Source organism: Mauremys mutica, chromosome 6 (assembly GCF_020497125.1).
Source record: "Mauremys mutica isolate MM-2020 ecotype Southern chromosome 6, ASM2049712v1, whole genome shotgun sequence".
Classification (NCBI taxonomy): domain Eukaryota; kingdom Metazoa; phylum Chordata; order Testudines; family Geoemydidae; genus Mauremys; species Mauremys mutica.
In genome coordinates this window covers 113673984-113962341 of record NC_059077.1, presented here as the reverse complement: position 1 = coordinate 113962341, position 288358 = coordinate 113673984, and the positions used below count along the sequence as shown (strand labels likewise).

The window sequence follows — 288358 nt, the reverse complement described above, 5'->3', positions numbered from 1 at the left end:
CAAAAACACCTTATCCAGTACATGTGGGAGAGGGGACAACACTGTCACATGCACACACCCTGGGGATGGGCAAGGCAAGGGTAGTTCAAAAACCAAGAGACAGACCTAAAAAATACAAGACATTTTGGGCCAATCTCATGATTTTGAGGAGGTCCGACTCAGGATTTTTGATCTCTTGAAGTTGGCAATACTGACATCCGTACTGGATGCAGATGTGATGTGGGAAGCTGGCTGTTTACACAAACAGTTTCAGAGCTGAAAAGGCCATTAGGATATTGATTCTTTGTTAGCATTTCAGCGATTTTTATTTAATTCATTCATCTATTATTATTAGAAAAGTGTGTGCGTGAGTGAGAGACACAGAGAGAGAGTCAGCAAGTGAGCAGGCGTGTGCACGTTTTGGTAGTGAAGCCAGGATGTTGTTCTGAATAGATTCTCAGACAATCAAGCACAGACCCTGCTGTCAACCTTTCTTCCTTGCAGACTCCAGCTGCAGAGAAGGATTGCACCCTCCCCGGGGTAGATGAGAAGCTAGCATTGCCCCTGCAGAAGAACAGCATTGGCTGGAGAGGTGCCGCTTTATCAACACTCCTCTGCAACCACCTTAGTGGGTGTGATTTGGAGCTCCAACAATAACGCAAAGCTGTTCTCCCGTGAGGATTGCTTGCTGGCCCATGGAAGGGTAATTAACACCTCCTAAGCCTTCTATGGTGAATCTGGCCACATTGTCTATATTTTTTAATGGTATTTGGACTGAAAACTGTGTGCTGTTTCACCACAGCGAGAGAGCTCTAAACAACTGACTCACACACTCCTTTTCAGAAAAAAGGTTTTATATGGAGAAGTCTGAAAGATCCTTCTCTCGTGTACATAATGCCCCACACATGCTTTTGTAATGACTTTGTTTAAATTTCAGCTTTTTAAAGAGTTGTGAGCTCATTGCCAGTCGGGTAACTGAAATAGGTGCAAGTGACATGTTTAACCGTGGCTGCTAACAAAATGCTAGAATATATGCAATAGTATTTACTTTCAATTATTAAATATTATTTTCACTGAAGTGAATTTTGCTGTGTTGCACAGCAAGGCCCCCCTTGCACAATACAAATACATTTTCAGCTCTTCTTTTTTTCCTTCTCCTACAGCTTGATCCTCAGATGTGTTGAGCATCCTCCATTATCACTAAATTCAATGGGAGTGGAGGGTACAGAACACCTCACAGGATCTGCAAGGCTCAAGAGTCTGCAACTTTAGCCATATAAAATAGTGGAAAAGGAGGACTGTAACATTAGCCAACTACAAAGGGTTTGGATACATTTAGTTAATGAAAGCCTTTGCTTGGAGGCAAGATTGGGAGATGTATGTCTGCAAAATAACAGCCCCAACAAGGAACATATGAATGCCAGATGGCAGGAGCTGTTCCATTAATGAACTGATGTTTTCATTGTTTTGAATATGATTGTGTATCTTTCTGTGTATAATGATTTGATTGCAGCATTAAAAACTTTGGATAACTTTCCCATAATTATTCAGTTCTAGGCCTTGTTTTCCATTGGTCGCAATGAGACCAGCAGGTGCTCAGCACCTCTGGAAATCAGGCCAATGCATATATATGTCATGCAGTTTTCAAATCGATGCAGAATCAAAGAACAATGGTTTCTTTTAAAGCATGGATTAAATTCACTTGTGGTGTAACTCAATTAAACACAGGGATGAATATGACCCCGGTTGTTCAAAGAGGAGTATATTTGGGGAAATCTCATCTGGATATGACAGTGTCTCTGAAGTGCCTTACAAGATTACTTCACAGAACATCTCATTTACCCAGAGTACAGTTTGCTTAAATGTATTTCTTATTAAGGGACTCACTAGTCATAATTAATCAGTGTCCAGCTAAACCTCACCTTAGGTATCATTTGCCCAAACCTGCTCACCACTTGCACAACTCCACACATACTCACTTTCAGCTCGGACAGATAACCATCGACAATGGCACAGGCCCCCTTCTTCCCAACCACGCTCAAATGCAGAGCTGTCACTGTGACCTCATACATTTTCTTATTCACAAACAATATATAATAGACTAACGCTGCACTTCTGTCGTTCTCTGTGAGATATCTTAATCTTGCTGTGGTCCACCCAAGATCCCTGGGCCTAAGCAGACCTATTGGACTGGGACGCCTGCTGGGCGCAAACAGGAGAGAGGGGTCCTGGATGTGTAGGAACTGGCAGGAAAAGTGGACAGCTGGCACCCTAGCTTTCCACCCATACCCATGCCCAGCCTGACTGGAGTTCAAATCCCTCACCCCCAATAGGGAAGTCCTGGTCCCCAGTTCCACTCCAATCCTTTGTTCATGCCTGGGAGACAAGATGGAGGTGGGAGCCTGGGAATAGGGAACTGGGCTGCTCACTGGGGCCGGGGAAACATAGCAGGGAGCCCTATTGCCCATCTCTGCTTCCCAGGACTGAGGACATTTGGGCCTTCCCATCATTTATTTCCTCCCAGACCTCAGTCAGATGTGTTAAGCTTGACAGAAAGACAGCTGGCAAAGTCTCTGAGAGCAGGGCGTCGCTCTGAGGAGAGACAGCAGGTTCATCGGAGGGAGCAAAGCTGCTAGCTGTCCTTCTCTGGAGAACCTCCTGCCATTCTCCCTGGCCCCTCTTGGTAACAGAACATGGGCGCAGGGTGTGGGCACAGCTGCAGTGAAATCTGCTGTAGAAGCTGAGCCAGCAGCTCTCTTCTCGAGAGGGCCTGCTGTGGTTTGCTCAAAAGGAGTCCCAGTCTGATGGACTCTACTTGGTATTTATATTATTGGAGCATCTAGTCAGGGCCCCAGGGCCCCATTGTGCTCGGTGCAGATCAAAAAGACAGTCCAAAGAACATACCATCTCAGTAGGGGAGACAATAGATGCAGATGTACAGACAGACAGGGGAGTACAATGAAACAATATCAGTCGGCATGATCAGCAGTGATCTCAGCATACCAGCGGTCTGACCTGCACCTTTAGTGGACTCCCATTGTAGGTTACCTTCTCTGAGAGAAGCTGTTACTGCTGGCTGGGACGGTAGGGCCGTTAGGGTGAGCAGCGGCTAAAAGATTTCAGCCTGGAAACCAGACCGGGGAACACAAGGCAGGAGGGCTAAGGCGGCAGCCTTGGAGAAGGAAAGTTCTCGGGGAAGATTCAGTGCTTTGCCCACCTCTCTGGGGGCAAATATCCCAGTTATGAAGCAGAAGCAAAATAACCCTTGTTTAATTATTTAGAAGCCATCTTCTGCCTGTGTGCAGTGTTCAGTGTGTGATGTCTAAGGCTGTTATGGAAGCTGGAAAGGGAGGAAATTACAAAAGGGAGTGATTTTAAATCTTTCAGATCTGTGCCTCTAAAGAGCGTGAAAAATACCCAATGAGTTAAATGCCGTTGTCCTCGTTAACACAGCCGCATTTGGGACTGATCTCTGAATATCCATGTTTGATTAAGGGATTTACACCCTGCTTTACATTGAAAACTAAACACAGCTTTACTTTTAGAGCTTTTTAAAACGTATATTTTCTTTGCTACTTTTCTAAACTGTGACAGCACTCTTAGCAAAATAAGAGCCCCTTACGCTTAGAAATGCTGCATTCAGATTGGCTACCAGTATGAAATGCATACAGTGTTGCTGTTCAAATAAATTCATGCTTCCCTTTAAGCTGCCCAGTTAGACATTTCCACTTGCCACAAATAATGAAGAAAGTGTAGGCAGTCATCTCAGCCCCTTTAATTAATAATTAAAGACCCTGGTCTCCTGCAATTAACCATTACCTTTCAGTTATGAATGGCTGTATTTGCAAACCCACACACGTTATTGTTTTCTGCATTTGTTTGTGTGCGCACCTTAAGGTACTGCCTAAGAGCAAGATTACAGCGTGACAGGGAACAGCTACAGATCTATTTGTTTCAATAGCAGAGAGATATTTACTTTGCTTGTGTTGTCTGGGGTTATGTAATATAGGGGGAGCCAGATCCTTAGCTGGTGTAAACTGGAGTAGCCCCCTTGCCTTTGAGTTATGCCAATTTACACAAGCTGAGAATCTGGCCCCAGTATTTTAACTGATCAACCCAATTTATGTTTTAAGCCTATCCTTTCTTTCCCCGCATCTGCATTTTGATCAATGCCACAAATTCCCTCCTTGTACACTTGGGCGGTTATTTTCAAAGCTGCCTAGGTGTCCGGATTCCCATTTCCCATTATTTTTTTTAATGGGAATTGGCTGTCCAAATTGCTTAGGCCATTTTAACACTCCCTGCTTTAATTCTTTCAGATATAGTTGACCTGATTCTGATCTTGCTAATACTGATGGAAATCAGAAGTAATTTGATTTTTATCAACCGAGTTGCCCCATAAAACGTGTAGAGACAAGATCAGAATTTGGCTTTCTGCTTTATCCTAACCATGTCATGTAAAAATAAAGACAAAGTAGAGAACATTTCTTACAATAGGGATAATATGTAAGGATCTAGTAGGCTTGTTCCTATAGTTTCATCAGATAAAGAATATGGATTTTCCTGTGGTTAAGGCACTTATCTGGGTCTTGGGAAACCTGAGTTCAAGCCCCTGCTCTATGACATACTCCCATCAATCCCCTGATGATTGCAAATTAAGGCTGGGTGCTCTTCTGGAAGATTACTTTAATCAGACAGAAGTATTGAACTCAGTACAAGGATAACTGGGTGAAATTCTATGGCCTGTTTTATGCAGAAGGTCCGACTAGATGATATAATGATCCCTTCTAGCCTTAAAAATCTATGACCAATTAGCATTGGCCTGATTCTAGACCAGCCTGGTGTGGAAATGTATCATCTATTCAGAAGAGATGACAAACAGTGATTAGAGGGAAAATGTATGCTCCTGTTCAGAGAGAGGGCATTGACCTTAGCACGATGGTGGTAGGTGGTGCAGAGTATAGAGATTCTTACACATTCAGAGAAAAGATGATCGAATAATTAGAAACATTGGCTGGGTCAGCTGAATTTATTTCCTACTGATATCAGGAAACTGATTGGAATTAGTAGAACAAGAAAGGTATTACTCTGACTGGAGAACTGAATCAAAACTAGCAAATTTTACATTTTTCTTAAGCTTAGAACAGCTCCTGGATTTTCAGGATGGAATCACAGCTAAGTCCTTAGCAGTAAGGATAATTAGCCAAAACTCAGCTAAACACTATCATTTCGATACAATAGAAAAATGCAGCCGGATATATGGCTACTACAATAAAGCTGTATGGTTACTGAGAGACTTTGATTTTGGCACATACAATTAGTGGTGGTTAATAACAAGATAGAGCACCTCAGAATGTTCTATTTCCCCGTCCCCCCTCTTATTGTATTCATTGTATCTTCTGCTCACTGAAGAGCACGAGACAGGTTTCAGTCAACACCTTGCTGACATAAACAGAGCCCAAATTAAGAAGCTGTCCCCTTTATCCCCCTCCAGCAAGACACACGAGAGTGTTCTTTTGTAGGTCTGAATAGCCTCTGAACATTAATTGGAGGTATGGAAGAATCTACCACCGAAAAGGGTGGAGGCTAACGAAAAGTGCGTTATTAAAATGCCTGAGCTGGACAGAAGTCTGTGGGTTTGTTTCTCTATCTGCACTCAACATAGACATATTGGAACCCCGTTCTTCACTCACAAAGAGTAACTCCCATTGAAGCCAATGGGATTTACATCCCATAGCTGGGGAACTGGTTAAATGGCATAATGTGGAGTGTGAGTGAGATGTGGGAAGTTCCTATCTGTACATTGATAGTCTTACTTCTCAGTGGCCCATTCTTGCTGCCCCACAACTAAGCCATATGATCCAAATCTTTTAAAACTTTGTTCCATCCTGCATGGAATTTCCTGTTTTACCAGGTGTATTCCATTGAAGAATACCAAGGAGAGGAGTTAGGCACCTAAGTACCTTTGTGAATCCCACCTGAATGTCTGAAAGATGGGAAGAATTTTATAGGACCAGGATTTTAGTTTCTTGATTATATGAATGCAGATGCAGGTGGTATTGTGCCTGCTTCCTTTTGGCAGGAAACACCATGATGCCTGCTTCCTTTCAGTTGGCCATGATGGGGCAAGATTCGCAGGCAGAATTACACTACAAATACACCTCTCATTTGCACAAAATCCTGCCCTAAACCAGCTGAAGGCACTGGCTCCATGTGACTTGCAAACATGTAACAGAAATAGCATGTGTAAATTGTGAGGAAATATCTGATTCTGTTGCAGGACATGTCTTGGAACATTATTTGACCACCGAATTGTGTGTATTTTAAGAATAAAACCCATAAGCAATCTATGGGTAAAATTTAGACGTGGCATAAATGGGCACGTCTCCATTGACATTAATGGATTGGCACCTGGTTAGGCCAACAATGGGTTTGTGATATGTCATAGCCAACCTGTGGGAGACAGTGGGAAAAAGGTGTGAATTCTAAAATTCAAGAAAGAACTTGTGTGCTGTCCCGAAGCAGTCAGCGACACACCCCTGGAGTATGAGGTCACAAAAAAACACAATTTTGCCTGTATACATCTCAAAAAACAACCTTGCTTGGATGAAACACTTCAGATATTTTTTTAGCCAGCAGGAGATCCAAGAGAGATCAGCCCTCATTCATGCTCAGCTCACCCACTGTTAGCAGAAGTCAGTACAATCAGTTGTACTTTTGAAACCTATGTTCACCAGATTTCAGGAAAACATACGGAAGAAATACGGGTCTTTCCCTTTAAGGAAGACTGATTATGAAGGCATAAGACACCTGTTCCCAGGAATTATCCTCTGTCTCCTATGAGCATGCTTGTAGGAGAAAAGGCTGAATGACTCTAGCCTGGTCTACACTACGCGTTTAAACCGGTTTTAGGAGCGTAAAACTGATTTAACGCCACACCCGTCCACACTAAGAGGCCCTTTATATCGGTATAAAGGGCTCTTTAAACCGGTTTCTGTACTCCTCCCTAACGAGAGGAGTAGCGCTAATATCGGTATTAACATATCGGATTGGGGTTAGTGTGGCCGCAGATCGACGGTATTGGCCTCCGGGCGGTATCCCACAGTGCACCACTGACCGCTCTGGACAGCAATCTGAACTCGGATGCAGTGGCCAGGTAGACAGGAAAAGCCCCGCGAACTTTTGAATATTTCCTGTTTGCCCAGCGTGGAGCTCCGATCAGCACAGGTGGTGATGCAGTTAAAAATCAAAATAAAGAAAGATCTCCAGCATGGACGATGCGGATGTGATCGCTGTAAGGGCAGGCAAATCTGTTCTATCAGCGCTCCGTTACAGAAGATGAAATTCAAAATAATTTTTTAAATATCTCCAGACAGATGCCATAGCAGGGACTCAGCGCACTGCTGCGTGACAAGCGTAACGGAAAGCCAAAGAATCAAATGGACACTCATGGACTGGAGGACTCAAGCTATCCCACAGTTCCTGCAGTCTCTGAAAAGCATTTGCATTCTTGGCTGAGCTCCAAATGCTTCTAGGGTCAAAAACAGTGTCCGCGGTGGGTCAGGGCATAGCTAGGCAATTTACGCACCCCCCCACCCACCCCCAGAAGTGAAAGGGAAAACAATCCTGTCTTGACTCTTTTACATGTCACCCTATCTTTACTGAATGCTACAGATAGATGCGATGGTGCAGCACTCAACACCAACATCCTTGCTCCCCCCACGCTATGGATGGCTGATGGTGCAATACGACTGGTATCCGTCGTCGTCATCATCAGCCTATTGGCACATGGGGCAGTGCAAAAGGACTGGTAACCATGCTGACTAGCATCCGTCAGGTCAATCAAGGGCGCCTGGCCCTAATTTTTCCTGGTAGATGGTACAATATGGCTGATAACCATCATCATCATAGCAACAGGGGGCTGAGCTTCATCAGCCCCCACCCTTCATGTGTAAAGAAAAGATTCAATTGCCCCTGGACTAGCAGCAGGATGCTGGGCTCCTCTCCTCCACACTCCTTAATGTCCTATGTGGACTATCATAGCAACTGGAGGCTGCCTTCCACTCATTTCTCACTAACAAGTATTCCTGCATTCTTTATTACTTCATCACACAAGTGGGGGGACAATGCTATGGTAGCCCAGGAAGGCTGGGGAAGAATGGAATGAACAGGTGGGGTTGTTGCAGGAGCACCCCCTGTGAATAGCATACAGCTCATAATCTATGCAGGATCTGACACAGAGCAGCTGTGCTCTCTGGTTCTCTGATACAGTGGTTCTCTAATACACTTGCCCATATTCTAGGCAGGACTGATTCTATTTTTAGATACCAAAAAGGAGGGATTGACTCAGGGAGTCATTCCCAATTTTGGCTTTTGCGCCCCTGGCTAAGAGCAGCCAGGGGCACTTATGACAGCAACAGATGGAGCAGTGGAAAAGGACTGGTAGCCACGATCATCTTATTACCAATTTATGGTATGGTAGATGGTACAATATGGCTGATAACCATCTCTGCTATCATGCAAAAGCAAAAGTATGCAACTGTGTAGCGCTGCTGAATCGCCTCTGTGAGCGGCATCTAGTACACATACGGTGACAATCACAAAAGGCAAAACAGGCTCCATGATTGCCATGCTATGGCATCTTCCAGGGCAATCCAGGGAAAAAAGGCATGAAATGCTTGTCTGCCGTTGCTTTCCCAGCGGAAGGAGTGACTGACGACATTTACCCAGAACCACCCGCGACAATGATTTTTGCCGCATCAGGCACTGGGATCTCAACCCGGAAATTCAAAGGGGCGGGGGAGGCTGCGGGAACTATGGGATAGCTACGGAATAGCTACCCACAGTGCAATGCTCCAGAAATCGACGCTAGCCTCGGACCGTGGACGCACACCACCGATTTAATGTGTTTAGTGTGGCCGCGCACACTCGATTTTATACAATCTGTTTTGTTAAACCGGTTTATGCAAATTTGGAATAGTCCCGTAGTGTAGACGTACCCTCTGAGGTGAGAGAGCTAGTGGCAGGTAAAGGGAGGAGCTCTGGAAACTAAGTAGCTCAAGAGAAAATACTTGAGAATCAGATTTGTTTTAGCAGAGAAATACCTAAATATATAGCAGGTATATTTTACAGAACATGGCATTAGAAATATGGTGTCTAAGTAAAAGAGTAATTGCATTGAGGAAATTCTTTAAAAATGTATCTCCACAATTGTAATGACCTGCCAGGAGTATAATCTCAACTGGTCATTCAGCAAAGCTGTTGTACATGTCTCTTTCTTTTAGCTTTAACTGTTCTCCATCTATATTGTCATTAATACAAAGCTGTGTTTACTAAAATAAATTAAAGATTACACCTTGTGGGGACTGTAATAAGTACAATATTAACAAAAGCAATCCTCCAGGGCCAGTCCTGTCCTTCCAAAATACAGGTGCACTGTATATTTTTTTAACTCCAACGATGCATTGCTTCCCCTATGAACACAAGCACTAGAGGTGTGCAGGCTGCAGGCTTGTCTCCCCAGCCCAGAAGGGACTGACCGCAACCAAAGTCTGATTCAGGCCCTCAACTTTAAGGAGTCTGGTGGCACCTTAAAGACTAACAGATTTATTTGGGCATAAGCTTTTGTGGGCAAAAACAAGGCCAATTCAGTCAGGGTGGATGTGGTCCACTCCCAATAATTGATGAGGAGATGTCAATACCAAGAGAGGGAAAATTGCTTTTATAGTGAGCCAGCCATTCCCAGTCCCTATTCAAGCCCAAATTGATGGTGTTAAGTTTGCAAATGAATTGTAGCTCTTCAGTTTCTCTTTGAAGTATGTTTTTGAAGTTTTTTGTTGTTGAAGGATGGCTACTTTTAAATCTGTTATTGAATGTCCAGGGAGATTGAAGTGTTCTTCTACTGGCTTCTGTATATTACCATTCCTGATGTCTGATTTGTGTCCAATTATCTTTTTACATAGAGACTGTCCAGTTTGGCCAATGTACATGGCAGAGGGGCATTGCTGGCACATGATGGCATATATCACATTGGTAGGTGTGCAGCTGAATGAGCTTCTGATGGTGTGGTTGGGTCCTATGATGGTGTCACTAGAGTAGATATGGGGACAGAGAAGGCAACAGGATTTGTTACAGGGATTGGTTCCTGTGGTGTGGTGTGTAGTTGCTGGTGAGTATTTGCTTTAGTTTGCAGGGCTGTCTGTAAATGAGGATTGGCTGTCTGTAAGTGGACCACATCCACCCTGACTGAATTGGCCTTCAACATTGGTTCTCCACTTGTAAGGCAACTCCCTTCTCTTCATGTGCCAATATATATTTATGCCTGTATCTGTAATTTTCACTCCATGCATCTGAAGAAGTGGATTTTTTTAACCAAGAAAGCTTATACTCAAATAAATCTGTTAGTCTTTAAGGTGTCACTGGACGGCTCCTTGTTTTTGTGGATACAGACTAACACAGCTACCCCTCTGATACTTGCCCTCAACTTTGTTTCTTCACAGTAAAACATAGAATCATAGAACCACAGGGTTAGAAGGGACCTCAAGGGTCATCTACTCTAACCCCCTGACAAGTTGTAGGATTTGTTGTGTCTAAACCATCCAAGATGGCTGTCCAGCCTCCTTTTAAAAACCTCCAGTGAAGGAACCTCCACAACCTCCCTAGGCAGTCTGTTCCATTGTTCTACAGTTCAGTACATAGGCCCCGGGAGAAGATCCCAAGTCAGGGGAAAAGACTGGGTTTATCTATTCCCTAGAACAAGGGTTCTCAAACTGGGGGTCAGGACACTTCAGGGGGTTGCGAGGTTATTACATGGGGGGGGGGAGGGTTGTGAGCTGTCAGCCTCCACTCCAAACCCTGCTTTGCACTCAGCATTTATAATGGTGTTAAATATATAAAAAAGTGGTTTTAGTTGATAAGTGGGGGAGGGGGTCGCACTCAGAGGCTTGCTGTGTGAAAGGGGTCACCAGTACAAACGTTTGAGAACCACTGCCCTAGAACTTCCTGCTCTACCAGCCATTTCCCTAAAAGTCACCCTGCAACAGACACTGCTTCCTGTAACTGCTTCATAGACTAACAGAATCCTGTCACTGCTTCCTGTAACTCACCAGCCTTCGTAGGAAATGCTCCAGCCCTTCACAAATAGGTCTGATAATCCCTTCCACCAGTCCCGAACACCAGTATTTAAAGAGGCTCTGGCTCAGAAAAGGGCTGGCTGGCACCAAATCCCCCTGGCCCTTAAAGGGGCAGACCATGCTCTTACCAGATACTTGTTGTGAGGAATGCTCATATATTGGGAGTCAAGCTCAAATTCTCAGTGTTAAGAAGGAAGAAATACCTTTTTAGTAACTTTAGATGAAATAATCTAGATCAGGGATCGGCAACCTTTGGCATGCGGCCCGCCAGGGTAAGCACCCTGGTGGGCCAGGCCGGTTTGTTTACCTGCCGCATCCGCAGGTTCAGCCGATCGCGGCTCCCACTGGCTGCGGTTCGCCGCTCCAGGCCAATGGGGGCTGTGGAAAGCAGTGCAGGCCGAGGGATGTGCTGGCCACCGCTTCCTGCCACCTCCATTGGCCTAGAGTCGCAAACCGCGGCCAATGGGAGCCACGATTGACCGAACCTGTGGACGTGGCAGGTAAACAAACCGGCCCGGCCCCAGAGTGCTTACCCTGGCGGGCCACATGCCAAAGGTTGCCGATCTCTGGTCTATATTGTCATCCTGGTGCATGGAGTACAGTACACCACATAACTTGCACTAGCATTTAAAGGAGTTTCAGCTGTACAGTAAATTCCCTGACCATAACCCTGGTATTTCAGCGCATTACAAAGAAGCCTAGAGCCATAAAGTCACCTTGGCTCCACATGGGTGGTTTCCAGATACTCTTTTTGTCACTCAGATAATTTTGCATTGCCCGCTCCTCCTTTACGTGACATTGGCCCACAGCAATGCAATAATCCTTGGGCTGCTCATTCTGCAAAACCAATCACCGACAGAATAAAATTAAAGACTCTAAAAAGTGATGGAAAATAGCATTTTGTTTTTTCTATCCCGCTTCCCCTTGGGCAGAGCTGTTTGATTCCCAGCCTCGGGGATTTTGTTATGCCTCAGTTTCTCTGGATGTTCTTGAGTGTAACAGAGAGCAGAATCGGGGCCCAAGACAAGCCTGGTTCTCTCATAGTGAAAGAAAGGATCAAATATTTGGAAGCAAGGAAGAGTCCTCATCACCAGGACATGCTGCCCTCATCTCCTCTTCTCTCCTTTCATCCCCTTCTCTTCCAGTTGGTGGTGGCAGTGCCACTGTCAATACTAGGGACTGACAATCATCATAATTTTACCTCTCCTGTTCATCCCGTGTGCGGGTTGAGGCCAGGGGAGGATTCCCTTGGTACAGCTACTGCCAGGAGAACCATAATGCTCCTACCAAACCCCAGCGTGAGCTGAGTACCAGAGGCAAGGCTGTGGAAGTGTGTAAGAGGCAAGACTGCTTCACCATGCTGTGTAGTGGCTATTAGGACACCCAGGGGTGTCCAAATGACACAGGCCCTGGAGCAGGTCAGGCTCAGCCGGATTAAAGCCACCTTAGCACACCCACACCACCACCCTGGTCTATGAAAGAGGTACTGCACAGAACCTCACCCTTCTGTTTCCACTCTAGTTCAGTGTTTTAAGTGATCTTTACAGCTTCAAAATAGATTTAACCCCTGCCACCCCTGGACACTGTTTTTAGTTACTCCATGTAAAAGCATAAGAATAAAACCTTATGAAAGCAACAGCATTGATTGTAAGCTCTTCAGGGCAGGTGCTATTGTACTGTGTTTTTTTACAGACCCTAGCACGGTAGGTCCTGATCTTGACTGGCGCCTCTGAGCAGTACAGTAATATAAATGTGAATGAAGAATTAGGATATGTTGGATATCTGCACTTGTTGGGTGGTTGAATGCCTGGGGCCCCCTGACTTCGTGCCTCCAAAGCACATGAGATGCACTGGCACCTGATATAAATTTCTACTACTGACATACCATGTTACATGCTATTACTTAAGTAAACATTGTCCTGGTTTTCCTTCACACTTTGGAAAAACTTGTATTTCACAGCTATAATGTCACAGCTGTGGATTAAAGCCCTCTAATGACATCATAGCCATGAGGCCTGATTCTTTTCGCTAATTGGTAGTGAAAATGTCGCACTCAGTTTCATTTATACAGAAGATAGATACATATTGTGCAGAGGAGAAATGCATGAACTTGAAATACAAGCCTATGTGATCAACTGAGCCCATTTTCCAATATCAATATGACCCCTGTGCTGCGATTTGAAACTATCAGATCACAGATGGAAAACATTCTACGCAAGCTCCACCCTCTTCTCTGCAGTCTGAAGTCTTAGAGAGTGTATGCTGCAAAACTGTAAAAAGCCAGGAAACCATAAAATAAGCACAGCTGTAATCCATAAAATCCCCCTTCAGTTCTGAGACAACTCTTAAAACAGTCTAACTTAGAACATTTCTGTTTTTCTTTTCCACTGAATTTGAATGTGAAAGAGAACTTTTGGGAAGGGCCTCAGGGAGGCGGGGGAAGGAGGGGAGGGGAGAGACCGGAACATTACAAATAAATAAATCTAGTTATCACTCCTTCTTGATTTAATCAGCATTATTTTGTTTGCAGCAGTTCAAAAAAATTGTGTGGGGCACACAGATGTCATTGGATTGTGCAGACTGAATAGATTAGATATGAGAGAAACTTTGAAATATTATAGAATATTCTTGGACTATAAATAAGTGATTATTGAAAGGCAGGTGAAAAATTGAATTGTGTGTAAACAAAAATCTAACTTGTACTAACAAAAATTACTTGTTGTCTGCAGTACAATCCCTTGGGTTTCATTGCCTCCTCAGAGAAAGAAGATTGTCTGGAAAATAAACTAACCAAAAACAAAATCCATTTAGTCCAAGGACTGCTCTCAAGTATTTTGGGATATCTCCATTTTTTACAGTCATCCATATGTCCCAGGAATGAGGGAGCAACACAGCTGGTTTCTGTATTGTTTATTAGCCTAGGAGGGTTTTTTTTCTACCTGGAAAGCTCCTTTGGGATGATCGTTTTAAAATACAGCACATTGTGCTTTCATTTACAAAGACCTTGGAGAGCTGCTGGTGATTTCATGAACTCGGACACTTACACTGCGTCCCTTCTCCTCAGAAGAGGGAAAAGGTCCTGTCCAGAAAAGTCAAACTGTTCACCAAACATTTTGGATCTCAAATTGAGATCTGGCCAATGTAATACCCTAAATCAAGGAGACAGTTCAGGGAAATAATCAAGGCTCACTGGCAGTCAAAGGTTAAGGGGACTGACTGAATCAGAAACACACACATACAAACACGCATTCCTCCTCATTATTACAAGTGTCCCTCTTTCAAAATAAACACAGTCACTGACCTCCTTTGCTTTTCGTCTGTGCTTGTGCTTCAAAGCTTCAGAGGCTGCATGTGCAATGAAAGAGAGCAAAGCAATTATGCCAGCCCTGATAAACATCTCCTTCATATTAAATATTGGCTGGATTTTTTTTTTTTAACATAAAAGACGACCTCTTCAAGGCTTTGAAAGGTGAACACAGGATCAAAGCAGCCAGGACTGAGGTTGCCAGACGGGAATGTCATCAGTGCAGGAGGAAAACCCATTATTCTTTTAAAAACAAATAAATGCATAAATATAAACAAACCCTAGCAGTTTCTAAGGGGCTTGGGCCTGGGTTGTATGGAACATCAGGAATTAATTACACATCTCTGCAGCGGAACTGGGGCTGATCAGTGTTGCCCAGAGCTGAGGGTGAGCCCCTGAGCCCCATGCCACCTGCAGCTGGGGCTGACCCACCAAGGTACGCGCTGCCCAGGGGCTCAGCTCTGAAGCCAACGCTGCCCACCAGCAGCAAATTTCTCTTCTGCTGCCGGTGGGCAGCGCTACCTTTAGCCGATCCCTGGCCAGGAGCTGCTGCTCTCTGCTCTGCCTTGTCCAGTTTTTGGTGAAAAAGTAGGGATGTCCGGGACAGAGCTGAAAAGGGTGACTGTCCCAGCCAAAATGGGATGTATGCTCACCCTAGCTCAAAGGCCCCCGCTGAGACCGGGGTCCCATTTTGCTAGTTACTATACAAAAGGTATGAGAAAGTCTTGGTCCTCCAAGCTGGCAATCTAAATAGGCAAGACACGTAAAGAGTCGGAGAAAGGAAATACCATTTTCCCCATTAGCAGCTGAAGTACAGAGACATTAAGTGACTTGCGCAAGGTCACACATGAAATCTGGGGCAGGGCTAGGAATTGAAACCAAACCTCTGGGATCTCAGACTAGTACCTAAACCACAAAGTTGCCCTTCCTTTGTACACTTTGCTGATGGGGGATGAGTAGAAAGTAGCTAAACGGTACCTTAATTAACCCAGAATTTTGTTTTGGGGCAAAAACTACTAACAAACAAAAACCAAATCACATACACACGCTCAGTGAGATAAATGTAGTCCCAATATAAAGGGTACAACTTGGTTTATTTCACTGGAATCGTTCCCATTTACATCAAGGATGAACTCAGTCCACTAAGTTTTTGGGGACATACATGGCTAATAGCACCATGTGTATGCATATGAAACACACTCTTCAATTGTTCAATCGGCTTTTCAGTTGTTTAAACTTTTCACCTCCTGGCTCAGTTTCTAGCCTCTGAATGTTGAGGGTTGAGTTCTCTCTTTTAGGGTTGTGCACGTTCGTCAGCACTTTGCGCACGAATTGTTGGAATAAATACTTCTTAATGGGACTGATTCTGTCAGCCTGACTCATGCTAAGCAGTATCTTCCTCCTTTGGTTTCAGTGGGATGCCTTGCGGAGGAAGATGCTTCTTGGCGTGAGAAAGGGTAGCAGAATCTAGCCCTTCTGGAAAAGGAAGCTAATTCTTCAGCTAACATGCACTTGAATTCGCATGACAAAGGAGCTCATATTGCACCATTGCTACCACAGTGACCGGAAAGGGAAACACTGTTCATTCTCTGCGCTGTTTAATGATTTTGTTCTGCGATGTTTCACATTACTGGGGTGGGGGGACGTGTCGTCTCTCTGTAGCTAATGCTGAAGCATGGCTCTTGTTAAAGCTCCCCATCCCCACACTAGGCAGTATAAAAAGGGTGGCAGAGGAATAAAATCCCAGTTGTGGTAGAGGATTCCCCCAGCACAGACACAACAGAAGACAATCAGGAGGCTTCGCTCTGAGCCCTGATATAGGGGGGCATGGGGGTGGGGGGATGTGTCTGCAGCACTGTGAATTCCAGGCAGTGCAGTGGCCTATAGGGCAGCTTGGGGAGGCTGCCATAACTTGGATAGGTCCCCAGGGCTGTCTAAATGATGCAGGAGGTCCCAAAGCAGCCCAGGATTGGGAGGGCACAAAGATGGCTTAAAACCATCTCTCCCCTAGGCTGTGAGTTCTGTGCGAGATGCAGCCCAGAATCTCATCCCTTGGTCAATAACCAGCTGAACGCTTTCAAATTTGGCACAGCCTAAGCTGCCACTACACCGAATTTTTTCGCCAGCTGTGTGGTAAATTAAAAACCTGAGTTTGTGGGAGGCTGTGTCCAGCATTTTTAAGTGTGTTGACCTTTTAAGAATCCTCGAAACACTGTTTGGCTTGCTCTGTTTAACTTCTTCCTTTATCTAGAAATTTCAGAATGGTCTGATTCATAGTGAGAGAGCTCAGCAAGCCTCATACAGACAAATTTTGTATATCGAGAGCCCACATCTTATTTACACTAAGGCCTCTTTGCATCACTCTCATTTTAAGGTCCCTTTGCACGGAGAGATTGGCGTAATGGAGTCTTGGTGAAAATGTGAATCAGATTTGCATGCAGACATTTTTTAAATCTTATATTCAGAAAATTGCACTATTTGACCTCTTGGGCAGGGTTTGCTCTACAGACAGGAGTATTTTAAATCTATGCTCAATTCAAAAAGTCAGACATTCCTATATATAAATGTATGCACATATGCGCGCGCACACACACACAAATAAGATATAACTGGTCACACTTAGACACCAGGTCAAGCACCAAGGATGAGTAGGCATCACTGTAACAGGCTTTTTGGGGGGGAAGGGTCAGATTTGGGTCGGGTCTGAAAGCGACTCAACCCTCTCAGGCTCGGGTAGGGTTCAGGTCAGCTTGTGCTCAGATCAGACTTTAAAATTAGGCCTGAGCAGACCTCTAACTTCTTGATCTCGCCTTCAGTAAAATGACCCACCTGCTCTTGGCTCAGTGTGTTCTGGAAACAATGCTCCTTACTTCATCCCAGCCAGCAGAGGGGGCATTCTGGATCCTCCCTTCCCCCTCCCACACACACACACACTTTTTTTTTTTTTTGGTATGATTAAGTTCATGAGTGATTTTCAACACCTCCATTTGAGAGAACATCCAGTGTCTAGGGCCCATGTCTGACCACTGGCACTTGTTTTACACTTGGGGTAACTATATTGACATCAATACTTCAGTACAGTAACTCCTGGTTTACACCATTGCGAGCTCATAATTCTGGGGAAAGATTACCCGTCTGCAAAGCAGTTCTTTAATATAAGTTCCTCCTTCTCCTTCTGTTTATCATTTTTAAAAAGGAGGGCTGAGCAAGCCAGGGGAGATTCTCCTTCTGAGTTTACAGCAGTTTGATTTGTGGCCAAAACGAGACTCCAAAACCTCCTACAATATGGAACTTAGACATTACAGCTGTTTCCTGTAGAGTTCCTAAAGGATGGAGCTGGAAAGTTATGTGGGCGAACATGTGGGATCATGGTTGTTTTCGCTATTGTAATGGATATTTTGACAGGGAGGTTTTGATAGTTCTTTGTGTGCTGGGCTGTCAGTTCACCTCATGGCACAGGGTGTTTGACACTGAGCAAGACAATGAGCCTAATCACTTAGGGTCCAATCCTGATCCCATTGAAGTAAATGGTAAAACTTCCATTGACTTCAAAGGGAGCAGGAGTTGTCAGCTTCTAAGAGGGAGCTTTACCATTTATTTATTTTAGGGCTGTCAAGTGATTAAAAAAATTAATCGCAATTAATCGCGTGATTAATCACGCTGTTAAACAATATTAGAATACCATTTATTTAAATATTTTTTGATTTCTTCTAAATTTTTAAACATCTTAATTTCAATTACAACACAGAATACAAAATGTACAGTGCTCAGTTTATATTTATTTTTATTACAAATATTTGCAATGTAAAAAAACAAAAGAAATTGTATTTTTCAATTCCCCCATTATAAGTACTGTAGTGCAATCTCTTTAGCATGAAAGTTGAACTTACAGGAGATAATGCTGCCCACTTCTTGTTTACAATGTCACCTGAAAGTCAGGAAAGGCGTTCGTGTGGCACTGTTGTAGCCAGAGTCGCAAGATAGTTATGGGCTGGATTCACTAAAGATTCATATGTCCCTTCATGCTTCAACCACCATTCCAGAGGACATGTCCATGCTGATGATGGGTTCTTCTCGATAACGATCCAAAGCAGTGCGGACCGACGCATGTGCATGAGTCAGATGCCACCAGCAGAAGGTTGATTTTCTTTTTTGGTGGTTCAGGTTCCGCATCAGAGTGTTGCTCTTTTAAGACTTCTGAAAGCATGCTCCACACCTCGTCCCTCTCAGATTTTGGAAGGCACTTCAGATTCTTAAACCTTGGGTTGAGTGCTGTAGCTATCCTTAGAAATCTCACATTGGTACCTTCTTTGCATTTTGCCAAATCTGCAGTGAATATGTTCTTAAAATGAACATGTCCTGGATCATCATCCAAGACTTCTATAACACGAAATATATGGCAAAATGCAGGTAAAACAGAGAAAGAGACATACAATTCTCCCCCAAGGAGCTCAGTCACAAATTGAATTAACACACTTTTTTTTTTTAAATGAGCGTCATCAGCATGGAAGCATATCCTCTGGAACTGTGGCCGAAGCAGGAAGGAGCATACGAATGCTTAGCATATCTAGCACGTAAATATCTTGCGATGCCGGCTACGAAAGTCCCATGTGAACACCTGTTCACTTTCGGGTACCATTGTAAATAAGAAGGGGGCAGCATTATCTCCCGTAAATGTAAACAAACTTGTTTGTCTTAGCGATTGGCTGAACAGGAAAAAGGACTGAGTGGATTTGTAGGCTCAGAAGTTTTACATTGTTTTGTTATTGAGTGCAGTTATGTAACTAAAAAAAAAATCTACATTCGTAAATTGCACTTTCACGATAAAGAGATTGCACTACAGTACTTGTATGAGGTGAACTGAAAAATACTATTTCTTTTGTTTGGCTTATATAGGCCCCTCCAGCTGAGCCTGCTTCCAATCAATTTCCTGTTCCCCGGCTCGTCCTCCATGTGAAGCCTGTGGCGTTAGTTGGCCCATCTAACCATCTTCACCCCTTCCAGTCCTGTGTGGGGTGGACACCCCATCACATGGTGGCACAATATTCTCCCAATACATCCAGAAGCTTGGTAAGCAACACTGGCCAAAACTCGTCAAGCAGAAAGACAGAGGCCATGTGTACACTACAGACTTATGTCAACTCCAGTTGCATTGGCATACAGCTGCCTCAGTTAGTACATTGCTTGTGCATGTGCATACTTGGCTCCTGGGGTGAGGGGCATGCGTACTCCCCAGGAGTGCTTGTATCGATTCAGAGTGCAGTGCACCATGGATAGGTATCCCATGGTGGAACTCATCCAAGTCCAATGCATTATGTTTTGGAAAGTTTTGGCAATGTATGATAGGGCCAAAACGAGTCATGCAGGGGGGATTGGGAGCATAGGGGTCAACTTCCTAGTTTGCAACTGTCTCCATCCCACTATGTTATGTAGAGCTCATAATTTTTGTGCCTTTTTTTCCAAAATCCCACAAACCTGCTTGGTTCTCCTTACTATCCACCATCTCTGACAGAAGTATGGAGCCTGCTCAGCTCTGCGCTATTGTTAGGAGCATTTCAAGCACAGGCTGCACTATCCTAGAGTATTTGCAGAGCTGCAAGAAGAACCAAATCAGTGGGGAACATGACGATTCTTTGGAGGTCAGATGGCTGTGGGACATAGAGAGAACCAATTCAAGGTTGTTGGTGGCATTCATGGAGTGCTGCTTCTGGGCCCCCCAAAACAAGCACTGATTGGGTGGGGTCAAGTAGCAGGTTTGAAATGATGAGCAGTAGCTGCAAAACTTTCAGACACACACGACTACATTCTTGGATCTGTGTGCTGAGCTAGCGCCAGCCCTCAAGCACAGGGACACCAAAATGAGAGTTGTCCTGACAGTGGAGAAGCGAGTGGTGATTGCACCGTTGAAACTTACACCAGATTGCTACTGGTCAGTTGGGAATCAATTTGGAGTCAGGAAATCCATTTGGGTACCATTGTGATGCAAGGATGCAGGGCCATTAATTGCCTCCTGCTATGCAGGACTGAGACTCTCAGCACTGAGCAGGACATAGTGGATGGATTGGCAGGAATGGGGTTCCTGAGCTGTGGTGGAGCGAAAGACGACACACATATCCCTACTTCGGCACCAGAGATGGAGACAAATTTAAGTGCAGACACATGCAGAACGAGGTCAATCTAAGCTGCCTTGTGTCAGCCTAACTATGTAGTATAGACCATGTCATAGTGTTTATCTTCTCCAGATGTTGCCTGACTCCATGATGCAACCAGTTCAGTCTGAATCTGGTTGATTTTAGTGACAATGTAACATGACATTTCCTGATAATAAAAAGGGCTCAGCTCAACCACAGAGTGGAGAACAGAATAGAACCTGGCTCCCTCTCTCTTACCTCTGTTGGATCTTGAGGGCTAATGAGAGTGAGAAATCAGCTTACACCTTATTTTTGTCACTAATGTAAGCAGGCGTGACACAAACAAGGAGGAGATCAGTAGAGGAAGTAAGTGCTATTTGTCACTTTTCAGAGAAAATCTACCACTCTTAAGCAACCAAAAAATTTGCTATATCAGACAGCAAAAGTGGTCAGGATATATTCCGAGAACAGCTTTTCTCATAGTATTTTGATATTTCTGCTTCTAGTGCACATTTTATTTTTGTTCTTCTATTCAAAATCAGCTCACTCATACCGTAATTCCTTACAATAAATCTTCCTAACAGGAGAGTGACATCATTACACTGTCATCAGTGCTGTTCTCTTGCATTCCTTTTTCCATGGATGTTCCCAATCTGACCCTGCTCATCCTCAGCTGATATTGAATCATCAACCTGCGTTCCTGTGCCACCAGGAATTAGCTCACACACAAGACATTGCGGGGGGGGGGGGGGGTAAAGGAGGCCGAGGCCAGGCACTCAGAATGGCACAATCAATGAACCTAGATATATATTTCTCATTTTGAACTTTTGTACTGGGAAAAAAGGTGATTTACTGGACCTCCCCTGGAATTTACTGTTTTTTTTTTTCTTCTCAGCTTGGAAAAAGGGTCTGTGACCTGATTTATCAGAGGTACTGAACACCTGCATTTCCCATCTCCTGGAACATGTCAGCCCATGTCTTCTTTCTCCTCTGTATCTGGCTCAGGCAGTCCACAGATGTGGAGGGGGTTTGTGGGTGCTCAGCACCCAAGTTCCCTGTAAGTTGCATGGCCATGCAGCAACCTATTAAGCGCTCCACAGGTGCTTAGGGCTGCGGTGGGGAGAGATGCCTCTCCCTGCCGGCCCCAGCCCAGCCCCAGATCTGCTGCGGTGAGGAGAGGCACCTCCCCCCTCACCCCCGGCCCGGACCTGTCACAGCTGTGGGAGAGGTGCCTATCCCAGAGCCCCAGCCCTGGAGCTGCTGCAGCAGGGAGAGGCGCCTCCCGCCCCCAGCCCATGTGCTGCTGCAGGGAGAGAGAGCTGGGGGGAGTCCTCTCTCCCCACTGTAGGCCTTGGGCAGTCTGCACCACAAGCCCATTATCCCCAGCCCCACCCCAGAGCCCACACCCCAGCCGGAGCCCTCACCCTCCCACACTCCAACCCTCTGCTCCAGCTCTGAGCCCCCTCCCACACTCCAAACCCCTTGGCCCCACCCCCACCACAGGAATTTTGTTATGTGCACCAATATGGAGGGGATGTGTCACACGTCACCTCCACATTGATGCACATAACAAAATTCATTCCACACATGGGTGGGAAAAATTAGAGGGAACACTGCTCAGCACGTCTGCAAATGTGACTATTCGTTGACTTTTAAAAAAAAATGGCTTCAAATAAATTATTTGGTGTAGTGTGGCGGGAGACCTGCGGCCTTGCAGAAGACCCGGGTTTCTGAGCAGTCCTGGCTCTCTTGCTTCTCTTGGGTTGATGGAGATCAGCAACGGTGCTGTCTGAGATCCAGTGGGCAGGCTTGAGTTTCTGTGCTCCTCAGGAAACACCCAAACATCCTGCCCTGACTGTGGTGATCTAACCTACAGAGCATCATTGGTAGCAAGAGTAATGCCACCTCCCACCCCATCTCCCGTTGAGTCATCAGGAGTGGGGATTGAACATAGGCTCTCTGGATCCTAAAGCACGAGCCTCTCCTGCCTGAGCTAAAAGGCTGTTAACCAAGGCTAAAGCAGGCTCATCAAACCTGTGTCCCAGCCTCCCCTACAGGGAGGTAGAGAACCACGTGAGTGAGTCACACAGCGACAGAGGCAGCATCATTTAATATTCCCTAAAGTGCCCATCTAGTTGTGCCCTGCAAGGTAAAAGTTGAAGCAGTAGGAAAACCAGATGTTTAAAAGTATCCATTTCATCTGCTGGCACATTAGGAACAATTCACCCAGCCCATTAAAGGTTAAAAAAAGAATCGTGCTGAATTCCCATCACGTCCCATTGTAGGCTTCAAGCATCAGAACACAACATTTGAAGATTCGTGGCAGGAAAAAACAAACGCCAAGAGGGCTTGCATTGCTCTCAAATCTCTTTAGCGGAGTGGGATACATTTCTCAAGCGGGTCAAAAGGTAACGAGTGTAACTAATGACCGTTCTAGGAGTGCTTTTCACGCCACTTAGCAGCGCCCCGCTGCACAGCTCAAAGCGGAAATGAAATGGCCACGCTACAGGTGAATGCAGCAGGCTTCATGTGACAGCACAGCCGTCTCACATGCAGCCAGGAACAATTAGTAATAGGCAACTCTCAAAAGATTTGGGTTTGGTTGAAGAAGCTACCGAATGTTGGGATGCTTACCAAACCGATCAAATAATCTAAGGCTGAACAGCTGAGCTGGAAATCTCACGCATGCAGGCGTCTTTCGCATTTCTGGCACTTAGGCTGCTTCTGGCCAGAAGCTGCCTTTCCCCTACTTCCTTGGAACATTCAATTTTGCACCCATCTGGAAAAAACACTCAGCCACACCTTTCAGAAACGTTTGGTTCTAAAACGATGCTCAGAGTCAGGGCCTCTTCTTTGACTGTAATGAGTTTGGCCGTTAATATTACTGGCCAACTACGTCATTCCTTTCACTTTGAAGTCAGTGGGGTGCACCAATAACTTCGAGTCAGCCTGGAAATAAACGAAGAGGCTTTAGAAAGTAGAGTGAGCTGGGCAAAATATCAGTAAGGAATGAATAAATAACCCCACAAATTTATACGTTGGCAAACAGCCACTGAGCCGCTCAGTGACTGCTGTCGTCTAGAGAGCAGATTTTCAGTGGACTGGCTTCCCTTGCCAGACCAGCCCCAAGAATTTAGAGTCACAATTCTATCATCTGAAATTAGGAAGCTGCTTTCTCATCAGAAAAGAATCACATTTTTCTCCTTTGGAGCAGAGGATCTTTTGGAACATGTCCTCACCGAAGCACTGCAAAAATTTAAGAGTTTCAAAAGTGAAAGCTTTTTTTCTTTTCTGCTTTGTGTGATTTCATCTCTTTCCCCTGCTCTCCAACACCTACAAACCCAGGCCCTCCAAGCAAGGAAGGCAGAATCCAGGCTTCAGTAGAGCTGGATTTGCCATCTTGATACAATTTCCTGCTCTATCACAGACTCTCTTTGTGATCTTGGGCAAAGTTACTTAGAAGCCTAAATACCTTTGAGGATCTGAGACTAACTTCCATGGACTTCAGTGGAAGTCTGGTGCCAACACACCTTTGCAGTTCTGGGCCTTAGACTCTGTGCCTCATTTTCCCCATCTGTGAAATGGGAACAGCAGCACTTCTCTATCCTCCCCGGGTGTGTTGTGAGGATTAGATGATCATAATGGTCCCTTCTGACCTTAAAGTCTATGAGTCTATGAGTCTATAAATACATTACAGATTGTGAGGCACTCACCTACTATGATAATTGGAACCATGTATGTTTAAAAGTAGCCTTTCCTTCTTCCACAGCAGGAACACGGCACCTACCCACTAATGTTTCAAAATTTAAAATTGATATTTAGATATCAAGTGCCTTGAGGCCTTAAAGTCAAGAAGGGCAGATTTTAAAAAGAAGATGCTTGACTAAGTTCATTCTTGGCACAAGTGGCTGCAACTCTATTGAAGTCAAGAGAGCGGCAGCTGCTTGTGTGAGGACTGACTTTGGCCCATTGGTTCGGCATAGGCATCTGTTCTGTATAATCACTACCTGGGAACATTACCATCTGAGGAACACAGGAAACAAACAGATCTAGCGGAGTGAGGTTTTGCATCTTCTGTCAAAGGCAAATGTGTATAAAGGGGGGAAAAGGTGGAATGAAAAGCACTCAGTTGGAGAAAATATCTGTGTGACTAATATGTTGGTGAAATTATTCCACAGCAGTACAACTTCAGTGACTTAATCCAAAATACGTCCCTTTACTTATTTATAAAAGGGGGCAACCAACTAAGCTACTGATTAATGGCCAGCTCTCACTCAAAGGAATATAAAACTTTGTATCCTCAATACTTTCCTTTTGTAGCTTTTACTTTAGCCCCAGGGAAAATATTAACAATATATTATCTTGGTTATGACCATGCTAGAATTTATGTTCAGTCTGAGACTCTTGAGGATTTTCTAAATGAAATTTTACTTTGGAATTTAGTATTTATTCCACATGATGAATGGGGTTTTTGGCCATGGGAATAAAACCGTCCCTCTGTCTACCACTTCCAAATTTCTCACTAACTGAAATTCCTAGGACGATCTCTGTTCTGTGTTTTCTTAGTCTTATTTATTTGGAGGCAGTTTCTGCTGGCCTGAGGTGTGACCCTTTGACCTGCACTCTGATTTTCACTCCATCTAGCATAAAAATAAAAAACCACTTTTAGTCCATCACCCAAGTACTGGTGTTTGGAAGCATTTCCATTCTGGAGATAAGCCAGTGATCTCCTTTTCTGTCAGGCAAAGATATATGAACCACTAGGCTACAGAACAGTCCCTCTCACAGCCTCTCCCTCTTGTTCCTCTCCTCGCAAGCCTCCGCAAACTTGCCGTGGAAGATGGACACACACTGTGTGTGGTTTGGAAACCGAAAGCCCAGCTTTGGCCCAAGCTGTGAGTCATGCTCGGCACAAAAGAACATTTTAAACCTGTTCCGGTTACAAAAAGCTCTAAGGACAAAAGGTTGGGGAATTACAAAAGAAAAATCAGCAGGGTGTTATTCTTAACAAGTCTGTGAATAATTTTCTTTTACAGCGAAAATGATAGTTTTGCTTGTGCATATCCATCCAACGTCCTTACTAAGGGAAAGTAAACTCCTGAGCCGCAGAGGGTGCTGTTTACATCTCCTTCCACCCATGGAGGAAAATTGAGCTCCCTCTATAGCACCATTCCCACCCCCGCCTCCTGGGACTCTGCAAGAGACCATTGGTGTGGAGCTTGGGCAGGAGGAAGTCAGGGGATGGATGGACCACATTATCTGCCATCAGTCCTATGGTAACTGCCAGGCTGTATTACTTTTTCCATCAAGACCCTCTGCACAATCTACCCACCTGTACTTATATGCCTCCATTACCATAATATCTGAGCAACTCACAATCTTTAATGTCTTTATCCTCACATACCCCTGTGAGGTAGGGAAGTGCTATTATCCCCATTTTACAGATGGAGGGACTGAGGCACAAAGTCTTACGGTATGTCTACACAGCAAGCAACTATACATTTGCCACTGGCCCATGTCAGTCGACTCAGGCTGCAGTAGGGTGACCAGACGTCCTGATTTTATAGGGACAGTCCCAATTTTGGGGTCTTTTTCTTGTATAGGCTCCTATTACCCCGCATCCCCTGTCCGGATTTTTCACAGTTGCTGTCTGGTCACCCTAGGCTGCAGGGCTGGTTCATTGTTGTGTTTTTGGGCTCAGGATGGGAAATGGGAGAGGTCCCAGAGCTCGGGCTCCAACCTCCAAATCTACACAGCAATGAAACAGCCCTGCAGTCTGCGCAAGCCCCATGAGCCCAAGTTGGTTGGTACAGGCCTGCCTTGGGTTTTTCTTTGCTGTGTAGACATACCCTTAGAGACTTGCCCCAGCATCATGCAGGGAATCACAGCCAAGAACGGAACCCAGTCTCTCAAATCCAGAGCCAGCACCATAACCACTGGGGCAGGGAACCCATTTTAAGGGGGATTCCAGGGCTAGCTACAGCCAGGGGACGCGTGATGGCACAGCTTCATTGCAGCCTTACTGCCAGTGAGCAAATCAAAGGCCCTAAACATTTTATTTTTCATCGAATTCTTTCAATTTTTACAAGGGGCCAAAATTCTGAAGCCCTGACTGAGGAAAAACCTCTCATTTGCTGCAGAGGGAGTTTTGTCTGTGTAGAGAACTCACAATTTGGCCCAAGGTAAAGTCAGTTCTGGGCCCAACTGAACTGCCATCCTTCTCAATGGGAAGATCATGGCGAAGCTAGCTCCGCCCTTTTATAAAGGGAGATTGGCAAGGTTTTACATCCAGTTGATTGTTTCTTCCCGCGACAGATGGCTGTGTCTAAAACCAACATTGTAAGTGGGGAAAGATTTACAGCAAATCTACAGGTTGAGCTTATAGTGGTGGTCAGCACCCAGATACCACAGCGAGGACAGTGATAGAGATGCCTAGAGACAGTGTTACAGTCTATCACCTGGCAAGCAGAAATTACTATTACACGGTTAGATTCCTGCTTTTTATCCACTTCCCTCTTCATTAGTGTAGGATTTGGGAAGGCATTACACCTGCTCTGTGTTGTGTCTCATCAAATAGAACTGCACTGGGAGAGAATAAACTAGCATGACCCTTGACATTTCTGTTGATTTTTCCAGGAGCTCTCTTGCAAGCTAAATTTGCGTAAATGCGAAACAAGAGCCGCTCAGTGCTGCCAGGGGACAAAGGCACTGATGTATTTGTATACAATCCAGTTCAGTCCAGCGAGGAATTCACCCTTTAACGCGGGGTGACTCTGGTGAGTGATTTTCAAAGCAAAAAAGGTACATTATATATAAAATCAATACCAAAATTCCATACCTTTGTTAAGTGTTAAACCAAAGTTCAGCAATAAATATGCAGATTAGAAACTCTTAGACTTCTAACTTTGTGATAACTTTAATCATATCACAGTTCAGAAGATATCTCACCTACTACAAATCCATCATATATTTGCTTCTTCAATACCTAGTATCTCTCTTAGGGACTTATCTGGCCCTGTCATTGTATTTCTAGCGGCTCTCACTCTATCGTATTTATGCTTACAACACCCCTGAGAGGTAGGGGAGTTCTACCATCCCCATTGCACAGATGGGGAACTGAGACAAAGTCTAAATGACTTGCCCAAGGCCACACGAGGAGTCTATGGCAGTGCAGGGATGTGGCCCCAGGTCTCCCAACTCTAAGCTTAATCACAGAGCTATCCTTCCTCCCATGTCTGATCCAAACATTAATTTTCTATGTATAGGTGCAGGACATCAGGACATATCTGGCCTGTAATCAAATCACCTTGGGTTCTGATCACATCAGGTTTCACAAACTAAGCTGAACCGGACCTGTACAGTACTCGATTATGAAAGCTCTGGAGAATGTCATGGTGCTTCAGGAAGTGGTTGGTGGAGATAGTGAGATGTTACTCTTCCTTCTGTGTCAGTATGGACAATTCCCCGGCATGGCTTTAGAAGGTGCTGTGCTGCTGGAAGCAATGGCTTTCGGACAACACTTTTTGTAAGCATAGGATCGCTATCCTGGTTACAATCAGGTCACATTATCAAGGTTTTCTTTGCAATATGATGGCTAGGCTTACTTTAAAAAAAAAGAAACCGATTCCAAAGATTCTCAGGGGTTGTCAACCTGGCCCAGTTTGAGCCACAAAGTCCAGCTCTGGAGGTCTATTTTCTCCCAGTGCAATGGTTTAAGCAATAATAATAATAATCTAGAAGGTAAATTTACCCCCTAACAAGCCATATCATAGGTAACAAGAGATTGACAGCCATAACAACCATGACCCAAAGCCTGGAAATGCTTATTGGGAGAGCCTGGACAGGTGCTTTCAGCACATCATTTAAAAACAATGTTACTTCCATGACTGTTGGCAGGTGATGTCATGGAAAAACACTGATTGCTTTAAACAAAAAAAAGTCTGCAAAGTGTCCTTCAGGGCTCAGACTCTGCTCCTCTTTCTCCACTACACATCTCAGGAGACACTACATTCTAGTATTGCGCGTGTCATCTCTGTGCTGAAAACTTACTACCCCTCACCTGTCCCCTTATGTGTATCTAGGATGGTCTGACCTATCATCCGAGATATTCCGCCACTGACGCAAGCCCAACATGGCAAAAAAACAGCTTAGGAAGAAAGAAGAGGAGCCTCTTTCCTCTTCTTCACTTGACTTGAAATCACTACTTTCTTACCCGGGCTCACAACCTTGGAGTCATTCTCCCAGTACCTCCAGCCTGGCATCAGGTCCTGCCATTTCTTTCTCTACAGCATATTCAAACTTCATTCTGTCCCCACTGCCCTTTTAGCTAAAACAGCAACTGCTCAACCCCCAGGAGCAACCCCACAAAAAATAAACAAATGTGGAAGTACAACTCAAGAAAGTAAACACTGGTGATCAGGTAATGAGATTTCAGTTTCAGGATTCCACAGGGTGATTCCAAACAACAAACAAATACGAAAAAGGACTTTTAAAATGATGAAAAGTATCTAAACAGCACCCATTCAACTGACTGACTGCATTATTGAGAGAGAGAGAGAGAGAGAGATCAACACACAAATAGACAGGGAAAACAGAATATTACAGACACAACGCCACATTAAAATGTGTGTAGCTCTTTAACAACAACAAAACTTGATAGTTCTTTTTGTTGTCTTACCTACTCAATGCGGCATTTTCCAAGAGACGCAATTTTTTATTTTATTCTGTGGTGCATTTTAAATTGCTTTGCTTTTGTTCGGCAGAGTTGTTCTCTTGCTACTTTCTAACACTGCATATTGCTTTCCTGTTTCAGACCGGTGGCAGCCAGTTAAAATTAAAGTCATATGCCTTTCTTGTTACAGCCAGTAAAGGATTAGGGGCATGTGTGGGTATGTGTTCTTCATTCCCATTAGACAGTTCCTAGGCATTTCAGACATCTAAAGGTTGTTGTCATTAAGTCTGCACTTACTTTGTCTCATTATGGCACAATACACTCATAATTATTTGTTTTATCGTTGTGCTAGGTGCTTTGAAGACATAATAGACAGTGCCTGCCCAGAAGAGCATAAAATCTTAAGTCATAACCATGCAAATGACTCGACGTAGGCAGATTCCCACACTAACATGGAGCCCCACAGACCTGGGGTCCCTCCACCTAGAGTCTGTTATGGGATCAGGCCTAAGTTTGACATAATGCACAACACGCTGGAGAAAAAAAAATGAACAGGGAATGGAGGGGCCACTGGATGGAGTAACTGAACATGAACATTTTTTTTGCACAGACCAGTTCTGTGTACAATTTGAGGTAAAGAGAGGGTTGTTAACGGTGCTAGATAACTGCCCAAAGGCTATTAAATCAATATTGTCCCAGCACATGGAACATTATCCCCACAGAGAATCTGAAAGGTTGTATGTTACCGGTGCAGAGTTGCCTCACATTATAGGATCTAACTCCGGCTACTTCTTTGCAAGGGATAGTAAAGCACATTTTCTGCAATTATCTTGGATCATTTCAGGCTCCAAATGCACAGGGTCGGCTCGATAAACGGCCATGGATATCACCTATTTACCAACACCAGAGAACAAAAATAGCTTTCATTTGCTGCATTCCCGGCTGACCATGCAATGACTTGTGGTTGTTATAGGCCACCGCAGAGCTCCCACATAAAGAGCTTTAATGTGCTCTAAGTTCCAAAGCCAAACAAAAGGCTGCTCTGTGCTTTGGAGACCTTAAGGGCTGGTGTCACGCTGATTATCTGGTCTTGTGTCAATGTTGGTTCTGGGGGGGATCTTAGCTACAGCAGGAAAGCGTTTGAAGCGGCCACCTTGCCAGTCTGAAGAGTGAAAACATTTTCAAGGGATGACCTTGTCTGTGGCTGGCACACCGCCCACTGTGCCACCCCTTGTGAAATGTTCCCCTACGGTCTCTGGCCACTGGATCAGTGGGAAAAAAAATAAAGTTCCTGGTGTTAGAAGATACTGTAACTGGTGGAACTCGACCAGCTCTTGACACTGATGTCATAGGATGCATGATGCAATGGCTCAGAAATACAGTTTCATTCCCTGTGGTGCCATCCCTTGTCATCAGCTCCCGGTTGTAGGCAGTACAAAAAAGGAAGCTGGCCTCCCCTTGCCACTGCTTGTCCAGGTCAGCAAACTCACTCCGTGCTTCAGCGGCGGTCGCGCTCAGTCTGGAATCCAATGCCAAGGGTCTGCAGCAAGCTTTGGCTTACAGAGACATGCCTCTGGCCCACCTCCCCAACAGAGCCCTGTGCTGCTCCAGGGTTCCCCTCTCTAGACAGGACAGGACTGGATCCTGGCACTGGTGTTCCACATGCAGTTGTGTGCATTTTAGAAAACCACTGTAAAGAGTAAAAGCTCCACATTTGAGGGCTCTGAGGTTCACTCTCTCCTTCCAGCAGGCCCAGTGTTTTGTCTTGAACGGAAAAGCATTTCTACCCATTATTTTTGCCATGTACCCAAGCGTACCTGCTGATCTTTCTTGCTGAAGGAAATATGTTGCCTCCATTGATAAAATCATTCAGATCATTAATGCCTAATTAAACACTATTGCCAAAGCTCAACAAAATGTCCCCCCAAACAAAAGCAGCAAAATGGACACATCGGTTTCTCTCTCTCCATGGTTCACAAATGCCTAAGAAAAAGGGCTTTGCTGTGAAACAAAGCATCCAAAGGCAAAGAGCCCCACTTTTCCCAATGCCAGCAAAAAACCCAGACACAAAACAACCCACAGAGAAAGCCTTGGAAACATTCTAAAGGGAGATGGGCTGGGGCCACCAGTGCCAAAGCTGGATATGAGCCTCCCCAAAGCTCAGGGGTGTTTGGAGCAGCCCCATACAGAGGGAAGAGTCAGGTGTGAAGATCAGATCCAGATAGGACTTTCTCAAAAGTTTGGTGGTCTTGTGTTCTGGGATTTTAATTCTGGCTCATCTTTAAGTCTTATTGATGTATTCAATAGCACAAGGTTAAATCAAACAGGATACCCAGGGCTAGGTTTTGAGATTTTCAAAAGCCATAGGCCAAGAGTAGCCTTCACTCGACTCCCACACACCCCTTGGGAGTGTGGGGTCTGCTGCTGTCTGTGTGCATTGATTGGCACACTCAAAACAAGCTGTACCTCACGCTGGGCGGAGCTAGGAGAGTGCAGATCAGTGCCAGCATGCTCTCCAAGAGACTGCCATGGCAGAAGATCAGCCACCAGCCCTACTCCCTGTCACAAGTCAGCGCTACAGTGGGGAAGGGACTGTCAAGGGGAAGGAAAGAACATAAGCCTCCAAAATCCTAACAGCAGCCCTGAAAATTCCTGGTATCATTCACGTCCCTGTCATGGCCTTTCTGATTGGACAAGATGCAAGTGGGTGGAGGAAAGAGTGCAATGTGAGGCAACTATACAATGCTGGTTTAAACAAATTCTTCATCATTTAACCAGTGGAACTCACTGCCATAAGATGTCATTGAGGCAAATCATTTAGTAAGTTTTTCAAAACCAGGATACATTTCTAGGGATAAAGAGAACTTCTGGAGTTGGGCTAGCTGAGGTCAGATTGATGAGTGTTCCCTGTTCTCAGATTTCAGGCAGAATCCGATTTTCAGCTGAAATCAGGATAAAATCTTTCCCCACAGTACAGGATTAATGAATGAGCTGCACTCTGGGGATCTTCTGGGTTGTTTTTTTTTGGGACGCATCAAAGCTGGTCCTGGGGAGATGAGAACAAAGCATTCTGATGGGGATGGACCAGGAGAGACAAGTATGGATGTGATTTAGGCACCATCTCATTCCCCCACTCATGATTCATTTTAATTTTATGCCCACATTTTTAAGGTGGTTTATTTGAAAATGCTTCTTCCCCCATATCACCCAACTTGAACACACCCCATTTCCAATATGCCTTTTGGCATTTCCTGGGGCAAATCCTGACCGGGATGTGGTTTCACGGCCAGTTACATTGTCCTCTCGTGTTATGTTGCCTAACATGCTATGCGGATCATCTAGATGACACATTAAGTCCAGGAAATTAATAATAGACCATTGTGTAATTAAAAGCATGCTTAAAAAAGGGATTGGTGATTTTTTACACTCATGAAAGCAAGAGATTGAACAGATGAGAGGGGCTTGAACTGCAAAGTTCAGATCCAAGTATTTCCAAAGTTTGGGGCTGTCTCAATCCAGAATTCTAGCTTGGACCATTAAAAGCATAATGAAGCCTGAATCTAGGTTCAAGTCCAGAGATGAACTCAAAGCTCCGTTAGATAGCAGGGCCTGGCTTGGGAACATCCCTGCTGAATAGCATTAGTTAAATCCAGGTACACAGTAGTCATACATCACAAGTGCTTCCTCACATTAGTACGTGAAGTAGTGGATCATGTAGGAGTGCTATAGCCCTCAGCTGGACGCAATCGGTCTTGCTGAAAAGTTTGTGAATTTTTTGCCTTTTAGTGGTAAGCCAATATATGATAGACACCTTAAAGTAAGGATATTGTCACAGAAGTCACTTAATCAAAATGTCTTTCTTGTTAGTAGATCTGCTGTGTGTGCGTATTCCCAGTCATCATATCTGCTTGCCTTAGGCCTGGTCTACACTGGGGGTGGGGTCGAACTAAGGTACGCAAGTTCAGCTACGCGAATAGCGTAGCTGAACTCGAACTACCTTAATTCGAACTACTCACCCGTCCAGACGCCACGGGATCGAAGTCCGCGGCTCCCCCGTCGACTCCGCCACCGCCGTTTGCGGTGGTGGAGTTCTGGAGTTGACGGGAGTGCGTTCGGAGTTCGATATATCGCGTCTAGATGAGACGCGATATATCGAACTCCGAGAAGTCGAACGCTACCCGCCGACCCGGGCGGGTAGTATAGACGTAGCCTTAGTGACTAATTGTTTTAAATAACTTTTTAAAATCTGCTAGTACTGCAAAACCCCTACAGCTAAAGGACAGCGAACTAGATTCACACGTAATCTGACTCACACCTAATCTCCAGGATTGTTGAATTGTTTTAACTGTAAAATCTTTAGCTCTGGTGAAGATGCAAGAGCCAAGAAACAGACTGACCTTCAGATGATGGATTTGCAGCAACCATAGTTAATACACTGAGCCGATTTGACATACGATAGATACAGGGACCCAGATTTTCTTAATCTGGCCCTTAATGGGTATAGGGCAGGACCAAGCAGAAACATAATGCTGACCCCTGAGGAAACTGCTTCAGCTTTTCCAGAGGAGTGATATAGAAGAAATAGCATGGCACTGGTATGTAACTGCCTGCCTGCCTGCCTGAATTATGCCAGTCATCGTTTACTGCCTCTGTCTCACAGGTTTCCTCCTCTTTGTGTTTAACAGGAAACTTCCACCCACCATTCCTTTAACTTTCTTACACACACTCATTATCAGGGGAGGGATGGCTCAGTGGTTTAAGCATTGGCCTGCTAAACCCAGGTTTGTGAGCTCAATCCTCGACAGGGCCATTTAGGGATCTGGGGCAAAAATCTGTCAGGGGGTTGGTCTAGATGACCTCCAGAGGTCCCTTCCAACCCTGATAGTCTATGATCAGTTCCAGACTTGTGATTTCCTGCCCACTCTTAGAGGACTGAATCCCCCATCTGGGTTGGTGAAAGAGCTTGAAGTGTTTGGGAGCTGGAAAAAAAATTCACATTTGTGGGACCAGATCCTCAACTGGTGTAAATCAGCAAAACTCCAATTGACTTGCCAACAAGGCTCCCCAGTTTAATATCTTTGCTTTCAAGAGCTTGGTGAAGGGCAGTAAAATAAGCAATCAGGATGGTGTTTGCAATTAGCTGTATGATTCTATCAGGCGACTGACAGACTCATAAGTCATCTGTGGAGCTGAGCTGCAGCAACAGTTCGACGTATGGTTACAAGCCCATAATGTATTTTTCAAAGAATCACTGGCCACTTTGGGCTGAACATTTTGCCATTGCAAGGAGTGTGAAATACTTCTAAGAAGAATGGTCAGTTTTCTCACCTAACAGAGATGTGATCTAGAAAGAGTTGCTGCAGAGATGGTGGTTATTACACTTCTGATTCAGAGGGTGTCACACTGACTTCCTGTGGTTTTGAGCTGTAATTAGTTGGGCCACTTTGGTGTGTTGGTGCTGAGCACCAAGACACCTGCACTCATCATCATTTGCACTTGAGACAAACTGCTGTGCAAGTTGGAATGTTTTTTTCCAGTGGGTAAGGAGAGCCCAGGCAGGCAGGCAAGTAACCCTGAGAGATCCCAGCCTGAGCTCTATAGCAGGCAACTCAGAATTCAGCCTGGAATTTGTTTAGGTTTTGCACAACTGGGGCATAACCCTCCAAGCTGTTTCCTGCTCCCCAGGCACTGGGGCACTAAATACTAAAAATATATTCTGCCCCCACCAGGGTTGGATTAACTCTCCTGTGGGCCCAGGACTATTACATTTTGTGGGGACCCTGTCTGAGGGGGTGTGGGCTGTAGGCTGGGGCAGAGGGTGAGGGGTGCAGGAGGGGGCCAGGGGATCGGCCCTTACCTCAGGCAACTCCTGAAAGCAACTGGCCCACCCCTCTGGCAGCGGCTTCTAGGAGGGAAGGCCAAGGGGTCTCTGAGGTGTGCCGCTGCCTGCAGGCACTGCCCCCACAGCTCCCATTGGCCGCAGTTCCCAGCCAATGGGAGCTGCAGAGTCGGTGCTTGGTGAGGGGACAGAGCTCAGAAACATCTTCCTCCCAAGACCCTCAAGGATGTGCCGGTCACTTCTGGGAGCGAGGGCGGCCAGGAAACTGCCGTAGCTCTACTGTGCTGCCGGTGGCAGCCCCCAGGCCCTTTTAAATTGCCCAGGCCCCTGGGCAATTTTCCCCTTTGCCTCGTCTGTTGGCAGGTCTGTTGCAGGCCCCCCCATAGCCCGAGGCCCTGGGCTCCCGCCCCTAAAGCCCCTGTGTTAATCCAGCCCTGGCCCCCACACACATCAGCAGTACTTCTCCTCTCACTGCTGGCTGAGCAATTCCAACTACAGGAGCTTCTCCACCGTGCCAGTGCTGTGCTGCATAACACACCTGTCTAAACCAGACCTATTTTACTTTGTCTAGAAGAAGGGTGCTGCATGCTACAGGGTTTTTTCTCCCCCCCCCCTCAACCTTCACGCCAGGTTCAGCAATGCATGTAAAATTATTTGTGTTTAATGCATCACCAAAGCAAAGGAGAGAGAAAATTCATGGCATAGCAGAGCCTAAATGAGAAGGTGACAGTGCATTTACTGAACTATCCAGGAGATGGAATGCTATTTTGTTACCCCTGAATGGGTTGGGTGGGGCGAGGAGAAATTTTCTCTCAATAGGTCTGTGCAGGCAGCTGCAGTATTCCTAATGTACTAGCTTCACTTGGTTCAAACAGAGATCCAGTGAGCATTTTTCTTTGAAAGCCCGAAGAGAAAAAGGCTCAGACAGGACTAAATAGGCCCAGATTCTGGATAGATCACATCCCCTTGTATAGTCATTAAGAGACCTGTATTGACTTTTGTGGCATTTTTACTTATTTACATTGGAGTAAGAAAGAACTAATCTTCTGCTTGTACGATTCCCAGGACAAGGGGTCAGAAGACAGAGGTGCAGCTAAAAAGCAACTAATGGAAGGGGACATGTTTCATTAGCAGTCAGTGATGCAGCAAGCAGGTAGAGTTGTAGGAAAGATCTTTACTGAGCATGGTGACCTGTGTTGCATATTGAGAAGCCTGTGTTTGTCCGGTACCAGCATGGCCCAGCTGAACATCTGAGCCCACAGATTTCACACCGAACAAGGTCCCACCTGAAACGTGTCCCTCTTTCTCCAGTTCCCATCCTCATGCTACAATAGGAATGAGTAAGAAAGAGTAAGATATGCCTGAGCTTGAATTTACCCCTTCTTCCAGCTCTTTGGCATGTATTTTTCACCAACAGAGAGGAAGGCTATCTTGGGGTGAATGCGCTGCACTAGGATTCAATAGATCTGGTTCCCTTACAGTCTGCTCTCCCAGAGTGTCTGGGTGACTGCGGGCAAATCACTGCACCATTCTGGGCCTTGGTTTTGCCGTCTATAAACCAGGGATCTACTATTTCTTTTCTCTCACTCTGTCTTGTCTTGTTTACTGTAAGCTCTGCAGGGCACAGATGGTCTTACTCTGTGTTTGGACAGTGCCTGACACCACAGGCCCTCGTCTCAGCTGGGGTCCCGAGGTGTTACCAAAATGCAGATAACAGTAACAGACTCTTTTACACTCAAACATCAGTGTGTGGGCACAAATAGGTTAAAGTAAACAGAAGAGCCTCTAAAATGCACAGGGCCACCCAGAGGATTCACAGGGCCTGGGGCAAAGCAGAGGAGCTGTGCCGCTTGTACTCACCCGGCGGCGGTCTGGGTCTTCAGCAGCATTTCAGCAGCGGGGGCCTTTTAGTCGCTTCATGTTTTCAGCAGCACTGAAGGGGCCCCCGCCACCGAAATGCCGCCAAAGACCCGGACCATTGCCGGGCCAGGGCTCGCGGGGCCCCTGTGGGGCCCGGGGCAAATTGCCCCACTTGCTCCCCCCTCCCCCCTCCGGCCACCCTGAAACTGCATGGAAAGGAGCCTAGCTTATGCTAGTGTGCACATTCCCTCTGAATATTGGGCAGGAAACTTTCTCGCCTGTAGGACTGAACGGCTTTTACAGTGGTTCTCTCTGCTTTAAACATGATCAATTCCCAAAACACTGCACGTGGCTGTGGCTGAAATACCAAGAGTGTGATTCTGTCTGGAGGATCTGCTGCCTTCAAGCTGTGCTCCAACTGTGTTCTCATGGCAGATGACATCAGCAGCTGCACTCCGCAAGCCCAGCATTGGATATTCTCAAAGCAATACAGCAAATAATTAATTCCAAGTGTGCTTTTCATTTTCCAACACCATTAGCTCCGCCTCCCGCATCTTGCACATTCATTATCCCCGTTGGGCAACCAAACCGTAAGCTTTCTTCTCAAGAGGTTTTGAAGGAAGTGGCATTAAACAATCAACTGCAGTTGCGCATATTCCCAATGCACTGCATGGGGCTTTTGCAGTATGGATCTCATTAAAGGTCAACTAGAGCCATGCATATAAAACCTGGCATGCTGTAAGCAAAAAATACTTTGCATCTCTAGCCCTCTTTCAGCCAAGGATTTCACCATCAAGAGGCAACATTTCAAAAAGTGGCCTCTAATTCTGTGCATGCAAATACAGTATTTGCACATGCAGATGGGTGCATACACATCAGGTATTTAGGAGCCTAATTATAAAATTAGATGCCAGTAAAAATTTGGAGACACAAATCTAAGAACACTCCTATATGGGCCAGATCAACCCCCCTAAAATCAATAAGGAGTCTGCTGGCCCATGGAATTCTTAATTTTTCTGAGGTCTGAACTCAGATTAAGCTAAATTGATTTGATTGCAGCTGATTTAAGAGTGGCCACACAAGGAAGTTACAGCTGTTTAACTACATTGATTTAGAAGCCACTTAAATTGATGCGACATCTGTTTGCAGATGAAGCCTGAGACACAGAAAGGTTAAATTAGTTGTCCACAGCCACACACAGCAAGTTAGCCTGAGAGTAGGCAATAAAACTGCCATCTCCTTAATTACCAGTATGCACCACTCCTTCACTGAGAGCACATCCTATTCCCAGGGCAACTATTTTTTTCTCTTCTTGCTTTCCTAAATATGATAAAAACAGTGGTCACAGTTGGCAATAGCAATGTCCCAAATCAGTCCACAACTGGAGCTCCAGTGAACCTCACACTGGCATTCTCAGCACATTGACAAACCTCTGATGAATTGGTTTGGCTATCTGCTGAAAGTTGACCAAAGATTTCAGCTTGAGTGTGAATGTTTCTTGTATAGTATTTAAAAAAAAAATGGTCTCAATGTCATTCATCTCACACTACACAGACACAGGCAGACGCTTGTTTGCTAAAGGCTAGAATAATTGAATAAAGTCAATGGAGTTAAGGCAATTTACATGAGCGGAGAATCAGGGTGATTCAGCTTTTCATTTTTCAAATGGAAAATAAAAGGAACTACATAAAATCCTTTGATTCTTTGTTAAAATTTAAAAAATGTATACGACAGGTCTATTGATATTGTATGCTGTCTCACTTGGTTTTTATTCACTTCCCTCTGAAAGCTGCTCAGTTGTTTAATTTAGCATTGCATCTGCCTATCTACCTAATCACAGGCAAAAAATAAATCAAAAAATTAAATAGATCAAAGTTATGACTCATTTTTAAAATATGAAAATAAAGGAGTGCAAAACTCCCAGAAGAGCTGTGACAAAAGACCAGCCTTCTTAGAAGAACTAGGATAAGAGCAAGAACAATTATTCACAAACATCTTAACCTCTAGTAAATTATCATAGCCCATGAGCTGCAATAGCTGCTGGGCCCATGCCCACAGACTCAGGAGAAGAGTACTTCATCCTGATCCTAGCAGATGATCTGTCAATAACCATAAACTGTGATGTATCAGAGGGGTAGCCGTGTTAGTCTGGTTCTGTAGAAGCAGCAAAGAATCCTGTGGCACCTTATAGACCAACAGATGTTTTTGCAGCATGAGCTTTCGTGGGTGAATACCCACTTCTTCGGATGCAAGTAGTGGAAATTTCCAGGGGCAGGTAAATATAAGCAAGCAAGAAGCAAGCTAGAGATAACGAGGTTAGATCAATCAGGGAGGATGAGGCCCTGTTCTAGCAGTTGAGGTGTGAAAACCAAGGGAGGAGAAACTGGTTCTGTAATTGGCAAGCCATTCACAGTCTTTGTTTAGTCCTGAGCTGATAGTGTCAAATTTGCAGATGAACTGGAGCTCAGCAGTTTCTCTTTGAAGTCTGGTTCTAAAGTTTTTTTGCTGCAGGATGGCCACCTTAAGGTCTGCTATTGTGTGGCCAGGGAGGTTGAAGTGTTCTCCTACAGGTTTTTGTATATTGCCATTCCTAGTGTCTGATTTGTGTCCATTTATCCTTTTCCTTAGAGACTGTCCAGTTTGGCCAATGTACATAGCAGAGGGGCATTGCTGGCATATGATGGCATATATTACATTGGTGGATGTGCAGGTGAATGAACCGGTGATGGTGTGGCTGATCTGGTTAGGTCCTGTGATGGTGTTGCTGGTGTAGATATGTGGGCAGAGTTGGCATCGAGGTTTGTTGCATGGATTGGTTCCTGAGCTGGAGTTACTATGGTGTGGTGTGCAGTTGCTGGTGAGAATATGCTTCAGGTTGGCAGGTTGTCTGTGGGCGAGGACTGGCCTGCCACCCAAGGCCTGTGAAAGTGTGGGATCATTGTCCAGGATGGGCTGTAGATCCCTGATGATGCGTTGGAGGGGTTTTAGCTGGGGACTGTATGTGATGGCCAGTGGAGTCCTGTTGGTTTCTTTCTTGGGCTTGTCTTGCAGTAGGAGGCTTCTGGGTACACGTCTGGCTCTGTTGATCTGTTTCTTTATTTCCTCGTGTGGGTACTGTAGTCTTGAGAATGCTTGGTGGAGATTTTCTAGGTGTTGGTCTCTGTCTGCGGGGTTAGAGCAGATGCGGTTGTACCTCAGTGCTTCACTTCACCTCTCTACAAAGGAAAAAGGACTGTAAGCTGTCTAAACTCCTACCTGCCACATGGGGCCACAACCGTGGTACCCCCAACCCACCCAGCAATATCGTCAATCTATCCAACCACACACTCAGCCCAGAAGAACAGTCTGTCCTATCTCGGGGACTCTCTTTCTGCCCTGCCACCCCCACCAACATGATACAGTTCTGCGGCGATCTGGAAGCCTACTTTCGCCGTCTCCGACTCAAAGAATACTTTCAGGACAACACTGAACAGCGCACTGATACACAGTTACCCTCCCACCAACAGCACAAGAAGAAGAACTCCACATGGACTCCTCCTGAGGGTCGAAATGACAGTCTGGACCTATACATTGAATGCTTCCGCCGACGTGCACAGGCAGAAATTGTGGAAAAACAACATCGCTTGCCTCACAACCTAAGTCGTGCAGAATGCTATGCCATCCACAGCCTCAGAAACCATCCTGACATTATTATCAAAGAGGCTGACAAAGGAGGTGCTGTTGTCATCATGAACAGGTCGGACTACCAAAAGGAGGCTGACAGACAACTCTCCAATACCAAATTTTACAAGCTACTTCCCTCAGATCCCACTGAGGAATACACTAAGAAACTGCACCATCTACTCAGGACACTCCCTACAGTAACACCGGAACAAATCAACATACCCTTAGAGCCCCGACCAGGGTTATTCTATCTACTACCCAAGATCCACAAACCCGGAAATCCTGGACGCCCCATCATCTCGGGCATTGGAACTCTCACTGAAGGACTGTCTGGATATGTAGACTCTCTACTCAGACCCTATGTTACCAGCACTCCCAGCTATCTCCGTGACACCACTGATTTCCTGAGGAAACTACAATGCATTGGTGACCTTCCAGAAAACACCATCCTAGCCACCATGGATGTAGAGGCTCTCTACACAAACATCCCACACACTGATGGAATACAAGCTGTCAGGAACAGTATCCCTGATGATGCCACAGCACAACTGGTTGCTGAGCTCTGTGCCTTTATCCTCACACACAACTATTTCAAATTTAATGACAATATATATCTCCAGATCAGTGGCACCGCTATGGGCACCCGCATGGCCCCACAATATGCCAATATTTTTATGGCTGACCTGGAACAACGCTTCCTCAGCTCCCATCCACTCATGCCCCTTCTCTACCTACGCTACATTGATGACATCTTCATCATCTGGACCCATGGGAAGGAGACTCTGGAAAAATTCCACCATGATTTCAACAGCTTCCACCCCTCCATCAACCTCAGCCTGGACCAATCTACACGGGAGGTCCACTTCCTAGACACCACGGTGCAAATAAGTGATGGTCACATTAACACCACCCTATACCGAAAACCTACCGACCGCTATGCCTACCTTCATGCCTCCAGCTTCCATCCCGGACACACCACAAGATCCATTGTCTACAGCCAAGCACTGAGGTACAACCGCATCTGCTCTAACCCCGCAGACAGAGACCAACACCTAGAAAATCTCCACCAAGCATTCTCAAGACTACAGTACCCACACGAGGAAATAAAGAAACAGATCAACAGAGCCAGACGTGTACCCAGAAGCCTCCTACTGCAAGACAAGCCCAAGAAAGAAACCAACAGGACTCCTCTGGCCATCACATACAGTCCCCAGCTAAAACCCTCCAACGCATCATCAGGGATCTACAGCCCATCCTGGACAATGATCCCACACTTTCACAGGCCTTGGGTGGCAGGCCAGTCCTCGCCCACAGACAACCTGCCAACCTGAAGCATATTCTCACCAGCAACTGCACACCACACCATAGTAACTCCAGCTCAGGAACCAATCCATGCAACAAACCTCGATGCCAACTCTGCCCACATATCTACACCAGCAACACCATCACAGGACCTAACCAGATCAGCCACACCATCACCGGTTCATTCACCTGCACATCCACCAATGTAATATATGCCATCATATGCCAGCAATGCCCCTCTGCTATGTACATTGGCCAAACTGGACAGTCTCTAAGGAAAAGGATAAATGGACACAAATCAGACATTAGGAATGGCAATATACAAAAACCTGTAGGAGAACACTTCAACCTCCCTGGCCACACAATAGCAGACCTTAAGGTGGCCATCCTGCAGCAAAAAAACTTTAGAACCAGACTTCAAAGAGAAACTGCTGAGCTCCAGTTCATCTGCAAATTTGACACTATCAGCTCAGGACTAAACAAAGACTGTGAATGGCTTGCCAATTACAGAACCAGTTTCTCCTCCCTTGGTTTTCACACCTCAACTGCTAGAACAGGGCCTCATCCTCCCTGATTGATCTAACCTCGTTATCTCTAGCTTGCTTCTTGCTTGCTTATATTTACCTGCCCCTGGAAATTTCCACTACTTGCATCCGAAGAAGTGGGTATTCACCCACGAAAGCTCATGCTGCAAAAACATCTGTTGGTCTATAAGGTGCCACAGGATTCTTTGCTGCATAAACTGTGATGTTGGCTTTGGGCAGCTTTTGCCCACAGAATAGCTCCCTCTATCAGAGGGATTACTGGGTGAAATTCTGTGCAGTAGCAGTGTTGCCAACTCTCACTATTTTATCCTGAGAATCGCAGGGTGTGATGTTTTTTGTAAAGCCCCAGCATCTGGAATCAAGTGACTTATGGAAAGCTCAGAAATATTTTCTAAAAAGTTTCTAGCGCTTACGGCCGCAGAGAAAAGCTTGCAAACATGACTGAAGTGTACCCTAAAGGTGCAAAAAACAGAAGGCAAATTGTGACGCTGTCCAATTAAAATATAACCATGCAAATCATTATTGCTACCACTGTTATATAATTGCAACAAACCTTATACAAACTGTAACACATGGCCAGAAACAGCTTGCAGGCTAATTAACCCAGAGCCAACCTTTAAAGACATGTTAGAAAGTATGCGAACGGTAATTAGGGCTATTCTATGATAAATAGGCTAGAACGTTGAAGTACAAACCTGTATTGTTAAAAAAGTAAAGGTGATGCTAATTGTGTGTGTTTACTTATAGTTCCTGTCTGTCACAATAGCTATTTAGAGATCAAAAGGGAATATTAACATTTAGATAAATCTAGGGTGATATAATGTCATTGTCTCTTTGAAATTTGTAATAAACTGCCTAATGAATAAATTGCCCTATGTTAATTTGTGTAACTAATTACCAGTGGTGCTTAGGAAATAGGTCTTCATAATTGCCTATTGTTTGCCGAGGGACTCCAACCGGTCAAAGAAGGCCTAAATTTGTATTAAAAGGGCTTGGGTCATCTCAGATCTGCTTGATGCTTCAATGCAGGGAAAGCCTAAGCCACTAGGACTGAGATCCCAGTGCTGACTGGACTGCCCTGAATATAAACATTGGACTATAACCTGACTATTTCTGAAATAACTCTTTGCATCTACAAAGCTCACCGTCTCTGCTATGAATCTGAACCTCAAGAATTGTACTCATGTTTGTATGTATACTGATCTTCTAACCAATGTTCTCTTTTCTTTTTTTAATAAATTTTAGCTTAGTTAATAAGAATTGGCTGTAAGCGTGTATTTGGGTAAGATCTGGCATATTCATTAACCTGGGAGGTAATGTGTCTGATCCTTTGAGATCGGTATAGCTTTTTATATGATTAAGATTTTCAGTAATCATCATCATATTTAACTTGGGTGTCTATGTGAAGGCCTAAGGCGAGGTTACTTTAAGGGAACTGTGTTGTTGGCTTCTGGATAACAAAGTAAGGTATTACAGAAGCTGCTTTGTGCTGGCTTGGTAAATCTAAGTACTGGAATAGTGTCTATAGTAAGTCTTTCTACAAGGCTATTCTTATGAGCTGAGGAAGTGTATATAATATGTGCATTACAACAGACTTTTATGACACCCATGGTATGCAGTATATTTTTGTTGGGCTAGCCTTCAAAGAGCTCTGCAGTGAAGGAGCCCTCAGCTAGGTTTTAAAGCATAGGGCTTTTTTCCATGCTATTGTCCACAGCTCTCAAGAGCACAGTGTGAGATCATGTAGCACCAGGCAACGTTTACCAGTCTTTATATGTAAAGATTTGCTTTAGGTGCTTTTACAGACTGAGTTTGGACTCTGGTATTCCAACCCCTATATTCCCTATGCTCCAGCTGTAAAGCCAAAGAATTACCTAAAGCTCTTATTCACAGGGGGTTCTTTTTCAGATGACTATCAGGAGGGAGGGATGTTTTCCAGCATCCCACTGTGATGTAACAGTTGGCTTTGGCCCTGGAGGATCCCAGCCTCTTGAGGCTCAGTTACTTGCAGTACGGAGTCCTTGCCAAAAGAACAAGCTGTTGCACAATAGGCTGCTTGCCATTCATCCATAATAAGGGGTGGGGCAAAGAGTGGGGTTCCAGGGAGAGATTACATCATCCTCTGAAAACAGGGGTGCGTTTCTTGTTTGCATTTAGTGGCTTTCACCAAACCAGATGTCACCTAGCAATAAGCACCAAGCCAAGGCAAATTGTGAATCAACAGCTTCTAACCATTGTTTAGAATGCTTCAAACTAAACATCTTTATCAGTTTCCAGGGTTGGTCTTCCCCCCCACCCCAGTCACAGTTGACGACATTTTTGCAAACCCTCTCAAGCCTCCAGTGCGCTCACCAAGCTTCTAATTTTGCAGAGCTATCTGGAGACTCTTTTCTGGGCTGGGAATCTTTTCAGGTTAAGATACCCAGGGACCTCCTCCATCCAGTGAGAGCGTTACAACCTAGCACAACAGAGCCTTGGTCCATGACTGGGGCTGTAGGCTCTACCATAATACACACAATAACTAATAATACAGGAGATGTCTTTGTTAGCCTGAAGTGGGGTTTTCCTTAGAAGCTCCCTTCCTAGTAGATTGAAGGATGCCTTTGTAAAAACATGGATAGGCATATTAACTACTGGGACATGGCCAGATTCCCACCTCTCATCTCCAGATCGAGTAACAAACCATCTATGACTTCAATGGGGGCAGAAGCAGGCCCCTTAGGACTTCTCAATATGTAATTCACACTATGACCAGGTGGGTCATCAGCAACCAGTACTGAACTCAAAACCTCTGGATCTAAAAGTGTGAACATCTACTGCAGAGGTAGGGAACCTTTGGCATGTGTGCCAAAGGCATCACACAAGCTCATTTTCAGTGGCACTCACACTGCCTGGGTCCTGGCCACCAGTCCGGGGGGCTCTGAATTTTAATTTAATTTTAAATGATGCTTCTTAAACATTTTAAAAACCTTATTTACTTTACATACCACAATAGTTTAGTTATAGATTATAGACTTATAGAAAGAGACCTTCTAAAAACGTTAAAATGTATTACTGGCACGCGAAACCTTAAATTAGAGTGAATAAATGAAGACTCGGCACACCACTTCTGAAAGGCTGCCAACCCCTGATCTACTGCATGATCTAAAAGAACCGGCTCTGTCAGCTTGAAGCCAGTAGTTGACTAAACCCTCTAGGTTGTCCAGCCACTAAAGGAGGACAGAGCCAAACTGTGTAAGCATGGATTATATGCACAATAACACACACTAAGATATGTGGTTATAACAGATATCCACAAATATTGGGTGTGTTTTGAGGCACAAGGCTGAAGGACAAATTGCATTCAACAATCCAAGGAGAGTGGGTACGTGGGATAAGCATAACTTATACGTATAAGAAGTGATTTAAAATTATTCCAAAATTTCCTTTGTAATGGGAGACCCATATCACACATGAAATTGTTACACAGCAATTACTCAGATTATATTACTTTATACCCTGCATACCAGGAATGTAGTCAAGCGTGAGGCTGCACGATATAGTAAAGTACAGATGGGCTTATTTCCTTCCCCGCTCCCTCTTATAAGTTCTGTTTCTGCTGACCATATCAAGCTTATTTGCAATTAAAATACGTATTTTACTATAGCCTTCCTCAAATTAATGCAGACTCTAAAAATAGTATTCAGAGAGCTATTTTTATTCAGTAGCTGAGTGCTTTAAAAAAACTGTAATAGTGTTTTTTTCTTTCAGTCTTTCATGGCCAACACTTTCCTGCCTTCACATTTTGCTCTAGTTCCTTAATTACTTCCCTCTCTTAATAGCTGCAGGCTTCTGTACAGGTCTGAATTTAGTTTAGCTAGGATTTTGTTGGGAAATTGGTGAGAATCCCCATGAGATGACTGCATTCTATCACCTCTATTTATCACACCCATGCAGCCTATGCTAAACACTAGACCAGTGGCTCCCAAACTTTTTTACTGGTGACCCCTTTCACACAGCAAGCCTCTGAGTGCGACCCCCCCCTTTATAAATTAAAAACACTTTTTTATATATTTAACATCATTATAAATGCAGGAGGCAAAGTCTGGTTTGGGGTGGAGGCTGACAGCTCACGACCCCCCATGTAATAACCTCGTGACCCCCTGAGTGGTCCTGACCCCCAGTTTGAGAACCCCTGATCTAGACCCACTTGCAGAACCATGCTACGCTGTAAGACCAGCTAAAAGACCTTTCACCACCACATCACCATTGGCAGAGTTGTTCTACAAAGTCAGCTGCCCAATTGACCCAGAATATGCCTCTTACCCCCTCCCGCCATATATCCACACACAACCCTTGCCCAACCTATAGAACTATCATTGTACTTTGCCAAGAAAAATCAGCAGAATTGTAGAGGTTCACTGGGACAAAGGAAAGAAGTCTAAAACCAGGAGCTGCCCTCAGTCCACTGGTCTTGATGACATTCATGTCATGCTCCAAAAGAGAAGGCTTGGAATATCAGGAAGCTTTACTGGTTAAGTCGACCTCTGCCTTTCATGACTGGCAAAGTCCAGCAAAAACAAAACAAAACAAAACAAACCAAACCAAACCACCCTGTCTCCCAAGATAACATCAATGTCACTGTAATAAGGCCACCATCTCCTGAGCAACCCCTCTTGGCCAGAAGTCATTTTACAGGCAGCCTGCCTCAGTTTCCACCTCAAATGTCTCAAACAAATGTCACCGTATTTTAAACAAAATTCCCCCTTCTGGGTGGGGTCCGGTTTTTTTAATCTCTCATACAGTCTCCAGTTGCCCTCTAGGCCCAAAGCTCTTCCATCTTGACTAACAAAACTCCACAACCTCTTTTCAGGGCTTGGGCTGTTCTTATCTCTGGTTCCTTTGCTTCAGCACCCTTCACCATTCCATTCACGCTGGCAGGGCTGGATTATGGCATTCTGAGGCCCTAAACGATGTCAAGTGTCAGAGGCCCCATACCATTAAAAAATTAAATTTATTATTTCCACAGAAAGGACATTCAATGTATAAATACGAAAGCTTTATATTTGCATATATACAAAGGCAAAGTTGTAAAAATAAAATAATCTAACTAAAATAAGTCAATGCCTCTTTGCATTATAAAATAGTTTCAAATTAACATTTTTGTCTATGACGTCTTAATTAGTAGATATGAAAACTTTATATCTACAGCAACACAAGAGCAGTTACAGTTAACGCAGATCAGCTTACATAATGGAAGCAGTACAACCTGCAGTATGTCTGTTTGCACATCACATTAATTTTAACACTGAAATTTAAGATATTTTCTTTCGTGGTTTTTGGACAGCAAAATCACTGATGTCCTCAAATGATAAGCTATGGAGTTGATCACTTTCAATGTACAGAATGCTGAGGGCAGATAGCTTTTCTTGCAGCATTTTCTTGGCAGACAGCTCTCTATCCTCTGTCTCCCCCAGGACCACTAATTATTCTTGAGTAAACACCTCGGACATAGAGTGACAACAAGCTATATGTGAGAAAGAGAAAAAGAATTTACCAGAAAAAAGGCTGGTAGTCTCTAGATGGACATTGAGAAAGTGAGAAAAACTAGCCTATATTCAAGCAAATAAAATTAATATTATAGACTTTAATAGCCTATAAATCATGTATGCACAGTTTGATATAACTTGCTCACCAAGTACTCAGAATATTTTGATATATATGTATATCTTCTTTTATTTCCCTCAAAACCCTCTATTTATCCTTTTGTCAGCACTCTTTGACATTTACTGTGAAGGTTCCCAGGGAACCCAACACAAATTTATCCTCTTCAAGATCCACTTGACCCAAGTCCATAAGACAATCACCTGCAAACTCAATCGTGTGAAGCTTGGCTAGTGCATGAAGCAGAAAGCGGCGTGCACATTAAAATACACAATTGTACATATGTACAGACCAAAAGAAGAAAGAATACACTAACACTTAAGAAAATGAAGGAAAAAAAACAGGAGCGAAGACATTATACAACTGAGTGTGCTGTACCATAAACAAAAGATGGCGGCCTTCCGGCTATTACCAGCCCAGGGGGACGCTATGCATGATGTCACTCCTAGGACGAGTCCCATACGTGTATGAGCTGAGCATGATTGCTTCTCTACACTGCCGTCTCCGACCTCACATTTTTCCTGATTTTATCGGCAGTAGATTTATTTATTTAAATACGTTATAAAGGCACGGTCAGAATTTTACCAGTAGCAGCTGGCCAACAAAACACTGCCTTAGGAGACTGATAGCAGACTTAACTCGCAGAAATACTAATTTTACAAGTGCAATTATCTTTTCTTCCCCCTCAGCCCTGGCCTCCCACCTGTCAATGAACAGTTAGAGAAGGTTAACGGTAAAGTAAGGGTATTTGTGTAGCTAGATGTGTATATTTTTGCCATATTTGAACAAAAATGTCTATTTAGAGATAATCGTCTTTTCATAGACTCATAGACTTTAAGGTCAGAAGGGACCATTATGATCATCTAGTCTGACCTCCTGCACAATGCAGGCCACAGAATTTCACCCACCCACTCCTAAACATTTAAGTAAGCAAGTTATTACCTTATTTAAAACTTTTTTAAAAAATTGATAAAATTCATATTAATATTTGCCAAATTTGTTGTATTAATTTAGTAACTTAAGGCATTTTCCATTACTTTATATTAAGCTCTATTTTAAAACTCTGCTATCTGGAAATAAGAAAAGCCCACATTCCAAATATTCTTATGTCTGTTTTATTTGTCAACTGATTTTGATAAAATTTGAAATGGAGTCAGTTTTTTTCTTTGTTAGAGTCCCCACAATAAACTAGGGGTAGGCAAACTTTTTGGCCCAAAGGCCATACTGGGGAATAGAAATTTTATGGTGGGGCATGAATCCTCACAAAATTGGGGTTGGGGTGCAGGAGGGGGTGCAGGCTCTGGGGTTGGGCTGGGGATGAGGAGTTTGGAGTTCAGGAGGGTGCTCTGGGCTGGGACTGAAGGGTTCGGAGGCCGGGAGGGGGATCAGGGCTGGAGCAGGGGTTTGGGAAGGGGTGCAGGTTGCAGATGGGGGTGTGGGCTCTGGGGCAGGGCTGGGGATGAGAGGTTTGGGGTGCAGGAGGGTGCTCCAGGCTGGGATCGAAGGGGTTGGAGAGCGGGAGGGAGATCAGGGCTGGGGCAGGGGGCGAGGCTCAGGGGGTGCAGGCTCTGTGCAGTGCTTACCTCAAGCAGCTCCTGGAAGCAGTGGCATGTCCCTTCTCCAGCTCCTATGAGGAGGCGTGGCCATCTGCAGGCACTGCCCTGCAGGTCTCATTGGAGCACCGTAGGAGCTGGAGCTGATTTCCAGGAGCTGCATAGTGCCGCCCCCGACCCAGCGCCCCGGCTGGAGCGCCGGAGCGGGGCCAAGCCGCTGGTGCGGATCATGGGCCATCTTAAAACAGCTCCCAGGCCGCAGTTTACCCACCCCTGCCCTAAACTGTAGCTTAGTTAGCTTATGTCTTAATCCGGCCCTGCAGGCTGGCAACAAAGTCTGTCAGAAACTGGACATAGTGGTGTCTGTCCCCTGGTTGTTCAAAACAAACACAAAATCTTACACCAGTTTCAAACTGGGCCCAGCACTCCCAGGATTTCCCAGGCTGAACCTCATCCCTTCTTCAGCCCTCCAGTTTCCAGGCCCCCAAACCTTGCTCCCCTTGATCAGGTTAAAGTGTTTTGAAATGATGAAGTTCTAATCAGTTATATACAGTTATCTCTACTCACCAATCAGATTCATGTTTTCATAGTGCCCATTTTATTACTATTAAAATACACAAAACCACCTGAGAAGTCATAGTTTCCTACAGATCTGTATTTTTCAAATTGATGTCAAGCCATGAAATTTAGAGCCATGTGAAAGGTATGCAACCAAACCTCAATCCACATGAAAATCTCCTCTTGGCATTACAAACTCAGAATTCAGATCACAGTCATCAAAAGTTTTGATGCAGTAAGTGAACCAAGGTCCAGTTTGCTCAAAGATGGCCCAGTTTATGGTTTTCGATTCAAACTATGAGAAATAAGCAGTTTCTTACCTTTTTGATGAAAACACGACAAACAAACCACAAACCTATGTATCACTTGGGGCTTTTGCTGATTTCTTCTTTGATATTTTGTATTTGTTTGAAACTGAAAATGTAAGCAACAGTCCCCTGACTTTTGGTCGGGTTTGCTTTGTAGAGTCTTTTTTATTGGAATTTGCAACTAGGTACAATTGGCTGAAGACAGCCAAGCTTTTAAAAGTTCCAAGCAAAAGTGATAACTCCAACCATAACTCCATCTTGATGAAAGGTTTTGTCCGGGAAGTTCCTTGTAGTTCCGAATAGGTGTTATGACACCAATGCACACTGTAGTTTTTAAACGGCACATTGCATTATTGATGCTGTAATGCAAGAATGTTGAATCACGAAGGAATTCTCACGGCAAAATGACTGACCAAGTATTTTTTTAAAATCATCTACAATTGGTTAACAGCATAGTAAAAGCATCCTGACTGGTTAATAATTAAATCACACAGTGTTTTAGCAGCATGTGCTGCAAAGACCTGCAGGAGACCTATCAAAGAGACAGTTACAGCTCGTGAACCTTAGTCCGAGTATCACTGAACTAGGGGGTAATAAATGATAAGCAGTAAGTAATACACTTGTAGGAAGAATAAGCATTCGTGCTAACACTGGTGAAACTTCTTTAAAGATTTTCAAAAATACCTGGTGATTATCTGAATGCCCATGAATAACTTATGATACAATGGCATGGATAACAGCAAACACAGGTCTTTTATTCATGAAAATATTTGATCTGTGTTTCAATACTCAACCAGCTGTTTTGGGGATTTAAGTGCTTAGAGGAGATTTCAGTGCGAGTGTGGATGGTAGAATCAGGACCAAGGTGAAAAGCACAGCAAATAAGTTCCTCTAAGAAACAATTGGGGGCAAAATGGTTGCTCCTGTCTTTCATTAACCACTGAAACTTCCATTGTTGAATCTCCCAAGTGCCTCAGGAATCTGTATGTAGAGCTGGGATGGGACATTTGGGCTCCAGTCCTGACCTCTACAAGCACATTCTCATCCAGTTCCTATTTAGCAATGAATTGAATATGAGATCACATGTCAACTTAATAGCACAATTATTTCCAGGTTTTAGGAATCTTTACTTTATTATTCTCCATCTTTAGGAAACTTGACTTGGAAAAAATCCTGAAGAATCTCCTGGATGTTGCTTTTCTATGTTTGCCAGTCGATCATCCCACTGATGGAGTTATGATCTGAGACTTGGGACTGAATCTTGGACCAGAGCCTCAGCTAGTATTAACTGACTTCAATAGAGATGTGATAGTTTACACATCAAGGAACTGTCCCCTGATGTTCAATCCCCCACTTCTAGGAGATAGAGGCTAGGGACACCCAGAGCATAGGGTTACACCCCTGACTATCTTGGCTAATAGCCATTGCTATTTATTTATATATTTCCATGTGCTGTGTATTTATACCTGCTCCTGTATTTTCCACTCCATCCATCCGATGAAGTGAGTTCTAGCCCACGAAAGCTTATGCCCAAATAAATTTGTTAGTCTCTAAGGTGCCATAAGGACTCCTTGTTGTTTTGGCTGATACAGACTAACACGGCTACCCCTCTGAAACCTGCCACCATGCAAGGCACTGAATTTAGCCATATGAAGTGGAAATCCATCAACTTCATGAAAAAACTCGTGCAGATACAGACAGACATCATCTTCCTTTCCAAATGCAAACAGATGGACATCATACCAAAAGGACTGAAGGTAAAAAAAATCTATTACAATCAACATACCATACAGACTATGGTGAGAGATTGTGCCACACACTCTCAAAGAAATTGTGGAATCATCCGATCAATGTCCTAGGCAGCAAACAGGAGAAGATCAAGAATGAACTCTCAAAACTAGAAACTCTCATAAAACAATAACCTTCCACACAAACTTCCTCGTGGCTGGACTTTACAAAAACTAGACAAGCCATTTACAACACACACTTTGCTTCTCTACAGAAGAAAAAGGACACTAAACTATCTAAACTCCTACATGCCACAAGGGGTCACAACAGTGGTTCCCTTAACTCACCCAACAATATTGTTAATCTATCCAGCTATACTCTTAGCCGTCAGAAGAGTCTGTCCTATCTCGGGGCCTCTCCTTCTGCCCCTCCACCCCCATGAACATGATACAGTTCTGCGGTGACCTGGAATCCTACTTTTGAAGTCTCCGACTCAAGGAATATTTCCAACACACCTCTGAACAGCACAGTAATCCATAGAAACCTTTCTACCAACACTAGAAAAAGAAGGATTCTGCGTGGACTCCTCCTGAAGGTTGAAACAACACACTGGACTTCTACATAGATTGCTTCCGCTGACATGCACAGACTGAAATTGTAGAAAAGCAGCATCACTTGCCCCATAATCTCAGCTGTGCAGAACACAACGCCATCCACAGCCTCAGGAACAACACATGCATCCGACGAAGTGGGTATTCACCCACGAAAGCTCATGCTCCAAAACGTCTATTAGTGTATAAGGTGCCACAGGACTCTTTGCTGCAGGAACAACTCCGACATCATAATAAAAAAGGCTGATAAAGGAGGTGCTCTCGTTATCAGGAATAGGTCAGAATATGAACGAGAGGCTGCTAGACAACTTTCTGACACCACATTCTACAGACCATTACCCTCTGACCTCACTGAGGGTTACCAAAAGAAACTACATGATCTGCTCAAGAAACTCCCTGAAGAAGCACAGGAACAAATCTGCACAGACATACCCTTAGAGACCCGACCAGGGGTATTCTATCTGCTACCCAAAATCCATAAACCTAGGAATCCTGGACACCCCATCATCTCAGGCATTGGCACCCTGACAGCAAGATTATCTGGCTATGTAGACTCTCTCATCAGGCCCTATGCTAAGAGCTATCTTCGAGACACCACTGACTTCCTGAGGAAACTACAATCCATTGGTGGTCTTCCAGAAAACACCATCTGGCCACTATGGATGCAGAAGCCCTCTACACCAGTATTCCACACAAAGATGGACTACAAGCCATCAGGAATAGCATCCCCGATACTATCACTGCAAACCTGGTGGCTGAACTTTGTGACTGTTCCTCACCCACAATTATTTCAGATTTGGGGACAATTTATACCTTCCAGTCAGCGGGACTGCTATGGGTACCCGCATGGCCCCACACTATGCCAACATTTTTATGGCTGACTTAGAACAACACTTCCTCAGCTCTCATCCCCTAATGCCCCTACTCTACTTGTGCTACATTGATGACATCTTCATCATCTGGACCCATGGGAAGGGGGCCCTTGAGGAATTCCACTAGGATTTCAACAATTTCCACCCCACCATCAACCTCAGCCTGGACCAGTCCACCCAAGAGATCCACTTCCTAGACACTTCAGTGCTAATAAGTGATGGTCACATAAACACCACCCTATACCGGAAACCTACTCACCGCTCTAGTTACCTACATGCCTCCAGACCGCACCCAGACCGCATCACATGATCCATTGTCTACAGCCAAGCTCTCCTGCCACAAGGACTCCTCTGTTTTTGTGAAGGAGTAAATAGCACTTCCTTATTCACACTATTCATGATTTTATAGACCTCTATCATATCTCCCCTTAATCATCTCTTTTCCAACCTGAAAAAGTCTCAGTCTTTTGAATCTCTCCTCATATGGAAACTGTTCTATATCATTAATCATTTTTGTTGCCCTTCTCTGTACTTTCTCCAGTTTTAATACATCTTTTTTTTTATATGGGGTGACCAAAACTGCACGCAGTATTCAAGGTGTGGGCGTACCATGGATTTTTATAGTGGCATTATGATAGATAATGAGACAAACTATCCCTTTTCTAATGGTTCCTAACATTCTCTTAGCTTTTTTGACAGCTGCTGCACATTGATTAACAGGAGCAAGGGCCCAATGACCCTCCGATTTCTATTTCCACCATTCAGTGTTTGTCTTTGGATTTAGAGGCTTTGCAATGCACTGGCAGTAATTCACAATTGACTTATTATAACCCCTTTCAGGGAAGGACCTCAAGCTCCTACAACTTTCCAGATTTGTCTGTCAGGGAACAAAGGAGAGGTTCCAGACCATGTGTGTTCCCTTACATCTTCTCAAAAAACTTCCCTGGGGTTGTTCATGTTCAGTGTCAGAACATCCTGTATGGCAGGATTGGGTTACAGACCTCACCTTTGTGTGTGGTGTGCAGATTCATAGCAAGAGCTGTTTCCTGCAAACTTTACAATCTTATTTTTGAATCCCCATAAACAACACAGGAAGTGAGAAGGCCAGAAAAAAATAAACCACTGTATGATTAAGTGACAAAATGCATCCAACCCTGCTCCCTTTCTTACTAACGGCAATATTGCCACTGACTTCAGTGGGAGCAGAGTTGGGACCTACCAGGATACTTTTAACTTGTAATCCAGGTTTTCAGGATTTATCTAAATGTGGGAATGGTTGATACTATGACAGTGGCATGGACTTTGTTACCCTAAACAGACTTTGTATCCATCCACAACAAAATGAAATTCTGGATTAGAAATGTTCATTTTGCTTCACGGGATCAGTTTTGTTGAAAACAATTTTTCATGGGAATTTCATTTTTGACAAAGCTACATTTTCCAATGAAAAAATATTTTTATTGGAAAAAATTGTGACCCAGCCTTTCCAATTGAAGGCAGTGGGATATTTGCCATTATTTCAACAGGAACAGGTTCAAACCTATTTCTCTTACATATATTTGATCTGAACAAAAGAGATGTGTAAAATGAAGCAATATGAGGCAGATTCCTTCCCATTCTGTTTGTAATCAATACCTTAGAAGTAGTTACCTGAATGTTTTCACTGTGTGTGAGAGAGTCTTCTCTCTGAAAGTCTCTTGCTCAGTTTTATCTTCATAGCAATAGTTTTAATAAGTAACACATACATAGTAAGTCAACCTTGCATGACAGCTTGCAAGAAAGGCTTTGCCCCATATGTAGTTCTCTGTATATACACACACAACTGAGTTAAGCAGGTGTGGTTAATATCCATGAGGCATGCAAAAGCCCCCTCAAGTCATTTATTTTTCTTGCTTTAAAGCTGATTACATTATCAGGTGTCTCAGTATTACATATAAACTTCCTTCAGGCACAGTCCTTAACAATTGATGGGTGTTTATGATTAGCAGGTAGAGGAAGGTCGCCTGTTGGATGCTAGAGAGAAAAGTTTCCCTGAGGATTGAGAATAATTGTCTGCCTTGTATGGTGCTTTCCACCTGAACATCTTCAAGGACTTCACAGTAGCTTCACCACACTCTTACGAAACACAGAAATGTTCTCAACCCCATTTTATAGAGAAGGAAACTGAGAAGGATATGTGACATGGTGTCACAGAGTCCACTCCCTGCTAAGGGCACCTCCTCCTGGCCACTCTGGGGATTAACACCTTGCAGGTGCTGTGCCCTTCTCTGATGGTATCTCCACCCATTGTCCTCTCACCCTGTGGCCTCTCTCTCCCCAATGGTGCTTCAGAAGCACCGGTGGCAGGAATGCCCTGGCTCCGATAGCAACACTCAGTTCTGAAGAGAGGAAAGGTGGGATTTTCAAAGCACTCCGTGTTGCTCTTACTCTGTCTCCTATTGAAATTGGTGGGAGAAGCTCAGTAATGAGTCCTTTTGAAAACCCCATCTTAAGTGTCCCACTCTTCCCATTTTCAGAGACAATCTTGTTGCAGCCAGTCTAACAGCTCTGCCTGTCACTGCATCTACCGGAATAGTCTATCATACAACATGGCCCTAGGAGTATTAATCCAATAATGCACTTCCAGTGCACACTGGCTTGGAAGTTACTTATTTCTAATTATACTGCATGTATAAAACAGCATGTGTGATACTGCTGAACGTTATGGTATCCAAATCCTCACAGGTCTGATGGCTATTTCACTGGTGTTAGGCTTGTGGCGAAAGAACAAATATTGAACAACTTTTTGAAAAACATGTCAGCCTACGTAAAGGGAAGCAGGGTTTCTTAAATTAAATGTGTCTCGTATTGCGGAAAATGGTTCTGCATGTTTACAATGCCACTATCAGTATGTAGCAAGTCGTGCTATTTATAAAAGCCTCAAAAACACATAAGCATTCCACAGTGGGTTGAATCAAACACCATCTCTACTGCCTTCAGATGTATGTTGACCACCAAAGGGAGGGAAGGAAAACATTAACAAAACATAAATTAAATAAACACCTCTTGTCTTCTGAAAATTGCCAAATGTTGGGCACTAGTGAACCATCCTAGGGAGTGAGTTTCTAAGGCTTAGATGATGGTTGGGTTGCTTTTCACTGTCCCTCTCCCAGGTCTCTGGCTGGCTTGGAGAAAGGGCTTAGAGAAAGGCCTGAGGGTGGAGTTGCAGCAGTGTACATGAGGAGTCTCAGTCAACAGTGATGAATGAATTCTCCAGCTGATTAATGTTACCTTTGTCACCTCTTCACCCATCCTCAGAACTTACAGTATTTATGGCAGAGCCAATGCAAGACAAGACAGGGCCCATTTCAGCTGGATTGGTTTGCTACCACTCAGAGAAAAATCTAATGGAGGGCCTGCTCACCATGCCCCCTGGAGGTTTCTGGGCTTTTAGATGCTCTGTGCCATTATTTGATATCCTGTTTCTCTAAACAGTGTATCAGACTTATCCACAAGACTGGACAGATCTCAGGACCATTTTAAAGGTAGCGGTAGAAATCCACTGATGTCCACTCTGACTAGAGGCTTGGCTAGAGTTGAAGGAGCTTTAAGCGGTATGGAAACAGGATGACATCCTGGCCCCACTGAAGTCAATGGCAAAACACTCTGACTTAATGGGGCCAGGATTTCACCCAAAAAGTTGACAGGAACACTGTCAAGTTAACATCAGACCTGATGAGCCAGCAGATCTAAGGACAATAAGAATGAGTTTTTTAAAAAGTACATTAGGAACAAAAAGAATCCCAACATGGTATTGGTCCATTACTAAATGGAAATGGTAGAATTAATAATAATGCAGAAAAGGCAGAATTGTTTAATACATATTTTTGTTCTGTATTTGGGAAAACACAGATGGTGTAGTCATATCATATGCTGTTTTTCAATTCCACTTGTATCTCAGGAGAATGTTAAACAGCAGCTACTAAAGTGAGACATTTTTAAATGAGTAGGTCCAGCTAACATGTATCCAAGAGTTTTAAAAGCTGGCTGAGGAGTTTGGTGGATCATTAATGTTGATTTTCAATAAGGGTTTGAACACCAGAGAAGTTCCATGAAACTGGAAGAAAGTTAACAGTGTGCCAGTATTTTAAAAGGGTAAAAGGGATGATCCAGATAATTATAGGCCTGCTAGTCTTATATATCGATCCTGGGGAATATAATGGAGTGGCTGACATGATACTCAATTAATAAAGAATTAAAGGAGAGTAACATAATTAATGTCAATCAACATGGGTTTATGGAATCTAGATCCTGTTTAACTTGATTTTTTTTTAATGAGATTACAAGTTTGGTTGATAAAGGTAATAGTGTTGATGTGAGATACTTAGACTTCTGTAAGGCATTTGACTTGGTACTGCGTGACATTTTGATTAAAAAAACTAGAACATGTATAAAATTAACATGAATGGATTAAAAATGGTTAAATGATACATCTCAAAATGTAATTGTAAATGGGAAATCACCGAGAGGGTGTATTTCCAGTGGGGTCCCACAGGAATCAGTTCTTGGCCCTATACTTTAACATTCTTAATCAGTGAGCTGGAAGAAAACAAAATTACTGATAAAGTTTTCAGATAACAAAAAATGGAGGAGTAGTAAAGAATGAAGTGGACAAGTTACTGATAGAGAGTGATCTGGGTTGCTTGGTCAGCTGTCTGCAAGCAACCAATATGGCAAAATACCAGAAGGTTCAGATTAATTATGTCCCTATGTTGTAAAGGAACCAACAAGGGAAATGATGCTGAATATCTTATAACTCACTAAGCAGCAAGAAAACATAACATCATCACTGATAAAGTTTGCAAGGACACAGAATGGGATACTCTATTGTCAAGGCTAATTCTCCACTCTGGCACTGCGAGTGTAGAAGGAGGGGCCTGCAAGGATCCTAAAAATTAATACTGGCCACTCCAGGCTTGTATTAAACTCCCAAGATTACTGCTTCTCTCTGACCTTGGATTGGTAAATGCTGCCACCACCCAAGTGAAGAACCGCTTAAAAGCCCAGGAAGGTGCACTTGGGAATTCCTTCCTGTGGGGTGCCCTCAAACCCTTCCCCCTCCTCCTCCAAGGAAGAGCTGAGAAAGAAAAAAAAAAGGGAAATCAGCTGTTGCCACCAGCTAATTAAGTAACGTGCACAAACCTCTTAAGACACAAAAATTCCAATTCTGTTCTTAAAAAAGGTAAATTTTATTAATAAAAAAAAGGAAAGAAAATACATCTGGGAACTCAGGCTATTGCTAGATTTTAAAAGAGCAACTACAAGGATTAAGCACCAAGAATAACTTCCTTGAGGTCCAGCTTAAAGGTTACAAGCAAAACAAAAGTACCTGGGTTTAGCACAGAGGAATCCACAGGCCAAAATGAAATAAAAGGGATAAACCTAATTGCGTCTTCCTAGACATTTCCTGATCTACTTACATCTCTGGGGTTTTAAATGATTAATTTCTACGTATGATACTGATGATTTTTCATACCTGGCCCAAGCTTCTTACAACATAGCAGCTTCCCTGTCTGCCTCTCCCCAGAAGAACATACAGACAGACAAAAGGGGAGGGTTTTTTTCAATTTTAAAAAGTTCTAGCCTTTCCATTGGCTCTTTTGGCCAGGTGCCCACTCACTTCCTTTTACCTATGCATCACAGTGAGACTTTTTAACCCTTTACGGTAGAGCAAGTAGAGAACAGCTACTCAGAGGGATTTTATAGCTACTGGCTGGCTGGGTGTCCATAAAAGGGCGCGACCCCCCTTCATTTATCACATCTATCCTGAGAAGCAGTGACTGAAATAGACTGGGGGGGTCATGGTGAATAAGAAGCTGAACGTGAGCTCCCAGTATGATGCTGTGGCCAAAAGGCTAATGCAATCCTTGGATGCATAAAGTGGGGAATCTCGAGTAGAAGAGAAGTTATTTTACTGGTATATTGGGTACTGGTGTGACCTCTGCTGGAATCCTGTGTCCAGTTCTGGTGCCCACAATTCAAGAAGGTTGTTGAAAAATTGGAGGAGGTTCAGAGAAGAGCCATGAGAATGATTTAGGATTAGAAAACATGTCTTTAGTGTTAGTCTCAAGGAGCTCAATCTATTTTGCTTAACAAAGCGAAGGTTAAGGGGTGACTTGATTACAGTCTATATGTACCTACATGGGGAATAAATATTTGATAATGGACTCTTCAATCGAGCAGAGAAAGGTTTAACACAATCCAATGGGTGGAAGCTGAAGCTAGACAAATTCAGTCTGGAACTAAGGCGAGCAGTTGTAACAGTGAGACTAATTAATCAGTGGCATAATTTATCAAGGGCGGTGGTCGATTCTCCATCACTGACAATTTTTAAATCAAGTCTGGATGTTTTTTCTGAAAGATCTGCTCTAAAAATTGTTTTGGGGAAGTTCTGTGACCTGTGCTAATCAGGACGGCAGACTAGATAATCACAATGGCCCCTTCTGCCCTTGGAATCTATGAACAGATGCTGAGTGCTCTGGTCCAGATCCAGCAAAACACTTGAGCATGTGCTTAAATTTTAATCACCTCAATAGTTCTATTTAAGTCAACAGGAGTATGGATTTGAGTAAAGTTTCATGTGTGCTTAAATGCTTTGCTGGATTGGAGTCAGAGTGCTCAGCCCCCATAAGAATTGTGCCCTAAATGAGGAATGCTTAATAATGTGTTTCTCATCGGAAACTCTGATCTGGCATACACATCCTACGCCTGGAAACGATGCACCATTATTTAGCACTGTTAGTTTCCATTTTGATGCAGACGTATTCAGATTCTCATCCAATTGTTTATTTTTGTACTGCTTCCATAAAACCTTTCAGTATTTGGCACATGACAATGGTCTCCGTCTTAACAGGATTACTGGATGGATTGTACTACTTTGAGGGACCAGCTTTGGAGTATTGCATGTATTTTAAACATGAAGTCACATAATTGACCTCAGGGGCATTAGATTCTCATTGTTGTTTGGGTCTAGTCTTTCCCCATGCTGCTAAAAACTATCATTCTATTTTGGCCAAGCGTCGCTTTAAAGATTAACCTTCCTTACCCAAAACAACCACCAAGGGATATTTTGAGGTTAAATGCATCGTGATCATGATACAGTCAAATCATGTATTATCTTTTCCTGGTTTAAAACTTTCTACTGGATTCTGAATCCACAAGATAAAAGACTGGTTCATTAGCAGAATTAAGCTTTATCTGACATATGGCAATGCAGCCCTCATTACATAATGGACTTCAACACACACTTTCTGTCCCTTTTAAAGTATGGGTCCACACTGAAAAGCAAACGCAAAAATGGGACATTCTTACTCAGCAGATCTGCTGGCCTATGTCTTTTCAGTATGACAGCGGCTGACTTTTAGGACAATGAACATTTTGCTGTCCCTCCCTTTTAAAAAACACTCCTGTTATCCTTCCAGAGCCAACATAACCAGGAGTGACACAGCTGGATTCCCAGCCTATCCCCATTCCTTTCCTTCAGAGTCAGCACGAAGCCCCCACATTTCATGCAGTCAATCCATGTGCACAGTCTGCCGGCGTACTGCAGGGTCTAAGTGGTATAGAGTGGCTTGGGCCAATATCACCCAACATGACCACGGTCCGGTTTTTTTTTGATCAGGGAAACATCTGAAATGGCAAGAGCAGCTGCAAAGCTCCCCGAACTCAAGAAAGCAGCTGCAGTATTGCCAGCCCACAGCATTCCAAAAATCACGAGTCAGGTCCCCAAAATCATGAGATTTAGCAACGTGGTGGTGATCTTCAAACCTTCAGTCATACAGCCAACTGCCCCACCTCTGTAAGTCTTAATGCCTACTCAAACACAATACAGTCTTGTGTTAAATGTGTATGCCTGGACTTCTATGCAAAATCACCATCCCAGACGTACGCCTGACAAATCAGTAAACATAACCAGCTGGTGCCAAGCCATGGCTGCTATTCTGGCTAGCTATAAAGGCGTCTGGTGCAGCTCAAGAAAATGTGTTCTTCTTGCAGATTTCTCTAGCTGAATGGTTGCCCCATCACTTACCCCATGTTAAGTTCTCCTCCCACCTTCTATGGGTCATCTCGATTATTACTTCAAAGGTTTTTTTTCTCCTGCTGATGATAGCTCATCTCAATTGATTGGCCTCTTACAGCTGGCATGGCTACTTCCACCTTTTCATGTTCTCCGTATGTATAAATATCTTCTTTCTGTGTGTTCCATTCTATGCATCCAATGAAGTGGGGTTTAGCCCACGAAAGCTTATGCTGAAATAAATTTGTTAGTCTCTAAAGTGCCACAAGTACTCCTGTTCTTCCTCCATCACTTACAGTTATTCTGGAATGACCATACCCAGATTCTGCTGAAGAAAAAGCAACACTATCCCATATGTGACATGAATCAGTCTGAATTTTTCAGGCTTTCTAAAGGAGTGTGCTAGGGCGTCTGTTTTCCTCTGGGACACATGGCTCCTCTGCCAAACGTTCAAATCCTCTCTCTAGCCCCTGGCACACATTCACCCATCCACATGCACCCCCTCACTGATGCAAGAGAGACCTCTCTGTAGGTACCCTGCTCACCACTGCCCAGGAAAAGTACATCACAGTGATTCCCTTAGGTCGAATGTAACATTGGTTACAATGTGCTTAAAATGAAGCTCAAGTTCATTGACATCAAAGGAAAGGAAATCAGCCCCCAAATAAGTGGTCTATAAATACAGCATATGTATTTTAAAAAAAATATGTAACGGGAGTAAACTTATGGGCTACATCTGCCTTCTTTATCATCATGACTTTTTGTGCCTCTGTCTTCAAACCATTAAAAAGCTGCTAACGTCAATCCACTCTGGGGGTCATTAGAAAAGCTCCCACCCTTGAATTAGCTCCTTCTCTCTGCAGTGTTTTTCCTCTAGTTTATATGACAGTGCTTGGAGTAGATGGTAATCTAAACATGAAAGAGGCGTGTGGATTATCTAAGAGGAATATCCTCACAGTTTGTGCTGTATGACCTCGGTGAAAGGCTCATCCGCCCAAGAACAGATTTCTCATACCAGATGGAGAAGACAAGACTCGCACTGCAAAACTGTGCAAACGTTTCATCCTACTGAACATATGAAGCCTATGCTGAGGAATCCTGTTCTCAAGGCCAGACATTTAATTAATATAATGTATTTAATGAAATGCCAGGAAATTTTAGTCTTGGCATCAAGGGTCTCTTGCCTTTGGTAAATGTGCTTGTATTTCAAACATAGCAGTGACTGGATCAGCTTTGAAATCTTAAAAACCAGTAGACTTTGAAATATTGGAACTACGTATTGGAAATATTGGTCAGCATAAAATAAAACCAAGGCTAAAAGGAGGAGGGAACCAATGGCTGGTTGAATAAGCCTTACTAAAAAGATTGGACATAGCTATATTCCCTGTAGTTGAAGAGAGAGCAGCAGGGAGGGTATGTGAAGGGAGAATAAATTTAATTAGGCCCCAAAATAAGAGTCCTTGGTATTTATAAGGGGAGAGAATGTGAACAGGTGCTTTTATTAAGGAACACAGCAAGCATGTTTCTCTCTCTACACTATAGATGTTTGCCTGCTACACAAACAATATTATGTGGAACTATTTCCCTTAATGAGCATGTTACTGCAATTATTTTTTTGATGGAAATGGTCTGATGAGCGTAAAGTAGCTATGTCACAATAATAATGGCCCCTGCCCAGTTTTGCTCTTATTTTAAAATAGAGATGGGCTTAAAATAAAATTTTGGATCTTGGGGCTGTTTCAGATCCAAGCCTAAATCCAGATTTGAAAGTTGCAAATAGTCCTTGTTTATACACTGGGCTGGACTAAACCCGTGAGTGCCAATGTTTGCAAAACGTTGGAGGTCCAGTCTCCAGCTCAACAAATCTCTCTTTACCCCAACATCAGAACAGACATGCTGGATGTTCATCGAGTCTCTAGCAGTGACCAGCACCAGGAGCTTCAAAAGGAAGGTGCAAGAAGCCCTAGTGTGCAATTTTTTATGTTCCTATCCACCATTAGCTAGATCTTGCTTTGTGTTCTGCAGCATGAGGCTTTATATCCTTTCCAAATGTTATTACTGTTATTTTTTATTAAACTCTTTCTAATATAACTGCGGATGTTCTCATTAATCATATACACATCTGATGCATTTCTGTAAAATCCTGAAAAGTCTTTGGTCTAAATAATATCTCACCCTATAAGTTATTTATTGTGAAGTCATTTGCTCAGCTCTTGGTAAGATCTTCTCTTTTGCTTCGTGTCCTAAACAGTTATGTAATTGTGATGACTAGACTCATTGTCATGATCAGGGATTGAACCTAGGGCCTCCTCAAGTGAAAGCACAGGGCTGTCCAGCTTGAGCTAGGGACTAAAGGGGAGGAGATTTGAGAGGGGTTTTATAACAGACTCGTATTTTTGGTGGATTGCGCACAGAGGACAACACATACCACACACTGAAAAACAGGTAGCGGAGTGTTGTGTTAGGAATACTGGTCCCTACACAGCTCTGTTTCATGGGAAATTCCATGATTGAGATTTTTTTTCTTTTAATTCTGGTTCCGAAAGAAAACAAAAGTGTAGTCGTTTCCCACAAAAATGACATTTAAAAAAATAGTTTTGGGTCAAAGCATTTCATTTTGATGTCAACATTTTAAAAAAAGATATAAAAAAATTTCAAAACAAAAGTCATCTGAAAACAAAAACAAAAAAGGCAAAACTTGCTGTTCTGTAAACATCAAAGTGAAACGTTTCCACCTTACCAAAATGTTTTTATTCCAATTCTTTGTAATGAGATTTCACTAAAATCGACTTTTGCCCAAAGGAAGTGTTGCTTTCAATGAAATTGCATTTTCTGCCACAAGAACATTCCAGCTCTGGTTGCCATCACTAAATTGCTGCAACAGTTTTAACAAAAAAAACCCCAAAGCAGTGTTGGCCATTCAGTCGAGGGGGGTGGTTGTAAAGCATTCCTGTACAATTATTTTGTAAATTATTTGTGGGGATGAAAAGCCTGTCTAAGCAAATGTTTATTTTATTGTTAAATCCAGATAGACAACTTTTTTCTCACCTAGACACTAAAAAAGATCTATCATATGGTCCAAATCAAACTCAAACATGAGCAGTGTGGTAAAAGCAAGTAAGACATGGATAGGTTTAAGCCTCTTCTTTCACTGGACTTTCTCCTTGGCCTCTGGATGACAAGGGTATCAGGAAAAGGAAACAATTTTTCATCTTGTCCTTGGGGAAGGAATATTTGAAAGATATTTCCTGTGACTGGACTACATCACCCCTGCTGTGTCTGGTCTGAAAAGTTGGAAGACCATCTCTCCTTAACATTCAGCAGACATGTCTTTTCCCATGAATTAGTGGGTGTCAGATTCAGTGAAGGCTTCTAGGTGAGCAGTGCAAGCGGCTGGACTGGGGGTGGGTAGATAATGTTTCAGCATTCCAGTGAAATTTAATGGCCCACTGGGACAGTCCCTTGACAGCCAATCCTTCTGATCTCCTTAAATTGTATACCACTTACCATTTCCCTCGTGCCAGAGGCAGAAACATTCACTCAATACAATGCAACACAATATCCCATGTTCAATATGCAGCGCAAAACAGGATAGCCTCTTCAGAACGTTATAATATAATGCATTCAAAAACTTTTGGATTAATGTAACATCAATTTGGATCATCTCAAACTATCAAATGACATAAAAAAAATCAGATACACCCCAAGTCCCATTAAAATGTGGCCTGTTTAATCATTTCAAGGTCATGTGTCAGACCCATTGCTCTAAAAGGTCTGCGAGATTACCAAGGGTACTACTAACTGATCCAGAAATAAAATTCTGGGCTCAGTACCATCAGAGTTTGGCCTATTTGCTGCCTTTAAGTGGTTTTGGCCACTGTGTGGCTATGTTGACCTAGCAGCCTACCTGGGGTGATTAGCATCTCTACATCTTCCAACATTTATTACAAACAGCCTTTTTGGCTTTGTGGCAATTCTTCTTGTTCTTCTATCTGGCTATCCCATGACTCCCAGCATTTCCCTGTCATTCCGACTTACTTTTTTCACTTATTCCCTAGACATGCATCATGAAGAGATACCACAAAAGGATACAGTCCAATCATAAACCGTCAGGAGGGTTTCTTTAAATTACCTATTTTTAAAGACCATTACATAAAAACACCCAGCCCCAGAGAGGGCCATGACAAGTTTCAAGAATTGAAATCCTGGATGGGACCCTGCTTCCATAGAAATCAATGGCAAAATTGCTCAGAGAAGCAGATGATATGCTTAATACTGATCTAAAGAGGATGGAAAACTACTTTCAATACTCACGGCTCAAACCCAATCCATCAAAAATGGTATTGTCAGCTTTCCATCTCAACAATTCTGAAGCTAAGAGGACACGGAACATAAGCTTCTGCGGCAAGGCAATTGTCCATGTCCTAACCCCTGCTACCCAAGCAGTCACTCTCGAGTGCAGCCTGACCAATCAACACCACCTGAAAGAGGTGAGCCATAAAACAAAGAGTTCCATCAATATAATCTGGAAGCTACCAGGTATTCTGAGGCTCGAAAACTATGGATGGCACCACTGGCTTTAGTTTATTCCATGGCTGAGTACGATGCATCCATCTGGGGAATATGCTCACACATGGACCTTGTTGATATCCAGCTAATGTGGAGATGAGATTTGTAACTGGCTCTCTGAAGTTCACTCTGCCACCTTAGCTTCCAGTCCTTGCAAACATCCTTCCTCCAACCATCTGGTGAGAGATGGCTATGTTGCATGAGTACAAAAAAAGCTCTCACTAACCAAAAGGTCTCACTCCATGATAATCTTATTCCCCATCTTGCGCTCACTTTAAGTCTCACCGACTATTCTGGGTGGCTGGAGAAGCTCTTCTGTCATCTAGCTTCAATCCAAAAGACACCTGGCAGATGCAATGGGCAGACTCTGACGTAAACAAAGAGCATCAAATCGCCAGGTTTCTTGCTCTGCCAAAGACAGTGGATGACCAACATTAGGTGATGTTACATGGAACCTGCACAAATGGAGAATCAAGGATTTGCCACAGTGCAAATGCAGAGTCCTCCAAACCATCAAACATATTGTGAGCCAGGGCCCCATCTTCTCACTTCCAGGAGGTATAGCAAAGATGCACTCTGCATGGATTTCAAAACTTTCTATTAACTTGTTAATGTTATTTCCATATGAAGGAAGAATGGCAAATCCTCATTGGATTCCTGGGAGGACAATTGAGGCCCCTGGATAAAATGCTGTTGAATAGATTACAGAAACAGGCAGCTATAGTGAAAAAAAGAAAAAGAAAGGTAATTAAGGATGGAGAAAAAGGAAACTGGCTGGCCTTTTTACACAAGAAGTTAGGAGACTTATATGGTCTTGCAGACAGCAAGTCAGATTCACTGCTTGTGAAACTCCTGAAATCAATGGGGGTCACCCCACATTTGGTTTAGCCCTTTATTTCTATACTCCCTAAACCCGAGGAGTGTCTTCTATGGCTGAGTGTGAATGTGGAATCTCAGGTGGGGATTGCCAACACGTTTGCACAGTGATAGAAAATGGATTAACGTTTACACTAAAATGTGAAAAGTGCCTGAGGAGGAATAAAGTTGGGTGGAGAATAACGTCACTCTCTTTAGTCACGTAATCTGACAGGAAGCAGCATTTTCACTCTGCTCCAGCTGCTTCTGAAGATGAAGCTATTTTCATCAAGTTTTCCCCAATATCCTCCTGAAAGTTTATCAGTGAAACAAAACAATGCAGAAACTCCATTTGTAGACAGACCTTTTGGCTACTCATGAGAAAATCTTACATTTTCCCATGCATATGTGCACACAAGCCTTATTTTAAGCTTACACTGATAATGGGTTTCAACTAATTTGTAGGCGTGAATTAGCAGTAAAGTTGGAACCACATCCTGGGTCAGGAAAAGATACATACAGCTCTGGAACAGGCTGATTCAGGAGCAAGTTGCAGGACATTCTTATCTTGATGGACACTTGGAAGCCTTGCTTGTGGGTTCCATTCAGCAGAATGGAATTCACGCACAAGCCATTGTGGTGATAGTAATGACAATTGAGGTGAACCCAAACCCAGGTTGCTGGCACGTGGTTAAGGAACTTCTTAAGAGCATGGGTATTTTTAGCTTAAACAACCACAACAAATAACTACGGGGCATTTGAACCCACTGTTCACCAGGTCAGCATTCCTTTTCCTAGAAGACATGTTACATGAGAAGAAAAAAAGTTTACTGACTGAATGAAAGAGGCTACAGTGTGGCCTAGAAGGAACAGACTTCTGCTTTGTGGATTGGGTACACATCAGACAGTGGATTTGTGCTAGGCCGCTTTGTGTCAGCCAGCTAATGCCAGCTGGAATTTCCCCTGTAATGTCCACCTTGTAGAGAGTGAATTCAGAACATTCCCAGTTGTTAGATCTGAAACCCCAAAGCTGAAAACACACCGCTTTGAGAAAGGTCAGTTCTGGAACTCAGCTTTACAGCTGGTGCCTAAACTTTATGAACCAAAACAGGACCTTGGAACTCAACCCTCCAGAAGGTTGAGAAGGTTAGAATCCTGATCCGTATCTAAATCTAAACTTTGCAGTATGTTTCTAGTGCCACTGGTAATCCAAACCATGCCATTGGATCCCACAGACTGGAACATCTAAACAGTGGACACTTTTACCAGTGCAAACATTTCTCTTGGGGAGTGCGGCGGGGGTGTATGTGTGTGTGTGGGGGGGCGGGGGTGCAGCCTAGGAAAATGGCCATAATCCTTCAAAAATAAGACTGGTGTAAAGCTCACAGATGATTTTGTCATCTTCTTACTTCCAAACCAGTAAATTATCATTTGAGATTAAATGTGGGAGCATTGAAGAAAAAATAGATTTTGCACCTCTTTTTGCATTCAGAAGGTGGTCATAATTACTCCATTCAGACTCTCAGTTAATTACTGGGATTGTTGTTTATTTCTCAGATATTCACATTGCATGAAAAAGCAGGAGGTTGTTGTATGCCATCCTGCATGTGGCTTTTAAACTGGTGTGCGTGCTTGCAGTTGTGACACACATCTACATGAGCTCTGGCAAATGGACCTGCTCAGGGCTTGTTTACAAATGTTTACACAATATTGTAATTCTGCTGTTTACTTCTCCTGTTTGTTTACACAGTCTAGCGCTGATTGTGCATTACACACCATCAAACAGCACAAATTAGTCAGTCATTCTCCTTTGTAAAACTAACAGGCAAATCCTTTTGTATATACTGCTTTTATGGGTGGAATCTCTTGCCACACTTTTAAGACAAACTCTTGACTCGGACATTAAACCCCCCACCAAAAACCCAATCACTCGTATTTGGCCAGATTGTGTTCTGCCCCTGCACATGTATGGAAGAAGAGTGGGGAAAAGGTATATGCTTCTCTCTCCCCTTTGAGCTTCTAACTCCACACACGGGCTAGGTATAAAGGGAGTCCTTGCTGCCCTCTGCCCCAGCAATAGCATTTGCAAAGGGGACAAGGCCCAGGAATTGCCATCTGCTGCACCAGTCAGCAGAACTTTACTTTTCTGGTTATTAGTCAGAGCCACTGATGTGGGATGCCTTGCGTTTCTATTCTAAGGGTACGTCTACACTGCAATTAGACACCCACCGCTGGCCTGGGCCAGCTGACTCAAGCTCGGGTTAAGAGGCAATTTAATTGTGGTGTAGATGTTTGGGCTCAGGCTAGGACCCTGCAAGGTGAGAGGATCCCAGAGCTCGGGCTGCAACCTGAGCCGAAATGTCTACACTGCAATTAAATGGCAGCTTAGCCCAAGCCCTGAGAGCCTGAGTCAGCTGGCCCGGGACAGCCGCAGGTATCTAGCTGGAGTGTAGACATTGCCTTAGTGTCTGATCCAAAGTCCACTGAAGCAAATGGATCAGGTCCTTGCTTTGTCAAGCGGCTCTGAAGAGCGAAGAGGTTCTAATACATGTGCTCAACACACCATAGGACTGTTGCTTGTCTTAGGATGTGTTATGAAGGCTTTGGGAATCAGACCAAACGTCTATTGTACAATTAATATGGCTTTTTCTTCTAACTGCTCTCACACATTTCATATGCATGTGTTTTTGAAGGGAGCTGTAGGGGGAGCAGGTCCCTATTCATAGTTCATGTTGGGAGAGGACAACGTTAGTGACAAAATATTTGGTCCAACCCCAGTCAGCGATTTTAGAGTAACCCATCTTCACTTTCCAATGTCCCATTCAACTCAGGTTGCCTTCTTAGTTGTAGGTGTTTTTGTGCCATGTACAGCTACTGTAACTGTGGTAAATTGATCAAGTATTTTTCTACTCCTCCATCTCTGTCTAATCTAATAACACCCCCCAGGATATTTACTAGGACTCCTTGTCTGACCTTCGTATTTCAATTGTTAAAACACTAATTCAAATACAGTGTTTGACACTATCCCCTTGCAGAGTCAAGGCACACTGCTATATGGGCCTGTATGCAGCACAGTCAGTACTGGAATGAACCCATTTAGGTAACACCTGATACAGAAGAATATCAAAACTCTGTTGGATGTAAACCAGCAGAGATCTGGTGAGGGCAAACTAGGATGTGGATGCTGTTTCCTGGAAATCCAAATAAATCACCAAAGATTAATTAAAGGACACACTAAGTGTAGTGTCAAGAGTATATGCTCTGTGGAGAATAGAAGAGGACACTGCAGAGTTTGTAAAGGCACAAGTGGGATGGAAGTGAACACTTGTCTACTGAAAACAGTAGAGTAAGCATCTGATTTAGGTTGTAAGTTCTTTTGGCCAGGACCTGGCCTACTACGTTTGTACAGCAGCAAGCACACCAATGATGCTTAGTAATTAAAGAAAGAATAAATCCCCCAAACCACAAAAACCTGAAAGCATAAAAAAATCAAAAAAAATAATCAGGGTTTGGTCAGAGAAAATGGAACAAGCAGACGAGTTCCATTACTTGCAGGTCTGATCCTGCAAGCTCCTTGCACCTACTGAAATAGACTCCAGTGGGAGTCGAACTTGACTGCCAATCTAGGTCTTAGGACTGCAGAGAATTACAAGAGATGGAGAACTAAATTCAGTGATGCCAGTCGCCATCACCTTTTGTTAAATTTTCAAACAAGCACTTGCATGCTGTCTCCCATAGTGCTTCTCCCACTTGGGAGTTACTTCCTGTGAATATCTCCAAAGCTGCCTCATTATCCTTCTTCCAGTCCCTCCTTAAAATGCCTTTGGCATGAAATCTACAAAAAACTTGACAGCAGTTACAGCGCTGGTGTGCTGTGACTATGAGTATCAATGAGGCCAATATTGTCTCAGTGTTTCTTTGTACTCCCCAGTCGGTCTGTCTGTTGGCTCTGGTCTTACATTTAGATTGTGAGCTCTCTGGGGCAGGGACATTTTTACCCCTCTGAGTTTCTACAGCACCTAGCACAATAGGGTCCTGGTCCTTGATTGGCGCTCCTAGGCCATATGGTAATACAAATGATTGCCGCCACCACCTGCATAGACAACCACTGCTCCAATGAGTCAATGGATCACTGCAGTGGTGAATCAGGTTATGAGAATCCAGAGTCAAAGGGCAGCCATGTCAATACATGACAATGCTGACCACACAGCCAACCTCCACGTATCACACAGATGATGCTAGACTGATAGGAGTAGGGGAGATCAATGGTGAACTTCTCCCATAGCCTGCCGGATGTCCTTTTGGGCAGGACCTGTCATTTACAATATTTTACATCAAGCACAATGGGACCCTGGACCTACTTGGACTCTAGTTGCTATTACAATATATATATTAAATAATTATAACAAAGTGTATGAATTACTGCATAAAGAATGAAAAAAAACAATGCAAATGAATGAGAATCCCATCGCAAACACAGCTCATAAAAACGTACACGTTTGTTTAGATGCTGCTATAAACATCCCTAGATTGCAAAGCAGCTCTCTGGCATTTGAACAGTCCCAATGACCATTTACCCAAGGGGACAGGACTGTGGCAGTAGCTCTGCAACAAGCTGCTGAGAAAGGAACACGTTCTCATGTCCAAACCAAAGCACTGATGTTTGAAGCACTGTAGGGAGAATAATGCATTGTTATTGGGTTTTTTGTTGTTGTCACAACTGTTAGCCAAACTTTATATCCAAAAATCATATAGCCAAGAATACTTAAACTCAATCCTCCAGGGAAAAAAAAAAAGCACCAAAAAAAGCAAACTAAATTTTACAGCATGACATGATTTGTACAGAAATACAGACCTAAACACAACCCAGCCTCATGCAGTGGCTGAGCTAGCCAATAGAAGCAGCACTAAATTACAGAGTGCGCCTGACACATAGTCCGGCTCCCTATGGTTAGGAGATGATTCGCCTTTTCTTTTTTTGGTCACACCGTTCTCCTCTTTTCCAGCATATCCCTCCCTCGGTGTTTCAGTTGCCCCCCCAGGTAGGCATAAGCCAGGTGTCCCTTTTGGTTGTATAGATTTATTTTATTTCAGTAGATAAATTCAGTCTGTCATCTCTTTGTTCCCGTTCCCCTCCCCTAATTTCACCCTTTTAATCAAGAGTTCTCTCTCCCAGGGTCGCATCGCTTTGAAGTGACGGAGTCTGCCACAGAAACCAATGGCTTAAGTAGCTGCCATCTTGGCATGCCAGTGGATTCCAGCAGCTGCTACTGGACTCTACTGGCACGTCCTTCTGTCAGATACCAAAGCCAACAGTTCACAGGGGCCCAGTCAAAGAGACGCAGGCTTTTCATTCCAGTTGGGATTCCAGCAGCAGCACTACTTCAGTGCATAGCAGGAAGCATTGGAGGCAATTTAAAAAAATGCTTAACATGTATGGGCTTTATCTCCTGAACTTGTGTCTCTTAAGGGAAATCTTGATGTCTTTGGAGAGCTAAAGATCATATGAGCTGAGTCTAAGCAGAGGCGCTGTGTTTGTTCCTGTCACTAGAGCACAGGACAGTCATTGCAGCTGTTGTTATTTAGCCAGCAGTCTTTTTAGATCTTGTTCATCACGGATGCTGCGGTTATCTTCTCAGAAGTGCCCCCTCCGGCCCCTGCAGAAAAAAGCCAACAAAAAAACAAACCAACCCCCCACAGATGTACGGTAAATGTCTCCAAAAGTCCAAGTTTATCTGAGGTTTGAAAAAAAAAATCTCTTGACTACTATTTGGAATTCTGTGTACTGCAGATAGTATTACATAAAGTGGGTATTTTCCTCAGCCAAGCTGGCTTCAGAAATACCATTTTAAAAAAAGTCTCCTCTTTCCTTTTAGACTCTTTTCACACACGACTGCAGAACAAGTCTATTGAAGAAAATCTCTGTGCCTTCACAGCTTTCTCAGACAGAAAAGAAGAAATATTTTCCAGACAGCATTTGCAGAAGGACCTTCAGTGTGTGAGAACATGCGGCTCAGACTCAGGGCCAGATCCTCAGCTGCGCCAGAACTCCCCTCAGCACAGCTGAAGGAATGAAAAGGTGAATGTAAACTTCCTGTCTTACTGATCTGAGGGGTGACTGGGGTTGAGCCAGCTGCAAGGATAGTTTAGAGCAGTCCAAAGGCTGCTGTAAATTATATTTGTCTGCGTAAGCCTCAAAAGGTGTTAAGTGCCAGGGATCAAAGGTCAGCGATTCTCTGGCTACATCCCCTTCTTATGACATGCCCCCTATTCCAGAAGAATCTTCAACTGACTACATGAGCCCATTTTCTGCCAGCTTTGTACCACCAGAGAGGTGCAAAGCTGGTGAGCTTGGGCAGGGGGTGGGGAACAATCTGGCCCTAAAAGAGGAGGCGATATATGTTGCAGAAATACTAGTTTACATAAAAAGATAAATGATTTTGGTTTAATTTCAGATCACAGCCACAAGTCAGGTAGTTAGGGGTCTGCTACCGTTTGATGATCAGAATTTACTTCAGGCTCAAACAGGTCAGGTAGCAAGATGCTTAAGTGCTAACACCTGCACCTACAGCTTTGTTGCAGGAGCACAACTGTTAGAACAGTTAAGGTTATAAATAAACTGGACTAGGATGATTTATTAATTCTATTTCTGCGACCCCATTTCCCTCTTAAAAGGTAACCCCTTCCTTCCCTAACCTGCTTCTTGACTCCAAAGCGCCCAGAATGCTTCGATGTCATATGTTGGGAAAATGTAAAAGAAACAGAAAACTGAGTGAGGTCAGCTAACGGCTGATACATCAGCAAATTACAGTAAAGAAAGAAAATGAGAGCCTGGATATATGTAAACGAGATTCCTAGCAAACCAGCTTTTCTTTGCATATGATCAATGAAATATCACAAAACCAACTTCCATTGACTATTAAGTTCTGAGGACTGTGTTCCTCTGTCCATTTCTGCATTATCTATGCAAAACAGTTGTCAAGTGCAATTAGTACAGTAATTTCATAGTCCCATAAAATTATATTGTTTTTTGCAGTCTACAGACTTAGGCAACTTTTTTACAGTGCTTTGCCATGTCATTGTATATCATTCAAGTACTATACCAATCAGTGCAAATACACTTACATTTACTTCCTTATTGTGCCATAAAGAATGTCATTTCATTGCTATCAACTTGACTATTCCTTACATTGGACTTCCAAGACACATTGTATTTTACCACCCACGAAAGCTCATGCTGCAAAAACATCTGTTAGTCTATAAGGTGCCACAGGATTCTTTGCTGCTTCTACAGAACCAGACTAACACGGCTACCCCTCTGATACTTGTATTTTACCAGTCAGTGTCTGTGGCTGAAATATCCAGTTTTGTTTCACAGAACTGTATTCCCCTTGGTGGTACTGGTTGCCAGATGTGGGAGTCATGCTCCCATATGTGAGAGACTTACTCATGTGTACATAAACCAAAACCACCTCTATGAAAAAGTATAGTCACAGTTTATGTATTTTAAGCTTACTTTGATTTCTGGTATGCTATGTTGTATAAGGGCTACACCTCTGAATTTTTTTAAATCACGTATTCTGGGATCCGTCACAAACCCTCCTACCTACCCATGCATGCAAGGAAGTAAGGGAAAATAAGGAACCTTCTTATAATTATGAGTTATTCACAGCACTCTAGTGTACGCAGGAGAGATGGCAGAACAGTTTATGATGACCTGCTAGTCCCACTTCTGCATAATAGGTGGGAGGGGATGAGCAGAACCTTGGCTCTCCCCCACCGTCCAGAGAGGGAAACAGGAACCAGATTTCCAGCCAGGACGGGACAATAAAGCGGAGAGAAAAACAAAACTCCCCCCCCCACTTTCTTTCCCTTTTTTATTCTACCCCTCCTTTTTCAGTGGAAAAAAGGGATGGATAGTTAAGAAAAAGGGAACGAAAAGAGAAATAATTGAAAGCAGAATTTTCTTCATTTCATTTCCTTTCCAATTTTTTTAATCAAAAATGGAAAAATTGACTAAAATTTCAGTGCTTTCGCAAACCATTTAGATTTTGACAAAACTGTACTTTCAAAGAGAAGACATTTTAGCTGAAAACGTTGACCTGCTCTTGTCATAATTCATGCCTTAGAGAGCCACCATATATCCCCTAGGTGCTCAAACACTGTCCCCCTGGCCCTAAATGGTTATTCCTTTGCACGTGGTCCAGGACTGAGGGAATGACTGCCAGACTGAGAGTGAGTACCAGAACCTGGCCCGACATTAGGTATGACCATTCTCTGCATGTAGTCCCATTGAACCAATGGATCACTCATGGAGTGAGGCACTTTTCAAATGTGTGCAAGGTATCAGAGGTTTGATATACACTTGAAAGTTACATTGGCATAGCTACATCAAACATAAATCGCAACGTAGATGCAGTTATATTGAGGACAAAGTCCTTCTGATGATGTAGCTAATGTCATTTGGGGAAGGTCTTACTCTTACTGTTGGTATAGGCTGCATCTACACCATAGGGCTGTGCTGACAGCTATTCCGGTACAATTTCCATAGCATACACAGACCCTAAAGGCCAGATTCTGGATGTTTCTTTGTGATCCTACCAGCAGTTTCCTATTTAAAATTAACGGACAGCCTTGCCACACTAAAGACAACTCTGCAGGTATCACGTTTCTCTGTTTGGTTCATGGTTGTGTCCTGACTTAGAGTGTGACCTTTACCGTATCATTTTACGCCTCAGCATAAATCAGGGTAGCAACCATTGACTTCAGTCAGAGCAGAATTAGACCCATGTAGAGTGCTTCTGATAATCCCAAGATAGGTTCCTCAGAGAATATCCCAATCCATATGCAATCCATGCTTGATGGATTGTGCTTTGGAATCGGATTTAGCTTAGCCAGATACGTGTCCTTACACGTAGGCTGAGATTCCCATTGATTACTCAGCTGGGGACGCTCATTGGCATAGTTTGGTCCAGCAAATATATTACACAGATTGGGCCAGATCCTTAGCTCGTGTAACTACACATAGCTCTGTTCAAATAAATGGAATTACACAGCTGAAAACGAGCTTTGGATGTGGCCCTGTGTGCTCATAAAATGTATTCCTGATCACACGTAGACCAAGAACTCATTCCAGAAAATATTTGTTTGACATTTACTATTTGCTTGTTATACAGTTTGCCTGCGTATTCGCCAAAAGGAAATTTCAATCTGAGTTCAAGAAGCTTGCTTATTAAGGGGCAGATCCAAAACCCATTCAGTCAATAGGAGTCATTCCATTGACTTCAATGGGCTTTGGATCAGGTTCCAAGGCCCAGATTCAGGACAGCATTTATGCATGTTTAATTTTAAGCATGATGGGCTCCAGATCCTTGAGGGTATTTAGGCACCTAACTCCCATTGAGAGCAATGGAAGTTGAGAAGAGGTTTAAAGCCAACCTATTGCTTAACTGCTTTGTTGAATCTGGACTTCACATATTTACAAATACAACAGGGACATGGACACAAAGTGAATTTGTTTTTAAATCTGAATTAATATTTGAGGAACTTTAGTTATACTATTGGCTCAGTTTTTACTGTTGACATTATGATTTCAGACAGGAATACGTGATAATTAGGGCAGAAAATGAAGTATCGTGTTATTGTGTATCACAAAAAACTGTTTCACTAGAAGAGTGTTTTCCATCATTACACATATAATGCCAGATCATCAGCTGATGTATACAGGATTCATTGACTTTAATGGAGCTATGCCCACCTACATCAGAGGATCCGGCCCACATGATTTTAAAAGACAAAGGACAAAATTAACAGTAATCATCATCAGCTCTTATGTGGCACCTTTTTATCTGTGGAGCTCAAAGCTCTTGAACACTGCAATATTGAATCAAACTCCCTTTTTTTTTTAAAATACTGCCATAGAATTATATAGATTCTGCCTCTGGGATTCGAATATTCTGCTGTTAAATTAAAGATGGCAGGAGGTAAAATATAAAAAAAATCTCAGAAATATGGTTAACATGTGTGGTTGGAGATTCTGCCACAAAAAGATTATATGTCAAATGGGTTTTATCCATAGGACTTTTATAGCACTAAAATCATACATGTTTGGTAATTCTGCAAAGTTCCTATATTACAGTGGTACAGTATGATGTGTCAGATTCCATTAGACTCCATGAAGCCAGTCATTGATGATGATTTCTATTTGGGGTTTTCCCCTAGTGAAGATTGTAAACCACTCTCTCTCTTCAACTTGATGTGACTGTTCCAGGTGTTATTCTTCCAGAGACACAGGACATGGCTAATCACACTTTTTACCTTGAAACTGACAGGCATAATAAAACCACATTACCTACATCTGAAAAGAAAAAAATCTCATCCAAATATAAGATAATGGGCCATTTAATACATGAAATATTGGCTTGGGTAATTATGTCATCCTCAGACTAAATAAAGTAGCCTGTCTTTCTTAATGATCTAGCCTCTTTTGTTTAAGAGAATTTGAAAGTTCATTTGTTATTGTAACCTAACCTCGCCAGTATTAAATTTTCCCTCTGCTCTGCTGCGTTACTGAGAACCGCAGAGCAGCAACGCGGACAAGAGCTACCGTGGTCACCCTGGGTAGCTTGGAATTCTAGGAGCAACGTCGATGTAATCTGCTTGTATCTGGCTCGGGTGCAATTTTCAGCTGCTTTATGTAAAGCCAGCCATTGTTTGCAGTTCATCAGCTACAAAAACAGGACACAGAAGGCACAAAAACAGAAGGCACTGCAGGTTACGGATACAAAATACACTGTGCTTCAGACAGAAGGTCCGCTTCTGATCTCATTTATACCAGACTTACATGGTGCAACTCTATTAGGGGTACTCCTGATTTGCACTAGAGCCAGTTCAGAAGCAGGCTCTTACTATATATGTATTCAGACCTTGAAGGTCTGCCATTTCTGTCAAATAACCTAATGGGTTAAGTAATTTTCTAAAGACTTTTCCATATTAATGTTTCATTCCCTCTGAACACTGTGCTTAAAACATAATTGCAGATAATTTTTCCAATAGTTGGCCCAATACCTTTTCTTCTTCCTTCCACTCCATATTGCCAAATGATTCTGTTGATGACACATGCATGGTGTACCTGCACCCTTTACAGACATACACAGTAGCAAGTTGGCTTCAGTTTTCAGAGGAAGTTCCTTTTACCTCCATGTTTCTTGCATCATGACATTGTTTTATGGTCCATAAGTTCCTTGGCAAGACTCTTCCATGTCATAGTGACGACTCCTTAGAAAAAGCAGCAAGATTTCAGTACCATCCATTAGGGCAAAGAATTAGAATCTTCAAAACAAGAAACACTCCCCTTAGCATTCTGAAGTTGGCTATATGCCAGCTGTTGAGATCTGCCTATATTATAGTTAAGTGAAAGGAACACTGGGGGTTGTGGGCCCTAACAACATGAGCCTGGCATGTCTACTGCTGTAATTGACAACAGATGGCAAACATATTGTGATGTACGTTTGGCAAGGCTGTTCTAGAAACTGTACTTTGGTGCTCTGCATATAAAAGCATGGTTTGAATAAAGGAGTGTTGAACTGGCTGTATAAATTTGGGGCAAATCATAAAAGAGCATATGCCTGCTATTGTTTTCACACATATTCTCCCCCTTCCTCTGCCAAATCCACATCACAACCACCAGCAATAAATACAATACAATAGACATTTCCTGCAGACTAACACAATGATGAATTAAGAAACAGAAGAGTATTGAGCAGAACTTGTTGGGAAGTGATCCTTCCCCCCCTGCCGTCATGAAGCATTGATGAAAATTACATTTCACCTCCACTCCCCATTTTTGTTGAAAATTTTCTCAAAAAAAAGTGTTTGATTTTTTATTTCTGGAACGAAACTTTTTTAAATTTAAAACTGTTGGGTTTGGGGGTTTACAGTTTGAAAGCAAAAGAGCAAATGCTTGACGAAAACAGGTTCCCCACCCCCATTTTCCATAAAAAAGGGCTTTGACAGAACATTTTCAATACGCTGGAGTACTGGGGAGTTATATTATTAGAGGACTGGTAATCAGATACGCAGTTCTTCATTGCTATTTCACCAGTGACAATGCAGCCCAAGTTGGTGACATCTGGGGGCTTTGTTGGCAGAGATGAAGCGAGTCTGGAATCACCTTTCTCCTACCCTTTATCGGTCCCTTATTGTGTGAACATAAAAACATAAGAATGGCCGTACTGAGTCAGACCAAAGGTCCATCCAACCCAGTATCCGGTCTACCAACAGTGGCCAATGCCAGGTGTCCCAGAGGAAGTGAACCTAACAGGTAACAATCAAGTGATCTCTCTCCTGCCATCCATCTCCACCCTCTGACAAACAGAGGCGAGGGACACCATTCCTCACCCATCCAGGCTAATAGCCATTAATGGACTTAACCTCCATATACAACACAGAGGGACTCTGGTGTTGAAGATTCTAAATGCTTCTGGGATACAAACAATAAATAAAGAGTAGTTGGTCGTTCAGTGGCATGAAAGTTTTATCAAACTGTGAAGTGTGTTGCTTAAATAGGTGGTGCATCACTGAACAGATTCTGAAGCAGTGCAGGACTACACACTTCTACGCGAGCATCTAGTCCTGTTTCAAGGCCCTGATCTGCAACACTGAGGTCAGTGGGAGCTTCAGTGAGCACTGGATCACTCCCTAAATGCAGGGCAAGATAAGGACAGGGACCCAATTTGTAGCAGTTATCGCTATTAAAATGCCTCTTTTTATGTTTTTCAATATAAAGCAGAGAAATGATGTAGGTTTTCACCATTCCCTAGACCTCGCTTTGAGCTCCTTAAGTGCCCAGTAGTAAAGCCGTGTGATAAGGTGCGCTATTCACTGCTGGAATAGCACCTCCTGCTGGCCGTTCTAGGGGTTTGCTCTGTGAGGCCAACACACCTTCCAATGATTGCATGCTGCCTCTGTCTCTTATTCTCAATTCACAGACCTTATCTCCCTCCTGGAGCTGGTGCTGCCTCTTTGTGACTCGGCCCTCCAGCCAAGTCACTCGGCATTTTCCCCCTTGTGGGGTATAGTCCTTCAAAGTCTCTGTCACAGAGATAGTAACCCAGGCAATTCTCCAGTTCACTGCCCTGCCAGTGCCACTTCTCCAGTGGCAGGTAGGGGAACCCAGGCTCAGCCTCTACTCTGGATTCCAGCCCCACAACTTCACAACAACCAACCAAGGGCTGTTTAATCCCCAACCTTGCTGCTTACTCCCTGGGCTGTTTCCTATCCGACAGGAACACATCTCCCCCGATCTCTCTTCGGGGTATGCCCTTTCCTCTGGACCAGGCCCCCAGGGACCTACTCTTCCCACTAGGCTCCCCCCTTCCTTCTCTCTCAACACAGGGTGATTGCAAATTTCCTCCCAGCAGCCCTTGCTGCTACCAGCTTCCTAGGTTTATACTAGCCCAGCCCACCTCTGCTTAGGTAATTGTCCTCCTCATTAGGGCTTTTCTCCCACCCTTAATTTCCCCATCTTGCAGCTTAATTGGCTGATCGGGCCCTCTTGGCCTACCTCAAAGCCAGTGTGGGGAGTATTCTCCATCACAGGCAGTGAGAATTATCCCTCAAAATAGGACTTGTGCGATACACAAGCTTTGTGCTGGCCTTCTGCACAGGGGGAAAATTTCATCCTCAGCATGAGGCTTGATAAAGTGTGATGGAAATTATGCTGTCCCCGGTAATTAGGTGAAAAGGGGAGACTTCACTGATGCACACAGGGAAATGAAGTAAAACACAAGGCGAAATTTCATGAATGAGTCCGTAATCAGGTCAGGGTTGTACTTCCTGAAGTTGCAGTGGAATGAAATCCCTGCTCAGTGTGCCCAGAGTCAGAGTAGAACTAACGCTAGGACCTGGCAACACGCACACCATCTACTTTATGGCCTCAATTCCCAAACCACAACAGTTCAGTGAACTGTAAGCAAGAGATTTAGATTTACTCTGCTGTCTGGCCATGGGCTGTGAAAGAATGATTGAAGATCAATTCGATGCCTAATGTTGCTAATACTGTATGTCTGCTCCTGCTCTTGCTGATATACTATCCAAAAAGACCTGTCCAGCAATTAATATGCTCTGAAGGACACACTGGTTATGGGATTCAGTAAGAACTGGAGAAAAATCAAAGCCTAATGAATGGCACCTTACTTCCTTTCACGCCATTAACTGAACTACACATAGGTCAAGATTCATTGTAGAGATTGAGACTAAATAATTCAGAGCAGACATAGGAGTTAGCCACAGATTTGCTGAACATTTTTTTTTAGGTGACAACATACGGAATCTGACTGAACCATGGAGAGATGTGAAAAAAGTGTCCCAGGACCATTAGTGCCCAAAGACCACTTTCTCCTTGCTACAAAGCAGCTACTGCTACACGGTTAATGCCAAAATCAAACGACAGCATTAGGTACAACGTCCGGGTGATACAGAGAGTTAGTACATTTGAGGGAGAAAATCCAAAAAAAAAAACCTAAAGGACAATGGACCAGATTCACTCAGATGCTCTAGCTCCTTTGTGTCATTCTGGTGATGCAAAGAATTTACAAACCCAGTACAGCTGGCCAGTTTATGATTGTTTTGCACACTGAAGCACACTGGTTAATCTGACTCATTTTTTTCCCCGTCATAGTGTGAGGCAGTGTAGTGTAATGGATAGGACATTAGATCAGATCTCCTGAGAGCAAGGGTCTATTCCTGACTCTGTTTTATTATGCTTCGGCAAATCCCTTTCTCTCTCTCTCTCTCTTTCCCCTGTTTGGTCTATTCAGAAGTAAGATCTTCAAGGCAGGAACTGTCTATCACTATGTATTTGTCCAGCACCTAGCACAATGGGGCCTTGATCTCAGAAAGGGCCTCTAGGGACCTTGTGTCTGACTAAATCGTATCCTCCAAAAAGGCATCCAGCCTCGCTTTGAAGACTTCGGAGAAGGCAAATCCACCACTTCTCTTGGTAGCCTATTTCAATGATTAATTACCATCACTGTTAGAAAAACCTAAGACAGATATAGAAATTGTTATGTGCAGACCAGAATGGCACTCCTTAAATGGCAATATTGATCCTGGAGTGGGATAATGAAAATTCAGCACTGACAAACAGAAAAAGCAGAAAAGGCTAAATGTGCAGCAAAATAACAGAGTGATTTCCGAGAGCAGTGCCTAAAAAAGCTAAAGCTGCCAATACACATTTGCACACAGGAGTTTGCAGGCACACAGCTGGGCTGTATTTAAACAATTAAGAAAAAAAGTGTCTGATTAACTTCTGTTAGCTCAGAAGCTGACACAGATGTATTTGTTACTTGTCTGAAAATGATCGAAAGCACTCACGTCACACCTCAGAGCGCAATGGACATGGGCTTATGTAAGGGTCAACTCATGTTTGTCTCCCAATGCATCCAATGCGCCAGATCTTCAGCTGGTGTAAAGCAGCAGAGCTCCACTGAAGGTCAATAAAGTTGTGCTGATTTACACCACATTTTTATACCTGTTTTGAAAGTGAAGTTGGATTGAGATGCAACACAGAAAATGCCATCCCCTCCTCCCCAAATTAATCCTGACCTCATGTAGTTGGAAGATGGATGCTGCTCTGTCCCTGACTAAAAGGCGGTGTGTGAACTTCAACCACGGATTGGAGAAATGTTTGTGATTATTTTTACATTACTTTGGGTTGGTTTAGGAGTTTTCTCTGTGCAGAATTGGTTCTGTCACGGGCCATGTTTGTGAAATGCTTATTATCCCTTAGTGACAGAGTAGCGCTTCTCAGCACTTTTGAGAAAGAGACCATTTAATTAAGTGCACTACATACAAACCGGGGAGATTATGTTTAGGCTCCCTCCTTTTGAGAATCTTGGCCAAAAGGCCCCAACTCTGTAGCCCTTCCTAACGTAATTAAGATCTCTGAAGTCAGTAGGACTGTTGGTGGGAGCCTGGATTAGCTGGGGGGAAGGGTTGTGAGACTGAACCCATCACTGGACAATTTTCTTTGGTTTTAATTAAACTTGAGGCCCTTAAACTGCCAGCTTTTTGCCTTTACACTGTGCAATTCAACAGCACACAATTGCTAAATAAATCAAACAGAATAATAAACCACAAAAGGAAAAATAGATACCTGTTATGTGGGTACTAGTGCTGAGATCAACGCCAACGCTACAGCTTTGTTATACTCAGAGCACACTTCAGTTCTCCTTTTCTCAAGTCAGCAAAACCTTCAAACTGCTTTGTTAGCTTGGCTTTTATTTCCTAAGCTGACTGCTGACTCAGGCTCTTAATTGGGTGCAGAATTGTACTAATCATGCACCTGCCTTTGTAAGGGGCATCAGAAGAGATTTTGAGCAAATAGGTTTGTCACCTGGACCGGTGTGATTGCTATAAGCAGGAGTTTGGAATCTTGGCATGGAGTTCAGTGTGTCTCAGGGTGATCAGATAGAAAGTGTGAAAAATCAGGAGGGGGTGGAGGGTAATAGGCATCTGTATAAGAAAAAGCCCTGAATATTGGGACTGTCCCTATAAAATTGGGACATCTGGTCACCCTAACATGACTCCACATGAACAGAAGTGTCTGTCCACACAAAAGCGTATGAAGGATCAAGATCAAAGAAGAATTCTGTATTTGTGGACTGTTTTTCTGTGTGCTTTCCTTTCCTGTTCATCTTTCTCTAGCTCAAGTTTTAAAAATCAACCAAAGATTTTTTTTTAGGGAAACTTAAAATAACCCAGTTATATAAATACCCCTAAAAAATCCACAATAAAATAAAATAAAAACAAAACTGTTTGCCTGAAGTGGGAATTTAGCCATGTAGTATACAGTGTTGAGAAAATATATCAGAATCTGGTCACATGTGATTAAAAGTTCACTTTTGCACATATAGTAAAAAATGTATTAAGATTTTAGTTATTTAATTGGTGTAGTTTTGTCATGCTGTCTGGAGTGGTGTGTGACCATAAGTGCCAACCGGTGGACAGACTGTCAAAAAGCAGGGCACACACCCCAAACAAGTGGTATGTTCTAGAATTAGATGTCACCAACCCAGTAAGAAATGTGAACTCCTGAAGCACTATAACAGTCTTACCAGGGAGTCACAGACTGTCCCCATGGGCTTTCCAGTCTATCTTGCCACCCAAGCAAGCTGGACTTAGTGATAGTTGGTTGCCATACACCAAAGACCACAAAAGATTCAAGTTGCTCCCAGTCCCAAGAGACCAGGCACTTACCCCAGGCATAGGCGGCAGGTTTGTATAATTTTTGGTGGGGCCCAAAATGGTGGTGCCCCCCCCCGCTCCCGCCCTGTAAGCCGATATAAAATGAAGCTACAACGTGTCAGTGCCACAAGATTACAAGGGTCAATTAAAAGTGGAAAGTCAGAAGCAGCACTTGCCTACTTCAATATACAGTATTATATTTTGTTGCACCTGTTGTGAAGAAGTGGGAATGTTCTTAATATTTTCTCTGAATACTGTGTGGGTGCCTCAGTTTCCCCTGCAAGATGCCAACTGAAGGTGTTGGGGACAAAGAGATCAGGTGGCCTCCTTGTCCGGAAGAGACACAGAGGCCAGAGGAGGGAGTGTCAGTTTGGAGCTGGCTGGGGAAATGGGGAGAGACCCAGAACTTGGTTCTGGGCTCCCCACTCCCCAAGATGGACCTGACAGAGGGGTTCTGTTTTCTGTACCAAGCTCTGTTTAAACTGTGTTCCCGTCATCTAATAAACCTTCTGTTTTACTGTCTGGCTGAGAATCACATCTGACTGCGGAGTTGGGGTTCAGGGACCTCTGGTTGCCCCAGGACCCGCCTGGTCACACTCGCTGTGGAAAGTGCATGGTGTGGAAGGGCATGCTGAATGCTCCGAGGTCAGACCCAGGAAGGTGTAAGCTTCTTGCCCTGGAGACAGTATGCTCCGAGAGAGGAGGCTCCCTCAGAGTCCTGACTGGCTTTGTATGGAGTTGTTCCAAAGCATCACAGCATCCCCTTCCACACCATGCACTTCCCAGAAGTCCGCACAGGCACTGACACTCCCTCCTCTGGCCTTTGTCTCTTTTCCAGGCATTAGGAGGCCACCCGATCTCTCTGTTCTCCAACACCTTCAGTTGGCACCTTGCAGGAGAGTGGCCCAGGCCATCAGTTACCAGGAGACAGGGTTTCAGCCATTCTCTGTGCAGACAGCTCACACTGTCCCCCTAGGGCTCTACAACAATCACACCCCCTTATCCCACCATCTAGATCCTTGAGAAATGCATACGGGGAAACTGAGGCACCCACACAGTATTCAGAGAAAACATTAAGAACATTCCCACTTTGTAACACCTGTATACAACTAGTTATATACTTTAAAGGGGTGTAAAATAGTCAAGTATCGTGCTAAACAAAATGATACTCCAAACTGACCACCAAATTTAAGTTGCACGTTTTTCCCCTCAGGTGAGGGCTCTGGGGTTGGGCTGGGGATGAGGGGTTCATAGTGCAGGAGGGTGCTCAGGGCTGGGGGCGCAGGGACTGGGGTGGGGCAGGGCTGGGGATAAGGAACTTGGGATGCAGACAGGCTGCCCCAGGGCTATGGCCAGAGAGGACTCCCCCCCGTTACCGGCAGCCGCAAGCTCCAGGGGAGGGACCCCTCCTCCTCCTCCTCCCTCCGCCCCCCGCAGCACACTCACTCTGCACCACAGTCACTGCACATGCTCCTAGGGACTCTCTCAGGTCCAGAAAGCTCACTCACCTCCCCTGTGGTGGGTACCGGGTGTCATGGAGTCCCTGGGCACTGCTCTGGAACTGCTCCTCACAAAGCCAGTCAGGACTTTGGGGAGCCTCCTCTCCCTTGGAGCAGACTTTTTCAGGGCAAGAAGCTCACACGTCTTCACCTCCTGGGTCTCTCCTTGGAGCGTTCAGCATCCTCTGCCCCTCCATGCCCTTCCCACAGTGAGCCCGCCCCGGCGGGGTCCTGGGGAAGCCACAGGGTCCTGCCCCCCACTTTGCAGTCAGATGTGACTCTCAGCCAGCCAGTAACACAGAGGTTTATTCGATGACAGGAACAGGGTCTAAAACAGAGCTTGTAGGTACAGTGAACCGGACCCCTCGGCCGGGTCCATCCTGGGGGCAGTGAGCCAGACCCCCCTTGTCTGCACTTCACGCCTGGTCCCCAGCCAGCTCCAGACTCCCAAACCCCCTCCAGCCCCCACTCCTCTCTGCTCAGTTCCTTTCCCGGGCCAGGAGGTCACCTGATCTCTTTCAACACCTGGTCTCCAACACCTTCAGCTGGCACCTTTGCCGGGGAGGGGCCCAGGCCATCAGTTGCCTGGAGACAGGGTGTCGGCCATTCTCTGTGCAGATGGCATCACACTGGCCCTCTAGGGCTTTACAACAATCACACCCCCTTATCCCACCATCTAGAGCCTTAAGAAATGCATTGGGGAAACTGAGGCACACAGACAGTATTCAGAGAAAACATTAAGCACATTCCCACCTCGTAACACCTGTATACGACCAGTTACATACTTTGAAGGGTGTAAAATAATCAAATATTGTGCTAAATACAATGATACTCCAAACTGACCACCAAATTTAAGTTGCATGTTTTTCCCCTCAGGTGAGAGTTCTGGGGTGGGGCTGGGGATGAGGGGTTCACAGTGCAGGAGCGTGCTCGGTGCTAGGGGTGCAGGCTTTGGGGTGGGGCCGGGCTGAGGATGAGGAACTTGGGGTGCAGACAGGCTGCCCCAGGGCTAGGGCCAGAGAGGACTCCCCACCACCACCACTGGCAGCAACAAGCTCCAGGGGAGGGACCCCTCCTCTCCCCCTCTGCACACTCAGTCTGCACCACAGTCACTGCACATGCTCCTAGGGCCCCTCTCAGGCCCAGAAAGCTCACTCACCTCCCCTATGATGGGTACTGGGTGTGTGTGTGTGGGGGGGGGGTTGCCATCACAGGTGGCCTTCCATGTTGCTGCCCCTCACCATAACTTCACTGTGGATGGGGGATGGGGCTGCCCCTTGCCCAGCGTGGGGCAGAAGTGGGGTCTGCAGGGTGGTGGCTATGGGGCTGGGGAGCAGGGTATCATAAAATTCACCCAAGCCCCAGCTGCTCAGGTCTAGGAAGCCTCCCTCTCCCATCCCTCCTGTGGCGGGTGGGTTGATGGGTGCTGGGGGAGAGGGCATTGCCTTCACATGTGGCTTCCTGACTCCCCTGTGCAGCCTGCTGCGCCTCACTGGGGGTAGGGGCTGGGGACTGGGGCTGCCCCTTGCCCAGCATTGGGCAGGAGTGGGGGCTGGGGCAGGGGGGGAATCATAGGGTCAAACACTCACGGAAGCCCCAGCAGCTGCTAAGGTGAGTGATGTCCGTCTCCTGGCCGGAAGTCCCCTTCGCGTCTCCTCCAGGTAGGGGCAGGGGAGGGGAGGGCTGCCAAGCACAGCACGGCCCCCTCCCCTCCCTCCCCCTCCTGAGGTGCTACAGCAGCAGCTAGCATTGCTCTTATGCTAATACTGTAGCCCTTAGGCGGCGGCAGCAGCAGCAAGGGAGAGAGACGCGCGCTGCGCTCTCTTTACGTTCAGGCAGGGAAGCTCCGGGGCGGGGCGGGGTGAACTCCAGCCCTGGTGGTGATGGCGGTGGGGGGGGTGAGAGGCGGGGCTGGGGGGGGCGCTCCAAGCAGGGGAGAAACCTAGCTCCAAATATTGGTGGAGCAGAGCCCCTGAGTGTGAATATTCCTGGGGCTTTAGCCCCAGGAGCCCATATAACTTGGCGCCCATGACCCCAGGTCAATTTGTATCTCCGATCTCACATGAAGACAGCGCTCGTAGCCAATCGTATAGTAAACTAATGAATGATGTATTAACTAGAAAGGAGAAAGGAGAAAGTTTTTTACAGGTTAAAGCAGGCAAACATATATACACATACGAGTTACAGTCTATGGGTCCAAAAGGTGACAGAGTCGTAGCAATCTGTGAGCTCTGAATGTCTTTTGGGACTAACCCAGGTTGACCTTGGGGATCTCTGCTTCTGTTTCGTACCTTCCAGTCCTGTGAGAGTCCAAACAGGAAGAGATGAAAAATTTTCTTATCAGCTATCTTTCTTCCACACTTCAAGTTGAGGGGACGAGTCCTTTGCACATAGCCTCTCCACGGGTGCGAAGGGGCAGTTAACAGAGTGTATGATTGTGATGTTCAACAATGGCCCATTTAGTTTTGAAAGCCTTATTGATGATCAGGAGATTATCCTTCTGGATAGGCCCACAGTTCCAGAGCAAACATTTTTTACAGTTACAAAGAAAAAATTTCTATATCACACAGGGCCGCCCGGGGGGGGGGGGGCAAGAGGGGCAATTTGCCCCAGGCCCCGGGCCCCACAGGGGCCCCCACGAGAGTTTTTCGGGGCCCCTGGAGCGGGGTCCTTCACTTGCTCCAGGGGGCCCGGAAAACTCTTGCAGGGCCGGGCCCAGGAGCTTCTTCCGCTCCCGGTCTTCGCCGGCGGGGGGTCCTTCCGCTCCGGGGCGGAAGGACCCCCCGCCGGCGAATTACCACCGCAGCGGGACCCGCCGCTGAAGTTCAGCTCGGTCTTTGGCGGTGGGGGGCCCTTCCGTTCAGGGACCTGCCGCCGAAGTGCCCCGAAGACCCGCGGTGTGGGCCCCCCGCCGCCGAATTACCGCCGAAGACCGGGCTGCACTTCGGCGGCGGGTCCCGCTTCGGCAGTAATTCGGTGGCGGGGGGGTGGGGCGCTGCGGGTCTTCGGGGCACTTCGGCGGCGGTCCCGGAACGGAAGGGCCCCCCACTGCCGAAGACCCCCGGCCCCCAGAATCCTCTGGGCGGCCCTGATATCACATTATAGCATATGATAAAGCTATTACAAGTGAGATTAATGTATGCAGCACCCACTGCTCAGCTGAGGCCTGAAGCCTTGGCTAGCACCTGGTCTGCCAGCATGACAAGTTTATTGTGCAATTCTCTAGTACTGTGACTATGGTGTTTTGTGTATCTAAACCACTATGAAAACCATGAAGTGTTACATATTTTACAACTCTGGAGTGGGTCTTCTTTTTCCTTTTAGTTCTCTAAAAAACAAACAGAACACATACCAAGGAAATTAAATGCAGAAAACAATGTTACTGGAAAGTTACAGTTGCAAATTTAAAAGCAAAAAATGCCAGTAAATACAAAGTGAAAATAGCAACACTAAATTGGCCACTTTGTACAAGTATATAGTGTTTTTATTAATTACTGATTAGGGTGTTAATTGCATAACTTTACATAGAATGTGGTCAGGTCAATATTGCTATTAGTACCTTTATTTTTACATTTCTTGCCTTGTTTTACCATTCAAATTTGCCACTTTGGCATTACAGTAGTGCAGACTTTTTGCATGTAATGCAATCAATGGAATGTGAGCAAAATGATGACATTTCATTAAATCTTAATCCTTTGTCCTAATAGTCCATTTGTAAAGATCAAGCTACAATACCTTCATCAGAAGAAGGGCCTCTTTCTCAGAGTGGACAATGTCTGATGTGGCTGAAGCAGGGGAAGCGTTTGCATGCCAAAGACCCTGAAGTCACTGCATACTTCAAAGCTGTAATTTGAGCTTCCCCAGTGACTTTACAATAAATCAAATAAACCAAGCTAACAGAACAAGGAAGGCAAAAAAAAAAAAAAGGCGAGAGAATGAAAGAATGAAAGAAAGAGATTCCAAGTAAGCACAGGGATAGATAAAGGATTGATACTGACATTTCCAAACAATTTGGCTCTTCCCCACTCTTCTAGTCCACAAGCCCGAGGACTGAAGATTGACATGCAAGAACTTAGAAAAATTTGGAGCACTGTCTTTTCTTCATGTAGTGATTTTTAGTGCAATACAGACAAGAGTGACAAGAGCCACAAATAATATGGGCTGGGGCTAATTATGTAAGCTGCCTCGTGGAGGTGTTTTAAGGCACTTCTGTTCTGGCTTTTAATATTCCTTTAGTTCTTCCCTCTCCTATCATCAAGTGGTCCATTCCCTGTCACTCATTCCCAGCTTCTGGCAAACAGAGGTTAGGGAAACCATCCCGGCCCATCCTGGCTAATAGCTGTTGATGGACCTATCTTCTCTGAATTTATCTAGTTGTTTTTTGAACCCTGTTATAGTCTTGGCCTCCACAACATCCCCGGTAAAGAGTTCCACAGGTTGACTGTGCATTGTGTGGAGAAATACTTCCTTTTGTTTGTTTTAAACCTGCTGCCTATTAATTTCATTTGGTGACCCCTAGTTTGTGTGTTATGAGAAGGAGTAAATAACATTTCCTTATTTACTTTCTCCAGCCCAGTCATGATTTAATAGACCTCTATCATATCCCCCCTTAGTCATCTCTTTTCCAAGCTGAAAACCCCAGTCTTATTAATCTCTCCTCATACGGAAGCTGTTCCATACTCCTAATCATTTTTGTTGCCCTTGGCTGAACCTTTTCCAATTTCAATATATCCAGTATTCAAGATGTGGGCGTCCCTTATGAACGTTCTTGCCTCTGTACAGTACTTTATGATAAATAGAGAAGGTTGAGTAATCAGAATCTATCTATCTAAGATATCTATGTGCCCCTCCATTGCCATAATTTCTGAGAACCTTTCAATCTTCTAATGTATTTTTCCTCAAAACACTCCTGTGTGGTAGGAAAATTCTGTTATCCCCACTTTATGGCTGGGGAACTGAAGCAGAGAGGATGAAATCCTGGCCTTGTGGAAGACAGTGAGAGTTTTACCAAAGAAAGACTAAATGGCACAGCGAGCTGGCCATGGAGCAGAGAATGAAACCTGGATCTCCCCAGGCCTAGGCTAACACCCTAGCCACTGGACCATCCTTTATCTCTAAATGGGGGCGGGGAGTTTTTGGCAACACATTTGTGAAATCCAGCTCATGATTTGGTTCAGCCACTTTGAAGCTATTTTTTGTTTTATTTTTCTACAAACATTGAGAGATCTACTTTCTGTCCATGAGAATGTTTAGGGTATGAAAACCTGCATTTGTGAGCAGGCAAGAGCATTCACTATTTGCTATTCTCTTATCTAAAAGGCTTGTCAACCAATCTGAAAATAGACACAATAACTGGTCATTTAGGTGACCAATCACACACATTGAATAATTGTAAGGCAGGGCACTCATTTCTCAGATAATCATAGGGCACAATTTATTTAAACAAATGACTTGGCAGAAAATTATTAATACTAGATTTAGGAAAATTACGACATGTTTGCCGACAGCTCATAAACAAACAGAAAGGGGGCTAAGTATGTCCAATGAATTGTTACAAATAGTTTGCCTACTATACACAGGAAAACTGCGCTTTGCAAAAATCTTGGAACTATTTTCTTCTTCACATCTTCACAAGAGCACTCACACAATATAATTTCCTGAAAATACTTTAAAGAAGCAAGAATACTGTGGACTCAGTCCAACCAAAATTTGCTTCTGTGATCTCTCCAGGGTTCACAGACAAAGCAGCTATTCCTTGTTCAGAAGAGGAACTAACTTCTCTGCAGTGGTCATGGAAAGCCAGGTTAGACATTTTTCACTCATTTTTTACCACAAGAGTCTCTGCCTTCATCCCCACCATCCCCTGATGGCCCAATTTTAGGGCCATAGGCCCTAAAACTATTTAGGGCTGTAGGCCCTAAAATTGGTTCCAATGTAAGTTTTGCCTTTTTCCTGACGAAAGGGACTTGTAGCTCATGGAACAGTTCTTCAGCTACCTAGTTCTTCAGAAGAGTGAGGGGAGGAATATGCCACTCATACCGTCCATATCATAATCAGATCTCAGTAGATGAGGAGAAAGGCTTTGCTGTCTCTCCTTATAGCAAAACGATGAGAAATCCAAGAAGGGAGGAGGGTCTGGCGCCCTTAAATACCTCGCTTCTGAGATGGAGAACAGTAGAGAGGAAAAGTCAGGCAATTAGCAACTCTGGAGAGAAGGATTAAATGGAGGGGGGAATAGAAGCCCTGAAGGGGTCATCTTTCAAGTAAAGACTCCAATTTATGGGGTGGGTACAACGTTATCCCCTTAATCTGGAGATGCAGATTATAGATTGTACTGTTCACTTTGGGGGGTTGTTGGCATGCGGGGTTAGTCATTTGCTCTTGTGGTGTTTTAATAAATACTTTATTTTTTAAAAAAATCCCTCATATCTTGTAGTTATTCTTCATCTAGTGGCGGGCAGGGCATCCTTGGCACAGAGTATCAGTTACATTACACACTGCAGTGGCAAAGCTGTGAAAAAAGCCATTTGCAGCAGACGCGTGTCCCTAAACCCGGGCCCACCTGCAGCTGGGCCCAGGAGTCATTACAGCTCTAGAGATGATTGTTCCAGTGATCATGAGCAACAGTGTAAAATCCAGGGAACTCAGTCAATGACCACGTGTAAAAGAGAGAGGCCGACAGATTATCTGAGGGTGTGAGCCAAGCTACCCGATACCTTCTTGGAATTCCTGCCACCTGCAATTAACACCTGCTGGAGACGATGGAGATGAGCAGCTGCAGACTGATCAGCTGCTGCTCTCTGCCAGCCAACAAGCCATTTGTGACTCCAGCAGGTGTGTTCCCTTTTTTAGACCAAACGGTTTTTTGGAAACTTTGTCTTACTTCCCATTAGCAAATGCCAGTGGAAATACCCTGACTAGGCATCAAGAGCAGAAGTTTGGTGCTAATCAGAGAAGTCATATATGATAAGGCCACACTGATGTGAGCGTTGGGAGTAGTTCTCTCATTCTAAATGGTGGAATTATTTTTTTTTGGTGGGAAAGGGATTAAAATGCCTGCATCTCTTTAACTCTTTAGCTGTACCCAGCATAACAATGGCTGCCTGAGGTTACACTGCAATGTTTTCTTCATAGAAGCACCTTCATGTGGCTACACATGTGTACCTATGTGTATGTCCAGACTTCTGCATGCATGTGTGCTCGTGAGCTGCGCCATTGCTCTTGCCATGACTCTAGCTGGAGCAGCTTTAGGGGGCAGGTGGAGATTCTCTAAAACAATGTTTGTCAAAGCAAACAAGTTATAATGAGACAGGTCTCAAGGTTCTCAGTAAAATATAGCAGCAAAGAAACAACTGAAAAAATATCTTTAGCTCAGTCTTTCAAAGATGTTATGAAAAATGACTTTTATCCAATCCCAAACTGCATTTTGTTCTAAGCAAACTTTCAGTCTACAGTGCTGAATCCATCTTCAGAAAAATCGAGGGGTAGTGCTGATAATCATAACTGGATGAAATTGGCTAAGGATACAATTTTCAAAAGCACCTAAATGGTTTAGGAACCTAAGGCCCATTGATTTTTCAGTGAGACTTAGGTGCTTTTGAAAATTTACCTTAAATGATGTAGGGGCCCTAATCTCTTTCACTTTTTCCATGCCTCAGAGGCAGTCAAATATTTTAAGTTAGTTCTACATTTGATTGTGTTTTTTTCTTTTACTGCTATAAATATTCAATTGTATTAAACAGTGTGATACGCAATATCTCAGGTATAGCAAGACTTGGAAATGGTTGGTTTAATTCTAACTTTCTGCAGAACCTTTTAATCTCTTATAAAAAGAGTACTAGAACCCAAACACAGTAGTGATCCTCATTCAGTATGTAATGTTTTGGACCTCTGCTGAGGAAAAGTCTTGTTTGTTTGTTTTTAATAAAGGGAAAAAATAAATAACCACAGATGCTTATCTGGGCCAGCTGCTTTGTTTTTACTCTTTGAGCAAATGGTCCCCATTGTTCAATCCTTGTGAGAGGCAGAAGCTTTTATCTTTGGGCTGATCATCTCATTGTTCTCTTCTGGGAAGCAGAAGCCTTTGGCTGCGTAAAGGTTTAAGCCTGTGGTAGGTTTGGAACTAAGGAGACCCTGAGTCTGTTGGCTTCAGAATAACCATCATTGTGATTTTGTTCCCAAAAGACTTGATCTTTGCTTTCCCCTCCTCCCACACACACACTTTAATTCCTAGACTACCGAGAAACCCAACTGGGTTTTATTTATGTAACAGAATAACACTTAAATACAAATAAAAACAGACAAATAGTAAAACACCGGAAGAGACAAGCACCACCATCATGTTCATTAGGCTTGGCATCTGTGACCTGGCTGAAAAGTCTCTGTGAGGATGAGCCTGTTGAACCTGTACTCCAAAGCGCTGCAAAACTGGGATGAAATCAAATGCAGACTCTTTCTGACTTGGTCCCAGGTATGTTCTATCTGCACTAAGCTGTCTCCTTACTGCAAACAATCCCATCACTTCATGAATTTCGTGAACTCCTGGATGTATTCGTTGATCAGAAAACTGAATATTTGATGTCATATCATCAGTCTGTCGAGATGAGGAACTCTTGCAAAGAGAAACTGCTGTATCAGGTTCTCTTGAGGTGGGATAGGGAAGTTCCCACAGACCAGGTTTAGACAAAGCGTGATTTTCTGAAGGCATCGAGACATACTCCTTAGAATCTTCTCCAGCCCCTGCACTGTGAAACACAGACTGGCCAGGCTGCTTGCAGAGTGGGCACTCTGCTTTGGCTTCTGACCATGCTTGGACAGAAGAAAAGCAGGACTTATGTAAGCAAGGGTTTAAGCAAAACATATTGTCAAATCTTTCCAAGCACAAAGGGCATTTAACGTCCAGAGATGAATCTGCTGGCACTGTCTGGCGCAAATCATCTGCACCAGCTTTGGGCAAAGAACTTTTCTCCACTGTGCATTCCACATCTGGGGAAGCCATGATCTATAAAGGAGAAGAGAGAGAGAGAGAGTGGCAGGGAGATGGAAAATTACATTGTCCTGCACCAATGAGGACTCATGTGCCACAGAGGGAGACAATGCCATCAAAACAAAACAAAACAAAACATCTCCCTGTAGTGAATCAAGTTATTTCCTCTATAGGCTGGGAAGAAAAAGAGAGATTATTTATATTTTTAAACATGTGAGAGACACTCAGATGTCCAGGGCCAGATAAATGCCAAGACCACATAAATACCAGTGATTGGAGGCCAGACTTTTCAATGGCCAATCCAAAATGATAATAGCTCCTGATTTTTATTCTCTGCTTTCGCGTTTCTTCTCTGCTGCATATTTTCCTCCCCTCCAGTTTTAATGTTCTGTTTGTTTCTCCTCAGATCCATCCTTGTCATTCCTTTTCTGTTACATGATCTCACATGCTTCTCTTTTTCTCCTTGCTTCTTTACCTCTTTCTCCTTGATTGCAACAGTGTTTTCACTCTTGTAATTTGCATGTCTCTATGTTTAATTTCATACCCTACCTCTCTCTCTCGCTCCTTCCCCGCCTCCATTCCCTTTCCTTTTTTCCAACCCAAAGGCCATAAACGTCATTTCTCTCTCATTCCCTCTTTCCCTTCTGTTCTTCCTCAGGGTTTTTCCTTCCTCAGATCTCATTCCCACTCACAACTTTCCCTTCACCCACTGCAGTCAAAGAATTACACTGGTGTAAGGGAAAACGATTAATCAATGTCAGTGGAAAGACATGCTATTACCAGAAAGGATATGAGAGAAAGAAAGAAACCAGCTTAATTCTGTGTCCAGAATATGTGTGTGTGTGTGTGTGTGTGTGTGTGTGTGAGTGTGTGTGTGTGAGTGTGAGAGAGAGAGAGAGAGAGAGTGTGAAAATTGCATCACTCACTGACATTCCTTTTCACTGTAGAGTTGCACTTTAAGGCTAGATCCTACAAGTTGCTGAAGTTGAGTGCACTCAGAACCCCATAGAACTGAACTCTGTCATTCAAGACCAGAAGTGAAATCCTGGCTCCACTGAAGTCAATGACAAACCTCCTGTTGACTTCAGTAGGGTCAGGATGTCACCCCAGGTCCCTGGAAATGACAAGCGTTGTACCACATGAACAATCTCCTGAGCCATCCAGCCTTCGGTGACATTTAAATAACATTTAGGAGATTCTGAAACAAATAAAGACCATGTAATCTGAGAGTCCATTTGTGGCATGTGCATCAAAATTTAGAATGGCATGTTTAATACCTGCTTTGGGAAACAGTTGTTTGTTTTTATATCTTCATGCAAAGTACAAAGCTCTTTCAGCTACACTGGATGCAAAACAGGAAATTAAGTTGCAGTCACAATTTTCTCAGCAGAATATAATATCCCATCCCACAAAGTTACATTCCATTTTACTGAGCCTCATTATAAGTACAGGCTTGCCTTAAAAATCACTTTTTTTAAGGTACCATCTTCACCAACACGTCCCACATTTAAATTACACAATGTTTAGCCACTTTTATAAAATAGTTAATGACATCTTTTTCTCCTGTTTTTGTCCTGCCTTTGATCCCCTTCTTGTCTTTAATTTATTAAAAACACTTCTAAAGCTCCCAGTTTCTAAGATCTTTCATCTCTTTCCCGCTACAAAAAATTCCTTTTCCTCCTTATTTAACTTTTGCAAATATTCAGATTTTAGACAATTCTAAACACTGTGGGTTTCCCCTTTATTTTCTTTCTGAACATATAATAACAAAACAAACATTTATATTACACCCTCACATGGCAAAGACTCACATCTCACAAGCTTAGATAACCAATTGACTCCTAACTGAGGGGGTGAAGAGATTTGCCCAAGGTCACACAGTGAATCAGAGGCAAAGCTGGGATGATTAGGATCAAGGAGTTCCCAACTGTCAAGCCTGTGCTCATTCTTAATCTAGACCATGTTACCTCTCATTACCACAACGCTGTCTCCACCTCCGCTTGCCTTTTCAAGACCCCTTGTTACAAACACTTCTCTGCACCTGTAGCTGATGAGGAGAGGGGAGGGCCCTTTCTTCCCCTGAGACCACTCTCTTCGCCCTCGCTAGTGTATGTGACGGAGCTGTCTGGCTGTTTTTGGCAGCAGCTAGTCAGCTGCTCCCTAGTGATGGACGCAGGTTTCAGGGTTCCAAAGGATGACAGTTGGCGGTTCCAACAGCTGAGAGCAAATCTAAAGATCCCACCCTAGCAGGGTGGGGCGCTCTCACAAAGCAGGCACCAACAGCCCATGTCTGGCTGGGGCGGGGGCATTGCTCTTGCTGGCAGATTCAGTAGCTCCATAAACAATGTAGAGGTGACAGCATTGTTCCTTCTCTTTTCAAGTCACACCTAGCAGAAATGTACAGCGTAACAGAATCCAATGGCAGATCGAAGTGCCAGGATCAGTCATGAACTACACATAGGAGTGAGGTTTCTCTTTGAAATATGTTACCTGAACTATTCAGATACACATCTGATTGCACATTTTTGCAGCAAATACGTGTATCAAATACACCTATTGTTCAGCACTTCAGAAACAATTGCAGCATAAATGCTGTGTGGTTAACATACCAGGATCTGACAAAAATCCATGTGTGAAATATGAGACAAGGGGTTATAACATATAAATCAGGCACAAAGAAAAGTTATAAAACAGGAGACCATGTATTTGAAGATGCTTTCATACATAATGCAGATTGAGATAAACTTGCCCTTCACTATTTCTATTTTCTGACATTCTTCCAGACCTTCTCCAGTTTATTTTACTCTCCTGTTTGCCCAGAAGCAGCTGATGCGTCTCAAATGGAGGGGAGAATGATTTCCTCTTCTTAACTTGGCTTATCATTATGCTAGCAACTTTCCTACGACCCCTAGTGTTACTGAAGAGGATGACGTCTGAGATGAGCCTAATAATGCTCAGGATTCACTGTGGGCGGAAATGTTATTACACACTGTAGCAATCACTGCTTCAGACAGACTCCTTAGTTTAATATAATAAGGCTTTGCCCCCCAAACTGACGTTTTGGATTCCCTCTTAATGCATAAAGAGTGAAAAAGTTACTGTCCCCAGAAGCCTCGTCCCATATACCCAGTGGGGCTGAAATGATTGCACGCACTCAGGGATTTGGGACCCAGCTTTCAAAATATGCTTCCTCCAAAGATCACATAAAACTCATTCCATACATCATCGGTGGGCCTTAGGGCGAGACACACATGTATGGCATGCAGCCAACATCGTCTCTGTTAAGTATCAATCCTGAGTGTATTCAGGTGCTGAGGTGGGCCAAGTTGAATCAGCTCCTAAGTTTGAGAAAAAGATTTACTCTTCAAGAAAATAGTGAAAAAAGTTACATAGACTTATATCATCGCACTTCCATCTTCAGTCACCCCAAGCACAAACAGAGAAATACTTGTAGACACACACACACACACACTTTCATGCAAATATGGTTCGACCCAGTGACAAAACACATTTTCCTCAAAACTTTAGAAGAATGTAATTCTGTTGCTCCACTAGCAAGTCAGGGGTTGGTGGCATATAAGCAGGATGCTGCCAACATCAATTCCTTACCCATCACACTCAAACAGTGGGTTTTAGCCCACGAAAGCTTATGCCCAATTAAATTTATTAGTCTCTAAGGTGCCGCAAGGACTCCTCATTGTTTTTACCCTGAGAGAAACATCCGTTACTAGTGTGAGGATCCACAGGTGAATACACCAGGCCTCAGCTCCCAAATTTAAGAACAGAGTTTCCTTATAAAACCCAAAAAGAACAGGAGTACTTGTGGCACCTTAGAGACTAACAAATTTATTTGAGCATAAGCTTTCGTGGGCTATAGCCCACTTCATCGGATGCATGCAGTGGAAAATACAGCAGGAAGATATTTTATATATATATATACACACACACATATATATACACACACACACACACACACAGAACATGAAACAATGGGTGTTACCATACACACTATAAGGAGAGTGATCAGTTAAGGTGAGCTATTATCAGCAGGAGAGAAAAAAACTGTTTGTAATGGTAATGAAAATGGTCCATTTGCAGCAGTTGACAAGAAGGTGTGAGGAGCGGGGGGCTGGGGGGGAGGAGGGGTGGAAATAAGCATGGGGAAATAGTTTTACTTTGTGTAATGACCCATCCACTCCCAGTCTTTATTCAAACCTAATTTAATGGTGTCCGGTTTGCAAATTAGGCCTGGTCTACACTAGGGGAGGGGGGTGTCGAACTAAGGTACGCAAGTTCAGCTACGCGAATAGCGTAGCTGAACTCGAACTACTTAGTTCAAACTACTCACCTGTCCAGACGCCGCGGGATCGAAGTCCGCGGCTCCCCCGTCGACTCCGCCACTGCCGTTCGTGGTGGTGGAGTTCCGGAGTCGATGGGAGCGCGTTTGGAGTTCGAACTATCGCGTCTAGACCCAGCAGGTAAGTATAGACCTACCCTTAATTACAATTCAGCAGTCTCTCACTGGAATCTGTTTTTGAAGTTTTTTTGTTGCAATATTGCAACTTTTAGGTCTGTAATCGAGTGACCAGGGAGACTGAAATGTTCTCCGACTGGTTTTTGGATGTTATAATTCTTGATGTCTGATTTGTGTCCATTTATTCTTTTATGTAGAGACTTTCCAGTTTGGCCAATGTACGTGGCAGAGGGACATTGCTGGCATATGATGGCATATATCACATTAGTAGATATGCAGGTGAACGAGCCTCTGATGGTGTGGCTGATGTGATTAGGTCCTCTGATGGTGTCCCCTGAATAGATATGTGGACAGAGTTGGCAATGGGCTTTGTTTTAAGGATAGGTTCCTGGGTTAGTGTTTTTGTTGTGTGGTGTGTGGTTGCTGGTGAGTATTTGTTTCAGGTTGGGGGGCTGTCTGTAAGCGAGGACTGGCCTGTCGCCAAAGATCTTGCACCAATCAGGTTGGGCCAGTTACCAAACAGGCTTTCTGTAAACTTCAGAATAATGGCAAAGGGGCTAGACAGAGGCTTCAGGTACAACCCTGAGCAAGAGTGGTGCCTAAACTGCACTACTCCAGGAATACGCCTGGGAGGAAACACCCAGCAGAGAGACAGCTGTTTGCCTGCTTCTCTTTGCTGTGGGGAAAAATAATAATGCACTCCTTGCTTATATCAGCAGGCAGGGCCTGACCCAAACCCACTGAACTCCATGGGAAGACTCCTGTTGACTTCAATAGTTTGGGGATTAGACCCTAAAGAAGGATTTCTTGCTTGCTGGCTTACCAACTCTGACTGGCATGAAAGCCAAGGCTCCAGCCAGTCCTGCTACCCCAGCCTACAAACAGCCACCTGCATTAGGGGAGGCTGGACAGGAATGAAAAAGGGGGTGAGATATTTCCATACACACCCACTCAAGAATGCACTATCAACTGGAAAAAATAATCCACTAAAACTTCAGGCACAACACTCTTAAAAATATTAGTAAAATGAGATATAAGAAAAGACATTCCCAGAACAGAGACATGGCAACCTAACACAAACAATAACAATTGCCAAGATACAGAACACGATTATGTCATTATGCTCCAAAATGTCAGGGTGTCAATCCCCTGGCAGAATTAGCAGACAGAGCTATAAATAGAGCGATTTATAAACTAAAAAGGACACCATCAGCTGACTGTTGGGTCAGTCACAAACTGGGGAGAACTAGAGTGACTGGGAAAGAAGCAGGATATTCCAACCCAAGAGGCAGTTCAACCCAACAATTCAATTTCAGTTCTAGAATGTGATTACGCCACTAGTCCCCATAATGTCCGTGTGTAGCCCCCTTAGCTGGGTGAATTGACAGATCTATATATGTGGTGCAGAGACAACACCAACACCCGTCTGTGCCCTCCTGGTATATTCTAGTCCCGAAAGTTCACCTCCATGCTGAGTTAATTTCCAGGATCCTTACTTAGCAGATCAAACTAGGGTTCAAATTCCAAATTTTGGAAAATGGGTTTTATATTAAAATAAGTGGATCAAAGAGGGATAATAAGGAATGAGACAGGATGTCCTCAGCCCTGATACACCTCAAAATAAGACACAAAAACACCAGACTATTGAGACCATAATTCAGACTAAGATTACTCATTTATTCCCATAGTATCATTGTGTAGATATCTTGGAAAGGTGAGTATGTGAAGGTATGTGCGTAATATACACACAAATCCACTCTAACCTCCCTGCAATTTGTTAGATTCATTAGACTGTTACCTCTATGTTTCTGCTCTTTTCTTGCATCTAAAAAAGAAGAGCTCTGTATAGCTCGAAAGCTCTCTCTCACCAACAGAAGATAAAAGATATTACCTCACCCTCCTTGTCTCTCTAATCTCCAGCCTTAGGCTATAGTGAGGATTCTTATGGAGGTTGGCAAAGGTTCTGATTCAAAATATTAGGGGCTGGGTTACCTCTTAAAACAAATGGAGAAAACTGGGCTAATTAGTACTGCAATTTCCCTGCCCCATTTAAACTTAAAACACAAATGCACATACATTCTCATCCTACCTAATGTGTTAGATCTGTGAAGCTATTACACCTCCATCATGAGTTTACTGTCAGGATCCTTACCAAGGTGGTCAAATAAGGCTCATATTCCAAATCTGAGGGACTCTGTTTCCTCTGAAAAAGGAATGGATCAAGTAGGAGTAATTAGGAATGAAACAGGGTATTCCCAACCCCCAAATAAAAACCATGTAATGAGGAGAAAGTTGGGACCCAGTCACAGAGTAGGAGGGAATTGGGCAAAGGAGGAATGAAGCAGGATACGCCAAACCCATGAGGCATTTCAACCCCACAATTCGATTTCAATCCTAGGATTGAAATGTCATTGTGTAGATTCCTAGTAGGATGAGTAAAATGGAGTCATATACGAGATGCATAACCAACACCACCTTCTGGTATATTCCATCCCTGAGACTTCATCTCCATGCTTGTTTTACTTCTAGGAAGTGCCTAACCTTGATTTAACTGAAAACAAAACCCACATACATCGAAATGCTGGGCCTCATTTCAGAACACAATTGCTACATCAACAGGAATTGCCTCTTCTATGTCCCTTGCAGAGGCGCAGAACTGATTGTTTACATATGACCTGCAGCCAAAACTACCAGCGACAGTTTATCTTCACTTTTCTATTTCCAGTGTAGTGATTTAGTGGAGGGGTGCGGGTTAGAGGGTGCTGGGGGACAAGGAAATGGTCGATAAGTTGAGGGATATTGCTCATTTCCTCCAGGCTTTGGAGAGGAAAGTAGGGACCACTGCCCTCTCGCAGGAGGAGTTGAGGTGACAGAGAAGTCAACATTTCCCCGAGGTTGGTGCTGGACATTCTCACACCGCTTTCCCATGAAATAGGGGAGTTCTGGAGCAGGAATCACCCCTCTGCTCCCCCAAGTGTGGGGACGCAGTGAGGAGCTGGGAGAGGATGGATTGGGAGGTGATCTCTTCCCCTTTTCTGTTAAATTCTGAGGGGAGCGGGGGAACTAGTGGGAATCTTTGCTTCCCTCTCCCAGGCAGCAGGGAGGACAACTGAGGGGCAGCCAGAGGTGCACGTTTACTTGCCTTCCCCCCAGGCAGTGGCAGACCCCATGGTAACAAGAGGGATAATGATACCAGTCCTCCAGGCTGTGAGTTAATGGGGAAGGGGTGTCAAGAGCCAGGATGGAGCAGGAGAAACATCCCTCCCTTCCCCCAGGCACCGGGGAGGGGAAGCTGGGGCAGGGAAGAAATTGTCCCTGCCCTGCACCAGGCAATGAGGAGCCAAGAAGGGGATGCTTGGAGGAGCGAGGGAATGTTCATCGCCCATCCCCGGAAGCTAGGAGGGGAGATGGAAGGAGCCAGGGGATGGTTGCCTTTTCCCTCCCACAGACACTGGGGCGAGCAGCTGGGAGGAGCTCTTGTGTGTATGAGGGGGAATAACCACACCGTCCCTTCCCCGCAGGGAGCTGAGGGAAGACAGGGCCTCACCGCTCCCCTGTACCAGATAGCAGGGGACAAAGGAGGAACTGGGTGGGCAAAGCCTTCCTTGTCCTGCCCCAGGTAGTGGAGCAGGGAGCTGTGGGAGCCAGGCAAGGGAGTCATCACTCTCCTCCCACAGGTAGTGGAGCTAGGAGGGGAAATGGCAAGAGGCACTTCATTGAGTGTGCGTGGGAGCAGCGGGAGAGGTGACCTGCCAGTGCTCGCTTGGGGCTCCCCCCAACAACTGCCAGCAAACGAGGAAGAGAGTCAGGGAGCACGGGGGGCTGAAACTCCCCTGCAATCCAAGCACATCTGGCTTGGCTCGGCTGGTGCGTGGTGATAAGGGAACAGCTGCTGGGCGTGGAGGGGTGGGAGGGGTCCACCTGTTCAGGTCTCGCTGTCTTGCAGAACACTTGAGAGCCGTAGAAACGGGGAACCAGGGTAAGAAAGTGCATGGGGAGTGGGAGAGAGAATGCAGAGGCTGGCTGGAGCATCAGGGAAAGTGCAGCAGAGTCAGCTTGGGAAAAGAAAACCAAAAAAAGCACAAAAAAGCAGAGGGCAAGAACTGCTTCCCTGGGCAAATAAATGAAGGAATAAAAAAGCGCGGACAGGTACTGCAGTCACACCAAATGATTGATTGAAGAGATATCAGAAAGGCAGCAAAAGCGGGGGAAAATAGCAATGGAAAGCAGGAGACAAACTGCCACTGCAGAACCAGGCCTATACTAACTGAGGCAGCATCTCCAGAGCAGCCAGGAATGACACGAGCTCCCCAGGAAATGAACTGGGATACTGCACATGCTTTAAAAAAGACTCAGAGAAAGGGGGAGATATCCTAATAGGGACAGCATTGCCAGTAGGAGCCCCAGAAAAATTAAGCTGCACAAATATACCAAACTAGATTAGCTAGACTGGAAGATTTCAACACTCCTAAATAACAGGGGTTTCAATGGGAAGAAAAATGTGCCCAGAGCCTTAAAGATGCAACTGGACATTACGCTGTCCTGGGGAATCCCTTGATGATGTGAAACCAGCATAAGGGGAATAATCAGACCAATGGACACATTATCAACATAATTAGAGACAAGGTACATGTGTTCTAGCCCTGGGCAGGAACCAGATTTTTTGTTTCATGGGGAATAATGTCAGTTGAAAAAAAAATCCACTCTGAATTGGAACAAAACCAAAACATTCACACAAAACAAAATTGGATTTTTGTTTGTTTCAAATTGATCAGAGTTTCGCTTCAATAAAATCAAAACGTTTGTTCCAATGACAACATTTTTATGTAATATGTAATATTTTAAAAAAATTATAGATTTCATTATGTAATGTTTTTTAAAAATGTAATGAAAAGTTGTTTTTAAATAGAAATCAAATAGTTAAGTTCCAAAAAGGAAAAAATGGAGCATTTCAACCTTATTAGGATGCTTTTTTCCCACATTTTCTTTTGAAATGTAATTTTGTCAAAATGGACTATTTATGCAAAACGTTTCTCTTTTGATGAATTCGGATTTTCCAATGAAAATTTTTTGACCCACATGAAGGGTCCACGATCAGACACGTGGGGAAATTCACTGACCTATCTTGCTCAGATTACATAACCACTCAGACAGCTCCTTCAGGGACCTGTGTGTAAACAAGGGATTACTGACAAAAATAAGCCTCTCTTAATGTTTCTGTGTGCTCGGTACAACATTGTACCAAAGCACAGACAATGGTAGTGGCCTGCTGGCTGGTAGCTTCAACAGAGTCAAAACCAGTTAATTTCCAAAGACCTAATAGAAATATAGCAACTGTACACACAAGAAAACAAAACAACCCTCTGCCCCCTCACCCTCCCCCCAAAAAAACCAACTGATCAAAACAGAAAACAACCCCACCCCCAAAACCTCAAAATGCTGAGTGCAGCAACACCTAAATACCTTTGAAAATCTGGGCCTTCATCTTTATTTACTAGACATACCTGAAGTTTCATGAGATTGGTTTTAATGACATGAAAAATGAAAAATGCCTGAGAAAATAGGATATGGATGGGGAAAGTTTCAAAAAGAGCCCATAGGGTTCTGGAGATCCAGACAAGAAGGTTTCCAGACGTTCAGTATTGCAAAATAAACTGAAGAATTTTAAACGTGTATGTGCTCCTTAGGTTGCTTTGAAATCCAAACTTGAGTTTCTTAATGGGTGTGCTTTGTTATTTGATACTTTGTTTAAGCTCGATTTGATAAACACAGAGCAGGGATATTATAACAAAAAATCCCCATGAAGCTCAAGGTTAATGCACAAATAGAATGTGTTTTGGAAATGTACATTACTAGTCTAATTTGCATGAAAGGTATGGCTGTGACTTCAATAAATTTGGGGGAATTAAGAAAGTCAATAAAGTCGCTACTATTTAGATTCCAGCCTGCGAAGTGTCTGCCTCCTTTTTGCAATAACCAGCATTAAATAGGGTGGGGGATTGTAGAGGGTGGTTGGTGGGGAGAGAACTAAGAGTAGTGGGATAGAATTGAGCAAAAGAACATTTAGGATGCAGCAAAGGAAAACATGCATCGGTCAGTAACATCCAGACTGGATAAAGTATCATTATAAATGTACTGTAGGGGGATTCAGAAGGTGATTTTATAGCCCCTTTGTAATGCTAATACTCTATGATGAAACACTGTTTTCAGTGTGAATGTTATTAATTCTTGGATTCCTTAATTAAACTGCTGAGTACATGCAGAGCTGAAAATCCCTAATATCTTCTAACGGTGGGCATTCTGTGGGGTGAGGTGGGAAGCAGTATGAATATCTTACTAAGTGTTGCAGGGGATGCATCATCACTAGTAATTGTTTAATCAAGATTGGATGTTTTTCTGCTTGGGGAATTATTTTGAGGAATTTCTATGGTTTATGTTATACCATAGGTCAGATGATTACAATGGTCTCTTCTGGCATTGGAATCTATGAATCTTACATTTATACATCACTTTCCATCCCAGAGGAGCCCTAAACACTTTACAAACTGGGCACAAAATGTTCACCCCTCCACTGTTGGAGTGACAGGGTGCCGCCCACATGTCCTCTCTGACTTGTGCAGCATGCTATTTTGGCCAATGACGCCAACCTCCTATGCTTGTGTTCTCAGTTTTAAAGATCTTGTCTGAAACTGACAAACTGAGCTACAGGATTGTCAGCCTCTAGGCACTGGAAAATCATGAGTTAGGCCCCCAAAATAATAATGAAATTTGCTTAAAATCATGAGATTTTTAAAAAAAAATATTATTTGAGTTTCTGTTTCTTTGTCTTCTGGATTTTGAGCTTTCTGATTACCCCCAGATCCTATTTTTTCAGCTTCTCTCTGCAGCCACGAGGGCTAGAAAGTTACTTTTTACTTTAAATGAAAGCTGAGATTCCCAGGACTTCAGGATCTGAGATGTTGAACAAAACTCCAAATATTGTGAGGCTCTCAATAAAATTACAGGAGTTGGAAACACTGGAGCTATAACATCTTGAGATTCTTTACTTCATGTCCACAGCAGTTCTATATAAAACTTGGGCTGGGTCTAAGGAATGTCTCAGACAGGAGCCCTATAAATACTGTGTTGGATAACTTCTGAGAGGATAATAAATAGTCTGCTTGAAATAACCAGTTGAAATAATCAACAATCCGATCTCACTTTTGCTAGGCACAAGCATTCAACAATCATGAGTCAGACCCCAAAGTCACAAAATTGGCTTGAAGAATCAAAAGATTTAAAAGAACTAGAAAACTGGGAAGGTTGGTTTATTTTTTGAATTTTGTGCCTTTATGGGAAGCACCCACCTTCTCTTTGCATGATATCATTTCAGGCTCAAAACTCAATGTAAAGGCCTTGATTCTCCCTTACTTCTCTGGAAGTGTAGAGGTACCTAAATTGAGCATAAATGTAACACACACCCACTTCCGGGCCTCTTACACTGCCGGGGGCGAGGGGCAAGGTTTAAAATTGTCTTAATGTAAATGAGAATCAGGGCCCATAGCCACACACAAAAATGGAGTTGTCTTCTCATGTGAAGGGTGTTTTTTTTTTCTGGCTTAATCATGCTTCCGTTGAAGTCAAAGGGAATTTCACTGATGATTTCAGAGGAAGCAGAATTAGGTCCTTAATTGGAGATGAGTCTGAGCCATGGATTTCAGATTTGAACATGGATCCAAACTTTCCCCATAGTTTATGGAATAAGGTTCAGACCTAGCTGATTGGTTATTTTTAGAAGGATGGTTTGTTTTCATTTATAATTTTTCAAACTAGGCTCATAAAGTATAATACAACTTTGTGAGCCTCTTTTAAGGCTTGGTCTGATAGTGTCATGCCAGATTTTGATCTCAATTACTCAGAAGTAAATCAGTGAGCTTACTCCCAATTTGCACTAGTGTAAATGACTTCAGAAACTGGCCCATTATTCTCAATTATGGGAATTTCTTGAGTTTGAATGTACAGACACTGCGAGGCAGCTGCATCTGGCTATAACTGATGTTCAGTCACTTAGTAATAATGGATTCTTCCATCAGACAAAAGCTGAACATGCAGTTAGTTATGTCCCTCTCTTTTAAGTGTCTGTAAAACTTAAATGGCTGTTTGAGATGTCGGAAACCTGCTGCTTTTGCAGTGAAGAGAATAATTAATTACCGGTAGCTCTCCAGCAATACACCACAAGTACAGAAATTCTAGCATTTTTTAATAACAACCATAATATTTCATTGAAAACATATTGTTAAAGAAGGAACCTAGGAACATAGACACAATGTAATAAAAGATCGCCAGGGAAACAAACACATACTGGAGCTCACTTCCACAACATGCATCTGTTAATCAGAAACAGACCCCGAATACTTCCTGTTAATAAAGGAAACAAAATTGTTTACCGGATTTACCATTCTGATTTGTGCACTGAGAGCTACTGAAAGGCGCTGGGTTGATTATATTGAAGATGTTCGTACTCAGAAGAGAAAAGGTAGTTGGGTGTGCAAGCTTCCCCCCTAATACCACCTCCTCTCTGAGTGCACCTGAGCATTTGTGGTCTTTTTGCATGCGTAATGACTCCCTGCCGTGGATCAGCAGCAGAGAGTGTAGCTGGCACCTCTTGTACTTGAGGCATGAGCATCTATAGCAGGGTGGTCAGACTGTGGCTCGGTGGCTCTTTTACAGTTAAAGTGCAGCTCGCCGAGACACCCCCCCATTCTCCATCTATCAGACTGTGGGGGGAGCCGGGCGGGGAGCTTGGGGCTTCTGCCCTGCGATGGGGTGGTGGGGCTAGGGCTTCCAACAGAGACGACTGGTGCCTGCTGAGATGGGTTGGGGGGAACAATTTAAAGATTTGCTTCCCCCAACAGGTCTCCCCCCCCACCACAGGCCGGCTTCCCTCTCACCCTCAGCGGTTCTCCCAGCAGCTCCCAGCTGTTTGCCGCTGCCTCTCCCCACGGCCACAGCTCCCATCTTGCCAGCTCCAGAAGCTGCCATGCCGGGAGGACGCCCAGCAGCACCCTGCAACAGAGTGGGGCCAGCAAATCCTGGCAAAAATCTGGGGGGACATGTGACCCCACGTGCCCCCCTGGCTTCTGCCCAGCGGGGAGGAGGGTGTCTTGGGGCTTCAACCCAATGGGGTGTGCCTGCTGGGCAGGGCTGAAGCCACAAGCCCAGGTAGATGCCTTCCATGGGGCTGAGGCCCCGAGATCCTCCTCCCCACAGGGCTGAACCCCCAAGCCCCAGCAGGCGCGCTCCAGCTCTCGAACTTCCGAAGATTGTCATATGCAGCTCGGAGGGTCAGTAAGTTTAGCCACCCCTGATCTAGAGCTAAAGAACCAACACCCCCAACTTCAGCTGACTCAGCCACTAGAGGGGGACAACGCCCCACATTAGTAATGAGGAGTGTACAAGGAATTAAACAGCTGCTACATAAAGTAGAATGAAAATAAAACACTGGGCCAATTTCCTATCAGTGCAAGCCCTGAGATCAACACAGTTGCACCAGAGATGAATTTGGCCCATTGTGTAATATGAGAAAAAAGTATTTAGCGCACCGTGATGTGGACTTATTTTCTTTGCACATTTTTGGCAAGCATTATTCTTCTGTCCGTCCTTCTGTTCCCAGCACAAATCCTCAGAGTAGCATCTGCAACTGATTTTTTTAAATTGGGCTGGTCACCATTTTTACATCTTTGTGATGTAGAAGGAAGGCCTCGAAGTTTAATTGTTGGCTTTTTCTGGGTTTTTTTTCCCCAACTTTTTTTTCACATTGGAAATATCAGGAAGGTCAACCCTGATATTTTTTGCCAGAAGTGCTGATGAAGGGAGGTCTCAAGGCATGTATGTTTGTAGCTCTCGGACCTAAAATGGGGAGTGGGTATTGAGTCATTAACAAAGATGTCCTTTCTCCAGAATGTTTGTTAGACATCAAATAGGTGTTAACTAAAATTATGATTAAAAATTCTTTCCTCTTCCAACTGTTCAACTTTCATTCTCCTAGGTCTTGAGATCTTAGCAATTCACTAGTTCTCCAGTCAGCATAAAAACCTTCTAGGTGAGATAGAACCTGCATTTCTAAAGTTAAAAAGCAGGTCTTTACAGACCACAAAGCAGCAAAAAAGGGTACAACAATCTTTATCCCCCTGGGAGTTACCTTTAAATGGATCAAATATAAACAGTTTAATTTTCCTTTGCTATGGATTGATACTCACTGTCACTGGGAATTTCTCTTATTCAGGAAGCAGAGCAATATTTGCATCGTCCGAGTTCTAAAAAACAACACTGAGTCTGCCACTGTAACAAACTGAAACTATTCCTGGGTGGGTGGGAGGGGGGTATGTTTCAGAGGCACAGCTTCCACCTCGTTGTGAGGACGGAGCACTTCAGTTCATTGCTCACTCCAGCGATTCTGGCCAGCACTCACAGCTCAATATGAGGCAGGGTGAAAGGCCTCTGAGGGTCAAAGGAGTTTGAAGGGGAGGGAAGGGAAATGAGGGATGCTGGACGGTTCTCCAATAACTTGTTGCCTGTAACGATTGCAACGCGTATCACCATGACTTGTATCTCCCAACCGTGAGATTTTAGCCCTTGTCTGGGAAAGGTATTTTTGAGAAAAACAACAACATAGAAGGCCAGATCCTCAGTAGGTATAAACTGGCCAAGTTCCATTGACTTCAATAGAGCTATGCCAGCTGTGGATCTGGCCCCTTAAAATTTATATCCAAACAGCCAAATCTGAACCCCAAATTGGATGGATCCAAGCAGCAAAACTGGATCCTCAAATTTCCAGGGAGTTCAGAGCTGAGGGCTTGGGAATAAGCCATCTCTAATGAAAGGAAATGTTTTTGTAGTGATTTACAGTCCTGTATATACCTCAGCTCAGTAAAATCCCAGTAAAAATCCCCGTGCAGTGAGTCAACTGCTCACCGCGAAAGAGTCTATATGCCGGCCTGCAGATCCAGTAGTCAGGAACAAAGAGTTGGCCTGCCATCAAACCTGGCCTAGCCAGCCCCAGAGGCCCTGTTTCCTCTGAGCACCAACCAGAGAGGAAAGGGAAATGCAGAGGTGAGAGTCTGCAGCTCTTTCTGTTTCCATAGCACCCTGAACAAACACACTTTGTCAATTGCTATCAATTACGGGCCCCAGAATCATAAAGCTTTCTTCTTGCAGCAAGAACGAGTGCCTGGCCAGCATCCCACAAAGAAAGTGCCCCTTGTCTGGTGTGTTCCACCCACTCCTGCAGTTGCTCCCTCCCCCTTCTTTTCCTTTTTTTTTTTTTTTTTTTTTTGTTGAGTGCGGGATTTATAAACTCTTTGAAACATGTTTTTGCCAGATGTAGGCCCCAAGTGCCCTGTCAATAGCTTCCTGTCCTGTTCCAAGTGCTAAGCAGATGGAATTACACAAGACTTTGCTGAATGAATCCACCCTCCATCTCCTTAATTAAACTCTAGGATTGCAAGGAGACGGCTCTACTCCTGGCAAAGATCCAGCTGCTCTCCCACCCAGTGCTGTAAATTACCAGCTCATTAAAACCACTATATTTCCACTGAGTAGGTGTCTGGAACCAGCATTTTCCCTCTGATAATTGTGTTGCTTGCCTTGCTCATTAACTCAGCAGTAGTGCAATGTGTCATTCAGGACTGAGTAGTGTTTACACTCTAAAGTGGTTTTGTTTTAGGGCTGCATGTCTCTCTCTCTCTGTGCGTGTATATAGCATATAGTGTGTGTGTGTGTGTGTATATATATATATTTATATATATAGCCCTGAATATCAGACGGTTTGATAGTATGACTTGGTCCCACGGACTAGATACAGTTTTAATAAGAGACTGGTGACACTGTCTCTCAGGTAGCAGGCATGAGTTTGAAAAGGCCAGGTTGAAAGCTGGGCCAGGTTTTGAAAATACTGATAGTTCTCTTTCTAAAGTTCAAAAGCAGGAAGAATTTCCGAAAGGCCATATTAGCCGCCCATTGTAATTACCCTACACGTGAGGAACATCTTTAAAACATTGTGATGTTTGTTTTGGAAATAAAAAATGTAATATTAGCTCAGCTGTTCGCATTTTACCCACGCTATTCTCTGTCTTTGATGATGGAGCTTGTTTGAAAATAAAAATTAAAACAGGAGGAAGGGATGCTTTAGCGAATAAACTCCATCTAATGAACTGGGATTTCCAAATGTCTGGCATCAGTTTTAAGCTGAAAAGGCCAATGTTCTTCACAGACAGCTTGAGTCTGTCTGCGTTTCTGAGCTCCGCTACAGGTAGCGATTACCAGTCACAGACCAAGGCAAGATCCTTGGCTTCTCTGCATTGCTTAGGCAGTGGAAAGCAGCTAGAAAACTTCCTTAAGGAGCAGCTGAGATTCAAGTTGCTCCTGTTTCTCCTGCATAGCAACTGTGTCTGGGTGATAGGATGTATTGGAGGTGATTTGGGGTAAGGCTGGTGCACACATTGCTCCAGCTGCTCCTTCGTTAGCAGAGTGGGCCCTTCGGGGATTATCACTTTGAGTCCCAGGCGGGGACTTAGAGCCCCTTTCTTCTCTTCCCCCCACCCCTGACGGCTCTTCTAATGTAAGGTGAGTTATACCCAAACAAGCGTGAGAGCAGGGCAGACCCCCAACTCTCAGCTACAAAGGGGGAGCTCCCTCAGGCCAGCCTCACAGCAGACGCTCCCCTTTGGTTACCAGTGTTTCAGGTGCGGCTAGAGGTTCTGTCGCCCTGTGGCTGGCTGGCGCAGGCGGAGGCGGCATTGCTTTACATGCTGCAGCAGAGGAGCACTGGCAAACAGTCAAGGGGAGAGGCCTGGCCCTGCTGGAGCTGGCACCGTACAGCTTCTCTCTGCAGTTCCCCTCAGCTGACTCTCCGCAACTCCCAAACTAGAACCTGCTCCTCAGGATGGATGCCGAAGAGTGACATCACCCCACCCCTCCCACTGCTAGGGTAGGGTGGTCATATTTCCCAAAGTGAAAACGGGACGCCACATGGGGCTGGCCTGAGGGCCCCCCCTCCCAGTGCGGGGCTGGGCCAAGTATCATGCCCCCACCTCCTGTGCAGGGTTGGCCAGAGGGTCACCCCTCCCTGCCCCCGAATGTTCCTCCATGTGTCCCCCCCGGGGGAGGGATGCCCAACTGGACATTTGTCCCACTTGCTCTTGCCAGGCGCTAGCTAGCAAGAGAAAATGGGACAAATGCCCAGTTTTGACCAAAAAGTCAGGCTATCCGGGGCAGGGCTTTAAAAGGGGACTATCCCGGCCAAAACGGGACGTATAGTCACCCTGTGCTCTACCAAAGACTCCCTAGGAGTCTTCTCTCCTTTGAAGTTGAAAGACCCCACCTAGAGCCTGGGATAATGTGTCAGTGAGAGGAAACCAGGGTTGCGTATGATCCTGTGTGCACTGAGGATAAGAAGAGTTTGTAATTATGCTCCGTGACTATGGCATTTGCTTTCTATTGTTATTTGAAATGCCGCCTCTGTTTTAGCATTTTAAATTAAATTGAAGACCTGCATAGGCTGCTGTTTTAAAAAGAGAGACCAGGTGGGTGAGATGATGTCTTTTATTGGACCAACTTCTGTTGGTGGCAGGAACAAACCCTCGAGCGACACAGAGCTCTTCCTCAGCTCCAGAGACGTTAACCAGAGTTAGACAAAAGAGAAGACATACTATAATTGCACACTGTGTATAAGAACCTCCAAGGAGAGAAAACACCAAGTACTAACGAGCTATTTAATCTAGAGGAGATAAGCATAGCAAGAACCAGTGCTAGAAGTGAAAACCAGACCGACACAAATTAGAACTAAACTCCCATGAGGTGTGAGTAGCCACTGGAGCAAACTTTCCCCCAGTACCTGCCTGTGCAGCAGCTGGAGTTTACTGGAGTTTTACTTGAGAGCAGAGGTTCTCAATTTTTTGTTGTGGATGGACCCCTATTCAAATGCAGTGTTGAGCTCCTACGCCCAACTGAGAAACTGATTGACAAAAGTATATGTGTACTTCATAGAGACACGTGCCGTTAGTAATGCTTTAAGAAAAAGAGTATACGAGAACTTACAGATATCAGTGAGATGAGAGTGCCTGCTTCTTACTGCAGAGTCTGCCTATCCTTGGCGTGATGGTTAACACTGAAGATGTGCATTGAGATTTTTTTTTTAAAATAGTAATATTTTGTGGACCCTCGGTGCTGTCTCTCAGGAACCCTACAACTTGCATTGGGCCCTACTGAATCAGAGTGCAAGGGATCTCTTTGTCAGCTCTGCACTGGCTTGGTTCTGCGACTACCCTTAATAGTTACTTGCACATGCTCATTGAAAAATAAAAGAAAAGTATGTGCAGTAAATATTGAATCTCATTAATAACATCTAAAGAGAAAAAAAGAGTGTGAACATAATCCAAAAGTCTTCAGGAGTGAAACAATATAGACACAGGCACAGCACTAAAACAATGCAAATATTTTTTTTAATGTATCTTACATATATACCTCTACCTCGGTATAACGCTGTCCTCGGGAGCCAAAAAATCTTACCGCGTTATAGATGAAACTGCGTTATATTGAACTTGCTTTGATCTGCTGGAGTGCACAGCCCCATGCCCCCAGAGCGCTGCTTTACCGCGTTATATCTGAATTTGTGTTATATCAGGTGGTGTTATAATGGGGTAGAGGTGTATAAGGCTGTGTTTTCTCCATTGTAGTAATGTATTTCTAGGTTTTATTGATCTGGAGTTTGCCTGTAGCTGTACCATTACACTCCCTCAATAAAGAGATGTTAATACATAATGGAAGCAAGTCTTGTGTGCAGCAGTTCCTTTGGTATGTGAAAAAGCATCAGTAGTCAGTGCGCAAAATAGTTTGCATGCAAAGCTTTTCTTATTTGGCCAATAACCATTTCTATAGGTACTGTTGAAAACCTTTTTTTTAAAAATAATTATTAAAATTAATAAATATACCTATCTTCTAGAACTGGAGGGGACCTTGAAAGGTCACCGAGTCCAGTCCCCTGCCTTCACTAGCAGGATCAAGTACTGATTTTTGCCCCAGACCTCTAAGTGGCCCCCCTCAAGGACTGAACTCACCACCCTGGGTTTAGCAGGCCAATGCTCAAACCACTGAGCTATCCCTCCCCCCCAGATGCTACTGAAAATTCTCTAGGTCAGTGTAGCTCTGCTGAAATCCAGTTTACATCAGCTATAGTTATGATCCATTAGCTAATAAACAGGGCTTTTTAGTTTTGGTCCTTCTCTGTGTGTGCTGCCTGTCTACCGATTCCAATATCAGAATAGGAGTTGGATGACCAAATACTTTAATAGCACCAATACCAGACAAAACAATTTGGAAACAATAAGCTCACCAAATATGGGCAACATTCAAGCAATCTGGGAAATGCATTGTTCCATTCACCCATCCCTAACACTAATATTACACATGAAATTATTATTGTTTATTATTTGTTTCACTAAGAAGCCCCAACTGCAATCAGAGTCCCATTGTGCTATGGGCTACACAAACAAAGTAACAGATAATCCCTGCTTCAAAGAGCTTACAATTTGAATGGACAAGACAGAGTGAAGAAGGGGAAAGGGATATAACATCTAAGTAGAGTGAACAGTAATAGTTTTCAGACATCATATTAGGTCCATGATTTTTTCCAGTGGAGAGAGGATTTTTGTGTATCTTATTAAATACTTTGGGTGGGGTTTTGCCCGTAGGGGATTAGCTAAATGGAAATATCTGTAGCATACGCTCTTCAGTGTTTTAGCACTCAGTTCTGGGACTTCCACACACAGTGAGCATGCAGAACTGGGTCGGTAGCTTGTAATTCTTGGAAAAATTGCAAGCTATTGGTCAAACCTGAAAGTCGTGGAATAATTTTGCACAGTTATATACAGAGTGTCACACCTTTATTTGACTTTTTGCACATATTTCTAATTTGTTTTTTGCATTTTTTCATATTGTTACTCCTTCAAGGCCTCGCAGGGTTGTTCCCATTAGGAGACACTGATGATACAAGTCAGGTTACGATTCTTCTTTGGTGTATTCTTGTTTATTTACAAAGAGTGCACAAAAAGTCCTCTTCCCCTGAGCATAGTGAGACCAAACAGCAGCAAGCAGTTTCCTTGCTCAGAAATCCCCAGGTCTGCTGCCACGCCAGTGACCTTTGTCAGTGAGACTCTCCGCTTCCTCTCAGGGTCCCACTCACTACTTCTTCTGCCTCCCTGGCTGTCTGCTTCTGATACTCAGAGACTGAAAACCAAAACTCCTAGCTCCTGCATTTGCTTCTGACACATCCCTCAACCCACATGGCTTAGCTTTGATCTGCCATGTGGGCCACTGCAGTGGGCAACCCAACCCTCATTGTTTCCAGCTGTCTTCACTACATAAAAGAGGTTGAATTGGGCCTTCCACAGAGCCTGAGAGCTCTTGGCATGTCCATTGGCTGTAATGACGTCTGCGATAGTGTTTGGATCAAAGACTCACTTGATGGCAGCTGTCAATACCTTCCAACATAATCATATATTTTTAAAATTATGAATATACATAGATTCATAGAGTCTATGGCCAGAAGGGACCACTGTGATCATCTAATCTGACCTCCTGTCTAACACAGGCCAGAGAACTTCTTCAAAATAATTCCTAGAGCAGATATTATAGGAAAAAAATCCAATCTTCATTTAACAGTTGCGAGTGATGGAGAATCCACCCCGATCCTTGGTAAATTGTTCTAATGGTTAATTACTTTAACTGCTTTATTTGTTAGATCTCTCTCTGCTAGATTGAAGAGCCCATTATTAAATATTTGTTCCCCATGTAGGTACTTGTAGACTAATCAAGCCATCTCTTAACCCACTCTTTGTTATGCTAAATAGGTTGAGCTCCTTCAGTCTATCATTATACAGCATAATTTCTAATCCCTTAATCATTCTCATGGCTCTTCTCTGAACTCTCTCCAAGTTATCAACATCCTTCTTGGATTGTGGGCACCACACCTGGACACAGCACTCCAGCAGCAGTCACACTGCCAAATACATAGGCAAAATAACCTTTCTACTCCTACTCGAGATTCCCATGTTAATGCATCCCAGGATCACATTAGCTCTTTTGGCCATAGTGCCACACAATCATACATAATCATTTTCCCTATTATATTCATATGGATTTGTCTTGGCATCAGTGTTGCCAGCTCTCCGAAAGTACTAGAGTAAGATGATTTTGGCCCATGCACCAGGGCTTCTCGCTGGAACAGTCAACTACAACCAAATCACACAGATTTATATAAAATGCTGCCTGATGGTGCCAAATATTCCAACTCATTAATTTTGTGACCCACAGATCCACATCTGCTCAACCCCAGCCCAACAATTATGCACTCCCAACCCTACCTCAGCTCTTTGCTCCCTCCCGCCAGTCCCATCCCTGTATCTCCAGAAGTTCTTCATCCCCTTCGCCCTGCCCAGCTCTGGTATGGCGGGGAGGAGCAGACTGTCCCATTTTTCACAGAAGGAGGAGTGGAGCTTCTAACTCGCTGCTGGGGATACCCAAAGCTGCGTGCCCCTGTGTTACTTCTCTGCCTCAGCAAGCTTTGCAAGAGAGACTAGACTGTGGCTATGTCTTCACTTAAAATGCTACAGCACAGCTGGTAGCTAGATCAATTGAAGAATTTTTCTGTGAACCTAGTGCTGTCTACAACAGGGGTCAGGTCAGCTTAACTATGTTGCTCAGGGGTATGGAATTTTTGCGTCCCCAAGTGATGTAGCTGCATCAATCTAGTTTTCTAGTGTAGACCAGCCGTGTGTGTCATCTCCCTGCCACACTAGCCTGTCTTCCTCACCAGCAAATTCCTCACGGCTCTCCCAGCCCAAGCCTGGCTTAGCAGGTAACAATCAGTGAACTCCAGCCCCTGAGCACCTCAGAGATATTTCTCTGCAATGCGCAGCAGCTATCACTGTACACTGATAGAAGATATTAAGTTTGCTGCTCTGTTGAAGAGCTAGTACAGTACAGTTTATTACTTTAACTGGGTTAAATACACCCTTCCCTTCAAGCACGGCACTGAATTGGTTTATAGTGAAAGTGAAACAAGTTGATTAACAGAAGAACGTGGATTAAGTGATACCAAGCAAAAGGGATAAAGGTAGGAGATGGTTACAAGCAAATAAAAGTGGAAACATTCATCTAAACGACTGAAATGTAGCCTAGCAAGATACAGTCTGTGTTCAAGATGGTTTCTTTCATGCACAGTCTTCTCCCCACTTTTTACTGGCAGGCCTGGCCATGACCCACCCCAGAGGTCAAATCGCTTGGTTTCTTTGTCTCCTAATGGGAAGGATAAAGAAATGGGGTCTCTCTCTCTCTCTGTTCCTTATATCCCCAAAGGCAAGTTTTTGTCTTGTCAGGAAAGCCTCCTGGCGATTTAGTCTCTGTGTTTCTCAGGGGTGCCGGACCATGTTAATTCTCTGGCTTTTCAATTCAGGATCAAGATACCCTCTGTTAGTTTAGCTCCATGGCTTTGTTTACTGCTAATATGTAAACCCACATTCCTTCATTGAGGCTAGACCTGTTTATCTTTTGTTGAAAGAGGACAACGTTAAGGTTGCATGGGCAACCTTAACTGTGCATTTCCTGCTTTTCAGAAGCTTTGCTCAACTAAGCGTTCTGAAAGGGCCTGCCCTGCCAGCAAGCACCCTTAACTCGGTGTTCATTTATTTGTTTGCCATTTATGGTAATTTTAGGGCTGAGCCGATAACACACAAATGAGCAGCGGGCAGCTTCACCGTGAAGGCTCAAAAATCTGAAGGCAGCTAAACTCACTTTGCTTTAAAATCATGGGATTTTTATACACAATCTTATGATGCATTGGTGTCTGACACCTGCTTTTTGAATGCTTGGGAATAGCCCTACTTTTTAAATAAGCACGCAAGTGTCTTTGAATCCCAACAAGTTGGTTGCTGAGATTTTGCTCCAGTTAAACAGAGGATTGTGTTGCACAGTAATTCAGCCACTAAGTAGAAGTGACTGTGGTCTGAAAACTCTTCAGCCAGGGAAGTAACTTAGAGCTCAGCCTTCTCAGTTAGGCACAACTCCACATTGTGGATGGTGTGAAACCGCAGAGCCCCGACGGAATTCCTCCCTAGAATTCCCCAGCATGCAGGCTTAGCTGTCCTGTTGCTACAGCGTATCAGAAGGTAGCACCCAATATACCTCACCCTTCTGCTGGCCGGTGCATCGGGAGAGCGATACGTAGAACAGTGCCTGTGTTCAAAGGATGGCAGGTTCTATAGCTGTGCCCAAATGATGCATGGCGGGGGGGGGGAGGGCAGAATTAGACCCATCGTCATCCCCTGCATCTCCCTGGCCTTTAATAAATAAATAAAAGGCCAGCGGGAGGCAACCAGTGTAGCACTGGTGTGAGCAGGTCTCAGTGCAGCAAGTAGAAATACCTCTTTGGGGAGAGTTATTTATCAGGAACGTAGGAATTGTCATAACTGGATCAGAGCTGTAGTCCATCCCATCCAGCAGCCTGTCTCCAAGAGCGACCAGTAGCAGCTGCTTCAGGGAAAAGTGCAAGGAGCCCTGCACAAGGCACTTGGGAAATAATCTGCACCTGCTCATAGGGAAAAGGCCTTCCTGAGCTCTGTTGGAAGCTGGCTTGTGCCCTGGAGCATGTGCATTTTTAGCCCTTCCAAAACTCTTAGCTTCCATTTTTATTATAGCATTTTAAAGGATTCCGTAAAGACTGGCAGGTCCAACTGGCAGCCTTTCCTGCTGCGTATCCTCCATTAACAAGGAATCACGGTGCAGACAAATCTGTGCATGGAATGCAACTGCTCTTTTTCGGTTTCCTTCATTCTTTAAAGACTGCACACAAGAGTGGTAAGGCCAGAGGCAACTGCAAAAGGCAGCTTCCGTCACATGCCTTACACCTAGTCTTGTGGTCACTGCCCAAAGAATTTTTAATTGCAGAATTACACAGTGGAGCTGGTAATTTTTTTTTTTATTGACACATTTCAGGAGTGAGATTGAACGTTGACAACAAAAATATGGTTTTTAAAGAAAGGTTACATTTTGGGCTTAGCAACCTGGTCAATATCTATTTGATGACAGGACAAAAATTGGACAAGACAAAGTTTGTGTATAAGGTTGGAATGATTTACAGGAACAGGTTTGGCATGAAGGGGATTTGACCTTCCTCTGTTCTCAAATCAAGAGAAAAGCTAGTTGTAGCAGATCCATTTGCCATTGCTATCCTGCCTTTCTTTTTTCTGACAAGGATGTAGATTTCTGGCTATGACCCAAGAACATCTGAGTATGGAATGGGAGAGTCTGACACAAGACAATGAAATATATTGGTCAACATGCAGTCAGAACAATAAATGTGTATAGTTTGGAGGAAGAAATATCCCAATTAAAGAAAAAGCCTGGTAAAATCCAAATCAACAAAACTGGAGATGGGGCCTGAACAGCAAAATTCAGATTCAGGTTTCCATCTAGAAGCAAGATTCAGGCCCATTGCAAAACAAAACTAACACTGCCCTTGTCCTACAATTTAACTAGAAGTGTCATAAGCTGCTAGATGAAATAAGTTATTCCAGGCACAGGCATCTGGTTAGGGATCAAAACAAACTAAATTACAGCAAACGACTAATGAGCAGCATAGGCCCTGAGGCCAAATTGGTCAATCTCGGTAGCCTAAAGTTAGTCACTTAAATCCATTTTTAAGATGACTAAATAAAAGTGGCCTAAATTCAAGAGGTGCTGACCATGCTCAACACATGTTGACTTTGAAATGAAGTCACTTACTGCCTAAATGCAGGACTTAGGGGCCATCACCAAAGCACTGACATTTGAAAATATTGGTTTTAAATGTTCACTAATATTAATTGTAAAAGCATTTTAGTAATATGGGACCACAGTCAGCATGGTGGTTTAAAATATCTGCTGAGAGCCAAGTTTTCTTTTGGTGTGTATGAAGGACTAGATTAACCAGGTGAGCATTAGTGAGGTTCCACTGTCATTCCTTTCTAACTTTTCATTAATAACTTTTACATGCCTAGAAAGACCATCTGGGTACTGAATTCCAAACAGTTCCAGGACAAGGCCAAAATAAAATGAAAGACAAGGGAATTTACACAACCGATAGTAAAAGTTGTCCTGTTTGCTGTCCATTCAAAGAGTTATTCAATGGCACTATCAGAATAGCTACAACTCTTATCTTTTTTAGACAGGGGATGACAGCAGATATTTCTACCACAAACAGAAGCCAAGGAAAGGCCCTACAAAGAGGACTCTGTTAAAGAAGGCATTCCAGCGATCAGTTGGCAAATGCTCCTCTCTCTCTTTAACATAAAGATTATAACTATTTGCTGGGACAATAAATCATTAGCTACTGACTTCTGAACCCTTGCTAAGTTTTGTGATGGTTGATATGAATTATAAACCCAGTCCTGCAAGATGCTGAGTACTCTGACCCTTAATTTAAATATGTGCTTAACTCTAAGCATGTGAATAATCCTATTCAGATCAATGGGATTACTCATGTGCTTGAAGTTAAGCATGTGCTTAAGTGCTTTGCTGGATCTGGGTCAGGGTGCTCAGCAACTTGCAGGATGAAGCACTGTGTGAATCCCTGTGCTTAGTTTGTAAACTATCAGAAGTAATGCACGATGCCTGATGGAGACTCAGCTCTGAAATATTCTTGGAAGCCTTCAACTTTGCTCTGTGTGCTTTTTGGAGGAGTATAACCTGTTCTGAAGCAGCGGAACCACAACTATCTGGATGCAGATGGGCATTGATCTCCTGGAATAGTCCTGCAAGCCTGCAGAGTCTGTCTTTGAAAGACAATGGGCCAAATGGGTAAAATTCTGCTGTCAAGGATATCAGTGTAGTCTCTTGGACTTCAATAGGGCAAAAATGTTCTAAACTGCACACCTAAATAAGAGGGCTTATTTTCATCGGTAATGAATATCCATAAGTCACATTGTCTTCAATTGGAGCCATGGGTGTTCTGCCTTTTGGAAAATCCGGTCATTTATTCAGAAGCTCAAATGTGGGTCCAGTGTCTAACTTTTGTCACATAAGCTTGAAAATCTTTACCTAGGTTCGCACTAGTGCAACTGAGATCAGAGTTTGACCCAATGTGCAACAAGAACTTCCTCTTTGTTGCTTGGATTTTTATCATCATCCACCCACCACACAGTTTTCTTTCTTTGAGTTGGTCTAATCAATTATTTTCCAGCAAGGAAATGAAACTGAGCTCCAAGGAGATGACAGGGAAGGACAAAAAGAGAAATAGTGAAAGAGTATTAGTGTGCATACTGTTACCAAATGAGAGTTAACATCAGTCATGTGTCCAAAGCATGCACTATATATAGAAGTGGCATTATGCACAACCACAGGAATAGGAGAGGCAAACCAGCAAGAAAGGAAGATGTAATGGTTTCTACCAGGTTTACTGTAAAATGAATATCATTGTTTCAGCAACCATTAAACATACACATTAATATAATTTTATAGACTCTTCAGACCAGATCCTTAGTTGGTGTAAATGTTCTATTGACATCAAAAGAGTTATCCTGATTTACATCAGCAGGAGACCTGATCTATGGATTTTAAGGCCAGAAGGGACCAGTAATGTCAAGTTTGACTCACTACCTAACACAAGGCAGAGAATTTCACCCTGATGTAGAATTGAAAATATTCATTCGTGAAGAATGAATAGTTAACTGCATTTCCATTTGTGGTACAAATGTACATTGATAACAAGGTATTGTTTCAAGTACAGGGACATAGCTTCAGAGGCATAAATCAAAAGGCCTCATCCCACCCTATTTGGAATGAGGCTTGTAAAATAACACTTCGAGAGCAATTTGCCTGCTTTGATTCATTCATTTCCCTTTAAGAGATTCATTTCCCTCACAATCAGTTGCAGGTTATTCTATTTTTTTACTATGGCACCCTTTGAAACTTGGAAGCACTTCAATGACAGATTCCCAAGTCTGGTTCTTGCCCTATTTTCTCCTCTGTGTGTGACCTGAGAGTTTCAACACTATTTTCTTTCCTGAGTCAGGAAGAAGGGGGCAGCTGGCTAGGGCCTTCCACTCATCACTACATTTTCACCTACAGTATGTTTGCTTTTCTTTCCCAGCTGCAATTTTATCTAGCCTCCTTCAATCATTCATTTTCTGGCACATGTGTTGTGGTCCCAGTTCTACTCTCACTTAACCTGTGTGCAACCCCATTGATTTCAGTGGGGGTGCATGTGGGGTAATGGACAGCAGATTTGTCTCATTTCTTCCTCTCAGAGCAGACAAGTTCCAACACCACAAACGGGAGTGAATGGCCTGGATCAAAAAAACTGGCTGTAAAAAGTTTAGTGAAATCAGGCTGGACAAATCGAGTGACCTGATTGGGTACCAACCTAACAGGACTTAACTTCTGGAAAACATTTGCTGGCAGCCCCCCCGTATACTAGAAATGGAGCATTACCTTAGCTCACTATGCATTCTGTAGTGATCAAATGTAGTTTAAGGGATTTAAACATGCTCTTCTATGAAAAAAATTGAGCAAAGGCCAGAAGGTAGAAGGAAAACTTTGGCCACTAAAGGTACGTCTACATTGCAGTTTTGGCCTGTGCGCATACACATTTTTGCCCCAAACCTCCCTACCACCCACACACAATACCCTCAAACATATGCTTCTTTGCACCTATGCTTGCTTGCATGGCTGGGGTGTGGGATAAAGCTATGTTTTAGCTTGAGTTGGAGTACAGCCCACCCACTTTTCATTGAAGATGCAGGCAAAACCACTTGAGTGACTAACAGCCCTTCAATACACTTTCCACAGTTTCCCCACCAATGCCTTGAGGGACAGGCAAGACGTGCCCCCAGGCAACACCCGGGCGAGTGCAGAAACAGTGAGGATACAGTCATGTCTTTGCGGCATGAACGCACAAACTTGGGTTAGGCTAACCCATGTGTGTAGACCTGGGTGTCAATCACCCAAATTAAGTGTGCAGTATAGACATGTTCTAAGGCTTCAGCCATTCTATTGAGTGGAAGAGGACTTGGAGGCAGAGTAACCTCTTTGCCAACTGGGAAGAGCATATGGCCATCTAATCCTGTAAATCTCCTGAGATCTGAAGTGAAACTAAGGATTGTTGGGCAGCCACACAGAATCAGGACATTTGAGTAGAAGACTAGCATCTATATATTATTCCTTGGGTCCTTACATGTCCCATGGTTGAGCCTGGGCTGGGGATGACTCCTCTGCTGTGGGAATCCATGTAAGATTCTGCTGACACCTTCAGTTTAGTTTTAGGCAGGAAAATCCCTACACACATGAAGGGAAGTGTACAGAACTCACAAAAGGGCCTTCCCCAGAATCAGGGGTGGGAGAAGACAATGCCTTCTGAATTCAGCTCTCTGCTCTTTTAGCAACAGTGCTGTTGAAGCTGTTCCCCACTTCTTTTATCCATTCTTAGCTAAAAGCAGAATGGAGGAATCTGACTTAATGGCTGCACAGCTGTAGTAAATGAATAATGATAATTAAAACACTGTTTCTAGAGTACCTGTAATCCAAGGATCTCAAAGATCTTTAAAAACATGATAAACAAAAATCACTATATTTCAGGGGGTTGAGTACAGTTATTCCCTATCATTTGACCAATGAGATAGGCAGGATATATTGTATTATGACCTTAGAGCTAGGGAGGCAGTATGAAAGTCAAGGGACTTGGGTTCTCTTCCTAGTTCTTCCACTGACATGCTGAGAGACATTGGGCAAGTCAATTCACCTCTTTCCCCTTCCACCTTTCGTGTGTCTTGTCTATTTAGACTTTAAGCTCTTCAGAACAGGAATTTTGTGTTTGCACAGCAACTAGCTCAATGCTCTTGGTTCAGGACTCTAGACGCCACTATAATACAAACTATTAATAATAACTGGAGCTAATACCGACACCTCCAAGTTATACAAGAATCCCCAGAAATGAGTGCCTAGGCTAACATTTTCAAATGTGGGTACCTAACCCATTCAACAGATGTGGCCCTCTCTCTTGATCAATGATTCTCTCAGGCCCTGGAAAAAAATCTCTTACATTGTCCTTCTAAAATAACATCTCTGTCTTCAACTCAGGACAGCAGCATGAAGCACCCTGGTAGCCAGCCCCAAGAGAGCTAGATGCTCCATTAGCCATAGTTAACAACAGTAAAGATGGCACATTAAATACGTTTCCTACTTTTTTTCCTAATTTAGTAATTGAATATTGAAATTTGAGGCATTTTTGCTGTAGGTTTCAATCAAATTAGATTTTGTTCTTAGGAGAAAAATTTCCCCCGTAGTTTAAGTGCTGAACTAGCCTATTGCAAAAATGCATGGTTTCTTTCTGGATTTCCCCCTATCCCACTCCATTTTTCTTCCATCTCCAACCCACTGCCCCTGGAAGCCTGAGGCACAACCTTCACTCCTGCTAAAGACGACCAGAAGCAGCTCTCCTCAGAGCACCTCACTGTCACTACAGCATTGGTCAGAGGGAACGGCTTCCTCTCATCCAATTTCCTTTCATCTCACTGCCTGCCAAGGCTCAGCATGGTGCCACCAGTGCATCTGTAGCATTGCCAACTTCAAGCATTTGAAAATCATGAGTCAGGTTCCAATTCATCATGAGATTGGCTTAAACATCACAGGACGTTTTTATATAATAAATATGGGGTTTTTTTCTTTTGCCTTCTGATTTCTGAGCCTTCAGGGTCCACTCACTTCAGCTTTTCAAGGTTTTCTTTGGAACCAGAAGGGCTGGAAACATACTTTTTTAAAAAATGAAAACAGATTCTCTTGTAGTCACTTGGTACCAGAAGCTGGGGCTTTAAGAAACCCCCCAAATATCACAAGACTTGTGGTAACACCGCTATACTGCATCTGCTATCTACACTGTACATGCAGTTCAGGGTGAAGTTCATCTGTGTGCAGCGGGCCAAAACGAGGCTTATGCAGGCAGTGGGACTTAAGCAATGCACAGATCCTGTGAACTCCGCACAGGGGTGAATTTCACCCTCATAGATTGACAATGGCTCCATTCTGTGTTGGCCTCTTTTAAAGAAGCTATCTGCATGAATGATTCAAGGGTTGGGTTTTTTTCCCTCTTATTCCCCCCCGTATTCCACATTAACATACAACAATATGACATGCAGTAGAAATAAAACCCACTCATCCCTACATCTAGCATGCTAACAAGTAACCAAGCGAGAACATGTGACTCATCAGCAAGAGGTTTGTTTTCTTGCAAGGTCCCATGTCATCACACCACAGCTCTTCCAAGCAACATGTATTTACTTTCCTGCAGGACACATTTATGGATAAATCACATTTTTACTTTTGTTCCAAAAAGGGTCATTGCATGCTCTGTGAAAAAATGCTCTGCCATTTGCCAGACTAGAAAAGGTACAGTAGCTATTGCATATGTGGCAGACCCACTTTGGCAGTAGGGGAGGAAGGGCCCTCCCATTTTACCAATCCACAAATGGGGATGCTTTCCACCTGGTTTATAGCCACGGCGATTTCACCAGGAAAAAATCCTGGAAAACTGTCTTGTTTCAGCCTTGGAGAAATAGTAATAACCCAAGAGCCCATGAGCAGCTTCCAACAAAAAGAGTGTGTCATTCTTTCCCCCTGCTATGCACATACTGTAATTCCCCCACCATGCAGTTTTATTCTCTCACATTATCACAGGGGAATGACTGCAATTGGTAGCCAATGGAACGACAGATGGTGCCAGGGAAATTTAAGCTGAGAAGACGCGCTGGCTGAGTAACGAAAGAAAAGTAGGCTGTGAGATATATTATTGGAATCTGGACAAGAAAAATGTCTGCGCTGGGACTATTGCAACCAAACAACAACAACAGGTTATGACCCATGCTGTACTTGGGGAATTAGACGCACAGTCTTTGCATTCAGTCTTCCCACAAGGGTATGAGGTAAGGCCACGCCGAGCTGGTTCATGGCCTTCTGTAACTCATCATGTTATGAAATGAAAATTGGCAGCGAGGAGGGAAAAGAAAAACTGACGCGTTGGCTAGGCTGTTTCAGTTCCTGGAGTTTCTCTCCTACAGAATTCTCCAGCCACACGTTCAGAGGTACCTCATCTATTTTGTTTGAGTAAAGGGCATACTGCATTGTTTACATGTCACATTTTATTGATCACATGAATCCTGCGGGGAAAAGTATGAAACATCTGGAATTGAGGGCCGCTGTTGTGCAGTACTTGTCTTTGAAGAGAGAAAAACTGTTTTCATTTACCTCTGTGGTGTCATGTCAGACCTTGACCTTTGTTAAAATCCTCTCTCTTCTCAGTTGATTGCAGTGATTTTTTTTTTAAATCTGGGGGGAGGGGAAACGCAGAGGCAAGAAATTGAGCCTTTCAAGGCCATACCAATATTTTTTTGGTTAAAGTTTTATTTCCCTCTTTCCCCCTCGCGAAAAGTGTATGTTAGAAATCTAATATAGCCCCCATCAGTTTTTCCACAGTAGGAAAACCATTCCTGCCGTAGCTTTCATTAATCTTAAAGCTTGATCATTAAATCGGTTTACAGGAGCATGGCTAGGCACTGTACAGATTTTATTTTTCAGTGTGATACATCATTTCACGTTCAGGAGGAAATTCACCCCAGGCAGGGAGCCGCTACAAAGCATAAGTAATATTTAAGTTTAGTTTAAGCCCTCAAAACAGGTTATCACAAAGTAGCGTATAGGCCAGGGGTCGGCAACCTTTACGGTTTCGAGTGCCAGTCATACATTTTAACGTTTTTAGACGGTCTCTCTCTCTCTAAGTGTATAATATATAACTAAACTAGTGTATGTAAAGTAAATAAGGGTTTTAAAAGGTTTAAGAAGCTTCATTTAAAATGCAGAGCCCCCTGGACCAGTGGCCAGGACCCGGGTAGTCTGAATGCCACTGAAAATCAGCTTGCGTGCCACCTTCGGCATGTGTGCCATAGGTTGCCTACCCCTGGTATAGGCCTTTTCCTGGCCCTCTTCACAGGAGTGAATTTAACCCACAAAGATCTCCTAGCTGATCCATGCCCTGTAAATACATAGAAAGAGAGTGACTTATAAATGTTCACTTCCCACAGAGAGATGAGAAGTTTGAACTGTACCTTCTTAGCCAATTACAAAGTCTGCATGTTGAGTCCCCCACCCCCGTGCACACACACAGCCCTACACCTTTTTTGGGGGGGCGTCACTCAGACATACCATTTGAAAATTTCCTTTCTGACAAATGTCACCTCTTGGAAACTCCTGTAGTGTCACATAATTTCCATGATCTACTAGACTGGAAAGTGGTCAAAAGATGATGTCTTTTGTGGTGGGGTCCTCAGGCAGGAAAGTAAAGTGACAGTATTTACAACTCAGTGCATTACTTCCTGTGATGAGAGAGTCCAGGAAAAGCAGAAGCTGGTCATTCTCCTGGCCTGATCCAAAACCCACCGAAGTCAGTGGGAATCTTTGCGTTCAAAGATTATCAGTGTTATTAGTGGATGTAAACGACGCAGGGGTGGACTATAGGAAGCTTAATGCTGTTACTGTAACAGACATGTCCCTCATGCCAAAAATTGAGGACATGCTGGATGTGCTGAGCCAAGCCAAATATCTCAGTACTTTTGGTTTAACTAGATGTTACTGGCAAATCCCTCTAGAAGAGGAGACATAGGCACCAACTCTGTGGGTGCTCTGGGGCCAGAGCACCCACGGAAAAAAATTGGTAGGTGCTGAGCACCCACCATCAGCTCCCCGTGGCTCCGCCCCCCTGCTCCAACTCACCTCCACCTCCTGCTTCTTCTCCCTCCCAGCCCTTGTGCTGCGACACAGCTGATTCGCAGGGCAGGGAGGGATGGGGGAGGAGAGGGAATGCCACGTGCTGGGGGGAAGAGGCGGGTCTGGGTCAGGGATTTGGGAAAGGGATCCAATAGGGGCAGGGAGGAGGTGGAGTTAGGGCTGGGACTTTGGGGAAGGTATTGGAATGGGGGCAGGGACAGGGGTAGGGACGGGGTGGAGTCGGGGTGGGGCCAAGGGGGGGGGAAAGGGGGGGGCAGGCACCCACCGGCACCAGAGAAAGTTGGCGCCACTGAGAGGAGGCACAACAAGAATCAGCTTTTGTCACTAACATAGGGCTCTATGAATTCAAAGTGTTACCTTTTGCTTTGGTAAATGCTGGTGCAACCTTCCAGACACTGGTCAACAGGGTGTTGTATTTCAAGTCACTTATTTTCCTGTTAATATGTTCATCTCTCTTTCCTATTCCACTTCAGCACTCAATTTTCATGTTCTCTTAGCTTCTCTCTTCCACTTCATTTCCCCTCATTCGCTCAGTTCTCTCTGGCCCTTTCAGATTTCAGACACCATAACCACTGTTTGCAGCCCCTGGATAGGCCAGTTCAGATTACACCATTTAAAAAATCGGAATAATTATAACATCTTGCCCTTTGTCTGGTACCTTTGATCTGATGAGCTCAAAGCATATTATAGCCATTTTACAGATGGGAAAAATGGATGCACAGAGAGAAGAAGCGATTTGCTAAAGTTCACATACCAAGTCAGTGGCTGAGGAAGGAAACTCAGAAGTCCAGATTCCCAGCCACCTGCTCTATGCACTAGATCTTGAGGATCACACTTCCACTCATGGACCTCATTCTTGGGCCCATGAGCAAAGAGGAATGCATGTGCTTAACTTTGCACATGTGACTATTCCCATTGAAACAAATGGGATTACTCACATATGTAAAGTTAGGCATGTGTCTAAATCTAAGCAGGATCAAGGCCATAAAAAGTTGTTTGCTTTGGACATATACATTTGTCTTAATCAATCAGAGGGGAATTAAAGAGCATCTGGAGTAAATTTAAAATACAAGATAATAAAATGACTTGAAATCATTCAAAGCAACATGGCATTCAAAATAGTCCAATGGAAAGTAACATGAGCTGGGAAATAGAGACTCAGTCATAGAGCTCATTTTGACCTAGAAGACAGCCAAATGTTTCTTCGTGTCCCAGTTCCTTCCCATTTGTTTATGGCTGAATGAAGTAAGAAGCTGCGGATTGTTGTGTATTCAAGTCCTTTAAACTCTACATATTGTGCCATTCATCCTGAGCAGCAGAGTTACTCCAGGGGACATCACTGGTTGCCAACTCTCCCAGTTGCATCATGAATCTCATGGTATTGGGTGATTTTCTGAAAGCCCCAGCTGTTGGAGTCGAGTGATTGTGTGAGCATCTCAGCTTCCATTAAAAACAAAATAAAAAAAGGTAAGTGCCTAACCCACATGTTTGCAAAAAAGAAAACTTGAAAATGTGACCTAACAGCTTGGAAACCAGAAAGCAAACAAAAAAGAAGTGTGTGTGTGTGTGTGTGTGTAAATAAATCTCATGATTGTTTGGGCCTGGGGCTTTTGATTTTTGAATGCTTTGGCATGGCAATCCTACAACAAGGGGCAGAACAATACCAGCACTTCTCTAGTGACCACTCAACTAGTTCTGAAATACTTCCTATGTGTCTTTTCATAGGCACCAGACCTCAGCTTCTGAGATACTACAACTACATCCATTTCCTGGAGGCCAGTCCCTGGCTGTTGTTCTCTCATTTGCTTATGTTACCCTTATTGTAATGACTGAATCTTGACTTAAGTGGTATATATGTAACCTCCGGGTCAGTGTGTATTACAGGTCCTCCTCTGGGCCCAATCCATAGAGGATAGGAATTCATCATTGCAGCAGTCAAGGACCTCTGGCTCTTTAGCTAAAGCTGTAACAGGTCAGGTTTTTAGCTCTGGAGGTCCCCAGTTCAGTCCGTACATCAGCCAAGATGCTGACCGTTGCACATAAGCCTGTTTAATATTCGTGTGTAATATTAAGCCGGTTTAATAGTCATGTGTAGCCCACCTGCAGATTAGACCATAGGCCAATTCAGAGTCAAGCAGGAAGGGGTTTCCATATCACAATAATTCAGAATAATATGATTTGTCTTCTCACCTCTTACCTTCCACCTTTTCTCCTTGTGCATTTTTAAGAAGGAAGTGCCCTGCTCACTAAGTTCTCTTTCTGAGCTTTTAATTTCCCCATTGACTTCAATGAAGCGCTCTCCCTATACTTGCATACCGGAGAAGCTAGGCTGTTTGGTTTTAGGCTGGTGTTTTTTACACCTCTCTCGAGCCCCTCCAGCTTTCCTTCCTGGCAGATTTTCCTGAGTTTGTGCAGATCTCAATTTCCCTCAAGGTGCTCTTGGCACCTGATTAAACATTAATAAGGAAGTGGAAGTGGGGCTGTGCTCTTTAGGTGTCTACAGAACACCTTGGAAAATGGTGATATAGTGCTAACGGAAACATACAAGGTGCAATGCCATTTCCATCACACTTCATTTCAGGGCTGGATTGCACATGATTAAACACCACCCTTTAGGGCAGCACCACATGAGCCGAATGAAAACAGTGTGTTTGATTAACAGGCAGGCTACATTTCCTGTAAACTGCTGAAAGATGCCCACAGCTGCCCAATTTAATAAAAAAAACCCACAACAACCAACAACAATCTACCATGTGTGGATGTCTTAAAATCACATGCTGGCTTTTATTTGTCCAACGGTTACTTTTCCTCCCTGTTCGTGGGCTGTAGTTTGGGGTGCCAGGAACGTGAAAGTGCCTAATGATTAGAAAGTGATCACATTTTTTTTTTAAGGACTGCCCATCCTCCCTAGTGGTAAGATATGAAGCAGGCAGAGAGCCCTTCTGCTTTTCATCTGCCCTTGACAAGGGTGTTCCTCGTTTCCTCCCTGTACTTTGCCTACTAAGCCTTCCTGAAAACATTTTCCTGTTGAATAAATTGGATCCAGTATTTTTAACTGGCATCATCCTGCCTTTTTTCCTCCCGTGATTGCCTTTTATATGCAGTATTTTTCCTGCCCAGGTACAGCCTACTGGCAGCGATCCCCCTTTCCTTTTTTTCATGCCCAAATGCTGCGTTAACTTGGAGTGAAATTGTCCTGCCTGCTGGGATGGGGCATGTTGTTTGATGCACAAGAGGGCCCAACATGCTTCAGAAACATTTCAGCAGCCAAACCCCATGCAGTGGAAGACTTAGTAGTAGATGCTAGTGTGTCAGTTTGTGAACTCAGGACTTTTCCCGGGAACAGTTCCCTTCCTTTCTCTTCTCTTTTTCAATGTCTGAGCCTGATTGTTTATTTTTGGGGGAAATTGAAATATGAATAACAATTTATTCACAGTAGCATCTGTCCTTTACTTATCCCCACCTATTGTGGTGAGGTGGGGAGAAGGATAGTAAGCCCAGCTTGAGGGGAATTTAGGCTGAATTGAACGCAATCACCCAAACTAGAATTTGGGCAGGTCAAGCAGGATTAATACCTTTCCTATTGCAAAGACTGCGGGAGGAGTTTAATCCTAAAAGTGATCAGTCAAGTTTGGAGGTCTCAGGCCTCCAGCAGTTAAAGTAGCAGTGCAGCTGGGACATTTTTCCCCCCAATATGAACTATGAACAATATGAACAAAAAGTGATGAGTCTAAAACGATAGAATAATCAGCTTGCCTAGTGAAACTGCTTGTGATTGTTAGGAATACAAAATATGATCTTCCAACAAGTCCTGAGATTTTTTTAAAAATGATTATTCACTTGTACTGTCTGATAATATTCAGTACCTAGTATGAAAAACATAACAAAGGAAATGATTCTTTGAAAATAAATGAAAGAGGGCACATTTTTGGACTCTCCGTTGCGTTTTCCTTTCTTGGTGCTCATTAAAATTGCCCTCTCCATGAGACCTTTCAACAAAATGTCAGTCATCCGCAACGCTTGCTGCTGAAATGTCACATTAGCATCCCCTGACCTTCTTGTGTGGAAGGGATGCTGCTGAATCCCTGGTGTCAAAGGCAGCCGACTGTGGGCACTATGACACACACAAGGCTCAGAAAAAGGCCACTTGAGCAAGTTAGAAATGAAACACCAAATAGTGCTTCAGAGTTGGCATATAATACGGAGAATAGAAGTGAGAAAAGGCTGGTGTAAACAAGGCTCTGACCCTGTTATGAATGGAAAAACTCCCAGGAATTCCAAGGGCACAGGTTGACATCAGGAGACATGAACCCACTGATAAGAGAGGAACGGAAACCTCACACTGCTAGAATGGAGTCAGCAAAATGTCATTCATTCAAAAGACCAAGCAAGGCTTTCAAGAGAGAGCTCAAACAAGATGGTGATGGAGGAAGACTGTACGCTATTATTAGGGTTCATCCAAAATTTTTCACTAACATGTTTTTGATGGGATTTGGGTTTTCGACTAAAATTTTTCTGGAAAGAACAAGTGTCCAGTTTCTAAAAAATTTGAGTTTTCATTGAAAAACCAAGAACTTGGCCAAAAAGAAGTTGTTTTTTCAATAAAAACCAAACTTTTCTGTGGAAAAAAATACCCTGCTTTCCAATCGGCTCTAATTATTGGCATACAAGTAGCATTGTTTGGCACTTTTTGTACTCAGAATAGTGAGAAACATGGAAAAGTCCAAGAGAACTGACTAACATTTCTTTAGAACCTAACAGGGTTCTATAGATATTACAGGCAATTACATCCTTTGTATATTGTTTAAAACAAATCCTAAGAATTCCATAGCTGGAGTTTAATTTCCTATGAAATACTATAGGGGACAGCAACACTAGAATGAAAAAGGCCTCATGGAACTTCAGATTTTACCACAGAAGCAATTAAAACCAAGACAACCACAACCCCTTATCTGGAAGTCTCATGGAATGACATAACTTTTCTATAGCACTTTTAAATTAACCTGTAGAAATCTATAGCAGGGAAATCTTTAAATTGGCTTACGAGTGAATATCCTTCCTGTCGATGTTTAAAGTTCTAAAGTTCTATAGCACCTTGCTGATTTCATCCCTGTCAGATTTGCTATTAAAACCCCTGTGCTCGAATCACATAGGCAGACTCAGGTGGAGAGGTATGATGATCTTGTGATTAAGGCACTGGACTGTGACTCAGAAGATCTGGGTTCAATTTGTGGCTGTGCCACAGACTTCCTGTGTGACCTGAGGCAAATTATCTCGCAATTTATTCCACATGGGTAAACAGCGCACATGCATGTGGAGTCAATTGCTGGACCCAGGCTTCAATACCATTGTGGCCCAGCTCCCAGGATCTAAAACAGGGATAACAACACTTCCTTTGTTTGTCTCATATTTAGACTGTAAGTGCTTCAGGGCCAGGAGTGCCTCTGTCTATGGGTATGTACAGTGTCTAGCATATTGGGGCTCCTATCACAGATACAGCCCCTGGGCGTCCAGACAGCTACACAGGACCTATTGGTCTGATTTCCAGAGATGTTGAGCACTCCCAAATGTACTGAAGTCAATGAGAGCTCCAGGTGCTCAGCACTTCTGAAAAATCAGGCCTGTATATATGGCTGCCCCTCTTGTGGGGGGGGGAGGGAATCTTCCCACAGGACCACTTAAAGCCTGCACATCTCCAGCTGGCTCCATCACTCCACCACACAATGGCCAAGGATTTAGCCCAAAGATCCTACAGCACAACTACAAGGATGGTGTGTCTGGAAACACTTCTACAGAACTGACAGCAGTAGTGGTGCCCAAAGGAAGAACAACAAGCTAAAAAAGACAAATTCAAAAGTTCAAATTAGAAAGCAGGAAGAAATGACTAACAAGTTGATCTTTCATAGTCGTCTAATGCTGTCTCTGGCTCCCATATAAATGTTAATTCACTGTCTTGTATGAGTCACCAGAAAATATCTGTCTTTGTCATAATCAAATTAAAACATATTTCTGTTCATTGGCCACTGTGTGCCATGTAGCCAGGACAACACAGCTGCAACAATTCTCAAACCAGAAAGCTCTGTGTTCAGTAACAGCACACTTTTCCCTTTGGAATTTTATTATTTGGACCACATCTAGAAACAAATATGTAGCTTTTGTTCCTGTAAAGACCCAGGGCTCTGCTTCCATATTTCATAGATTTTTAAGCTAAAAAGGGACCATGACAATTGCTTACCCTGGCCTTCTGTGTAACATAAGCATAGAATCTCATTGAATGTTGGCTATGTGAATATTTGTCCCTACCTAGAAAAAAGGAGAGAAGGTAAAATTCACCTGTGTAGACAGCCAGCATAAAACCCATACCGCGCTTATGAGACACTCAAGAACGAACTCAAATGGATGCCCTGTTATATCTCTCTTCAGCAAGAGCTTTCTCCCTTCCCAGTCTAGCATCTCCTTCTGTTTGATTAGGTAGGGAAGTCGTAATGTCCTGTGTGTTGACATTAGCATCAGCTATGGTAGAAAAGTCCCAATAAAATAAATTCAGCATTATGGCTTCACTTGCACACACAAGTAGGAGGGGGAGGAGCAGATGGGAGAGGATGGGCTTGTGAAATACAGAAGGTCAGGCTAGGTGGTTATAATGGGTCCTTCTGGCCTTAGAATCCGTGAATGAATAAATGATGGAGAAATTTATTGGCTTATATCAGTGGAGGGCAACCTGCATGCGGCCTGTCAGGGTAATCCGCTGGCGGGCCGTAAGAAATTTTGTTTATGTTGACCGTCCTCAGGCATGGCTGCCTGCAGCTCCCAGTGGCTGCGGTTCACCATTCCCAGCCAATGGGAGCTGCGGGAAGCAGTGCCCAGCACGTCCCTGAGGCCTGCGCCGCTTCCCGCAGCTCCCATTGGCCGAGAACATCGAACCACGGCCACTGGGAGCTGCTGGAGGCCGTGCTTGCGGATGGTCAATGTAAACAAAATGTCTCGCAGCCCGCCAGAAGATTACCCTGACAGGCCACGTATGGCCCACGGGCCCACCCCTAGCTTATACACCAGGAGAAAGATACATTAAAACAAATGGAAGGAAAAAACGTTTACAGTATGTTTCTATCTGCTTATTACACCAGAGATCTAGACCCATATAAGGCAAGGCATGAAAGGGAGTACCCATCTGCTATGCTTAAGTCTTATACGATCTCCCATGGTGGGAAAGTCTATGCAGTTACGTATGGGGCATTACTGCCTTTGGCCCACCAGACCCTTGTTAGTTATTACATTTGTTTTTACTGCTTGCAATAAAGAGCAAAATAGAAAAGCAGCCCACCAGGCCTTGGAAAAATGTAAACTCTGAGCACCAGAGCCCTGGAACAGAGTGTATGCAGCAAGATGCCGTGTTCCAAAATGAGATCACCACAGTGACTTGTCCTGAAAAGGAGGCAAAGAGGGAATCTGGTGGGTGAGGTGAGCCAGAGGGCAGACAGATGTGAGTCAGTGGGGGGTGGCGGGGGAGGATAAGGAGGCAGATGGGGAACGCAGAGCACCAAAGCACTGGAAATGATGCTCTTCAGTGATTTTTTTCCACATCCCCATACCCTGAGATGGGATGGATTGAGTCCCATTACAACGCTGGCAAGTGATTTTCTTTTTAAAGCAATCACTAAGCATGTACGAGCCTGAAACGGGAAGGGTGGAAAGAGCACAAAGGGCTGTATCCATTGACTTCAGTGGGGTTCACATCAGTCCTGAAGTGAGTAAGGAAGTGTTCACCAAACACACCACGCCACACCCACAATGACTCAGCCATGCTATGCACTGTCTTCATTAATGATCTTTGCATGAGCCGCATCCTACAGGGTGGAAGATAAAGCCTGTCATACTGTGAGGCCCTATACAGTGGCTGGTAGGGATGGAATAAGAAAAGATACATGGCAGGAGGAGTTCACGCTCGCTTCCTGGGCCTTTAAGGAACTCAGAGAACATGGCCAATCTCAGCTGCAATCACTTAATGGATCATGTAGATCCATATTAGAGGCCTGCTGGGAGTTGATGTGTTACTAACTTTGGACAAACCACCAAGGGCCGACACACCCTGAGATTTAGGAAGAAATGGCTCCTTTTTGGATAGAAACATTCAAATTGCCATATAGGATCAGACCAATTGTCCATCTAATCTGGTATCCTGCCTCAGGCATTGGCCATTACCTGATGTTTCAGAGGAAGGTGTAGAATTCACAATTATGGACTAATGTGCCCATCAGGGAAGTTTCCTCCTAACCTTTGTTAGTTTGTGCCTTGAAGCATGAAGGTGATTATCGTTTAGAGAAGTTTTATCCCATCTAATGTAACTGTAGGTGTGCTCATTATTCGTATAAATGTCTAATCCTTTCTGACTCCAGCTAAGCTCTTGGGCTCAGGCATACAATGTGGCACTGAGTTCCCCAGGCTAATTATGATTTTTTTTTAAATGCATTTCCTTTTCTTGGTTTTTAGTATGTTACCCTTTATCTTCATTATCTGTCCCCTTGTTCTAGCATTGTGAGTAAAGATAAATAGGAGCACCAAGTGTATCTTCTCCATCCCATTATTATTTTGTATGCTTATCACATCACCTTTTATTTGCCTCCTCTCTAACCTAAGCAGTCCCATCATTTTCATCTCTCTTCATAGGGCAAACTTTCCAGAGCTCGTATCGTTGTCATCACCCACTACTGAACTCCTTTGATTTCTGCTATATCTTTTTATTAATTATTATTATTATTATTAATGTGGGGAGGTCAGAACTGAGTACATACTGCACTCGGTCAGAGCATAGACTGGAATTATAATACCTTCAGACCTATTTTCTATCCAGTTCTTGCTGCCCCAATCCCTGATATTTCTATTTTTAATAAGATTTTTCCTTTCACATTTCACCTCCTCTTCATAGTCCTGTGCTTCTGACATTGCAGTCAAAGAGCAAATTCCTGACTTTAAACACTAAGATACATTAAAAGAGAACTCAGAAAAGGATTTACAGTCGAAGTGTGACAGACTTACAGTATGTTAACGCACTCTCATTACATCACACATCCCGAACCAGGCATGATAAGGATGGAAGGGAAATAGAATCATTGCTAGAAGAGGATAGCTAAGGCACCTTGAGACAAAATCCTTCAAGGGCATCCCGCTACGCTGTAAATCATGGAACAAATTCAATATGTGCATCCTGCTACATTATAGCTGCCCAAACTGCAGAAGTTTCCTACAGGAGCTGTCACAATGCTGTCTAACTTAGCAATGGAGTCCTCAAAACTTATTGACCTGGGAAATTTCAATACCCCTGTTTGCAACAACACTGTTGCTACAAAGGCCCTGAATCTCCTATCCTCGCTTTCCACCCATGGTTATTCACAGGTAATCTCTGCATGTACATTCTGCTCATGTGATTTTCAGCCTGGATATGGATATAGGACACAAGAGACCTACCCCCTTTACCTATCCTGCACTGATCATTCCTCCTGCAAGCGACGAGAACACTTCCAATCTCCAGAGAAACAGCTATAATAGCCTGCCCAAGACTTTGTGCACCCACTCAAAATCCAAAGCATTTTTGGAAGTAACTCCTACTCTCAAAGCCCACAGAACAGAAAGCCTAGTGATCATTCATTAACTGCAGGCAGGGACAATCTGGAACTGAAACACCAGCTTTCTTCCCATCACTGCCACAGATCTTCATAGTTCTCTGATGACCCTTGGCACAAGTAGGAAGGAAGAAAATGCAAGCATTGGTGATAGAAAACATGGACAAATGCAGAGACACTCTGTCGCAAGGCATCCCCTCACCGACGTCAGCAGGATTACTTGCAAGCTGGAAATTAAGCATGTGCTTAAGTACCTTGCTGGCTCAAAGCCATTTATCTCAATGTAAATCCACAGTAACTCCATTGATAAGAAGCAGTTACTCTGGATTTACACTGATGAGAATGAGTGCAGAATGGGGTCCTGAACCTTCAGTTTCCAGACTGAAATTCTGGCTGCTGAGCGCACACGTGTGGGGTGCCATTTCCTGAACAGTAAGATACCTTACCAACCCCTGCCTTTTTATCTGCACTGTTGCCTTTTTCAAGACAGAAGGCGTTTTTCCTTGCAAAAACCTGAAGTAACACAGACTGCCACAGTTGGAATAAATATGCCCATTATTTCTACAGCTAGCCAAACACTGCTCACTTGTTCTCATGTGCTAAACAAAACAGCTATATTCATTCAGAGAGATGTACCATATTCCTAGCTCTCAGGACTTTGCTATTTATACCTCAATTCAGCATTCACATTTTACAAGGGAGAGATCTTCCCAATAAAAAGCTGTTTAGTTTTCCTGGGATCGCATTAAATTGTGATCACTGTCCGGCACTGAGGCCAGGAAAAAACCCATAAGGGGGTTGAAAGAACAGACTATGATTTATAAAATACCGATTGTATCACAGATGTGCTTTAGGTAAGGGTCCATTACTTTGTCTCCACCTAAAGCTGATGGTATCAGATGTGCTATTTACATGCTAATTCTTTTATATGCATTTGTCAGGCTCTTAGTTCCGGCACCAATTTTCCTAAACTCAAGTGTACATTTACATTTCTATGAACTTTGGTTTGTTTCTTTACCATCATGTCTTCCTGAAATACCTTTAGGTTCAGAAACTGAGCTGTGTCCTTCCCTCCACTCTGCCCCTTAATGGATAAAATCCTGAACCACACTGAAGTCAATCAGAGTTTTGCCATTGATTGCAATAAAACTAGGATTTCACTCAATGTCACTACAGTAGAGCTGGGTAGGAAATGAGTTCCCCATCCTGTGAAAACTTGAGATAGCAAAACATTTTCGTCCTCCAAACTGAGATGAAAAGTTAAAATCTCAAATTTTGGTAAACTAAAATGCAGAAGGAAAAAAAAAAAAGGTCCACTTTGGGTCCATTGAAATGTTTTGTTTTGCTAATTTCAAAAAGTGTCGTGTTAACTTTAACCCATTTTTTTTACTATAATTAGCTTAAATTTCAAAATAAAAATGATTTTGAACCAGAAAATTTTATTTAGAAAATGTCAAAATGAAACATTTTAATAATTTCTAAACTTTTTACCCCCAAACAATTTTTGAGTCATTTTGATCAAAACCAACCCTTTTCCCCATGAACGGTTTTGGGTTTTTTTTGAAGAAACAGAATTTTCCATCAAAAATTGTGTTGGAAAATTCCCAATCAGCTCCATGCTCCTGCCTGCTTTGGGGGTGAGTCTACCCCGATGTTCTACTATGGTCAAAGGTCCGGGTCACTCACAAGCCTCTGGATTTTGCCTCTCAGAAGCCATCTCAGCTTCTTTAGCATGCGGAAGTGCAAAGAAAGCAAAGGTCATCCCTGCTGCTTCTCCTCCTTTCCCAGCCTGTCTGGGACCACGGCAGCACTGCAGTAAATCCCTGATTTCTTTCATGTTTTCATATACAGCCAAAGAGATACCTTCCATATCAGTAAATAATTTCAGTGCTAGCTCATGGCGTATATCTAATAAAAGACTCTCCAAGGGGCTAACTGATTGACTTGAACCTGCTTGTTATAACTCCTCTGTGTTCCTTTCCCCTCCAGGCAAAAAGGCTTGAAAGTTATTAAAATACTAAAGACCGGGCTTTTTATTTTTAAATGGAGGGGGAAAGAGTTCTGGCACTCAGTGAAGCATGGCTCCATATTCTAATAGGGCGGGTTCATCCAGTGAGAGAGGACAATAGCTCACTTGTGCTGGCTCTCACCACAGCACTGCCATACAGGAAGGGTATCTGAAGGTCACATGGAGCACACCATCGCCCAGCTATATTTGCACAGAAGGAGACATAAACCTGATGGACTGCAGCGACTTTATGCTGGACCTTGCTGGGAGCCCCTGTGATATGCAATAACAAACCTTTCAGCTAGTGCAAGCAGAGATTTAATGAGCTTCCCTTATTTCAAAGAAACTCCTTTTCTCTCTCTCTCTCTCTCTCTCTCTCTCTCTTTTGGACTCGGTACTAACTACAAGACCTCAATTATAGTCTTAATGGAGTTTCACAGCTAGTCAGATGAATAATTTTACTGAGCAATTATGAAGCCCAAATAACTGGTAAAGGCAAAAAAATCAGGGAAATATGGGATGTCATAATTAGGGCTGGTAGCCAGGGTGTACAGCAATCTGAAGCCAAGCTAACCAGCAGTCTGGCAAACTTGTTGAATAGAACTTGAACCTTTGTGAATTTCATTCTCTTCTTTCCAGGACTCCAACCCTAGAGCAGAGAAGAGGGCAGCTGAGAGTCTGAAGATGCCAACAGCCGTTGACAACCAACTCATGATTGATTGATTTATTCTCCTCACAAGCCACCTGGTTTAAAACGCTTCTTAGCTTTGTGGTTCCTCTTTGCTGCTGCTATCCTGCTCTCCCTCCTCTCCACTGAGTAAACACATGCAACTCTTTTCAGATTATGATCCTGCCAAAACGGCCCATCCAAACACAACCCTCCCCTTTTCTCCTGCCACTTCCACAGCTCATCGGCTTATTGTTCCCAAGAAGGCAACACCTAGGTACACATTTAAATGATGGGCTGGAGATGAATGTAATTGAGTCATGTAGATGACTAATTTTGGTGAACCTGTAACAAGAGAATAGAGACTGAACTGCAAGAAGAGGTTTGTGGGAATCCAAATGTGAAATAAGATTCAAAACTCACACTGGCCTTAAGTTGGAGAAACTAATCCTGGGCACTCACCACCTGGCATTTACCCAAAGTCTACAGCTTCCTTGCAGAGACATCAGAAGGCTCTTTCATTTCTTAGACTTAAAGGTATTTCATGGCTTTAAGGGTCTGTAATGTAATTGCAGACCTGCAGCTGCACAGCTGCGTATTCAGAATTCAGGCTCTGGGTGAAGTCTGAGTCATGTTTATTCACAGCTACCTGTTGGCATTGGCAGATTTGTTTTGTATGTCAAATCATCCGCCAGTGAGGAGTCTAGATCAGAAGGTGCTGAGGCAAAGGATTTCACTCATTCAGCTTGGCTGAATAGACCCACCGGAAGTGACTGGGTTTCCTGCCTCTTTCCTCATTCTCCTTGAAGTTCAGCTAGGGCAACGTATTGGAATGGTTGAAAAAACTGGAAAATAGAAGAAAAACCTTTTCATCTGCTGTGTGGGGGACACTTGGACTATGCACCTGATCCCCAACTGCAGCCAAACATTGACAGGGGCAACCTAGCAGAGGAGTGAAAAAGTGGCTTAATGTCTCCTTTGTGTTTCCCTGAGCCTGGGGTTGCTCTAAAATATACCACCAGCCAATGGCACACAGAAAAACCTTCTCCAGCCATGCCCATAGGGGGTGTATGCATTTCATATGTCCTTCCTCACTTACCGCTCAGCCCTCTTTGGAGAAAGGGGGGATGTCAAACACTTTTCTTTTTTTGTCAGCTCACTAGCAGATTAAACATTATGAGCAAGATTAAAATGGAACCACTCTAAATGTGGATTTAAGAGGCTTAAAGGAATAGACACCTTAAGAAGTGGTCTGATTTTCAAAAGTCTTGGGAACCCAGATGCTCTTACTGAGCTTTGAAAATCTTGGTCCAAATCCTGTCTCTGCACTCTCCCTTATAGCCATGGTTCTGCCTGATCTCTTTGTAGAAGTCAAGGGTGGAAACTGACAGAGCTAGATAAACCTTGGGGAACCTCAGCTTTTAAAAACTGCATGTGGAATATAATTATTTCTAGGTCTGCAAAATATCTAGGCTTCTGCTCTTCTCCATTCCAGATTTCTTATTTATTTGACAGACTTTGGCCATCAGAAGAGAGTATTCTTATTTTGGAGATATGGTAGTCTTTTCTTGTGGTCCTGGACTTGTAGCGAGCCTTTATGATGGACATAATATGATATTGAATACATCAGCTAATGGAGTTTGGAAAAAAAACAAACACTGACAACTATCTTTGGAAACTCACAGTGAACTGGTTAAATAGTCAAGGAATGGGTGAGGTGGGGAAGAAGAAAAAAAATCTACTGGCTAGTGGATTCATCTCTCAAGAGAAGTAGCAGAAGTCCCATTCCTTGGCAGATCTAAAGTTAGGCAAGAACAAGCTGTAGAAAATGTACTACAGAGTACAATCCTACATTGGAAAGTGGATAGATTAGATGACCTAATAGATCTACTTCATTTTTAATTGGGAGCAGGTTTAAGACAAATAAAAGGAAGTATTTCTTCACACAACACACAGTCAACCTGTGGAACTCTTTGCCAGAGGAGGTTGTGAAGGCCATGACTATAACTGGGTTCAAAAAGAAGACAGGATACTGGACTAGATGGACCTTTGGTCTGACCCAGTATGGCCACTCTTATGTTCTCGGATTCTACACCTAGATTACTTTCCATTCCTTGGAATGGGTATTATACTATTTAATTTTTGTTTGATTATTTCAGTATCTATTTAACAAGAGCTATTTGGAAAAAAAATCTCTCTTATTTACCAAGTGCAGTAGGATGTAAAGAACAGTATATATGTAGGTAAGTAAATGCACATACTTGACTTATCGTACACTGAAGGAAGGCTCAAAAAAAAAATCAGGGAGCAAAAAGAATCTTAAATTCCTCAGAAAGAATGTTATAGTAGGACTAACCTGATCAAAAAGTCTACAGAAGCTGGTGTGTTTGAGAGAGAGCAAGGCTTTTCTAAAGATTTTAGACGCAAGGGATTACTGTCATAAAGCTTTGTGAAAATAGAGAGCTGACTTATCTATAATAAACTCTCAAGGAATCCCCTTATTTTTTCCCTCTCTGTAAAAGTACTTAGAGTCCTAGGACCTCAAGGGAGTTATTTCTGATTTAAACTACTGCAAATGAGAGGAGATGCAGGCCCCAGGTACTGATTTAGGCCCTTGCAGGGAAGCTTTCAGGTAATACAGGAGGAATTTTAGCCTAGAAGTTTCCCTTTTGGTCAAATAACCAGGTCTTTAAATAAATTTCCAAAGATTCATTGACACCAACTTCTCTAAGCTTCCTTAATCTAAAGGACCTTGAAGAGTACTGATGTCTTTAACAGCCAAGTTGTCAAAGAGTCAAATTAAAAAAACCAAAACCCTCAAATGAAAGAGTCCCATTCAATTACATTGCATCAAGACAGACAACTAAATATGGATACATTTTATAAGTGATTTTATACAAATTCAAGATGACTAAACAGTAAGATGGGTGAACTTGAGTGCCTCATATTAAATTAGGATATTGATATCATAGGCATCACAGAAACTTGGTGGGCCGATGATGATCAATGGGACACAGTAATACCAGGGTACAAAATATATAGGAATGACAGAGTAGGTCACCCTGGAGAGGGAGTGGCACAATAAGTGACAGAAAGCATAGTCAATTATAGTAAAAATTTTAAACGAATCAAACAGTACCATAGAATCTCCATAGATAGAAATTTCATACTTGACTAATAAGAGTATAACATTATAAAATATACTACTGACGACCTGACCAGAATGGTGAATGTTCAGGGACACTAGCGAGACTACAAAAACAGAATATCCAATAATAATGGCAGATTTCAATAATCTCCATGTTGATTGGGAACATGGTCACCTCAGAACAGGATGCAGAGATAAAATGTCCAGACATTATTAACAACTGCTTCATGAAGCAGCTAGTCCTGGAACCCACAAGGGGAGAGGGAATTCTTCATTTAGTCCAAGATCTGGATTAGGATCTGGTCCAAGAGGTGAATATAGCTCAGTAATAGTGACCATAATGTAATTACATTCAACATCTGTGTAGGGGAGAAAATACCAAAAGAAACCCACCATAATAGTCTTTAACTTTAAAAAAAAAGGGACTCCACAAAAATGTGGAGGATACTTAAACAGAAATTAAAAGGAACAGTCACAAGACTGCAAACTTTATGGAAACTACTTAAAAACATCATTAAGAGAGGCTCAGGCTAAATATATACAAACACCAATAAGAGAACCAAAAACTTCACCATGGCTAAACAGAGTTAAAGAAGTGGTAAGAGAGATTAAAAAAAATCGTTCTTTAAGACTTGGAAGTCAAATCCTACTGAGAAAAATAGAAAGGAACATAAAAAATATGGCAAGTCAAGTGTAAAAAAGTATCATTAGGCAGGCCAACCAGGAATTTGAAGACCAAAAAAAAAAAAAAAAGTTTGCAGTTAGCTTTTGTAAGTGCATCAGGAGCCAGACACCTGCCAAACAATCAGTGGGGCATTGGACAATCAAGGTGCTAGAGGATTGCCCAAGGAAGACCAAGGCCATTGCGGAGAACCTAAATTAATTCTTTGTATTGATCTTCACTACAGAGGATGTGGGGGAGATTCCCACACCCGAGAAACGGTCATAGATTGAGGTGTGAGTAGAAGAGGTTTTGAAACAAATTGATAAATTAAACAGTAATAAGTCACCAGGACCAGATGGTATTCACCCAAGAGTTCTGAAGGAACTCAAATATGAAATTGCAGAACTACTGACTGTGGTATGCTGTGGTATTGCTTAAATCAGCCTCTGTAGCAGATGACTTTTGAACTTTCTGACTGCTGGGTGGAACCACCCTTTGAAGTTTACTCTAGCATGAACATCTTAAGGAAAAAGACACAATCAGCGTTGCATTTCAGGGAGATTACTACATGTTTTACTTGGGTGGCGATTTGAGGCACAAGGCCAATGAGTGAGGATTTCAGCTATCTGAGTTCAGCCTGGCAAATCTTACTGTTCTCGTGAAATTGAAATTATGGAAAACCAAAATGGGCAAAGTGCTAAGCTGAGCCACAGACGCCTATTGTGAATTACTGACACAGACATTGCGCCAGTTATGCCACTGCTGGGTGTCCAGTGTTCTGCTGAATGACTATCACTAGTTGCCTAGCTGAATTTTACACATATTAAATAGGTATGAGTTGTTTATTATATAAGGACATATGCGGATTTATGGCTGGTAAGATATAATACTATGCTTCAGCGAGGTTCATTGCTAATTTTCATTCTAAACTTGACCCAGCTAGTGTAGTCTGTTATTGGATACACATGGCCTAATCCTTATATGACATGGTTAGTGGTAAGAGGCCAGTGCAGACTCAATGAAGTCAGAGGAAAGACTCCCACTGATTCTGATGGCTTTTGGATCAGGTTCTAAGCTTCTGAACCAGCAAATCACTTAGCACATGCTTAACTTAAAGTATGTGAATAGTCCCGCCAAAGTCCAGGGGATTACTCACCTGCAGAGTAGGTCAAAAATGGCCAGGGGGAAGGTTGTGTGGAAAATTGATTAAAACTAAAAAAACAAACAAGGAAAAAAAAACAAACCAACCATTGTTGTCTAAACCTTCTATGGAAACTTGTGATTTTTGACACAAATTCAAAACCCAAAATATTTCAAATTGCAAATGCTGCTGTTTTGCCTCATAGGACTGACATGTAGTTCAGTGACCTCAAGCTCCCATGCTCCTCTATAGGCTGGGCTCCTTGGTCAGACTATATCTTCCATGAGGCACCACAATCTCCCCTCTTGGAGGGAATGTCAAGGTTGCTGTCCTGTCCCTGCGGCCCATGGAGGACTCATTGCCATGCCCAGAGTCTGTCAGGCCCTTTCTCCATGGTACAGTGTTATTTTCCATTTCTGGATACAGCAATGACGGGCAGCTTATAAGTATAATAAAATAAAGAGAATAATGTTCGTCGATGGTGCACTGTTATGGTCAATAAAATAATAGTTTATACTTCTGTAGTATTTTTCATTAAAAAATCTCAAAGCCCATTAATATGTAATGCAACTAAGCCTCACAGCATGAAGATCAGTATTTGTTATTGTTTAAACTAGTTGGAAGTGGACATTTTCAGAAAATTGTTGCAGATGCTTCTGCAATTTCTGTCAAGTTTTAGAAAATTTCAGAGTTTTCAAAGATCAGCTCTACATTTTACAGGTGGAAAGACTGAGGCTGTGAGAGATTAAGTAACATGCCCAGGGTTACTCAATGAAACAGGAATAAAATGTAGGCGTCCTGACTCTGTTCTGGTGGGGAAAAAAAAAACATAGGAAAAGGGAAATATTAATTTACTCATGAATCTGTCAACCTTACTCATAATGCGTAGTATCTTATACTATGAGTAGACTTACTAGAACCCACGAAATCTGAATTTATTTTATTCGGCCTACCCATGGAATAAGCTACTATTCACCATGAGTAAGGTTGGGCCCTGACTGTAGTTAAGGTTAGACTGTGACTTGCCTCCACACAGGGCCGGCTCCAGAGCCCAGCGGGGCAAGCACCCGCCTGGGGCGGCCCTTTCCCGCGGGGGCGGCAGGCTGGGCCGGCGGACCTGCCGCAGTCATGCCTGCGGGAGGTCCACCGGAGCCCCGGGAGCAGCGGACCTGCCGCAGGCATGACTGCGGAGGGGACGCTCGGCCGGCGGCTCCAGTGGACCTCCCGCAGGCATGACTGCGGACGGTTCGCTGGTCCCGCGGCTCGGCTGGACCTCCCGCAGGCATGCCTGCGGCAGCTCAACCGGAGCCGCCGGACCTGCGAACCGCCCGCAGCTGCGGGAGGTCCAGCCGAGCCGCGCGACCCGTGGACCCTCCGCAGTCATGCCCGCGGGAGGTCCGCTGCTCCCGCGGCTCGGGGGCGCCTCCCGGGCATGACTGCTTGGGGCGGCCAAAAACCTAGAGCCGCCCCTGCCTCCACAGAATATGAATGGGGAGTAACAGTAACCCACTTTACACTCCTGTCTCAACTACCTGGACCTGAGTAAGCAGGCACTGTGCATGTTCCTGGAGAGGGAAGGGATTGGTTCCTTGGCTCCACCCTCAACTTGTTGACCAGGAAGCATTGTAAGGTGTGGTTGGTATAGACCATCAGCAAATTACTCCCCAGAGCCAGGAAGGAGCTGTGACTCTGAGGGGCCCCTCTTGCTCTTGCTCAGAGCTCTATGTACAATCTAGCCCTTTGTAAAATAGTTATTTTACGATAATCCCCAGAGTTAACAATGCACTTTATGAAAGAATGAGGCTGCAGTTCACGGCATCCAGACAGCCATTTCCCACCCTCAAGATGAAAAGGGTAAATTGGCCTAGCTGCTGCTATTTCCCCTCCTTTTACTTTCCCCCACATCCCATCAAAAGCACACAACTGAGTGACAAGTTCATTGCAGCGGAATACTATAAATGTCAGCTTGATGTCACAGAGACGGAGGGAACAGCAGCGCATTCAGAGCCAGTTTCCAGCTTTCCTGGAAGAGAACACACTGGAAGCATTGTGAGGCCCCTGCTGGAACAGAGCCAGATTTGCCCAGACCACTCAGCTTTCCAAGAAGTTGCATTTAGATACAAGAATACCTGCGTACCTTCTTTGTTTTGCCTCTGGTATAGAACTCGGGGGGAGGGAGCGGGAGAAATGTGTCAGGATGGTACAGTGCTACAGGCTTCTCTCTTGTTCACATGCTGGGGCACTACAGCTGGTAGAGTGCAGATTGTTCCTGCAGAGGTTTCAGGTCACCAACATTCCTGTGAGTTGTAACTTTCACCTACCCCCGGGTCACAGATTAATGTGGATGTAAATACTGGTCCCATAACAGAAGATCAGGATAAAAAAGAGCAGGAACTTCTAAGCATATCAACCCAGACCCCTACATTTTAAGTGGGGTGGAGAATTTGGCTCTTATCCTTGGATATGTGGGGGACACACTGTGCCTCTCCACTGATGCAAATCGGCCCTACAGCCAGCCAGCATAGCCCTATTGGGGTGATACTTTGATGGCTTGTATAGAGGCTCCTTTAGCAATCTCCTTCCTTGTTGCCAGCATATGGGATGTGCCTGGAACAAAGGGTGTGTGGCTGGAGATCTCTTGCTCTCCCTTTTGGCTTTTGACAGCTACAGGAAGTTATAGCAACCTTCAGGCTGCTCACTTCTGCCAGGGACCTGGCCCAGGATTGGAGGAGCGCAAAGGTTGTTTGGTTATTCCAGGATTCTGTCTTCTCATACATCTTTCATCACATCCTGTGAAGGATCCTCCTCATCCAGCCTCCAGAATTCTATGGGGGTTTCAAAGGACTCTCTCCTTTATCTCCTTCTCCTCATCTGAGCAATCCCATCCACAGACACAAATTCAGCTTATGTTTCTGTGCTGATGACTCTCAGCTCGGCCTCTATGCTTGAGAACAATCTCCTTCTGTCCTATCTCATAGAACTGGAAGGGACCCTGAAAGTTCATCGAGTCCAGCCCCCTGCCTTCACTAGCAGGACCAAGTACTGATTTTTGCTCCAGATCTCTAAGTGACCCCCTCAAGGATTGAACTCACAACTCTGGGTTTAGCAGGCCAATGCTCAGACCACTGAGCTCTCCCTCCTGTCCAGACTAAAACATCAGATTGTCTCTCTGACATCTGCTTGTCAACATCTTGATGTCAGCTCAAGCTAAACATGGATAAAAAACAGGTGTTCTTAATCTCCAAACCCTCCGTCCACACCAAGCCCTTCCCACGACCCCCTTTCTCAATCACTGTGGACAACACCACCATCCTGCCTGTCGCTCAGGCCCATAACCCAGATGTCATCTTTAATTGAATCCTCTCTAGGTCCTTGCATCCAAGCTGCATCTAAATCTATCCGATTCCTTCTGCACAACTTACCTAAGATATAGCCTTTCCTATCCATCCGCGCAGCTAAAACTCTCCTCCAAGCTCTCAATTACTGCAACATCCTTCTCTCTGGCCTTGACAAATGCAATCTTGCCCTGCTCACATCCATTCAGAATGCTGCTGTGAAGATCATTTTCCTAGCCCGTCACTTGGACCATGTCACCCCATTCATTCACAGTGGGCAATTCATAGTCATTCATGAGGACAATGGACAGTCATGGGCCAGGCAAGGAGAATGGGAATGACCCTGTGGCCTGGTGGTTAGGGTACCTATGTGGGAGACCAAGGTTCAAGTCCATGTTTCAGGGACTAATTATTCATACATAGTGGAACAGCTTCAACAGGAGAGACCAAGACAGACCCATCCCAAAATGCCTAGTGGCTGGGGCATTCTTCTGCAATAGTTCCCACGTTCACATCCCTTCTCCATGTCAGACTGGGGGTGGTAGGGCATGGAGAAGAGAGAACAAACTGGGTCTCCTACACACCAGGAGACTATCCTAACCACTGGGCTACAGTTTATAGGGGAGCTCCTCCTCTTCCCACTGGCATTTTGTGAAACTAGTCCTTTGCTTTTGTAAAAATACATGAAAGTAAAAAGAAAAAAATGCAGTCGCAACTAAAACATGTTCAACTTTTTGATTGACTGAAAATTTTTGAACCCCCCCTCCCCACCTTGAAACAAAAACTGTTGATTTTTCAGATTTGCCAGGGAATGAAAAAAATCCATTATTTGCTCAGTTCTGTTGGTGAGTTCCTAAAGCTCCTTTTGCAAGTCTTAGCCCAGTCATGCAACAAGCTCTAGGTGGGTGGTCTCATGCATCCGCACAGGGTCCTAGTGAAGTCTATGGGGCTCCAGCCAGGCAGATGCATGAACTGGGGCCTCAGGCTGGGATGCAAATCTGGGTGAGCTGGTATTGAAGGAAGAGGAGTAAAGAAACTAAAATATAAGGAGCAAACCTTTTCAGTTCAGACGAGGGCCATAAAGAGCATTTCACAGTATCAGAGGTGGGAGTTAAAGAAAGCAAAATGCCCCTCGTTGCAGAGATCTGGAATGTCTTTGCATGAAAGGAAAATAACTGAATTACTTCCACAAAAACAATTTACTTTGCAATGTGTGAGCTTGGCAATGTCTCTGAAACTACAGCTCTGTTGAAGCGTCACTCTCCTTTTTCCTTTCAAAGAGTCTTGTTTTTCCTAAAAGGGCCTCTGACAGCGAGTCCCAGCACTTGGACACGGGCGTCTATATATACACAGAAAGCTTTATGGTTCTCCCAAGGATTTCTCTGGCTGAAAACAACAACAAAGTGTCTCCGTGTGCAGCCTCTGAAATAGAGGCAGTTATAGTTTGAGTTTGAATTTTAGAGCCTTCTGCTGAGAAAGGTACTGTACAGATATTCAAACTCATAGTATGCCAATCTAATGTACAGTAAGAGATAATGAACCTTTACACAAACAGAATCAATCCACAGAAGGCATTAACATCTAACGTGTCAACAACACTTACACTCTGACAGCTACAGCAGAGTGGAAATTTCTACATTCGACTGCAAGCAGGTTTCAAACCAGGCATGTAATTGGTCAAGACTGACCATGCAGGAAAATCAAATCCTGTTCTACTTTATGGTTCCCATGTTAGTTTGTTTTGTTTATGAGTATTTGATTTTAAAATGCATCAGTCCACAGTGTTAGTGAATACAGGTTAAAAACAGCTGAAGCAGGTTTTTTTTCCTATTTTGGGTGTCTTTTCAGATCCTAGTAAAACTTCTCATTGATGTTAATTATTTGTATCGTCTTCAGATAGGCTTATCCTTTGGTATAGGGGCCTTTTCTTCCTCATTTACTAGAGTGCTCCCCTCAAGGGAGAGTGCTTGATGGGTTTTCTGGGTGAGTGTTTGCTTGTTTAAGGAAGGAGAGTAAACAATTAGCTTTCGAGCCTAAAGTAATTATTCTTATGGAGGATGGCTGGCTTTATGGAAGGATTATTTTGTGGATTAAAGGGCTTGCTGAGCAATGAAGATCAAAAAGAACTCTTAAGTGTGAAAGACCAAAACCATGGAAAATATCTTACATAAGAGGATTGACCCAAAGCCCATTGACCACAGTGGAAAGGCTTCCACGCACTTCAGTGGGCTTGCATTAGGCCCATGATGTACAAATCTTGTAAGAACTGATATGCTGTTTAGCTGGGAGGCACTCTAAAGTTTCCAACACTCACTGTATAGAGTCAGTATGTCTGAAATGAGTAAGACTTACTGCTGAGTTTTGAACCCGGCAGAGCATGTGCGCTCTTTTCTCAGTGAGCCCTCCAAGCAAGACACAACACTGCAATAGGACATCGGCCACTACCATCATCAGCAGCTGTAGTACCAGAACACCCGCAGTTTATAAGGCACCGTCTAAAACACGCAGCAAGACATTCTTTCTTCCCCAAACAGCTTACAACCTGCACTCTGTAGTCTGCTCTGGGACTGTTCTGTAACAACAGGGGTTTTCCCCATCACATTTGCTTGCGTTTAATTGTGAAGAACTGGATTGTCACAGCTCTTGCACTGGCTATGCAGGGGAGCAAAGGACAGTAAGACCTGCTTTATAGCCCTGCTCAACCCCACTCAGATTAAAACGCAAGCCGCAGAGGGAAAAGCAGGGCCACCCAGAGGATTCAGGGGGCCTGGGGTCTTCGGCGGCGGCACTTCCGGCACTTTGGAGGCGGGTCCCAGGGCGGAAGGACCTCCCACCGCTGAAGTGCCACAGAAGGTGCTCCAGGGGCCCGGGCCCCACGAGAGTTTTCCAGGGCCCCCGGAACAAGTGAAGGACCCTGCTCCAGGGGCCCAGAAAAACTCTCGTGGGGGCAGGGCCGGCTCCAGACCCCAGCGCGCCAAGCGCGCGCTTGGGGCGGCATTTTGCCGGCAGGGCGGCAGCCGGCTCCGGCGGACCTTCCGCAGTCATGCCTGCGGGAGGTCCGCTGGTCCCGCGGCTCCGGTGCACCTCCCGCAGGCATGACTGCTTGGGGCGGCCAAATTCCTAGAGCTGCCCCTGCGTGGGGGCCCCTGTGGGGCCCAGGGCCTGGAGCAAATTGCCCCACTTGCCCCCCCCCTTCTGGGCAGCCCTGGGGAAAAGCAGAGACTGCTCCCCTCATTGGGCTTGTTACTAGGCATGCGGGGAGGGAGCAGAAAGAGGTGGCCAGTAAGAGGAGCCCTGGGTCCACCCCCATTCACCGGCCAGAGTAGCCGGCTGCACACACAAGTGGAAGCGAATTGTTCCAAGAAACAAGGAAGGGCAGAGCAAGGGGAGAGCAGGGGACGAAGCGTGACTGAGTCACAATTTAATTCGGTTTTGAGGCAGTGCAGCTACAGGCCATTCCTCGCTCAGGGCAGATCGCAGGGTGACAGTCCAGCTCCGACGCCAGTGAGGGGATTTGGGCCAGGGCTGGATTCAAAAGCTTGAGTCTGCTCGTGAACGTCGGCCTGGCCGATGGAGGAACAGGGAGGACAGAACTCCAGCCGATTGGCTGCCTTCCAGGGAAGGGCAGCCAACCAGAGCTGCTGCAGGACCCAGAGCAGAAGAGCTCTCCCACCTCTTGTCAGGGGCGGAGAGGCGGCTTTTTGGGGGGAGGGGGGAGGATGAGAGCAGAAAGACGCAGCCACTGAGAGCAATGGCTCAGCCTGCCTTCCACTCTTAGTTCCCTTCTCCATCCCTGAAACAGCAGGCCTGGGAGAGGTGGGGTGAAGAACCCCTGGAGCTGCAGGAAAAGCAGAGGTGACACTGGTGGTGGTGGGGTGGGGAGGAGAGAACTGAGTACAGATATGGAAACTGGGCAGATGTAGGGCTGGGCTGGGCCATCCAATTAATTAGAATTGTTGGGTAGAAGCTGGTAGCTCCTGCAGCAGGGGTAAAAATAAATCACTCTACTTAATACATTTGGGAGGGATGGGCACACTTCTTTGTCACCAGCATACACTGAGGGTGAGCAGAGGGTGTTCAATAGAGAGACCAAAACCCATAAGGCAATATTTGTTTTAAAAGATCATGATTTTGGGGCCAGACTCACAATATTTTGGAATCTGAATCATGATTTTTGAACTTTTGGGGGTGGCATTATTATAGAAAAGAGAGATAAAATGACTTGGCAAAGGCCTCACACACAGCATGTGTCTTCACTGCAGAGTTAACTTGGGTGATTCTAGATCTCACTTTCTCTCTAATCCTTCTCCAGTGTAATGCCCCTCCCACACCCAAGTGGTCTCAATACTCACTGCAGTGTCATCTTTTTGGTCCAAGCAACTAGAGTACTTTGAGCGATGAGCTCTTTGGATTATAAAACAATGGACTCCGAGGTACAATTCAGGGATATCCAAGATCATTTAAAAATTTTGTTCCCCCCCCCCACTCTCACTTAAAACCAGTTACACCCCTTCTCTCCCCCTCCTCCCCCTGCTCCCAGCACATTCTTCCAAAAATGAAAAGAGTCACCGTTCTATAAATGTAACAGTACAACAGGTCATCAAACAGGAAACAAATCTGAGTTCAGCCTTTCTGAATAGCTGAACTTCTGGATTTATTCTACTATACTAAAAGTGTCAGTTAGCCCTCCCCACCTCACCCCACATCCTAAGACTAAAGGCCAATTTAAAAAAAGGTATTTAAGGGCCTAACATGCCTTAATGAGTTAGCCACCTAACTGCCATTAGCTTTCAATGGGAGTGAGGCACTTAAACTACTTAAAAGCTTTGTAAATCCTAGTGGTGCCTATCTGTATCTTTAGGCCCCCTGATTCCTGCTCTGAAGCATATAAATGATGGTGCACATTCTTGAACAACCCGATCTCATGCTATTGATTGCGTATCAGCAACAAAACAAACTTTCTTCTCGTAAATTTCAGATGTTTCTCCCTTTGCATCCCCAGCAGTTCCTCTCTCCCTTCCCCTACTCACCATCCCGCTCTCATATATTCCTCTTGAGTCTTTACTTCCCATTTCATGCAACTGAGTCCAGCTTGATCTGTCGTTTGGTAGCAGCCAAAAGGTATATAATTTTATCTGGATGCCCCAAGGCAGGCTAGATGAGGGGACCCTTGTCCTCATTTCATGCCAACTTTTTATTAGTGTTAATGCTTTGAAGTTTCATGGCGGGAGGGGAATGGTTTCCTAAATTTAATTAGAGATGCTCACAGTACCCTGGGCCCAACCCAGCACTGTTCTGAGTTACTGCCACATGGATTTCATTTGAAACTAAATACAGAAACAGAGTTTCTCATGTCATTTTCAAATGAAAACCAGGTGCTCCAGGCTCAGAAATGCAATGCAAACAGCTCTTGTTGTCATATTTTGTCTGAAAAAGGTTAAAAAAAAGCTACAAACCTAGCAGGAGGATTGACTTGCTTACTGGCCTTTTAAAAAAAAAAAAAGGAAGCCTGGTTTTCATTACTAGAGTCTATGTAAATTAGCATGTGATCGGAGCTGTAATCTGCCTGAGAGATTTTGTTCTCATAGCCCTGGACATACTGTCTGTGGCAAGTTTCTCTCAAGGTTCAATTAAAAAGTTACACAAGGCATCGTGGATATAACTTGCAGCATTTTTGCATGCCACAGTAAAACTGATAAAAAAAATTCTGCAGTGCATCTCATCCGAGGATATCAGAGCACTTCACAAATGTCATCTCTGGGAGACGGGTAACTTGTTAGCCCCATTTTGCAGATAGGGAAAGTAAGGCACCGGGCGATTAAGAGCCAACGTGAATGTGGGTGCACAAGGAAAGAAGAATTAAGATGTCATCCATGCCCTGTGTATGTCCATGTTAGAGATCCTGGGCCTTAGGTCTGGGCATGGGAGGGGAGGAGACGACAACAGGGGCGCTATATGCAATACTCCCTCCTCCTGCTCCCTCACTACAGGCAGGTGAAGAGGGAGGAGGGGCAGTGTAGCCTTGGAATGGGCAGAATCTTGACTCTGCCCACAGCCAACTTGCCAGTTAGTGGTACTCAGCTGCATGAGAGCAAAAATACTACAGCCTGTAAAAGCCTGTGGCAAATAAATGTCCCTGGATGAAGTGCAATGTACTTCCATTCACAGTGACTTTCTATTCAAAGACATCAAAATTGGAGCGAGCAAGTCTACAAGGGCTGAGTATATTCTCTACACTGTGGTATGCGCTATCCTACTGCCCTGCTCTCTATTTACACTGAGCTCTGCAAGGGAGCCTGGAAGTCAGCCAAGGACCTGTAATCAGCAGAGCTGCGTGTGTCTGGTTGGATTCCTCAGGCAAGAGGAAGGTGGTACACCAGCAGCTGTAGCATCACCTCTTATGAAGTATCAGCAAGGCAATGCAGAGGGAAAGCTCCTCTCTCTCTTTTAAAAACTTGGAAGTGAAAAGCCATCTCTTTTGTGTTTTGAGCACTACACCCACTTTTCTAGACCTTTAAATTCCCAGCTGTTAGTATAGTAGTGTCAGACTTTAACCAGTTTATTTCCGAGTTGCCTTGGGCTTCCTGCCTTTAGTTTTCTTTCTCGCTGAAGTGTGTGCCTTCTGCACCTTTCACCAAATATTGTGTTTAGTTCCTCCATTCATCCTGACAGTCACTTTCACACAGGTACCCTGCTAAGGTAATCTCTCTAACTGGTGCACCCATCGACTGAAGAAGTCTGTCCTAGACTGATAAAAGGGTATTTCATCCAAACCAAGCGCTGGGGTAGGGCGTGTCATGCCTGGTTCAGAATGTTCTGTCACCTAGGATGACCCAAGAAGGATTGTGCCATTTACATATTTCTTGAATCAAATCAACAAGTTTTATGCAGCATATGAGAGGGCAATTTGGGCATGTCTCAGAAAATGAGATTATTGTGGTACCTTGTGACCTCAGCCAAACTGTGTCAGGTGCTGTACAAACAGACACAGGCCCTGCCCAAAGGACCTTACAGTCCAAGTCAAATTTCTCTTTAACATGTGTATTTTGTTGAAATAGGGACCTTGACCAAGGTGGAAAAAAAATGGGCTTTGTATTTACAAACCCAGAGTTTTCTAACCACTAGAGAGATCTGTGATCTAATACTCTGGGAGATATTGCAGAGTTTCATGCCAATTTGAAAGGTGAGCTGTGAAGCAAAAATAAACTAAAAATTGTTTATTGCCCTGTACAGATTATACATTCCCTTCATGATGTACTTTTAAGGAATTAAGCACTTTAAAGGAAAGATGACTTAAGTACATTAGCAAGATGAACATAACCTGAAGGGCTCCCCTCCACCCCCCAAGCCATAAGCACTGAATAGTTCACCATCATATTTCTCTAATGCTGATTAAATTCCATTGTTCTTTTTCCTGTCAAGTTTTCTGAAAATATGGGTGTGTTTTTCTTCATAATGCACAATACTATAAGCCAGGCGTTTGAGTTTAACCTGGAGTCTCTCAGTAATGTCACAATGAAGAATTAGTGGGTGGCATTCCACAGGGCTACGATTTTAATTTTTGTCTACAGCATTTTTGTTTTAACCCTGTATCTGTTGGGTGCCATTATGATTGCTATGACCTGCCAGCACAGGGTTTTCCATTACAGGGGCTCTGTGTAAATATTTGAACTAGAAATAACTACTCCCATAAACCAAAACAAGTGTAGCAACTGGAACGTGCTTCTTTGGCATAAGTTCTGCTCTATTGCTATTGGACTGATTCCTGGTCTCTGGGTGAATGTGGAAGATGAGAAAACTAGGTAGCTCAGAAAAGGAATTCCCTACTTATAAAATGGGACTATTACTTCTTACTCACCGTGTAAGATGCTTTGAGATCTGTGGATGAAGAGAACCAGCTAAATCCTAAAAGTAATTAGCCAAACCCAAAAAAACAACTAAATTTGCTTACTGACAACAATGTAGTCCCTATGACATCATTTACCAAATCTAATCACATCCTTGCTTTGAAGTGAACAGTTAAGATCATCATCAGTCTTGCTGTACTCTCAAAGGGATCGTGCCATTCAGGAACAGGCTATAACAGAGGGCTGTGCTGAGCTCCCAAGCGTGCCTGCCTGCCAACTATACACTCCTTTGCCATTTTTACCAGAACCTGGCATTTCCTTTCACTTGTAAAAAGTGATGTGGAGTGGTTCAAATATAGCTGGCAGACACGTCATCAAGGAGATTTCACTGGCTGGAGAGTCTGGAGGTACGCCTTGGTAGATCAGGTGCCAGCTTATGCCAAAGCCTAGAGCCCTCACTGAACACTGACAAATGCATAGCTGGGAATCCATCTGGCTCACCTGTGGTTAAAATAGGTATTAGTGTTATGAGAATGTGTTTAGACTTCATGGAATGTTTGCAGGATGCTGCATGTATTAATTCTACTTATAATAGCTGTATCCCATGGTAGAAAGTTAAACTAGGGGGTTGCATTGTAAACCTCTGTCATTGTGTAACTCAAACAGGAAAAGCAGCATTAATTATGGTAAAGTGCTCGACCTGTACACAAGATGGTCCATTGAAGGCAAACGAAACACAGTGTAGCACCAAAGGACAGAGACTTTGTTGATTACTTTCCTCATTCTCTCCAGGAAGGGGAGACCTGCACGTAAACTCATCCCATCAGCTTGGATTCTAGGCTGAAGGGGATAAAAATCCCTGACAAGGAGAAAACTTGGATCTTTTTGCTGTCTGGACTCTGAGGAGCAATGAGGCCTAAACATAAGCAAGAGATCCTCATGCTCCTTGGCCTGGGTCAGCCCAAAAGGACATCTAGAGCTGCTTATTGTTGATTTTTAAAAGGTAATATAAAGCTTCTAAAACCCGTTACTTGGTAGAGGAAAATGTTTTAAAGTCTGCCTCAGACTTCCAAACGGGTCAGACAAGTAATATACCTTCAAAACAGGCATGTGGTATCTTTTCAGATCTAGACCTGAAGCCCATTAATCACATTGGCCACAGGATGCTTTATGAGCAACCCTTGAAAGAATTTCATCACACTGGTTGGAAGTGTTACGTAAATGATCTTGCCTGTTTGTTGTGGCGAACGGCTCAGACACATTACCAGAAAAAAACAAAAAACACCACACAGACATGACTAGATCATACCACAATCCTGGCTCATTGGTACTTTGATTCTTACTTATTCTATGTATCTGTGAAAGAGTGTGATCCAATGCCCACTGAATTCAGTGGAAAGCCTCCCATTCACTTCAGCAGTGAGTATTGGAGCCAGTTCCCAATTCTCAGTTCCCTTTATTTTAACAATCTGAACAAAGCACTGCTGTGCAGCCAACATTTAAAATGTTCCAAAAGACTAAACTATTTTCCTATGCCAGGCAATGTGGGTCAGTCGCTAACCTTTTACCATAGGCACCATTATAGAGAAAACATTCACAGTGGTCCAGGCCCAATAACTTGCTGCCATGTGCATACTAATTACCTGAAACATGTTCAAAAAAACATAGTACAGTCAGTTTCCATTTTAATGAGGCCTACTCTACCAGATGCCAACCAGAGCCATCACCAGATTAGACAATGGTAGTAAAATAAAACATTTGAAACATAAGTTTTGGGTCCAAATCAGCACATATGGGGCCACATGCTCAGCTAGAATAGCTCTCAGAGTGGTAGCCGTGTTAGTCTGTATCAGCAAAAACAACGAGGAGTCCTTGTGGCACCTTAGAGACTAACAAATGTATTTGGGCATAAGCTTTTGTGGGCTAAACCCCACTTCATCAGATGCATGGAGTGAAAAATGCAATAAGCAGAATATATTATAGCACATGAAAAGATGGGAGTTGCCTTACCAAGTGGGGGGACAGTGCTAACGAGCCAACTCAATTAAGGTGGAAGTGGCCTATTCTCAACTCCTATCTTTTCATGTGTTATAATATATATTCTGCTTACCATATTTTTCATTCCATGCATCTGATGAAGTGGGTTTTAGCCCATGAAAGCTTATCCTTAGAATAGCTCTGTTGATTTCAAGAGAGATTCCATTCTACACCACCTGAAGATCTGGCCCACAGTTTATCATCAGAGGATTCATAGGATAGGATTTCTCATTGGTGTGCCAGCTCAGCATAATGTACTCTGATCCTAAGGGTGGCATCCTGGCCCCTTTGAAGTTAATGGGAATTTTGCCACTGACTACAATGGGGCCAGGATTTTATCATAAGGGTATGTTATCACTATTTAATCCTCAACAGAAAGTTCATTGTCTATTAACAATAGAATTGCTGCTTCCTTCCAAGGAAATACATCAGGACTTATAAAATAGAAGAAGATATAATTGTTTCTAAGACAAGCAGACCAGTGTTCTCTGATATTTCATGTATTTTTGTGCAAAGAGGATCTTTGTCTGAATAACATGGAAAAGTTCAGCACAAAAGTTTGCTGAGTCTTGCTAGCTGTAGCACGCATAGACACAAAAAACCCACACACTCCTTGTTGTCAGGAAGTACAATTGTTGGCAATAGCCAAAGCCATGAAGTTAGTGGATCTGGAGAATTCCAAAAAACTGATTCAGGGGCCTTCAGAGAGTAGGAGCAGCCCTCTCTTGTTTTGCTTCCCTCCTCCTCCATTAATTTAAATTGCTTTAGAAATCATATAATCATAGAAGATTAGGGTTGGAAGGGACCTCAGGAGGTCATCTAGTCCAATCCTCTGCTCAAAGCAGAACTAATTCCCAACTAAATCATCCCAGCCGGGGCTTTGTCAAGCTGGGCCTTAAAAACCTCTAAAGGATGGAGATTCCACCACCTCCCTAGGTAACCCATTCCAGTGCTTCACCACCCTCCTAGTGAAGGAGTGTTTCCTAATATCCAACCTAGACCTCTCCCACTGCAACTTGAGACCATTGCTCCTTGTTCTGTCATCTCATCTGTCACCACTGAGAACAGCTGAGCTCCATCCTCTTTGGAACCCCCCTTCTGGTAGTTGAAGGCTGCTATCAAATAGACACAAGTCTTCCCAGAACTATTGTTCCCGATACCATCACTCAAAATTTTCCCCTAATATCTTATTTAAGTCGCATTCAACAGTTAACCTTTTGCTGGCATGTCTGATTTTCTGTATAACACCATCTTTGTACAGCTGAACCCGGCTGAGTCAAGATTGGTTCTGTTAACATATGAAGTGCTTTGGATAAGACAGAAAAAGAACATTCACGTGACTTAGTTCAAGAAATCATGGTGACTATCGAGATTAGATAGGGCTGATCCAATGCTCATTGAAGCCAACGAGAGCTTTGATTCAGGCCCAAAGGACATAAATTCTAGTGAGACACTACTGCTCATTAGGACTGTGCATAATTTATCCCTTGTAATTTGCTATTTTTTCCTCCAATAAAATTGTTTTACTGTATTTGACTAGCTATAAGTGACCAAATAATATGCACAAAAACAACGAGGAGTCCAGTGGCACCATAAAGATTTATTTGGGCATAAGCTTTCATAGGTAAAAAACCCACTTCTTCAGATGCATGGAGTGAAAATTACAGATACAGGCATAAATATACTGACACATGAAGAGAAGGGAGTTACCTTACAAGTGGAGAACCAGTGATGACAAGGCCAATTAAATCAGGGTGGATGTGATCCACTCCTGATAACTGATGAGGAGGTGTCAATACCAAGAGACGGAAAAACAATTATTGGGAGTGGACTACGTCCACCCTGACTGAATTGGCCTTGTCATCACTGGTTCTCCACTTGTAAGGTAACTCCCTTCTCTTCATGTGCCAATATATATTTATGACTGTACCTGTAATTTTCACTCCATGCATCTGATGAAGTGGATTTTTACCCACGAAAGCTTATGCCCAAATCTGTAAGTCTTTAAGGTGCCACCAGGCTCCTTATTGTTTTTGTGGATACAGACTAACACAGCTACCCCTCTGATAAATAAGATACAATGAATAATTTATTTAGCAAATAAGTTACCCAGGAATAAGTTAATATTTTCATGATTGGACTAGTTCTGTTATTGACACAAATGACTTTTATCGTTAGTACAAGCAAAATAATGTTGTCAACATAACACATTTAAAAAAAGAAATCCTTAGCGGTCCTGGTAACACCACCTGAGCTTATTAAAAGCTAAACTTTTAAAATACTCTGATTTCTTTTTCTCCATCTTTTGCAGTTTGTTTATCTTTTGAACTTGACTGTACAAGATGATTGGCCACTTTCCCTTCCTGGTTCTCACAAGGCTCCCGGTTCCAATTCTGTGAGCTAGGAAGTTCAGGTGGGACCCAGCTGTGCCACCTGATCTGCACAGGCAGATCCCTGTGCCCTTGCAGAGCCCTATTGATTTCAGTGGACTCTAGCTCAGTTTCTAGGGTTAGTCTGTATGAATCTGATAAGATTAGGGTAATAGTTCAGAAAAACATCTAAACTTTAGGGTCTGATCTAACACTTATTCATTGAATCCAAAGGCTTAGCAGGATTCAAAACATGTATATGGATAACAAAATCCAGCGTTATAACATGAAATAAATTAACAACCAACCAACCCACCCAAGGGCTTTGGAAGCTCAATTTTCAGGACACAAGCCAATTACTGACTATAGGGTTAGGAGAAAACTTTTCTTGTGGGCAGATTATCCCATAACTGCCCAATATAGGTTCTCTTCTTCTAAAGCATCTGCTACTGATCATAGTCGAGGACAGGTTACTAGATCAGATGAACTGCTAGAGTGGCCCAATATGACAATTCGTATGTTCTACTGAAGTCAGTTGAAGTTTTTCCATTAACTTCAAATGGGCTTGGATCAGGCACTTTCTGTGATTCACCACCGTGGTGCTGAGTGATCACTCAGTGCTTTGGATGCTTGCAAACTCTTGCAAACTGATGCAATCCATTGCATGACAGTGGGATCACTGATGAACCATCACTTATGAAACTTGGAGAAACAAGTGACCACATTCTCAATAAACCTGACTCCTTATAAAGTAATTCCATTATTTTTGGTGAGTGGTTAAAATTTGCATTTTGGGAAAGTTTTGTTGAGTCTGACTTTAAGCACAAGTTTTATTAGATTCCTGAGAAAATGTAATTATTTCATGGAATAAAGTTAGGGGCATCTGGATTTAGATTTCATTCACTTGTGAATAATACCCTGATCACCAACCACAAGATCTACAAATGAGGAAAAAATCTGTTAAATGCAAACCAAGTTACCAAAAACCAGAGCAGACCTGTCTGGAGAAAGAGGGGAGGGGAAAAGAGAAATTCTTGATGATTTGAAATATGACTGAGTGACATCTGTTTAAATGAAGGATTCAACAGAGCCATTAATTCAGAAGGTGCTGAAGATCAGGAAATCTGCTTGCCTCTGTGGCTAAGATTTTTTAACAAAATGTTTGCCTAGAACAGGCTTCTAATTACTTATTCAGGCTCTGAAATAAGTAACCCGGTTTTCAAAAGTGCTAAGCACTGAGGAGTTCCCACTGAACTTAGTATATTTCCAGGTGTTCAGCAGTTTTTTCAGGGCGGGGGTTGGGAAATCAGTCCACCTACTAAAAAGACTAAGTATGGCATTAAGCAGCCTAGCTTTAGAACATTATTTACATGTGTTAAGAAGTCTGCAGTAGAGATGGGATCCATATAACCTACATACAGTCTAACTAGATTAGCGCTCAGATATGGGGGCCATAAAAAGTACCTATCAGTTAGTGTATAGGATAGGTCAGATTTCTAGCTAATTAGCACTAGGTGCTTTGGGCTAAATCAGAACGCAGATAGCTGAATACACAACAAACACTATGAATATCCAACAAAGACTATGAAGAAAATGTTTGATTCTCTTCACCTACATTTTGGGGGATGCTTATATGCCTATTTCACTGCTATAATACGTGATAAATGTTTTCAAGAGAAAAATAAGTAAGTACATATGGGGAAAACGTGGGCAGCATCATTCTGCATGGCACCAGTTAGCAGTCAGAGAGGCCAAGGACTGAATGGACATGGAGACTACACTCCGGTATATCCTAATCCCTCCAACACATGGATGAGACATTGTTGGGACAATGAGGGGAAAGTTGCATGCCATTACTCATACTGTACTTGTCTTGTGGATAACCAAAGGACTTAGCTGACCAGGGATGTCAATCTTGCACCCATTACACAGGGCCAGCTCCAGACACCAGCATTCCAAGCTGGTGCTTGGGGCGGCATTCTGCAAGGGGCGGCAGCAGGGCTGACGCTTGCATAAGGCGACCCTAGCTGGTCACCTAGGGCACCAGGATTCGGGGGGGCGGCATTTTGTGCGCTCCCCATGGGGCGCACGGGAGCTTCCAGTTCCGCTCCTGTCGCGCTGCCGAAGAAGGACCTTCTGCCAACGTGCCGCGGAAAACAGCGGCAGGCAATTGAGCAGCTCAATGACTGCCGCTGTCGCCTGCGGCATTTCGGCGGAGGATCCTTCTTCGGCGGTGCGACGGGAGTGGAACTGGAAGCTCCCGCGCACCCCCTGGGGAGTGCACAAAATGCCGCCCCCTGAATTCTGCCTAGGGCGCCAGAAACCCTGGCGCTGCTCCTGGGTGGCAGTCCCTGTTGTTTTGCCCCCAAGCAGCACGTGGAATTGCCGCCGGGGACGGTGGGGGCAGTCCGTGCGCCCTTAGGGCAGCAGGCGCGTTTCTGCGGTGGCGGCAATTCGGAGGCTGCTTCTATTTTAAGCTGTCCGCGCGGCTTCAGCTAAACATAGAAGCTGCCACCAAATTGCCGCCACCTTGGAAACGTGCCTGTCGCCCTAAGAGCGCAAGGACTGCCCCCACCGCCTGCGGCAGCAATTCCACGCGCTGCTTGGGGCGGCGAAAACTGTAGAGCCGGCCCTGCCATTACAGACACTAACATCTGTAATAATTGAGGGTTGTGCATAGAACATCCTAAAATAATTGCAGCCTTTGATGAAAGAAGATTTACCTCCCTGTTGAAGAACAGTGTGAGCATCTGTCCAGTTCTTTCTGCTGGTTGTAGCCTCCATGTGTAGTAATGTATGTTGAGATTATGGTGACCAGATGTCCCAATTTTATAGGGACAGTACCGATTTTTGGGGCTTTTTCTTATATATGCTCCTATTACCCCCCTACCCTGTCCCGATTTTTCACACTTGCTGTCTGGTCACCCTAGCTGACATCAGCATCGATGTGTGGACTTGTAAACTGCACAGGAAGAGGAAAAAGAATCATGTCTTACAAATTTACATCTTTCTTTTTGCAAATTTCAGTAGGATGTATTCTAAACATTTGTTATATACACCTGAAAGCCTGGCCAGCTGCTAGTTCATATGTCAACATGTGAAAAAAGTTTTCAAGGAGAATGCTAAAGTATGCTGGCCCAGAGAGACCACTGTGTGGTGTTCTTTGACCTAACAGTACCCTCCGGTGTACTTGCTATGCCTGCTAGCAAAGAGAACTTCTCATCAGGAGTTTTCATGTATTCAAGAGCTTTGGATCCAAGTTTTTCAGGGACAGAGTATTCCAGCCTCTACTGCCCAAATAAGCATTTTCAGTACTTACTACACATCAGTCATTACTGCCGCTATGGAACCCAGAGAAACCAGCACTGCCTTAGCATTTCTGAGGTCCTAAATGATGTGCTAGCTGCAGATGTTCTGGCCACAGACCCGTTCCTTCTCCAAGCTCCCAAACTCCCTCCATGCTACTATATTCATATGCAGGGTAATACTGCCTCACTTGTGTTAGCTATCTGCAGCCTTGCTTCTCCATACAGAGGAACTACAATGGGTTAGGACTCTATATGTCTGCAAGGGGACATGGGACATTCAGTCTTTAATAGGTTAGTTATGTATGAGATATTCACTTTAAGAGCATCAGCGTATTTTGGTCTGGTGCATAGTAGAATGTTTATTCTATTAAAGGGTCACTTCCACAGATCATTGACGGGGAGTCCATTGTGAAGAAACAATTTTATACAGGAGCCAGTCTGGGTGACACCAGTAGTAGAGCCCCTTGCACTCACTCACCATTCCCTCCTCTCAGCTACAATTGTTTCCACCTTTATCCCCCAAAACAAAAACATTAAGAATGTAAAGGAGCGGGAAAACTGTCTGCACCCGCTTTTGGAAGGCAGTCGTTCAAATATCAGCCTAATGATTCCAACTGCAGGACCAGAGCCAAGTGCAGGGAGAAGAGGTACACCATAAAAGCAAAATTATGAAGGCTCCACTTCAAGAAAGTACCTAATCATACACTCAGTTTTAAGACCATGAATAATCTCATTGAAGTCAACGGGGCTACACGCAGGCTTAAAGTTCAGCACATGCTCCTCACATACCTATCTGAATCAGGGCCAAATGGGTTGTGGGTTTGGCATGTGCCTTGCTAGTTCAGTGAAAGTTATTGTGTTTAAATGGTTTTTATTTCTATTTTAAAATAGGAGCTATGATCATTGAGCTCAAAACCATATCCTCCTCTACACAACTTGCCTTCCTCCTCTCTTCAGACCAGGCTTTGCCCCTCTTATTAACTTCCCCTCTCCTACCCCCCACTCCATTTCTTCCTCCCGGCCTGGGACATGGTCTTGTGATACAGAGGAAGAAAGCCAAGCAGGTGATTTAGCAGGAGCTTAATTCTGCTCCTCCTCCTATGTGTCATATGCATTGGAGCTAGATAAGAAAATGCCTGGGGCAGGGACTTTGGGCTGGTTCACAAATATAAGAGACAGACAGTGACTGTGACAGGCAAGAAAAGTGACGACCAACAAAAGTGATCCAAAAATAATTTGCCTTGGGAAGAGAGACTTGCAGGGCAGCATTCGACACTTGCCCACTGGCCGTGGCACAGAGAAGAATGACAGGCTGAAAATAAAGGCAACTGGCAAATGCAAAGACAGCTGAACTGGCAGCCTGATGGTAACCCTGAACACAATCTTCAGGGGCTCTCTCAATCAGTTTACAATCCCCAGCTGTATGTTCCATGAAGATTTTCTTCATGGGTGGTTGGGCAGAAGCATCCAGTGATACCAAAACCAATTTAGACCCCAATCCAGCAAAGCACTTAAGCACATATTTTACTGCCAGCATGTGAGCTGTCCCATTGGAGTCAATGGACCTGCTTGTCTGCTTGAAAGCTTTGCTGAACCAGGCCTTATTGCAAAAGACGTGTGTGGTGCCAGTGCATATACTGCAAGGAAAATTCTCTTTGTTTTCTGGGTTATAGTTTCTCATCTGCATTCCTAGTTATGAAGCCTATTCTGGGACGGTGCAAGGATGTTTCGTGCCCTAGGCGAAACCTTCCACCTTGTGCCTTCCCCCGTCCCCGAGCCCCAATCAGCTTAGGTGCTGCAAGCCTGGGAGGCGGGAGAAGTGAAGCAGCCACGGCGTGCTTGGGGAGGAGGCGGGGCAGGGGTGAGGAGTTCCCCTGGGTGCCACCCCCCACCCTTACTTGCTGCAGGCGGCCCTCCCCGCACTCCCCTGCCCCAGCTCCCTCCGCCTAGATGCTGGCGGCGACCGGGGCGGCCGAAGATCCGGCCGTCATGGTCGCTGCCGAAGAAAATGCCGCCCCTCAAATCCTAGCTCCCTAGGCGACCCACTAGGTCACCAAAATGGCTGCACCAGCCCTGAGCCTATTGCATTAATAGTTCAGGTGAAATGGGGCACATACACCCTGCCTGCATTGTACTACAAGAGAAGCTAAGGGCTCCATAAATCCAAGACATACATGTAGCACACTATAACCCATAGCCTATCACGTGTCATTACTTTCATCCTATTTTGATCCCACCTACACCCTGCAATTCCAGCCTTTTCATATGACTTAATGAAAAGGTAGCAGAAAGAGGCATGCTCACTCATCAAGTAAATTATACAGTGTCGGTGCCCTCCCTCTCTGAATTTGGTGCTGTCTCAGGAAACTTCGAAGAAGTTTACATGTTGAAACAGAGGTGGAGGAAGGAGAAAAAGTGAGAAAAAATGGAACTGCTCCAAAAGAACACGTTCCGTGGGCGAGGTTCTCATCCAGATGTTTACAAAGCAAGGTAATATTTCAGAGCAACTCTTGCCCTCTGCTAGAACTGTGCCACCCCACTGAGCGTAACAAAGGGCAACATTTACCCCATGATTCAAACGCCAAAGGCCTGATTTTCAGAGGTGCTGAGCACCTGAATTTCCCGTAGACTTTAGCTATTGGGGTGCTAAGTACCTCTAAAAATACCCAAGCCCTAAAAGCTCTCACAGCTTGTATTTGGGTGAACTGAATGTCTCCACTATCACGCAAGAGCTCATTGTCCTTAGCAGTATTGTGTGTGGGCACAGGGTCATGTTTTTGCATGGATAAGCTGTCAATGAACAGGACATAGCAAACATATATGTTTGCCAATATAGATCTATTTTTCCCCCTTCAACACTAATATAATATTATTTAAATCACACTCTCCAGGGGGCAGTGTATCCCACTCAAATCACCGTGGATGGAGCCCTGGATGGGGACACTGGAGATTGAGTTCTAGTCCTGACTGAGCACATTGGACAAATCAACATGCCTCAGTTTTCCCATTTGTGAGATAGAGATTATAATGTTGACTTTAAAAACAACAACAACAACAACAACAGAACTTTGTGCTCTATAGAAGATAGATACCTATTACAAACAAAAATCTACATTAAAGGAATAATAAGGTTGCAAAGTCAAGCACTAAGAAGTTAGGAAATGCCAGAATTAAGGTCACTTTATAATACAATCTTTAATTACATGACTCCCCCCCCGCCCAGGACCTAGCCTCCTTCACTGCACAGAATGAGCAGTGCTCCCTTACTGAGCTGTTATTCAATATTTTAGTTTCCCCTCATAATTTAATGTGTAGCCCCACACCTTGTTTACTGCACAACTTTCAAACTGTGCTCTGAAAGCAGCATGCTTAGTTTCCTCCTGGGCTTTTCTGTGGTGCTCATCACTATAGGATCTAATGGCTGTTAAGCACTCAGATCCTAAGTGTTCACAGCACTCCTGTAAGGTCAGGGGTGATATTTAGCACCATTTTACACATGGGGAACTGGGGCACAGAGACCAAGGTGAAAAGTGTCCATTAATTTGGGATGTCCAGTTTGAGACACCTACAACTTGATTTTTCAGATGGCTTCACAATACATTGCACCTTATAGCTTCAAAGCATAGTCTTCACTCTGCCCAACTCCCAGGCCCTGTCTCCTTCTTGCAGTCTATACCCTCAGCACTAGAGGTCCAACTCTTGTCTCTATTGCATTCCAATCAGGCAGCTTCTTCTGCTATCCTGCCTGGGCCCTGCTAGGTGGGAGGTCATTCAGAGCACAGAAGAGACAGACTATGTGGTCTCAGTTCTGGTACCTGGACCCAGCACAACCCACAGCTGCAATTGCATGAAAAAAAATCCTGCTCCACTCAGATGCAATCTTTAAACAAATTAATGGTGAAGCTCAATTAGATTTCTACTGGGCATGTGCAAACTGCAGTTTTTCAAAGACTTAGAATGCGGCTGAATTTGGGCAGATTTTTGGGGAGATGGCAAAAGGCTCATTGTTGGCTCAAAGGTCACGTGCCTCCTAAATTTCAAGATGATGCTCTAAAGTATTGGGGTACTATAACTATTCCAAACAAAGCCACCAGAATTTTTTAACATGGTCAACACCCTGTATTTCTCCCTCATTCTCAGAAACAACTGAATGGCTTTGTCTGAAGTGTTCCAAAAAGGTTTGGCTTGAGGCAGACACTCAGCATGGAAAATTTTAGCCCAAACAGTTAAAGTTTAGCAAAAAGTTATATGGAACTGAACACAGGTCTTAAAATAGGAAGTTTCAGGCAACCTTAATAATGGGTGGTAGGACCAGCCTCACCTATTAATTAGTATGCAAAATTTTTTTAATTCCTCAGCTGCTCCATATGCAGGATTCCCTCTGACATCCATGCAAGTTGTACATAAGTGGCGGTGCCAAAACTAGGCTTTTTAAGCTACTACAAGAATAGACTTTTCCCTCTCGCCTCATCCACCTTAGGCCCTTTTGATCCTTAGGGTGTCTGAAGAGTCAAAGCTGTTTTTCCCTCCTTCCAGTCCTGTTTTTTAGAGACAGGCCTGAAATGGAAATATTTGCAGGAGGATTTCAAACAGCCACACAAGGTCTGACATGTGCCCATCACTCAAGTAGGAACCGGAATCTAAATTGAGATTAGATTCAAATTACCCTTAGCCTTGTGCCATCTGAGCATTAGATGGAGCAGGTTGCACCAGCAGTGAACTAGCCTGTCAAAGATAACGTATCAAGATCACCCACTCAGGGTGAAGGCAAGCACTTCCCTTACTTCAAACATCATTCCCTAACAGCAGTGCTATGGTCTAGTCCCAGAGCCTGGGGCATCTCCCTCCAGCTGTACCCTTAGCAAATCCACCCACTCCTGGGATTGGGCAGGGAGAGGGGATAAACAAAACAGTCTAAAGAAAAGGAAAACAAATAATTGGAGATATACTAATCTCCTAGAACTGGAAGGGACCTCGAAAGGTCATCAAGTCCAGCCCCCTGACTTCACTAGCAGGACCAAGTATTGATTTTTGCCCCCGATCCCTAAGTGGCCCCCTCAAGGATTGAACTCACAACCCTGGGTTTAGCCAGGCCAAGGCTCAAACCACTGATCTCTCCCTTACCCTCATACAAAGGAGGAAAATTGATCCAGACTCCACAGCTCCCACAGCCTCAGGTCCCACAGCCCAGCATGGGCGAAGGCCCAAGAATTCAGTCTAGGGATCTCAACAAACAAAAACAAACCATCCAATCTTTGCTCGGAGGCCTCGTGCCAGCAGCTGTGCCTCAACGAGTGACCCAGGGCCCTGAGCTGGGAACCCTAGCTCTGCACAGTTCGGAGTACCAGTCTAACTAGCGGGAGTGTCCTCTGTTTTAAGGGCCTGCTCCCAGACCTGACAAGCTTCACATGTGCAACAGGTTGGGGTTGATTGTGACCACAAAGAGCTTTTTAACCCCTTCATGACTGGGTGTGGGGGGTAATCTGCCTCACCACATGACCCTTGTCCACAGTGTGGAAGAATGGTGGGTGATGGGGCCACATCTATGCCTCTTGTTAGCATCCTACTCCTAGAGGGTAGCAGAAGGAAGCACCCCCTCTGCTCTTTGACTGCAAAGGGATTGCTCACAGCAGTCCCTGCACTTCACACAAGAGAGGGAAGCTTCTGGGCTTCCCCATTTGCCCTGCATCATCTCAGGCCTTGTGTATGCTGCATCAATTAGGCACAAGGGGGTGAGTTAATAATGGAGTGAAACTTGAGTCTGAATTTCCTGCTTTTATCACTCTAAATCAGACTGATAACGTTTCCAAAATATAATTATTAGGGCTTATAATTTCCTGTTCTTGTAAATCTCAGGAAGAAATAAAAGGAGAAAGCTCTCAAGGAAATTTTATGAGACATTCCCATAGCCTGTGCATTACTGACACAATAAACCATAGTATCTTATCAGTTGTATTGATGAGAGTGGATATAGTCAGAAAACAATTACGCATAGAACATTAGTAACCAGTAGCCTGCACACTTTGATGTTGCACTCAACAGCAGTTGGTGAATTTTATGAGACTCAAAAAAGTGCTTCATATCACAAAACCTTTTTACCTCTGATAAAATGACCAGCTTAATCAAAAGTAAATTTGGGATTAAAATAAGCCCAGTTATTCATGGATTGAGAGTTTGTATGGCTTGTGGTAATTTTTATAGTTAAATTGCAAGTCCCTAAAAGCTTGAGTTTCTGTACAATAGAAAAACTGGTAGACATACACATACATTTCTGTACACACACACACACACACATTCTCACCCTGGTCGGGCCTCTGTATTCTGAGTAAAAAGACCTAACATGGCATGAAGTGGCTCTAAAAGCCCAGGGTCTGGCTGAGAGACAAATTCCCCCTATATAGGAGCTGTGGAAGACATCTGTAGGACTACTTTGGAAGCCCTGGTCTAGAGGGCATGCAGAGAGTGGGAGAGGTATGTCAAGGACACAGCCACAGCATGTAGCATTGCTGACATTCTGGCCAGCATTGTAGACCAGAGACAGCCTCCTGTAATTTACGCAGTCCTCCTGGGCTGTATAAATTATATAATAATAATAATAATAGGAGATATACCAATCTCCTAGAACTGGAAGGGACCTTGAAAGGTCATCGAGTCCAGCCCCCTGCCTTCACTAGCAGGACCAATTTTTGCCCCAGATCCCTAAGTGGCCCCCTCAAGGATTAAACTCACAACCCTGGGTTTAGCAGGCCAATGCTCAAACCACTGAGCTCTGCAGATCAACCCAGGATCAGGAGACTGCACTGCAAAAGTGACAAAGCCACATTATTCCCCACTCTTCCCTGAACTGTGAGTTCCATGCTACACCTCTGAGAATCTCACCAAGAGCACTGTACTTTTAAAGAAGCTTCCTAAACTGTGCCCACAACACGTGCCTGTATGAAATCGTTAATGACCCATTTTATTCCCATATATGCCTGCTAGACACATACATGCTTCTGTCCTGAAGCCTGAGGTTTTATATCCTTTCCAAATCTCTTGTTATTCTAAGGATTTAAAATCCCCCTATATTATTGTTACCTATATACATGGCCAACCATTTTTTCAATCCCACTAAGGTCTTGGACTCAATAGTATGTTGTTGCAATGAGTTCTGAGCACTGGGTGAAAAAGTGTTTTCTTGTTATCCGTTTTAGATGTGTTGCTTCTTTGAAATAGTTTGCGTGTTTTGTTAGTGTTAGGAATATGTGAGCTGAGGCTGTATCCTTGTGTAATACAGTGGAGCCACTGGGGCTGCTTTTGTATAGACAAATAGTTCAGGATCCTCACAAAAGGAAGAAAGGAGAGTAGCAAAATACGGACACTGGACTTCAGAAAAGCAGACTTTGACTCCCTCAGGGAACTGATGGGCAGGATCACCTTGGAGGCTAATATGAGAGGAGAAAGGAATCCAGGAGAGCTGGTTGTATTTTAAAGAAGCCTTATTGAGGGCGCAGAAACAAACCACCCTGATGTGCAGAAAGAATAGCAAATATGGCAGGCAACCAGCTTGGTTTAACAGTGAAATCTTCGGTGAGCTTAAACACAAAAAGGAAGCTTACAAGAAGTGGAAACTTGGACAGATGACTAGGGAGGTGTATAAAAATATTGCTCGAGCATGAAGGGGTGTAATCAGGAAGGCCAAAGCACAACTGAGGTTGCAGCTAGCAAGAGATGCGAAGGGTAACAAGAAGGGTTTCTACAGGTATGTTATTAACAAGAAGGTGGTCAGTGAAAGTGTGTGACCCTTAACGAATGGGGAGGCAACCTAGTGACAGATGATGTGGGAAAAGCTGAAGTACTCAATACTTTTTTTTGCCTCGGTCTTCACAGACAAGGTCAGCTCCCACACTGCTGTCCTGGGCAACACAGTATGGGAGGAGGTGAGCAGCCCTCAATGGTGAAAGAACAGGTTAAGGACTATTTAGAAAAGCTGGACATGCACAAGTCCATGCATCCAGATTTAAATGCATCCAAGGGAACTAGCTGATGTGATTGCAGAGCCATTGGCCATTATCTTTGAAAACTCGTGGCAATCGGGGGAGGTCCCGGACAACTGGACAAAGGCAAATATAGTGCCCATCTTTTAAAAAGGGAAGAAGGAGAACCTGGGAAAACTACAGACCGGTCAGCCTCACCTCAGACCCTGGAAAAATCATGGGGCAGGTCCAAAAGGAAACCATTTTGAAGCATTTGGAGGAGAGGAAGGTGATCAGGAACAGTCAACATGGATTCACCAAGGGCAAGTCATGCCTGAACAACCTGATTGCTCTGTGGATATGGGGAAAGCAGTGGATGTGGTATATCTTGACTTTAGCAAAGCTTTTGATACAGTATCCCACAGTATACTTGCCAGCAAGTTAAAGAAGTATGGGCTGGATGAATGGACTATAAGGTGGATAGAAAGCTGGCTAAATTGTCGGGCTCAACAGGTAGTGATCAACAGCTCGATGTCTAGTTGGCAGCCGGTATCAGAGTGCCCCAGGGGTTGGTCCTGGGGCCAGCTTTGTTCAACATCTTTATTAATGATATGGACAATGGGATAGATTGCACCTTCAGAAAGTTCACGGATGACACTAAGGGGGGAAAGGGAGATACGCTGGAGGGTATAGATAGGGTCCAGAGTGACCTAGAAAAATTGGAGGATTGGACCAAAAGAAATCTGATGAGGTTCAACAATGACAAGTGCAGACTCCTGCACTTAGGATGGAAGACTCCCATGCACCGCTACAGGCTGGGGACCGACTGGCTAAGCAGCAGTTCTGCAGAAAAGGAACTGGGGATTACAGTGGATGAGAAGCTGGATATGAGTCAGTAGTGTGCCCTTGTTGCCAAGAAGGCTAATGGCATATTGGGCTGCATTAGTAGGAGCATTGCCAGCAGATTGAGGGAAGTGATTATTCCACTCTATTTGGCACTGGTGAGACAACACCTGCAGTACTGAGTCCAGTTTTGGGTCCCCCACTACAGAAAGTATGTGGACAAATTGGAAAGAGTCCAGTGGAGAGCAACAAAAATAATCAGGGGGCTGGGGCACATTGCTTATGCGGAGAGGCTGAGGGAACTGGGCTTGTTTAGTCTGCAGAAGAGAAGAGTGAAGGGGGATTTGATAGCAGCCTTCAACTACCTGAAGAGGAGTTCCAAAGAGGATGGAGCTTGGCTGTTCTCAGTGGTGGCAGATGACAGAACAAGGAGCAATAGTCTCAAGTTGCAATGGGAGAGGTCTAGGTTGGGTATTAGGAAACACTATTTCACTAAGAGGGTGGTGAAGCACTGGAATGGGTTACCTAAGGAGGTGGTGGAATCTCCATGGTTAGAGGTTTTTAAGGCCTGGCTTGCAAAGCCCTGGGCTGGGATGATTTAGTTGGGAATTGGTCCTGCTTTGAGCAGGGGGTTGGACTAGATGACCTCCTGAGGTCTCTTCCAACCCTAATCTTCTATGATTCTATGAAATAGGAGGGGAGCTTGGGCAAACAAAGATCTGCAGGCAGGTAGTGTCCAGTGAAGTTCTGCCAAGGTACCAGACTGCCCCTTTCACAGTAGCCAGGCCTGCTTTTCAAGGTTTCCACTGACAAAGGCTGATGGCCAAGTAGCACTCATGCAATATTCAGGAATGCATCTTTGGCTATGATCTTTTCAAGCAGTTCAGTATATCACTATCAACAATATTAGTTTCTGTCCAAAGATACAAAGCCCCACATTCAGCACATGCATACAAATGACTTTTCCTCTCAAGATCAGAAAGTCCAATTTTTTCCTAGCAATGAAAATGTATGTTGTAAGTTTTATTTAAATTTCCTCTTCCATAGCATATGTACTGTATGTGATCCTTCATAGCCTATAAAGAATTAAATTTCATACCAGGTATTTGGAACTCCCCTTCAGGTAGTTGAAGGCTGCTATCAAATCCCCCCCTCACTCTTCTCTTCTGCAGACTAAATAAGCCCAGTTCCCTCAACCGCTCCTCCAAAGTCACATGGCCCAGAATTTTTGTTTCCCTCCGCTGGACTCTCTCCAATTTCATTCCATAATGTATTTAAACATATAATTCAAAATAACAAATTCTACATTTTGTATTTAGTCTCACAATTTGTTTAATATTGGTGCTGTAACTGGAAAGAAGTTAACTATATCAAGCACTGCCACAACGTACATATAGCAGGTTCTAATGTGTTATCAATAGGCTAACAAGTAGTGTTGTAAACCTCAGCCACCCCTTTCTAGGAGGCCCATTGACTGTTCTGCTCTGGGGCATGGAACTGCTGTCAGCAGGCCTGAGTACTGGTTAGCAATGAGTTGCTCTTTCACTAAAGACAGGAAAACACTGGGTCTCCATTAAGTCCCCTGCTTTCTTGTACTACAAGCAATGATGAACATAGTTTCAGAAAAAAAAATCCAGTCCAGCTTCTCATCTGCAGCAACACATGCAAGAGCCATCACAGAAAGCCAAGAGCAGACTATAGTACCTGCGGTCACAAACTGATTGCACTTATGCTTTTGCTGCTACTTCTGCTAGTGCTACTGAACTGACCATCTCTGTCCACTTTTCTCTTTTTCACTAGGGGTATGTCTACACTATGGGATTATTCCGATTTTACAGAAACCGTTTTTTTAAAACAGATTGTATAAAGTCAAGTGCACGCGGCCACACTAAGCACATTAATTTGGCGGTGTGCGTCCATGTACCGAGGCTAGAGTTGATTTCCGGAGCCTTGCACTGTGGGTAGCTATCCCGTAGCTATCCCTTAGTTCCCGCAGTCTCCCCCGTCCATTGGAATTCTGGGTTGAGATCCCAATGCATGATGGGGCCAAAACAGTGTCGTGGGTGATTCTGGGTAAATGTCGTCACTCAATCCTTCCTCCGTGAAAGCAACGGCAGACAATCATTTCACGCCCTTTTCCCCTGGATTGCCCTGGCAGACACCATAGCATGGCAATCATGGAGCCTGTTTTGCCTTTTGTCACTGTCACCGTATGTGTACTGGATGCTGCTGACAGAGGCAGTACTGCAGTGCTACACAGCAGCATTAATTTGCCTTTGCAAGGTAGCAGAGACGGTTACCATCCCTACTGCACCGTCTGCCATTGTAAATTGGTGATGAAATGATTATCAGTCATTTTGTACCGTTTGCAATTGGAAATTGGCGATGACGGTTATCAATCCTTTTGTACCGTCTGCTGCTGTCATGGGTGCTCCTGACTGGCCTCGCTGAGGTTGGGTCGGGGGCGCATGGACAAAAATGGGAATGACTCCCCAGGTCATTCCCTTCTTTATGTTTTGTCTAAAAATAGAGTCAGTCCTGCCTAGAATATGGGACAAGTGTATTAGAGAACCAGAGAGCACAGCTGCTCCATGTCAGAGCCCCAGAGATCCCGCAGAAATGATGAGCTGCATGCCGTTCTAGGGGGTGCCCCTGCAACAACCCCACCCGTTGCTTCCCTCCTCCCCCAACCCTCCTGGGCTACCGTGGCAGTGTCCCCCCATTTGTGTGATGAAGTAATAAAGAATGCAGGAATAAGAAACATTGAGTTTTTAGTGAGATAAAATGAGGGGGAGGCAGTCTCCAGCTGCTATGATAGGCCAGAGAGTACAGAATCTTCTTTAGACATGAAGTGGGGGGGAAGGGGGGGCTGATGGAGCTCAGCCTCCAGTTGCTATGATGAGGACGGTTACCAACCCTTTTGTACCATCTGCCGGGAATGACCGGGAGTCATTCCCATTTTTACCCAGGCGCCCCCGGCCGACCTCACCGAGGCCAGCCAGGAGCACTCATGGGCTGATGATGACGATGGCTACCAGTCATTTTGCACCATCTGCCACCGGGAAGGGGATGCTGGTGTTCAGCGCTGCAGCACCCCGTCTACCAGCAGCATGCTGTAGACATAGGATGACATTGAAAAAAGGCGAGAAACGATTTTTTTCCCTTTTCTTTCGGGGTGGGTGGGGGAGAAGGGTGTAAATTGACGACATACACCCTGAAACACCTGGGAAAATGTTTTTGACCCTTCAGGCATTGGGAGCTCAGCCAAGAATGCAAATGCTTTTCGGAGACTGTGGGGACTGTGGGATAGCTGGAGTCCTCAGTACCCTCTCCCTCCCTCCATGAGCGTCCATTTGATTCTTTGGCTTTCCGTTATGCTTGTCACGCAGCACTGTGCTGAGTCCCTGCTGTGGAGATTTTTTCAAATGCTTTGTCATTTTGTCTTCTGTAACGGAGCTCTGATAGAACAGATTTGTCTCCCCATACAGCGATCAGATCCAGTATCTCCCGTACGGTCCATGCTGGAGCTCTTTTTGGATTTGGGACTGCATCGCCACCCGTGCTGATCAGAGCTCCACCCTGGGCAAACAGGAAATGAAATTCAAAAGTTCGCAGGGCTTTTCCTGTCTACCTGGCCAGTGCATCCGATTTCAGATTGCTTTCCAGAGTGGTCACAATGGTGCACTGTGGGATACTGCCTGGAGGCCAATACCATCAAATTGCAGCCTCACTAACCCTAATCCAACATGGCAATATCAATTTCAATGCTACTCCCCTCGTCGGGGAGGAGTACAGAAATCGGTTTAAAGAGCCCTTTATATCGATATAAAGGGCTTCGTTGTGTGGACGAGTGCAGGGTTAATTCGGTTTAACGCTGCTAAATTCGGTTTAAATGCGTAGTGTAGACCAGGCCTAGGATCGTTTGTTTAGCTAAGCTGCTCCCATTACTAGCCTAAAAGTGGAACTCCATTTTGCGATAGCCGATAGGAATTGACATTCCCCCATCCCAGGAGTCAACCTGACAGTAGAGTACCTCTTGGCTACTGGCATTCTTTTCCCTTATTAGTTTCACACACTTTCTACTGAAAAACTGGAGGGGATGTCAAATACACCATCAGATTTCTGAATACAACACTGAATCTGTATGGAAGGGCTCTTGCTCACCTTGAGCACCAATTTTTCAGTGGGTTTAACCCTCTATTCAAAAATAGTCTGAAATATGCTCACTGCCATTTCTACAATGACTATCATTGCATGGGAAGATAGGTATCTTAATGTCAGCTGCAAATACATTCATAAATCTAGGCTTGCAACTGAACACATTTTTGCATTTGTGCAGGTATAAGGATCCCTGCCTACCATAAACTGGGCTGGATAAATTAGGGCTTGATGCAATGCTCATTTAAACAACAAACACCAATGCAGAGACTCTCATTGACTTCAATGGATCAGGCCTTTAGTGACCATCTATACTATAGCAATTCAGCAGCAGGCTGGCTGAAAATTCTATTTAGTCACTTAGCCCTGTTAAGCCACTTGAACTGTAGCACTGAAAACCATTTTTTGTGCTCTTCCCCCGCCCCCCACCCCAAACTCTGAGCAGTAGCAAGTTATCTATCATGCCTCTGACATAACACTATCCCCCATGCTGTGGAGAGCCTGAGATGAAAGCAGGTGACACTTTCTACAGGAAGTGTAGTTGTCTAAGCAACGGTGTCACAGCCAGCAAGTCTAATTATTTAAAGCACGTGGCGGCGGTTCCAGGTCCCTTCTCCCTGCTTTCCCAGCACTCCTTAAAGAAATTATATACTCTTCCTGCAGATGCTGGTGGGCGACCGCTTGGAAAGCAAATGTTCTGCCATATGGGATGTTGGGCAAGGTGCCACCCTCGCCTAGATATGCTTGGCATTTGGACTTGATGTCAGGGTGGACGGTGAAAGCATGCCACCCTGCCAGAAGTGTTTCAGAGTTGTCCATTTTAGGTTTCCCCAAGTGGTATGAAAAGGTCAGACGTTCACAGGTCATGCCCTTGGTTTAGGAATAACAGCATTAAATGTGAGCTGCAAAGCATTTTCCAAAATGGGTTCCCGTCCGTGAGAAGGGGCAGAGAAGCCACAGAGTGAAAGCTGAAATTATTTAAAAAAAAGAGCTAGGGTTCACTGAATACTTCAAAATTTGGGATATTTTCCAACCAGCTCTCGTCTGAAGTGGTTTCCATCTTGTAGGGTTCCGTATAGACCAATTTTTCTGAGTTTTGTGAAGTTTTCTGCAATATTCATTAGCATTTTTTTCTTAAAATGGTTAAAAATGTTCAGTATGAAAGGGGGGTTGTGAAATGAAACATTTCTATAAAGACTGATAAACATGTCAGTAAATAATTATCACGGAAAATTTCATGAAAAATGGAAAGTGTCAATAGTGTTGACAATCTGAGCAAAATTCTTTGAAAGAGACATTTTCCAACAAAATAATGTTAAGTGTTGAAAAATGCCAACCCGCTCTACTCCAGACACAGCGAACAGGAATATTGATTCATATCCTCAATGGCTGTTCCAACCAACCAGGGCTGTACATCTTTTTACTTTCTGTTCGCCAGCATCCTCTCAAATGCTGGGACATGCCCATATGGCAACCTGATTCCTCGCACCAAAAGGAGTACCGGTATTTATGCATCCTACATATGTTGTTAGTCTCCTGCTTAAAGGTTTCACTCATCCAGTCAGGAAGTAGAAGCAATACCATGTGGTTTATATGATGCCGCAAGTAACAGTTGTCAAAGTGAACAGTGTTTGAACAGCCTACAGGCTAAAATGTGTTTGCACAAACTATTTAGAAAATACTTTTGAATGCAGACAAAATCATAATTTGTCAACAGAAAAGAGGGTTAAATCCATCAGATTATTGATACTCAGACCTGCTCAGTTCTAAAATGAACTTTTCTTTTAAAATAACCCCCCCCAAAATGGTTCCCTCACAATGTTGCTTTTGATGGCTTTGCTGCATGAGATGCCCCAAAAGTAAATCATTCATTAATGTCAGAGGCTAAGGTGAATCCATATTTTAATTAAATAGCGTGGCTTTGTAATGTTTATTTTATATTTTCTTGGAGAGAAGCATATTTTTTACCACTTTCCAGAACTGTGTTGCAGGAAGGATCCGACGTCAATGAGTCCTGGCAAGAAACTAAAAAAAACTTAATTAGCCCCAGTCACATGACCTAGGTCAGGGTTGCAAAGATTAACACCCCACTTGATACAGATTTCTTTGGTTACTATACCATGTGTCATATACAAAAAAAAAAGAAACACAAACAAAACACCACTATACTTGAGCCTAGTTCAGCTGTCATTGAAGTTCATGACAACTTAGCAAACGCTGGGACACAACCTTGGCAAACCTTCTTGAGGCATCTAGTGGCATTAGTGCTGGAACTAGGGGTGCTGCTGCACCCCCTGGCTTGAAGTAGTAATAACCCATATACATGGTTTCCACATTCAGCCCTCCCGCTATAAAAATTGTTCCAGCACCACTGCCTAGTTGGGTCTTCAGCAAATTTCAAGCTTGCTAGTAACACAAACAGGACTACTGGGCATGAATTGTATTAAGTAAAATCCAAATTATGCTTAATAGGCCTATTCCATTTGACAAAGTACCTGTAACTGAATCCAGGCTCTTTGTAAATAAACTAGCACTGCTCTTTCCTGACAAGACTCATAAGGATCCCAGGGGGCGGGGGACACACAAAATATAAACACTATATGACCATTATAAACAAATGCAACACTACTGATATATGAAATTACTACTGTGTTTTTGGCTAAGGGTACTTTAAAGTAGGAGCTCATTTTAAAAGCCATTTGATTTGTTTTCAGAACACATTTTGAGGTTATCTACATCATGTTACAGTGTTTAACAGTAAAGTGTTTTTATAACTTTGTGTAGCATGAATAAAGAAAGAGAAAGCTGTTGTAGGTGACAGTGTAAACAAATGGTGGGCAGTTGCGTGCACCCTAAAACTTCCCCTCCGCTGCCCCTTGTTCGATGGCAATCTCAAGAGATCAGTGGCAGCATCTGGTTCCTTGGCAGGCTGCATAGTCAGCCATCCAGCCAGGCACTTGTGTTAAGGACTTTGAAGCTCTCAGAGATGGTCAGCTACTGACAGGCACACAGGCAACCTGAGTTGTCTGGCCTCCTGGCTACGAGAGTCTCTTCTCTTTTTAAAGAATGTCTGACTCCTGGTATATATTCTCTTTCTACATCTACAGTGCACTAGCCTGCCATTCAATAACTGGCTGAGTGGACTCTGCTACTGTGCACTAAAAATCCCATCGTGCACTTTGATGTATTCCAGTGTAGCAGGTCCAAACAGCCAGTTTATGTGTAGCAAGTTAGTGTGCTGTAGATTTTATGCACACCAAGTATCTGTGTAGACAAGCCCTAAGAATCTCTCTCTTTCAAAGGTTTATTTTTAATGCAGGAAGGATGGGAAAGATTTTCGGAATTGCCAGCAAACTGAAAAATTCATTATTCACCAAGCTTTACTCCTACTGCCGCTTTGCCTGCCTCCTCCTACTCCCAGAATGTTTCAAGCCATCCCCAACACCCCAATTTTATTCTCCAAGGGGTGGTATGGGGAATGACGACTTAGGGTGGATTTTCAAAAGTACCTAAGTGACTTAGGACTGCAAATCACATGGACTTTTAATTAGGGGTGTGCTCCTAAATCACTGATATTTTTGACAATCTCCCTCTTAATAATTAGTTACATCCCCAAAGCTCTTTTCCCAAGAGGCCTGGACTTTTAAAATAGGGATTCATTTCTTGAACCCCAGCTGAAAGTGACATGGACCCTGGATAGAAGCGTGTCTCCTGAGGGGAAAAAATGGAAGCGTGGTCACGGATTACATGGTGAGGGGTGATGAGGGAATGATAGCACAAGAGTTACTTTACTATTATGATGAATATTGTCTAACCTTATGTGACGTTATTGACATAATCTATGATCGTATAGATCATTATTGCAACCACTGTTATATATTTGCAGTAAATATTGTACAAAGGTTGTCATGTAAGGTGTCTATGGAAAGGTTATAATTTGCTGATTGTGATTATACTATCTGTATGGGTGTATAATTTTTGTAGCTGAAGTGATGAATATCGGCTATGTACTTGTATATCAGTGTGTTTTGATTCTAAGTAGCCTAAGTGAAGCATTTCATCAGCTTCTTGAGAAGGGACTATTCTCAGCAAGTGCCCAATCAAGAAACACTTATCCACCCCCTTATTTGACAGTTTCTTAGGCTTTCCTCTACACTGCCAATTGAAGGACAAAAGTTTTGTCGTTCACAGGTGCTTAAAAAAGCCCCTCCCCAAGACAAAAGTTTTGCAGTGGCAGTGTAAATGGCCGTGTTGTTAAAAGCCATGTAATGTAGACAATGCCTTAGATATTAATAACTGTCCTTTGGGACACAAAGAGAAGTTAATTGAGATGGGCTGGAGCTGTTATTGCTGGTGTTGGTAAAGTCCAATCCTGTCTCCTAGCAGACCAAACAAGAGAAACGCACAAGAGGAGAAAGGAAAGAACAGCAAAGATAGAAGCTGTTGACTCTCACTTACAACCTCACTGCTGGGGGAAAGAGAGAAAGGCACATAATTTTATTAGTCATTCTGAGACCTGGCAACTTTGTACCAGCATCAGGCTGTTCAGGGCATTGCTTTGAGCAGTCTCTGGAGTCCCAGGCTCATGGCAGTGTTGCAAAATATACAGTCTTGGCCAGTTAAGTCAGACTAATTAAATATTAGGCAAAAGGAGAGAGATAGGAAAGAAAGGAAATAAGATGAAGCTGTCTCTCGCCTCTTCCCCACATCCCAGATGGTATTCAGGATTTATCTGGAGTCAGTGATGTCATCCGTCTCCCTCCCTCTGGCCCTGTCTGGTCAGGACACCTCTAAGGAAGTGGTCTCCAAACTCTTTTGATCGTGCGCCCCTATCAGTAAAATTTTAAGCATGCACCCCCAATATATGCATATTTATTTATGTATAAATTATATACATGTACTACTATACTAATATGTATATTATAAAACACACAAACAGAAATTAAAAAGGGATGAGATAAAGATGAAAAAGAATATTTCATTTATTAATGGTACAAAAAACTTCTCACAAAGTGTGATTGAATATGCTTCATTATTTCTGAACATCTTGGTTTAACACTTTGTGATACAGAGATTCGAAGGTCTGGGTTAGGGTGCGGGAGGGGGTTCGGGGTGGGGTGTGGGGTTTGGGAGGGCGCTCAGGGTGTGGGAGGGCAGGAGGTGCAGAGCACTTACCTGGGGCAGCTCCTGTTTGGTGCAGGGGTGTGCAGCACCACACCGCCCCCATGGCCACAATTCTGGGAGCTCTCCCCCCGGCAGGCAGGGCCACCTGGAACGGAGAGGCTTTAGGGGCTGCAGGGCCCAGAGGACGGCCCAGCGCCACTTCTCTCCAGCCAGCTTTGAAGGGGAAAGCGGCGCTTCTCTCCGGCCACTGGCTGTGCAGCTGCCTCCCGAGCCCTCCGGCCCGGGCTCGCAGGGCTGCATTCCGAAAGGGGCTTTGGAGCTGCAGGCCAGGGACCCGGGGCCCCCTTAGCCCAGGGCCCTGCAGCCCCTAAAGCCCCTGCATTCCGGGTGGCCCTGCCTGCAGGAGGGGAGGGGGGGCTCACTCGTTCCCTCTCCCCTCTGGCTGACATTTGTTTTATTCCCCCCACCCCTCCAGCAGCAGCACTCCTCCTGCCTCGCCACACTTTTGCTCCGGTGGCGCTCCTCCCACCGTGCCCGTCCCCCAGTGGATTATCTTGTGCGCACCCCACTTTGGAGACCACTGCTCTAAGGATTAGGATGAAGAAGGTCCAGGAGACAGTGGGGGTGGTGGCCATGACATGGAAGCTTGCTTTCCCCCTCCCCTTCTCTTTCATCTTTCACTCAGCCAAAATTTGCATCTGTCCATCCAAAGTCTCTTTGCAAGGACCCCAAAAGGGAGTGATGGGTTGAATACCCAATCCGCTCATTATTTTGAGCATCACTTAGGCCTAGTTTCTGACACACCAATTTTGATCCACTCATTTCCAGTTCCACACTTCTCTTGTTTACCAAGCATGAGCTTAACACCATCCTTAAGTTATATCTTGTTTGCACTAATTCCATCTTTGTCTGCCTGATGCACCTTTTCCCCATCAATATAGGTTATCAGTTATGGTGACACTTTATGGACTTCCAGTCACATTTCACTGAGTAGGGTAAATATGTCAGGCCAATCATCATAACAAGGCCTTAATTAATTGTAACAAAAAAAATAGGTTGCACAACTTTCGCCAGTTTATAGAGAAAGGAGCCACAAACCTCACTCAAGTTCCCTTCTCAGTTAGCTAATCTGTCTTGAGTCTAAGATGACTGGGAATCACACTAGTGAAATTATTGAAATGATAGAAATTAAAGATATTCTGTATCATTTTACATGGTTTTGAAAAACAAAAACAGTACTCCAGTGTTCCATTAGGGCAAATGAAAACCAAATGAAGGGTTTTACACGATTGATATTGGTTAGAACATTGATCATAAAATTTAAAAAGTTTGGATCTATTCTGATTTTTCAAATAGGCATATGTTCACGTGTTTCCCAGTATGATGTCCCAATTTATTTCTGTAAGCACAGAAAGAGGTTGTAATAACCCAAATGTATTACAGAACAATGGCTTGTATCCAGACCTAAAGTATTACTAACTCAATTGCCACAGGCAAAGAGGTCATAAAGTCCATTATCCAGTTTGATCAGGTCACATTTTATCTCCCCTCCCTTTTTCCAAACCACACATACCCCCATCACACGCACACACTCATTTTATTAAATTACTACAAAATAATGTCAATATTTTTCCTGTTTTTCATATGTGACCAGTATTTGTGACTATATAACTCCACCGTATTAAATATCGTTGGAACACAAGACCAGATGTCTCCATGTTTACAACACATTCTTTTGGCATAACTTGTCAAAGCCACAGTGCAGACTCGGAAAATCTGAATAGATGTCATGCTTGCTGTTCTCATTTGAATATATGAATGGTCTCAAGTGCCTTTGTTATAAACTGTATGGCTCAAGATCGGTATTTTTTAAGTCAAGATCCTAGGTATCCTAGCAGATCAAAGTGTCCTAACAGCAAACACTAAATAGCTGGGGTATTCACTTAGTTCCCAGTTCAGCAAAGTATTTAAACCTGTGCTCAACTCCATTTGTATTCAGCAAAGCAGATAAGCATGTGCTTATGCCCCATTGAAGTCAACAGGATTTAAGCCTGGGCTTAAAATTATGTGATTAAGTGCTTTCCTCAACAGGGGCCTAGAACCCTTTAGAACCTTGATGAAAATACGACAACTGACTTGCCACTTTCAGAAGTGAGTAAAAAAGTTTCATCTTTGTAAAAGCACAATGCTAGCATACTTGTATCCAAAGCACAATGCTGTTAGAAGTAGTTCCAGGTTTGAAGGTCACTAAAATAGCACAGCTCTAGGGGACAATAACTGAATGGAATATCGCTTTTCATGCATGGCAGGTCACATGGTCGTTCTGTACTGGTGACCAAGGGGGCAGTCCAGTGCCCACTGGGAGTCTTTCCATTGACTTCAATAGGCTTTGGATCAGGTTCAAAGTTGGTCAATGATGAGCTGTCAGTTTAGTAATGCTGCTTAAGTAAATACAGTCTGGCAGCCTTACTATGTTCTCATGACAAGGTGGAGGGTTCTCCTCAGAAGATTTTTTGAAGTCACTTGGCAAAATTATTCCAAAAAGAGTAAGTCTAATAAATCTTTGCCAAGTAGGTACAAAGAATCATTACTTGGTGATCACAATATCTCTGTGCCTCAGTTTCTCCATTTTCAAAATGGGATATGTACTGGAGGACAGGATGTTTGTAAGGCACTTTGAGCTGCTTGAGTAGAAATAACTATGGAAGTGCAAATATATTATTATACTGCAATGAAGTTAAAAAGAAATTACAAAAGAATGTGTTTCAGCATTAGTAGCAAAACTACTTGACAAATCATCATTAGGCATCACCTGATGAAAATCACAGTACATGGTTATGTCACTTGAGCCCCTCCAGCAGCATGGATGTATAAATGCCCTTATCACTTGTGTAATCCTCAAACTTTATGAAAATATGGTCCTTAAACTAACCTGAAGGGTTCCCCTTCTTTTATTACAAAACCACATTAAGTTTCAAATTCTTCATTTCTCATTTTGAGGTTGAAAGATTGTAAGGCTTTGGTTAATACAGGGGCTTAGGAAAACTGACACCTACTCATTGGAGCGTAAAAGTCTAACTGTTGCCTTCAACACTAGTGAAAAAGGTGGCTGTGCCCTGGGGTAAATACAAATTTGTAAAGTTCAATGACATTGGGAAGTATCTTGACCTGACTTTTGAAATATACTTGTCATAAACAGTTAGTTCAGGGTTAAGATTTTTTTTTCTACCTGTGAACACCTGACCAGAGGACCAATCAGGGACAAGATAATTTAAAATCCCTGTGGAGGGAAGTTTTTTTTCCTGTGTCCTTTGTTTGAGTGACTCGCTAGTTGGAATTAAAGGAGTCCAGACGTCTTAATCAAGTCCTCAGAGTTCTGCAATAATTTCTTCTATTCAAGCTAGTGAGTATTAGAAAGGGAACTAGTATTTTTATATTGTTATTTCTGTATTTGCAATTGTGTGTTTTGCTATAGAATTTCTTTAATTCTGTACTGTTATTGCTTTTACTGAGAAAGAAAGGAGGGGGGATTCTCTCCAGAGATTGATAAGTTTAGACCCTGTGTATTGTTCCATCTTGGTATTACAGAGACAGTTTACTTTCTTTTTATTCTTTAATAAATCTTTTCTGTTAAGGACTTGGTTGATCTTTCCTTGGGTGAATTCTCAGGGAAAGGGGAGGAGGAAGGCATCCCTCTGTAGTTGAATCCCGGTATCTCTCCTAGGAGAAAGGAGGGGGGAGGAAGCAGGGGAGAATGGTTTACTTCTCCTAGGTGTAAGAACTCCATGGATTTGGGGCTCTTGGGATCCCCAAGGATTTTGGGGAAGGACTGTGTCCCAATACACGTACATTATTGGATGGTGGCAGCTTTTACCAGATCTAAACTAGGATTTTAGTTTAGGGGAGTCCATGCAGGTCCCCATCTTGGAACCCAACAGCTCTAAGTGGGGGTGAGACCTATGACAATACTAATGATGACCTTAATGGAGGATTAACAATTGTACATAAACAGGTAGTCAGCTAGCTAATGAACTCTGGAATAGAGCTGGCTAAATAAGGGGTATTTGGTTCACTGATAATTAAAATTGTTTTGGACTGAATTTCTTTTACATTTTTGGTAAATTGAAAAGTGGAAAAAATCATTAGTGGCTGGAGAAAACATTGTGTGTGACCCAAAATGGAATGTTTCATTTTGATGTCATCCATTTTTAAAGGTTTTGATTTTTTAAAAATAAAATTATAAAGAAATTTCTAATCAAAAAGTCATTGCCTGCTCAAACATCAAGGCAAACATGATTTTTGGGGCATTTCTTACCTTTGTTTTTGGATGAAACAATTTAGTAAAAATAGACATGAATTAGTGAAATGGTTCAGTGTTGCCAAATCTGCATTTTTCTCCAGAAAAAAAAAAGTTTATTGGAAACTATTTCACCTAGCTCTACTCTAATGCCTTACTTATTCATCCCAGAAGGTCAGCCTCTTGCTTTGCAGTTATCAGAGTTCCTTCTGGGACCTTCTAATAACTCTAGTATCTATTTCACAATGTAATTAGTAATCACTGGGATACATAGGACCCTGATTCTGCTCTCGTGTCAAAGCTCCCGTTAACTTACAGGTTTTCCTGCCTGATCATGCACCTTAAGGAGGACAGAAATGTGGTGGTAAGGAAATAAACAGCTGCCCCTCAGTTGCTCTGTCTCTCATTATTGCTGAGCATGGCTTCATTTTATATTGTCTAGACAGTTATTTAAAACCAAAATGAAACAAAAAAACATTAAAATTAAACCTTACGATATATCCTTTTATCACAGCAACTAATCGGAGACTTACTGTTCGGTTTATTTGGCCCCAAGGAAAAAAAACAACAACAACAAAAAACTTACTAAAGACTTGGTTTTTTTAATTTATTTAGTGAGTGAATCTGAAGCCTCTGTTTGAGTCTGTTATTAGTATTTTTGTGTCTATGATTTAAGGTTTTGGGATTCTCTATTACAAATTTCCATAAATTTTGGTGCTTTGGTAATCCCAACATTTTGCTTTGGAATTATGGTGGCTCTTTGTTACAGGGTATTAGGAGCTTTGCACTAGCTTTCGCACCATTTAAAGGGTGCAGGCACCAATTCAGGAAAGCCCTAACAGTATGCCTTCAAAGTAGGGTTGCCAGGAATCCGGTTTTCGACTGGAACGCTGGGTCAAAAAAGGGACCCTGGTGGCACTGCTGACCGGATTGTTAGAAGTCCAGTTGGCAGCACAGCAGGGATAAGGCAGGCTCCCTGCTTGCAATGGCACCACACAGCTCCTGGAAGCAGTGGCATGTTCCCCCTCCACCGGAAGCTGCCCCCGCCTCAAGTGCCAGCTCTGCAGCTCCCATTGGCTGGGAACTGCAACTAATCGGAGCTGAGAGAGTGGTGCCTGCAGATTGGGCAGCGTCCACCCCCTGACCCAGCCCTGGTTCCCCTCCCACCCTCCAAACCCCTCGATCCCAGCCTAGAGCACCCTCCTGCACTCCAAACCCTAATCCCCAGATGAAGCTCTCACACACACACCTGTGCCCCAACCCCATGCCTCAGCCCTGATCCCCTTCCTGCCCTCTGAACCCCTCAGTCCCAGCCCAGAGCACCCTCCTGCATCCCAAGCCCCTCATCCCCAGCCCCACCCCAGAGCCTGTACCACCAGCCAGAGACCTCACACCCCAACCCTCTGCCCCACCCTGAACCCCTCATTTCTGACCCCACCCTGTAACCTGCACCCCCAGGCCAGAGCCCACACCCCCTGCCTCAGCCTGGAGCCCCCTCCCATACTCTGAACCCCTTGGCTCTACCCCCAACCCAAAGCCCCTTCCTGTACCCCAAACTCCTCATTCCTAGCCCCACCCCAGAGCCTGCATCCGCAATTCTCACCCCCTCCTATATCCCAACCCACTGCCTCAGCCCAGAGCCCCCACCCTCACCCTGAGCGCCTCATTTCTGGCCCCAACCCAGAGTCCACACCCCCCAGCTGGAGCCCTCGCCCCCTCCTGCAACCCAACCCCTTGCGCCAGCCTGGTGAAAATGAGTGAGTGAGGGTGGGGAGAGTGAGTGACAGAGGGAGGGGGGGACGGAGTAAGCGGGCAGGCAGGCAGGGCCTCAGAGAAGGGGTGGGGCCTTTGAGGAGGGGTGGTGTAAGGGGTGGGGCAAGGATGTTCAATTTTGTGCAAGTAGAAAGTTGGCAACCCTAATTTAAAGTTCGGTGTTTAATATTTCATTAGAAATAAGGGATGCAGGCAAGGAGAGTTGTAGGAGAGAGATCTTTATTAAACACTCTGAGAAGCCAGTATTACATGCTGTTGAAACTGCTGTTTCAGTGGTAGCTGCTCAGCCATGGCATGCTTTCCTGAACCCCGGTGCAACATGAAAGTATGTCCTTTCTGAAACCTGACCATCTTCAGTTCCACTCATACTACAATTAAGTGTTTACCTGTATTATAGCCCAGATTCAGGAATCTGCTCTTTGGGTTCTTTGGCGAAGCAAGATTGCTCTGACATTATTTTCCACACTAAGTAATAGTTTGGTCCTGCAACAGGCATGACAATGCTATTCTGCAGGAAACAATTTGGCACACAGCTTGCATGGCTCTAAGCCCAACTCCTGGCTTCTCGCATCCTTCCTGCACTGCAGCATCACCCTGACTGCCTCTGGCAGCCCCAGCTCACTTTCTGACCCCCGGTTCCTGCAAGCATCATGTGCATAACAGGAAAGCTGTAGCCTGACTGACAAATCCATCATCAAATCAATTTCTCCTCTCTCTACCCGTAATGCAACCCAACAAGAAAAGCAATGGGCTGGTAACATGGTGGGATTTGCAACATCAGAAATCTCAGCCAAGTACTACGCAGTGGTCTTGAGTACATTTACATGCTGCCAGCCCGTTTCTTAAAGTGCTGGATAAAGTCATGAAACCTATTTTAAAATTCAAAACCAATGTTTTGGAAGTTTTTACATGCCCCCAAAATGGAACCCAAATGACACTAGAGTTGTGAACTGAATGAGAACTACAAAAGTCATTTGCTGCACATACAAACAAATGAAGAGTGTTATATATTTGGATTTCTGAAATCACCAGGAAGGCCTATCTGAACACTCTAGTTCCCTGACATACACCTCAGCATACAGCAAATCAGTATGTTGAAACAAACAGCAACTCCAGAACATATGTCACTACAGGCCAGATTTTCAAGTGCTCAGCCTCCAACCAGCTGAGCTCTCTGAAAACTTGAACTGGCCAGGCAGCAGAAAATAATCGAAAACTCCCATTTTCCCTGTGAATATTTACTTCTTCAGCAGCCCTCCTACAGGGATGTACCCTGCAGCATGCCCTGGAGACCCACACATGGAGGCTATTTCCTACCACAAGAATTAGGGAAGGGGCTCATTTCAAAGGGAAGGGTCCTCCAGATAATACTTACCTACCTATCTACATACACACACATACACACACACACTGAGATGGATCCAGCTCAAGCACCTCTGCAGGTCTCCACAGTACCTTCATGGTAATGTGCCTGCTCTTCAGATTAAAATCTTAAATCAAAGGCCAGTTTGTCTGTGTGCTAGTGTAACCCACTGGTGAGTGTTACACAGGTTTGGCAGAAGATACAAGTCTATTATAGCCCCACCTAGAAAACCTTGGCAGTAGAGCTCAAGATGTAAGAGCTCATATTTCCAACTCCTGAGGTCCCTAATTCTAGCCCTAATGTGTAATCCAAGATGGTGGCCATCACATGATTATCTCCCACTGATGTCTGTGGAAGTTCTGTATGCAGAGGTTGAAAGGATTGAGCCCACAATGTTATTTTTGACAACTTTATCAGAGGGAATGTCAAACTCACAATGTCCACACTATTAATTCATAACGTTATTGTCTAGATTGTTAACCAAAACAATCCCGCCCCTCAATATTTGGATGTGCAAATTCAGCAGCTGCACATCTAAGTGCACCTCCGTATGCACAAATGCAGACTTACACATGCAAACTCTGATACAAACATTTGTGGCAATAATTAAGTACAACTGTGGAACATAAAGTCCAATATGGCTAAAACAATTCTGGTGAACAGATTCGAAGTAGCAGTTTAAAAAGGCCTTTTCACTTCAACAGTGCCAGTTGGAGTTCAGCCCAGCCCAGTGGAGAGTGAAAGCTGTTATCATCTAATGGCTTTCTGTTGATCCGTGTGAAATGAACTGCCACAGTTTATCATTAACTGGCACTCTTTTTGGCAGTCTCCCCAGAAAGAACAGGGCTGAATGGGCCATGAAAACTGAACTACCTTTTCACCTATAGAAAAAGCACAAAGAGAAACAATTAGGCTTTTTGTATTGAGTATTTAGTGAAAAGGTCAAAATGCAGAGTAGTAATATGCTGGAAATTCACTCTTTGGGATCCTTTATTTAAAAGCAATTATTGTATTCACCAACAGATTTTCCACTACAGTTCTTGCAGCAGATTTTCCAGAATGGTTTGAAGCCTTTCAGATGACAGATAAAGAAAATAATTTGATGGGAACGACGTATTTTATGAATGGGTACAGAGCGTTTAATGAATTTCATAACATGCTACCTACTTAAGAGTACGGTGAACTCTCTGCTTATGCTGGTACCATGGTGCAAAATGTACACAGTTAGTCTTGCTTTGTTCTAAGAGCATCTACAAGGGAACAAGGAAAGGATTCTTCTCACCATGGGGTTTCTTTGTTCCATTTACACAAACTCAGGACAGTCTGCGCATACTTAGCAAGCCTTCAAAGAGGAGCTGAGTATTCTGCATGCAGCATGCAATCTGTTTTGCATTCTCTTTATATCTCAAATGATCAGAATTTGCCAAAAGCGAAAACAGGATATAAGGCAGGATATCAAATCTTTACTCTTACTTGGCCAGATTTCATAGTCAACTTCCTAACTTCATGCTATTGGGATTTATAGTATTCAACTTGAAAGGGCAATACAGATAGCCGGATACGTTTCAGTGCATAACATTACTCCTATTGCTCACAGCTCTGAAGTTATGTAACAACTGGCACTGAGTTACAATGCAATGCAAACAATGCTGTGAGGCTGTAAAATCTGAGTCCATAAGCACAACAAATGGCCAATAGAGGAATCAATAAGACAGCTGTGTTTTCATAGCTTCATTGGCCCCTTTGATATATAGATAGAACAGAATGTTATCAAATTCACAAATGAATTTGAACTGCCCATCAACTGCAGGCAGATGAGAAAAAAATGTTGCTATATTTTAAAATAATTTGCTTATTAATTTTCTAAGCACTAATCTGTACATATAGATGCACATGCATCTACGTACGTTTGTAAACATACAACTGTCAATCTGGAAAGTGTCAATGGTTTCAGAGTTATATATTGTAACATAGGCATCAGAGTAGAAGTGACTCCAAGATGAACATGGAGAGCTTAGTGGAGTCAAATAGCACTGACAAGTATGATTAAACCTAGGCCTGATTCAACACCCTATTGTGACAGAATTTCCAGAAAAGGCCTTTGGGACTTCTCCACAACCACAGGACATTTCTCCAATTCCCTGAAATAAGCCTTATATCATATGCTGGCAACACTACAGCCATAGTGTGGGGCCTATAGGTTATATATGAACTCTATGTAAAATTTCCTCCTCTACCTTCTGTTCAAATTGCAACATAGCCCTTTGAAGAAAAAAAGCTGCAATCTGCAATTGTTGGTGTATAGAATTAAGCTTTAAAAATTCCTTTTGGATCAACAACAGGTTTGGAAGTTTTAATCCATCAGTAAGTTGTCTAGGAGAGTTAAAATACTCAGGTCTAGTGTAACAGGTTGCAGACTCACCATCATGGCACCTCCTGCTGGTGCTCCAGGAATTAGCTCCGTCCAGCCATGGAGTACCCTCTGCGGGTGGTGTCTCACCCGTTGTCTGCTCTGCTGTTTGTCCAGGACCCGCATTACTCCCTGGCATCCTCTTCTGGACACAGCCCTCCAGCAATACCCCTGCTCTATTCTCCCCGCTTCCAGGAGTATCCTCAGTCCTTGGTCTGTACCTGCCTTCACGGCCAACTGCAGCCCCAGAGGGGAGGGAGGGACCTAGGCCTGGCCACTACTCTGCATCCCGGTCCAGGGACCCTCTGGTGGCAGCCATGTCCTGCCCTTCTTCTCTCCCCTCTACTGCTCGCACTCCCTAGGCTACTTCCCCTTGGTCCTTGCACCTTCTCAGCCCTTTCTTTCAGGGGCCTCAGCCTGGAGCTTTCCCTCTGCTCCCCTGAGCCTGCCTAGCACTGCTCTATCTCAGGTGATATCCCTAGGAACCATCCCTCCTCCCTTGCTTGTCAGGGAGAGACTCCCCTCTGCTCTGCTGGGCAGCCTTTATATAAGGCCCAGCCTGGCCCTGACTGGCTGCCTTTCTCTGATTGGCTTGGTTCTGCACAGGCTCCCTCCAGCCTGCTTTAACCCCTCCTCTGCCAAAGTGGGGGCAACCAGCCCATTACAGCTAGGTAAGAACCTTTGATATTCTAGAACAGGGGTGGGCAAACTTTTTGGCCTGAGGGCTAGCTTGGGGTTCTGAAACTGTATGGAGGGCCAGGGTGTAGTGTATTAAATTGCTCCCCGTAGGAACATGCTACTTACAGTGTATTACTTATGGCTACCAGTCCTGGTGCTCTGAGCGGCATGGTTAGGGAGCGGGGGGGTTGGATAATGTGTAGGGGGTCCCAGGGGCAGTCAGAGGACAGGAAGCAGGGGGGGTTGGATAGGAGGTGGGGTTCTAGGGGGTGGTTAGGGGTGGGGGTCCTGGGAGGGGGCGGTCAGGGGACAAGGAGCAGGGAGAGTTGGGATGGGTTGGGAGTTCTGAGGGGGGAAGTCAGGGGACAGGATATGGGAGGAGTTGATAGGGGGTAGGGGCCAGGCTGTTTAAGGAGGCACAGCCTTCCCTACCTGGGTGTAGTGTATTAAATTACTCCCTGTAGGAATGTGCTACTTACGGTGTATTACTTACGGCTGCCAGTCCTGGTGCTCCGTAAGTAGCACATTCCTAGGGGGAGCAATTTAATACACTACACCTGGTGGCTCTCACAGCTGTGCTGCCTGGGAGGAGTTTGCAGCCCCACGGCCCAGAGCGCTGGCGGCACAGCGAGCTGAGGCTGCGGGGGAGCGTGGAACAGCCTCCCCAGCTAGGAGCTCAAGGGCTGGGCAGGATGGTCCCGTGGGCCGGATGTGGCCTGCGGGCCGTAGTTTGCCCACCTCTCTTCTAGAATGTTCATCGTTATTATTAATAATACCTAGCTCCCATACTGTGTTTTTTCATCAATAGATTTCAAAGCACTTTACAAATTAGGCTATTATCATTATCCCCATTTTACTGATGGGGAAACTGAGGCATGGAGCTGTGAAGTGACTTGCCCAAGGTCACTCAGCAGGCCAATGGCAAAGCCAGGAATATAAACTGAGGGGGCATTTCCCTTTAAGGGCCAATGGTCAGCCAGGCATAGCCTTTTGCAGAACAGACGTAAGCTCGTGAGAGAAGAGAGTATCAGACACTACTGTGAAAGGGTCAGGTAATTCCTGTGAAAGGCAGAAAGAGCGCACCCGAGTGAGCATGATAGGCTGCAGGTAGGCTTCTGCTGCAAGCCAAAACCTCTGGGCCTCTGCAACCTGCTTAGGTCCACAGAATAGCTTTGTTTTGGTGTTACTTGGAGTCTTATGTTTGAAGAATAAAGATGTGCCCTGAAGGAGAACATAGTAGGTTTTCCAGGACTGTGGAGACAAGCCAGTGGCTGACACCAAGGCTCCTACATTTCAGTCTCGTGCACTAACCACTACATTAAACTGCCTTCCATGGCTGATATACAATACTAAATGGGTCACCGATGCTGTTATAAAGTATTTATTTTTCTTGGATATTTTTGTTCCAAATTTTCAAAAGGGGGGGTCTCATCCAAGTATCCACCCACAACCACTTGAGTACGTAGGATTTTTGCACAAGCAAATGAAACCTGAGTGCCTCACCCTTAGGAATTTACCCTCAAAACCCTCTTGTGAGGAAGAGAACTATTATGATCCTGATTTGACAGAATGGGGAACTGAGTGATGAAGGCCCAGCTCCTCACTTCCTCCTAACTTCCACTGAAATCTTAAACACCTTTGAGGACCTGGGCCTAAATGACTTCGCCAAGATATATCAGGAAGTCTCTGACAGAGAGGGGAAGTGATGCCAGATCGCCTGAGTCCCACGCCAGTGCCTTAAAACCGTGAACTGTGGAGCTCTTCTAACACTGCGGTCCCTTGCCTTACAAGATAATCCAAAAGGCTCTATTTTGAGAGATGAGGTTTAGTGGTTTGTTTCATTGAGTAATCTTTTTTCTTCTTATGGGACATTTGTCTGGAATATTCCCAGAAATAGAAAGCTGGAGAACTACCCAACTGTGGAGATGGTTAAAAATGCCTTTATAAGAGAATTGGATAGATCATGCTGCTTTTTTTATCATGCTATTTTACTTGAAGTCACTGTCATCATCACGGATCAGTTATTGTACTGCAGTTATATTTGTACCTTTGTCTATAAACGACACATCTATATTTGGTATTGTCTTGTCTGTTTGGTTTGTTCAGCTGGAGTTGTAGCAGTTGATAAAACTTCTGGGATTCTAGAATAGGAGCTTTAGACCCAGTGGACTTTTTTTTCCCCAGAGAAGACTCTTACATGATGGACTGCAGTGCAGAGCATACATTTTTGCATATATTGGCTAGATAGTATACAGGGATGAGAACACAATAATATTTTATTGTATTGTAATAGTGTGTATCTAGTGGGCATCCCCTCTCATCACTGTGTCTCTCCCTCCAGCCTGAGAAGATCATAGAAAAAAAATTTTTTTCCCTCTTTGCTACTGTATATGTGAGCACAGCTTCTAAAGCTGCCTGAACTGAGTGCACTCACTTTTGTACTATGAGCTACATGCAAAGCTTCCAGGGCTTGAGGAGTCTGAAGCTGAGGAAATCATCAGAGGGCCAAATTTTCTGAGCACAGCAAAGCAGTCCCTGATTTTTCTGCCCCAGCCCTGGCACAGATTAGTTCAGCTTGTTACCCTCAGTTGCACCAGCTGTCAATGACCTTCAAGGATGCATGGTCCAGGGGTTGGAGCAGAAGCTCTGGACTCAGGAGATCCTCCTCTACAACAGATATTTCATGCAACCTTGGGCAGGTTACTTGGTCTTTCTATACCTCAGTTCCCCCTGTGTAAAATGGGGAGAGCACCCTGCTTCACAGAGGTGTGGGAAGGGTAATGGTGGCCACACCGGTACCTAAGAAATATGGAAAATAGAGTGCCTGCTAGCTGAGCACAACCAGAGTACAAGTGCACGCCTCCTCTCCTTCCTGCCCCAGGCACACACCTCCCTAATCCCCGTGCCCACAGGGAAATTCTCCACCCAGGAATGGCACAAAGAGGTTGGGGTAGGCCAGAGAACCTGCCTGGTTCATGAGTAGGCAGCCAATCCCCTAGACTGAGCTGAAGGGGAAGGACTAAGCCATAGGTGATTCTGGGAAGAAGAGAGGTAGGGAGCCTGTTTTGCCTTTGGCTAACAGTGGGTTCCTTGGTGCTTAGAGAATTGGCAAAGAAAGTGCTGTGCTGGGGGAGAAGGGATCAGGCTGAGGGCCAGAGCTCTGTGTGTGAGGCAGAGCAGCAGCCTGGAGCTGGCTACAGCAGGAAGGCCAGGTAACAGGCTGCCTGAGGGCTGGGCCAGCCCAGTTGAGAGCCCAGCAGCGGTGCAGGGAGAGGTGTGAAAGGAGAGAAGCAGCTGCAAGTGGATGGAGCCTGGGAGTGGGGGCCGCTCAGCAAACCTGAGAGTACGAGGTCAGTTGTACATTTAATGCTATTTTACATGTTAACGTACAGCAGCAGCATTTCAAACATAGACTCCTTGAACTGGGACCGCTGCATTGCGTACTCACCCCTCTGGTGAGGTTTGCCCCAGAGCTTAATTTGTAATGTAAGAGGTGCCAGCGCTCCAACAACTTTTTTTACTTTTCTAACTGACACGGCAAGCCCTGAGGTGACACAGCAGCCCTTGCAAGCCCTGGCACAAATTAAGCACTGGCTTACCCACTCCCTGAATGCGTAGCTGCACCTCAGTTAATGCTGCACCCAGAGTCATTAAACCTCTCACTTTCCCTGGGATGCTCTTGCTTTTGGGATGAAACTCCCGCCCCCCGCCTCCATCCCCCACCTGCTCCTAGCCTCTATGGGCCCAGCTCAGGTTCTCCTCACAGAGTTTGAGTCCTTTAATTCCCCTGCCTGCAACATCCATTTGCTGCCTTATTGTATCTTCCCACCGGAGGAAGTGATACCAATTGAAGTATTAACACGTGAGGGAATATATTGTAATTTACTGCTCAGGAAAACACCTGCTTTTCAGCAAGGAAACTGTGAAACAGAATTTACAGTCCCACTCTTCAAGTGTTGGAGAAGGAGGGTTTTCAATAGGCCACATAGCACCCTTTGTACTAATATGTTATGCGCGTCTGCCATCTGCTGGTAAATACCAGGGGAAAAGCTACTCTGTTAAGTTCATCAAAATGGACAAGTTTGGCCTTTTTGTACATTCTAGTTTGAATATATCAGAGCTAATGGGGCAGATCCTCAGTCCCTCTTAGGCTGCCTTAAAGCAATCTTAAGCCAATTTGGCTGGCAAGGTACGAGTTCCCCCTTTCTGACTAGGATACTAAAGAAAAGATTTTAATGGATGTGAGAGGGGTCAGACTGAAAATGTTCATTTCAGGTACAGCCAAACCATGGAAAAGGAAGACCACAGGCTATGGCAATGCAAACCTTTCCCACCAATGTACCTCAGGTCTGACCCGGAGGGTCCACCTCTCAGAGGGGAGAGAATTGTTCACTCTCCATGAACTATTCAGTCCTTGACCTCCCATCAACAACCTTGTTAGTTCCAGTTAGTTGGCAGTTTCTGGGATATGAACATTTGTCCATTAAGAACTGGAGTGACTTCACAAAATGCCACCGCATTTTTAGACCTCCGTAGCCGAGGTTAGCTTTTTTTGTTAATCAGTAAAAAAACAAAAACAAAAGCAAACCAACTGTGCCCCCCCCAAACATGACCTATTTTAAATACAACATTGTTTATTACATAAAACTGCATACTTATTTGAACTGAATTACACAAATAAGTGTCATATACAACAAATGACTTTTGAATGGAATCATACTAACTTTCATATGACATACAATTGTAGTCTTTTACACTGAACTATATTGAAAAATTAGAGCCGGTTGGGGACTTCGTTGCCTATTAAAAATTTCAATGAAAATGACTATATTTTTGTGTTTTTTTAAAAAAAGGCTAGGGTGTCATCAGAAAAAAAACCCCACAAAAATCCCCAAAACATTTTGGCAAGCAAAACCTGGGAGAACAAATATTGTTGAGCCAAAAAACCTGAAATGTTTCAGGTTAAACTAGAAGTGTTCCCATGAACATTTCCATTTTGTCAAAAAGCCATTTTTCCTCAAACATTTTGATGGAAAATTTTCAGCCAACGCTAGTAAAATGTGTCATCATCTGGATGTTATTTTGAATTAAATTATACTAGCTTTTTAGTTTGTCTGTCCTAAGAATATTTTCTGCTACATTAGTTCTTGCTTCACTGGCATGGGTCAAATAAATAATAATTGCACAATCACTGAGATTTCCAAAGCTGCTTAGGACACTTAGATACTTATCTTCCATTTAATTAAAATGAAAGATTCATATAAAAGGGGTTTTGGAAGAGGACTGCACAGGGAAGGGACTGGGAAGAAGTTTCTAGATTGAAAGCTGAAGAACCCCCAGAAGGGGGAAGTTTATGTAGACTAAGCCTTGAGACAGACAGGGCTGGGGCTGGCACCTGGAGGGTTTCTTGGAGTACCCTGAAGAGGGGAAGAGCCTGAGAAATGGCCCTGCAAGGATGGAGAAGTGGGAGGAGGATATTCTGCTGGCAGAGCAAACGACTGCTTCATCGGTCTGGGACACCAGGGCCGGAGCTCACAGAAGAGGGATAGCATGATCTCGTCTAGTTTAGTGGGTATTAATGTACCCTACAGAAGGGAGAAAATCCTCAAGGGAGGACTGAACTGGAAAAGCCTTGGTGCAGGTTTATGGACTTTTTTTTGGACACTTGTTAGCCTAGGAAGATTGGAGCTTTTAGTTTGGCTGGAGGGTTCTTTACCACTCCATCACTGTGATACATTCTTGCTTCAGTTTCCCTCCTCAGTGGGTTCTTTAGCCCTGTGGAATCGACTAACAATTTTCAACTGGAATGTCCACTTCACACACGAGGGCCTGCGCACGCACGCACACACACACACACACACCCAAGGCAGGGCTGTAGCCACTAGTCCAGGGTGGCTCTTATTCCAAAAGGATGGGGCAAAAAGGTCTGACTGCTCCACAGTAGCAAAAAGACAGCATTGCCAGCACTTACTGTTAAAATGTTCATTTTTCTTTCTGTGTCAGTTGCCCAGTAAGAAGGATTCAAGTTCCTTCTTCCCACGTGACTCTGCCCCTTTTGAGATCAGAGGAAAAATCTGACCATATGAAGGTCTTAGTACAAAAATGGACTTTATTGCAAAATAGACATTTGGGGAGCCTCTGAACATAAAGCCTTTAATAAGCTGGTTGAACTAGGAGAACACTATAATATGTATTCTGGAAATGTCCTAGGAAACTTAACAGGGATGAAACTAAGCTCTGTGAAATTACTCTAAAGGTCTATTGAGCTTAAGAAATTATATCTTTTCTATAGCTATTTGAAGCCTCTATGGAGCTCTGCAGCAGGGATAAAATTCTCTATTACATTCTATAGGATGGTGCCAAACCTATGGAAAACTTACCATTTTGTATTAAATTTAATAGGACAGTTCCATAAGAGTATCTGTACAGTGCATAAGGGGCAAAAGGTCGCTGCTTCCTTCCTTCTTGGACCCCAGTAGAAATAAATGTGGTCCTCAGAGTCCAATGTCTCTTGTCGGTATTCGTCGAGAGCTGTCCACTTATTTTTCAGTTGTCAGTTTAAGTGGGACCTTGGTAATTTGCACCGACTGGGAGCTGTATTGAAAGAGACTTTTTGCAAATACGCAAGTGAACAAGCAAAACAAAGGCAGTGAGGATAATGTATCCCCAAATGTGCTTTGATTCACCTTGATCATTTTAAGAGATAATATGGTGGTATGTTTTCTGTAGGTATATTTTAAAACAGTAATGAAGCCTCGGTGATACAAGACTTTACTGTGGCACTGTCTTTGCTGTTGCAATGCTGCTGGAAAATGGGCAGACTGCTACTTGTATGTGCAAATCATGTGAAGTGTGGACTGAGACTATACTGTATTTATAGTTAGTCCTGGGTTTTTATTAGATTTGTTTTATCTATAGGTCTGAGTAAGTATAACAGTTATCACCAGTATTGCCTATATGTTCCACCTGTTTGTTAATAAGAAGGCAGTTTCAAACTTTGTTCAAAAATTCAATTTTTGAACAAAGTTGCCTCAGTTAAAGTGATATGTCTGCATTCTCCATTCTGTTACTTTAGCCTATAATCACTAGATGGCAGTAACAAAATAATTCAACCAGTAATAACCATGTCATGGGATTAAATTACTACAAGTTTCTGAGATAAACTTTATGCAAGATGGCTCATGTGAGATATCATTGGAAAGGCTGTGATTTACTGAATGTGATTATCTAATTTGCATGCCTGTGTCATTTCTATATCTGAAGTCAGGAATATTGACTATGTATCTGTATTTCACCTATGCTGCTTTGGGTGATGCCAGACAGGGCGGATGGCCCATCAGCGAGGACAATAGACTGTGAAAAGGCTTGGCCTTCCTGCAGACGCTCCACACTGCCACTGACTCATGGTTGCTGTGATCCTACAATCAGATGGTCTTGTCACCTGATACGAAACATTGCCTGGGACTTTTTGTAACTTTCCACTGTAAGGGAAAAGGGGGAGAGGGGTCAAGTTTGGGAAACAAAGGATTCCTGCCTTACGTAAATCCTATTTAAGGGTGGGGAGGAAGGCAAACAGGACTCCTCCTCTCCATGGCCTGTCTGCGCAAGAAGAAAGACTAGAAAAGGGAAGGCAAGCGGGGAGTCCAGTCTGAGACAGGAGTCCAGTCTGAAAAGGAACATAACTGCAACTCTGAACCACAGAAACTTTGCAAACTGCCTGCAACAATATCTAGGGGGAGAAATACTATTTGTAACCAATTTCTTTAGTGAAACTAGCTTAGTTTATTTGTTTGTTTTCATTTGCTTGGTAATCTGCTTTGTTCTGTTTGTTACCCCTTTTACCACTTAAAATCTGCCCTTTATAGTTAATAAAATTTGTTTTATTATTAAATGCAGCTTCTGTAATTTCTAACGGGGGGGCGTAAGAAGTGTGCACGTCTCTCCACTTTGAGGGAGGGGGTGATATATAATCTATCTTTGGGTCTGCACTCCAAGGGAGGTGCACATCCGAGTGCTGGAGCAAGTCCCTTAAGCTGAGTCTTCGCACAGCTGATCTGCAGCTGGGTGTGGCCCTGCCTCTGTGTCTGTGTGTGCTAGAGGGGGTTTTAAGAGCCTGGCTCAGCAAGACAAGTTAAAGGGGGCCCATGCTGGCAGAACAGGCAGACTCAGTGGTATCTCAGCACATCAGGTGGCTCCCCAAGGGGTCTCACCCATCACAGTTCACTCCTGCCTTTTAATCCCACAGAAACCAGTTCACACTGCACTGGCTGTGTATCCACTGTGCCATTTATTGGAGTTCCTTCCACAGTCTTGTGCAACAGCACTATTTACAATACCCCCTATGCATTCAGCCCTCTCCTCAGGACCTGAGAGAGGAGCAGAGGTCTCACCTCACTGAAGCCTCAGCAAGCCATGTTCCTCTCCCTTTGGCACTTCCTTCCTGTGCCTCTTTATCAGTCTTGAGTTGATGGGCTAATTAGCTCATTAGCTCACGCAGCTAATGGTCCCTTTAGATACTTATCTTTAAATAACTCCAGTCAGCTTTCTCAGGGAAACTAATGGGTGTCAGTGTGCAGGCTCACCTGCTAACTCCCTGCACTCTATCACAGCACAGAATCACAGGACTGGAAGGGACCTCGAGAGGTCATCTAGTCCAGTCCCCTGCATTCATGGCAAGACTAAGTATTATCTAGAGAAGACCATCCCTGACAGTGTTCATCTAACCTGCTCTTAAAAATCTCCAATGATGGAGAGTCCACAACCTCCCTGGGCAGGTTCGGTGAGTTATATGGGCCTGTGGTGCCCGGGCTCCAGAAAATTCAGGGCCCAGCACCACCAATATTCAGGGCCGGGTTTCTCCTGCCTGCCACCCCAGGGCACCCCCTCCCCCAAGCTTCCCTGCCTGCTCTGGGCAGTGGATGGCTTCCCCCTGCAGCTCTGCGCTGTGCTCCCTCACCAGCCGCTGCCGCATCCGGCTACAAGAGAGCGGTGCTGGGGGCAGGCTGAGGCGGCTGCTGCGCCTGCAGAGGGAGAGGGGAGGAAGCGCATGGCACCCCCACCCCAAGAGGGAAATCCGAGTCGACTCCAAGGGTGGGGATGGCTTGTCCTAGCTGGACCTCCTGAGCAGCAGCCTGGGGGAGCTTGGGTGAGTGTCATGCCGGATGGGCTGGAGAGGGTCCCCCACCCCCCGGAGCTCACTGCTGCCTGCAGGGAGAGGGCTAGGGGGAGTCCTCCTCTCTGACCCCCAGCCCTGGGGCAGCCTGTCTGTTGCACCACAAATGCCTCATCCCCAGCCCAACCCCACGCCCTGCACCTCCCTCCCACAACCCAACCCCTCGGTCCCAGCCCAGAGCCCACACCCAGCACCCCAAACCCTTCCTGCACCCCCTCCTACACCTCAACTCCCTGTCCCAGCCCAGAGCCCACACCCCTCCGACACCTAAACTTCCTCCCAGAGCCTGCCTCCCAGAGCCTGCACCCCAACCCCCACTCACTCAAACTCCCTCCCAGAGCCTTAGGCGGGGGGAGGGGGTGGGACTTGGACCCATTCTGGGCACCACCAAAAATTATACAAACCTGCCGCCCCTATCCCTGAGCAATTTATTCCAGTGCTTAACCATCCTGATAGAAAGTTTTTCCTAATGTCCAACCTAAACCTCCCTTGCTGCAATTTAAGCCTATTGCTTCTTGTCCTATCCACAGAAGTTGAGGAGAACAATTTTTCTCCCTCTTCCTTGTAACAACCTTTTATGTACTTGAAAACTGTTATGTCCCCCTTCTCAGTCTTCTCCTCTACAGACTAAACAAACCCATTTTTTTCAGCCTTCCCTCATAGGTCATGGTTTTTAGACCTTTAATCATTTTGTTGCTCTTCTCTGGACTTTCTCCAATTTGTCCACATCCTTACAAGCGGCATCTATTTACGTGTGCCTTTAAAGATGGAGATTGATAAGGCTGATGTTTGCAGGAGTGGGGAGTTTTGTTGGCTGAATTTTCTTATTATGGGTTGGCTGCTGGTTTTATTTTGATATATTTGTAATTTGTGGCAAAGGTGCCCAGAGCAAAGGATAAGGACCTTTTCTTTAGACATTAGTAGAAATTCAAGAAATGAAAAACGTGGGTCAGATTCTTATAATGGAGCTGCACCAATTTACACTGGCTGAGGAGATTCTGGCCATGTCTGAGGAGAATCTGGTGTTGCGCGCTCTCTGTATATTATATATACAAACCAGTGCTTTTTATTATTGTATCACTGTTAATAGATCATGAGACAAGAAACTAACATGTACCAAACTTTACAAGTAGTTCTTGTTACAATAGGAAATGTACCTTTTTAGATCCCAGCACAACTTTTCATGAGCTTTGAGGTAACAGCATTTCACTTAGCAGCATGTTGCACTGCTGCTCCAATACCTTTCTTGTCAGATCAGAGGCAGAGTACAGCAAGCCCCAGCCCAAAGAAGTGACTCAGTGCTCTCTGGGGAAGCTCTAATCATCTCAGTGACAGATTTATTTTAAAAGTCTCTGCATGTGCAGGGCTGCTTCCAGGGGCTTGTTCAACTTTCCCTCCAGAGGGTTGTTTAATAGGCATGGTGCTGAGTTCTAAAGATTCAGTACCCCTTGCAAAATGTTTCTCTGCTCAAATATGCATCACTGTGTTTTGCATGCTATGTCATCTTCGCTCTAATCCATGTGACTAGGGCAACCCAATTATTTTTTGTGTTGCCTCATCTGAAGATCTTTATACTGGTGGGTATTTTTATTCTTATTTTATAGATGGGGAAATCTGAAGCACAGAGAAATTCAGTGAGATACCCAGATTCACCAAGTATATGGCAGACCCGGGGCTAGTTTTCAAGTCTCCTGACTCACGGTTCTGTTCTTGAATCACCAGACTAGACCTTGCTGCCTTCCAAAGAAAGGAAGGCCTAGGAAATGTGGAATCAGCATTTGTTTTTGAACCTCTTTTAAGATAAAGGAGAGATTGCTAGGAAGGGGAAGTTTCCCAAATAGTCTTCAGAACTGCAGTTTAGAAGAGCTAAAAGCATATGGCCAGTGCATTGGCCTAGCTGTGGCCTCTGTGTTGTACCTGTGATGCAAAGAGGCCATAAAGTCGGGTTAAATGGCCCATGGGAGGAAGTCTCCAGCCTGGGAGAATCCTCAGGGATTTTGGAGCTGATCCTCCTCTCTGCCCTTCAGCACAGAGGGGCGTGGCTGCTGGAACAGTCCACTGCTTGGTAGCTGGCAACTGGATGCTATAAGGCACTCTGGGTTTCATTACTAGGAGGTGACAGCACGTGTCACAATACTGCAGCCCCTCTTGCAAGTCACATATCCACACACAGCTGCTGTGACTAGTATGCTTGTCCCTGCTCACTTTAGGAGGCTGACCCTTTGGTCAGGAAGCCCTTAGAAGGAGTGTGTAACATGAATCCACATATTTGTCCTGATTGTCATTTACGCTAAGGCCCCTTTTGCCATTCTGGCCGTGTAAAGGGGCCTTTAGAGATGGATGAGAGCTATGTTTGTGCTCACTTTAGGTCCCCTTTAAACTACCAGCATGGTATAGTGTGGCCTTAGTATAGATGAGAATCAGGTTCACTGAATTCAGAGAAATTCTCAAGCATCATACCTCCTCAGCCCATCTTATTCACTGCAGGCTCTCTTCTCATCGGTCAGCCCAGCTCCATGTCAGAAACCCCTCCATGCACAGCTCTTTAAAGACCATTGGTATCTGGATATAGGGCCCTGTAGAGAACACAGCACATAACCCTGGTGAGAACATCTCCATTAAATAATGTATATAGTGCATAAACAATTACCTCCTAAGGGGAGAGAGAGAGCTCAGTGGTTTGAGCATTGGCCTGCTAAACCCAGCATTGTGAGTTTAATCCTTGAGGGGGCCATTTAGGGATCTGGGGCAAAAATCTCTCTGGGGATTGGTCCTGCTTCAAGCAGGGGGTTGGACTAGATGACCTCCTGAGGTCTCTTCCAACCCTGATATTCTATGATTCTTTATATACTCCCTAGTCAAGTTCTTGAAAAACTGTGATCCAGAGCCTACCCCTTTTTTGTATGTAGATTCCCCATTGCAATCTACAATGGGGAATCTACATTCTACAATGTGCAAATGGGAACTCCACATAAAGACCAAGGTGAGAATGGAGCATAGACTTCAAAATGTATTTCTTGCCTTATCCAGGTACAAGACTGACATTTAGCATCCCACTGAGTGCCACAGACTAAAAGAAAAGTGTTACATTCTGGGTAGGGTAAACTTACAGTACTGTATGTCTTTTGTGCAGTAATTTGCAAATTTATCATTAGGGCCCTACCAAATTCATGGACTGTGAAATCTGGTCTCCCCCATGAAAACTCACTCTTTGAGGGGTGGGGCTGCAGTATTGCCACCCTTACTTCTGCACTACCTTCAGAGCTGGGTGGCTGGAGAGCAGTGGCTGCTGGCTGGATTCCCAGCTCTGAAGGCAGCACTGCCACCAACAGCAGCACAGATGTGAAGGCATCATGGTATTGGGGGGGGGGTGGAAATAATCACTTTTTGGGGCAGGCAGGGCTGGCCTTATGGATGGGTGACAACCCAGGGTGCAGTGGTTGGAGAGGGGGGAGTGCTGTGGTCACTGCCCCTTCTCCCCCACCCCCAACCAGCTGAAACCATGAAATTTAAGATTTTTAAAACCCTATGACCATGAAATTTACCAAAATGGACCGTGAATTTGTTAGGGCGCTATTTATCATTGCTCAAGAAGTTTTCATAGGATTACTCAGTAACTGCCCTATGCAGTCATGTCAAAGGGATTACTTTGTGATTACAGATAAAAGGATGCTACATTGCCATAGAAAACTTTTTTTTTTGCATTTTCTATGCTAAGAATAAATGCTGTCATTTCAAACTTCAGGCAAGTCTCTGCAGAAATTGTACCCGTCAAGAATTCTTCAAAGTGCATTAGTAAATGGGGATAGCCATTCCCCGGAATTAGTACTGATATTGGTTAATACTGTCACTAAAAATTCCAACTCTTTCTCTCTCATTATCACTAGTGATTAAACAAATATAAGCATATAAATACCTTTATGAGGGACTGTACATTTTATATGGCGATGGTTCCACCTGCAGCAACCCTCCCAAATCTTTTCATCTGACAGATAGCAACACTTGAAAATTCACCATCCACCTAAAAAAAAAAAATCAGAGCTAAAACACTATCTTTATACAGCACAGGTTCATAGCAATGCTTTAATCTGTACACACACAGATTTGCAGTGACCTGGCTTCCACTGAACCCAGTCCTTCTCTATACCATATATTGACAGAACCCAAGGATCTCCAGAACAGATAGGGCATGAAATTTTCTGACTAGAGTTTTTAAAAGGCCAGCTGCTGATCGCAACATAGGAAGTTTAATTAGAAATGAGAATTAGTTACTGAAAGATAAAATGCCAAGCTCTTACAATCTGGACACCTCAAATTAATCTCCTAAATCCACATATTGAGATACCTGAGCAAGTCACCCGATTTTCAAAAGTGATGCGTGTCCAGCAGTTCCCCCTGACAAATATCTCATTGACTATGAGTGAACATATAGGGGCCTGATTTTAGGCACCCCCCCCCATTATGAAAAAATTGGGCAAAGATTTTATTTTGAAGCAAGATCAACCATTATGAAATGTATTTTACCCACTACGCCTTGGATAATGGTCTTAGCAAAGAGCTAATGCAACACTGTGCTTGAGACTTCTCTAAGCATGCGGAAAAGACGGCAAATTCCAAGTGCTAGTTTTGATATCAGCCTTAGCATCAACCCCTCCAGTCCCTCTATATGCGTGTGGTGCGGTGTTTCTGTACACTATTCCCTTTAATGTCTCAGGAGCATGAGTTGTAAATTCAACCTCAGACTGACCTCCCTGCAGCCTCTGGGATGGGGTGACTCATCCAGTCACAAGGCAGGCCAGGTTGCTTCCAGCTCCCCACTCTCCCTGGGTTTTCCACACTAGCAAAAATGCAATCGTTTCCTCTCCCTCATCCTAGGAGCTTGTCCAAAGATGCTGTTGAAGGTTGCACTGAATCGATACCTCCCATCTCCTCCTTGGTGCCCTCCATTCCTAGACACGCCAAGGGATTTTTGTGGGCTGCACTGGCTGCTATAGGCTCTATTCAAGTGGAGTGGAGATTGTGGCCACTTTACCCCAGCGGAACGTCTCTGTTCCCAGTGAACTATTTCTTTGGCCTTCTCCTGAGGTCTCTGTCCACAGAAGTTTGAAGGCCCAGCAGTGAATTTGTCTCCCCATACTTGAGGGATGTGTCTGCAGTTGCTGTGGGGAATACAGTTATGAGACTCTTGGTGCATGGGAAATCTCAGCCACAACTGAAATTGCTAATGCAAGATATAAGTTTAATTCATGAAGCCAGGCTGAGAAATGATTTAAAAATGTGGTACTGTCCTACAGAGAAAAGGACATTAGAGATGGACAAATACTAGTCGATGAATAATTTATTCAACAAATATTTTGTTCTGGTATTCAACCAAATCTGAACTGAAGGTAAAAGCAAAATTAACAAAGACAATTGAGTTAATGCTAGTGATAGAAAGGTGTGCTGTGTGTCCTTGTGATGGGGCACACCTCCTTTCCCACTGACAGCAAGCATCCCTGCACTCAGGCAGTGCCAGTTAGCTGTGCCTGCAGAGCATGTTCTGCCTGGAGGAAGGGAGCTTAAAAAGTTGAAGCTGGCCACAGAGCAAGGAAGAAAAGTTGGCCCAAGAAGAGAGGCTGTTAAAGACTGCGATAGAGCCCAGTTTCCAGAGGAACCTAGCCCAAGGCAGTGATTAGCCTTTCCTTCCCTCCTCTCTTCCCCTCCGCGCTCTTGGTTTTCAGCAGACAGACATTGCAGCCCTGAGAGGAGGCTCTGGATATCTGCTCTCCAGTGCCCAGTGGAGCAGTGCCAAGGACAGGAGATAATCAGACTCAGAAAGGACTCCAGGAATGAGCCCAACTACTGCAGGGAACAGTGAGCTTGCTCAGGAGTGGGTGTTCTGAAGGGACAAAGATAGCAGCCAAGCGCAGGCAGAGAGCTGGCTGACTACAACCCTCCATAATTCAACACAGCAACAAGGGCTAACTTTTTTGAAGTCTTTAAGTGTCCCAGAACGAATAAAGTCAGCATGACACGGAATGATGCATTTTGGAATCTCTTTGATAAACCAGGAAGTGCCAGAGCATTTCACAGAGGAGAAAACGATTTTGTAAAAGGTTACTTGAAAGTTTTTGCTGTACTGAATACCCCATGCAGTCTAACATACATTTCTACAAGCAGGCTTAACTCCAGACTTGTCTCCATTTCATCTTCTCTCTGCAATCTCCTGCCAGATGTCCTGCTGTAATTTAAACTTAATGTGACCCAAACTGAACTTATGTTCCTTCCCTTGCCCTGCCTTTCTTTCACGTTCTGTCACTGGTCTCAGCACCACCATCCTGCCGGTCACTCAGGCCCATAACCTGCATGATCCCTTTTTCCCTTACCCAATGCATCCAGGCATAGTACAATTCCTGTTTCTTCCTCCTCCAGGGCATTTCATAAATTCAGTCTTTCTTTTCTATCCACAACATTAAGAACATAAGAACATAAGAACGGCCGTACCGGGTCAGACCAAAGGTCCATCCAGCCCAGTATCTGTCTACCGACAGTGGCCAATGCCAGGTGTCCCAGAGGGAGTGAACCTAACAGGCAATGATCAAGTGATCTCTCTCCTGCCATCCATCTCCAAAACATGAATACTCTAGTTCAGGGCCTCACCTTCTCCCATCTGATTACTGAACCCTTCTTTTCTCTGGCCTTTATCACTCCCCTCAAGGCCACTCCGCACATGGCAGCTAGTATCATCTTCCTTTGGGTCTTGCTCTGACCACACTCCCCTCTTTGAATCCCTCCACTGCCTCTTATCTTCAGTGAGTCGAGCTGAAACTTCCCGATCGCTTCAAGGCCCTTTACACCTCTGCCCTTCGTCCCTTAGTCACATGTTTTCCCTTATTGCCTGTTTCCTCTGCTCCTTCAACAGTCCATCCATTTGTCAACTTCTCCCAGAGCTATCTCTGTACTTTCTTCCATACTGCCCCATATCTGAATTACTACACTAGACCAGGACCCCCTCCTTCAGATCCTCATGTTCTGCCTCTGCGGTGACACCTACAAGAAATCATCCAGCTAATGTCGGGTTGGTACTAGATCAGCCGGGGATAGCCAATTAAAAAATCCCAAATCCCCCAGATAAAACATCAGGGACCACAAGTTACACAATAGCTATTTATATAGCTGTGCAATCTTATTTTCAGTACTCTTCTCCTGCCTCCCTCCATCTCCTCTGTTTGTCATTGAGACTTATTCCAACTTGGCTCAGATTAGACTAACTTCTTCAGAGCAGAGACTTTGCGAGTATGCTAGGTGCTGTACAATGAGGCCTGGTCCTGAGTGGGGCCTTTAGGTGCTGCCATAATACAAATAATCAATAATTAATACAATTTTCATTATAATTTGGCAGTTTGGCTTTGTCAAAGCCCTTAACTATGAGACTGTAGGATCCATGGAAGAAGCACCAAGGAAGGCCTCCCCCGATGGCTACAAGTGCTACTTTGAAAATGCCAGTTCAAACTGGTGGTTGAATTGGGCTCATTTATAGGTACTAGAACCAATTGTTTTTACGTAAGCAATCTTTTCACCTCAGCCAGCGCAGCCAACCACTTTGCAGCCCTGCAACAGAGCCATAGTTAACGGTGGGATTTTCAAAAAACACTTAAAGGAGTTAGAAGCACAAACAGGTTGACAAAAAATATATAGGGCTAGGTCATATCTTTAGGCACAGCCCTATAGAAGGAGTAGGGTTGCCAAGTTTCTAATTAGACAAAACTGAACACCCTTGCCCTGTCCCTGCCCCTGAGGCCCCACCTCTGCCCCGCCCCTTCTCTGAGGCCCCGCCTCCACTCACTCCAGCCCCCCTCCCTCAGTTGCTCGCTCTCCCCCACCCTCACTCACTTTCACTGGGCTGGGGCAGGGGGTTGGAGTGCAGGTAGAGTGACCAGATGTCCTGATTTTAGAGGGACAGTCCCGGTATTTGGGGCTTTGTCATATACAGGTGCCTATTACCCCCACACACACACCCGTCCCGATTTTTCACACCGAACGCCTGGCAAACCTAAGAAGGGGTGGTGAATAGCTGCACCACACTTACAGAGACCCTTAGGGTCACACTGCCCCCTCTATCACCTCCCTTGCTCCAGGGTTGTGTCACACAGAAATTTTCCACAGCCCCTTAATGGGGAATGGATCAGCATTCATGTCACAATTCCCATCGGTACCCGGCCGAGGCTGGGCAAACTAATTGATCCAACCAGCTAATCATCCAGCTTGTAGGATCATGGCCTAATCTTGCTCCCATGGACAGATAACACAAGACACAATATGGCAGCAGAGGGAATGGGAAGGAGAAGGATGATAAAACAGTTGATTCGATACTGAAATGTTAATGTGTAGGTATGTAAAATAAAGTTTCCACAAAAGGGAAGCTGCTTGTGGGTTTTAGCGAGTAGGTCAGGCCAGCTGGTTGGTTCAACTATTAAACTGTCAATAGAAAAACGGTTCCTTTAAGAAACTTACCTCTACTTATGTCGTTTTGTTGTCAGGGTGGGTCCTGGTTCTATATAGGGAGCATTTCTGTACCTGCATAGTACTCTCCTGTTGAATGCTTGTAAGTCTGAACTGTAGATCTTCCCAGGTAAAGGTATTCCCTGTTCATTCGGAATGGAAAGCAAGTTTATCTTTACATCCTTTCTTAAATCTGGTTTTAAGAAGGATGTTTTTGTATTTAGTATTATTATTAGTCACCTATACCATGCTACAAATATGGATTGCTTGACAGATAAAGAGAAAATCAAGCCTGTGAAATTATTCCATGCATGGATTTGACCCAGTGTTCATGGCCCAAAGATCTTACAGTCCAAGTTATCTGACAAATATTAGGTGACAACTGTTAGATAAGTTCAATTCAGTCCATGACATACTTTAACACAGACGATTCCTTTGGAACCATTTTGTAATTCGATTAGACTGGTTCTGTAATTATTTTATTTTTCTAATGTGGATTTTGGAGCACTTTGGTAATGAGTTATAAGATCTGTATATTGAAATTTAAGTATAAGCATATGTGTTGGATAGACTTTTGGCACAATGAAATGGGGAATTTAGATCTGCATAACTTTAATATGAGTCATGCTGTTATAATGGTTAAAGTACTCTACAAAATATATTTAAGCAGCACTATATACGTTGTATCTTAAAGGTCATTGCTTCTACTTTTTAGTACGTTGCCTTGGCTTAATTTTGAGGTTTGCTGCTTTTTTAGAACATGTGTTGTGATCCTCCAAGTCTGGTATGTCAGATTATGCTGACTCATGGACTTTACTCCAACCGGTGCTGTATATGATATATGGGGAATATAACATGAACCTGTAATAAGAGGGTTTTATACATGACAGTTTAGATAACACTGCTCTTTACTGCTTGCTACAATGTAATAAGTAATTTTTACTGTTAAAAGCATACCATGGGCCTGATTTAGAATTGCTCGGGAGGGCGTGCGGGGTGGGGGTGGGGGGAATGAGGAGTAACATCAGTAACACCATTGGAGCCAGTGAAATTACACCAAAGTAACAACGAGGAGTCTGGTGGCACCTTAAAGACTAACAGATTTATTTGGTATAGGCTTTTGTAGGTAAAAAACCCACTTCAGATGCATGGAGTGAAAATTGCAGCTACAGGCATAAATATACTGGCACATGAAGAGAAGGGAGTTACCTTACAAGTGGAGAACCAGTGTTGACAAGGCCAATTTAGTCAGGGTGGATGTTGTCCACTCCCAATAATTGATGAGGAGGTGTCAATACCAAGAGAGGGGAAATTGCTTTTGTAGTGAGCCAGCCATACCCAGTCCCTATTCCCTATGCCTATTCCCTATGCCCAAATAAATCGGCTAGTGTTTAAGGTGCCACCGGACTCCTCATTGTTTTTGTGGATACAGACTAATGCAGCTACCCCTCTGATACTTACACCAAAGTCAGAGCAGAATCAGGCAATACGCCTCTCAGACACCCTCATTTTATACTAGAATGACATCAGTGGAATTACTCCTGATTTACACCAGTATAACTGAAAAGAGAATCAGGCCCCTTAACTTTAGGGTGCTTAATTTCTCACAAAGAACACAACCCCCAGAAAGGTTTTACATTCAATATGTTGTGTCTTTTCTAAAGGGGGAGGAAAGATAAATTCAGCACGGCATGCCTCCCTTCCTATGCTGCAGAGACAATTTACTTATGTAACTCTTTTATATTGTCCTAGCACTATTGCACTGCTGTGAATGCCTGCTAACTCTTTAGGGTGCTGGAGCAGCCTCAACGGTGAGGTGTGGGCAGAGGTAGCTTTATACCACCTTTCCAGCTCCCCTGGTCCTCCTCGGGTCAGCCACTGGGTTAATTTAGAACAGCATCAGAGCTGATTTAAATAGCATTGGCCTGTGAAAGCTTTCTACAGGTCATTATGCCACCTGGGGATTGCTGGAGCACAGCCCTCTCTGGTCATACCATTTCTCCATGCCCTCAACCTCTCCACCTTAGCTAGTGCTTTAGCACAAATGCTCTTCCCTGTAACTCTTACTGTTGTAGCATGATTTTCCCTTTCGATTAAGAGTGCTGGATAAGGAAAGGTGTGCTCTGCTGATGTATCTGTTAAAGTACTGTGCAGCCACTCAGGTTACAGCAGCTGACTGCACTCTTTTTCTCTGCAGGTGAGGCAGAATGGTATGAACCCAGTCAGGGGGTATGGCTACACTGGCGATTTGCAGCGCTGGAAAGCCTCCACCAGCGCTGCAATTAGTAAGTGGCCACACCTGCAGGGCACTTCCAGCGCTGCAACTCCCTGGCTGCAGCGCTGGCCGTACACCTCACTTGGCATGGGGAATAAGGATTCCAGCGCTGGTGCTGCAGCGCTGGTCATCAGGTGTGGCCACACACCAGCGCTGTGATTGGCCTCCAGGGTATAAGGTGTATCCCAGAATGCTTTTATAAATTACTCTCTTTGTTTTGTTATGCAGCCTCTCTTTGTTTTGTTGTGAACGAGAGCTCCGATCGGAGCTCCGAGCAAACAGAGCTCCTGTTTGCTGTGATCATCTGTACCTGGCTGTAAACAATCAAATGAGAGGCAGGCAGGGAGAGTGAATGAAACAGAACGGAGGAGCTCCGTTGAACTGCTTATCTAAAAAAACAAACACTGATCACAGCAAACAGGAGCTATCTGTACCTGGTTGTGAACGATCAAATGAGAGGCAGGGGAAACAGCGTTGGATGCAGGGTTCGCAAACATTTTGTGATTTTTCCAATCTCTCTCTTCCCCGCTCCCTGTCACAGTACACCGCGGGGAGTCCGTGTTGGAGGCAGACTGTTTGCAATTAAGAGTTAAGACTAAAGGGTCAGAAACATGTTCTGATTTTTCAATGCAGGAAGCTAAACACACAGTGTTGGCTCCAAAAATCCCCTCTCTCTTTCCCCCCGCTCCCTGTCACACTAGACCCCCACTCCACCCCCCTCTTTTGAAAAGCACGTTGTGGCCACTTGAACACTGGGATAGCTGCCCATAATGCATCACTCCCAACAGCGCTGCAAATACTGCAAATGTGGCCACACACCAGCGCTGGTAGCTGTGAGTGTGGCCACACACCAGCGCTGGCCCTGCACAGCTGGATGACCAGCGCTGCAAACTACCAGCGCTGCAAACCGTAAGTGTAGCCATACCCTTGGATACTGAAGAAGCACTTGGAGGGCTTCCCTAGACTTAGTGACCTTGAGCTGAAGGAAGTAGTGCTGCCAAAGATAAAGGAGGGAAGTAAGACAAACATCAATGGAGGCCAAATTCTTTCCATCCTGACAATCCACTCCCATAAGCAGGATGTTCTGCAGATGTCTGCAGTGCACAGGAACAATGCAACTTAGCTGGCATGCTGCCCCTGCTTTTAGGGAAATCCCCTTTGGCAGATCTGACTGTAGGTGCCAGATGTGGCGTGAGGGATAATTCTGTGTCTTGGTGCATTAAGCTAGTTAGCCCCAATTGACCAAATTCATCCCTGATGTAACTCCCTTCACTTCAGTGGCATTACCTCAGGGATGAATTTGATCCAGTGTATCCATTTAAACCCATACTTTGCCCTAATGTGTCTTTTCTCCTCAGTATCCTGTATGCCTCATTCTGGCTTCGAACACTAAATGGCTTTTCTAGTGACCCAAAGTGGCACTGGAATTCTCTGAGAAAGCTGCATCTGGCATTTCACTGAAACCCAAGACTCCCAGCTTCCTGGAGGATGCTACATTCATTCCTATGGAAGGCAAATGCCATTTGTTTGTCTACCATTTCTTTTCCTATCAGGTCTAGCATCCCAGAGGAGACCTGGACAATAACTTTGATGGCAGAAGCAATGGCTCAGAGGCAGACTGTGAAGGAGGAAGGGAGGACTTGAACTTGAAATGCAAATACTTGCTGTGGATGATTATTAAGACTGGGTTAGAGATGGTAAGGTACAGCCTATGATGAAGGGGCATGTGCATTTAGGGGCTGATTCAAATTCTGCTGAAATCAGTGGAAGGATTCCATCTGATTTCAATGAGCACTGGATCAGGCCCTTACCCCTGTCAGTAGGAGGCTGTGATTTGATAACTCAACTCTTAAGAGGGGATTTTTATCTCCCATCAGATCACAATGGTACTGTCCTATAATCCACCCTTTACACTGCCCGATGATGTCTCTCTCTCTCCAGTGATTATTGACCCCAGTGTAATCATTAATGCTCTCCTTTGTGGATATGCTTTGTCAGTGGTTTGAGCTGTTCCTTTCCTCCTTCTACCAAATATCCAACTCTTGTGTCCAAAAAGTTAAACATTGTTTATTCATTTGAATTTCGTTTACACTTTCAAGTGGCTAAGTGGCCCTAAAAGCCCTTTTTAGGTCACTGACCTGTTCAGACTGTAAACTCTCTGAGACAGGGATGTTGAGGGAGGTTTTCAAAGGCACAGATGGGAGTTTATTGACAACGAGGGTGAGTCACCTAACTCCCATTTGTGCCTTTAAGATCTCCCCGCCCCCCGCTTCTAGCTATGTGTTTGCAGTGCCTAGCACACTGGCACTGCAGTCCCCATGGAGACCCCATGGCTATACTGCAGTACTTATTGAAAAACATTACCGGGAGTAATCCCATCCTGGCAGAGAGATGCACTGCTTTACCTAACAGGAAGCTTTCTCAGAATGGAATCATCACCTAGTATAAAAGCGACAAGGGGATGTGTTACATTTTGTTTTACAGGATTGTGGAAAGTCAGAATCCCATCTTCTCAGTAGGTGGCTTTGTTGTGTCTCATGCAGGCTGGAAAACTTACTCCATCTCTGATGGGAAAGGTCAGCCACTGCTAGCTGACTGGCCAGAATGGCTCCCAGAGTCCCTAGCTCCGGGAATGATTGGCATGCCAGGGTGGGTCATGGGGACTCGAATATGTACATTGGAACAGGAGGTTCCCTTTCATCTCAGGCTGGGCTGTGTCTGAGACTAACTAGAGCATGTTTCAAATCACTTTCTCTTTGATGCAGCACTTATGAAAGCGCTATTTGTTATAATGCTATTAAAAGACAGGTTCTTATGGCCACATGGAACCTCCTTGAAATGAATGAGGCTCTTGACAAGTGCAGACCCCCATCCACACAGAGCAGCTTGCAGATACAGAGCCTTCATTTTACATGCGATGAAGGGAGGGAGCTGGAACCATCTGGTGTAAATAAGTGTAGCTCCATTGACTTGAATGGAGCTATGTCTGTTTACATTAGCTGACGATCTGGAATCTTGTCTGTTCCTGATTGTAATACACCTCTGAAACCTATAGAACTATTCTGCATAAATAGCAGATAAGGAGGATGTCTACACTGTTCCCATATCTCTTTTCTTTATAATCTGTCTATTTTAGCTATTCCTCTAGCATTTATCACTGGTATATCTACAGTGGTCATTTAGATTTGCACAATGATGTCCACGGAGAGCTCAATAAAAGATTCCACTCTTCATCTATCCCAGGGTCCTGGAAGCTCTACTATTTAATTGTTTTTCTTCTCCTTCAGTGTTACGATAATTATAGCCAGATCTGCACCTCGTATAAATCGGTGCAGTTCCACTGACTTCAAAGGAGCTATGCTGATTTACTTCAGTAGAGGATGTGGCTGATTTGTTTATTCTTTGGTTTTGTTAACACCTATTTTACTGCAGTGCCTCATAGACCCTTGGGTGAAAGAATCTGTTTGTTTTTTAAGCTTCAACAGTCCCATCCCTTCAATTACCTTGTAAGTTCACAATGCACATCTCTGAGACCACCCCAAAAGGCCTCCAGCAAAACCTGGAAAGATTAGACTGGACATGCCTGACATTTCTAAGGTGAAAGACAAGCAGAAAGAAACAATGCCTTTCCTCTCATCATAAAGAAACGAAAATAGGTACCCGCTCCAAAGGGCCTGATTCGCCACTCCCTTTCGCAGATTTGAGGCCTGTGTGACTCCACTGCCTCCAATGCATTTGATGACTTTAATAAAACTGATAAAACTAATGGGAGAATGAGGCCAATGATTTTAAAAAATCCTTTGCAGGTCACCTTTAAGAGAATTAACCAACAAAAGCAATTGCAAAATTCACTTAAATGTTCCTGAAAACTTTCGGCTTCATTCTACGGTTTATCTGTTTTCTCTTCCATGGGAGTTCAGTACAAGGAGTTGCAGAATCAAGTCCTTAATGATTTGGCCTGGAGAATTCAAAGAAACTTAATGGAATTAGATGCTCAGCTTTCATTGAATTGCCAGTGCTATTTGGATGCCTAATTACCTTTGAAAATCCCAGTCTTATGATGTGCCAAATTGCCATTGAATCCATGCACTATATGGACCAATCATGCAAGGCTCTGAGGGTGGCCAGGGAGGTGCTGAGTGCCCTTAGCCCGCAGTGAAATCCTTCGGAAGATAAGGTTTGAGAGAAATCTAGCATTGTGGCCTCACAGGGAAAGGCTATGTAATATCCAGCTGAAAGCATGCAAGCATGCAATCAGTGATCTACAATGACTGTGCCTCATGCCAAATCACCCATATCATTTGCCTACTCCAAGACCACTCAAAAGCATTTAGAGCAGGAGTTCTCAAACTTCACTGCCTTGTGACCCCATGTGATAACAAAAATTTCTACACAATCCCAGAAGCGGGGACCGAAGCCTGAGCCCGCCCAAACCTGGGCCAAAGCCAAAGCCCAAGGGCTTCAGCCCCGGACAGAGGCCCTGTAACCTGAGCCCCGGGCAGTGGGACTCAGGCTTCGGCTTCAGACCCAGGCCCCAGAAAGTCTAACGCTAGCCCTGGCAACCCTATTAAAACAGGCAACCTACGTTCCCTGTAAGCTGCACGGCCATGCAGCATCCTATTTAGCACCATGCAGGCATCCCTCGGTCCCCACCTAGCCCAACCCCAAACCTGCTGTTTGAGGGGTGCCCCTCCCCTGGCCTCAACTCAGTCAGCCTGTGGCCCAGACCTGCCGCAGCCGGGGTGCCGTGCAGGGCCGGTGCAAGGATGTTTCGTGCCCTAGGCGAAACTTCCACCTTGTGCCCTCCCCCGTCCCCGAGCCCCTGCCCTGAGGCCCTCCCCATGGAAGCTCCCCCCCCATCGCCCTGAGGTGCCCACCCCCGTGGTAGCTCCCCCACTCTGTCCTGAGGCACACCCTCCCCTGCCCCAGCTCCCCCTGCCTAAATGCCGGTGGCGACCGGGGCGGCCAAAGATCTGGCCGCCGTGGCCACTGCCGAAGAAAATGCCACCCCCCAAATCCTAGCGCCCTAGGCAACTAGGTCACCTAAATGGTTGCACCGGCCCTGGTGCCGTGGCCTAACTCCAGAGCGGCCCGGACCAAGCTGCGGCTGGGACGGCGCAGCCCAGACCAGATCAGGCCGCAGCCAGAATGGCCCAGACAGCCCTCTCCTGGCCTGGACTTGCTGGGGTATTTTCTTTCCGTTTGTTTTTAATAAAATTTACCTTTTTAAATAACTGGATTGGGTTTTTGTGTCCTAAGAGGTTTGTGCACATGTTGTTTAATTAGCTGGTGACAACAGCTGATTTCCTTTGTTTTTGTTTCTTAACTCTTCCCCGGAGGGGTGTGTGTGTGTGTGTGTGTGTGTGAAAGGGCTTGAGGGTACCCCACAGGAAGGAATTTCCAAGTGTGCCTTCCTGGGCTCTCAAAGTGGTTTTGCACTTTGGTGGTGGCAGCATCTACCCAGCCATGGTCAGAGAAAAGCTGTAACCTTGGGAGTTTAATACAAGTCTGGAGTGGCCAGCATTAATTTTTAGAATCTTTGCAGGCCCCCTTCTTCTGCACTCAAAGTGCCAGAGTGGGTAATCAGCCTTGACACACACTATATGATTTTCCTACAATTTACCAAAACAAATGATCTGCCTTAGTTATGAGATACTGGTTAGATGTATTTCATATATAGACTCTGTGAATGGATTAGGATTTCCAGAGCCCAGTGTGACTCTTCTGTTCATGTTTAATCATTCAGGTAATTATTACTAGTACAAAAAGATGCTGAAGGAATGTTAATTATTTAACATTGAGTCTTTTCAGAGATCTGGGTTCCAATTTTTAATTCAAATGATTGTTGATTTTTCTACTGGGAATTATTCATATGCTATACAATTCTAGAAACAGCTGCTGAATCAATGATTAGCTATTACACATTTGATCCTAGATGCTACTCTTAAATCAGGGATTTGGATAAGCAGGTGGATTTAAAATCAACACTGGATTATTACTAGAATGTACCGCAGCCACTGAAGATTTTCAGGAGCCTCACTCTGTTCCCTTTGAAGTCAAAGGTAAAGCGCTCATTGGCCTCAATGGGAGCTGAAAGTCCTCAGCAGCTCAGCTTAGTACGGGCCCTCAGTGAGTATTCACCTACCTTTCTGCCTCAGTCTTTGCAGCACCAACACCATGGTGCAAACACATCTTAAACCAGATTAGTAAGAACAATGTCCCTTTCCCCTTTTCATGTCACCCCACGCCTTCTGCCTCATTGCCACTCCTGATTATGAGCAGTCTTGCTATCTGTTATCCTCCCACAGAGCCCGAGTGTTCGGCTGTCAGTATTCTCAGTCAGATTAGCTTAACGGTTACCATCATTTCAACTACCAACATCTAAAGATCTCCAAAATGACAAAAATCACAGCTACTTCCTGTTAAACCATGAAAATTCTGGAATTAATTCCTTCCATGCCAGTGAGGAATTTCAATGTGTGTTCCCTTCAGAAGAAGTTTCTTCCTAAGGACATTCCTTCTCCCTACTCAGCATTTCACATTATAAATTAATATTCAGGGTTTGGTTGGTTTTTTTTCTAATTTTTTTAGTGAGTTAAATACTGTGTCAAAGGAATGGATAGACCATCCTGGAGACTAAAGTCCTCTACTGTAGCATCAGGACCAACTTCCACACAATGCCTCACTAATATGAGAAATCAGCTGTAACAGTGAGACAGTAGTTCAGTATCCTTGGCAAATTCCGTACGTGGCTAAGACTGTCTACAAGGATGCCAGATAGTACCAGCTGTGATCACAGTTTTGTGATGTAGGTGAGGGAATAGATTTAGGTCACACATTTATTTTATGTTGTGACCTGATTCCCTGGGCAGCCAGCTGAGGTCACTCAATTAGGGTGAACTGCAAAGAATGGGGCAGACAAATTCCCAAAGCTGGTGGATATTCCAGTACTTAGGGCTTGGCTACACTTGCAAGTTAGAGCACATTAAAGCAGCGCTGAGCACCCTAACTCCCGACCCATCCACACTGGCAAGGCACGTAGCGCGCCTGGACTTTGCAGCTGGAGCACTCCTGGTAATCCACCTCCATGAGAAGCATAAAGCTTGCTGTGCCCAGGCTGAAACGCCCGGCATCATTGTGAACGAAGTGTTGCATTACTCCTCTGTGATTGGCCTCTGGAAATGTCCCATAATCCCTTGAAGTCAAGTGGCCACTCTGGTCATTGTTTTGTACTCGGCTGCAGGCACGCAGATATCCCCTTTCAAAGCTCCATTTCTGACAACCGGGATGCTTATCTGCTCCAGGACAAAGCAACCATTAGTGTGGAATGCCGCTGTTGCGAGTGTGTAGGGGGGTAGGAGGGGAGAGGGGTTTGCTGCTGTCTGAACTTACAAGACAGCATGCTGACACACTCTCAGCACCCCAAAACACACTGTCTCCCCCCCCCAGTACAAACACACTCCCTGTCACACCCCAACCCACCCCATTTGAAAAGCACAATGCAGCCACTTGCACATTGGGATAGCTACCACAATGCACTGCTCTTTGTAACATTGCAAGGGCTGCTAATGCGGCCATGCCACTGTGCTTGCGGCTAACTGTGTAAACACACGGCAGCATTTTCCCTGCTGTGGTCTCCAAAGGCTGGTTTAACTCCCAGCACTCTACATCCGCAAGTGTAACCATGTCCTTAGATTTACCAAGCCAGCACAAAACAGCTTCTTTATTACCTCACTGGTTACAACACAGTTCCCTTAAAGTAACCCAGCCTCAGGCCTCCACCCAGATACCTAAATCAGGTATGATGAAGATTACTGAAAATCGTATTCACCATATAAAAAAGTTCTACCAATCCCAAAGGATTGGACACATTACTTCCCAGGTTAATAAATATTCCAGATCTTATCTAAATATATACTTACAGCCAATTCTTATTAGCTAAACTAAAATTTATTTAAAAAGAAAAGAGAGAGAGTATGGTTAAAAGATCAATATACACATAGACACGAGTTCAATTCTTAAGGATCAGATTCATAGCAGAGATGGTGAGATTTGTAGCTGCAAAGAGTTTTTAGAATTTAGTCCATAGGTTATAGTCCAATGTCCAATATCATTTCGGGGTTTTCCAGTTTAGGACTGGGATCTCAGGCCTTATGGCTTAAGCTTCCCCTGCATGAAGCCTCAAGCAGATCTGAGATGATAGGATCAGGACCCAAAGATCTTTTATACAATTTCAGGCCTTCTCTGACAGGCGTGAGTCCCTCAGCTTATAATGGACAATCAGGGTGACTTTGAAGTAAGTCCATCACCAGTAATTAGATATACAAATTAACATAAGGCAATTGCCTGTTTTTCCACCATTCGCAGGTGATTGGATACACATTTCAAAGAGAGATGAATACAGAGATACCCTGTGTTTACAGTTCATTTAAATGCTAGGATGTTCTTTTGATCTCTGAATTAACAGAATACAGCATAGACAGGGATTGTTGATTACATAGTTCACCACCACCCATATATATGTAAATACACAAAACCACAAACATTATTTCCCCGTGTCTTAAGGATTGAATTTGAGTCATTCATCCTGCAAGACGCTTTACCCTTTCTAGTCATGCGTCACATATGTACAGGAGCAAAGAGCTGTCAGACTGAAATACTCTCCAGCTGCCACCACCTAGGTCTGAATTTGATCTACCAAACTGGAGGTGAAGAGGAAGAATAGTCTTGTGATTAAGACACTTGGGTGGGTTTTGGAAGATCCGGGCTCCATTTGTGACTCTGCCACAGACACCCTGTGGGATCGTATTCTCCTACCCTTTAGTTTGTCTTGTATATTTAGACTGTAAGCTTTTCAGGGCTGGGACTCTCTGACCATATATTGTACAGTGCCTAACACAATGGGGCACTAATCTGAGTTATGATTAGCTCTGCCACTGGATTTATGGGTGATCTTGGGCAAGTTGTTTCACCTCTCTGTGTCTCAGTTCTCCATCTGGAAAATGGGGATAATGATACTTACCTTCTTTGTGAAGCACTTTGAGATCAATGGCCAAAAAAGTGTTGGATCAGAGCTATATATTATTATTGTTATTGTTGTTGTTAATTGTTGGTGTAGCATGCCAATGCAGGTGCAAGTCTGAATCATTCTGAAGTCTATAACTACACATTATATTTATGTACATGATATCCTGGGTGCCAGTATTGTATATTTACTTTCTTTGCTTTGTTTTGCTTAGTTCAGGTTTTCCACAATCTTGAATTTCCTTAATTATCTCTTCACAAGCCCTTATTTTGAGCTGTCATGTTGGCTTACTGCCTGTCAGCTTTATTCCTTTGTGTAAAACATGTACTGTTTGCAAGCCTGATTAAGTACTCAGTTCCTTCTGCTACAGTTGAGTTAAACTGTCGTCAAACATTAATCAACTAAAACCAAGATTTCAGATCTCCTGAAACAACTGGGAGCCTTTGTGGGTTTGTTCTTATTTCTAATTCTAAAGCTATGGTTGCTTCTTTCCTTTGAGCATCCCCAGGGAAACCCTCCACCCCCATACACACACATTTGAGAGAGAGAAATAAATAAGCTGCAAGTTCAAAGCCCAAATCCACACAAGCACCAAGGCGTTTCAGATTTTGGATGGAGTATCCCAATGCCTAACCTTTAGGCACCCAGCCTAAGTTAGGTGCCCAGGCTCCCTATACAATGCACGGAGAGAGATAAGGGCTGAAGAATGGGATCGACTAAAGCCACATGCTGGGTGGTGAGCTGTCTAAGCCTATCCAAAAGCAGAGGTTGAGGAGAAAGGTGTCCCCTAGACCTTGCCCCCTCAGGGAGTTACGCACCTGAGTCCGGGTGGGAGGGAAGCACCTATCTCTGGTTGGGATCCACAGCTGGGAATGCTCTCCTGGCATCAGACTGTTTCTTGCATGAATGGTGGCAGCTCACGCCTAACTCTGCGCAAAATAAATAAGAGGGTGTGGGGGAGAGGTAGTGACAAATGCCTCCTTCTCCCTTATAACTTTCGCCTAGTGGTTAGGTCACTCACCAGTGATGTGGGAAACCCCAGTTCATTTCCCTCCTCTACCTAAAGAGAACGGATTTCAGCATGAGTTTTCCACCGCTCAGGTGAGTGCCCGAACCACTCTGCTCTGGGATAGTCTGATATGGGCCTCTTGCAGGCTCATGTGTTGAAGCTGTCCCCTGTCTATAAATACTGAAATAATCTGGAGTGGGGCAGAGAGAGTGAGCACGTCTTTGTAGTCCAGTGGTTAGGGCACTCACCTGAGAGATGGAAAACCCACATTCAGATCCCTTCTCCCCATAAGGAAGAGGGAGGAATTCTCAGGGTTTCCCACATTCAAGGTGAGTGTGCTAATGGTCGGGCTAAAGGTTATTCGGGAGGGCAGCTGCTGCCGCTGCTTTGTGTGGAGTTAGGCATGTTTTGAGAACGCTGGCCCTGCAGGTGAGATAGATGGGGGAGTGCGTTCCTCAATCAGGTGAGGATAGTCACTGGGGCTTAGGACTGAGACAGATGCCTTGACTCAGGTGTTATGTGCATGCCCAGCAATGGAAATACAGACACTGAGGGGACCTTCATGGCAAAATTTAGGTGCCTCCAGAGTGAGATGGCAACTGAACAGGTGTTTGGATGATCTCAGTGGCACCTAAATTTTGGACTTAAAACTGAGGATTAAAGTCCCCCTGTGGATCTGGGCCGAACAGTGCGTTCATGAGCATGGCTGCGATCCCCCCAGTGCTCTTGGTACCTAATCCTGTGAGATGTTCAGCACCTCCTGCAGGCTGAGGTGAGAGAGCCTGGCTGGGAGGCAGCCTGGGCTCAGCTGCTGGGGGGAGGGAGCGGGGTTCCAGCTCACTCTGATCCTGGCCCTGCAGCAGGACCCAGATGTGGGGTGGCTCGCTGCCGCCCCAGTTGCCAGGGACAGGGGTGAGCAAGCCAGAGTCTCCCCCACCCCAGCATGTTTCTGGCTTGCTCGGCCTCTGTCCCTGGCAGCTGGGGCGGCAGCAGGCTGCCTCTGCCTGGGGCCCTGCTTCCCACAGCCACGCCCAGGCAGGGAGAGGGCCGCCACTGCCTCCCAGCCAGGCTCCCTCAGGCAGATGTGGCTCTGTCCTGCTCCCTGCCTGGCTGCCAGGGAAAGCAGCCAATTTAGCCTAAGGTGTGAGGGGGAGACACAGGGATAGAAGGTAGAGCCCCTCTCCCTCCCTGCCCCTGGCAGGCCAATCTGGGGGGGGAGGCATTTGACCCCCCCATGTCCCTCCCCCAGGATCAAGACCCAATTTATCCACTTAATATGCAATTTACCCCAATCTATTAAGTCTTTAAAATATGTATCTGCCAAGAAACATGTAAGAAATCTAATCACATTTGTGAATCTAGCTGTCACTATTATTTGTGTTTCAACTGCATCTAGAGGTTCCAGCCAAGGCTACCATTCTGCCAGGCATTGCCCATAGTGAGAGAAGGTCCTTGACCAGAGCAATCTGCAATCTAAATCGACAGGACAGATAAAGGGTGGGAGGCGAAATAGAGGCACAGAGAGCTGCATTGACTTGCACAAGGCCAATGGCTCAGCCAGGAATAGTGTTCCGGGGCACACATTTCAAAAGGGTGTAAGTGATTTAGGACCCTCAATCCCATTTCCCTAAGCCCCGTTGACTTTCAATGAGACAGGCATCAAAATCTCTGGAAAATGGACAGTGGGCTCCTAAATCACTTAGGTGACAAAAATGTTACCTTAGGTCTCCTAATACCAGTCCAGTGCCCTATGCACTGGACCACACTGTCTCTCTCCAACGGATGCTGTCCAACCCCTAAACACAGCCTTGCTGAATCCACGGCAGTCCAGCTGATGCTGGCGCGTATCACTTGCCTGAAGCTGAAGTTCTAATCATTCCATTTGCGATGGCATTTGAAGCAGCAGGAAGCTCAATCTATACCCAAGTAAAACTGTACTTTTCTGTGTGCTGTTGTTCTGGCCTAAAGCCACTAGGCGGGAGTAACAGAACAAGCCAAACACTATTAATTACCCTTTCTTTTACATGTGACTTCAACACTGAAAGCTGCAGACTAAATGTTGGCATCTGTAGAATTATAAATATTCCTAAATTTGAATCTACCGGTATATTTCAACTAAATCCTTTAAGATAAATCTTCTAAGGAAGCACAATGTGTATGTTAAAATACAGCACAAACGTCCTTCAGCAATATTTATAAACCTTGTTAATTTTTTTTGCAAATATTTATATGCATGTTGCTTTGTTCAAGAATATTGAGTCTCATGAATACTGATGTGAATGTGTCTACACAAAGATTTACACGAGACTTATTCAAACATCGATCTTGAAATCTCTTTAATTACCTTCTGTTTGATTCTAAAAGTTAGCCATCCAATTAGGAAACTGAAGCAGTGGCATGTGACCTAAGTGACCAGCTGCGCACCACAAATAATGACTAGTTAATACCCAAAGACATAGCAAGCAGTTTGCAAACAACCCATAGACATAAATATGTCAGCATAGAGGTCAGCTGGTGTGAATCAGTGTAATTCCATTGAAGTCACTATAAGTTTCTTTTTCCATTGAATCATTCAGAGGCCCTTTAAAGGGACCAATCTGAATGACAACAGTACAGTATTGTAGTGACTGGTGTCACTAAATGAAGTCAATGGTTCTCTGCTGATTCACACCAGCAGAGGAGCTGGCTCTGCTAATGATAATCAAACAACTTTGAGTGACAAATGAAAAGTTAAGTTAATAAAAATCAGTCTCTTTACAGATAATTTACAACCAGAATAAGGAGCAAAACACATAGGATAAACAATCCTACTGTATACAAGTCTCTCTATTTTTTTAAAGATAAATAGCACTATATGTGAAGTATGTTGTTGAGATTTCTCTCAAGGCTCTTTTTTCTTTTCACCCTCAGGTATGAATTTGAATTCTGAGATTGCCTACACAAACTTTCTCTTAAGAATTTACAACCCTTAGGTGACCAAATTTCATTCTGAGCTATTGGGCTTGCAGTCAGAATATAAAGTGAAACACAGAGTGAAACTGAGTGCAGCAGAAGTGAGCTTTAATATAGCCCTAGGCCCACCAAATCAATAGATAGCATACTGCGTGTGCAGAAGCAGTGTGTTCGCAATCAAACACACGGTATCGGGCTGAATGCAGGGGTAACTGGGTGGAATTCTATGACTGGGGTTATGCAGGACATCAGACTAGATCAGATTGGTCCCTTCTGTGCTTAGAATCTATGAATCCATTTTACCCCAGACCCAGCCTGTATTTTTCTGCAACTGTCTTATCTGCCCTCCAGGGAAATTTCCTAACAGGGAACAGAGAAGACCTGAGGGTCAGAAGCAACACGGGTGAGGGGCTAAAGTCCTCACACTCCTGTTCCTTCCCGGTGCTGAGGGGAGGGAAAACCCTTCCCTCAGTGCCTGGGCATTTGGAGGGGAGCTGCTCTGTGGCTGAGATGACAATCTGCTGCCTCCTCCCAGGTGCTTTGCTAGGGATAGGGGGGAGATTCCCACTCCACAAAGGGATGGGGAAAGGAGGGAAGACAAATAACTGCAGCAGCTAGAGCACTGATAAACCCCTGGCTGGCTGGCTGGAAACCTGTAGGGAGGGAAGAACCCAGCTGAGCTGCAACAGCAGCAGCCCTGAAGCTAACTGGGCTTGATGCCTATTTGGGACCATGGGAGCTGCCAAAACACCTGCTCCTGGGCTCCGAAGCCTCCTCAGTTTACTGGTAGGTAAACTGCATAGATCCTGCTCCTATATGGTGCATAGTCAATAAATTAATAATATTTTATTGCAGTGGTTGCTGTTAATACTTCCTAATTACGGATTGTTCCTAATATATTCTATTTCACTAATATAGATAGAAACAATTGGTTCTACTCTCTTCCACTACTAGGCAGAAGACTAATGGCAGAATCTATTAGAAGAAAATATTCTATTCTGCTAATATATAAGAAAATAATTAGGAGAATATGTTGCATCCTATTCTACTAAATGTATGGAACAATAATTAGAGAATGCATTTGAAGACTATATTCTATTCTATTTAGTGTTTTACTAATATGCAGAATATATGAGAAGAATATATCATATTGTATTTTATTCTATTCTTCCAATATATAGAATAGCAGAATACATTAGAAGAACATGGTCTATCATATTCTTTTACTAATACCAAGAAAAACAGCAGACTATATTACTCTATTCTATTCTAGTATATAAAGTGAAATATAACTCATAATAGATCCTGCTGTTTTTCTGCTATATACTTTGAGTCCCATCAGTTGATTAATATATTCTACTTTTATTAATAGAACATAGTTGCATTAATAAAATACTATTAAGAAAAAATAGATTCTAAAAAAAGTCAGTATAACTCTTATGTTATAAAACATGTTTATATTTATTTTATTAAGGGTATTTTATATAAAAATTATTTAAAATGAAAAATAAAAGGAAGAGATTTGGCTGGAGCATGACATTTAGAAAGCACACACGCTGAGCTCTGTTTAAACCTAAAGCACAACTGGATTAGATGAGTTTCTCTTATTGTTTTAGAAATAATTTTGAGGGGTGGAGGGGGAGCATGTGGGAATATAATGAACCTGTAATCTAGTTTCTGAGCATTTAGGTTATTCCTGGCTGTGATCTTTGTTCCAGAAAGTTGGAGAGACTTCTTATATTAAGAGAACAGACTTTGTAGACACAAATTCCTCTGTTTTACGGGATTATTTGGTATGTTTTTTCCATGGCAGGTGATATTAGTGGACGGGTGGCACGACCTGGATAACAGCGACTATGATTGCTGGCCCCTGGAAAAACCAGATGAGTATAACATGCTGGACTGTGGAGGTGAGTGGGTCCCACAGTTGCTCAGGGAAGATCATCTCTGCCTGCTAGGAAAATGGATGAGAACATGAACATTTAAGTAATCAGAATAATTCCTAATACATCTCAGGTCTCAAACCTAGTGGAAAATATTTCAGTCAGCAGCAACGTCTCTTTCCAGATTAATTAAGTCAAGGAAAGTGGCCAGCACACATACACTTCAGAATAAATATTTGTCTGGAGCATATCTGTTCCAAAGGGAACATAATTAGGATGATTAAAAAAGAATGAAATCATTGTCTTCAAGCAAGGAATTTTGTTTGACATTAGAAAAAACTAAAGCAGCCTAAACAAAACAAAGCAAACAAACAGCCCTGCATTGCAGCCAGACTGTATTTAGTACTTGGTTCAGTTATACTGTGCCAGCTCCAGATTGGATGGGATTCATTTAAACACTAAGGGCTAGTCTACACTTACCGTCCGGGTCGACGCGGTGAGTTCGACTTCTCGGAGTTCGAACTATCGCGTCTGATCTAGACGCGATAGTTCGAACTCCGGAAGCGCCGCGGTTGACTCCGGTACTCCACCACTGCAAAAGGCGGTGGCGGAGTCGACCTTGGAGCCGCGGACTTCGATCCCACAGCGTCTGGACGGGTAAGTAGTTCGAACTAGGGTACTTCGCGTTCAGCTACGCTATTCATGTAGCTGAACTTGCGTACCCTAGTTCGACCCCCGCCCTTAGTGTAGACCTGCCCTAAGCTAAACAGTCTCCATATGTATTTTCATGCTTTGATTTCCCGGGCCCCAACTTCTATTCAATAGAAACAAATAACGAATCTCAGATCTTTATACACCTACGTATAATACTTTGAAAGATGAGTTTCTAGGGCAAAAGAATCAGAAATGTAAAGGCTACTTGTTTGAAACTTTGAAACTCAAAGTGTTTTTTTTTAAATTTAGGAGTAATCAGAAATAAGAAGCTAAATAATTAATGCAAATAAACAGTTATATAAATGCTGGAAAAGGTTAGGATGAAATGCAACGTTTGACGTACTGCTGCAAAGAGAAATAAAAGGACACAATCCTACAACCTATAAAAAATTGGTAAAACTCCCATCGAAATCTGTGTACAGACTGTAGGCTCAGGCTCAGAATGTAACATAATAGTATTAACATTGCCTCAAAGTTCAGATTAAATGGTGAAGTTCAGAGAATATTGACTATAAACTGGACATTCTCTACCCTGGCGTATTTAGCATCTCTGTTATCCATGATTAAAACAGCTGTTTGTTTCAAGAAAGTCAATTGCATTAGCAAAGTTACCAGTGAACCAAAATGCAAAATGAATGTAATAGGAAACAAAGAGAAGGAAGGGGAGGGGAGCTAGAGTTTTGTTTTCCCCAACCCTGATGTGCCCTTTGTAACCAATTTTAGAATGGTCTTTAAGCTTTGTACAGTTTCTGTAAAATACCTTTACCTGTTCCTAGAACAAGGGTTCTCAAACTGGGGGTCAGGACTCCTCAGGGGGTCGCAAGATTATTACATGGCGGGGGTTGCAAGCTGTCAGCCTCTACCCCAAACCCCGCTTTGCATCCAGCATTTATAATGGTATTTTATATATATATAAAGGAGGGGGGTCGCACTCAGAGGCTTGTTGTGTTAAAGGGGTCACCAGGACAAAAGTTTGAGAACCAATGTCCTAGATGCAGATGAAAACTGAGCTAGAGACACATATTATGGCTCTCATTGCTATAAATTAGAAACAAACACTAGTTCTTTGGTCTGCATATGTATCTATGTGTGAATAGAATTAAATAAAGGGATTTGCTGCTGTTGTGAATCCTTTTCAAGGAAATAAAGCCTTTTGCTCTAAGAAATTTATTTTGACCTCTCACCTAGCTGCCATGAAATACTCTCAACCTAAACAATTATTTTACCTTTTAATAATTTGTGAAAATCTGGCTAGAATAATATATAAAGTGAGCTTTCTTTTGTCTCTTCTATTATATTCATTATTAATGATTTGTTATGATTGTTCCTCTAATGCCATTGACCGCAAAGGATTGTTTCTTTTATAATTAACCCTTTTATATCTGAAAAGGGAACCATGCGCAGAAACAAATCGTTTAGATCACCAAGCGGTATGCAAGGGAAGAATATTGTGATAAAGGAAAACTCCAGTGTAATAAGTTCTAATCACATCTAATTATAAGGAAAAGGAAATCACTACAGAATAGTAACCCTTACTCACATGAGTAGTCCTGTTTAAGAAGACTACTTGCTTAAGTAAGGACTATTCATGTGAGTACGGGTTTTCAGGAATTGGCTCTGTGTGTATTAATGATTCCTACTACTCTGTTTAGTAATATACCCTCTGAGAAAGAAGGGCTGTATTTATGGCTTGACATAGCCAAGAGATTAATAAGACACGGATTTTTCAGCTTGGAAAAGGGACTAAGGGGAGATAGGATAGAGGTCTATGAAATCATGACTGATGTGGAGAAAGTAAATAAGGATGTGTTATTTACTCCTTCTCATAACACAAGAACTAGGGGTCACCAAATGAAACTAAAAGGCAGCAGGTTTAAAACAAACAAAAGAAAGTATTTTTTCACACAATGCACAGTCAGCCTGTGGAATTCCTTGCCAGAGGATGTTGTGAAGGCCAAGACTATAACAGGGTTCAAAAAAGAACTAGATACGTTCATGGAGGATAGGTCCATGAATGGCTATCAGCCAGGAAGGGCAGGGATGGTTTCTCTAGCCTCTGTTTGCCAGAAGCTGGGAATGGATGACAGGGGATGGGTACCTGGCATTGGCCACTGTCGGAAGACAGGATACTGGGCTAGATGGTTCTTTGATCTGACCCAGCATGGCCGTTCTTATGTTCTTAACTGTTGCTAGCCGGAAAACAGTGTAAATCAGGAATAACTGCACTGAAGTCAGCTGAGTTACACTGGAGTGAAATTGTTACAAGTCAGAAGAGCATCAGGCCCACCTGAGAAAAGTGAGTAGGGTTTGGTCCTAAGTTTCCACGTGCTCTGATTAGTTATCTTGCACACAGTAGGGGAAAAAAATCTAAAAACACTTCTTCTCCAATAGATCTTATTTTGGAACTACCTGTACAGGATACCTGGGGAACTCCTTCGGCCAGCAGTAATGACAGGAAGAATATTTGTGAAAACATTTACATTTCAATTGGATTTCTGCTCCAGAACAATTTGTCCAGTTGCACATAGCTGTAGTCGGTGAAACCAAACATGTTGACCCATAACTGTGTGTTATTTCTAGGTCTTGAGATGGCCTGGGTCCAGAGACCTCCAGAAAAGGCTGTGAGTGGGGAGTTCTTCAATGTAACGTATGCAGTCTTTGCTTCAGATCACTTTTACCACTATGCTGTGCAAAACGGACTCCTTTCTCACAGGTACCACCTCCAGGTGCAGGTTTGTGTGTAGACAAGGTGTCAATGGATTAAGCTCCTGGGATTGGGTAGGCCACTGGTGTGATGAGACCACTGCCGAACTTGTTGACCAATATTGTCTCATTGTTTACTTGTACTTCCCCTTTGTGTTCTCTGTGTCCATCTGTTGTTTCTTGTTTTGTATTTATATTGTAAGTTCTCTGGAGCAGGGGCCACCTTTTTGTTCTTTGTACAGTGCCTAGCACAGTGGGGCCTTGGTCCATGACTGGGGCTCAAACATACTATGGTAATACAAGTAATAATTTGTATTACTAATAATAATACTCACCGCTGCTGAATAGTTGGGTGGTGCACATGCTATTATATTTGTTATTCATCTTTCCCGTCCTCAACCCAGCCTGCTTGTTTCATCCCACTGTTATGTCTTACCTTTTGCATTCTGAGATCACTGGGGTAGGGATATGTTTGTTCAGAGTCTAGCACACTGGGACCCAACTTGGTTGTGGCCTATAGGTCTCGATATGAATAATAATACTACTAATAATTTTTAATGTCCAACACACACATTAACTACAGTATGGACCTAGGCCTGTGACTGCTGAAGTCAATGACAAATTTCTGATTTACTTCAATGGAGCCAGAATTTTCCTAATGTATCTATATCAACACACTTACAGAGACTTCTACAAACCTAACGGTGTATAATAAGGCAAAATCGAGGGATTAACATGATGCCATTGGAATGACAAGTGTAAAAGCTGAGCAGCTTGTGACATAGGATCACTGAGATGCATATTTAGGCCCCAGTCATGTACTGTGATCCATGCAGAGCAATGTAGGGTTGGGGCCTTAACCTCATTTCACCATTTTCTATGTTATTTTTTTGTATTTGGTGGGTTACAAAAGATGGTAAATTAAAAAATTCAGATTACACAGAAAACGTTCCTGTGCCCTCCCATGCTTTCATTTTTACAAGGTTTGATTTGTGAGAGTAGTTCTTCAGAGAGAATTTTTTTTACATGTTCTTTACAATTTAAAGCTGATATTCAAGATTGTTGGGGAAGGGGGGCGGGATTTTGACAGTATAGGTGGCTTTAATCAGAAAGTTGTATTTCATTCATTTGGGTACCGAGGGCTTTTGGATAAACTTTAGTAATGATCTGTAATAGTAATGGTAATACTTTTTTTACATTTTCCCAAAAATATTTATAGCTATAATGTCATAGCAGTAAATTATAGTATTGTGATGACATAGCCATAAAATAAACTTTCTCCAGTAGCTGGAAGTAGGATTATTGCTACAGTCTTTCCAATGGGACTTGTGCTCATAAATGATTTAGGAATGCTTGAAAATCTCACTCTGAATGCATTAATAATACACACAGGTATCAAACACACAAAGACAGGACCCTTAGGACCCAGTTCAACAAGATGCTTAAGTATGTGCCTCTCTTTAAGCAGGGACGTAAATCCCATTAGCATCAATGGGATGCTGCCTTGCTTTAACTACCTGATCCCAAGGCCATTGGAGTGGATAGGAATCATTCTATTGACTTCCCAGGGCTTTGGATTGGGCCCAGAATGAGGCAAGTACTTAAGTGCTTCGCTGAATGGAGATCTTAGAGTTCTGGAGTAAAATGTTAAAAAGTGCCCAGGGACCAGATTTTCAAAGGTATTTAGGTGCCTGAAGATGCAAATAGGTGACTAGTGGGATTTTCAAAAGTGCTAAACAGGTCAGGTGCCTAACTCCAAGTTAGGAGCTAGGAGAAGTCAATGTGAGTTAGGTGCCTCTCCTGCTTCAGCACTTTTATGAATCCTACTAGCCACCTAACTGCATCTTTAGGTGCCTAAACCCCTTTGTAAGTCTGCCCTTAAGACACTCTTGAAAAATTTACCCTAGGTGAACCTTAACTCTGTTCCCTTAAAATGTATTCTCCTTTTATAACACTACAAATTACTTGTCAGTTAATACAGTTTGCAATGGGATAAAAACTGTTGGTTTTTTCATAGAGCTTTGAATCCAGTAACAGTACACCATATAAAGTCTTTAGATTTTAAGTCTCAGTCATATCTACAAAGTAAGCCACACTTGAAAAAAATCAGTTACATTGTTTTGAAGTAAAGAATGTTTACAATGGAATGTCCTGAAGTTCAGAGAGACAATCACTCATGTGAGATGGTGCAGAGACTGTAAGTAGAGATGGACATCATCAGAAGTGGCATGAGGATCTGAGCCAGGGGTTGTGTGGCCAAGATTCCCCATCTGGTGATAGTGTCAGGGTGGAGGGCCAGGTTGAGGAGTCGGCAGCTGCTGGAGGATTAACAGCTGCCAGACCTTTTCTGCCTGGGACCAGATGGTGGTCCAGTTGATAGCAGAAATCCATCGCTGTGGGGCTATTTCCACACACAGCAAAACCATATAAAGAAATAGCAGTCTGTCTCCTGCTGTGTATATCTGTGCAGTGTAAAGATCAGGACTTCATTACATGCCCGTTAAAAAATTTTTAGGAATGAGAAATGAATATAAAATCCTCTCTTTGTATTTAAAAAAATGGTTAGCAATGCTGCGGCAGCCAAGAAGTTCTGTGAAGAACAAGAGTGCCCTTCCAACTGGAAAGATGCAAATGGAGAAAACTGCTGCGTCCATCACGCCAACATCCACTCCTGCCCTTTAGCCTTCATGGTTAGTACGTCGGGTGGGTCTGTTCTGCATGCTAGATGAGATACTTTAATAGCCAGGTCAACATAATGAAAAATGAGGGCCTAAAATTAGGCCCCTAAGTCCATATTAGGGCCGGATCCAAAGTTCATTAAAGCCAATAGAAGGACTGCCATTGATTTCAGCAGACTTTGGAGCAGGCTGCTAGAGACCGAAACAGCCTGATTTTCAGAGGTTCTGACCATCCAGCACTTTCCATTACAATCAGTGGGAGTTGCTCAGTGACTTGCAGGGTTGGGCCCTATAGGAACTGATTTTATCATATTTGATCAAGGTAGGAAAAGCATTCAAAGGCCAGACAATTTGCCCGGCAAGAAGAATCCATCCATTTCTTCTGGACTCTGTTAGGGTACTTGTACTCAAACAGACTGGGTGAAATCCTGGCTCACGGAAGTCAAGGTGGGTGTTTGTGCTAAATTGCAGAGGGGGACAGTCTGTTCCTCTTCACTTTGCGTACTTACCATATTTAAAATGGTGGCTCCAGAATGACGTGTTAGAACAGTTTAGTGTATTTGTATTCACAGAGGGACAGATAGTACCCATAGGACCAGAAAGGAGAGGAAGTTCTGCGAGATTCCACTCATTAAGTTTTAAATGTATTCTCTCCTGCTGAAAGAAGGCACATGTCTAGCCCATAAATCATGTTCATCTCACCCAACTGCACCAAGGCCTCTGTGCCTCCACAGCAGCTGTAGCCCTGCTCCTTGTCAGCACAGCTCTATTGGAGCCACTCCGTTAGGGATTCCCCAGCTGACTTCCCCTTGAAGGAAGGGGGCTACAGAAATATCATCCAGCCTGTGGCAGTGTAATTTTTTGGCTGGAATCTCCACTGGCACTGCACAGCACAATATGCATCCTGTCAGCATGCCCAGTCCTCCCTCAGTCTGCCCACTGGTGGCCACCTCCCTCAGTATCACTCCCGTGTCCACACACCACCCTCTGTGGGAAGAGAGAGGGTACACTGTTGTGGAGGTGTTCTACCCCCAAATCCTTGTGGGGACGGTGAGATCTGTGAGTGATTCTAGCACAAAGGCACCACTCAGCCTCTTGCTTTTAAAGTTTGAAATATTTTTGAGCTTTCCTGCTTAGACAAGGCAAGCATCTATAAAATAGCCCCCATAGAGCAAAACTGCTGTAGGAAAGTGGGCTTGTGCTACTGAATGGATGGTTACAAATAAAGCTCTTTCCATTAAGCAGGGGCTTTCAGTACGGTGTCATCTTTTTAGGTAGAATCATAGAATCATAGAATATCAGGGTTGGAAGGGACCTCAGGAGGTCATCTAGTCCAACCCCCTGCTCAAAGCAGGAACAATCCTCACCTAAATCATCCCAGCCAGGGCTTTGTCAAGCCTGACCTTAAAAACCTCTAAGGAAGGGGATTCCATCACCTCCCTAGGTAACCCATTCCAGTGCTTCACCACCTTTCTAATGAAAAAGTTTTTCCTAATATCCAACCTAAACCTCTCCCATTGCAACTTGAGACCATTACTCCTGGTTTTACCTCAGCTAGCATGAGCAATCAATTTTTTTTTTTTGCAAAATGTATTTTAAAGTGCATGAACAGAAATGCCTGAATACATATCTGAAATTTAGCAAGAAGGATTACGCCATTTAAAAACCCATGATCCTCAGACAGCCATTATAATTCTCAATGGCTGCAGCTGCTGGGAAATTAAAGTTGATGCAATCTTAATGAGAAACGCTCTGGAAATAAGAACTTTCATGAATAAACACCATATCCCATAGTTGTCAAAAAAAAAAAGAGAGAGAGAGAGAGAGCTACAGTGAATCTACCATGTAGAGAATAAAAAATTGTGGACAAAATTCTACTTTTAGTTATAGTGAAGTAAATACAGAATAACTCCATTAACTTCAATAAAGTTACTCCAGATTTAGATGAGGACAGAATATGGCTCATGGACTTTAAGTGAGTGAGAATTTTGTGGAATTTTAAACTGGACTATCAATCCATGTGCTCCTTTCCATTTGTTTGTGTTTTATTTTAGCACACAATGGTGTCATTTATGATTGAGCATTTCATAATGAATAGTACGTTGCTAGTTATTGGAATAAAGCACAAGGCCTCCAAAGAGCACTAAATTTAAGAGTATTAAGCTCTGGAATTTTCCTTGTTTTATTATCTATTGATATAACTGCTCTGTTTGGTAAAGGGAAAAGGTGGAATATGTGGCCCGTGGATTCCAGATGATGGCCAAATATTTACTCACACCTTATCTACAGCTGGAAAAATGAGTCAGACAAACTGGACTGCCAAGGTATAGTACATTTACGGCATACTATGCTCTAGACCTTTTTTCTAGCAGGCCAGATCCCGCAGTACTTAGGTAGGAAATCCGCCCACTTATTTCATTTGAAGTTATGTGCATATAAAGGCTGCAGGATAAAGGCCTGATACTGCAAGGTGCTGAGTGCGTTCAGCTTCCAACTGACTTTACTGGGAACTGAGTGCACCTAGCATCTTGTTTCCAGAGGACTGGATTCTACTTCTGCTTGTCTCACTTCTCTCACTTCATGGCAGCTCCATGAGGGTTGCCAACATGTCTGAAAAACATTTATGGAAATAGCTGAGGCTATCTGCACCCCAAAGGACTTGGAAGAACATAGACTTTGCCTCTCCCAGAGGCTGACCTAGTCAACAGAACTGCATGTGCAGCAGTAGGTTTGGGTGGAGTTACAGACTCCCTTGTGGAGAGACAGAGGTCTTGAGTAGCCATTTAGCATCCATTCTGGTAACAATATCCAATGAGGTTTGGAGCAATTGATCATGTTGCGACATGGGCTGATGGGAAGATTATGAGACCTCCATTGCCTGCAAATAGGAAGAAGGTGAAATAATAAATCTAGGGGAAAGGAGATTAGATTATTGGTGTTAAAAAAGTCCAATGTATGAAATTTAAAGCAATGGCTGTTTGTTTGGCAGGTCGTTTTGGTTCATGTGGGGGTGACCTCTCTCATCGCACACATCAGGGTTGGGAAAATGCAAGTTGCTCTGGAAGCCAAAACCACTGTTCTACCTGCAGTAGGTACAGTATGAAATAAAGACTTCTCGTATTTTAAACAGGAATTACTCAGCCCTCCAATTGTACTGGTAGGTTAGAAGAACAAAAGCCCTCATAGCCCCTTTACAAGTGAATGTATCCCATCAAATAGTTCCACAATTCTTTTTCAAACCACTTGAAATCTCTGAAGTTTTTCCAGCTTCTCATTGCCTGTGTAGGACATGAGACCCCTGTAAAAGGCTGCACTTGGTCAAACAGCTGAAATCAAATACCAGAACCAGCAGCTTCAGGCACTACAAGGCTTGTTGGGATGTCATAGGGATGCAAAACTGTTCTACCACATGGTCTCTTTCCAGTATATGGACACTCGTCATCAGACAGGAAGCAGGCTAGACTGAGGCATGACAGCTAACGTGCAAACACAAGTGATTCTTGAGCCTGGTGCTACTGTTCATATAAACCTCAAAAACACTGCCCAATGCAGTGCTCTTGTGTTCATTTTAATATAATTGTTAGGCATTCAGAGACCTCTGTGATGGGCATAGTACTGGAATGCAGATTACAATGGAATAGATCTGAAGCAGGCAGAACATTTTGGTAGTTAGGAGATCTGTGCTTTTGCTCATCTCAATGGCACTAAGTCTTCTCTTGCTTGAGAATCTGAGGTACAGCATTCTAGTAGTGAAGATCCATGGGTGAAATACAGGCCCCCTTGGAATCAATGGGAGTTTTGCCATTGACTTTCACACTAAAGTATCTAAAGAAATTCCCACTGGGATTATGTTTTAGTAAATGAAACGAGAAAACAGTGATTATTTAATGAAGTTACCATTTGCCATTGGATCTATTGCCTACAAAACAAAATGGACATCTCATCTGTAAAGATCATCTCTTTCGAGGATACTTTTCAATTTTGTGATCATTTGCTGATGTTGGGCTTCTCAAACAGAGCAACTTCCATTTAAATTACATTACATCTGATATTGGTTCTAATTTTCATGAGCTTTCATTTGAAACACCTCCAAGCATGGTTGGTTTGTTCATTTTGCTTGAAGTTATTCATACTACTGAATACCAGTCCTGCTGATTGAAAGGAAAGGGGGCAAAGATGGCTTTCTGTTCTCCTGACCCCTGGGTCTCCCAAGGGCTGGGCTGAGTACAGGGGCGGCTTCAGGCCCCAGCACGCCAAGGGCGTGCTTGGGGCGGCATGCCGCGGGGGGCGCTCTGCCGGTCACTGGGAGGGCGGCAGGCAGGCTGGTCCTGCGGCTCCGGTGGACCTCCTGCAGGCGTGCCTGCAGAGGGTCCGCTGGTCCCACGGCTCCACCGAAGCCGCGGGACCAGCGGACCCTCCACAGGCACGCCTGCGGGAGGTCCACCGGAGCCGTGGGACCGGCGACCGGCAGAGCGCCCCCCCATGGCATGCCGCTGTGCTTGGGGCGGCGAAATGTCTAGAGCCGCCCCTGGCTGAGTATACACAGTAAGGGACAGTCCCTGTCTTCAAGAACACACAGTCTAAACAGGCAAGACAGGTGACAAGAAATAAACAGACAAAAGGTAACAACCAGTGGTTTGAGCATTGGCCTGCTAAACCCAGGGTTGTGAGTTCAATCCTTGAGGAGGCCATTTGGGGATTGGTTCTGCTTTGAGCAGGGGGTTGGACTAGATGATCTCTTGAGGTCCCTTCCAACCCTAATAATCTATGATTCTATCTGCAACAACATGTCAAAAGCTCTGATGTCCACAGTTAGTCTAAGGTCAGTGTATTTTAAGGGTCCCTAGATTACATTTAAAATCCACAGCTTTCAACTGCAGGACAAAGATCCTAGAATCCCTCAAAACCTGTTCTTTCAGCTATTCTGTGGCCACTCCTGGGGATCCCCAGCTCAGGAGCCCTATGTATTTGTTACTGAATTGAGTCCTAAGAGTGGATAGAGCTATTTTCAAGTATTTTGCTCTCTACATCCCTTTTTGCTCAGTCTGCGGAGATGGTGTTTGTGAAGAAGATGAAAGCTGTTCCACATGTCCAGCTGACTGCGGGGAATGCCCACTCACAGCTGATGCCAGGACAGCAATTGCTTTACCAATATGTTTAGTCTGTGCTGGCTTCATTCTGACAATAGTGGTAAGTGTCAAATGAAATCTGCTCTCTCTTTTATTTCCATCGTGGTGTCTCCATTATTTTATTGTTTACAACACAGCTCTTCACAAGCATCAGAACAGGTTCTCTGCTACACATGGAATCCTCCAGGTAGATCCAAAGGGGAAGAAGAGAAATGGGAGGAAAAGTTGCTGCTTGATTCTGGGGCCCTTTCTACACCAGCCCAGGTATAGTTCAGAGCAGCCCCACGTTGCTGGAGAATGGCTCACAAGGGGCTGACAGCTAGGATTACACCTCCTCTGTAATGATCCTGGCGTGCCTGACTGTGCTTCCTAACACCAGCTGGAGCCTCTCCTCAACTTAGGAGATCCAGTCCATTTCCAGTCCTTGGGTTTTGTTTAGTAGTAGTTATTAATTGTTATAACAGACTCACTGGGGGAATACAGAAAGGTGTGTGTGTGTGCATAAAAGGACAGATCAATATAAGGAAAATGCTTTGTGATCCTTTGGGATGAAAAGTGCTGGATAAATGTAAGATGTATTATTTTTACTTATTCTTTTACTAAGTATTTCTGCAGAATAGGCCCTTCTATTGTTTGCATTCCTATAGATTCCTCTGTACCTGAAGGTACATACATTAATTTCTGAACGTTATAGCAAGCTGTTGCCAGGGAAATATTTGCAGATGTATAGTCATGGTATTGATTGTGTACATTATGGATAACTTGCTTGGTTTTAACCTATAAACCTATAAGTGCATTGGCTCTTTGTTATGCCAGGGATCACTTCTCTCCTCGTGCCACACTGCTGTGGTTGAGACATCTGGAGCACTCAATCTAACACCCCCTGGTTAATTGCAAGGGAATGAAGTCAGGATGCTCTTGCTCAGGGGAAGAAAGATGATCATACGGTTAAGGCAGTGGGTTGGGATTGAGTTCCTCGTTCTATCATATACTTCCTATGCGAACTTGGGCAAGTCACCAGTTCCCTACTTGTAAAATAGGGATAAGAAGTACCTACTTCACAGAGCTCTTGTGAGAATAACTCTGAAGTCACAGCCCTGGGAGACACTTAGATACTACCATGTTGAAGGCCATATAATTAGATAAAACTGTGGAATTAGCTTCCTGCTTCAAATTGCCACAGCCCAGATCTGTTACCTTTCAGGTTACAATGCAAGACTTCTTTGTTCTTGCCAGCTTTTTCTAGTGGCAAGAGAGACATTGCTGGGAAGAGCGTTGAGAGACTCCAGATGGGCAGTGGAGAGTTGTGGCTACTTTTCTGAAGGGCATTTTCATGGAAGGAAATTGTTCCATGTAAATGTGTCCAGTGGAGTACAGCATTGGCCCCTTGAACTATTGCAGTTGGATGAATATCTTGAGGTTTCCTAAGCCCATTACCATGGGCCAGTTCTCATGGTGGTGCAAATAGGCACTGCTCAGGTCCAGCAGAAGGATCTGACCCCATATGTTGATTCAATGTTGGTTTGTTACTCAAACATTTTTATTGAGGATCTTCCAACATAATACACATCAGACCACTTCACCCTCCATTTCCCACTTCTTTGCAAGACAGGCTGGAGTTCAATCAAGCTCCTACAGATTTCAGTGGATAACTTTAAAGTCATCATATGAGTTAGGGAAAGAGCTAGCCCCCTTCTCACTTATGCATGTTTTAGCTGTGAGTCCTCCAGAATAAATCTAATTTACCTATTGTCTCAGATATTCTTTGTTTTGCAGGGAGTCTTATGCTGGAGTGCATGCTAAGTATCATCTACCTAGCTTCTGTAGGTAGCTGCTATTTAGCATTCTCTGCTGCTTGTTGCTTAGTCAATGTATAAATTTGTTTTTACAAACAGAGCTGAAAAGGTCACTTGTATCCAGTTTTCAGTATACAGCAAGAGCACAATGCTCCAATGATCCTCTCTCTCATATGGTCTGATCCAGCCCCCATTAAAGTCAATGAAAGGATCCCATTTAATTCAGTGGGTACTGAATCAGTCCTATCATCTTTGTTTGATTATGGTCCTTGCACACTAAAATACATCTTTTCCTGAAAGCATAGGCCAATTGAAATCAGTGGAAAGACTCCCATTGATTTTCTGGGCTTGGAATCAGGCCCAGAGCTCTCCCAAAATTCTGCCACCACTTCCCAAGATGTCACAAGAACTCTTGTGTAGACTGGGTTTTTGTTACTTGTCATCCATCCAATGCATGCTGTTGAAGGTAATATGAGATGGATGGCAAAATGCTGACCATCTAATATTTGTGTTTAAATTGTCTTCTATTATTATAGCATAGCTAACCTGCAACTCTGATCTACAGACAAGTATGTGCTTGTATAAAATGGGTTTATTGTACTTGACAACTTTTTGGTACATCAATTAGACATACATCTTATTTACAAAATAGTGACAGTGTCCAATCTAATGTTATACAAGTGACAGTACTTTGTGTAATAATGTACCATCTAATTTGCTATTCTGGGGCCTGATTTTGATTGTCACATCCTGTATGACCAGTAACTGCTGCTTATCTTGGGGGGAATGAAATTTGTTTACACACTGGATATTTCCAAGATGTGAAATGATGTTCATCACATCGCTGGCGTAAGAGCTGGGTTCTAAGTGCAGTGCACAAAAATGCAAACATGGACTGAAACTATCAGACTGTCCACTACAAAATGTCACGTTCTTTAGTCTTCAGAATTACTGATGTTTATATTTTGGTGTTAGATCCAGATCTGTTACTTCTAAGTAAGTCAATAAGACATTGAGAGAGGATGGAGGCTAAAATGGTGATTCTTGTTCAGACACCTGTAGGATTTTATATTGGAAAATATCCGTACAACTAATCATTTATTGGCTACACTCATCCCTAGTGCAACTCCACTGAAGCCAATAGAGTTGCCCCAGGAATGAATTTGGCCTCTTATGCTTTCTGCAGTGGTTTCAATATCAGAAGCAAAAGATGTTTTGGGATGAAAGCTGGATTATAGACTTCTCCCGCATCAAACAAGGTTTGTAAAGACTGTCATTTTGATGCTCTTATCATCAATGCACATCCTGTTGTGTAAATGAAGCACACACGGAAATATACCCATATTCCATAAGGGTCTGACCTAAAGGAGGAGGATCTATCTTTGATAGGTGCCGGTCACCACAGCATCTGTGAGCTGATCACTGGAGTTTTCCTTTGAGGATGTTATTTTAATGTGAACACTTTGGCTATGGCTGCAATAGAGAGCTTACAGCAGTGCAGCTGCACTAACTCTTACAGCACTTCTAGTGTAGCTGCTCTAAGCGGACAGGAGACAGCACCCTCCTGCTGACACAGTGCTGTCCACATCGTGCTTAGGTCGGTGCAATTTATGTCACTGGGGTATGTGTGCATATGGCTTATTCACACCCCTGAGCAATGTAAGTTATACCAACATAAGTAGTAGTGTAGACATAGCGTAAAGGTCTTTTTTTTCACATATGGTTTGAAGGCTTTTTTCCTGTAATTTATGGTGATTTACAAATAAAAGACAAAGGAATAGATCAAAAATACATAAATCCCCTCTGGAAATATGTGAAAATGGGCACAACAGATGGCGGTGGCCCTAGTTGCTTTATAATCTGACATACTCTTTTTAAGTGACTTCAGTGGAGCGATGTTGGATTTGCACAGATGTAACCAAGTGCTTAATTTGTCCCACTGTGTGTTATCCGTAGCTGAAGTAATTCATCATCACTTGAGTTTTCTTCAATTTACCTAATGTTTAAAACCATAATTATATTTGTTTTCCACTTGGACATTTTTTAACATGGGAGCATTATTGTAGTTTGTCATACAGCCTGTACATTCGCTGTACAGCATGTAATTCACCATGTCATTTATTGCTATCATATGCTGGAGAAATATATGGGCCAGATCATCAGCTGGTATAGGTCAATGTAGCTCTACTGAAGTCATTGGAACTTCGTTGATTTACGCTAGCTGAGGATCTGACTCTATAATTGTAGTCCTGCCTCCACAAGGTATTGCTGAAAAGGTCCCATCTGCTTTAAATATATAATATCATGTTCAGTACAAGTGAATGGGATAAGACTTTACTGCATTAATTTAGTACGGATACTTGGAGCTGTGTGTTCATTTCTAACTAGTGTAATGAGATATCTTCATGGTCTTAAGGAACAGATATCAGGAGTCTAATTTACTAAAAGCAGCCAAGATATTGTGTGTGTGTGTGTGTGTGTGTGTGTGTGTGTGTGTGTGTGTGTGTGTAACAAAATGCCAGTGCAGTGCTGAGCTGATATGTCCCTGTTCCATGGCATTATGCCTCTGCCTCTCTCTAGCTCTGAGGTGACCTCAACTGGGATACTGAGTTCATTTCTGTGTAACCCTTGACCACAACGATTAGCACTAGACAGAGTTCAGGGAAGATAAACAAAAGCAACTAGGTGGCAGGATAGACTGACTTTTTTGGAAATTTGAAGAGTTGGAGATATATCCAGAGAGAGGCTGAATGACGTCTAAGTGAGGCTGGCCATATGTCTAACAGACATACTTGGAGTGCAAACATCACGTCAAGAAAATATTAGTCTGTTACAGTAATAGAATGAAATCAAGGAAGGGAATATACATCACCCGGGCACATTTAAAATGAAGCTTGACAGAATGCTAGTAAAGAAACACTAGAGAACGTTCCTGCATTGACATGCAAATTAACTGGAAACCTAACAGGTCACTTCATTTCTAGTTCAGGTATTGTAGGGCAGAATTCATATGTACTTATAATCCCTCTCTTTAACTATCTCTACAGCTCTCATCAACATAGGATCCAATCTGTGCACATTTTTTCATGAGTCAGTCAAATCTGCTCCCTATGTAGTTCTGTTACTTTTTGTCTAGCTCAAAGCATCACCTCCCCCCCACTCCAAAGACATGAAAAATGTTGATATTCTAGTTTTTTCAACCAGTTGGATTGTTGCTTTGCTTTGAATTCCCTTTAATGTCAGAATCACTTCCCATGATAAAAACTTTAAATTCTTCAGAGTCCTAAATAGATTTGTAACATCAGAAGTTTTGGAGTTTGGGGTTTTTTGTACTGTCTCTTCCTTTATTGGCTATGTCCCTTGCATAAAATGACACTCACTGTGTTTGAAACTGTTCCATTGAGGGCTGATAGTTTTGAAGGCAGAGGAACTGCCTTTAGCTACTGATGTTAGTGGGAGAGGCCACTGGCTATGGCTGTCAGCCACAGCCACCGTGTTACATGTTAACAGTCAAATCCTAAATTAAAGCATCCCTACTGCAACATAAATGAGCCTGCTCTCTGGTGCCAGAGACAGCAGAGTTTCCTGTGTTTATATGATTCAGGAGTCTTCTGCAGGTGCACCTGCATATAATGTGCAACTCAATGGCTTTTTTTATCTAGATCGCATGCTACGGACGGCAATGGGCAGCATCATTAGTGCAGCCCATGCACCCAGCGACTCCAACGCCAGCTGTATCACTGCCCTGAGTTCTTGCACAGCAGCTGTCAACACATCCAGGAAACAGCACTTCACCCAGACAGGGATATAGTAGGCTTATATGTCAGTCAGTCTTTGTGTTATGTTGTGTATTGTAGTTACACCCATGCAAGAAGGAGACTTTCAGTTCTTGCTGTATTATCACCTGGAAATAATGTGAGGGTTAGTTTTCCTCTGCTTGGGCCAGGGCCAGGAACGTTAGGGGACTAACTTGGCCTTCCTAACACACTCAAGCTGAAGGATATTCTCAGACGCACATTGATGTTTTCTATTTTTGGATGCCACTTTTCCTTCTCCTGCTGAGATTTCAATGCTCGTGGAGCCGAGCTGCAAACTTGACTCTGCTTCTGAACATCCACAGCATTCAAGTTTAGTTGGAGCTACGGTTTTGAGTCAGGCCCATCTCTAATATTTAAGTAAAATACAAGCAAGCAATCTGGCCCAGAAAATCATGTACTGTACAACATCCCATTATAATCTATGGCCTTAAACCAGCTCGCAAGACTGGGAATGGCACATTTCCTCTCTAGCTCACTGGTTTGGAATACACCCCTACCTGGTAGTGACCTACCTGTACACATAGACGGTAGATGTATCCCTGGCTCCTAAACGTCTTTTGTAGGAGCTTCCAAGAGATTGGTGGACACTGCAATTGCCACAAAGTCCCCTCATGTCCCAGGAAGGTTGCTGCCATCTCTCCTTTGTCCAGCAGAGTTTCTCTGTCTCCTTTCTTGCCCCACCCATTCTTCTTTTGTTCTCTCTCCTTATTTTCTTTTACTTTCCTTCTTGTTTTGTGCTTCTCCTACTTAGGTGGGTCGTCCCCTTCCCCAGTACTCTCACTCCCTGGAAGGCTCTGCTCTGGCTGGCTTTGTGTGGCTACACTGTTATGCTTACGCAACTTAGCTGAGTGCCACATGGAAGCACAGAGGAGACCTTGGACTGGCAGGCTGCTGCCTTAAAACCGCAACCCTGTAAACACGAGCTACTCCCCAGCTGACTGCATTCAAAGTTGCTACAGGTGGAGGGAGGGCTTCAAGGAATCATCTGCTACTTTGTCCCACCCTTTTATTGGGAGTTTGCAGCTTTCTCTGCCCCCACTGGTTCTTTCCCCTGCCCACACCACTCCCATCTACTCCACACTAGTCTGGTGCTCCCCTGCAGAAAACGGATGACTTCACTTCTTTGCTAGGGGAAGTATCAGAGGGGTAGCCGTGTTAGTCTGGATCTGTAAAAGGTGACAAAGAGTCCCGTGGCACCTTATAGACTAACAGAAGTATTGGTGCATAAGCTTTAGTGGGTGAATACCCACTTCATCCGACGCATGTGACTTGGGGAACATTCTAATACAAACAGAGATAAATTGACCTGAGCTGCACAATTTGTAGGGATCTTTGGGTTTTTATTCCCTACATGCCCACAGTTCCAGGCTGCTTTAACACAGAGTTCTAGCCCAGACTATAACAGAAAGAGGCCCTAATCATGAAATTCAGACCCAGGTTCCCATCCAGATTTTGACAAAATCCACATCCGTGCACTTTCCCTCGAGAGCCAAAGCTCCTATATAGAGAATACTGCAGACTCACCATGTGGGATTCCAGCACTTAGAAAAGTCTTTTTCTTGTTGCAGTGATGGTAGAACAGTCGCCATCAAGAAAATAAGGAAGAAGACATTCACCTTGTCCAAATCCATACGCAAGGAAGTAAAGCAAGTGAGGTAAACAATGAAACCTGCACATTGGGTGCCAGTCCACATTTACACCAGTGCAATGGAGATCAGAACCTGCCCCGTTACTTGTTTTTGTGTTTTTCTCTCCCAAACAGTGTTGAAAATATTTCTTTGAACCTGGTTGAACATATTTCTATGCATATTTGAAAAAGCCCTAAGTTTCCAGTTCCAAAAGGTGTAGAGGGGAGGCTTAGAAAGGGTGTGATGCCTGTTCATTTTCACAGAGAACTTGATCATCCCAACCTCTGCAAATTCATCGGCGGTTGTACAGAGGTGCCAAATGTTGCCATCGTGACAGAATACTGTCCAAAAGGTAGCCTGAGTGATGTGCTGCTCAATGAAGACATTCCTCTCAACTGGGGTTTCAGGTAAAAAACAAACAAACAAACAAAAAAACTTGTGAAATAAGATACAAGTAGCATCACCAGGTGACACTTGAAGAGGGATGTTAATTATAGATAAAGTCATTGGTAGACACGACAGTGCTGTGATGTATATCAGAGGATACCATGCTTCTGAGATGCAAGGAGAAAGAGAGAGACCAATTGCTTAAGAGATAATCCAAGTTTCTGATTTAACCTGTCCCATGGACATCCTGACAACCCTGAATTTAGCACTACCCATGTCACGCCCAAACCTTTTCATCCCATCTCTAGTATGCTGCAACACCATTTTAAACCTTGGTTCGCATATAGCCTTCTCTTTTTCCCCACAGCTGCCATCTGTACTTAGTACACTTTGATGTTCTGGTTTAAGATGAGTAAAAGAGCAGCACAGCCACATTCATGATAGTTCAACCATGAACAGATTAGTACAACTAAAAGTGCAACATTAGCGTTACCCATAAAAACAGATGTACACAAAACTGGCTCAGGATTTCAAAGGAACTCCCATATGAACTACTTCATCACGTATAATTGAAAATTGTCCCTTATCCCTCCTAGCTCTGCTTTATGTTTGCCTTGCTTCTATACAACAGCAAAGAAAATAAATGGTCTGAGTCAACACTCCATACAAACTAAAAGTTGAGTACTTTGCTCATCTGGTAAATATCTGTGCACATGGTTCAATCCCGCAAACTGCTGAGAACGTCCACAAGAAGCTGTGCATTCCTACAAGGGACCCAGAAACCTCCACTCCCTTTCAACTGCATGGGAACTGAGGGCATTCAGCAACTCATGGGAGTCCTCAGCACTTTGCGGGATTGAGTCCCTGGGGACTGATCCAAAGGCCATTTCAGTCAATGGAAGTCTTTCCACTCATTTCAATAGTCTTTGGATTAATCCGTTCCTGAGTGTCTGGTTCAGTGTAATACTAACCTGTTAATAATGATTTTGTGCCTTTCAGGTTTTCCTTTGCTGGAGACATTGCCCAAGGAATGGCTTATCTTCACCAGCATAAAATCTATCATGGATGCTTAAAGTCTAATAACTGTGTGATAGATGACCGTTGGGTCTGTAAAATTTCAGGTAATAAAGAGAGATGAAAATTTGAAACATGGCCAAGTAACCTACTAATGAAGGTTGATTTCACAGCCTTCCCTGCTCCAGCAGGACTGTGAACCAACGTTTCAGGTGGAAATGCTAACTGCAGCAGCCTTCATTAAAAGTAAACTATGCCAGAGCAAACGTCCCATTACATTATCCTGTGTAGCCTACAATTTAACATGTCACCATTGCACCAGTTATATGACACAAATGATGGGGTCAGTCATCAGACCTAGCAGTATCCATGACATTCTCTATGAATTCTTTGCCTGATGCCATTCTTTGACATAAGGCAAATCCTCCTTTCAGACAGTAAACATAGTGCCCTTTCACAGCTAGGTGAAAAGCTGGGCTTCCAGTCTAAAGAATGGCACCCTTGGAGTGTCCCAATTAGATACTGGTCTGAACCAAAACCACGAACCTGAACCCCTGCCTCCACATAGCAAATTTCAGTGCTGTCTGGATCTAGGAAATAGAAGTCAGAATTTTTATCATTCTGTTCTCTGAACACAGCTCAGCACCCGGACCCTGGGTCAGATCCTGGGGTCCAGACGAGCGTCATACGAAGCACGTTGGAAGATGGGGTACAAAGCTGGTGGAAATTTCGCCTTTACAGTCCCCCAATGCTGTGGCCTCTGTGTAGGCCCCAGCATACATTGGAAGAGTCTGAGAGCTGCTCTGACTTACCCTAACATCTATGTAGTCCAAGACACTGGAACCACAGCTGGAGATCATCACAGCTGAGGGATGTCCCAACCACACCCCCTTTTCTTTGGGCACACCCCTACACTGGCAGCAGGGAGGTGCAGAAAAGAAGCAGGTATGCTGGCTCTGTCTTGCACTGCAATGCTCCTACTGTGGCTGGATACGCTGGGCCAGAAACACCACCACAGGGTAGCAAGAAGCAGTCATACCTCATCAGACAATCTCTCCCAATATTCAAGCTGCAGCTCCAGTATTCACAACTATATTTGGGTACAAATCAGAGCAACATAGTGCTATTTTTTAAACCAAGGCTCATCTCCGCCTACAGAGCAAACTCCCTTAAACCACTAATATTGCTACTTAATAATGGAAGAGTTTCAGGAGTGAACATAACCCTTACTGAGTACCTGTTTCCTTCTTTCTTCCGTGAAAGACTATGGATTACAGTGCTACAGAAAAGTGGATCACTGGGAGGGTGCTAGCACATATCAGCAGCGTTTGATGCAGATTTACTTGGCTCCTGAGGCCCATTCATCGTCAGACTTTGTCCCCACGTCCATGGCAGATGTGTACAGGTGATAAACTTTCCTGTCTCTTTCTCTCTGTGATCAAATAGTCTTTTGTAATAATTTAGCTAAATTCCAAAGCTATACCAGGGTGAATTTGGAGGATAGTGATTAAAAATTGATTCTTATTTAGAGGATAACTTAGATGCCAGGATCTACCCTTCCAAGATAGGAAGCCAAAATCTCAGCTCAGTAATGCTGGTGTAAATCAAGAGTAACTCCATTTGTTTTTACGGAGCTATTCTGGATTTGAATCCGAGTAAATGGATATATAAAAAAAACTAGCCCTGGGTCTATGGTTTTTTTTTTTAAATCACTTCCTCCCTTGTGTTTTCCCTGTTGAAAAAAAAAATATATTACTTAGCTAAAGGCAATATACTAAGAGTTAAAATAGGAGCAGTTTTCCAATGTGTCAGCAAAACTCATCCATAGTATATTTCCATATTCAATGAGAACACAGTGTTTTTGCTGAATACACTGGATGGCTATATTTTGTATAGAGAGGAAAAAACAGCTACATAGAGGAAAAGAATGCACTCTTGAGTGACTCCGTGCCTTTCTTTCTGAAAGAACCCAGAGGGCAATACTTCACAATCGCTCATCTGCCCAGGGGATTCTGTCATGCCATGTTCTAGTCAGCCCCTCCTCCTATTCAAACATGAACAGGGGTTCACTAGGAGGGTTGCAAGGAGAAGAATGGTCCTGTGGTTAAGGCACTGGATTAGGTATCTGGAAACCTAGGTTTACTCCCTTGTTCTAGCACAGAATTCCTGTGTAGCCTCGAGCAAGTCATGTATCCCATTGTGGGACAATAATATTTAGTCTTTTTGGACTGAGAGAGCTCTGTGGCAGAGAGTGTCTCTGACCTAGTGTTTGTACAGTGCTTAGCACAATGGGGCCCTGATCTTGGCTGGGCCTTCTACGGGCTACCGGAATACAAATAATGAATAATTAGGGGTAGTGAAGGAACAAAGGCAGTGGTGTCTTCAGTGCACGGAGATCTGCTTTTGTATTTCCATCTCTTCTGACCCAGCCAGAGCATTTGAGCAAGAAAGAATTTATAAAAGACTAAAACAGCCAAATGCACCCCCCCGTGGAGGAAAGCTATCCACACTATTGCGCGATTAAAACATTAACCACGCTGTTAAACAATAGAATACCATTTATTTAAATATTTTTGGATGTTTTCTACATTTTCAAATATATTGCTATCAATTACAATACAGAATGTGAAGTGTACAGTGCTCACTTTATATTTATTTTTTATTACAGGTATTTGCACTGTAAAAAAAATAGTATTTTTTCAATTCACCACTTACAAGTACTGTATACAAATGCAATCACTTTACCATGAAAAGGCAATTTATAAATGTAGATTTTTTTTGTTACATAACTGCACTCAAAAACAAAACAATGTAAAATTTTAGGATCTACAAGTCCCCTCAGTCCTACTTCTTATTCAGCCAATCGCTCAGACAAACATGTTTGTTTACATTTGCAGGAGATAATGCTGCCCGCTTCTTGTTTACAATGTCACCTGAAAGTGAGAACAGGTGTTCGCATGGCACTGTGAGATATTTACATGCCAAATGCACTAAAGATTCTAATGTCCCTTCATGCTTCGACCACCCTTCCAGGGGACATGTGTCCATGCTGATGACAGGTTCTGCTTGCTAACAATCCAAAGCAGGGTGGACCAACCCATGTTCATTTTCATCATCTGAGTCACATCCCACCAGCAGAAAGTTGATTTTCTTTTTTGGTGGTTTGAGTTCTGTAGTTTCCGCATTGGAGTGTTGCTCTTTTAAGACTTCCAAAAGCATGCTCCATACCTCATCCCGCTCAGATTTTGGAAGGCATTTCAGATTCTTAAACCTTGAGTCGAGTGCTGTAGCTATCTTTAGAAATCTCACGCTTTGCGTTTTGTGAAATCTGCAGTGAAAGTGTTCTTAAAATGAAGAATATGTTCTGGGTCATCATCCGAGACTGCTATAACATGAAATACATGGCAGAATGTGGGTAAAAAAGGAGAGAATTGTATATCTCCTGCTCTAAGGAGTTCAAATTTCATTAACACATTTTTTTAACAAGTGTCATCAGCATGGAAGCATGTCCTCTGGAATGGTGGCCGAAGCATGAAGGGGCATATGAATGTTTAGCATATCTGGTGTGTAAATACTTTGCGATACCTTCTGATGGCTGTTTGGGGACATTTTTATGAAGTCATTGCTAACTGTGACAGGGTTGCTCTACTCACCGCTGGATGACGCTGCCTCTTGGCAGGTTTGAGGATTAGCTTGGTCAGGCCAACTCCCCTTCCAGCAATTACACCCAGTCGGTTTCTCCTCTGCAGCCCCTCTCTCGCTATAGCGTCCTTTTCGTGATTCAGCCCTCTAGCCAGGTCACTATTGTGGTTTCCCATTCAAGGGGGTTGGCGGGGAGCGGGGAGGGGAAGTGCATCAAGATTCCTGCTCTCCAGACCACTCTTCTGCTTCACTGCATCACAGTGCCACTCCCACAGCAGCTAGCAGGAGAACCTAGGCCCACCCTCTACTCCAGGTTCCAGCTCAGGCACCCTCTACACAGCAGCCAAGGTCCGTTCCCTGCACCTTGCTGCCTTTCCCTAAGCCACTTCCACACCTGCTAGTCTTCCCCACTCTTCTGGGTTTGCAAGTCTCTTCACTCCCTCCTCCCAGGGAATAATTGTAGGCAACTTGTCCCTACAGCCCCCAACCCTTTCTCCCAGGGAGTAACTGTAGACTTCTCCCTGCTATCTCCTCTGCTTCCAACATCCTGTCTTTTGTAAAAGCCCCACCTGTCCCTCACAGGTGAGCTTCTCTCTAATTAGCTGCCTCCATCTCTAGCTCCCCTGTTTGTAGCCTAATTAGCTGATTGGGCTCACCTGGCCTAACTCAGCTCTTGCAGGGCCAGTGTGGGGAAGCACACTCACATAAAACTATTTCAATTAATTCTTCCCCGTTACCACTAAACACCCACCAAAAAGAAAATATTCTGCAGAGAAGCTTGTTAGTTTATCTCTTGGATTCATGTGTATTACTGTCTATTGCAGAATCTTACATGTATTGTCCTGAGACCTGCCAGGACTCTGCTAATGACCATTAGCCATTTCAAGCCAGATTTTTAACATCAGTGGGAGTTAGGTGCTTTTGAAAATCCCACTGGCTGCCTGTCTTCATTTTTAAGTGCCTAACTACCTTTACAAATCTGGCCCAGAATGACTTGGCCTTCTAATGACTGAACCCAGCTATGCTGTTCTATTTCTGTGCTAGGCCTGACTACAGAGTGAGTGAGTGCTTGTGCTTCAGTGCTCCTTGAAAACAACAAGGAGTCCGGTGACACCTTAAAGACTAACAGATTTATTTGGGCATAAGCTTTCATGTGTAAAAAACATCACTTCTTCAGATGTGAAGATTTGTGCATCTGAAGAAGTGAGGTTTTTTACCCATGAAAGCTTATGCCCAAATAAATCTGTTAGTCTTTAAGGTGTCACCGGACTCCTTGTTGTTTTTGTGGATACAGACTAACACGGCTACTCAGTGCTCCTGGAGTTATGGTGCTCCATGCAAGCAGTTGTTTTGCAGGAGTGTCTCATGCATTTTGTTTTGTCACTGCCTCACATCCAAAAAGCATCACGTTTCCCAGTAATGCCGACGTAGTTTTACATGCTTTCAGATTGCTGCTCGCTGCAGGGGCAAAGTGCACAGTTTTAGGCTACTGAGCTGTAAATTTGTGGCTGAGCTTGCCTCTTGGAGTCACATCTTGCCAAGACCTTTCCTTAAAACAAAGTTTCAATAGGTACATTGTTCATGTCTTAGGCAACTGAACACTCCAGTGAACTTAAAAAGGTTACTGAGATACCTGTTACAGTACAACCTGTCAACCCCAAGTGCCTACAAAGTCTGTCTTTGCCTAACATGGCAGATAATCCTAACTTGGCAAATAAATGGCAACAGGTGAAATCAGATAGAGGCACCGTAGCACCAGAGTTCCCAAGCAATCCAGCAGGAGAGTTCCTGCAAAAGAGATGGCACAAGTAGTAGTACAAGGGCTGTCCAGCTAACCCGGGTTCACTAGTGCTTGGCATCTTGGTGTTTGACACTATGAGCATGTGCTAAGCCCTCCCAGCATGTGAGCATGTGTATTGCTGGCCAAAACGCCATGGGCCCAATCCTGCAGTCCATAGGCATCCAAAAGGTCCGTTGATTTTCATGAGAATTTGGCCCAAATAAGGATAGATTAGTGACTGGGGGAAAAAAAGAAAAAGCAGGAAGTGAGAGAGAAAATGTGCCAAAATGTCATCCTGTCCTTCAAATGGCTCCGTTTGCAATATATTCACTACAATTATTTGTCTGTAATATTGCAGTTATTCCATCATTTTATTAGAGATCGCAACAAGAAGTGACCCTGTGCAGGTAAGAGTTGAAGAGCTGTTTGTGAAGGTCCTCATAATTTTGATCCTGCTGCCATTGAAGTTATTCTCAAAACTCCAGTTGACTTCAGTGGGAGCAGGATTTGGCTCACAGTACCGTGTTCACAATGGTATATATTCCCGTCATGGATCAAAATCTTCAGCGCTTACTCAGGGCTGGATCTTTCTTTTGGTTACATGGGTTTAAATCCAGTTCCAGTGGAGCCATGCTACTAGTGTCAGATTCCTCCTGGCCCCACCAGCCCCTGGGATCCTCAAGAGGAATGCAGTGGAAAAGGGAAGACAGCTTCTCTTCTATTCTTTTTTTCTGGGTATGCTCTGTGGGGCTGGAGTGGGGATGAGGTATGTCACTCCTAGTCTTACCCTTGATCTGCCCACCCCTCCTTTGGCCTGCTCAGTTTCCAGTCCTCCCACAATACAGCCCCACACCCCCAAAGTACCTTGACAGGATCCAAACCTGGGGGGACAGTGCTGGGGTAGCTGCTGAACCCCTATCCGTGGGGAAGGTGTTGTCTGTACATAGATTCAGGGTAAATGATCTATGCCAAATTGTTTGCATAAAGGATGTGCATCAAAATCAACGTAAGGTGCCCTGAAAAAAACCTGCATAACAACTCCAGCTTCATAAAACAATTTTGCTTAAAAATAACTCTAATGACCTGCACTTATGATTATGGTTCTCCTACTGTTAACTGTTCATGCCAGTGGCCCAATGTGGTCCTTCCAGCTTCATAAGGGGCTGTGGATCTCGCTGTGTCTGATGTTTTCAATCATTTCAAGAGCTGCTCCCCTTCGATATAGGCTGAGCTCAGATCTTGTCAGCTGAGTGAGAGTTTGGAGACAGCCATCTGTGGCAGAGTGAGAGATGTAGGCCAGTTCTGTACTCAGACATGAAAGCCCTGATCTGGAACTTTTCCAATGGAGAGAAAAAAGGAAGGCTTCTGTACAAGAAGTGATAGGCAAGAATATGTCCCCAACATATGACAATAGGGGTGTATTTTCAACATGGTGGATGAGAAACCTAACAGCTATTCTCTCTTTCCTTGATTAGTGTATTCAGTGCTTTACATCATTATTATTGATTTCTTTTCATTGCTGTCCCCATTCCTGTTCTCTTCTTCCAACATTGTTTTCTCAAGGATGATTCTCATTCAGCGGAATATTCCTCATGCCTACCTCTGACAGAATTAATTTCAGGAAAGTCTGAGAATTCCTGCCCATGCCCTACAGACTATGTGGAGGTAAATAAGGTTATATAGTCTCTCACAAAAAAATCTTTATTGAGGTGAACTTCAGATTGCAGGCACATGACAATGGGTTCAGTGCAATATTCCTTGGAGAAATGTAAACATTATTTTTAAGTTAGAAACCCAGGAAATGCAGAGTTAAGATTGTACTTTTTAAGGAAGGTACCATAAAATGCTCTTTAGCTTTAATATCCACTACAGGTATGTCTACACTTACAATGCTATCGTGGCACAGCTGCAGTGCTTCAGTGTACACACTCACGCCAGTAACGGGAGAAGTTCTCCCATCATTGTAGTTAATCCATCTCCCTGATAGGTGGTAGCTAGCTCGATGGAATAATTCTTTCATCAACCTAGCACTGTCTCCACCAGGGGTTAGGTTGGTGTAGTTACATCTCTCAGAGGTGTGTGAAATGTAGCTATGCTGATGTAAGCTTTCAGTGTTACCAGCCCGATGAAGGAGCCATTATTCTGCCAAATGGAAAATTTCAGTTTGTCCCACAAAAGTTTCAGGGCAGTAATGTTTTCAATATTCAGTCATTGGAATTTTATGGCTTTTAATTTTGTTATCGAGTGTCAAGTCCATCTACATATTTAATATCAGTGAAGCTTTATTGTTAGCATTTGATCTAAGTTACACAACTTCAGCTATGTGAATAACATAGCTGAAGTCGACGTACTTAGATCGACTTACTGCAGTGTCTTCACCGCAGTGATTAGACTGCTGCCGCTCCCCTGTCGACTCCGCCTGCACCTCTCATGGCGGTGAAGTACAGCAGTCGATGGGAGAGTGCTCAGGGATCGATTTATCATATCCAGACTAGATGCAATAAATTGACCCCTGCTGGATCGATCGCTGCCCGCCAATCCGGTGGGTAGTGTAGATATACCCTTAGTTCACTTTAAGAGTGTCATAGCTTAGCTTGTCAACTTAAATGAAACGAAGCTACCCTTAAGCTGAAATAAGAGTGTCTACGCTGGGTTTTACATTGATTTAACAAAATCAGTTTTTAAACTGAGTTAAGTTAAACCAGTACAACTTCTGTGAATAGATAAGCCTTATTCCTACTAAACCCAGGGTTGTGAGTTCAATCCTTGAGGGGGCCACATAGGGATCTGGGGCAAAAATCAGTACTTGGTCCTGCTAGTGAAGGCGGGGGCTGGACTCGATGACCTTTCAAGGTCCCTTCCAGTTCTAGGAGATAGGATATCTTTATTTATTTATTTTTAAAGCCACTTTCCACCACTCTGGCAGTGTAAAGTGGTCTTAGTATAAATAAGAATCAGGCCCAAAGTTTTAAAAGTATTTGACAGAAGAAACCAAGCGTGGCTTTTGAACATTCCAATGTTTCTCCCAGTAGCACATTCATTTACTAATGCTATTGAATTACATGGGCCAGATTACCAGTCGATGTATATCAGTGTAGCTCCAGAGACTTCAATGTAGCTATGCCATTTTACGCCAGTTGATGATCTGGCCCCAAGTTCAAAAATGGTCCAAGCTATAGTGCTCAAAGGAAAACCTATCTGTACCTTGAACGATTAAGGGCCATTTGCTTTCTCTCTCCCTTTCCCTGTTTCAGCTAATCAGGAGGTGCAGGAAAACCAACCCAACCCAAAGGCCTACATTTGAGCAAGTCAAGAAGTTATTGTACAAGATGAATCCTAACAAAGTTAGTCCAGTCGACATGATGATGACTCTGGTAAGCTTAATAGATTCTTAACCAAACCAGAAAACAACCCAGGCAGGAGTTAACATGCCCACCTGAAACTGCTGCCGGCTCTCCCTTCTAATCACTTGGAATGGTCTTCTCCTTTGATGTCACGCCCATTGTTTGCGAAGAAGAACAACAATCACCCATTGACCTCTAGTAGAATTAGCTGTAGCTTGAGCTATTGTGAAAGCTACAGTTAATTTTGAGTCCCAGTTTCCATTCTAGCCCCTTTCCTTCAGTTCAGTTCTCAATTTCGTTTGGGGCTGAATTAAAAAAAAATAATAATGTGACAACATTGTTTCTTAAAAATGCAGCAATTGAAGCCCAGTTTACTATATATCAAGAGCACAGCTCTCCAGAAGCATCTTGAGTGCTATTGCTCAAGACTTTGGTGGTGGGAATGCAGCTAGTGGCTCCACCATCTATTGCCACTCAGAGTAGGGGTGCATAAGCCACAGCAGGGCCTAACGCAGCTCTGTGATCAGTTGGTGGGGGCTTGAGACTTAGGTCCTTATGTGATCCCTGCAGAGGGTCTCAATGCGCGTCTCTGCAACTGGTACTGTGCACTGATATCCAGGACGTGACTCCCAATAATGATGTAGAATTTGAAAACAATGGGGAAAATTCTGCCTTCAGAAGAATGTGATCTTACTGATTTCCTGTGGGAGCCATGAATGTACCTACGGACAGAATTTGGTCTAGAAAAAAATAATCGAGACCAACTTTTGACCTGTGCCCATCTAAATGTTACCAAACCAGAATCAGCCAAATGCTGAACTGCCTGCCATTTATAAACATGAACACCTTAGTGAATGGATTATGTTATGGAATCTGTTTGTCCTGCTTAGATGGAGAAATACAGCAAACACCTGGAAGTAGTAGTTGCAGAACGAACCCAGGACTTAATGCATGAAAAGCAGAAGACTGATCATTTATTATATAGTAAGTCAATCATATTGCAGAAAATATAGGGTATTCTGAGCAGTAATAATTGAAATTTAGCTTTCCTAGTGGCAAGTAATGGGAGAAACTACCTTTTAATAGGTCATCCTTTAATAGAGTTCCTCCATGCAAGAGTCAATAGATATGTATCATTTCTTCATAGTAACCCCCCGACCCAAATAAATACTTTTACATTGATTAGTTAATATTCCAGCTTTCTCAACGTTCTGAGACCCTCTTCTGTTGCTGAGAATTTCAGCTTGTGCGGTTCCAGGCATGCTGGAGGATCCTGGGGAGCTCATAGAAGGGTTGGGTTCTTTCGTAGATTGTGCACTATAGAATTCACAGGAGGATGGGAATGAGAGGACAGACAGAGACAACAAGAGAGAGAAATCAGGAAGGAGAGAAGGGGAAAAGGAGAGAGAAATGAGAGAGAGAAAAAAGACCAGAGATGAAATACACATGTGTGATAAACTCAGGACAGACAGTTGCCAGGGGGGGGGGGGGGAGGAGTCAGTCCCAGAGGGTTAAAAGGCCCTCCTCCTTATCAACTGAGAGGCAACTACAGGTCAAGCAGGTTCAGCTGAGAAAGGGTTACCAAGGTAGCAAATTAGAATCAGCTGAGGGGAGCTACCTGAGGGTAATTAGGATCAGCTGGTTCCAACTTGGAGCTGCCTGAGACCTTTTTAAACCCCTTCCTGGGAGGAAGGAAGCGGGGGGAAAGCAGAGAGAGAAGGAGCCTGGCTACCAGGAGTGTTGAAGCAGCAAGCCTCCCCAGGCAGAGCGGCAGGACACTCTCCTACAAGGCAGGGTAAAAATACTCTAATTAAGACTGGTGAGAAGACAGGGAACAGACTTCCCCTGAGTCCTAAGGGGGACTGCATTACCCTAGCCGGTCTCTCCAGAGCTAAAAACAGCAGAGGCTGGGGAGACTGAGACGGGACTTTGCCACACGTGGTGTCAGGGGTGGGATTTGAGTGAGACTTTGCGGCAAACCGTCTCAGGGCATGGTAAAAGCACCCCAAAAAAAAAAAAATATGGAAGATGTAGTGAAGGCATTGGTGCAGGCCACTGCGGCCCAGCAAGAAGCTACCAGGGTGCAGATGGCTGCCCAGCAGGAGGCGGTACGAATGCAGCAGGAGACAAATCAACTCCTGATGAGCCAGGCGGCTCAGGATCGAGCCACCTTGCATGAGGTTGTGAACCAGCTAAAGGCCCTGACCACCCTAACGCATGGGCCCCATGGGACTCGGCCCCTGCACGCCAGCCGCTACTTACAGAAGATGACGTGGAGGCGTATCTCCTTGCGTTTGAGAGGACGGCCCAGCGGGAGGCCTGGCCCCAAGACCAGTGGGCCAGTATCCTGGCACCTTTTCTGTGTGGGGAGGCACAGAAAACGTATTTTGATATGGCAACAGAAGCAGCTTCCGATTACTCCCAGCTAAAGGCGGAGATCCTGGCAAGGTCAGGCGTGACGACAGCTATAAGGGCGCAGAGGTTCCATGAGTGGAAATACCGAGCCAACAAAGCCCCGAGGTCCCAGCTGTTTGACCTGATCCATCTGGCCCGGAGGTGGCTGTGCCCCGAGACCCGCCGGCCGGAGGAAGTCGTGGAAACCATAGTTGTGGACAGGTACATGAGAGGGCTACCGCCGGACATACGAGGATGGGTCAGTCAAAATGATCCCTCCTCCTATGATGAGCTAGTTGCCCTTGTAGAGAGACGTCTAGCAGCACAGGAACTCTCTCGGACCACTGGGGAAGGGAGGCGCCAGGATAGGAGGCAAGGCTACGTACCAAGGGCCCGAGTTGCCATCGCTCCAGGCCGAACTATGGCAGGGAAGAAGGAGGACGAAGAGCGGCCAAAGTACTCAGAGGGACCTGGGGACTGGGAGAGAGAGACTCGGGGGGTAAGGCCCCACAGCCCAAAAATTAAGGGGCTGCCCCGAGGAGGGTACCGATGCTATGCATGTGGAGAGATAGGGCATATAGCTGCCCAATGCCCAAACCTAGAGGAGCCCATGCAATGCGACCTGGGAAATCTAGAAGAGTCATGTGACCTGATAAGCCTAGTAGGAGTAGCGACGGTCCCTCATAGATATACTAGGCAAGTTAAAATGAATGGTATAAAGACCACCGCGTTAGTAGACTCAGGAAGTGCAGTCACGCTGGTCTCGGGAAAGCTGGTCGGGTATGATCAACTATCCCGGGCCAAGCGCACAGGGATATCCTGTGTCCATGGGGATGTAAATTACTATCTGACCATCCGAGTGAAAATAGAGGTCCAAGGAAATCCCACTAAGGTGATGGCGGGGGTGGTCCCGAAAATCCCCTACCCAGTCCTCATAGGGCGAGACTTCCCAGGGTTTGGCAGTCTACTTCCTGGAGAGGAGTCAGAAGAAGGTAACACCCCAGAGAGCAATGGGGTGGCCTCAATAGTTAGCAACCCCCCAGCCTTCCAAGAATTTGCCCAGGACTTATTCTCGCCCCCTGGGAAAACCAGGAAGACTCGGCGAGAAAGGAGGGCAGATAAGAGGAGGGGAACGAGCATCTTGGCCCAGAATCAGAAGCCTATACTCGTAGGGGAGAGAGTTGGCCCAACGGACGAGGGGACTAGGCAGGAGGTTGGGGAGCCAGTAGCCGGGCCCAGTTCCCCAGGGACCTCCCTTGAAGGGGAGGGGGAGATAGAACCCTCTGAGTTTGGGCAACTTGGAACTTCACTAGAGAATTTTGGACAGGATCAGGCCAATGATCCAGTATACCAGAACATTCACAAAGAAGTAGTGGAGGTGAATGGGGTCCCTGTGGAAGGGAGAGCCAAGGGCCCAAGGCCGTATTATATGATCAAGAAGGATCTGCTGTACCGTGTTGTCCGTATCCAAGAGCAAGTCGTGGAACAGCTCCTAGTACCACAGAAACATCAGAGGGGCGTGATGGAGCTAGCCCACAGCCATTGGTTCGGGGGACATCTAGGGGTAGATAAAACCCTAGACCGAATTCTACAGAGGTTTTTTTGGCCTGGAATATATGCAGCGGTCCGACGATATTGTGCCTCCTGTCCAGAATGCCAGTTACACGGGCCCCGACCCCGCTTAAGGGCACCTTTGGTACCTCTCCCGATTATTGAAGTCCCCTTTGAGCGGATAGCTATGGACCTAGTAGGGCCGTTAGAAAGATCAGCCCGGGGCCATCAGCACATACTGGTGGTGCTAGATTACGCCACCCGATACCCCGAGGCCATTCCCCTACGGAACACTACGTCCAAGACCATAGCTAAAGAATTAATCCAAATTTTCGCTAGAGTGGGAATACCCAAAGAGATCCTGACAGATCAAGGAACTCCCTTTGTGTCTAAATTAATGAAGGATCTATGTGCAATGCTCCACATAAGGACCCTAAGGACATCAGTCTATCATCCGCAGACTGATGGCCTCGTCGAGCGTTTTAATAGGACGTTGAAGAGCATGATACGAAAGGTGGTGAGCCGGGATGGGAGGAACTGGGACACCCTGCTACCGTACCTAATGTTTGCGATCAGGGAGGTGCCTCAGACTTCGACTGGGTTTTCCCCGTTCGAACTGTTATATGGTCGCCACCCCCGTGGCATACTGGACATTGCCAAAGAAAGTTGGGAAGAACAGCCGAACCCAGGGAGAAACGTCATCGAGCATGTGTTGCAGATGAAAGACAGGATAGCCCAAGTCACTCCCATAGTGCGGGAACACATGGAGAGAGCACAAGGGGCCCAACAAACATATTACAATCGCCAGGCGACGACCCGAAAATTCCAGGTGGGAGATCGGGTGATGGTACTCGTACCCACAGCAGAGAGCAAGCTCCTGGCCAGATGGCAGGGGCCATACGAGGTAATAGAAGCCGTTGGAGAGGTCGATTACAAAGTCCGACAGCCCGGACGCCGGAAGCTGGAACAAATCTATCATGTGAACCTGTTGAAACCTTGGCAAGACAGAGAAGCGCATGTGGTCACTATAGGGTCACCCCTCCCGAGAGCAACCTGCCTGGCCAAGTGGGAATATCCCCAGAATTGACCTCTGACCAACGAGTGGAGGTGATCCACATGATTGAACGCAACCAGGACGTGTTCTCGGAAAAGCCAGGCAGGACTACTGAGGTTCACCATCACATCCTCACGGAGCCTGGAGTGAAGGTGAATGTAAAGCCATACCGGATCCCGGAGGCGAAAAGAGAAGAGATCAAGTCAGAAGTCAGGAAAATGTTGAAGTTAGGGGTCATTGAAGAGTCTCATAGCCAATGGTCAAGCCCAGTGGTCCTAGTACCTAAGCCGGATGGCAGTATGAGGTTTTGCAATGACTTCCGGAAACTGAATGAGGTGTCCCAATTTGATGCGTACCCTATACCCCGGATAGATGAGCTAATTGACCGACTCGGGAAAGCACGATTTTTGTCCACCCTTGACCTGACTAAGGGTTATTGGCAAATTCCCTTGGCCAGGGCCGACAAAGAGAAGACGGCCTTTTCAACTCCAGAGGGACTGTATCAATACACTGTCCTCCCGTTCGGTTTACATGGGGCTCCTGCCACCTTCCAACGACTCATGGACAAACTGTTACGCCCACATGGCAGGTATGCGGCCGCCTATCTTGATGACGTCATTATACATAGTCCGGATTGGGAGACGCACTTGGGGAAGGTGGAAGCAGTCCTAGACACCTTGAGGAAGGCAGGGCTGACTGCAAATCCCTCCAAATGCGCAATTGGGCTAGCAGAAGCCAAATACCTTGGATATATAGTGGGGAGAGGTGTGGTAAAGCCCCAACTCAACAAGTTAGAGGCAATACAGAATTGGCCCCGACCTGTCCGGAAGAAACAGGTCAGAGCATTCCTGGGGCTAGTGGGGTACTACAGGCGGTTCATCCCCCACTTCGCCACCAGGGCATGCCCGCTAACTGACCTAACGAAAGCCCGTGGCCCAGATATAGTGAAATGGTCTAGCGCGGCTGAAGAGGCATTTGCAGACCTGCGGACCGCGCTCTGCACTGACCCAGTGCTGGTAGCTCCAGACTGGGAGAAGGAGTTTATCTTGCAAACGGATGCCTCAGAAGTTGGGTTGGGAGCGGTCCTTTCACAACTGGTTGGAGCGGAAGAACACCCCGTCCTGTTCCTCAGTAGGAAACTCCTGCCCAGGGAACGGAAATATGCCGTAGTTGAAAAGGAATGCCTGGCCGTAAAGTGGGCCATTGAAAGCCTTCGCTATTACCTACTCGGACGGAAGTTTACCCTTGTCACGGACCATGCTCCCCTGAAGTGGATGCACCAAAACAAAGAGAAAAATGCGAGAGTGACCAGGTGGTTCCTGTCGCTACAACCCTTCCACTTCAGAGTACAACATAGGTCTGGAATCAAGCATGGCAACGCGGATGGCCTTTCAAGGGTAAATTGTTTTGCCGACCCAAGTAGCCCAACCCTGTAGTGTTGAGCAGGGGGGGGGGATGTGTGATAAACTCAGGACAGACAGTTGCCAGAGGGGGGGGAGGAGTCAGTCCCAGAGGGTTAAAAGGCCCTCCTCCTTATCAACTGAGAGGCAACTACAGGTCAAGCAGGTTCAGCTGAGAAAGGGTTACCAAGGTAGCAAATTAGAATCAGCTGAGGGGAGCTACCTGAGGGTAATTAGGATCAGCTGGTTCCAACTTGGAGCTGCCTGAGACCTTTTTAAACCCCTTCCTGGGAGGAAGGAAGCGGGGGGAAAGCAGAGAGAGAAGGAGCCTGGCTACCAGGAGTGTTGAAGCAGCAAGCCTCCCCAGGCAGAGCGGCAGGACACTCTCCTACAAGGCAGGGTAAAAATACTCTAATTAAGACTGGTGAGAAGACAGGGAACAGACTTCCCCTGAGTCCTAAGGGGGACTGCATTACCCTAGCCGGTCTCTCCAGAGCTAAAAACAGCAGAGGCTGGGGAGACTGAGATGGGACTTTGCCACACAGGAGAAGAGGAGACAGAAGGCAGGAAAGAAAAGACAGGAAAACAAAAGAGAGGTAAAGAAAGATAGAATCAGCGATGGGCCTGGTTACATCTAGATTTCCCCTGACTTTGGAATGTTTAGCTCCCAAGCTTTCTTCTAGCCAACTAGACTAGGATTCAGAAAGGATGTTTGATTCCAATTCAAGCCTATCTCTAATAGTAACACTAATTGTAATAATAATTAGAATTCATAGCAAGCAGGACATATGGGTAAGTTCTGACATCAGTTACACTGGTGTCAAACTGCTGTAACTTCATTGATTTCCACTGAGTTACTCTGGATTTAGCAGGCTGTAAATCCCTACGTTTTTTCCAATGTCAAAGCATTTTACATTCATAAACATTTCTTTTGCTTTCTATATCTAAGTGGGGAAAAATCAGATGAAGCTAATTTTATCCTTTTCATGTATTTCTCACCCTACAATAATAGTTGACAATCTCGCTTTATGCTCTAAAATAGGTATGTTACCCAAGCAAGTAGCAGATGATCTGAGGCAAGGAAAACCTTCACAAGCCCAAAGTTACGTAATTGCCACTATCTTTTTCAGGTAAGTGGGAATGGGTGGATTTAGGACTATAATTTACTTGCACAAAACAATTGTGGTCAAGTCACTTTTAGAGAGGAGGCAAATAATGTCCATGAAACACAAACATTAAACTTTTTATTTGAGTGAGACCATGATGGAGGTTTGCAAATTTCCACCTGTGGAAGAGTGCTGTTAAAATGCAATGGATGAAACCTTCGTTCCAGGCACATAATTTCTATCAAAGCTGTGATCACTGGTGGGAAAATGGCAACATTTTCCTCAGGGCAAATTTGTGAATTTCTGTGAAAGGTCACAAAATTGCCATTTTTGATGTTAAAATGAATGAAGTGGAAAGTGAGACTATCACGGTCTTTGGTACTGTTGGGATCTCTTCTCAGCCTAAGCAAATGTTTTAAAGAGGAAGATCCCCAGCCAGAAAGAGAGACTTAAAAACAAACAGAATGAAAATACAAATTCAGGGCTGGATGTTGGGGAGTGGAGGGGTCAATACCTTCAGCTGAGAATATAGTACTGCATGGGAAGATGTGCCATTGTGCTCATGTTTAGCCAGAACACCTGACTGGACTGTGTGTAGCCAAACACCTCACTGGACAGTGTATGTTCTCTTGTTGTGCCTTACCAGTGACATTGTTGGCTTCACTCAGCTATCCAGCACCAGCACACCTTACCAAGTGGTGGACTTCTTAAACAAACTCTACACTACCTTTGATGAAATCATAGACAACTATGATGTCTACAAGGTGGAGACGATAGGAGATGCCTGTAAGTTCCCTGTGCTGTGGGCAAGTGGGGATTTCATAAGAGGCTTAGGAGAAGAAGGGCTCAAAGCATAAGAATAACCAGTTCAGGGGATCTGAATAGCTCATTACCGAATTAAGGACCAGAATAATTACATTTTGAGAGGGGAGAGTTCTAACACCACCCTAACGATGAAGGTTCATTTCCCCCCCTACATATCCATAGTATTCCATTAAATCTGATGAAAGGAGAAAAGTGGTTGGAGATGAACAAATCCTTCTGTGTTTGATTTCTGTGACCTGCAGGGTACAGTCTTAGATGCTGACAACAGACCAATCGCAGCTGGCTCACTTGATGGCTTGTGCTTTACAGAAATGTGTGACTCTGATATGAACCAATGCCAACAACCCATCCCCACCCCACACCTTTTGCCCAAGACTCCCTCTCTCAAATGTTTTCATTGCTGTCTTCTCAAGCAGGGTGTGGTAGCCTTATCCTCCTTCCTACTCTGTATGGGACTGGAGGCTCTCTCTCTGGGTTCTTTAGAAAAGACACCACTCATTCTTTCCCCCATATTGTTGGCTTGCAAGGGGTGGCTGCCACTTAAAGACTACTCTTGCACCAAATCTTCCAGTATCTTGGAGGCAATGGACTCTGAACCCTTCAATGTTAATGGAAGTGATGAAACACCTCTTGCTGCAGCAGCTGTTGCACACATTAGAGATCCCGAGCATCGTAGCTAGCATTTGGTTTCTACAATACTCAAATGGATTCCTTAGCCACAGAGCTAGCCCTAGTGTAGGAGCCAGTTTCATAAGGAATGGGAGAGGACTCCTGAGGGATTTGGGGTTCCTTGCCATTTCCTGGTGATCAGCTAGAAGAGCTGATACCCTCCGTGAGGCCCTGTGCCCCTTCTCCAGAGTCCTTGAATGTGGGGAGGGGTAAGAGGGAAGTCCAAAGTTTTGCACAGCTCTAGAAATTAACCACTCAAAATATTATACTATGTTTTCTCTCCTGGATTTGTTTCTGGAGATTTTTGCCCTAAACTTAGAGCTAACCCAGTGTGTGAAAGGGAAATGGGATTTTTTAGCTAAGGCCAGCATCCTTCTAGCAAATGCCTGTTTAAAATGACTCGTGTTGAAGGCTGATGAGGCTGTATTTTTGTTCTGAGACATGGTAGTGTCGGGGGTGCCCAAAGAGAACGGTATTCGTCATGCCAGTGAAATAGCAAGTATGGCTCTCGACCTGGTGGCCGTGTGCAAGACATTTAGGATTCCGCACAAACCCAACACCCAGCTAAAGATACGAGCAGGAATCCACTCAGGTACGTGGCTATGCTCCCATCTGGCAAATGTTTGTAATAGCGTCGTGTTTATGTAAAGAGTGAGCTGAATTTTCAGCCACGGGCTGAGCATCCAATTTAACGTTCATAGCTCCAGGTAGATGCACTATCACCTTAACCTTAGACTCCAAGATCCTGTGACAAGGCAGTTCCTGCTGAGTGGCAACTGTTGAGTTTTAAAGGGCCCTCACCATCCCTCTGACATGGATGCTTTTGCAAAGAGCGACCCACCAGCCAGACTGGGAGGAGCAGAGCCCACTTGTGTCTCACAAAAGGAGAGAGAAAGCTGATGCTAATACAGGCCGGGGATGGAAATTTTGTTGCCATTGCTAGTCCCAGTTAGTTTGTTCGTGATCCCAAAAGAGTCTTTTCTCACTTCCTTGACTCAGCCCCCACACTTATGCTTTCTCTGCTTCCTGATCTGGGTCACCATCTGATTTTCCCACTCATCTGCATGCCTGGTTGGCAATACGTAGTCTGGATTAGACCAGCACACATGCTGCGATGCTCAGCACTGTGGAATGCAGCCCCAACAAGACTATTAGCCCTTGTTATCGCAACAACAGAGCAAACCCTTCTCAATTTAAAGCAGAATGGGCTGACATCACAGACCCAAAGCTAAGATTCGGTAGAGATACCTAGGAATAGAAAGCTCCTCTGCTATTGTCAGCAATATATGAGCTTGGTTCCTGCTCTTGTTTTCCAGGTGCTTAGTGTGTGCAGGGCCAGCCTAAGGTATTTTTTGTGGGGCCTAGTGTGAACAGCTCCCGTGGAGACCCTGTCATGGGTCCACTTACCACAGTGGTGCCTCTTCACAGGGATTAGCTCCACCAGCCAGTATGCCCTCTCCTGATGGTGTCTCTCCCATCGTTGTCTCAGCCTGCAGATCTGCCTCAATCCAAGTACCGGTGTCCTCTTCATGACTCGGCCCTCTGGTCATGTCACCATCCATGTTTCCCCTTTCTGGGGAGGAAGTATCTCTGTCAGTAGTCCAGCCACTTCCCCAGTGGCAAGTGGGGGGTCCCAGGCCCACCCACTACTCCCGGTCCCAGCCCAGGGACCTTGTCAATGGCAACCACGTGCTGCGTCTCCTCAACCCCCCTTATGACTGCTATGCTTTCCTGGGCCTCTTCCCGGGCCCCCAGCATCTGCTCTGCCCTCACCTCAGAGCCTTCAGGCACTGCTCTGTCCAAGGTACTAGCACTCCTTCCTCTAGCTAGGAACACACTCTTCCCTCCTTGAGCTCCAGACAGTTACTCACTCTGCTCTGCTATGTGGCCCTTCTTATATAGGCCTGCTGGGCCCAGATTGGCTGCTTCTCACAGCCTCCCTCCTATTGGCCACTTCCTCACACAGGCTCCTAAGGTCTCTTTTAACCCCTTACATGCCAGTGTTGGGCAGACACCCCATCACAGACTCATCTAGCTCTCTGCTCATCTATGACCAGGCCCTCCTCCCCAGACCCTTCTGTGTACCCATAGCAACTCCTGCCTTCCTGTGATCCCTCCATCCCAGCCCTCCCCTGCTTATGAGACGGAGGTGAAGCACAGCTTGTCAAATGCAGGGGATGATTAGGACAGTATCAGCATTTATACCTTGTCATGGTGCAATGCAACCAGACTGGACCACAAATGGGGAACTGGGGACACCGGACCAGAGCTGTGTGTGGTGCTGGGCCCTGTGCAACCACTGAGGTTACATAAGCCTAAGGTCCATTCGGAGTGTGAGTTAAAAACATCTCCCAGAATACTTGGCTTTCTTTCCTTCAATAGGGCCAGTTGTAGCGGGAGTCGTTGGAACCAAAATGCCCCGGTACTGCTTGTTTGGAGACACTGTCAACACAGCTTCCAGGATGGAGTCCACCAGTGAGGGTAAAGAAAAGCCAAATGCTGGGGCAACACTTAGCACATTTTAATGAGTTGTGGAGAAACAAAGGGCTGAGTTCTGAGTCCAGCCCTGGCTTAAGAGGGTGCAACTCCCAACCTCTGGAGGCTTTTGACTTGAAGGCTCAACTGTGCAGCCAAGATCCACACACAGAGGGGAACCTACATGCATGGCTTTCCCCTCTTGTGAAAAAGGGGACTCCACTGCCTTGTGGCAGCCTCTCCTCTTCCTCCAGGCCCAAGAGAGGGGTCTCAAAGGGTCCAGAGCTCCTTGCAGGAGATGGGACAGGCTGCAATCCGGCCCTGGAGAGGCATAGGATTAGCAGGGGAATGTTCATTGTTCCTCCTCCTTCCCTGCACTCAGTGGAGCTCATCGCAGAACTATAATATATTCTATGGCCCACCCTCCTCAGTGTAACTTCCCTTTAAATGGGAAGTCTGAGAGACTGCTAGTGACTGCAGAAAGTTTGACAACCTGGCTCCATTGGAGCTGCACCCTCAGTCAGTGGAGGTGGGGGAAGTCTGTTGCATGGGGAAGCAAACCCTATCGTCCAGCAGAATGATTAGGGAGAAATCTTCATGAGAAAATCTTCAGACAGAGTTCTTCTTTTTCAGCTCCTCCCAGGGACTGACAGAGTCCCGAGTTTGGTTAGCAAGCTTTATCTTTAGCTGAGCTGAGAATTAAAGGCTCAGGAGCTGAAATCTGATTTGATCCAAGCTCCAGGGGCCAGAAACAGCTGAATGAGCCAAAACTGAGGGGGGTAGACTTATATTTGTTCTCTAATCTATGAGAGAAAGAAGGTTACATAGTTTTGTTGAATGGGGTTACAATACTTTTCAAATGTATTAAAACAGAGCAATTTTTCAATATATTTTAAAGAGCTGTTCTGCTCTGAATAGTGACTCTCAAAATTGTCATGATGGGGTTTAATATGTCCATTGTGCCTTACTGAGTCCATATCAGATTTGCCCAGTTTACAAATTGAAAGTGTGTTTCCTCCCCTCCCTAACTGCTAGCCTTACAAACTCAACCTATGGATCTGAAAATCAAGCTGGGTTCTTTCCTTCTCATTCATCATCACTAGTATGAAGACTCTGCAGAACAAATTGTGCCCTCAGTGACATCTGTTCACCCCCATGGTCTTCAACTCATGCTCTCAGTTATGTGTGCAACCTCATTAGCCTTCTGTCGATCTCCCAGTCTGCTCCCTTCCTCTTCTCCCTTTGCACTCTCCTGGAGTGAACTCATTTGATACCATAGGCTCAGCTACCACTTTCATGCTGATGACTCCCAAATCTTTTCCTCTATTCCTCACATTTCATCTTCTCTTCAGTCATGTATCTCTGCCTATCTCTCACCTCTCCTTCTGTATGTTTTATCAGCACCTCTAACACTATGTGCTAAGAAAAAACTTATCATCTTATAACCTTAATCCTCTCCTCTTTCCATGCTTCTTTCAGAATAGTCATCTGAGGATTTCAAATAGCTTTACACACTGTAGGTAACTAACCTGGAGGACCTCATAGTGATAGAAGTATTAACTTCCGTGAAATCCAGAATTTCCATCCTGTGTGGACATAACATTTGCTTCTGTCCCAAATCGGTGAAATGTCAAAATATCAAAACTTTTTGTGGGGCAAATAGTTCAGAAAAGTTTTCATTTGGAAATTATGGAAACGTTTTATTTCAGCATTTTTCCATCTAAATGAAATGTTCTGAGATTTCTGAATCAAAATGCTGTGGAAAATTTTGATTTTAAGGAAACTGTTTTTTGTCAAAAAATCATTTCAGTGGAAAAATTCCCCCACCCCCAGCTCACGAATCATTCCCATTTTTACAAATAGGTAAATTAATTGTCTTGTCCCATGTCACACAGAGAATTAGTAGCAGAAGTGGGAATAGAACCCATGAGTCCTGGCTCCCAGTCTCCTGCAATGGATGAGACAATAAGCATTTTGCATGAGTATAAATCCTTCCTTGGTTAAAGAAAAGATCATGTTGCCAGAATAATTCAGTAGAAATATTTATACAGTTACAGGAAATGGCACCTCCCCGCTCTTTTTATTTATTTATAGGCTTGGAGGCAGTGGGTGGGTGGAAATTTCTCTTAGCTTTAGTCTTCATTCAAAAGTGTGCACACCGAGAAGGCAGTGGCTGTTCAGTGGCCACTGGCTAAAACTCCATATGGATTTCTTCCCTGTGAGATGAAAGGGTCACTTGTCAAGCAACTCCAGCCAGGCAGCTATAAAGAGCCGAAAAATAATATCGGATACAGGATGTGATGTGAAGTGTTTGTTGACAGTCACGTATGTGTCCTGAGATGACTTACAGAGAGACCAAGGACCTTTCAGTTCATCTGTGAGCATTTCAAATAACATGGTAGTGACAGCCAAGAAATGAAAAGAGCTAGGTGTCATTCAATAATAATGATGCAGCCGGGGGGGGGGCAGATGGAAGTTTAGTTGCTATTCATTGCTCGCTATGTCTTCAGTGGATAAATGGTTACAATAATATGGCAATTTCCCCCCCTTCCAGCTCTTAAAATACAATGCAGTTCAAATACATACCAGCTGTTGGAGCAGATTGGAGAGTACATATTAGTGTGTCGTGGGAATTTGCAAGTCAAGGTAAATATACAGCATTTGTGCTCAGCTTTTCAGAGGGGGACGTGTGAATTGTCTTCTGGAATGCCGTTGGTTTAACCCTTCATACCTTCCTCGCTCAGAGAAGGGCTTTATTGAGTCTGAGCGGTGCCTCCAGCGGTGCCTCCTGGATGGAGTTCCATGGAAGGATCACTCAGCGGAGTTTGCTCCAGGGTGACATACGTTGCTCCCAGGCCCAGCCAACTCTGGGAGTGAGGGCCCAAACATGGGAGCCACACTCAGAGTCACGGCTTGGCAAGCCGCCCTGCCTGCCTGCTTCAAATCAAACACGAGACTTGAAAATAGCGATAAACAATAAACAAACACAAACTTTGTGTTTGGAATCTGTCAATCCTAACGGCTCCCATTTGGGGAAGTAATTTCATTCTCGGGGGGATTTTCTCTTTGTGGTGAAAATGGACCTTGAATAATCACAACATTTGGGAGGAATCTGAAGCCAGATCCAAAACTGAACGTTGCAGGCAGCTTCTCTCGCTCTGGAAGGGGCAGATAGAAAACCCTTGGCCCTGGACTTTGAAGGGTGTGAAATCCAGAACCCATTTTTTTCATTTTGGGTCCCTATCTGTCTGGCTAATTATCCTGCCATGTGAAGCATGCAGGTAAATGTCAAAGTGTCCCACAGTTTTGTTTTGCAAAAACAATTCATTTCCATGGCCTCGCTCTGAAACAGTCCCATGCCTATCTATACCACATGGACAATTGAATCCTGGGACCAAGTTACCACACAATTTCCCACTGACCCAATGACAACATAATTACAGTTTGTACTGCGGGTAGGACCTAACCATGTTGTAACCATGTCTCACAACCAGGCTCAAGGTCTGGCCTGGCCTCAGGACTTTAGCTAAGGCTTTGAGCTCAGTAATGGGATATGGTAAAAACACAATTAGATCCAACCCACACTACAGATTGTCATTGTCTTGTAAGTGGATGAGAAGAAAAGACTGTGATAATGGCATCCCCTGATTCATTTGTATTTGTAGTGTTGACAGGCCCATAATTAAAATTAGTGAAACTTTCTCAGAGATGAAGTGTTTTTCCATCATTAATAGACACAGTAGTAATGGCTAGAGCACTGGACTGGGACTCAGGGGATCTGAATTCTATTTCTAGCTCTGCCACAGGCCCACTAGGGGGATCTTGGCAAGTAATTTTTTCTCTCCAGGCCTCAGTTTCCCTTTCTGTACAATGGGCTAATGATACTGACCTCCTTTATAAAGCACATTGAGATCTACTAATGAAAAGCACTATATAAGAGCTAGGTGGTATTATTTTTACACCTTGACTTATTTTCCTCCGAAGGGGAAAGGAGACATGGTGACATACTGGCTGGAAGGAAAGCAGAATATTGCCATCCAGAAGAGAGCACCCATCGCTACCACGACCTCTCAAGACCCTGATGGAACTACTTTTAGTTTGATTCCAGGAGTCTTGCCCAACGATCCTCTCTCCAGCCCAGCTTAAAGGCCATGGGTAGATGTTTAGTTGTTCCGGTTTCTCCTTGTTTTCAGTCTTTTAGATCTACCTGGCAAATTTGTCATGTGATCCAGGAGGGACTGGGATATTTGAAAGCTTCCATTGCCATGCCACACCTAGAGGCAAAGCAAGAAAATAGATGCTGCTCCCGCACAGCCTCTCCGGATGTATGGACAGTCATTAATCAAAGCTCTCTCCCTTAGTCTGACGGGAACAAAAATAAAGAGGTAAAACAAATCACTGGCGACGACAAATGTGTGGATAATTAAGGAATTAAATGGATTCTTCTGAGTCACCAGCTATCCAGAGACAGGGATCAGACCTGTACAGCTGTCGCTTGGTTTTGGGGTGGAAAGCCCTGCAAACAGCCCCCATTATCAGACTTGGCACAAGCAGCAGGCTGGAGATGCCAGCATATTAACTCCTCTCGTGGTGAGAAGGAGAAAGGGGAGGCCGTGCTATTTAGTGCCAGGGTGGTGATAAGCCTCATGGGATTAATTTGTTTAATGTTTTGAAAGGAGGGATTGAAATGTGGACTTTGCTAGAACTAACGGCCAGGTAGAATAGGAGGGAACAATCTGGCCTAGTGGATAAAGCATTGGACTAAAAGAACTCAGGGTGTCTGGCTTCTGTTGTTAGCTATTGGAGTGACTTTGTGTAAATCAGTTCACCTGTCTGCGCCTCGGTTTCCCCATCTGTAAAGCATGGATGATACTAACCACCTTTGTAAAGTGCTTTGAGATCAAGGGATGAAAAGAGCTGGGGACTATTAAATAGGAGAAAGAATGTTTAAACAGTTCATGTCTGAGGCTGCTGCAGGAGCTCTCTGGAATGCTGGTCTGACTCTCCTGGATCAAAATCCACACCCCGAGCGACATAGTTATACCGACCTAACCCCCAGTGTAGACAGTGCTACGTTGACAGGAGGGCGTCTCCCATCAGACACAGATACCACCTCTCGGGGAGGTGGAGTACCTAAGCCAATGGGAGAAGCTTTCCCGTTGTCATAGGCTGTGTCTTCACTAAGCCCTAGAGAGGCACAGCTGCATCGCTGCAGAGCTGTAAGTGTAGACAAGCCCTCTCTATAAATCTCCATGTTTGCTGATGGAGATAGGTTTACACAAGTGGCTTCTCATTCCAGCTCTGTCCGAAGTTATTTTCTCTGAATGCGAAGTACGCTGTACAATGTGTGCTGTATGCTGTTTGGGACTCTGCAGTTTTTCTTTTTTCCAGACTACAGATTTATTTTAAATGGCAGTAGATTTTCTCTCAGTCAGATTTTCTCTTAGGAAAGTTTCACCAGCTTAACTAAATTTATTCCAAATCAATCTGGATACACCAGTGCAAAACCCTAAAGTAAGTGTACTTAAACCAGTATAAATCAATTTAAATTAACTGGGTAATTTACTGGCTCATGCCCCATGTAATTAGCATATTTTTATATTAAATATGTACTGTGTGATCACTTTGATTAAAATTAAAAGGTATTGCTGATACCGAAATTTCTTAATTGGAAAGCACATGCAATAGTAATAGCAACTGACTTTATTGAGTGAGATTACAATATATAGTCTGACTTAATTCTTTTTTTAAAGTATATTTTTCCATTTATCTAAACTTGAAATGTTAAATTTGCATACGTTCCAAATTTTATAATATAACCACCAATAAACTCAAACTCCAAGTCAACCACAGCATTGTACCATGCTTTAATACACTGAGTCCCTCTGCTGTTCAGCCAACACCCCGTTGATCTGAATACCATGTATGTTCCTGAAACACTTTGATCTACACCATTGCATCATGCATTATATATTTGGCATTACACTTTCACTGAATTAACATGTTAAAAATTGGTATTAGAAATTATAGAAAGGGACAGATCACAGGCCTTTTAGGAAATGTGAATTTGTTACCATTCACTCTATCTATTGCATATTCATTTGTAGAAAAGTTGCCATTGTTACTCACCTATGTTATACTAATGTAGACTGCTAGGATTAAAGGACATTATAATGAACATTTTCTGAGTCCAGGTTATTCTAAATAGAAGTCAGCTGTATGATCAGTTGAGTTTGTACAATGTTTGTGTGACAGTGCTCAGGAAAACTGTAGGACTGACAGCTGTGGCTATTGAGGACATATCTTTGGGTTTGGTCCAACGCCTAATGAAGTTAATGGGAAGACTCCTGGTGACTTCAGAGGGCTTTGGATTGGGCTGTTTACTTGCAGAAGAAGATGATCATGGACAACACCACTGTAAGCATCCCTCTGTTGCTTTGTCAATGGCTCTCACCCCTATCTTGGACGGACCACCTCTGCAATGATAGTTTTCCATAGCTCATTGAACGTCTGGTCAGACTTCTAGAAAGGCTTTGATTAGTGTCAGTTGTGCTGATGGCATCTTGATCAGTGTCATTTATGCAAATGGTTCTTGTGATGTGGGTATTTGTCTACCGGGAAATGGATGTACTGTGCGATGTGAAATACAAGTTGCAGTGTTCTCAGACGATTTGTCAGGTACTCGGGATTTACAGACATACCTAGATAACAATGTTTAATGGATTTGGCCAAAACTGCATTGCCACCTATCTCCCCTCACCCCCAAAAAGGTCTGTTTTATTATCATGACTGATTGATTGGTCGCAAACCCACATTCACAGAGTTCATGGAAACAACCACACTCCAACCCTCCCCCAGTAGCCTGCTAACAATGACTTACCTGGGACCCATGAACCCTCACCCCAGTGTAAGGCTCTGCCCCTGAAGCCCAATTGGTGGAGTCCCGGGACAGCTGATTGGCTCTACTTAAACCAGCAGCTGTCTGAACAACTGGGCTCACCTCACCCCACACTTCCTGCTCTTGCTGCTTGATTTCCTGGCATCCAGACCCGGCTTGACTTGTGGTTCCTGACCTCCAGTTTGTCGCCTGCCTCTGACCCCGATAGCCTGAGCTGCCCTGTCTCCGGTTCCCGACGCGTGGTTCTGATCTCCAGTTTCTCTCTTGCTTTGGATCTTCCGATATCCTGACTCTTGACTCCTGTCTCATGACTGCGGACTCTGCCTCCGATTACTAGGCCTGGCTGCCCATGACCCTGCTGTGACATTCAATGTTATATGAGCGCCACATTTGTATTGGAAGTTACATAGGACCCAGTCCTGCAGGGTGCTGAGCAATTAATGGAGCTGCTGAGCCCTCAAGCCAATTAAAAATGAATTAGGTAGCAGCATGATGCCTTATGGGATCTATCATGCTTTGGGATGATCTGGTTGAAAATGTTACATGCAGCATTTTACAAAGTTGCTGAAAATCATACTGTGAACTCATAGGGCCCCAATCCTGCCACGCTTATAAACTTGGATAGATTCACAAACACATGAAGTAGTTCTATTTAGGATTGGTTGTAACAATGAAAATTTTCCACACACGAACATTAAACAAAAAGAAAAGTTTGTGTATTGCTTAAAAAGTCACTGCAAACCATACAAACCTAGCTCTATGTCCATTGAGTTAAATGGGGCTGTACACACGAGTAGTTATTGCAAGAAAAACTCAGGGTAATTCTATTATGTCTTTCCCCACACAGATAACCCAGATAACATCTTCTGCGCAAGATGATTCACACCACGAGGAAGTATAGCCATAGGGCTTGATCCAGCTCCCGCTGAAGTCAATGGCTAATATCCCACTGGCTCATAGACTCATAGACTTTAAGGTCAGAAGGGACCATTATGACCATCTAGTCTGACCTCCTGCACAATGCAGGCCACAGAATCCCACCGTAGTGGTGCAGCAGGGCTGATGAGAGGGACAAGGGGAGGACAATTGTACCAGGCCCCACGCTCAGGGAGGCCCTCAAAACATCTGTAACTGAGGTGAAATGGGAGGGGTGGGGCCCTAGTGAACGTGATGTACCAGAGCCCCAAATTTCTCTCAAAGGCCCTCGGTCCAGGGTGACCAATCAGAACTCAAATTACCCACCAAGTGCCCTGATATGAGACTCTGTAAATCTCTGAAGAGCTAAGTGCTCTCCTATGACACAGATCTGTGAACAATCCGCTTGTGCAGAAGTTTTTGTGTAGAAAGGGGACACAATAGATGTTACACTTATATAGGTCGGTGATATTTTCCTCCTCTCTTTAAAATATCTATTCCATGTTTAAATTTGAAAGTAGATGGATACTGAGCATTTCCAGTGATAGGACCTGATTCTGAGAAGTGTGGAGTACCCCCTGCGAGGTGCTGAGCACCCTCAACACTCTCTCCCAAGTGGGAGGTGAAGGTGCTCCATTGTTACTGGGGGCTCTCAGCCCATCACAGGATTGGGCCCTCAGTGTTTGCAGTCATAAGAAAACAGCACATGTGGACAACAAGAATACCCCTCTGTTTTTATGAAGTGTTATTTTATGTGTATATATATATATATATATATATTCTGATTACTATTTATTACAATTTCATCTCAATACAGGCTATGTACAGGTAACGATGCACACAGGCATCAGAAATAAATAACATGATACAAGGCAGAAAAAGAATTACAAAATTATGTAATATTTAACTCAACTGTCTGAATGCTGAAGAGTGGACGGAACAGTCAAATTATAAAATAATCACCAATGTTGTAATTGTATTGGTAAGTCAATTTTCCAGGTTTAGAAGTTCCCAGAGTTTATTCAGTCAAACTTAACATTGGGAAAACATTCTTTCTTTCTTCAAATAGAGCACCTAGCTTCTACTGAAGACTTGGTAGCAACTACCTAACATTTAAATGTCGTGTTGGTATTTTCTATAAAACCAAAGATTAGCTCCTGGGATACGTAGGTAGACCTACCCTAGAGTGCCTCCCTAACAGATCTGCAGCTCTCCAAATAAGGAGGATGAAGCAGCTGCTCCAAAGGAAGGGACCCAATGTCAAGAGCCTTCCAACCATTCTGGGAAACTTTACAGAGCCAGACTGAACCTGACCATGCAGCACAAGTCTGATCCTGCTCTCATACAATTCCATGGTAATACTCGCATTGGCTTCAGCCATGCAGGACGGATCCCCATTTCTGTGTGGATAACTCCTGAGACAGGAGTCAGTGGGCTTTCTATACATGGACAGCCAGAAGGTCAGACCTGTGGTGCTATGCAGATCACTCACTCTCTCCCTCCCCAGTAACTTCCTGGTCCTAGCCAAGTACGCTTACCTTTCTTCTCCCTGAGCAACTGGCCCATACTGACACGCCTGGCATGAGCTTTGATCCCTAGGTTTAAAACAAATATTCAAAAGCACTTTTCCTCCTCAGAGTTATAAATCAATCCTTTTCACATTCAAAGCAGCTGTGTGAGTTTGGTGTTTGTAGAAGCTGTTGGCTTGAAAGCCCTGAGCAGCGAAGTCCGTTGTAAAGCCACAAAACTCTAGTAGAAGGACTATCAGTGCAGGCTGCTCCAGAAGTACATCAAGGGGTTGGTTGGTTTTTTTTGTTTGTTTTTTTACAGATTATTACATTTTGACACTGAATTAAAGCACAGGATGCCTTTTGCTGTATTTATGCATTCTGAGAAACAAAATACCTTCATCCCTGAATTTTAAAAAGAATTTTGTTTCTTGTGTGTTATTGCATCAGGTGCTTCACGTTGGCTTAGAGACTGATCCCGAGGTGCTGAGAACCCCCAATTTCAGTTTACTTAAATGGGAGTAAGGAAGAGGCACACACTCTGTGGATCAGACGCATATTTACATTCAATCTGTGATGGATTAACCCTTTCTGTCACCCTGGGACTAGATGAAAAATGGAGCCTGCCCCAGCCAATTCCACCTAAGGGTGAGAAGAAAGGCCTTGCTGGGCCCAGAAAAGCATACAGATGCTGCTGAATCTGGCAAAGAGATAGAACTTATACACGAAAGTCCACTGACTGGAGTGGAACAGGATGAAACCGACACAATGAAAATAGAAAAAATGATGAAGTCACGTATCCCTTTCTCTCACTTAGTGGATGGATGTTGCCCCTTATTTATGCTGGCTCCAGGTTTTGGCCAACCTGGACAGTACATTAAAGGCCAGACTTTCAAAGCGCTCAGTTCCCATTCAGGCCCCTAAATCAAGTGGGCAGGTTTCCCAAAACCTTCAGCAGCTCCCAGTGTTTTCAATGGGACAGTGTGGGGATTGGTTTTCAGGGGAACTGCTGGGCCCTAAGCACTTTAGAAAATCTTGAGTGAAATCTTGGCCCCATTGAAGAGAACAGGAGTCTTGCCATTGGCTTTAGTGAGGCCAGTATTTCATCACTGGTTATAACAGTACAGTCCTCCAGCCTTTAAATTCCACATGTCCTGCAGGAGATATTCTGCCTGACAAGGCGTATGCTGTTGAATAACATTTGAATTCCTACAAGGAGATTCTCCTTTCCTAAATGACAGGTGGGATTTTAAAGCACCAGGCGTGTTGAGATGAATTCTGGATGTGGATTTAAACTTCCCCAAATCTTGCATAAAGGTCTGTGAGTGCATCTGACAGCAGAATCAGGTCAATGCCCAGGTCAAGCGTCAGAGCTTGCTCCTTAGTGTGTTACCTTCCGTGCTTTTAAAAACAAAAGGAGCTAGAATCCACTTGGCTGGTAAAGGAAATGTAGTTCTGTCTCCTCTGCATTCTATGGGGCTGACAGACTCAGGGTAACCTCAGGCATCACTAGAAAAAACATCGCCTCTGAATATCATAAATAAATCCTGGACTGGATTTTTGCACTCGTTGAAAATGGATGCAGAATGCAAGAGCCTTAATCTTATAATCCCATGGGAAAGACAAGTAACAAACATCAACACAACATATCCCTGTCCCCATGTACAGTGTCTGCAAATTAGAGTCAGATTAAAAATATGAGGCATGCGATGAAAGCCCCACACAGGGAGTTGAGACAATACTTTCTAAAAAAAGTCCTATTACATTTGATAGAAAACACTTATTTTAATAGCACTGATGTTAGCAACTTGCAGAAACCCTTTATAGCTGGGAGGACAAAGCTGGATCATTTCAGACCAATGGTTTCTATCAACACGATGTGGCTGGAGCTTAGTAACAAGGTGTGGAGGCGACTTCAATGATTACTGAAGGTGCTCAACCCTAACAAATGGTGCTCAGTAACCCATAAAATCCGGCCCCTGATGAGGTGTGGTTCTGACCATTTTGAAAATGAGACCTAAAGTTACTTAATTACCAATCATCATTTATCTATTTATTTTGATTGTTAGTTATTATTAGTGATTAAAATGTCCATAGGAGCATTGCTATGAACGATGCTTCACACACATGGAAAATACAAAGCCCATACTCCAAAGAGTGACAGTCTCAACCAGAGTGAGGATTTTAAATCACCATCTCAACTAGGCTGATGATGTAGAGACAGATTCTGCCACCCTGACATTGAGTAGTCCCTTATTCTATGAGTAGTCAGCTAGAAATCAGTGGGACTGTTCACAAACTAAGGTGCCCATTCAACATGAGTAAGAGTGTCAAAAATTGGCCCTTAATGTAAGAAGCCAAATTAGACTGCTCAAAACAAAGGCAAGGGATGAGGGAAGGAGAAGAAATGACATTAACAAACAAACACAAAAATCACAAGGGGAAAGGGAAAAGTGCCATTGGGACAACATAATATTTCTATAAAACTCAGATCAGTTGTATAGACCTAGTCCTGAGCAGGACTCAGCACTGTCACCACTGACATAAACTAGGAGTGGAGGGCACTCAGCACTTGTTAGGATCAGGCCACATATGTTTTTGTTTCCTTTGTTTGCTTTCTAGACAATGATGAGGTGAAGATACAATTACACTTGAGCAGAGACTAGAAAAGTAATAGGGGATTATGGCTGCTGATTTCCTGGTTTTCTGTTAAAGAAACTGCATGGTGTTTTGTAATGTAATCTGTGTGGATAAAAATGCTACAAACAAAAGAAAATAAAATAATGCAACACTTCAAACTATATAATGAACATAGTTGATCTGTGCATCACTTTTGCATTACTTCAGAAAAAAAAATACCCATCAGTGCAGAAGTTACAATAAATGCTATAATCATAATTATATTTTAGAAATCTGTTTTAAGTGCTTTATCACCTGATCTCTACAAAGACAATTTAATATCCTGATCTTGCATCACTGAATCAATGAAAGTTTTGCTGTTGACATCAGTAGATGCAGGATTAAGCTCTAAGAGATGAAGAACATTTCAGTTATGTTCACTGCTTTGAGACTTAAAAAATCAAGGATGAAGTGAAATTTTAACCCAGGGAGTATGGGTGTTTTATTGAGCTGGCAATGACATAAATAGACACCTCCAAGTCACGAGTTTGAATCACACCCAGATTTGTAATGACCATGCGTAAAATTCAGCCCTGAGATGAGCAGGAACAACTCCATTAAAATCAATGGAATTGCTCCTCCTTCCACCAAAATCAAAGCTGATCATACAGGCTGTAACCATAATATGACTGCTTGGGAGATAAATGTCCAGGTTTAAAATACACTCACCAGCAAGAGAGGCCAAGAACTGAATGGCCAGAGAGATTAAACAACTCTCTGGTTTAAGAAAGAAAGTGTAGATCAGGGAGGGAGGCGCACTGACAGTCTTGCTGCTGCCTATGCTCTGCTTGTCTTGTGTGTAAACAGAGGGCTTTAATCTCCAGGATTATCAATTTGGCACTTTTCATGGACACTAAGGGCTTGAACCAAAGCTCACCAAAGTCAGTGGAAAGGGTCACAGTCAATCCAATGGCTTTTGGATCAGACCCTAGAGACACCTTTTTTTTAAAATGGCCAGATTCATCCCTGATTTCACTCTATTCCGATAATTAAGGGTAATACTGAACATGGGAAAAGAAAAGATTCTCAAGTAGAGAGATTTCAGAGAAGGTTTGTCCATACTCCTCTGGTTTCAAATTCCTAATTGTGCTTATGTTAAATTACCTATAAACACTCTTTAAACTTAGCATGTAAAATTCTGGACCCATTGTCTTCAATGGAGCCAGGATTCCACCCATAATTGTCACTATTTGTAACATTAATTTTTTTTTAAATTGTGCGTAACTTTCACTGCCATAAAAATCTGCTTTCATTAATAAAAAAGCAAAACCCTAAGGTCTAACAGTAAGAATGGAATATAGTGCATGACTCACTGTTGCTTGATTGCATATATCTTTGTCATGCCATTTGCCACTATAATTTATTGCCTAGCTTTATGAAAGACCTTTCTACTATGTTTCAAATGTTTGGTTTGGCAGACAGCATTTAAACCTAAGTGAAAAAATCGTTCAACCTCTTCTTCATACCTATTTGCAGAACTGTCCTAATCTGTGCTCCACATGGGCTACTTATTTGCTATCAAACACAATGCAAGGGGTTGTTTACATTGTAGTCTCTACAATTCAGGACTCAAGTTATCTGAGAGGTTGCCTTTCTGCTGATGGGCCTGATCTCAAGTGGTGCTAAGTACCTCTTGCGCTATAGTCAACAGCCTCAACTCCCACCGATGGGGGCTGAAGGCATGCAGAAAGCCTTATTCTGCACCATGGGAGTCTGTTGGATTTTAGCGATTGACTTAAATGGGAGCAGGATCTGGCTTTCAGCACCATCCAGGAGGTGCTCAGCACCTTGCAGGATCAGGCCCTATATTCTGTTCTGGTGATTAAGATCTCTTGAGCTATTCTTGGAGACAATCCCTGGGGTGTCTTTGTTCAGGGCTGGAAGCTGAACATTTTCAGTTGAGGGTCTCTCTCTGTGGGACTCATTTACTCTGACAAAAGCTCGAGTTTTGCAAATAAAAGTCCCTGAACTACACACCACAGCAGGAAGACCTATGGTGTATTAATATGAACTGGCTGTCCCTGACTGAGACTAAACTGCATTTGTTTTATTTGTCTGAATAGCACCCTGATGCCACAGCAATGGGCACTGTGTGAAAAATCAGTACATAAATGCATAAATAAAATAAACAATGTTACATTTAGTGCACCAGAGAGAAGCAGAGAAAGCCCATGCTGGGAAATCTTCCCAAAGCTCCCTTTGGCAATCTCCTTTGAGCTGACTGTCTGTAACAATTTGAGAGCAGTTTCCAAATGGATGGACCCTCAGGATGCCTGAGGTTTCCTTTTATTTTCCAAATAATTGCACAGACATAATGAGGAGTTGTTCAGCTTTCAATCTCTCAGTGGAAAATTCCAGAGCAGTTCCTGCAGAATATTCCCAGGCTCCTGTTAGCCAGGGGTGGCTTCTTTTTACACTGGTAGTTCAATAAGTCTGTCTGGTACAAATTATGGTTTATTAAAATAACTAAAGCAAGAACTGTTATTAAGACTTCCAACATGGAGAGACTTTTCAGAGCTGTGCTGAGCATTTTGTTGTGGAAATCAAGGCTTTGTCTGTGAACTGCTAACAAATTATTTTATGCTTTAGCAAACATTTTTTCTAATAGTTTAACCCTTAGATAGGCTGTATAGATTACATATATATTATATTGTATCTATACTATCTCATATGGTAATATACACGTTAGATTATGCATAATCTGTAGTACATTTATGTAAATTGTATTATATATGTGTGTGCAGTTTGCAGGCTCTGAAGGGTTAACCACCATGCTTTTGTATCACTCAGGTCATGGTTCCAGTATTATGCATCTGTGACCAGTGAACTCGTTAACAAAACATACAGCCTGGCTGTGGAAAAATCGTGCCAACCATATTTCCCTAGTCTCCCCCACCTTAAAAATGGCTTTCATAATATTGAATCAAATATCATTATTCAAGATCCATGGATAAACATCTGGAGTTTTTGAAGAGGTATGTGAAGATGACACTTCTCTAAGAGCCTGATCCAGCTTCTGTTACAGCCAATAGGTGTCTGTTGACTTCAGTGGGAGTTGGATCAGGCCCTAAATCTCCAAGTAATTATATATATATATTCTTCCAAATCCAGGGACCCCTGCTGCTAAATCTCTGCAATAATTTTATCAATATCTTGTTATAAAGTACAGCTGTAAGTGCCAAACATATTGGAAAGACTTTGGTGGATTCATTAACAAATAAGAATGAAGCAAAATAGCCGAACACTTGTACCTTTGATATGATTACTGATAGATTTGCCTTCAAAAATTCTCTCTATCCTAGTCCCCTTCCTTGACTCAGGAGGCTGGCAGGGTAATAGCCTACAATGTTGCTCTTTGATTTCCTAAAACAAGGTCATGTAAAATCTAATAAGAGCAGAAAACTGAAGTCAGACTTTGATTCCCTGATTTTGCCTGTCTGAGTCTAAGACTGATTGAACTGAAAAGCTTTTCTAACAGCTTAACATCAGGCAGCCAACTAATTCAACTGCACATTGACTTCTATCAATTCCTTCAGAAATAAAGGAAGTGACACTATTCCTAAGATCCACTCCTTCATATTGCATGTTATTTTACACAGCAAGCTCCAGACTTTTGACTCTTGCCTTCATCTTGCCAACTTGTCTAGGAGCTCGGGGCTTGGGAGCAGGGGTGTCTGGACAAAATATTCAGCACTGATATTTTTAAAAATAATTAAAATTGATTTTCACAAAGAAGGAGTTCTTAGCCTTAAACATGCTTATTTACTTACAGAAAGTATTTCAGGCACAAAAGGTTTGAGCATCAGTCACATACCAGGTTAAATTTGTAATAGTATGAGGAGTGTTCCATGCAGTGCTATTAGCTACTTTCCCCTATTAAGAGCTGAAAGATGTAGAGTCTGTAAAAATACATAGAGATATAGAAAATGTGCATCATTCAAACTATAGTCTCATGGTCCGAGCTGACTCCAGTAGGGTTTATATAACAACAATATCTGTCGTAAGGGCTATTCTCCTTGTAGGAACAGACAATTATACTGTCTTTTGGAGCCACAAAAATGTTGTCCTCTGTGTCAGGGCAGGCAGCACTGTCCCAGGGAGGGGAATTTTTCTTCTCCAAGGCACTGTAAGTGGGACCCTCTCCCACGAGCACGTTCCCTGGCATCTCCAGATAGCAGGTCTCCAGGTATCTCAGCATCTCCTCCTGGTCCACCCTTTTGATCAGGCTCTTGCATTCTCCCGTGGTGGTGGTGGTTGTGGTGGTGGTGCAGATGGACACAGAGTCCTCTCCCTTCAGCACTTTCCTGTCCTTCAAGTATGCTTTCTTGGCTAGCTCATCGCAGCTGCCTTTGCCCGATTCCAGATCCGAGGGTGTTCTCAGCAGCTCCACCACTTCCTTGTCTTTTGCCTTTTTGCAGCAGGGACGCTTGTTGTCAGGCCATTTGGTGCAGCCATCTGTTTTCCTCGTTAATGCAATGGCAGCTATGCCCGGCAAGCAAATAGCAGATCCTATTGCCAGGAGGGGGATGTCTCCCAGGGTCTCCCCTTTCATCCCAGAAACGGTAAACATGAAGCCAAAAACAAGGAAGACGCTGACCAAAGCCACTACTAGTCCCGTCCTAGGGTTAATGTCGTCTGGTCTCATGGCTCCTCACACCATGCAGATCATCAGACCGCTCTCCTTCAAAGGCAGTGCAAAGCTGAGGAGGCTTATAAGCCTGCCTTTGAGAGATTTCCTCTGGAGGGATTTGCTGCAATAAACACACAATTAAAAAGTTTCCATAAAAAAATCAAAAGCAGATCCTGTTTCTCTCGCCACAGTCTTCCAGGGAGAAATGGGTCAATGGGGAAATCCCATGCAGTCCCCCTAAAAATATCCCAGCACTTCTGCCAGCCAGAGCAGGCTTCCCCGGAGTGAGGATGCTGCACCAGGCTAAAAGGGCTCGTTGTAATCTTACACGGACAGCCCCAAGGGCCTCTGAGGCTCTTTTTTGGATCTTAGGCCAGATCAGCCAAGAGGAGATGCATTAAGAGCAATTGTAGTGCATACAAAACCGAAGCAGTGAGTTATAGGGCATATGTGCGTGCATGTCAGAGACAGAGGGGGATGGACTTAGATCCTGGAAAGAGACAGACTCCAGGCTTCTAATGTTACAGCTGATGAAAGAAAAGCCCAGGAACGGGCTAAGGACTGGGAGAAATGGGTCAGGGAATAGAAGTGTCCCAGGGGCTTCCATCACATGGGTATGGGAGGGTGCTTACTAGCCCCTCAGGGGAGTTCATAAGTCAGCTGAGTTGTGCAGAAGTGAGCAGGTACTCACTGGCGAGGAAAACACTGTGAATGCTTCCCAGAGCTTTGCTTTTCCAAAGGGGGGAGTGGGGGTGTCTGCTGGTGCCACGATCCCGTTGCTAGAGAGATTGATCGCCACACTTTGTGAGCCAACGCACCCACAATGGGGCAGCGGATGGGCATGTGACCTTCGCAGCCTGCTAGCCGTGCGGCGCCCTGGGCACCCTGAGCTCGCATGCGTGTGTCCCTGCAAAATCCCACCAGGGGTGTGTGTGTGAGTGTGTGTCCCTGCAAATTCCCACCAGATGTGTGTGTGTGTGTGTGTGTCCCTGCAAATTCCCACCAGGTGTGTGTGTGTGTGTGTGTGTGTGTGTCCCTGCCAATTCCCACCAGGTGTGTGTGTGTGTGTTTGTGTGTGTGTGTCCCCCTGCAAATTCCCACCAGGTGTGTGTGTGTGTCCCTGCAAATTCCCACCAGGTGTCTGTGTGTGTCCCCCTACAAATTTCCACCAGGTGTGTGTGTGTCCCTGCAAATTCCCAAGGGGGGTATTCCTGCAAATTCCCACTAGGAGTGTGTGTGTGTCCCTGCAAATTCCCAAGGGGGGGGGGGTTCCTGCAAATTATCCCTAGAGTCTGGCAGTTGTGCTTGAGTCTGATCCCCCAGCCTGTTTCTTTAAGTGCAGCTCAGAGCCGAGATCCCCCCCCCCCCAGCCGGTTAGTTTTCAAACCGACGAGCAGAGAGCGAGGGCAGGAGCCGAGGGGTCGCAGAGCCGCACCCCGCGTGTCCCCCTCGCCCCCACCCCGAGGTGAGGTGCTGACCGCCCGCCCGCCGCGATCTCCGGGCAGCGCGGGGAGCGCCCGCGGGCTCGGGCAGACGCGCCGGGCGGGGGGGTGAGGGACGAAGGGGAGCCCGCTCCGCCCGCCTCGCTCCCTGGGAAGCCAAGCCCGCCGGGCGGCGCTGCCCCAGTCCCCCCCCTCCCCACCGCCGCGAGACAAGGCGCGTGCCTCCCCCCCGCCCGCGACCCGCCCGCCTTGCGCGTGCAGGGGTCACCTCTGATGGCTACTGGCGGGGGGGCGAAGGTATGTGCCCAGCCTCAGTCTCCTCTGTAGCATGAACCCCCACAAAGAAAATGGGGGAGGGGCATTTGCTCCCCTCTGTAGCATGAACCCCCACAAAGAAAATGGGGGAGGGGCATTTGCTCCCCTCTGTAGCATGAACCCACACAAAGAAAATGGGGGAGGGGCATTTGCTCCCCTCTGTAGCATGAACCCCCACAAAGAAAACGGGGGAGGGGCATTTGCTCCCCTCTGTAGCATGAACCCACACAAAGAAAATGGGGGAGAGACATTTGCGCCCCTCTGTAGCATGAACCCCCACAAAGAAAATGGGGGAGGGGCATTTGCGCCCCTCTGTAGCATGAACCCCCACAAAGAAAATGGGGGAGGGGCATTTGCGCCCCTCTGTAGCATGAACCCCCACAAAGAAAATGGGGGAGGGGCATTTGCTCCCCTCTGTAGCATGAACCCCCACAAAGAAAACGGGGGAGGGGCATTTGCTCCCCTCTGTAGCATGAACCCCCACAAAGAAAATGGGGGAGAGGCATTTGCTCCCCTCTGTAGCATGAACCCCCACAAAGAAAACGGGGGAGGGGCATTTGCTCCCCTCTGTAGCATGAACCCACACAAAGAAAATGGGGGAGAGGCATTTGCGCCCCTCTGTAGCATGAACCCCCACAAAGAAAATGGGGGAGGGGCATTTGCGCCCCTCTGTAGCATGAACCCCCACAAAGAAAACGGGGGAGGGGCATTTGCGCCCCTCTGTAGCATGAACCCCCACAAAGAAAATGGGGGAGGGGCATTTGTGCCCCTCTGTAGCATGAACCCCCACAAAGAAAATGGGGGAGAGGCATTTGTGCCCCTCTGTAGTATGAACCCCCACAAAGAAAATGGCGGGGCATTTGCTTCAGGCCTGTGCCAAGGGGTCTGAGAGAGACGGGGGGTGAGGGGTGCGCTGGTATCTTCCCTCGGACCAATTGGATGGTGAGAGAGGAAGAGAAGCTTTCGAGCCCCACAGAGCTCTTCAGGTCTGCCAGCTCTCCCCTCCAGCACAGACAATGGAGGGTCTAGTCCCAGAGGCACCCTTAGTCGCTTTCCCTGGGTGCGTCCCGCTTGCCTGGGGGGAGCTGGCTCCTGCCTGCTTTGGCGGGCGGCTCAGAACTCTGCAAAACTGCCAAGTGGGGCCGCAGGAGCTGCCAGTGCAATGGGCAGTGATCCCAATGAGCTCCTGATACAGCCTGGCTGTGGGATCTCCCCTCCCTCCATGCTGACCCACTTCTGTCAAGGGAGCCCTGTGGGGAATTTATGGGGCTGGTGGAATCCAACCAGGCAGTCTTTACTTGGGTACAATGGCCCTGGACCTCCATGGCCTTTAATGCACTGGCTTTGGCAACAGTTGTGCCTTCTTATGCCACTAGAACTAGTTTGGCATTAATATTGTTTGATAGTGACCCCCTGCTCATACAATGTGGGGATCACTGTGAGGCCAGCCTGACTTTGCTGCATAGATGCACCATCTCAGCTTCCAGGCGGGTGTCACAATGGCTGGGTGTACCTCCCTTCCCTCACCCTCGTGGCTGGGCAAACCTCCTTCCCTGCAGACGCCTGCTGTGATTTTGCAAACGCCCTCAGCACTGACTGAACGCTGATCCCACGACAGTCAGTGCGAGTCTTGCCGTGGACTTCAGTGGGAGCAGTTCCTGGGTCAAGGCTGAAGGCTTTTGAAAAGCCCACCCAGCATTATGATTATTTGTCGCTCGCTGTCCCACACCCTCACTCACTGATTTTCACCAACCTGGTGAGAGTCCCTTTTCGACCGGGTGTTCCAGTTGAAAACCAGACACCTGGCAACCCTAGGTGGATGAGACAAACAAGCAGGTGGGGATGGGGAGGACAGGACAGGATAAAACAAGATAAAAGGCTGTTTTGGCCCTGACAAGCTTATGGCTGCTGTTCTTAGCCAGACTGTAGTAGGAATCACATCTCCCCACCTGCCCAGCCATTATCAGATGGGCAGTCTTCTCTAGGTACTGTGACACAGGTAAGCTGTAAGGAGGGCCATAAAGGAAGTAGTAGCATGGTAAGAAGTGACTAGGAGTTTGTCTGGTGTGTAAGGGGCAGCATGGGAGAAAGCATG

The 288358-nt window shown here is 44.3% G+C and overlaps 3 protein-coding genes and 1 long non-coding RNA gene across 13 annotated transcripts; 1 reads left to right on the top strand and 3 right to left on the bottom strand.

Moving 5' to 3' along the window:
- Positions 1 to 66833: 66833 nt before the first annotated feature.
- Positions 66834 to 83432, bottom strand: LOC123372296. 3 transcript variants are annotated; one of them, XR_006580197.1, is made up of 3 exons: positions 83336 to 83432; positions 78247 to 78456; positions 66834 to 67042 (listed from the first exon to the last, which is right to left on the bottom strand). It is a non-coding gene; the product is annotated as an uncharacterized LOC123372296 (long non-coding RNA). The 3 variants fall into 3 exon arrangements; XR_006580195.1 differs by lacking the exon at positions 66834 to 67042 and adding an exon at positions 77125 to 77503; XR_006580196.1 differs by lacking the exon at positions 66834 to 67042 and adding an exon at positions 77513 to 77906.
- An 8495-nt stretch (positions 83433 to 91927) lies between these two features.
- Positions 91928 to 204641, bottom strand: LOC123372295 (E3 ubiquitin-protein ligase Topors-like). Of its 7 annotated transcripts, XR_006580194.1 has the most exons (3): positions 192307 to 192840; positions 191052 to 191134; positions 190314 to 190765 (listed from the first exon to the last, which is right to left on the bottom strand). XR_006580194.1 is itself a non-coding variant. In XM_045020304.1 (2 exons), exon 2 carries the CDS (start codon positions 94921 to 94923, stop codon positions 94183 to 94185), a length of 741 nt encoding a protein of 246 aa, XP_044876239.1. In that variant the 5' UTR covers positions 94924 to 94926; positions 204605 to 204641; the 3' UTR covers positions 91928 to 94182. The 7 variants fall into 7 exon arrangements, 5 of the variants coding, with proteins under 5 accessions (XP_044876239.1, XP_044876236.1, XP_044876241.1 ...); XM_045020304.1 differs by lacking the exons at positions 190314 to 190765; positions 191052 to 191134; positions 192307 to 192840 and adding exons at positions 91928 to 94926; positions 204605 to 204641; XM_045020301.1 differs by lacking the exons at positions 190314 to 190765; positions 191052 to 191134 and adding an exon at positions 91928 to 94926.
- Positions 204642 to 227370: 22729 nt separating this feature from the next.
- On the top strand, positions 227371 to 274169 carry LOC123372360 (atrial natriuretic peptide receptor 2-like). 2 transcript variants are annotated; one of them, XM_045020400.1, is made up of 22 exons: positions 227371 to 227796; positions 231064 to 231196; positions 233753 to 233876; positions 236084 to 236188; positions 236854 to 236956; positions 238909 to 239054; positions 241976 to 242048; positions 244452 to 244599; positions 246176 to 246262; positions 246499 to 246642; positions 247622 to 247743; positions 248900 to 249041; positions 253417 to 253465; positions 254622 to 254723; positions 256313 to 256432; positions 257293 to 257386; positions 263844 to 263931; positions 264554 to 264693; positions 265841 to 265993; positions 267784 to 267882; positions 270431 to 270522; positions 271861 to 274169. In XM_045020400.1, exons 1-22 carry the CDS (start codon positions 227682 to 227684, stop codon positions 272020 to 272022), a joined length of 2541 nt encoding a protein of 846 aa, XP_044876335.1. In that variant the 5' UTR covers positions 227371 to 227681; the 3' UTR covers positions 272023 to 274169. The 2 variants fall into 2 exon arrangements, with proteins under 2 accessions (XP_044876335.1, XP_044876336.1); XM_045020401.1 differs by lacking the exons at positions 227371 to 227796; positions 231064 to 231196 and adding an exon at positions 233343 to 233383.
- An 8991-nt stretch (positions 274170 to 283160) lies between these two features.
- On the bottom strand, positions 283161 to 285470 carry TMEM215 (transmembrane protein 215). The gene is made up of 2 exons (XM_045021981.1): positions 285198 to 285470; positions 283161 to 284627 (listed from the first exon to the last, which is right to left on the bottom strand). Exon 2 carries the CDS (start codon positions 284519 to 284521, stop codon positions 283814 to 283816), a length of 708 nt encoding a protein of 235 aa, XP_044877916.1. The 5' UTR covers positions 284522 to 284627; positions 285198 to 285470; the 3' UTR covers positions 283161 to 283813.
- Positions 285471 to 288358: the final 2888 nt, after the last annotated feature.

Bases quoted from the DNA above. Each gene is read 5' to 3' on its own strand.
- LOC123372295 (XM_045020301.1), bottom strand. From the start codon at position 192,420: ATGCGGGTCCTGGACAAACAGCAGAGCAGACAACGGGTGAGACACCAC. The intron at 94,927-192,306 runs GTGAGTCTGCAA...TCTCCTTTATAG, and splicing joins CAGCAGGAGGTGCCATGATG to ATCATGGCTTCCCCAGATGT.
- LOC123372360 (XM_045020400.1), top strand. From the start codon at position 227,682: ATGTTTTTTCCATGGCAGGTGATATTAGTGGACGGGTGGCACGACCTG. The intron at 236,189-236,853 runs GTATAGTACATT...TTTGTTTGGCAG, and splicing joins AGACAAACTGGACTGCCAAG to GTCGTTTTGGTTCATGTGGG. The intron at 249,042-253,416 runs GTGATAAACTTT...GTAATATTGCAG, and splicing joins TCCATGGCAGATGTGTACAG to TTATTCCATCATTTTATTAG.
- TMEM215 (XM_045021981.1), bottom strand. From the start codon at position 284,521: ATGAGACCAGACGACATTAACCCTAGGACGGGACTAGTAGTGGCTTTG.